This window comes from Pseudorca crassidens, chromosome 15, assembly GCF_039906515.1.
Source record: "Pseudorca crassidens isolate mPseCra1 chromosome 15, mPseCra1.hap1, whole genome shotgun sequence".
Taxonomy (NCBI): Eukaryota; Metazoa; Chordata; class Mammalia; order Artiodactyla; family Delphinidae; genus Pseudorca; species Pseudorca crassidens.
In genome coordinates, this window is record NC_090310.1 from 67195848 (window position 1) to 67478973 (window position 283126).

A 283126-nucleotide genomic window follows, 5' to 3' on the forward strand; every position below is an offset into this window, starting at 1 on the left:
AGCCTACTGTTACCACTTACACGCTGAAGGACTTTGGGCAAGTGGCTTAATGTCTCTAAGCCTCCTTTTTTTTCTTCCGTAGAAGATAATACTGTGCCTCCTCATATGGCTGAAAGAGTTTCATGAATCTGAAGTGCTTGGCTCAGTGCTTGGCATCTGTCCTAATTGGCCCATAGTTATGTACTTTGGCTCATTGCCTCTACTTCTATTAATTGAAACATAATAGTAGATAACTTTTGAAATGCAGGTAATCCTAGGAGTATTTATTGAGTTTGGGGGGTAGAAATTATTTTAATCAGATTGCTTTCCAGCGTAGCTGGACTTGCCCCTTCAAAATGGGCATTTTAACTGGGGAAAGAGGAAAGGAGATTCTGGAACTTTGGCTGGTTCTGAATGGGACTCCGCAGGGGAGCGGTTGATACGGGCAATAACAGGGGTGCCTCTAAGATAGGAAGGAGACCTCACCTTTCCCAGAGGTTGCAAACCGGTGGCCCATGTTTTATTTGATCCATAGTGTTCTTTGGTTTTTTTTAATTGAGTTAGTTGCTAACATTTACAAATTGAGAAAATTCATATAAAAATCCAATTTGGGGACTTCCCTGGTGGCACAGTGGTTAAGAATCCGCCTGCCAGTGCAGGGGACACGGGTTTGAGCCCTGGTCCGGGAGGATCCCACATGCCACGGAGCAGCTAAGCCCGCGAGCCACAACTACTGAGCCCGCAGGCCACAACCACTGAAGCCCGCACACCTAGAGCCCATGCTCCTCAACAAGAGAAGCCACCGCAATGAGTAGCCCACGCACTGCAGCAAAGATTAGCCCCCGCTCGTCGCAATTAGAGAAAGCCTGTGTGCAGCCACGAAGACCCAGTGCAGCCAAAGATAAATAAATTTATAAAAATAAGTAAAATAAATAAATTTATTTAAAAAAAATCCAATTGGGGGTTTGGGATTCTCTGGAAAAAGAAAATCAGAGCCGGCAACATTGGGCCTGATTCCTGTATGACAACAATCAGCTGAAGCTGAATAGCATCTGCTGCCTTTGGGTTGGGCCTGCACTCTCCAGTCTGCCACAGTCCTGCCCCCACGGGTTCTGCCTACTCTGGCATCGGTCCTCCCACCAACTTCTCGCGATTGGTACCTGCCTGGCTCCTGTAGACGTATGACTGAAAGCCTTGCTTTTAAATTTTAGCTTCTTATCCCGCCCTGATGGGAAAAGGTGATGTTGGTCTCCAACTGCTGTTGGGTGGCTCCTAGTGTCCCTGCTTATGGGTGCTGGGACCTCAGCAGCTCAGAGTAGTGGGGAACGGAGGAGAACAGGAGACCCACCCACCTGGTACTGTCGCACCTGTAACCAGACCTGTATAGTTCTGGAAAACAGACTGGTTGAGGCCTGCTGGACAGAGGTGTAGAGAAGGGACAGTAGGGCCTGAGCATAGAAGTGCAGTGGCTGGAGGGCAGGAGATCAGGAAACAGCTTCCTAGAGAAGGGGCTGGCAGGGCTCGGGGCGCCATGGCCGGTTCAGGGCTGGCCTGCAGACCTAGAGGAGCTGGAGAATAAAGCACAGCAGACGTTTGCTACATGCCAGGCTCTGTGCTTGGTCCAGCTGTGGCAGTGAGCAAGACAGATTGTTCCCTGCCCTTGGTTCACTTATATCCCAGAGGGGACAAGGGAAAGGGAGCAGAGTAATCACAAATCTGAAAAGGAATATTTATCCAGAGGGGTTGGGAAGGCTAAGCTGACAATCGAAAGGAAAGAGGCAGTCTTTGCAGAGCTGGGAAGGAACATTCTAGGCAGAGCAGCAACATACGCAAAGGTTCTTGAGGCAAGAGCTTGGCGTATCTGAACTGAAAGCAGGCCAGAGTAACTAGGGCGGAGCTAGCAAGGAAGAGAGTATCCTTGGAAGCCATAACAAATACGGATTTTAAGGGCCATGGTAAAGGGGATAGATTTTATTATCAGACTGACAGCAAATTAAGGGAACTTGAATTTTATGCTGAGATACAGCAGAGGCAGAAACAGCTCGTATGCTGTCTTTCTGGCCCTTCGCACTGGGAGAAGCCTCTTGAAGGCTGCAGGAGAGAGTCCGCCTGCTTGTAGCCTCGTGGTAGGTCTGGGGAGGCTGCAGTTGAGAACAGGCCTAATGAAATCCACTGGATTTGTTGCTCAAATTATTTGCTACTAGCAAAGATGCTTTGCTTGACCAAACTTTAGTCAGGATCCTGAAATTTCTCCTACGCCCATCTGTACTCTTTCTTTTAAAATCTAGTTTTAGCAAGAACCCTGCTAAGCAGTTTAACCAGACCCTCCCACCTCCATGTCTGATCACCCTGATATGTGGTCAGATTCCTCACCCTCCACCATCTCCCAGGTGATGTCTGATCTTCCTGGCCTGTCTTCAGCCAGAATCCTGTTAGGTCAGCTTAACTAGAATCCCCTTACCCCTGATGTATCTTCTTGGTAAGTTTCCATCCACTGTTCCCCACCCTGCTCCTTGGCTGTCAGTTCCCACTAGACCATGCTGTATTCAGAATTGAGCCCACTTCTATATGAGGTCTCTTTCCCCCTGTTGCAGAAGTCCTGAATAAAATCTGTTTTTACCTCTTTAACTGCTGTGCAGCTCTGGTTTTCATTTGACACCACAGTAGTGCCTGGGCCTTGCTTTCTCTATAAAGAGTACTTAGCACAGCAGGTCAGAGTCCAACTGACCTTTCTTCAACCCCCTGAGCCTTAGTTTCTTATCGGTAAAAATGGGATAATACCTCTGAGGGCTTTATAAGGATTAAATGAGGTCACATCCAAAACACAGACTACAGTGCCTGGCACTGACATTGACTCAGAGTTTTCTTGGATTAGTATAGATATTACCATTGTTATTTCCTGTGTGTCGTTGGCAGGAGCCCAGTAAGCAGTTTGTACCAGGTCCACGTTTCTTTGTTGGTCGAATTCACTTGCTTCCCCAGCTGTCATTTCCTGGAGGGCCTGGAGGCTTGAAACAATACAGGAGCACTGTCCTGGAATCAGGAGTCTGTTAGGAGCTTTGCCCCCTCCGGGCTGTAGGACCTCTTACCTCTGCTCTGCCCTCCCCCAAGGGCTGTGGTAGGGAGCACATGAAGCAATGGATGGGAAACCCCTTTGTGAATTTTAATATAAACATAAGGGATTATCATAAGCAACAAGTTCCCCATTGATTAGAGCATTTCTTTAGGGGAAAAAAAATAATAGCACTCCATCTTAAGTGGGACCCCCCAAAGGAATGGGAAGCTCCCAGTCCCTCTGTGGGGAGGGTTTAAGTCCTGTAAACTGCCATTAGTGTCATACTTAATGGAGATAAAGCATCGGAATTGTTGCCATCACGGTCTTTTCCTTTATAACGGCATTCACCTCGAAAACCACAAGTAGCAGCGGGGCCCAGTGCTCGTTATTTCATTTGAAAAACTCATTGGAAGTTGAGAGAGCCCTCAGTCTTTGCTTTTGTTGGGACAGGCGGAGGAAAGAGATGAGCAGGTGGGTCTGGGGGAAGGAAGGGGGGGCTCAGGCTGGCCTGGCGAAACCACCATTCAGCAGCCTCCTCCTTTGTTCTCCTTCCTTGGCAGGTTCTCGGCCAGCCCGCTCAGCTTGGTTGAAGTGGACCGCGGCCCTCAAAGGCCAGCCTTCTCTTCTGAAGGGGGCTTTTGTTGCCCATTGTTGGTATTGTCTCCTCCACGGAGCCATGGTGGCCCCCCGCAGAGCGTTTCCCACGCTTCACATTCTTTCTTGGAGGGCAAACTGGGGGCTCCCAGAGAGAGCAGGTGGTCTGAACCGGGTGAAGCCCCGAGCTGGCTTTACAGCCCTGGTGTGGGAGACGGGCCCACGGGATGCGGGTCCAGCACTGTGTGTGCCAGGTCGGAAAAGGCCGGAGATGGGACTGCTCACCTCTGAGTCCCCATCAACTCTGAGATGCTACAGATCTTCTCGTACTTTTAATCCAAACACACATCCCATCATCCAGACGTTTCACTTTTTTTTCTTTTTTTAGATTTAATCTACTTATAGTAAGATGCACAAATCTTAAGTGTATAGCTCAATGAAATTTTACATCTAACTACGCTAGTGTAACCATTACCCAAGTCAAAATATGGAATGTTTTGATCCCCTCTCGGAAAGTTCAGAGTCTAAGAAGAGGCTATGTGTGGGGTGCTGTGTGGTGGTGTAGGTGATGTGTGTGGGTATCTGGCCCAGGTAAAACTGTTCATGAATAGAAAAAGTTGGGTAATCACTGACATAGGTACATCTGGTCAGTGGCTTCAGCTCTCTGCTTCCCTTTATAGCAAAGTTTTAGAATTTAGAATTTTCTAGTAACCATAACAAATAAGTAAGAAACAGGTGAAATTCAATTTTAATATATTTTATTTAACCCAATCTATTCAAAATATTATTTTAACATGTAATCAATACAAAAAACATTGCTGAGATATTTTGTATTCTTTTTTCATACTGTCTTTGAAATCCACTTAAAGCACATCTCAGTTGATATTAGCCACCTTTCAAGTGTTCAGCAGCCATATGTGTTCAGTGGCCACCATATTGGGCAGCCAGGTCTATACTCACCAGCTCTGACTCCTCTCCCGCCATTTTCTCTCTTTTTTTTTTTTTTAAGATTTTTTGGATGTGAACCATTTTTTCAAAGTCTTTATTGAATTTGTTACAATATTGCTTCTGTTTTATGTTTTGGCTTTTTGGCCATGAGGCACATGTGGGATCTTAGCTCTCCGACCAGGGATCAAACCTGCACCCCCTGCATTGGAAGGCGAAGTCTTAACCACTGGACCGCCAGGGAATTCCCCTACCATTTGCTCTTGAACCCACTCGAGTCAGACTTTTGCCTCCACCATCGACCCAATTTGTTCTTGCCAAGGTCATCAGTGGTTTCCATGGTCACTTTCATGTTCAGTTCTCAACTGACTTGACCCATCAGCGGCATTTGGTACCGTAGATCATTCCCTTCTCAAAACGCTTTCTCCGGTTGGCTTCCGGAATTTCTCTCTTGTAGTTTTCCTGTCATCTCACTGCCTGTTCCTTCTCAGTCTCCTTTGCTGGTTCCTCATCTTTCCTCCAAGCTTTCAATGTGGGGTGCCCCTGGGTAGTCCTTGGACATCTGCTCTTTCTGTTCCTCTTCCTTAGTGATCTAACCCACTCTCCTCACTTTAATGACCATCTAAAGGGTGACAGCTACCAAACCAAACCGGCTGACCAGACCTCTCTCCTGGCTCCAGACTTGTACACCCACGTGCCTACTCAACATCCTCACTGGAGCCTTTAAGGGGCGTCTCAGACTCAGTATGTCTAAACCCAAACTCCTAATACCCGCGCCCCCCACCGCCAAAGCTCGTAAATGGCAACTCCATCCTTCCAGTTGCTCAGGCCAAAAACTTTGGAGTCATTCTTGACTCCTCTCCAATCCCCACACCGTATCCATCAGCAAATGAGTTCTACCCTAAGAATGTATCCAGAATCTGACCCTTTCTCAGAGTGACATTAAATACAAGTCAGGGGCTTCCCTGGTGGCGCAGTGGTTGAGAGTCCGCCTGCCGATGCAGGGGACGCGGGTTCGTGCCCCGGTCCGGGAAGATCCCACATGCCGCGGAACGGCTGGGCGCGTGAGCCATGGCCGCTGAGCCTGTGCGTCCGGAGCCTGTGCTCCGCAACGGGAGAGGCCACAACAGTGAGGGGCCAGTGTACCGCAAAAAAAAAAAAAGAGTTACCATTAAATACAAGTCAGATCACGTCGTTCTGCTTAAACTCTGCGATGGCTCCCATCTCACCAAGGGTGAGATTTTTAAGTCCTTACCATGGCCTCCAAGGGTCAGATGAGCTGGCTTCCCGCTCCCTCTTGGCCTCCTTTCCTTCACCCACAGCCTCGCTGTGCTCTAGCCGCACTGACCTTCTGCTCCTCCTCCCTTCACACTCTTGCCTCAGGGGCTTTGTGTTGGGTTTTCGCTCTGCTTGGAATGTTCTTCACCCACATATTGTCAAGGCCAGCTCTTGAGGGACTTTACTCAAATGTCCCTCATCAGAGAGGCCTTCCCTAACCACCACACCGCATATTCACTAGAGAGAAAATAATCCCCTCCCACACTCCCATCCCATTAATTTTTTCCCTTTGCAATCGCCACCATCTTACATATTCTATACATACGAACCTTCAAGTCGTGAGCTTTCAAATATGTGAACATGCGTTTGTATGTCCAGTCACGTAAGCTAGTTCAAGTGTCTGGCGTACATTGTCACGTGTGTGCATCCTCTATAAGTGGTTGCTTTTTTTTTTTTTTTTGCGGTACACGGGCCTCTCATTGTTGTGGCCTCTCCTGTTGCGGAGCACAGGCTCCGGACGCGCAGGCTCAGCGGCCATGGCTCACGGGCCCAGCCGCTCCGCGGCATGTGGGATTTTCCCGGACCGGGGCACGAACCCGTGTCCCCTGCATCGGCAGGCGGACTCTCAACCACTGCGCCACCAGGGAAGTCCGGTTGTGCTTTTGTGTACTTTGCTGTGCAGTACTGTATAGCGTACAGTAGTTCAGTATCTTTATTTCAAACGCAGGATGTCCGGAAGCAAGCATAAAAGCAGCGGTGATGTAGCGGGTACGGCTAAGAAGCACCAGCTGTGGTACTGTACTACTGTATGTTTCAAGGTATTGTAGTGTAAAATTTTAAATGTTTTCTTTATTTTTTTGTGTTTGTTTGTTCTTTACGTATTATTTGTGTGAAAAGTATTATAAACCTATTACAGTACAGTACTCTATAGCTCTATAGGCTAACTTTGTTGGACATGAACAAATGGGGCTTACAAATGCGCTCTCAGAACGGAACTCTTTCGTATGCAGGGAACTTACTGTATTTACTTGTTTTTATTATACTTTCCCTTTTTTTTTTAACATCTTTATTGGAGTATAATTGCTTTACAATATTGTGTTAGTTTCTGCTTTATAACAGAGTGAATCAGCTATACATATACATATATTCCCCCTATCCCCTCCCTCTTGCATCTCTTTCCCACCCTCCCTATCCTAACGCTCTAGGTGGTCACAAAACACCAAGCTGATCTCCCTGTGCTATGCGGCTGCTTCCCACTAGCTGTCTATTTTACGTTTGGTAGTGTATATATGTCAGTGCTACTCTCTCACTTCGTCCCAGCTTACCCTTCCCCCTCCCTGTGTTCTACAATATAAGCTCTATGAGGTCAGGGACTTTGTTTGCTCACAACTGTATTCCCAGTGCCTAGAACAGCACTTGGCACATAGTGGGAGCTCTAGAAATATTTGTTGAATGAATCAATGGTATTGCTCATAGGTGAACAAAGTCACCAGTGGATGAAGGATGACTTTCGCCCAGAGTAGACAAATATGGCTAAGAGCCCGGTTCTGGGCTGGACCCCCTGGGTTTGAATCCCAGCTCTCTCCTTGCCAGCGGTGACCATGGCAATTCAGTTCACCCTTCTGTGCCTCAGTTCCTCGTCTGTGAGATGCAAAGGACGCCAATACCTCCCATTAGGCTGTGTGAGGAGCGCATGGGATTCTACACGTGAAGCTGCCCGGCTGACACTGAGTGTCTGGTAAGTGTTAGCTTTTTTTTTTTTAATATCTTGTAATACCACTTTGGGAAATGTAACTGTGTAAAACATGAAAAATTAGGTTGAAGATAAAAGAAAAATGGAAATGCAGACCAGTATGGGGGAATTTTATTGTATTTATAAAGGAAAAGGTAGGTCAGAAATGAAATAGGATTAATCGGATGCCGTTGTGTCTCAGCTGCAGGGAGCAGGAAACATATGCAGAACCTTCATCCTTGGGAATTCCTGTTGCAGAAAGGAAGATAAATCTCAGTCTGGGGGCACTGGAGTAAAGGCAAGACGGGACAGGACAGCCGGAATAAGGGTGATGGAGACTCCGGTGTTAAGACTGACCATCTGGGTCCCAAAAGGACCTCAGTCTTAGCCCCAGTTCTCCCAACCTACTCCCAGTGAGATCCTGGGCAGTCACTTGCCTGTGTAGAAGCTGCTTCTAATCCCCAGACAGGGTTAGATTAGGTTCTTCTTTCCAGCATACACATTCACCACACCCTTTACATCTCTTACCATTTATCACACATTAAATAATCCACCGTACAAGTAATTAATTTCTGTCTGCCTCAGTGTGTTATAAATTCCATGTGAGCAGAGACCATGGCTGTCTCATCCACTGCTGTCCCCCCAGCCCAGAGCCTGGCCATCTTTGGATGATTTTTAAGGGATGGGAAGGTGGATAAATCTGAACTTGTTTCCTTATAGGACTGTTACGTGGACACAAAGTGTGGTTAGTGCAAAAGGATGCCATCTGCCAAATCATTCTACTCTGCACTCTTAGGGTGTAAGAACTCATTCTGCTGTTATGTTTTCTCAGGCCCACTGTGATGTCCTGGTATTTGCAGCAGTTGAGCTGGAGGGGGAACAATGGCTGGAGCAGCCCCCAGGCCCCTTCCTGCTGCTCTATGACTTCGAGCTCTGTGAAGCCTCTGGCTTTTAACCTGCAGGAACAAAGCCTGCATTCTTAGGACTCGGCCCTCCTTAGGGCCATTCTGCCCCACTGGGGCCTGGTGGGAGTCATAAAGCAGGTGAATGATGACCTAATCCCAGCGTGAGAGGCACAGGGGAGGCATTATTCTTAGGGGCATTTTTTAAAAGAATTCTAGCCTTCGGGACCTTGGCGGTGATTGGAGCGAACCCACTCCCTTCACAGAGGAGGGAACTGGGAAGCTGACTTGCTCTGTGCGGAGAGTTGGCAGCAGAACCAGACCTGGGCCTCAGGTGTCCATTCTGCCTCCCAGGCTGGTTCCTGCCCCTCCTGCACTCTTCCTGTCACCCTGCTGCTGCTTGCATCTCCCCAGGACTGTACTTGGTGAGATCTCTGAGCTCTTGGTGTTTAATTAGGCTGGGAAGAAGGTGAGGGGGCGCACGGAGAGCTCTGCTGGGAACTGAATTTGCTTAATAGTTTGGTCCAGAAGTGCCTGGCAGAGTCGTGCTGGGACACGTTTGTGCTCACAGTTCAAAGTCAGGCTCTAAAATATAGCAGTTTCCCCAAACTGTCATTTGGGGAAACTGTCTGCGAAGTGGAGTTCATGTGAAGCGCTCCAGGGAAGAAAGGCAGGTCTTGGGCCTGCCTGGTCCCTGACTTGGGGCCAGATGCTGCCCCTTCTTTGCCTCAGTTTTCCTCCTCTGTAAAATGGGAAAACTCATTCCTGATCTCCCCTGACTCCTACTGGGATTGTGGGGGTCAGGGAGAGGGGAACTGACTGTCACTCCCGTCTCTCCCTCTCACGAGCGCTGCTCACACTTGTCCACCCGAGGGTGTTGGGAGGGGCTGGTCTTCCTTTGGCTTTACAGTTTTATGAACTTGGTAAGGGATCCAGGGCACGCCTCCTACTACATCAGCATCAGAGTCCCCTGGGACCCTTGTTAAGATGATTTAGATTCCTGGATCCTATCCCAGAACTGTTGAGTAACGTTTCTGGACACAGACACCGAGCCTGGCCTCTGACTACACACTGGAGATGCAGCAATGGACAAGACCAGTCTCTGTCGCACATTTTCTCCCCTTCTTCCGGTTCTTGATGTGTGGAAGGAGGGACCCCATTCCCAGTTTGCTTGGTAGAGCCCCACACCTTTGGAGATGAGGAGTTTCTTTCCTTTTCCAGCCCACGCTCTGGGAAAGAAACCTCTGAGGTCCCTAAACACACACACACACACATGCACACATGCACATGCACGCACACACACACACATACACATGTATTCCCACCTGTGCTCCTGCAGCAGGGTCACCAGGATGTTCTCCAATGCCATCTGCTTTTGGTCTGCCCACATGCTGTCCACCTGACGGCCAAGCCGTACCTTTGCTCCTTGCTCCTGGTTTCTCTCTCTATTCGATTAGAAAAAGAGAAAAAACTGAGGTTGCTACTTGAATAGGACGCAGAGAGGCCTGCGAAAGGCCAGGGCAAAGTTAACAGAGCAGGGTGCGTCCCTCTGCCTATTCCAATATCTGGCATAGACTCTTGCACCCAACTGAATTAGACTCAGTGACATTTAAGAAGACAGTATCTATAGGAGTGAAGACAATAGACTATGAAACACATATCTTCCTACAGACGACTTATTAATTACAAAGGAGAAAATGTTAACTTTACAGAGGAGAAACCTGGCAAACATCATGCTAACCAAGTGATCAAAGTTACCATCACCAATGGGACAAATTGACATCACGTGCCTCCTGATAGGATGCACTGAGAAGGACGTAACATCACTTCTTTTGCATAACATGAATGTAATCATGAGAAAGCACCAGGCAAGTCCAATATGAGGGACATTCTATAAAGAACTGGCCTTTACTAATCAAAAATGGCAATGTCACAAAAGACTGAAGAACTGGTCCAGATTGAAAGAAACTAAAGAGACATGACAACTATGATGCCACCTGTGATGCTGGATTGGGTCCTGGATGAGGAACATCTAGTTGGGGACAACTGGTGAAATTTGAATATGGACTCTAAGTGATAATTATACTGTGATTATGTAAGAGAGTGTCCTTTAATTAGATACTAGGAGACACACAGAAGTAGTTAAGGATAAAGGGTCATGATGACTGCAATCCACTCTCAAATGGCTCAGCAAAATAATAATAATATGTATTATTATTTGGGTTTGTGTGTGTATGTCTAGATACAAAGTAAGCAAATATAATAAAAATATTAGGAACTGTTAACTACAGGGAAGGGAATGTGAAAGCCCTTTGTACTATTGCTGCAACTTCTCTGTAAGTTTGGAATTTTTTCAAAATAAAAACTAAAAAGTGGGGCTTCCCAGGTGGCACAGTGGTTAAGAATCCACCTGCCAATGCAGGGAACATGGGTTTGAGTCCTGGTCCGAGAAGATCCCACATGCCGCGGAGCAACTAAGCTCATGCGCCACAGCTACTGAGCCTGCGCTACAGAGCCCGCGAGCCACAACTACTGAAGCCCGCGCACCTAGAGCCCATGCTCTGCAACAAGAGAAGCCACCGCAATGAGAAGCCCATGCACCGCAACGAAGAGTAGCCCCCACTCGTCACAACTAGAGGAAGCCCATGCGCAGCAATGAAGACCCAACACAGCCAAAAATAAATAAATTAATAAAATTTTAAAAAACAAACAAAAAACTAAAAAGTGTTCAGGCTGTAGAGTCAGGCTGTTTGAATGCTAACTCTGCCACTCTTTGGTGTGTGTCCTTTAGAAGCTATTAATGTAGCTTCTGTACGATGGGGGTAAGAGAACCTGCTTTGTAGAGTTGTTGGAAAGAGCACATAAGAAGCTAAGAATAGGGACTTCCCTGGTGGTCCAGTGGTTAAGACTTCACGCTCCTAATGCAGGGGGCCCTGAGTTCGATCCCTGGTCAGGGAACTAGATCCCGCATGCTGCAACTATAAGATCCCACATGCTGCAACTAAAAGATTCCCACATACCGCAACTACGGGTTTTCTTGCCACAGCTAAAGATCTCGTGTGCTGCAACTGAGACCCGGCACAGCCAAATAAATAAATAAATACTAAAAGAAAAATCAAAAGAAACTAAGAATAATGGCTAACACTACCAAGGGCTTACTCTGTGCCCAGCACTGTGCTGGGTGTGTGCAAATGTCCCAGGGTAAAGTCTTTGTTTCTGGCAGAGCCACAGTCAAGTGGTGACTACCACTGGTGTTGTCACTGTTGGAGCCCATCACAGGGACAAGCACATAGTGGGTGCTCAGTGATCATTTATTAGTTAAGCGTAAGCTGAGGTTTGACATTGGAGCCCTTCTGCTATGGCGAGTCCAGAAATGACAGATGCTGTGCAAGGGGAGAGACCAAACTTGGTCCCTCCAAACCGCGATGCACTTGGGGTATGGGAAGAAGTCACGAGAACGTCAGCTCACCCCTGCTGCCTGCTCATGATGTCCTGGAGAAGCTTGCGGGCAGACAGCTGGGCCAGCACCTTCCGGTAGCTGTTGGTGAAGATGGCGTCTGCGTACCTCGGCATCCTAGTGGAAGGAGTCAGAGGTCAAAAGGCAGGGTGGGAGGCCCAGGAGGGCTGTGCTCACGGGGTCTCTATAAGGTCCTTCTGTGGCCTGTCCCCAGAGAGAGCTGGAACCTGGGCTGAGTGACCTCTCTGGGGCTCAGAGTCTGCCTCCCTCCCAGAGATGAGTAGTGGAGGCTGCCCGAGGAGATAGCTGGGGACCAGCTGGTGGCTTGATTCTGCACCCCCTAAGTAGCAACCCTGGCAGGGCTGGCTTTGGGGTGGCAGGAATACAGCAGGCCCTGTTGTCAGGACTGCTTACCTGAGGGGCTGGGAGGGTGGGGAGCCGTGGGAGCCGCTGCTGAGGGTGAGGGTCACGAGGAAGAACACCCAGAGCAGCATCCTTCACCCCTGTGCTGGCACCTGGGGAGTGACAGGAAGAAAAGGTCAGGTGAAGCCATAGCCACTGGGATGTCTTTTGCTGGGTGGACCCAGCCCTGGGCTTGGCTCCATGCAAGTTTGGCCCTTGTCTTTTGGAAGCTGTTGGGTAGGAAAAGGAACCCAGACACACCCGGGTTCAAGTTCTGCCTCTGATAGTCACAAGCTCTGACCTCATTTTTTCCATCTGTAAAATGGGCATGATAAGGCTACTCTGCTGACCTCACAGGGTTGAACATAAAATGAATGATAATGGTGAAACTGCCCCTCCTTGTAAGGCCTTATACATGGGATTCAGGCCTCAGCAAGGAACAGGGGAGGAGCAAGCACCTTCCCCTAGTCACCTAAGTCACCCACCAGCCCAGTGTGGCACTGATGGTATTGAACAGGGCTAACAGCTCAGGCTCTGAGTCAGACAAATCTGAGTTCACATCTGGGCTCTGCCATCAGTAGCTGTGCATCCAGGACTAGTGGCTTCTCCTTTCTGGACCTCAGTTTCTCTATCCATAAAATGGAGTCAATAACTACACCTACTGCATAGGGTCCTTGTGAGTATGAGGTGAGATGAGGCACCTGAAGTGAGCGCTTGGCACGTGGGCAATTCTCCACACACCTCTGCTCCGACGACCTAATGCTCAGGGAGCAGGCTGTCCTGATTTTGTGAGGAGTCGGAGGAAAGGGAGGAAGGCTATACATCTTGCTCCAGATGCTTAGATTTTGCCCTGGAAGAGGCCAGGGAGCTTGGGGAGCCCGTGAGGCAGAATCATCTCATAGATCACGTAATTGTTCTTCATTGGGGCCTGCTGACACCGTGCTCGGCAATTAGGGGAAGAACAGTCTACAGGGAGAGAGCTGCCTCGGCTGGGGCAGTGCCCCTACTGTCAGACCACGGTGTGGAAATGGCTGGCCTCGGAGTGACTCAGCCATCTCAGATTTGGGTCTTCTCATCTCCCAGGGGCACCCTCTCTCAGCAGGATGTGCACTCCATGGGGATACAGACCCCTCCGGAGGCTCAGCCAGCCCCTGGGAGGGCAGGACCCCTCATGTTCCACCATCTCCCCGCATCACTCCATGTCCAGCTGGTCCTGCTGAGGAGGGGTTTCCGGCAGGCAGGGCCAGCCCTGAGGGAATCCACTTCCTTTCCCGGGCTCACTTGCCCTCTCAGGGCATCACCCCTCTTCTCCCAGACACTGGGGTCTTGACTAACCCAGGGATGCCCTGAGACTCCAGGAAGCACCCTGGGGACTGCTCAATGCTGCCCGAGACCCCTGCACCTCCAGGGCTGGAGGGAGCAGCCAGCCAGGCCTCAATCATCAGCCCCTCTTTGACGTGCACCCCTTCATCCTCCCCGTCCAAAGACAATGCTCCAGTTTCAGCGCAAACACTTGCTGCTGGTGAGTGACAGGGAGCTCACTAGCTCTAAGCCAGTCTGTCTTATTTCCAGGCAGCTCTTCCTTTTAGGAAGTTTTTCTCGTTGCACCAAGTCCAAGTCCCCTTATCCTGCAAATACTTGTTAAGCGTTTACTATTCTGCTAAGGATTGGGGCTAGAGAAAAGATGAGACCGCGGTGTCGGCCCCACGGGCTGCCCCTTTGACATCCACCTGCCGTGCCTCCCAGACCTTCTGCGCCTTCATCAACACGACAAGCCCTTTAGGTGCGTTTTGCATCTGACTTAGAACTTGACCCCCCAGACCAAGGATCTTCAGTCTTCTGTCCTCATCACACACTATCACACCTGGCCCCCCTTTCCCGACCTGGTCCACTGCTGGAGTTTCCTAAGTAAGGGGATCTTTGGAGGCAAAGGGGTCTCCTTGACATGACCACTGTTCTTCTGTCTCCCAGCTGCATCCTGGGATTTCTCACGTTCTTTCCTGCTGATCTTGTAATGACCTGAGCACATCCAGGCCCCCAGTCACCTCACTCACCCCTCCGAAGCCCGTGACACCTCACCCCCTCCAGAGCGAAGCCCTAACCCCTGTTTTTGGCCTAAGCTCCACGTCAGCCTCCCCACCCGCTGCCCCTTCTCCCAGGGCTGGCACAAGTGATTCCCAGCCCCTGTGCCCAGCCGGCCCGCACAGCCCACCCTCACACTCGCCCTCGGGAGCAGGTATCACGACCTCCAATTTTACAGCCAAGGAAATGAGCCCAGAGAGGAGAAGGGCCTTTCTCCATGGTCCTCCATCAAATTAGTTTCGGACTGGGCACTTCAGAACGGGCCTCCTGATCCGCACGGCGGCCTCTCAGAAACAAGCCCTTATTCACAAGACTCCCTATTCATGGGGTGCTTCAGAATTCATCACCTGCACATGGGAAACGGTTCTGAGAAGACTGAAAGCTTTTGCTCTTTGTTACTGGGTCTCTGGGGAAGAAACAAGGGGGACAAACAGGAACACCTGCTTGGTTGGCGCGTCCCTGTGCACATCCGATGGTTTTAGGGAGTTGAAAATAACCCGATAGTGGCAGACTTTGGGGGGCAAGTCATAGTAATCCAGTAACCCGTGGTCATGCAGAAGGAGACTGGGCAACCGCATAATCTGGTCAACCAAGAGGCACAAGATTTGCCATAAACCGCTTGCCCCAGGGATGGGTCAAGCCACCACTGTAAACTCTGGGGTATGAGAACCTAATCCATGGAGTGGCAAAATCCCATTAGACAAAGAGGGAAAGCAACAAGAATTATCCAGTTTCTGGTATGATGAGAATAGAGGTTGTGTCACTAGGACCGAAATAGCTGTTGGCAGGCATCTTCCACCTGGCCAGCCTAAGGAGCTAGAATTCACTGAATTAAATCGAGCATGAGTCCGAGAGCACCACTGACACCCCCTTGATGGCTCCGAAGGCATTTTAGGGTTTATCATCTATCATGATGAGTATCAGTTAGCTCTGCGCAGTGCTTACAAACTAATTCTGTGATGAGATATATTTGAGGTCGTCTGGACTCAGGATAAATGGGCATTTGATTTACATCAGTTGACACTTCTTGCCAGACTTCATGCCAGGATTGCTAAAGGAATTCTGCAGATGAACCTTCAGCTAACAGCAGAGGTCAGGTCTCAAGTGCCAAACTAGCAAGGCCATGTTTGAGCTCCTGGAAAAAAATCTTTTACCTTTCTTAAATATTCTGCTGTGTAATTTAAGAACCCCAAAGCATTGGCATCCTGATTCAGTTTATAAACTGTTGCACCGATAGGGTTCCGAGTCGAAGGAGATCTAAGTTTTTCATGAGGAAGCATCTTGAACGGTCATTCAAAAGAGTGACACCCCATCTCCTTCCAGAAAGGGTTTGAGATGGTTTATGGTAAAAGATACAAATACTTCAGGACAATTAAAGCCCGGGTCGAGAGACGAGCGTGGGGGTAATGGAGTGCTCCAAGGGTAGATAATTGTGTCTAAAACCTAGAGTAAGGAGCGCGGCTGCAATTGAGCAAGAAAGCAAAACGTTATCAATTTCCAGGCAATTATGCTGAATCGGTTCTGAGCGATCGGTGCGCGGTATTGATTTGCACAGCCACTTGGTTCCTTTCTGGTCCATGGCAGAATCCCGTGCTTGACAGGAGAATCTAGCCAGGTGATGTCTTGCCCCAGTAGCCCACCTGCACACCCTCGAAGGAGCACTGCACTGAGACCTCATCTGCCCCAGACAGACACCTGGCACGTGTCTGCTGCCACCTCTCCAGGGACTGAGGTCCACGCATTCGAGATAACCTCAAAATGACACCCACCGTCAAAAGCATATTCCAGAGCCCCTAGCGAGGGGCCTAAAATGTACTCACCAGTCCACGGGCAAAGAGGATGGCAGTGGCCTCTTGGATGTGGTGTCTCTGAGTTGCTCTCAACTTTCGCACCCCCATCCAGCCCAGCCCCCGGGGCCGCCCCCCTCTCACCTCCGAGGTGGTGGGTCTCCCTCTGCTCTGAGACGTTGCTCCAGCTCCACGGGCCCCCGCGCTCGGCGTTTGCTCCAGCGGCTGCGTGGCGCTCCCATCATTTATACCTTCATTTTCCCCAGCGTTGTCAGCGTCAGAGAATCAATTACTCACAAGTCCACCAAAGGATCATTTTTAGCATCACACTGACGAACCCTAATAGGGGAAAGAGGTTTTGCCCCTTGCAAATTAAGGCTTGTAATGAACTTTCCCTTTATCTTTGATAGAACAGACAGAGCGGAAAGTTATATTATTCCAAGAGGAACAGAGAGTCTAATACTGCTCCTCTAATAATTGGAGTACTCCTCACAGTGAAACACCAAGGGTTCATTTACTCTCTGAGATAAATGAGCCTTTTTAAAAGTTCATATAACCTTGTTTTGTCCGTGTGCAACTTTATTTCACTTCAGGGCAGTCAACTTTACAGACTAAGTGTTTTGTGTTTTTCTCCCCTTAGTGAGGAGAGTTGTTTGCGATTTCCCTTATCCAATTATCAGGATTTTCCTCTATTTGACTTAACCCACTGTGGTCACAGACTGGTGTAGACAGCTAGCCCGGGGGGCATGCATAGTCGCGTGTCGGAGCAGCCAGACGTAGATAGTTGCCTCAGAGGTGTGTGAAGTGAGAGGGAAGAGATGGAAATCTTGGGACAACGGTGTTTCCAGATTTCTCTAGCCTATAGCTAAAGACTCTTCAAGAACGGCATGAAAGTGCGCGAGGCAGAAGCTCTGGTTTCCCATACGGCTGTTGTCGAGGAGTGGAAATAGCCCTAAGGTAAGAGTCCAGACACCTGCTGTCCCTCCTATGCCTGTCCATCACGACCTCGGTGACCCTCAGCAAGCTACTTCTACCCTCCTTCTACCCTCCCTTCTACCCTTCTAGCCTCAGCTTCTATACCGTCAATTCCCACTTGCACCCCCAGCAAAACAGCAGAGGGCAGTAGCTTTCAAACTTTTAAAAGAGTTTGAAACATGGATTTTCTTCGGAAATCTTCTATGAAAGTGCAGTATATAAAAGAGATTTTTTTTAAACGGGGCTGCTCTGGTCGAAGAATGGAGACTGGAGACTGTCTTTGCCTGCCCCTGGACAACTCTACGGTTCACATTTAGATCCAGTAATGTCTGAAGGAACCTCCTAGCAGTGACATTTGTGATCCAGTTTCTTAGCTTGCACTGAGCCATGTTCTTGACAAACATGGGTTGTTCCCCAGAGAAGCAGGGACTGAGTGTCATGTCGCCCTGAAGGCCTGGACACAAAGTGGTCAGGTCAGGCCAGATCCCCAGGGACTAAGAATAGGCTGACAGGTCACAGCAGCAGGTGGTAGATGGAGGAGTTGGGAGCCCCCAGGGCAATGGGCTCTCATACAGTCAGAAGGTGTGGGGTGATCTCAGCCAGCACAAAGTGGGGACCACAGAGAGCTGGGTGCCCAGAATGGACACAAGGCCAGGGGACAGATATAGGACACACAGAATTGGCTGAAGAAACCATGGGACTCAGAATTCAACCCCAGCTGAAGCTCTGCGCCAGAGATTGAGCTAAAGACTTCATGCTTGATCTCAGTTTCCTAATCTGTAAAGTGGGAGTGAAGCTCATGAGGCTGTTGGGTGAGGATTAAATGTGACAGTGGATAAGGTACAGGCCTGGAATAGAGTAAGTCTCATAAATTAGCTCTTACCACTGCTGTCGTTGTTGTTGTTATAAATGAGGAAACAGGCACAAAGAAGCTGCCCACTTTCCCACAGTCACACAGCTGGGCAGTGGTAGAGCCAGGACTCAAAGATTTCTGACTTGCAAATTCAGTGCTCTACAACAAGGTAATGTTTCATGGTCCACCAATTCTTATTTTCCTACTTTTTTGTTTTTTTAAAGAACTTTAATGGTTTTATTGAAGTACAATTCACACATCATAAAAGTCATCTGTTTGAAGTCTACGGTTCAATGAGTTTTCATAAGTTTATCCAGTTGTGCCACCATCTCCTCAGGCAGGTAGACCTAGAGAGGGACACACTAAGTGTTTAATTGCTCTGAGCCTCAGTTACCACATCTGTACAATGGGCACCATAATACCTGCCTCCCCAGCTTGTTGTGAGGATCGGAAATATGCTTGTAAAGTGTCTGGTACACTTGGCCAGTGTCAGCTGTTACTGTAGTTCTTATGATCAGAGCTGAGCTCTGAAAGCCGGGCAGGGAGAGCTGGGAGCCATCCTGGGTGATGAGCTTAACTTGCTGTAAATTCTTAAACCCATCAAGGAAGAGGCTGAAGGGAGGAAGCCAGGACGAGCCTTGAGACTGAGAGCCCAGCTCCCTCCACCAGTTCCATCCTCATCCTCCGAGAGGGGTGGGAACAGCTCGCTCACCACCCGGCTCTCTTCCCAGGATGGGTTTTCATCCAGCGTTAATTAGCGAGATCGGGCCTGTGTGTAAGGGTTGGGGGCTTGAGCTGTGGAAAGAAAGCGCCCCAGAGAAAGGCTGGCTTTAAAAGGCTCCAAAAGGCTGGGGCAGTGAGGCTCCACTGAGAGACAAGCCGTGCATTTGTGTTGCAAATTTGCAGTGTGCTGGAGCCAGCCATTCAAAGAGGGTGATGCTGAAGGCGAGGGGCTTGGGGGTGGGGAGGACAGAGGAAGTCGACAAAGGGGGCCTGTCCGAGGGCCTCAGACCCTGCTTTGTAAAAGCTGCTTTCACTGCCCTCCCTGGATGATGGCAGCGTTCCCAGCCCGAGGCCACCGTGCAGGGACGGAAGGCCTGGACCCCAGACTCCCAGATTCCCTTGACGCCCCCTGCCCCCCACTCCGCGCCTTCTGGGACTGTTTTTATGGAGTCAGCGGCAGCAGATGGCACAGGAGTGCTCATGAATGCTGTGTCAGAGTGAGGGGCTAGTGGTTGGCCTTGCTGGGTGGCCTCAGGCAACGTGACGCAACTTCCCTGAGCCTCAGTTTCCCCTTCTGTGAAACAGGGCCAGTGGGGTCCTTTCTCCTACTTCACGTCCTACCCAAGCAGAAGGGCCTGTGATTGGAGGGTGATCCAATCACCGTTAGAAGGTCACCTCTTTCTGGAAAAGTCTGCATTTGGGAAGGTCATTAGAAGAGTGCTTTTTAAGAGGTAAAGTCGATTATACTTAGCAAATCAGTTAAGTGACTCTGGGTTGCTCAGAAATGTTACTCGCATGAGTATTTTAAACAGTCACCTTGCTTGGAATCTTGGGGCCTGCCCCAAGTCAGTTATTATGGCTGTTAGTCAGGTTGGTTTTCTGGGTTGGTAGACACAGTGCAGGTGCCAGGCATGAGGCACAGGAAGGCTGTTCCCAGCTGATCCTTCAGGCAAACTCTCCTTGGTGAAGATCTATGTGACCACCCTTCAAAGCACCCTTTGGATCCCGCCTCTGCAAGAAACATTCCCTACTGGTCTTGCCTTGTGATTCATAGATTTTTTATGTGGTAAAGCAACTCCTTCTCTGAGACCCTTGGGATGTCTGGGACCAGATCTGATTCGTATCTGAACCCCCCAAAGCTTTTAATTTCTTCCAGCTTTATTGAGATATAGTTGACATATATAAAACTTTCTAATCAAAGTGCCGTCCCTAGACCAGGGGTATCAGCAGCTTGTTAGAAATGCAGAATCTTAGGCTCCACCCTAGACGACTGAATCAGAGGCCAAATTCCCTTTTGTTCCAGGATTCTAAAGGCATCGGGCACCTAAGATGGTCTCGGAACGCCCTGGGGTTCTCCAACCAGGGAGGAGGGCCATGGCCGCAGGCAACCAGGAGATGTCGCTCTTCCCTAGTCATTGGCCGTGTCGGGCTTTGCGAAGAAAGCCAGAGGCCCCAAAGCCAGGGCTTTGTCCGTTTTGAAAGCCTAGGAGCACCGAGGGGTCCAGGTCAATTACATCCACCAGGCCATCCTCTCCTCAGCCACCCAGGCTCCCCATCTTTCTCTGCCCAGTTCCTGCCCTGGGTTCTCACCTGTGTTTCCAGTTAGGAGAGGCTGTGTGATCCCCAAGCCCAGCCCCTGCCCCAGGATCCCCAGGAGGAAGCCCAAAGGAGAAAACGCAGCCCTTGGAGCCTCCCTAGGGCCTGGCTCATCAGGCAAGAACGTGGCCGGGTGAGGACGAAGACATCTTTTGGGAGGCCCCTTCTCACTTGGAGTCTGAGTTGTTGCATCTCAGTGACAACAGGACTTGCAGACACAGAGAGAGAAAGTCGAGTGTCTATAGGAAAAACCCAAGGCCCGCCTGGCACTCTAGTTTCCAGTTTCCCATCTGAAATCGGTGCCCAGTGCCAGGGGCGGGGTTATGGCTTCACTTCCTCTCTGTGGTTACAGTGCAGTTAAGGGAGCTCCATTAGCCGTGGATGCAGCAAACCTGGCCAAAGAGCCCTTACTCCAGACTGGAAGCAGAATTGCTGGGGTTTCCCTCTGGGGCCATATCCTCCTGGCCTTCCCTCATCCTGCATCATTTTTTCTCTGAACATCCAGGCTACAGAGCAGAAGGAAGATCTGTATCCACACTCAGCATCACCCTTGGAGCTGGAATTCTCCTCTAACCTGGGAATCCATCCCTAACGGATGGCGGAGACTTGGCTTCCTAAGTCCTGTCATTCCAGCCTCTGGGTCAGCCCCACTCAGCGCCACCCAATCGTTTACAGGAATCTAGTTGTCCTGGGTCACAGCAGCATAGGAGTATCATCTCTTGATGCTTACCATGTGCTAGTCATGTAACATACATGATCTTCAATAACCTTAAGGGTTAGGAGCATAAAGTGATCTCATTTTATGGTGGAAGAAGCCATTGGGCTTGGAGCCATTGGGTAAATTGTCCAACCTCACACAGACAGTAAATGGGGAAGCCAGGGCTAGAAGCGGCACCCGTCTCCCTCCAGACAAGCCTTACCGCCCTCGCTCCAGCAGTGCTACCGGCTACCCCAGCCTCAGCATTTTTTTGGGACCATGCTGTGTGGCTTGTGGGAATCTTAGTTCCCCGACCAGGGATCGAACCCGGGTCCTCGGCAGTGAAAGTGCAGAGTCCTAACCACTGGACCTCCAGGGAATTTTCCAGACTCAGCATCTGAAGGCTGATTTCTGCCAGCTCCTCGTGACAGATATCAGATTTCCTTTGAGCAGTATCAGTAGGCTCTCTGTGGACCCTGTGAGGTGGAATGATAAGTGTGATAAGTGAGGATTTCCTATGGCTGATGCCAGGGAAGTTGTGACGGGAGATGGCCCTGTACTTTTCACATGGCACTCATCATGCTGACAGTGACATTTCTGATTAATATCAGAACTTTGGTGATTTCAGCAGTGAACCTGGAACCAAAAGTCCTGGGCTCACATCGGACCCGATTCACACGTCCTTTAGGTTAGAGATGGTCTCAGGCACACACAGGCTTTCCAGAATACTAATCAATGATGAAAATTCATCATTAGTTTATTTACATATTTCATCATTCATTTCAGGCTCTCATTCTTGCCTTTGATAATTCATCCATCAGACATCATTGTAGTAAAACCTTGCCGGGAGCTAAGCATTATGTTTGAGATCCAGGAGCCAAGAAATAGTAAGATACAATTTAAATTAATTAATATTTATCAAGTGCCTGCTGGGTGCCATTCACTGTGTCGGGGGCTCCAGGCATTCTGGGGACTTGCTTTGGTGGAGATTTCATTCTAGCTGGGAAGGCAGGCAGGCAGCAAACACATAATTACATACAGTGTGATACACACGGTCTACAACAGAGGTGTGTGCCTGGTGCTATAGGAGCAGAGTGGGTGGGGAATTCACTCTGCTGGGGAGGAGGAGAGGCTTTGCAGAGGAGATGACATTTAGGCTAGGCCTTGGAGAGACGGGAAGCATCGATACAGCATGAACAGAGGCCTGGAGGCACGATCCAGGCAAGCAGATTGCTGTGGCTAGAGTGGGGATGCTCAGCTTTTGTGTGCTTTGGGCCTAGACCCCCCGATGCAGTCATCTGGGGTAGGGCCCAGGGTTCTGCATTTTCCACCAAGGCCCCAGATGATTATGGTGTAGAGGTGAGAGATGGCAGTCTGAGAAACCCAGGCCTAGTGCTTCCTCTGCAGGGAATGCAGAGGACGATTCTGGAACCATAAGTGGAGGCCAAGCTGTGCAGGGTGTCAAATACCTTGCTAAGGAATTTGGGCCTTTTCTCTTCTCAGCGGAGAGAGCCCATGGGAGGCCTTCAAGCCCAAGAGTGGTGGTTTTGGAAGGAGCATCTTGCCAGCAGCCTGGATGGGGGACTGAAAGCAGAGAGGCCCCGGGGAAGGAGCCCGGGTAGGAAGCTTTTAGAGCTGGCCAGGTCTGCGGGCCTGAGGGCCTGAGCCAAGGCCCACCGAGGAGGTGGGTGGGGCACCTGAGGTAGATTTGAGAGGGCTCTCTGGAAGATGGGACCACGGGCCTGAGGTAGACGGGATGAGGGAGGGGGAGGAGGGGGAGGGGCTGGGGGCCTTGAGGGCTGATCGGATGCTTTGGGGGGCAGATTGGGAGGAAGAGCAATGAGTTCCAATTTACAAATGTTGAGTTTTTCCGGACGCAAGGCGCCTCCAGGAGGAAGTGGGTAACAGGCTCTTGGATCCAGTCTGGAGCTCCATCTGGGCTGGGGGTGCGGGGAGCCAGCACAGAGGAGGCAGTGGGGGTGGTGGGAGGAACCGCTAAGCACCAAGGGGGGGTCCTGGAGAGAAGACACATTTTCAGGGCAGGTGGAGGCAGAATTGGAAAAAGTGGAGGAAAAGAACAAATTAGAAAAGTAGGCTCTTTGTTGTCAATGTATTATCTCCACTTTGCAGATGGAAAAACTAGAACTAAGACAGACACTTAAATGCCTTGTCCTTGGTCCCTGTGCTCATCAGGGTGGGGCTGGGATTTGAATCTAAGCCTCTTTGGCTCCAGCACCTATATATTCTCTTCTCCGCTGCGACCCCAGGAGGCAAATCCCATCCCCAGATATGAGATAAACAGATTCATAGATTGGGGGAGGGGCAGATGCAGCAAAAAACCAACTTGCGAGAGAAAGGCAGTGGAGAACAGTGTATTAAGGGAGCGTGTTTTTCTTGACCTCTCCCCACAAGAGTATTTTGAAGCAAATCCCAGACTTCATATCACGTAATCCATAAATATTTCAGTCTGTATCTCAACAAGATAAGGGCTCTTTCTTTAACAGCGTCACAATACCATTATCACACTTAAAGAAAAATCTAACGGTAATTCCTATTAAGTGAACCTACTGAGGGCAATTTGACAAGACCTCAGAATGTGCTTATCCTGAGCCAGTATTGTCACAAAGCCACGATAAGGAATTTAAATTTTCCCAAGATAATTACAGTGAGGGCTGAACAGGGGATTGGATATGCAGGAGATCTGAGAAGCTTTGGGGGCCCTGGAAAGGAAATGTTATAAAGGAAAAAAAAAAAAAAAGTCTGGAAAGGTTTGCAGAATACAAACGAAAAGAATCTTCTTCCTGACTTCCTTTTCCTCACCCAAGGGCCTGTAGTCTTAAATGTGAAATAGGAACCGGGTCTAAAGTTAAACCAAATGGATAAAAATAACACAACAAGTAGCTGTTAAACGTAAGAAGACAGATTCATTGGGCCGGTTTCCCACCTAGCCTCTCCAGACCGCTCACTTCTTAGATAAGGACTGTCTTGCTGCTGCTGTAAGAACGTTAGCTTCCTGGGAGGTCATGTATATTGTTTATTACCTGGTGCATTAACTGGACTCTGCCTTTCCACTGAGCTTCAGGAAACCTGGTTTATAGGCCCAGCTCCTCTACAAACTTGCTCTGTAACCTTGGCCAAGTTACTTCACCTCTCTGAGCTGATGTGCATCATGAGAGCGTTAGACCCCAGGATCTCAAAATTGCCTTTTAAGTTCTTAATTCTGTGATTCAATGAACAACTAATAAATGGCGCTCATCCCCTGGAGTTTAGAAAGTGTTACCAGGGTTTGGTTCCATGTTACCTCACGTCTGCAAAATGCTTGGCTAACCTAGATGAAGGATGCCATGGAGACACCACGCTTTTATCATACAGGTTCGTGCTCCAGAATCACCTGGGGCTGCACTTGGCTGCAAGGAGGAAATCCAAAAGGCAGCTCCATATGAGCTCTCAGGAAACCAGCGGTGGATGGAGACCAGACAGAAACTGCACAGAGCCATCCACAGATGGAGCTGGTTGCCTGAGACCCAGGAAGCAAATTGTAGAAATAAGTTTAAATGACAGCCCAGTGGGTTTTTTTATGGCAGGTAAAGGGGTTGATGGATGGCAACCAGGGATTTGGGGCTGAGATGGAGCTAAAGGGAAGGGGCCAGTGAGAAGCTGTCAGCTCACATTGCCATATGTTGCTGGGATTCTGGACCTTGGCCTGGGGAGCTGCATTCAAGCAGAATCTTAAGACCTGGGGTCAGAGGGGAGCCAAAGGAAGATACATGAGAACGTGAGCCGGAAAGGGTAGGGGAGAAACAAAACAGACCTCATCCTGGGCCCGAATAGCAGCCCTTTCCAGAAACCCTGCCCCCGACCCAGCTCCTTGCCATTCTGCTGGGAAGGAGAGGATGTGTAGCGCTCAGCTCCAGCTGCCCTGATTTCTTTCCTTTGGTTCCTCCAGTGTGCTCTGCTCTTTCCCACGAAGACCTTCTGCCGGAGCTGTGTCCTCTGCCTGGAAGGCAACTCTCCTCCTCTGGTCAACTTTCACTTAGACCTCAGTTCAAACCTGCCGCCTCCAGGAAGCCCTCCTTGACCTCCCTATCTAAGACAAACCACTCTGTCTTTAGGTCCTTACACTACTACATACTTAAAAAAAAAAAAGCACTCTTCACTGTTTATAATTTGTCATGTATTTATGTGAGCCTTTAAAAATTTTTTTGTTTATTCACTTATTTATAATGAAATTATGGTCTAAATATTTACAACATATAGGAAAACAGAGGATACGTTTATACAAAGCCAGCCTGCAAAGTATTCAAAGGTGCAAAAATGACAGTTCAGTAACTCAAACTACTCCTGGTTCAGCAGACCAGCTCCTTCACTTCCACACATCAATATTCCACACAAAAAAGTTCTTTTGGAAAAATCTGTAATGCTAAGAGAAAGGACAAGTTGCAATTTCAGAATGTGATCCTTTTTTAAATTTCTAATTTTGAAATAATTTCAAGCTTTCAGAAAAATAAGAATGATACAAAGAACTCCCTCCCATATACTTTTTGGCCCAGATTCAACAATTAACATTTTGTCACATTTGCTGTATCATTTTCTGTGTGTGTGTGTGTGTGTGTGTGTGTTAAATATAATCATACATGTATAGATAATATATTGATTATTTTTTTCTGAGCTTCTTGAGAATAAGTTGCAGACATCTTGCCCCTTTACCCTTATATACTTAAGCATTATTTCCTAAGTACAAAATCATTCACTTATGTAACCGCAGCACAATTAAACCATCTGATTCTCTGAACCGTCTGTTTCCTTTTACTTAAATGTAGGCTCCATGAGGGCAGGGGCCACTCTTGCCCACCGCCCATGTGTGCAGCGCCCAGCAGAGTGTCTGGCACAACACTGGTGCTCTAAAAATATTTGTTGAATGTACAAGAAATCCTGAATTTGAAGGGACTTGTCACAAGTATTGCATCCTGCCCCAGCCGTGAACTTTCTCACTTGGGATGCTGTGTGCGTTGGATGGGGTTGGGTGTTTGGATTTGTCTATTTGTCTCCATTTCTGTGGGGAATCAGAATCCCACTGCGGTAAATTATAGTGCCCGAAGATTTGGCTTCTGTCATTTTCAAATCCTCTCCCACCAGCTCTGGCCCTTGCTCAGCCACAGTCTTGACTGACAGACGCCTTTCCTCTGGCTCAGTGGCACCTGTTGGCCGTCACACCCAGTTAACTGGCCCCATGAGAGAGTTCTGGCAAAGACAGCTGGAGTGCTGGCCCATCTTCCCAAGCAATTGCTCGTATGAGGTGCTGGCTTCGGCTTTGGAAACTGCCCTCTAAGCCCTTGGCCCACCAGGTGCTTTGGGCTACCTTACAACCCACGTGGGTCCTCCGTCAGGATGTTGTAACTACTTAGTTAACAGAGGAGCTGATAGAGGGGCTGGATGTGCTTTACCCCTAAATACTTAAGCAGTATCCATTTCAGGGCGAGCGGGAGCTGGAGCCCACAGCTCATGGAATCTTGAGTTGGAGAGGCCTTTAGAGATCATTAGGGTGGTGGTCCCCAAACGTCGGTTTCCATACCTCCTGGGAACTTGTTCGAAATGCCCCAGTCCAGACCTATTGAATCTGAATCTCCGGGGATGGGTGGAGCATTTTAACCGGCCTTCCAGATGATTTGGCTACACGCTCAGGTTTGCAACCCACTGCTCTAGGCTGACCCCACCAGTTTTCAAGGGGGGACCTCAAGCTCCAGGAAGGTCACCTTGACGCCTCCTCTCGTGCAGGTACCTTCTCTGCTCACTGCTGCATATCTGCAGCTTGCTGGTGTTTTTTTTTTTTTTTAATGTTTTCAGAATCATAAATAAGCTTACCACTGGCTATTACATTACCATGGCAACCTGGCAGCTGGCTAGAAAGAAGCAGGTAGCACAGCTGCCTTGGGGTCTCGGCGGCACTAAAGTAATTGTGGATTTTTTTCTCTGTTGGCCTCTGCCTGGCCTCTTCGTTTTTCTCCTCATTTCCTCCTCCTTTCTTCTCCGTTTGGCCCTTATTCCTCCCTCATCTCATTAGGAGCAACATGTGCTCTAATTGTTTTAGATTTTCCAAGGGCTGCCAAATCTAACCTCTCCTTTGAAACTAACAATAATACCACCAATGGGCCCACGTGAGCCTGGCTATTTGACTGCTTTTTTATCCCCATCAAAATGTTGTATTAAAATGTCCTTGAATTTGTTTTGATAAGGTACATGCACAGAGTGCAAAATTCTAAAGGTACAAAATGGCACACATTAAGAGTAAGTTGGACTTCCCTGGTGGTCCAGTGGTTAAGACTCCATGCTTCCAATGCAGGGGCCACGGGTTCGATCCCTGGTCAGGGAACTAAGAACCCACATGTGGTGCGACCAAAAAAAACAAGACAAAAAAAAGTAAGTCACCCGACTCCCTGGGGTCTAGGTCTTAGCGATCCTTGTCCAGCATTTAGAGTTGCCTCATGCTTTTTAATAGCTGCATATTCCAGGGTGTAGATGTACCACCACTTCTTTAAGTGGCCCCCTGTTGATGGATATTTGGCTTACTTCCAGTCTTTTGCTATTTTCATCCCCATTTTACAGCTGGGAAAGCTGTGATTCAGAGAGGGAAGTGGTTTCTGGAAACTCCCAATGCAATTGTGGGCCTCTGTAGGCATTGCTTAGCTACAGAATCTAAGAAAAAAGGAAGAGTTGACTGACTCCTGAATTGCAGACAAGAAAGAGCCATCCAGAGACCTGATTTCTTTTCTTGCCCTGCTGATGTCTTAGCTAGTTCAGTTAAATTCTGCTAACATTGACTGATGCCTGGTGTGTAATTAAATGATTGTGGAAGTGTTTCACATCTGTCTTCCCTGCTAGACGATAATCTTTGTTAGGGCAAAGATCATGTTTCCTTCCCTACTGCATCCCTAGCAAGTACTATACTCCTGGCAAGCACGGGGTGTACCATAGGTGCTCAATTAATACTTGTTGAATGAATGTGCCAGGATTGTGTGTGGTTAAGACAATGGGCTTAGAGGCCTGGGTTTGAATCCTGACTAATTAGTTGTGTAATCCAAGACCCATTACTCAGCTTCTCTGTGCCTGAGTCTCCTCAGCTGTGAAATGGGAACACACCCTCAGTGTTGTTAGATCAAGTGAGTGAATGCTGTCAACTCCCCGTCACAGAGCTCTGTACACAGTGAGCGCTCAGCCGTTTCTCTCAGCTTCTTCCAGGGTCATGTATGGCAGGGAAATTCTGATGGGGGAACCAAAAGATCTTTTAAGATGAGGTAATTTGAGCTGGGCTCCGAGGGAGGAGTAAGATTGCAGTTTATGCGGCTGGGGCCAGATCTCTTTACTGAGTCCATGCAACTATAAAATGGAGATGACGACACCCAGTTTCTGGCTCCCTCTGGGAAGATGGTCCCACCTAAAGTCCCCCAGGAGGAAGACAGCACGCAATTAAAAGGCAGCATCATTATTCAGCTGGAAAACCACCTTCACAGGACAAGTGAACTGAACCCCACCAAATATGATTCGCTTGTGCTGTGTGTAACTGAATATTTAGCGTGGATTTAACCCAGGGAGCCAACTATGCTGTTGGTTTGAGTCAAGTTTAATGAGGCACTTCATAAACGTGGAGGTAATTAGTACCATCCAGATGCTGGTTGCATGTGAAGCTTTTGCTGCTTCCATGGCTGAAGCAGGGAGATGAAGTTCTGGACTGTGGACTCCTCAGGGGGATTTGGAAGTATGAGCTCCGGCCTGGACCTTTGCTTCAGCTGTAATCTCCTCCTATAGATTGAATGTCACCTACTCTGGGAAGCCTTCCTTGATTGCCAAAGGCAGAGTCTGATGCTTCTCCCGGGTTCTTATGTCATTCTGCACACACTTCCTTTGTAGAACTCAAAATATCCTACTGTGTTAGTGTCTATGTCTGTCTCTCCCACCAGAGCCCAAGATCTGTCTCCAGTGTTTCCCTGACATACAGTTGGCACTTAATGGATGTCTGCTGGATAAAGCTTTTCAGATTTCAAAACTGTGGGAAACCTTGGGTCTCAAGAACAAGTTATAGCATTTGGATTTTCCTGGGAAGGGCAAACCCTCTGTGGTGTTGACGTGTAATCTACCTTCTGATGGAAATTCTGTTTGATGACCTCTTTAATGAGCCCAGCATTGAAATGTGAACCGCACCTCCTTTGTAGCAGACCTGCTCCTGGAAGATCCTACAGCACAGGAATAGGACCTGGGTACCATGGGTTTATAGACACCCAAGTGTGGAATCCAGCCCTTAGTTCACACCTTGTAGAAAGCAAGAGGACAGGCCTTGAACTATCAAAGTCGGTTATCTGCTGGAAGGCTCCTGGAGGCCCAGAAAAAGAGTCCAGAATGCGGTGAGCCTCCACTGTTGTTTGGGCTCTGCTGGTTCTGAAATGAATGTATTGCTGGCCTTTCTGGCATGTAGAAGATGTCCTCACCATTTGGAGGAAAGCGGCCCCTCGTTTTGGTCCTGCATTCTGGATTCATCAGGATGTACCATGCTCAGCATTCCTGGTTTCTCCCTGGAGCTGAACCTAAGGGCAGAGAAGGAGTTGATGGAACACTGCAGAACTGGGCTCAGGCAAGAACCCCACCCAAGGCCAGGTGTGGCCAAGATCCCTGCTCTGAACAAGGTCCTGGACTCGGAACTCACCACAGTCTCTGGCTGACCCTTGCAGCTGGCATTGCTGCCTGGGGTGGGGGCTTCTGATGGGTCGTGGTTAAGTTCAGCATCTTTGCTCCAGCAGGGACTGAGGAGAGGGTGTGTGCATCCCATCCATCTGCCTCTTCCTACCTCTTGGGATTCCCACAAATGGGGGTTCAGATTTCGGGCAGCCGAAGTGACAAATACCAGCTTTTCCCCTATTCTGTGAATTCCATGTTGTCTTCTAGTACTCTTCAGAAAGGCTCCATCTCCTGGTCCCAGTTAGTCACTCAACAAACATTCATTTGAGCCTACATGTACCAGGCAGTGTGCTAGGTGCTGAGAGGCAGGAGTGAACAAAGGAAATAGAGTTTACATTCTAGAGGGGGAGAAACTGATGATAAATAGGCAAATAAGACAATTACAGATTGTGATAATGTTATAAAAGAAACAGGCAGGAAGCTGTGATAAAAAGTAAGGAAGGTCTACTTAGAAAGAGAATTTCTGTAATCTATACCCCAAAACTTAGTGGCTTAAAATACCCATTTATTTAGATCATGATTTTGTGGGTCAGGTATTTGGGAAAGACTGGGCTGGGAGGTTCATCTCTGTTCCATGTGGTATCAGCTGAGGCGTCTGGGGCTGCGGAGTCCACTTCCAAGATGGTTTCTTTTTTGCCCACAACTTTGTAGTGAAAAATTTCAAACATACAAAAAAAGTTGAAAGAATTATACAGCACATGCTATACCTACCACCTGGATTCTACACTTAACATTCTACCACCTTTGCTTTATCACACACCTGTCCATCTTTCCACCTCTCCAAGATGGCTTCTTCACTCCCGGGTCTGGTATCTGATGCTCCTCTGATTCCCTTCCTCCCCACGTGGCTTGGGCTCCTCCCAGCTCAGTGGTCTCAGGCTGGTCGCACTTCTTACATGGTAACTGACTTCCAGGCCAGTTAAGTGCCATGCCTGAAACGGACACAACATCTCTTCCACTGTACGCTATGGGTCCAAGCAGTCATGGGGCAGAAGAGCCCCTGTGGGATGGGCAATACTGCTGGAGCCATTTCTAGAAAAAACAATTAGCTAGAAAGGACGATCACAGAAGCCCTTTCTGAAAAGTAGTATTTGGGCAGAGCCCTGAGGTATGAGAATGAGCCTGTCTTGTAAAGAGCTGGGAGAAGACAGCATTCCAGACAAAGACACCAACAAAGGCAAAGGCTAGGAGGTGAAAAAGCAAGTCTTGTGCCTCTACTTTCCTTTGCCCATATCCAAATCCAGCCCATCATCCGGGACCCACATCGAGCCACCTCCCTCATGAAGCCTTCCCAGATACCTCATTCTCTGCTAACGCTTCCCTTCATCCTAGAGCACTCATGCCTGGAGTGCTCATCTGGCTTGAACAGCTTAGCTGGGTAGTACAGTGGTTATGCATGCAGTCTCTGTGGGGACTTGGGGAAGTTGCTTAACTTCTCCGGCCCTAGGTTTCTTCATCTGTAGATGGGAATAATACCGGCCTTACAGGTTTGCTGGGGGGAGGATATTGATATATGTAAAGTGCTGCGTACCTGATGAATACTCAATAGATGGCAGCTAAAATTAATCATTTCAAACTGGTTCACCCTGTCGTGTTAATCTAGTTTAGAAAATTTTCTCAGAGAGACACCATGCCTTTTTCAACGTTTTCTCTTTCATCGTGCAAGCAGTGTGCCTCGCACAGATATTATGGATAGGAACAAGCACGCCACAGAGCGCTCCACCATGCTGTGGTGCTAATGAAGCCATGCAGGGCACAGAGATGAGTAAGACTCAGCTGGATCCCTCCAGAAGCTTCCAGAGAGTAAGAAAGTAGCTGTGCTTGCAGCAGCCATGCTGGGGATTTTTCACATTTGGATACAGATAGTAACAGGTTTCAAAGCACCTGCACATCTGTATTAGTTTGCTATGGCTGCCATAACGCAGTACCACAAACTGGGTGGCTTAAATAACAGATAATTATTTTCCCACAGTTCTGGAGGCTAGGAATCAGAAATCAAGGCTGAGGACTGTGGGGAGGAATCTGTTCCATGTCTCTCCCGTAGCTTCCAGCGGTTTGCTGCAATTTTTGGCTTCCCTGGCTTGTAAAAGCCTCACCCTGAGCTCTGCTTTCATTTTTACACGGCATTCTCCCTTACGTGTGCATCGTGTCCAAATTTCCCTGTTTAATGAAGACACCAGTCATATTGGATTAGGGCCCATCCTAATAACCTCATTTTAATTTGACTACCTCTGCAAAGACCCTGTCTCCATACATGATCGCATTCTGAGGTACTGGGGTTAGTTCTCCAACAAATCTTTTTGGGGGGACACAATTCAACATATAAGACATCTCTGTCTCCTATGATCCTCCTCATTCACACCCCACAGTGAGCCCCTCCAGGACAAGTACCAAGTCTTGTCCTAAATATCTGTATCTTTCCTTCCTTCTTTCTTTCTCTCTCTCTCCCTCCCACCCTTTCTCCCTTCCTTGCTTCCTTTTTTCTTTCTCTCTCTCTTCCTTTCTTTTTTTCTTTCTTTCCTTTTCTTTCTTCCTTTCTTTCGTTCTTCCTTTCTTTCTTTCTCTCTCCCTGCCTCCCTTCTTTCCTTGCTTCCTTTCTTTCTTTCTCTGTCTCTATTTTTCTTCCTTCCCTTCCTTCCTTCCTCCCTCCCTCCCTCCCTTGCTTCCTTCCTCTCTCTCTCTCTTTCCTCCCTCCTTCCTTTCTTTTTTTTGACTGTGGCGAGCGCAGCTTGTGGGATCTCAGTTCCCCAACCAGGGATGGAACCTGGGCCCGGGCCTACAGCAGTGAAAGCGCCGAGTCCTAACCACTGGACTGACAGGGAAGTTGCCTAAATATCTGTACCTCTCAGGCCTCAGCTTCTCCCCACTGTCTTACGTGCCAAGCCTTTCCAACAGCCTTTCCACCTCCCACCGTGCTTATTCCTTTTGTGCCTGGCAAATTCCTCTTCATTCTTTGTTTCTAAGTTTAAATGTTACCTCCACAGAGAGGCCTTCCCCGATCACCTTTTCTTGATTGTATCTCCCATGCTATTTATTCTCTCATGGTTTCCTCTTATTTCCTCCCTACACACCTCATGGTTCATAAATATACATTTCTTTGTGATTGATTAATGAGGGTGTCAGATAACCCCTGGTCTGTAAACACAGTGAGGGTAGGGACCCAATTACTCACTATTGCCTTCCTGACTCCATAGTGTATGATCCAGAACAGAAACTCCATAAATATTCGTTGAATGAATGAATAAATAATACATCTTTGGATCCTCCATATCATCTCACATAGTATGGGATTAGTGGATGTTGAGTGAATTATAATTATTTCTGTCTGTGTCCTCCAGGAGAGAGTGAGCTCCTTGAGGATAAGATTAGGTCTCATTCTTTTTTTTTTTGTTTTTTTTTTGCGGTACGCGGGCCTCTCACTGTTGTGGCCTCTCCCGTTGCGGAGCACAGGCTCTGGACGCGCAGGCTCAGTGGCCATGGCTCACGGGCCCAGCCGCTCCGCGGCATGTGGGATCTTCGCGGACCGGGGCACGAACCCATGTCCCCTGCATCAGCAGGCAGTCTCTCAACCACTGCGCCACCAGGGAAGCCCTAGGTCTCATTCTTTTTTGAATCTTTAGCATCCAACCCCTCCTCCTTGATCTTCTCTGTACTAGTTATCTATGCTGAAAAAAAATTACCTTGAAACTTAGGAGCTTAAAATAGTAATATTTGTTATTTCACAACTTCTATGGGTCAGGAATTCAAGAGTGATTTTGTTGACTGTTTCTGGCTCAAGGTCTCTCATGAGATTATATTCAAGATTTTGGCCAGGGCTGCAGTTACCTGAAGGTTTGACTGAGGCTGGAGGATCCACTCCCAAGATGGCTCACACACATGGCTGGCAAGTTGGAGGTGGTTGTTGGCAAGAGGCTTGGTTATTATTCATGCAAGCCTCTCCCCAGGGCTGCCTGAGTGTCCTCACAACATGGATCCCTGATGAATGATCAAGAGAGAGCAATGAGGAAGAACAATGTTTTTTATGTCTTCATCTTGGAACTCATACTCCATGATTTCCACAATATCCTATTGACTATATCTGTCAGCCCTATTCAATGTGGGAAGGGGCTATACAAAGGCATGGATACCAGGAGTCAAGAATCACTCAGGTTCATAGTGAAGGCTGATTACCAAGTCCTATTAGATCTCCTTTCTCCCCATTACTTGCCCCACCAATACCCAGTCAGGAACTCTGTACTGCCATCCAAACACTTATCACATTATATGATAATATGTTCAAACTTAAGCTCCACAAAGGCAGAGACTCCATCTGTCTGGTTCAACAACCAGCACAAGCCATAGAGTAGGTACTCGGTGAATGTTTTGAATGAATTTTAATAATTTGCTTCTGTCTGAATTACAAAACTGTGCTTGTTTGTCTCCTCTCTGCATTTCATTGTAGGCTCTTAGCTCAGGGCCTGGCATAGAATTAAGTCTTCTATACAACGTAAATCAAAACTACAATGAGGCATCACCTCACACTGGCCAGAATGGCTATCATCAAAAAGTGTACAAATAATAAATGCTGGAGAGGGTGTGGAGAAAAGGGAACCCTCCTGCGCTGTTGGTGGGAATGTAAATTGATACAGCCACTATGGAGAACAGTATGGAGGTTCCTTAAAAAACCACAGTTACCATATGATCCAACAATCTCACTCCTGGGCATATGTCCAGAAAAGATGAAAACTCTAATTCAAAAAGACACATGCACTCCAATGTTCACAACAGCACTGTTTACAATACCAAGACATGAAAGCAGCCTAAATGTCCACTGACAGATGAATGGATAAAGAAGATGTGGTACATATATACCATCTACTCTGCCATAAAAAAGAACAAAATAATGCCATTTGCAGCAACATGGATGGACCTACAGATTATACTAAGTGAAGTAAGTCAGAGAAAGACAAATATCATATGATATCACCTCTTTGTTGAATTTAAAAAAGTGATACAAATGAACTTACTTACAAAACAGAAATAGACTCACAGATATAGAAAACAAATTTATGGTTACCAAAGGGGAAGAGGGGAAGGGATAAGTTAGGAATTGGGGATTAACTGATACACACTACTATATATAAAATAAATAAACAACAGGACCTACTGTATAGCATAGGAAACTATATTCAATATCTTATAACAACCTATAATGGAAAAGAATCTGAAAAAGAATATATATATATACATATATATGTATATATGTATATGTATATAACAGAATCTCTGCCGTACACCTGAAACTTACACAACATTGTAGATCTACTTCAAAAAAAAAAAAAGGCTTCTATAAATGTGTATAAACATTTGCTGAAATGGACTGTGATAAAGGGGCTTGAAGAATCGACGGTGTCTGGATCTCACTTCCGTAGTCCTCTCCGTCCAGCTCAAACCCACTGGGTTGGGACAAAGGTCTGACAAAACCCAGCGGCCCGGATCCACCAACCGTAGCAACGAGGGCGGTCGGAGCTGAGCCCGCTGGTTGCTCAGGAGCGTCACTTCCGGGACCGAGGTTGCAAGGAACCACTTCCGGGGGCGCGGTGCGGCGGCGCTGGAGGTGAGTACGGTGACGCCGTGGCCGGTCCCGGGCTTCAGGGCGGGGTAGAGTCGCAGATGCTGAGGTACGGAGAGGGGCTTAAGCTCGGGCGCCGCGGGCGGCGCTGTTCTGCCGGCCCGGGGGCCACTCCGTGCGCGGCGAAAATAACTTCCTGGGTCGCTCTTTCGGAAGTTACTTGGAAGGGGAGTTTTGAGTCCCAGTGGGGCGGAGAGCCTGTCTTGCTGTCCCTCAGTGCTTTAGTTCTGAGCAGGGCCAGAACCCGGTGCTCCTCACAGTTGTGACTTGGCCTTTCTTCCCACTGACGGAGCTTTAGGAGGAGCCAGAGTCTTGGAGTCAGTCTGGCTGGGGCTTGACCCCTGAGTGTACCCCTATTTAACCCTATGTAACCGTGGACGAGCTCTGGTTGCCTCTCTGGTTCTCAGTTTCCTCCTCTGTAAAATGGGCGCATGTTCGCTGATTTATTTCTTTTTAAGGGAAGTGGGAAATGAGTATGTGAAACCTCACCTTTTAAGTGGTGGCAACAAATTCGGATTTAATAATTACATTTTGTAGGACATCTGCCCACCAGCTTCAGCCTACTGGCTGCCAGTTTTGACTGCTCTAGGAGATGGCTTATCTTTTCATAGGACAAAATTCTAACCCAGTTTTGAGCAGTTTTGGGGAATTTGTTGTAATGGGGCGGGTCTGGGTATACAGCCCATGGCTGTAAGGCAGTAATTCCTGACACTGATTTTCTGTACCCCAGTCTGTTTCCTTTGAATTCTCAGGACAGATTTTTTTTTTTTTTTTGTGGTACGCGGGCCTCTTACTATTGTGGCCTCTCCTGTTGCGGAGCACAGGCTCCGGACGCACAGGCTCAGCGGCCATGGCTCACGGGCCCAGCCGCTCCACGGCATGTGGGATCTTCCTGGACCGGGGCACGAACCCGTGTCCCCTGCATCGGCAGGCGGACTCTCAACCACTGCGCCACCAGGGAAGCCCCAGGACAGAATTTTCGAATCACTTCATTAGAAGCCAGTGATCCCCTACCAACATCCTTGGAATCTGTTTCTTTAAATCTAAGAGAAGACTTAGTTTCTATTTGCTAAGTCTGGACAGCTATACATGTCTCAGGGGTTATTTATTTATTTTGAAATAGTGACTGTTTTTTCTAATAAACTTTTTATTTGAGAACTATTTTATTTATTATTTATTTATTTTTATTTTTGGGGGGGGCTGTGTTGAGGGTACGTGTGGGCTTTCTCTAGTTGCGGCGAGTGGGGGCTACTCTTCTTTGTGGTGCGCGGGCATCTCATTGCGGTGGCTTCTCTTGTTGTGGAGCACGGGCTCTAGGCCCGCGGGCTTAGTTGCTCCGCGGCATGTGGGATCTTCCTGGACCAGGGCTCGAACCTATGTTCCCTGCGTTGGCAGGCGGATTCTTAACCTCTGTGCCACCAGGGAAGTCCCGAGAACAATTTTAGATTTACAAAATTATTGTGAAGATGCTGCAGTGAGTTCCCATATATCTCCCACACAGTTTTCCCTATTATTAACATTTTACATTAGTATAATACTTTTGTCACAATTAATGAACTGATATCAGTAAATTATTATTAACTAAAGTCAATGGGCTCTTCAGATTTGCTCAGTTTTCTCCTAATGTCCTTTGTCTGTTCCAGGATCCCACATTACATTTAGTCGTGTCTCCTTGGGCTTCTAGGACTGTGATAGTTCCTCAGACTTATCTCGTTTAGATAAACTTGACAGTTTTGAGTATTACTGGTCAGATACCTTGTAAAATGACCCTCAGCTGGGATTTGTTTGGTGTTTTTCTTATGATGAGATTGGAGTTATAGGTTTGGGGGAGGAAGACCACAGAGGTAAAGTGCCATTCTCATCATATCACATCAAGGGTATATACTTTCAATATAAGTTACCACAGTTGATGTTAACCCAGATCACTAGCTTGAGGTAGTCAAGTTCTTCCACTGTAAAGTTACTCCCCTTCCCCCACTTTTCCATATTGTACTCTTGGAAGGAAGTCATTATGCACAGCCCATGCTTAAGGAGTGTGGAATTATACGTCATACTTTAAGACAGATTATCTACATAAATTGTTTGAAATTCTCCGTGGGAAATTTGTGTATTTATTAAATCATTTATATCAGTATAGTCTTGGATATTTCTTTTCATACTTTGGGTTATAATCCAGCACTACTTAATTTATTTTGTTGTCCAAATTGTTCTGGCTTTGGCGATTGGGAGCTCTTTGAAGTGGCTTCTATATCCCTTTGACATACCCCGATCAATGTGTTTTGGGTTTTTTTGAACACTTTCTTACTTTCTGTTACAGGTTTATCTTGTGTATTTCCTGCTTCAGTCCTAGAGTTAACCATTTCTCCCAGGAGCCCTGGTTCCTTTTATTGGAGAATGGTATCAGACACCAAGATCTGGGTGCTAGGTGTGCTCATTGCTACTGGTATGCCCTGTTTCTGGGCTCTCTCAGCAAAAGAGCAAGAGATGTATGTGTGTAGACTAATCTCCCTCTTCTTCTCCTCTCCCTCTCTACATATATATATATATATACACACACACACACACATTTATATATATAAATATGTAGCCTTCTGTATCTATATTAATCTAAATATGAGTTTATACTGATGTCTGCAACACTCTTCCATTTCACATGGATCATTCTAGCCTCCTCTGTCTTAACTGTAACCTTCTACTCCAACTGTAACAAACCTAGCTCCCACCATCTACCATCCATTTACTTAATTGTTCAATTCCAGTGTACATGTATAGTTGTTTTAGAATTGGTAACCTATATCCCATGTGGGAAACAACTTTATTAACTAGAGTGCAGTGACATATACAGTTCCTTTTGCCTTTAGTCTTACAAACTCCATCCATTTCCAAAGTTACTGAGGTCAGCACCTGATTCCCCCTACCCCTTCAGTGAAATCGCTTCATCCATTTCTAATACATTTAGATTCAGAATGTCACATTCTGCATTCCATCCTGGATACCTAAATGATTTTTTTTTTAATTCATGTACATTAAAGTTTACCCTTTGTGCTGTAAAGTTTGCTGGGTCTTAGTTGCAGCACACAGGCTGTTCGTTGTGGTGTACAGGCTTCTCTAGTTGCAGGGCGCAGGCTTCTCTAGTTGTGGCGCGCAGGCTTAGTTGCCCTGCGACATGTGGGATCTTAGTTCCCCGACCAGGGATCGAACCCGCGTCCCCTGCATTGGAAGGCAGATTCTTAACCACTGGACCCCAGGGAAGTCCAGTTCTATGGGTTTTGACAAATGCTTAATGTCTTGTATTCACCATTACAGTATCATACAGAATAGTTTCACCTTCAGGTCTTATTTTTAATTTCTCTCTTTCAGATTTCATCTCAGAAATCTTGTTGGCCCTCTCTTCAAAATATATCTACAACCTGAGAATTTACCGCTTCTACTGCTACCTGGTGCAAGTGTGTCTTTTTGACTATTATATAGTAGCCTCTTAACTGGTTTCCCTATTTCCACTCTTGCCCCTCTACATTCTGTTCTCAACACAGCAGCCACAGGGACCATTTAAAAATGAGTCAGATCGTGTCATTTCTTTGCTAAGAACCTTCCAGTGGCTCCCCTTTGACCCAGCGTTCTACTGATCCTACACAGCTGCTCACTCTACTCTCTTCTCCTTGGTCATAAAGTTCATTCCTGCCTCAGGACCTTATCCTTTGCTGTTTCTTCACCTTGGGGTACCTAACAGGAATTGAATTGACTTGTTCTTTCACTTTTTTCTTGCCTCTGCTGAAATGACACCTTCTCAGAGAGGCCTTTCCCTGACTGCCTCATATAAAATAGCACCCCTTATCTCCCTATTTATATTTCTGATAATACTGCTGCCATTACATATCTATATGTGTGTGTTTGAGTGCCTCCGATTGGATGAAAACTCCATGGCAGGACCTAGAATGATGCTCAGTAAATATGTGTCCAGTGAATGAATGCTTCAGACCACTGGTATCTGGCATTCACAGATGAGCCTCAAGGGGTCTGATAACCTTATGAAATTATTTGCCATGTTTGAGAATAAATGGCTCTGTACTTTTTATGAAATTCTGGTGAGGGTATGAGTTTCCCCCCATGTGTAAAAACCTTTGCTCTTAAGCAAGTCTGGAGCATCACAGGGTTAGAGACCTAGCGGGATGTTCAGCGTTGCCCTGACTCACTGGTAGAGCCTAAGCAAGCAGCGTGCCTCTCTGCTCCCCCTCCTCCTTGTTAAATGAGGCTGTTGGTTGGGGCATCTGCTCTTACTTTAAAGGTGGGAAACAACCATAGGTTTCATCAGTTACCAAATATCTGAGTCAGGCCCTGGAAGAAACTCAAGATGGACCCTGGGTCCCTGCTGTCCAGGAGCTTATAGTGGAGCAAGTAAAAACATTAGACTGTGTAGTATTTCTCAAACAATAAGAAATACATTTTGAATTTTGACCCAGAACATCCTTGCTTGGATGTAGATGGATATAACTAGTTAAAAAAAAAAAAAGCTTCAGGACACAATACTCACCCTTACTGATATGATATTTTCTATTGTCATTTACTTAATTAATTAAAGTACTGGTTAATAAAATTAAAGAGGAAAAAATGTCAGCTGCAGCCCCCTTAATGGTTTCCATGGCTCACAAATTGGCCACAGCCTGCAGTTTGAAAACCATTGACCACCAGCTAAGTTTCAGTCGTACCCACCAGCCAGTTTGAATCCTAACTTTGCCACTTCTCAGCCAAGTAATCCCAGGGTAGGCCATGTAACCTCTCCCAAGCCTTGGTTTCCTCATCCTCATTAGTAATACCCACCTCCCAGAGTGGTTGTGAAATGAATGAGATGCTGACTGTAAAGTGCCGTGCACATCTGGCAAATGATTTGCTTACCGCTACTGCTGTGACAGTGTCGGGGGTGGGGTGGGAGGAGCAAAGCCTGTCAAGGAGTCTGAGGGATAAGAGCCTCCTTGTTGGGAGCTGAAGGATGAGTAGGACTCTTGTGACTTCAGTATTCAGGAAAGGAAAACCCAGAAATCCTGGCAGGCAGACTGGGAAGTAAAGCATAGGGGTACAGAGAAAATTAGACAGGAGTTCTAAAGCAGACACAAGATGTATAGAGCATTTTATGTTTTCCAGAACTTTATTACAACCACCCTCTGGTTGTACCTGTGCTGTCCAATGTGGGAGTCTTCTAGCCACATGCAACTATTTATAAATAAAGTAAAATGAAAATGAAAAATTCAGTTCCTTAAGCCTCATTTAAGTGCTTAATAGCCACATGGGGCTGGTGGCTACCATATTGGAGAACATTTCCATCATTGCAGAAAGTTCTCTTGGGCAGCATTTCATTAGACCCTATAAAAGCCTTGTGACAGGAGTAGATAGGCATGGATTTTTCTTTTAGATTGTATTCAGTTTTTTCAATGATATTCCCCCCACAATTAAAACTTATGAGCCCTTCACTTTAACAGCAGCTATTTACATTTTCTTATGGCCTCTTCTGATCTTTAGCCAGTGAGATCATAGTTTATACATGGCTGCAAGTCAGTGTTTATGTAATTATTTTCTTTTTTCATTTAATATAATTTTGCAAAGATTTTTCTGCTGACCTGATACACCACATATGTACTTGCCATTTTAGCCAACAGGGAATATCCCGTGATGTATCATAATTGGGTTAACTGCTTCTTTATTGTTGGACACTTTAGTTCCTTCCTGCTTTTCAGTATTATGAATAGCACTGCCATGAACTTTTTTTGTACCTGAAGCCTTTTTCTTCTTTTGAATTGTTTCCTTACTGTAGATTCTAGGAAGTGAGTTATTCAGTCAAAGGATATAATCACTTTTATGGCTCTTGTTATATTGCCTAATTGCCATTAAAAAAAAAAAGCCTAAATGCATTATAGCTTTGAATAGATATTATTGTTGTTGTTTGGCTCCTGAGAACATCAAGTCTGTAGGAGGTCAAGAGATTGGCCCAAAGTGTAGCTAATTTCTGATAGAAGCAGGGTTTGTGCCCCCCCCCCACTGTTGGCCCCATGTTTTTATTGTACTACAAATATTCTTAACAATGTTGCTGTGAGTAACACTAATAAATCTAAGTATTGATAAGCCCACTCGGCTTGTTACAGCCTTAAATGTAAAGTTTAGGGCCAAGGGCATTTTAAAAAAGTATGTATTTATGAGGTGCAACTGTGAAGAAATGAGAGAACTCTTTTATACCTTGCTATTCACATGGTGTAAGGATATAGTGTCCTGTCTGGGCTGTACGTTTCCTCCAGTAAAGCTGTTCTTGCAACAGCCTTGGAATTCACTTCAGGGCCAGTTTCTGAGCCACCGCAAACAATCTGCCTAGGGTCTGAGCGTCATAACCTTGTATTTGACCAAAAATGGTATTCCTGGGCTTGAGGCTCCACCTGATTCACCACACTTGGATCCAGATGCTGTTGGGTTCCTTCCAGAAATCACATCCTTCCTGGGAGGATGAAGATCTGCCAGCTTTGAGGATTTTGGGGGGGGAAAAAAAGTGAGCCTCAGGCTTTGAAAGCCATTCACAAAGGAGACAGAAGTGGTGGGAAACAGTGGCCACCTTGTCAGCTCGGGCACATCACCTTCCTAAGTGACTAGGTTGAAAGGTAGACAAATGCGCATTTGCACAAACCCCAGTCTGTTCACTTGGAAGGTTGTTTCTGTCATCCTTTAGTCACTCCTCTGTCATGTTGGGAAAATGTTGCAAAGCAGTGAAGCCGCAGAGCCAAAGTGAAGGAAGGTTTTAGGATAGTCTCTTAACCCAGAGCCATCCATAGGAATATAACGCAGGCCGTGTGTGTAATTTAAAACTTTCTAGTAGCCACATTTAGAAAGTAAAAAGAAACAGGTACAATTTGTGTGTGTGCGTGGTAAAATATCCATAACATAAAATTTACCATTTTAACCATTTTTAAGTGTACAGTGTGTGTAACCATCACCACTGTTTCCAGAACTTTTTCATTATTCCAGACTGAAACTCTGTACTCATTAAACAATGACTCCCTATTGCCCCTCCTCCATCCCCTGTAACCTATATTCTAGTTTCTGTCTCTACGAATTTACCAATTCTAGGTACCTAATGAGTGGGATCATACAACACTTGTCCTTTTCTGTCAGGCTTATTTCATTTAGCATGTTTTCAAGGTTCATCCATATAGCATGTATCAGAATTTCATTCATTTTAGTAGCTGAATGTCCTTTGTCCTTTGTCTATACCACATTTTGTTTATCCATTCATCTGTTGATAGACTCTTGGTTGTTTCCATCTTCTGGCTGTTGTGAATAGTGTAGCTGTGAACATTGGTGTACAAGTATATGAGTCCATGCTTTCAGTTCTGTTGGGTATATACCTAGGGGTGGAATTGCTGGATCATATGGTAATTCTACGTTTAACTTTTTTAGAAATTGCCAAACTGTTTTCCAGTATGTCTTTTCACTCTCTTGATAGTGCCCTTTGATGCACAAAAGTTTTTAATTCTGACGAAGTCCAATTTATTTTTTCTTTTGTTGCCTGTGGTTTGGTGTCACATCTAAGAAGTCATTGCCAAATTCAATGTCGTGAAGACTTCTCCTATATTTTCTTCTATAAGTTTAATAGTTTTAGCTCTTTAGTTCTTTGATCCATTTTGAGTTAATTTTTGTATACGGTGTAAGATAAGGGTTCAGTTCATTCTTTTGCATGTGGATATCCAATTTTCCCAGCACTATTTATTGACAAGACTATCCTTCCCCATTGGATGGTCTTGGCACCCTTGTTCAGAAATCAGTTGACTATATATGTGGGGATTTACTTCTGGGCTCTTCATTCCGTTCCATTGGCCTAGATCCTTATGCCAGTATCACACTGTTTTGATTATTGTAGCTTTATACTAAGTTTTGAAATCAGAAAATGAATCCTCCAGCTTAGTTCTTTTTCAGCATCAGATGAAATTAATAATTTATTTAACCCAGTATATTATTTCAACATGCAGTTAGTATAAAACACTGTTAATGAGATATTTTATTGATATGTTCTTTTTTAAAAAATTAATTTATTTTTATTTTTATTTATTTTTGGCTGCATTGGGTCTTTGTTGCCATGCACGGGCTTTCTGTATTTGCGGCGAGCAGGGGCTACTCTTCATTGCACTGCACAGGCTTCTCATTGCGGTGGCTTCTCTTTTTGCAGAGCATGGGCTCTAGGCGTGTGGGCTTCAGTAGTTGTGGCATGCGGCTCTAGAGTGCAGGCTCAGTAGTTGTGGCACACGGGCTTAGTTGTTCCATGGCATGTGGGATCTTCCCGGTCCAGGGCTCGAATCCGTTCCCTTGCATTGTCAGGCGGCTTCTTAACCACTGTGCCACCAGGGAAGCCCTATTGATACATTCTTATGTTTATACTACCTTCTAAATTGAGTGTGGACCTAACTGAGCAGCCATCTCAGTTTGGACTAGCTGTGTTTCAACTCTCCATAGCCACATGGGGCTCAGGGCCACCATACTGGACAGCTCAGATTTAGTGGAAAGTTGCCTTGTGGCACAGATCTCTGAAAACACAAAGGGCTTTGGAGTCAGGTGGGCCTGGTTCCCAAGTAAGTTTTCCCCTTTCTCATTGGGCTGGGCCAAAGGAAGCCACTCGTGGGTGCTGTGGTAGAGGGGGAGCAGTTCAGTCCTACCAGGGTAGGAGGAGGGCAGTAAGAAAGACATGCTGGGGAGCGGGGGCACGAGCTCAGCCTTGGAGGTAGAGTAGGGGCTTCGCCAAGCAGTCGTAATGGGAAAGGGCATTCTTGGCAGAGTGTGCCACTTGGGTAGAGGCCCAGGATTTGAAAGAGCTCAGTGCTCTTGGAGAATTACAGGCAGGTCTTTCAGCTCGACCAGGGTATTAGGAGTGGGAGACTCTGGTGAAGTGAGAGACTAGACAGGTGGGTTGAGACCGGACCTGCTACCACTGCCCCTGTCGTCCGTGTCCCGAGCATCTCTTATTTGGGTTACTGGTAGTAGCTCCCTCACTGGTCTCCCTATGTCCACTCTGTACCCCCCCACCCCGTTTAAAATGTAAATCAGGGAATTCCCTGGTGGTCCAGTGGTTAGGACTCTGCTTCCACTGCCAGGGGCCCGGGTTCAGTCCCTGGTCGGGGAACTAAGATCCCACAAGCCATGTGGTGTGGCCAAAAAAAAAAGTGTAAATCAGATTATGTCACTTTTTTGCCCAAAACCCTTCTGTGGCTTTACATTTTGCTCAATCAAATCAGGAGTGTTAGGGTCCTACAAGGTCAGTCGCCACTTCTTCTGATTTCACCTTCTACTCTCCCTCCTGTACGCCCCTCTGACCATTTTGGACTCATATCCCTGCCCTGAGGCCTCTACACTTGCTTTTCTCTCTGCCTGGAATATGCTTCCCTGAGATTCTCCACTGGCTCAGTCTCATACTTCCTATCTCTGTCACTTCATTCCTGTCTCTTCTTCAGAGAGGCCCTTCCTGTCACCCTATACAAAGTAAAATGATGCCCTTCTGAAGCTTTTTTCAAAACAGTTATCACTAGATGGCATGTCCTATCTGGATGTGTTCTTTGTCCGCCTCTGCCCCAAGAGAGCAGGGATTTGTCTGTTTTACTCTTCAGTGCTTGGTGTTCAATAAGTATTTGTTGAATGAATGACTGGATGTATAAATGAACAAATAAATAAAACTTGAAACAGAGCAGGCCTTCAGCAAATGTATGTTGATTTGAGATTTTTGTTGAAATGTTTGCATTTATTTATTTATCTCCTGTAACTTCATTTTTGGAAAAATTTCAAACATACAAAAAAGTTGAAAGAATGGTCCAATGACTCTCCATGTTAACATTTCATCGCAGTTGCTTTATATATTCTTGCATGTATGTGGGTGTGTTGGTGGAAGTGAAACCATTTAAACGTCAGTTGTAGAAACATGACATTAACTCTTTGCATTTAGAAGTTGGCTCTGGAGAGCGGTGAATCGGAGGGGACCTCAGGCAGCAGGCAGCTGGGGCCATGGCCTCCGACCTGGACTTCTCCCCTCCCGAGGTGCCTGAACCCACATTCCTGGAGAACCTGCTGCGATATGGACTCTTCCTGGGGGCCATCTTCCAGCTCATCTGTGTACTGGCCATCATTGTACCCATTCCCAAGTCCCACGAGGCGGTGAGTCCTTCCCTGTGAGCCTCCGCTCCTCAGACTGGGTTCTAGGTACTGAAAATAGATATCACAGCAATGAAGGCTAGCAGGGATTACGCGGGGCTTTATTGATTTAGAGTGTCCCTAAATTCCCACCTGGTAGCATTGGGCCATATGGTTCATACCTTATTTGTTCACATGTGCGTTAAGCAGATTTTTATTTAGCACATACTTACTGTGTGTCAGACTCTGCTGAAAGATGTGGTGTGTGCCCTCAAGGAACTTCTAGTCTTTGGGAGAAGGGCAGATATGAAACAAATACACATGTTTCCCTGAGAAGTACAGAGTACTGTGAGGGTGTATAACAAGGGGGGAGGACCTAATCTTACACTGGGGCAGGGGCTGGGTTGTCCGCCCTCCCCCAAGGAGAGGGAACTGCATGTGTAAGGACCCGAGGAATGAAGGAATGGTCTAGGAACTGAATGCAGGTGACTGTGGCCAGAGCACAGAAAGGACACGATGAGAACAGCCAGAGGAGTGGCGGGTCCCCAGGGGTTTTAAGGAAGAGAGTGACACGATCAGATTGGCTTTCTTCTTGTTTTGGCTCCTGTTCTATAGGTCTCTGTATTCTGTAGCTCTGGACCCTCCTTCCACCACCCCACTCCCAATTTTCTCACGACCTTGGTTTGCTGGAGAAAGCAGGTCATTGTCGTGTGCCACATCCACATCCAGGATTTGGCTGATTGCTTCTCTGTGGTGTCATTTGACATGTTCCCTTGTTCCGCATATCTCCTGTCAACAAGAAATTCAGTTGAGAGGCTTGATTCGATTCAGATCAAGTTATTTAGTGAGAGCACCTCATAGCTAGTGCTGTGTACTTCTTATTCCATGTCATCAATCAGCACTTGGTGTCTGGTTGTCACACAGAGATTCTAAGATATCTGGGTTCAGGTGATAATAGCTGATCCCTCTGTTATAAAATCTTCATTTTATAACTCTTTCACCTAAATGGTTTTAGCATCCACTGATCGTTGCTTAGATCCATTATTTCCTTTGGCCTTTATTAGCTGGAATTCTTCAATGAAGAAGACCTTTTCCTCATCCCTATATGGTTTCTCTGAAATGCTGTTCGTAGTAAAAGGCAGGATAAATGCTTGGTTCTTTCCCTTTATTAGTGTTCAGAATAGTGAGTTTGGGCTCTAGCAACCTCCAATCTTGACCAATAAAGCTTTGATTTTCAGTGGGAACCCCATCAAGTTGTATGAAATATTGTCTACCAAGGAAACCCATTAGAGACTCATTGCCTAGGGTTTTATTGGGGACAGGTCACATAAGCACCCTCTGCCTAGCACAAACCAAAACTCAAGACTTCCAGCAAGAAAGCAGGATTTAGCATAAACCATATTGTTTCCACAAACAGGTTAGGCATAGTGAGCCATTCTTTTTTTTTAGATTTTTTTTTTTTGATGTGGACCATTTTTAAAGTCTTTATTGAATTTGTTACAGTTTTGCTTCTGTTTTATGTTTTGGTTTTTTGGCCACAAGGCATGTGGGATCTTAGCTCCCTGACCAGGGATCGAACCCACACCCCCTGCATTGGAAGGGGAAGTCTTAACCACTGGACTGCCGGGGAAGTCCCATAGTGAACCATTCTTATCAGTTCTGGGAATTGTGGGAACCACCCAAAATCCAGTTTCCCAGATGCCAGCCAAAGACCACCCTTGCAAGCTGGCTTTTCTACGGATAGCCGTTTTCTTTTCTTTCTTTCTTTTTTTTTTTTTTAATGTAATCTCTATTCTGCACATCTACAGCATACTTATTATAGTTTTCAAATAATTATGTGTTTTTTTCTCTACTAACAATAAGACTCAGAGTGAAATTTATGATTTCTTTGTGGTTCTTTTTGGGCCCCAAAATATGTCCCATAATTCAGGGTACTATGTTTAGTAAAGTCTTTTCTTCACATAAGTATACTCCCACCATCACATACATTAATTTGCCTCAATTTGTTTTTAATTTTTAGAGGTTTTTCTTTTTGATTTAATTTAAAAATTATATAAAACTTTTATATACAACATTTCCCAAAGTTAAAACTACATAACAGGATAGAGTCACAGAGGTTTCCTTTAATCTCATATCTTCCACCCTTTTCCCTTTCTCCCTTGATAGGCAACCATTTTTATTTTGATTTATCCCTCCTTTGTTTCTTTTTTATTTATTTATTTATTTATTTATTTATTTATTTATGGCTGTGTTGGGTCTTCGTTTCTGTGTGAGGGCTTTCTCTAGTTGAGGCAAGTGGGGGCCACTCCTTATAATGGTGGGCGGGCCTCTCACTATTGCGGCCTCTCTTGTTGAGGAGCACAGGCTCCAGACGCACAGGCTCAGTAATTGTGGCTCATGGGGCCAGTTGCTCCGCGGCATGTGGGATCCTCCCAGACCAGGGCTCGAACCCGTGTCCCCTGCATTGGCAGGCAGGCTCCCAACCACTGCGCCACCAGGGAAGCCCCCTCCTTTGTTTCTTTTTGAAGAAGTATGCAAATGGATATGTGTGCCTGATATTTATTTATTCATTTATTTTCTCCCTTTGATGCACAAAAGATAGCATCCTACTAAACACAGTTTTACATGTTTCTTTTTTTACTTAACGATATACAGTATATTCTAAAGATACCTATCTTGGAGATGACTATGGCCCAGAGATCCTGCTGGTGTAACTGGGAGGAACCCTGGCAAAGGGGCAAGCTTGGGGTGGGGATGGGGAAGGAGCATGCTGGGTTCAGTTTTAAACAGGTGCCTTTAAGATGTCCAGGTGATTCTGTCAAGTAGGTAGTTGCATCTGCCGGTCTGTATCAGGAGGAGGCTCTGTGCTGAGTGTTGATCAACATTTGAGAGTCAATAAGCTGTAATTAAAGCCATGAGAGAGGATGAGGTCTCTTAAAAGGGAATGCGGAATAAGATGGGGAGAGCCTTGAGGAGCTCCAGCATTCAGGGAACCAGCAGGGAGGAACAGCCAGCAAAGGTGGGGAAAACCTTGGTGAACATAGATAGGCACGTGGGCTCTGGATTGTTCTGTTCATCTGCATTTCTTATTTTGGGGTTTTGAGAAGGAGGTCATGATTGGAGTTTTTCTGCCCACAATTGTATCACACTCTAAAGACGTAATCCTTGTGCCCTGTGGCTCTGTCCTCACAGATGCAGCGTGCTGCTGGGCATTATAAATAACAAACATTTTTATCGTCATTGGCCACTGATGAAGCCTGCCAAGAGTCCCGAGGGAGGGAGGTGGTGAATGTTCTTGTTTTACAGGCAGAGGTGTGTGGCCTTACGGAGAGCCACAGCTCACCTCCTGTTGTATTCTTAACCCTTTGAGGCTAGCCATAGAGGCCCAGGTCCATTTATCAAACTTTCAGAAAAAGAGGTGCCCTTTACTGATCTCTGAGGATTTTAGTGACATCTTAGGTCAAGGTCTTTCAAGGCAGGGGGTTGACAAAGGGCTCCACAGTATGCTTCCCCCCCTCCCCCCCCAGCCAACCCTGCCGTTTAGACATTTAGAGGTTAATTTTGGACAACAACCTCATCTTTTATAATTTTTTTATTATTACTTTTTTATTGAAATATAGTTGATGTACAATATTATATAAGTTACAAGGGTACAACATAGTGATTCACAGTGTTTAGAGGTTATACTCCATTTATAGTTATTATAAAATATTGGCTATATTCCCTGTGTTGTACAATATATCCTTGTAGCTTATTTATTTTATACATAATAGTTTGTACTTCTTAATCCGCTACCCCTAACTTGCCCCTCCCTTCTTCCCTCTTCCTACTGGTAACTGCTAGTTTGTTCTCCATATCTGTGGGTCTGCTTCTTTTCTGTTATATTCACTAGTTTGTTTTATTTTTTAGATTCCATATATAAGTGATATCATATAGTATTTGTCTTTCTCTGTCTGACGTATTTCATTTAGCGAAATACCCTCCAGGTCTGTGCATGTTGTTGTGAATGGCAAAATTTCATTCTTTCTCATGGCTGAGTAGTATTCCATCATATATATTTTATATACCACATCGTTATCCATTCATCTATTGATGGACAGTTAGGTTGCTTCCATATGTTGGCAATTGTAAATAATATTACTTTGAATACTGGGGTGCATGTATCTTTTCAAATTAATGTTTTTTTGGTTGGTTTTTTTTTGGATGTATACCCAGGAGTGGCATTGCTGGGTTGTATGGTAGTTCTGTTTTCATTTTCTTGAGAAAACCTCCATACTGTTTTCCACAGTGGCCAATTTACATTTCCATAAAGAGTGTACAAGTGTTCCCATTTGTCCATATCCTTGCCAACATTTGTCATTTGTGTCCTTTTTTTTTTCTTCTTTGTGTGTGTGTTCTTTTTGATGATAGCCATTCTGACAGGTGTGAGGTGATATCTCATTGCAGTTTTTTTTTTTTTTTGCGGTACGCGGGCCTCTCACTGTTTTTGGCCTCTCCCGTTGCGGAGCACAGGCTCTGGACACGCAGGCTCAGCGGCCATGGCTCACGGGCCCAGCCGCTCTGCGGCATGTGTGATCTTCCCGGACCAGGGCACAAACCCGTATCCCCTGCATCGGCAGGCGGACTCTCAACCACTGCGCCACCAGGGAAGCCCTTCATTGCGGTTTTGATTTACATTTCTGTGATTAGTGATGTTGAACATCTTTTAATGTGTCTGTTAGCCATCTGCATGTCCTCTTTGGAAAAACGTGCCCATTTTTTAATCGGGTTCTTTATTTTGTTGATGTTGAGTTGTATGAGCTGTTTATATATTTTGGATATTAACCCCTTATTGGTTATATCATTTGCAAATATTTTCTCCCATTCAGTAGGTTGTCTTTTCATTTTGTTGATGGTTTCCTTTGCTGTGCAAAAGCTTTTAAGTTTAATTAGGTCTCATTTGTTTATTTTTGCTTTTATTTCCTTTGCTTTAGGAGACAGATGTAAAAAAATATTGCTATAATTTATGTCAAAGAATGTTCTGTCTGCGTTTTCCTCTAGAAGTTTTACGGTTTCCAATGTTACGTTTAGGTCTTTCAGCCATTTTTAGTTTATTTTTGTATATGGAGTTAGAGAATGCTCTAATTTCATTCTTTTACATGTAGCTGCCCAGTTTTCCCAGCAGCATTTATTGAAGAAATTGTCTTGTCTCCTGTATATATTCTTGCCTCTTTTGTCGTAAATTAATTGACCGTAAGAGTGTGGGTATATTTCTAGGCTGTCTGTTCTGTTCCATTGATCTGTGTGGCTCTTTTTGTGCCATTACCATACTGTGTTTTGTTGGGGTTTTTTTTGCGGTATGTGGGCCTCTCACTGTTGTGGCCTCTCCCATTGTGGAGCACAGGCTCCAGACGTGCAGGCTCAGCGGCCATGGCTCACGGGCCTAGCCGCTCCGCGGCATGTGGGATCTTCCCAGACCGGGGCATGAACCCGTGTCCCCTGCATTGGCAGGCAGACTCTCAACCACTGGGCCACCAGGGAAGCCCCCATACTGTTTTGATTACTGCAATTTTGTAGTATAGTCTGAAGTCAGGGAGTGTGATTCCTCCAGCTCTGTTCTTTTTTCTCAAGATTATTTTGGCTATTTGGGGTCTTTTGTGTTGCCATGCAAGTTTTAAAATTATTTGTTCTAGTTCTGTGAAAAATGCCCTTGGTAGTTTGATTTCATTGATTCTGTAGATTGCCTTGGGTAATATGATCATTTTAACAATATTAATTCTTCCAATCCAAGAGCATGGGATATCTTTCCATCAGTTTCAGTCATCTTCCATCTCTTTTATCAGTGTCTTATAGTTTTCCAAGTACAGGTCTTTTACCTCCTTAGGTAGGTTTATTCTTAGATACTTTATTCTTTTCGATGTGATGGGAAATGGGATAACAATCCTTAATTTCTCTTTCTGATAGTTCATTGTTAGTGTATAGAAATACAACAGATTTCTGTGTATTAATTTTGTATCTGCAACTTTATCAGATTCATTGATGAGCTGTAGCAGTTTTCTGGTGGTGTCTTTAGGATTTTTCTATCTATAGTATCATGTCATCTGCAAACAGTGACAGTTTTACTTCTTTTCCAATGTGGATTCCTTTGATTTCTTTTTCTAGTCTGATTGCTGTGGCTAGGACTTCCAATACTGTTGGAATACTGTTGTACAAAAGTGGCGAGAGTGGGCATCCTTGTCTTGTTCCTGATCTTAGAGGAAATGCTTTCAGCTTTTCACCATTGAGTATGACATTAGCTGTGGGTTTGTCATATATGGCCTTTATGAGGTTGAGTTATGTTCCCTCTGTGCCCACTTTCTGGAGAGTTTTTTGTCATATATGGATGTTGAATTTTGTCAAAAGCTTTCTCTGCATCTATTGAGATGATCATATGGTTTTTCTCCTTCAATTTGTTAATATGGGTTATCACATTGATTGATTTACAGATATTGAAAAATCCTTGCATCCCTGGGATAAATCCCACTTGATCGTGGTGTATGATGCTTTTAATGTATTGTTGGATTCGGTTTGCTAATATTTTGTTGAGGATTTTTGCATCTATATTCATCAGTGATATAGGCCTGTAATTTTCTTTATTTGTGATATCTTTGTCTGGTTTTGGTATCAACAACCTCATCTTTTAAAATATAAGTGTGGTACAGACTATCTCATTTTCATTTATCTTGAAGTTTAGAGGAGTAAGGCTCACACAAGTGAATTGTCTTTGTAACTGAAGGTTACTGTATTACATTTTTTTGTTTTTGTTTCTGTTTTTGTTTGCTAGTTTTTCAATGGATCAGTAACAAAAAATATAGTACCATTAATTTAACTTTTTATTGATGCACCATGCCAGCAAATGGTCCTCAATTATTCAGGGATTCTACTGCCAGCTTTCCTCTGCATGCCCCCTTTTCTTACTCCCCGAACTATTAAATAAATGGAAAGGAAAAACAGTATTCTGTGTGTATAAACAATCTTACAAAGAGAGGGTGAGTGCTAAGACTGTGCTTAGAGGTTGTGCTTAGTAGCAAGCTGGGATTTGGAATTTGGATGGGGAGGGAAAAAGAAAGGGATTTTAACTTGGGGCTGGGGAGCTCTTCTGGCAGAGGGGGACAGCTGTGGGGACTCTAGGCAGCCTTAGGGCAGGAGGGAGGTCCCTGAAAGTGGAAGGTGGCAAGGAGGTGGGAGGAGGTGGACCCAGAGAACAATCTTGCTCTCTGTCACTTCACTTAGGGCAAAATCACCCCTCTTGCTTAGCCTATAGAAGCAAGGTTTATTAGTGGCTTTTTGGGTCAGAAGATAATATTTTTGGCTCCAGATGATGGGAAAGGCTTTGAAAAGCAAAAGAATGTCTTTCCTGTTGTTCTAGTGAGCTGATTTTTTGCAACTAGTTTATGACTTCAGTATTTCAATACTTAGCAGATTATTTGAAAGCTCTTTTGGGGGTAATCAGGGAGGAAAAAAAGGAACACATAGAAATGCTTCCCACCCCACCCCCTTTCTTTTCCATAGTAGGAGCAAGAACTAATTCATAAAATTAAAACCAAAGTCCCTAGAATCCTAAGCCAAATGAGAACGTTTTCTCATTGACGCCTCATTAAACTAAAACCCGAGAAAAACATTTGTTTGGGCCTGATTGAGGCCTGGGTCACACTTAATCCAAGCATTTTCCTGTAGGCTGGGTTCTAAAATATAAGAAGGTAGATCCTTGTACTGTTTCTGTCTATTCCAGGATGCAGCTGTGTTTCATCTCTCATGCCCAGTCTGATTGTTTGTATGGTGGCCATGGTGGAAAGGATTCTGGGGCTGCTTCTAGGCTCCAGAGTAAACAAATTATTCATTGATGTCTGCCTTGAGCAAGGGACTGGGGAGTGGTAGCGTGAATTGCCTGTCCTTGGGCTGGTGCATGTTTCTCTATCTGGCTGCACCCACCTGGGGAATTTTCAAAGGCCTGGGCTGTACCTATAGAGATTCTGATTCAGTTGTTCTCTGAAGCCTTGGATCAGTGTTTTCTTAAAGTGCCCAGGTGATTCTGTTATGTAGCCACTGTTCTGGTCCTTAGACCGTTTCCCTGAAGCACAAACCAATTTGGGGAGGACAGGAGGTGTTCAGTTCTACGTGTGTTAAGTTTGTAATAATAGCATGACATCCAAATGGGAAAGAAAGAGCCAGTGAGAATTTGGGGAGGGAGACCTGGGAATTATTTTAACCAACATAGTATTATTTCTTGAAACCCTAAGAATGAGTTGCTAAGCTTTTCAAGGGAAATGAAGATACAGGGAAGGCCTGAACTTGGGGCATGGCCAACCTTGAGGTAGTTTCTGTGCAGTGTAGAGGTACTGAAAAGATGCGGGTGCTCTCCCAGAGCAGGGATGCAACTGGGCCTCTGGAAGGAGTGGGCACCAGGGGCCCCATCACTCACTGTCTGCATCCCCTCTGCCTCCCCTTCTGTTCATCTCCTGTCTCTCACTTCTCTTGCCCTGCTTCCTCTGCTCACTGTCCCTGGGGTAAGATGAAACATGGCCACTAACAGCTCCCAAAGTTTACATCTTTCAGCTGCAGCATCTGGAGGCTGCCTTTCTGCTTGGTCCCCGTTCCAAATTCCCTAGAGAAGGAACTGTAGCTGACCCAGCTTGGGACTGCTCTGGCCAGTGTGAGGGAGGGGAGCATCCTGTGGTGTGACCTCTAGGGGTGGAGGGGAAGGTCATTTCCCAAAGGAACAGGAGTGCTGTGCAGACAAAGCTGGGGGTCTCCATTCCTTTAGCTCTCTTGGAGGTGGGCAGACTAGTGGGCAGAGGGCTAGGAGACTGTGGTCTCCCTGAAAACCCCCAAGTGGTTCAAGGAGGGCACAGAGATTGGGCAACAACGGCTGAGTGATGGAGGAAAGGCTGCTCAATGTGACAATGATGCTGTATTCAGGCTGCTCTTCTTCAAAGTTTGGTTTCAGGAGAACTAAATTCTTACTAGGGAGTTCCCAGATCCCTAGGGCATCCCTAGGGCATCCCTAGATAAAGACTGCAGAAGTCTGTGAGCTCCCTGCAGTTGTGTGCAAAAATGTGATGTTTTCATGATTAGGCATATTTTCTGGGAGGATAGTCTATTGCTTTTCTCAAAGTGGAAAGCAGCAATTTTAATGAGGTGGGAGCCAAATTCCAGGAGTGAAAGAGTAGGTAGTGAGGAAGTAAAGGTCGGGAGCCCTTCTACCCCATCCCCACAGCCTGCCTGAGCTTCCTCCCAAGCCTCTTTTGTATCTTTTTCTGCCCAGAATGTTGATCCAGTCAACGCTAAGCAAGCGGGTGTTGACTTTTAGTGCAGTGACTCACGTAGCAGGTAGTATTAGTTCATCGGGCAATTAGTCGTTCCTAGTAGTTTAAATGCTGACTATTCTCATGTCTTCATATGTTTATGTCACATCTGCCCAGCCAGATGCCAGCCCCTGGGCAGGAACCTTCACTTCCACCCTGCCGTCTTTGCGTGATTGCCTCAGTCTCTTCTGTTGAAAGCTCAGAAACTGGGTTCCATCAGTTTCCTTAGAAAGAGACTGTTTTGGCTCTTAGAACTGGGAATTTCAAGGCACACCTGGGTTCAGAAGGTCGCAAGGTCTTCAGGGCTCGGTCTCTCCATCTCCTGGCTCTCCAGGAGTGTTGGGTTCATTCTGAGGCCCTTGCCACGTGTCAGGAGGATACAGCAGCCCCAGTCTGTGTCCTTATCGCTCATGATTTACAAGCAAGAGAAGCCATTTCTCTGCCTATGCTCACTTTCCAGATCTCATGGAAAGCCTCTGCTTGGCTCTGGCTTGGCCACATGTCTGTACTTTGCCCCATAGGTGGGAAGGGGCATTGGGTCCATTTCTGGCCAGACCACATTAAACTGGCCACTCCTGTGGTCACAGTGACTCAGAGTCCCCCAGAACCACATGGGACAGGGCATGGCCCCGATGGAGAGTGGGTGCTGGGCAGACAAAGACAGCTGATGCCCAGCACTGTGATCCGGCAGAGGAGAGCTCACCAGAATTGATGACAGGAGTGGTGGCTTTCTATGTGATGCCCACATAGACTTCACTGTCAACCAGAAAGCCCTGCAGTGTTTGGAGCCCTGAAAGGGATGGAGCCTTCCCGGGGGCAGCGGGGCAGTGACCTAGATGTTCAGGGGGTCTTGATTTTAAACTAGATCCCCGATTGCCAGCGAAGGCTGCCGTAGTAAATAATTAACTTGGGCAGGTGTACACCCATTCTCAACACCTCAGGAGACAGTCTCGCAGAACCAACTTTTCAGTTCTGCCCTGTTTTTTTTTTTTAAGCTTGGGAGGCGCTTGCAGTTGCATTGGGCGGCAGGGTGTTTTTTGCTTAACAAGCAGTTCTTGAGAGACTGCTGTGCGGTGGGCAGGGCAAAGGTCTAAACATGGTCTCGAGATGTGTACCGGCTCATGGGAGAGACTGAGGAATACACATGGAGCCGCAGACCAGCCGGTGGGCAGGGCCTGCGGTAGTGCTGAATCGTGTCTGGAATGAGCTCCCCGGGCTGTTCTCTCTAATCACAGTTCTCCTCGCCTGCCAAGCGCATCCTGGACTCTGTCTCCGTTCGCCTTGTGGAACCCACATGGACGGCCTCCCCCGCTTGGTTTCAGCTAGTCCTGTCCTCCTCTCAAGGCCAGTGCTAGTCCCAGCCCCGCAAGGTCCCCCAGCCCCCACCCTGCCCAGGGCCTTGGGCAAGAGCGTGCAGCAGGACGAGCCAGAGCTTCAGCACTGGGCGCCTTCCCCTCCCTGAGCCCGTGTCCCAAGCTGGAATAGGAGGGCATTCATGCCCAGCCCACGCCATTCTTGAGGATCAAGTGAGGCAAGGTGCGTGAGGCTACCTGAGCATAGCACAGTGGTCTTCTTTCCCTGGACCATTTTAGAGGAAAGAAGAGTTTCAGTCTGTGTAGAATGACATTTTGTCCTGATTTATTGGACTAAATACACTCTGAGCTGTATAGTGGAAATCATAAAATTCTGTGTGCTTTCCCTGCTGGAGGAGATTTGGTGCATTGTGGCACATATTCGATTCTTTGAATCTGATGAATAGCAGCAATTTTCTGGCCTTGTAAGTGGCTGTGGAGCTGCTTCATTATTGATGAGGCCTGTGTCACAGAGAGCACCTCCGCAGACCCAGGAACCACCTGGTGGCTGGGGAGTGGGGGGTGGTTTCTTTTACTCCCCAAAGTGAGATTGCTGAGGGAACTGAAAATTTGCTTCAGAGGAAGCGCGACTGAAAGGTGGGGCCGTAGTGTTCAGGGTCTGCCGTCTGCCTGGCTTGTACCAGCAGCGTGCATTTGAAGAGAAATTAAGTCAGCCATTTATTGAGTCATTCTTACCAGCTAAGAATTAGGAGCTACACCTCTGTGTGGCTAGGACCTCAGCATCCGAATCACGTGTGTAACCGCTGCCTTTGCTTCCCTGTCCCTTGGGGGGAAGGCGGATGTGCCCCACTGGGTTAGTTGGGATGTCTTGGTGAGCCTCAGTTTCCTTCCCTGTAAAATGGGGCTCACGGAGATGGGCTTATCAGGGTGATGGGAGGCTGAGCAGCTGATGTTTGTGAAGCACCCACGTGGTGCAGATCATGTAGTGTGCATCCTTTTCTTCATCACCCTGCACTGCCCGGCACAGAGGCTGCATGCACTGGGCACAGATAGATTGGTGACAGGTGCTGAGCACCTGTGCAGAGCATGAAAGAGAACAGAGCATCTGGGAGATACTGGCTGGCCAGTAGCCCAGAAGTGACAGGGTGGGCTGCATGAGAGGGCATGCCCGGGGACAAGGCCAAGGCTGCAGTGGAATGGCTCTCGAGGCCACTCGGGGGTTCTTGGAATCTGATTTATACAAATAGGGACACCTGGAGGCTCTTGGAATCTGTCTTATACCAAGAGGGAACCAGCAACATGTTTAAAGGAGAAAACAGACTGGTCAGGACGGTCGTCTTAGAAGAATAGGCTCTGAAAGCAGTGTGGTGGGTGGTGAGGAAAACCTTGGGAGGGGGAGGCAGGAGACTGGGGGCTCTGAACCGGCTCAGTAGTGTGTGTCCAGAGGGGGACCGGGCAGAGTTGAGAGCCGCATGGAAAGCAGAGTGGACCGGCCACGGGGACAGATCGGATGTGGAGGCACACAGGGAATGGCGAGAACTCAGAGATGGCTCGGCGGTGTCTAGCTTGGGTAACTGGGTGGGTGACGATGCCAGAAACTGAGCTGGGGGAGAGAGGAGGAGGTCTGGGTTGAGGAGGAGACAGATAATGTGCTCAGATGACTCAGTGACTGGACTCTGTCCACGCGCCCACAGAGAGCTGCTCTCAACTGTAGGAGCAAAGCCTGACTCGAGGAGTGCTAACCCACTTCCCTGACTCCTGCCACAAGCAAGGGGGTTCTGAATGACCCATCGGCAGGATCCGGAACAAACTGTTATTGTCATTCCACAGTCACCTGTGCTTCTAGGCGCTGCTAACTAGGGAGAAAGTAGATGTCACAGTTAACTCTAATTCTTGGTTGCCATCAGCGCCGAGGTCCCTAGGAAACCCGGGAGAGGCTATACCATACAGCCACTGAGAGTTTAGGTTCATCCTGGCCCTGCCGCTCGCCAGCTGAGACCTTAGGCAGGTCACATAACCTCTCTGAGTGTCTCTTCTTTCATCTATCAAATGGGGCTCGTTATGGCCCTTTGTGAGGCAAAAATAAGATATATCCAGGCCTCAGAACACAGGGCCTGGCATGTTGTAAATAATACTAGCAGCTGTTGTGGCTGTTATTATTAGTATTCTTATTGGTGGCTATATCTAGCCATGCTTTAGGATATGAATATTGGGTTCGAAATCTGCTTGTGTCCTCTCTACTTACGGGAAAAGTGAGGCTTAGTCTAAAGTGCTACATCTTCATGATGATGAACAGCAGTGACGTTCCCATGCTTATGGGAGATCTTGTGTTTTCTTTCATTTCATTCATTCATTCAGGAACAATTGAAGCTGTCCAAGGACTAGTAGGGGAGACCATCATGAGCACATGTAGCTTAGTGCTAAATGAGTGGCATTGTAAGGTTCCTGGGTGCCTGGGGCGTAGGGGTGGAGGAGGGGATGCACCTGCTGGAGGAAGAGGAGCAGAGGAGGAAGGCTAGACAGTGAGTAGCAGCCCTTGGGCTGGGCCAAACCATGGGGAAAGGTTTACTGGGTGGCCAAGGAAAGGAGGGTGCTCCTCTTGTTTAGGGGTGAGCAGCAGAAGTCCTGGGGCCTGGCCCAGTGTGAGGGGTGGAGGAGAGCTCAGGGGAGGCTGGAGAGGTGGTCTCCTTAAGCTGCCATCCCAGAAGCAGGACATGAGACTGTGGGTGATGGAAGCCACTGGAAGGTGTAAGGTGGGGGGATCTGCATTTTAGAAAAATTCTTTTGGCAGGTGCACAAGGCATGGCATAGAGAGAGCAGGGAGGCTGGTTGGCAGTGGGGGAACTGAAGTAGGGCCTTTGATGCTCAAGAGAGTGGCCAGGTCAAGGTGGAGGAGGTCTAATCAGCAGGACTTGGTGACTGATTGGACGGAGGGGAGGAGGGGGAGGGTGGGGTTGCCAGGACCCTGGTTGCTATGACCATGGGTGGGGAGGAGGGCCAGGCCAGATGGAGATGGGGCCATGCTCTGTCTGGGACAGTTGAGTTGTAGGTGCCTGGGAGGTGCCACTTCCAGTCATCTAACAGACAGCTGGGTCAGGAGAGAGGTCTGGGAGGTGACAGAAAGGATGAGGTGAATGAGAGAAGGTCTGTGGCGTAAGGGAAGTAAGGGAAGCACTGGGGACACAGCTGCGCGTCCTCATCTCTGGATTCTGAACTGGCCCCACTGAAACCAGAGGAGGCGCCCAGCTTGAGCTCAGAGGGGTGCTCCATCCCTGGAGATCCTGGTGGGCCTCGGCAAGTTCCCTGTGCATAAACGCTTTGTCTAATCAGGCGCTGTTTGCCCAGGGCATGCAGGGACTGACTGGTTTCCACTGGCCGCACAGGTACTGCTCTGGGGATGGTTTCCAGCTCCCAAAGTCTGCAAAGGCATTGTGCCCTGTGGGGTTTGCCTTAAACAGTAGCCTTCCTGCTGGGCTCTGCAGCCATCAGCCTGTGCATTTGACACACTGGCTCCTCTGAGGTTTTGTTTTGTCTGTTTGTTTTTCTAATGGGCTAACTTTTTACTTTTCTTTCTTTTTTTTTTTTGCCAAGTTACAAAAACAGTATCAGCACAAGGGGACAGGCTGGGGAAGTCCAGAGCGCAATCAGAGACCTGGCCAGGGGAGGGGCCGGTCCCCTGGTTATCTTGGGAAGATCCCCCATGGGTGCCTGGGACTGGGCTGGGCCTTTACACCTGGTGTCTCAGCTGGTAGGCAGGCAAGGTGGAGAGCAGACAATGATGGCCGATAAGAGGGAGCTGACAGACCTTTGGACTGGGCCTTAGGTAGGGACCGCCCCGCCACAGCCATGGTCCTGCCTCTTCTGTCTGACGGAGACTCGAGGCTGGGGCCAGGGGCTGACGGTGAGCAGGGAAGGACAGAGAGTAAGGCAAGCTGGCAGCTCGGAGCTGGCCAATTAAACACGAAGAAATACTTTTCTGGAAACAGCGTGCTCCCTCCTCGTATTCTTAGTGTGCTATTTGTTTTCCCATTTTTAATAAAAGAACACAAGTACCGAAAACATTTCCTTACTATTAGTGCTGGGGACAGCGGGGGTGGGGGCCAGGGCACCTGAATAAAGGGGCAGCCACTGCTCAGCCCGTTTCTTCCATGAGGGGGTTCAGGGCCAGTGTCACTGGATGTTTAAAGTTTTCAAGGAAAGCAAGGACTCCAGATCGAATGGGAAATCTCCCGGTTGGCTCAAATTCTTAAAAATAAACACTGCAGGCCAAGTGAAGTCTGCCTGTGGGCCGGACGAGGCCTGTGGACTGTGGTTCGTGCTCTCTGGGCTCGATGGGACTCTGTTAACATCCTGCCTGGCCGTGGCACAGTGTGATTTATCACCCAGGGAGGAGGGGACACCCGACGGGACTGAGGCCACTCCAGAGTCTCCTGTGACATGAGCCTGTGAGGCTGTGACAGGCCGAGTCCCTTCCCCAGAGTCCACTTTCTTTATCAGCTCAGTGAAGGCCAGGGCTGGCTCTGTGGTTTTGAACCTTTTTTCAGCAGCAGAACCTTTGTTTAAACCAAATCTTACAGGGAACAAATCACAATGTACATGACAGATAAAAACCAGGGCTGTCCCAGATGTAGGGAGGGTCTGGAGTTCTGCCCTGAGGCTGCCCTCTCCCCTTTCCCACAGGGCACCTCTGCCAGGCGCCGCAGAACTCTGTGTGGTGGCCGCCCGGCCGCGCTTTCCACCCTTCCCTGCCCCAGCATCTGTGCTTGAATGGGCGGAGGAGAGTAGCAGGGCCAGCAGGAGAGCAAGCCACAGTAGGTCTGCCCAGAGCCGGCTCCCCGCCCGCATTCTGCTCAGTCCCTGCCCACCATGGCCCGCCGGCCGCAGGGTGCATTTGCACTTACTGGGGGCTTTCCATGCATTTTTGCCTCCTCACATCAGCCCTCCAAGTTGTGCACCACTGTTTCCATATCACAGGTGGGTAAGCCAAGACTTAGAAAGGGGAAGGGCGTTGCCCACGAGGTCACTTGACTGGAACTGGGGGAGCCTCGATTCCCCCAGGACTGTGAGACTCCAAAGGCTGCCTCCTCCCCTCGGGCCTCCTCCCTTATCCTTCACCTGCTCCCCGGGGACAGTCCCAAAACATGTGGATCCTGGGGCCTGGCAGTGACGGTTTCCATCCCTTGTGTCTCTGCGGCACGCTTCCGTTTGCAAAGTCCCCTCAGACATGATCTCATTTTGCTGGTGTCAGGCTTGATTTGTCTAAGCAGGACTCTCCTTTCTGTCACCACACAGGAGGCAGAACCATCTGAGCCCCGAAGTGCGGAGGTGACGAGGAAGCCCAAGGCCACTGCTCCTTCTGCAAACAAGAGACCCAAGAAGGAGGCCAAGAAGAAGCGGTAGAAGAGGCGGCCTGTGGAGCCCGGTGGGCGGGCAAGGGCCTTGGGGGCAGCCCTCCCGGGGCTCAACGTTCTGTTCCCTCACTTTATCCCGGGCTCAGGGTCTGAGGTGGCTGGGACGCCCTCTGACCACAGAGATCTGGACAGTCACGATAGTTCCCAGGGCCCGGTGGGCAGACCACCACTTCCTCTTTCTTCTGCTTCCATGATGGTTTAGGGCCAAGGGGACTAAAACACTCTGTGAGCAGAGACTGTCTTGGAAGTCTCTTCAGAAATTGGGTCAGCTCACAGAGTTGCATTTTCCTACTGAATCCTCGTGTCCTGCCTTTAGTCACCCACGTTGTAGATTTACACTGCATTTTCGAGTCATTATCTGATGCTGACAAGCCCCGCCCATCTCCCATTATCTGTGCCCCGCAGATCAGATCTGCTAATCAGTCACCTTTGTCTCTGCTTGTGCAGATGGAGCTGGGCCAGGCCTCCCCTGTTTGTTTAGGTCAAGGCGCCAAAGCCACTGCAGTGCTAGGGGTCCCACTAGTACAACAGCCAGGGCTGAAAGATGCCTGGAGTGAGAGCCAGTGGAAGACCCAGCCAGGGTGATGCCCCATCCTCCTCCAGCGCATTGAAGGGATTTGGCTGAATGAGCGTGTTTTCTTGGGCCCAGACTTCCTGAGCATCTGAAATGGGGGAGGGCTTGTCAATCTCAGACCCCCCTCTTTTCAGCCCATCATAGCACATTCAACGTGCACCTTTTGGCTTCTGTCTGTGCCCCCTCCCACACCCCCAGTTCTTTCAGGCCCTGACCGGTGAGGAAAAGTCATTTGGGGAAGTAAACGTTAATAAACGGCCCCACACGCTGAGCTGCCTGTGTGTCGCCTGTACTGATGGGGAGTGCTGGTCCCTCCCCTGCGGGGTGCGGGAAGGGCGCACCCCCAGAGAAGCGGGACAGTGGGGCCGGGGATGGCCGGAGCGGGGTCCGTCTGGTCAGAGCAGCTCCGGGACGAATTTTAGGAAGGGTCCAGCCAACTGCTTCGTGTGGCCCTTAGTCACTGGAAATGCGGTGAACGTCCGTGCGTGTGTCAGAGTTTCCACCGGGGCCGGGCCCCTCTCAGTCCCTGGTTCCCGCTGCCTGAGGAAGACGCTGCTTGTCTTCAAAGCAGCTTGAGGAAAACTGAGTTGGAGGCCTTACGTGGCATGGGGTGGGTCACACAGGTCCTGTCACGTGCCCTGAATCAGCCACCAAGGAGAAGCCTCGATCTGTGGTCCCTCTGAACGCCTGGCTGGTTTACAGTTTGCCGAACACTTTCCCAAATGTTGTCACAACTGATGAGGTGGAACTTAAGGGATGAGCATGTGTCATCTCCCTTTTAGAGACGGGAGACTGAAGTCCTGATGACTTGAGAATGCCAGAACTCGGACTTGGGCCCAGTCCTTGGCCCTTTTTTCAACATTTAACAAATACTCAGTGAGTGTCAGCAGGCTGGTGCTGTGATGGGCCAGCCTGCCATGGAGGGCCTGGCAGGATCCCAGCACCCCAGGTTTTAGGAGGAGCCTGGGGACTGGAGTGCCTGCACAACAAAGGGCCAGGCACAGCCAGATCCTAGCGGAAGGGGCTTCTGCTGAGTGTTTCTGTTCACAGACGTTTACTCAGTCTCTTAGATGTCTTATGCCATGCTAGGGCAGGGGATGCAGAAATAAGGAGGCCTCCCAGAAGCCCAGAGTGAGCCTGGACCAGTGGGAGACTGAGACGTGTACACAGCCTGGGTGTGGAGAGCTGTCCAGCGAGGGAGCAGTGGGTGCTGTGGGATCTGGGTGGGGGCCCCCAGCTTGGCCTTGAGGCAGGCAGCACAGCTGCCTGGCAGAGTAGAGTAACTGAGCTGAGTCTTAAGGGCCCAGCTGGAGTTGAGACCGGAGGGGAATTATGCTGGGAGAGTAGGGCCAGACCTCTAGAGCAGACCTGTCCAGCTAACGGGAGGGGAGACAGCTCTGGAATCACAGGAGCAGGGCCGCCTTGGTAGGTCTGACTCCCTTAAATTGTCTCCTGTAGAGGCTGTTTGCCAGAGAACAGCCCTAGGAAAGTAAAGGTGGTCACCCTCTGCTCCACCAACCCCTTACTCCACACTTGCTTTGGACAGAGCTTGCAGCATTTGGCGCTCCTGGCTTCCAGGACCCCACCCTCACCTGGTTTTCCTTCTACATCACTGGTTCCTCCTCATCAAAGGGGGCCCAGGTCTCAGTCCTTGATCTCTGCCCGCACTCCCTGGGAGATCTCATCCAGGCTCATGGCTTTAAATACCACCAACATGCCTATGTCTCCCAAAGAAATCCCACCAGACCCCTCTCCTAAACTCCAGACTCATATATATCTGACCTCCTACTCGGTATCTCCATTTGGATACCCAACAGGCATCTCAAAGTAAAGTCCTGACACCAGCAGCCCCAAGTCTGATTTTTGTGGTCTTCCCCTTCTTTTTAAAAAAATTTATTTTATTTATTTATTTTTGGCTGCATTAGGTCTTCGTGGCTGCACGTGAGCTTTTCTCTTAGTTGCAGCGAGTGGAGGCTACTCTTCGTTGTGGTGCGCAGGCTTCTCATTACGGTGGCTTCTCTTGTTGCGGAGCATGGGCTCTAGGCATGCTAGCTTCAGTGGTTGTGGCACGTGGGCTCTAGAGTGCAGGCTCAGTAGTTGTGGTGCATGGGCTTAGTTGCTCCGCGGCATGTGAGATCTTCCCAGACCAGGGATTGAACTCATGTCCTCTTCACTGGTAGGCGGATTCTTAACCACTGTGCCACCAGGGACGTCCCAGTTCTTCCCCTTCTTAAAGGGCATCTTAATCCTTTCAGTTGTTCAGGCCAAAAGCCTTGGAGCCATCCTTGACTCCCCTCTTTCTGTGACACTCCACTTTTGATCCTTAAGTGGTTCCTTGCAACTTGACCTTCAAAATCCAGAATGAGACCCATCTTACCACTTCTCTCTACTACCATGGTCCAGCCACCATCGTCTCAGGGATATTGCAGCAGCCTGCTCATGGTTAGTCTGTTCTAGACACAGCAGCCAGGGGCATCCTTAAAACCCATAAGCTCACATCCCTCACCTGATCCCATCTCACTCAGGTAAAGGTCAGCCTTCACTGGGACCCATAAGGACCTGTAAGAGCCATTTTACCTTCTTTACCTGTCTGATTTCGTGAGAGACCACTTCCCCCCTTGCCCACTCTGTTGCATCCTCATTGATCTCCATCTTCCTCAAGCAAGTCTGGCAAGCCCTGCCTTAGGGCCTTTGAGCTTGCTGCCCTTTAGATACTGTGCCTTATGTGGTGGACAGAACAATGGCTTCCTCAAAGATGTCCGCATCCTAATCCGCAGGACCTGTGACTGTGTCACCTTACATGGCAAAAGGGACTTTGCAGGTGTGATTATGGATTTTGAGATGGGGAGAGTATTTTGGATTATCCAGGTGGGCCCAGCATAATCTCAAGGGTCTTTATAAGGAAAAGAGAGAGGGAGGAAAGTCAAAGAGAAGGAGATGTGATAAGGGAGGCAGAGGTTGGAATGATGTGGGTCCATGAGCCGAGGAATGTGGGCAGCGTCTAGAAGCGGCAAAGGCAAGGCATGAGCTCTCCCCTGGAGCCTCCAGAAGGACGCGGCTCCGCCAACACCTTGATTTCAGCCCAGTGAGACCCATTTTGGACTCCTGACCTCAAGAAACGTGAAATACTACATTTGTGTTGTTTTAAGCCTCCAAGTTTGCGGTAATTCGCTACAGCAGCAAGAGGAAATGAAAACATCACTCAGGGAAACCTTCTCTGGCCACCTAATTTGACATTCTAACCTTTCGGGACTTCCCTGGTGGTCTGGTGGTCCGCTCCCAGTGCAGGGGGCCCGGGTTCGATCCCTGGTCAGGCGACTAGATCCCACACGCGGCAACTAAGAGTTCGCATGCGACAACTAAAAAAATCCCGCATGCCGCAACTAAGACCCGGCACGGCCAAATAAATAAATCTTTAAAAAAATAACTAAATAAAATTCTAAACTTTCCCCCAAACTTCTCATCCCTCACCCTTTATTTTTTCTCCTTAGTATTTACCACCATTTAACACATGTATTTTACTTACTTTATTTATTGTCTTCTACCCCAATTGGAATGTTAGCTCCAAGAAGAAAGGAATTTTATTGCTGTTCTTGCTTATAGATGAATCCCCGAGGCTAGAAAATTGCCTGGCACATAGCAGTGCTCAGTAACTATTTGCAGCACAGGTGATAGTAGGAGAAGCCGGCCTGCCCTGACAATACAGCTTAGAGAATAAACATTACGTGTGCCCAGACACTTTACACGTCTGATATCGGTACATCCTCACAACTCCACGAGGTTGTAGCATTAGCACCCACATTTGAGGATGAGGACATGGGGTGCCTGGAATTGAACTCAGGCAGGCTGACTCCAGGGCCCACTCTAGCTCATGCTGCTCTTTCCTCCCTGGAATTCTCAAGCGGGGAGGGAGTTCTCTGGGAAAGAAGAAATTGGGCCCCCATGCTGGGGGCTTTACTAACCAGAGGACTAAATCATTCATGGTAAAATTATGCTCATTAATGAGGAAGAGACTGCAGGGTGAAGTGTTTGCTTTCTAATCTTATTGAGGTGAAATTCACATAAATAAAATTAACCATGTTAAAGTATACAATTCAGTGGCATTTAAAACATTTATTAGTGTTGTGCAACCACCATCTCCATCTAGTTCCAAACCATTTTTGTCACCCCAAGATAAAACCCCATGCCCGTTAAGCAGTTTCTCCTCGTTCCCCTCTCCCCACAGCCCCAGGCAACCACCAATTCGCTACCTGTCTCTAGGGAGGTTTACCTGCTCCGGATATTTGGTATAACGCATCACACAGTACATGACCCTTTACGTCTGACTTCTTTCACTTAGCATGATGCTTCTGAGGTGCCTCCATGTTGTAGCGTGTATCAGCACTTCGTTCCTTTTCATAGCTGAATCAAAGGCAACTTGAAGGAAATTTTGGATCCAGACAGTCTCATTTTGAATCTGGATCTCAAGGAGATGTAGCTGTGTGGTGTTAGGCAAAAGAATTCACATCTTTGATGTTCAGAGTCCACCAAATAGAGATCATACAACAACCTTGCAGGGCTATTGTAAAAATATATATACTGTGTGTATATAAGGTACCTGGAGCATAGCAGGCAGTTTATGTAAATGGCAGCAGTGAAAATGATTATTCAATCAGGGTCAAGTTTATCATTAAAACATTCTGACCTCAAGTCAGCCATGATCTGGCCCCTCAACTCGTTCGTTGGAAGACAAAACGAGTCCTTAGCTCCCCAGTCCTGGGAAACCCAAGTCAACGGGAGGGTTCCAGGGCTGAGCTCACGTTTGGTTTTGTATTTGTAGAGCTCTTTACATTTCTAGTAGATTTTGTCATCAGTTTTTCCCTTCCTTATATGTTCAACAGTCCTTCAAATCATGGAGGTTGAAAGCTCCATGGCAACGAAGGGGAGAGGACCTTTAAAAACTTCTAAGTAAGCACATGACAGGAGTTCATTAGTCATGGGCAATGCAAATTAATACCACAGTGTGATACTAGAATGACTAAAATTGAAAAGACTGACCACACCAAATGTTGCGCAGGGTATGGAGTGACTGGAATGCTCATACATTGCTGGTGGAAGTGTAAAATGGTACCACCACTTTAGAAGACCATTTGGGAGTTTCTTTAAAAAGTACAATATGTATCTACCCTATGACCCAGCATTCCACTCCTAGGTATTTACCCAAGAGAAAAGAAAGTATTTGTCCTTGAAAGTCTTGACTAAATTCTAGCTAGAAGGTTCATAGCAGCTTTCCTCACAATAGGCAAAAACTGGACATAGCCCAGATGCTCATCAACAGTAGAGTGGATAAGCTGTAGTGCGTTTATACGATGAAATACCGCACACCATAAAGGCCGCATCCTACTCATACACACGATAATATGAATGAATCTCAAAACTGTTGTGTTGAGGGAAAGAAGCCAGACCTACCCACAAACACACAAATACAATATCTACTGTCTGGTTCTATTCATATGGAATTCTAAAACAGACAAAACTAACCTGTGGTGATAGAGATCAGATCAGTGGATGTTTCTGGGAGAGGGATTGCCTAGGAAGGGGCATGAGAAAACTTTCTGGGGTGATTGAAGTGTCCTGTATCTTGATATGCAATCATCAAAATTGAATGCTTAAGATCTGAGCATTTCACTATGTGTAAATCACACCTTAATAAAAAATTTTCCTGTGGGCCTAGCACTAAGCTATGTGCTTTGTACACATGTTATTTAACGTGTCAGCAATTCCCATAGGTAGATGTTATTGTCTCTGCTTTACAGATGAGAAAATTGAGGCTCAGGAAGTTTAAGTAACTGCCTCAGAACACACAGCTAGAAAAATGAGATTAGAACCCAGGTAGTATGACCCCAAAGCCCATGCCTCTGGGGTCTCCTCTTCTCCCTCTACCCATTCTCTGCCCCATGATTTTACAGATGGGGAAACTGAGTCCCAGAGAGGAGACTTAGCTCTTTGGCATCAGAATCAAATGAGAACCCAAATTTCTGGAACTTTCTTAGTGCGTCACGCATCCTCACTTGGGCAAAGTGGTCAAGTTCATTCCCACTTCTGCCCAGCGAGGGCTTGGGAGCGAAAAGTACAATTTTTAAAGAGTTGAGTATAACATTCATACTGTGAGAGACCCACACTCAGGGCATAGAGATCCTGTGACTTCAAAGTGAGAGATTGAGTTCTCCATCTGTCTTTGCACTGCTGGAGTAGTTCCCGTGGTTTTCTGTGAGTGGTGGAAGCTCACTATTCACTCTCCCTGCAGTTAAACCCTGCTCCCCCCTAGGTCCCCTTACCAGACTCACCTGTTACCTCCCTCCATGTCTTCTTGGGTTGCACGATGTCCAACCTCTCCAACACATGCAGCATCCTCTGCTTAATTTAAGAGGAGCAAGCATGAGTTTCTCATCTTCCCCTTGACAGTCAGAGTTCTGGAAAGGATTAGCACCAAGAACAACAAAAACAGCCAATCGGCTGTTGTCAGGTTCAGTCCATCGCGCTGTTTATGAAGCAATGTTGTCCCTGGTGTTCGTTAAGGATACCACCTTGCATTTTGGGAGAATTTGGCTCAAACCATGATAGTTTGCTCCCCCCAAAACTTGAATCTCTGGGAGGAAAAATATATATGTCCCAGCTTGTTTTCTGTCCACTAAAGAGAAACTTCATCTTGAAATTTCTTTGTCTCCTCTTTAAAAGTTGCAGAATGTATTTCATGGTCTGCCTTTTCTCTGGACCTGGCAAATGGTGCCGTGAATGAATCACCCTGCTTCTTGGGAATGTTTTGCTCCAAGAGCTCAAGGGGGTACAACAAGACGATAAACAGCCTCTTAAGTGATCCCTCCTCCCCCCACTGTGGCGCCTGGGGCCTGTGAGTTCATAGAACTGGACCGTGGCTGAACTTTCAGAGACTGCTGTGTCCAGCCTGGTTTTGCAGACGAGGAAACCTAAGCTTTAACATTTCCGGGAGGGGAGCCGTGGAACAGGGCCAAGGCCATCTGAGTGTGATTCATCTGCTCTGATCACCAGCCCGTGGTCTGTGCCTCCATTGCTCTGAGCTTCAGCTTCCTCCTCTGGAAAATGAGGATGGGAAGCCTGATGTCCCTTTTGGTTTCCTATCATTCAGGGGCACCGTGCATCTACACAGCCGCTTGGTAGAGATGCTTAACCTGAAATGTAGTTCTCTACCCGGGAGCCAGAGAAGGATCAAGGCCTGTCCAACAGTCAGTTCAGTTCAGTTCAGATGAGATCCATTCAACAAACACACCCACACCTTCGCTCTGTCCAGACCCTGAGCTGGGCACTGGGGACACCAAGATGGATCAGATGTGGCCTCTGTCTTCAATCTGTGGGGCCAGATGACACACAGACAATCCGATAGACTGTGGCAAACCTGGTGATGTTATGCCTGAGGGGCTTTGGGGATGGAGGAGAGTCAAGGAAGGCTTCCAGGGGGAGGTGACAATGCCAGAGGATTAACATCTGGTGGCACTGATGAAGGAGGAGATGACGAACGGAATGAGGCATTAGGCAAGCCCCTTCCCCACTGTGGGCCTAAGTCTCCCCAGAGCACACTCGCGGGGGATGGCTAACTCAGCTGAGGGTCGTGGTCACCCCACTCTGGACTTCTGAGGTGGGGAAAGTGTTGATGTTAGTTTCTGAGCATGGAGGGCACCTGGTCCAGCAGCCAGGAGAGACTTCTTGTTCTGGCATTTGGGGCCTTGGCCCTCCTGGTCTCCTACAGGCCCACAGCCCCCAGGGAGCATCAGGGCGCCACGCCCTACAGACCTCTCGGCTCCGACCAAGTCCCGGTTTGTGTGAGAACGGCCGGGGTTGAGAGAGGTGAAAGTGAGTCACTCTTGCCTCTCCTGACCCCATGCCCTGTCCTCAGTCCACTGGAGAATTGCTGCAGGCGGGAGAGAGCTCTCCGTGCTAACACAGGACTGAGGCACACTGCTGGCCGGACGATATCAAAAAGGAAGGTATTCTGAGGTCTCCATCTCTCTGGCAAATGGCTGGAGTCCCTGAACCCAGATGACCAGGGCAGCATCCCAGGACCCTCAGATCCCTGTTAGCTGCTCCCGTCTCTCTCTGCCCTTCCCAGCCAGGCTTAGGTGCTGGAAAGTGTGGGGACACTTGCTCTGTCCACCTCCTCCCCTCCCATTCCTTCCTGACCTCGTGATCCCACCATCCCCCACCCGACTCCTCGGCCACCGTGCTGCCCAGGGGCAGCTCTAGCCGCTCTGTGGCTCAATACCCTGGAGACTCTGTTGTCCCTGCCTTCTCTTATGTGACCCCTGGTGACATCAGGCTGATCCAGGAGAACCCCCTTCCAGGAAGCCCAGAACTCCTTTTCTGGGCCTCCTCCTGCAGTCTTTTAGATGTGAGCACTGCTTGGGGCTCTCCCTGGCTTTCTTCTCATCCTATATACAACATCCTACTCCAAGCCTCAGTTTCCTCATCAGTGAAATGGGCATAATAATGGCACCTATTCTGAGGGGTTGATGGAGGGATTAAATGTGTCTGATGCAGACTGTGTTAAATAAGTATTGGCTGAAGTATTAATTTTTTCAACATTACCATGGATACCTAAAAGGTTTCTCCAATATAATTCAGCCAAAACTGAACTCATGACTTTTTGCCCTCAGCGGGCTCCTACCCATCTCAGCAAATGGCAACTCCCTCCACTCAAACCAAAAGCCTGGGAATTAATCTCGATTCCGCCCTCTGTGTGCTCCCACGCTCCCGATCCAAGCAAGGACGGTGGGTGCTTCCTTCAAATGCACTTGAATCATGCTGTCTCCGCCACCTTCCCTGCCGGGGCTAAGCCTCCTTCACCCCCTCCTGGAGGTGTCCTAGCCTCCTTGCTGACCTCCCTGCTTCCACCTGCCCCCCTTTAATCCCCCTCCAGGCAGCTGCCAGAGGGATATTTCAAAAACATACATCAAATCTTGTCACCCCTCTTGCTTAACATCTACAGGCTTCCCAGTGCGTTTAAGTAAAGTTCAAGGCTCTCACAACAGCCCAGGAGGCTCCAGGCCCTGCTCCAGGCTCCAGCTCCACCTCCCACTATTCTCTCCCGCCACTGCCCCCACTGTACCACGGTTCCACCTAGACAAGCCCGTTCTCACCACAGGGCTTTTGCCTGAAAGCTCTTCCCCCCAGATCCTTGTATGGCCTCTCTTTTTATCCTTCAAACTTCAGCTAAAATTCATCTCCTCCGAGAAGCCCTCCCTGACCTCCTGTCCTCAGTGGTCCCCACTCTTCCCCATCACATCCCGGGCTTCCTCCCATCCTAGCAGGTAGCACAGTCTGCCTTTCTGAATCAACAGGTTTGTTCTCTGGTTTATCCACCACCCCTCACACCAACCTGTGAACTTCACGAAGGTGGGAGCTGTGTGTATTTTATCAGCCAGTGTGTACCCACAAGATGGTAAATATTTCATCAACTCCCAAGACCTTAACCAGGTCTCCACCCCTGGGCTCTGTGACCTTGGGGAAGTTTCTCACCCTCCCTGGGTCTTGAGTTTCCTGTGCCTGGCAGGTAGAGGGGCCTGGCTGGTGATGGACTCCTCCCCCTCACCCTGGCCCAAGGTGCAGGTGGGAGGGAGGCTGGCCCTATCACCTGCTGCAGACAGTGCTCCACAGTGTTTGCTGAGTTGAACTGAGTCAAATGGCCCTGCACCAAGGTCCTGGAAACACAGATGCCGGAACCTCCAGGAATGGGAAGATGGCAGGGGAGCTAGCTCAAGGGCCAGGGAGCTCGTTTACCTATTGGATGATTAAATATGTTTAATTATTAGGAGGTAGCTGTGGTGGAAGTCGAGGATAGACCACAAATCGCAAGAGGCCTGGTTCAAATTGGGGTTGGGGGGAGGTGACTTCCCCAGATCCAACCATCTGGATGAGAGAGGTCTCAGCCAGGGACCATGGTCCCAGGGGGCGCTGAGGCCTGGGCCAGCACAGGGGCTGGCTTCCTTCCTGGCTCCTGCTAGGATCTCAAACCCCCTGAGTCCCTCCCTGAGCCGGCAGGGGTGTGGGGAGATGGTGAGGCCAGACGCAGACTGTGTCCTGGGGCAGGGTGGCTGGCTCAGTTCTTGTTCTGGAAGACTGATTGAATGTGCTCGCCTCAGGCAGGGGCTGGGACTGGCCTTGCACTGTTCCAGTGGACCTGTGGAATCCAGGCCTGAGATTCCTGTCCCAACAAGCATGGAGCTTATTCAGCGTCAAGCCCTGGTGGGGGCAGTGCTGTGGCACAAGGATGACCCAGGTCCAAACTACACCCCCTTGGAGTTCTTGGCCTGCAGTGGGGGAAATAGATGGGTAAAATCGACGTTCCTTGTGAGAAGTGCAGAGGGCGTCCATGAAGCTTTGACCCAGACTGAGGGGTGGGGGGGTCAGGGGAGGGGCCAAAGAATGTACAGGATTAACCAGGGAGGAGAGGTGGGGAGAGGTACATCCCAGGTGGAGCAAAGAGCAAAGGTGAGACAGTGCTGCTGGTGGGCAGTGACCAGGAATTCAGCCCTGGGGGAAGATGCAGACAGCAGTGGAGAGGCTGTCCCGCCCTCTGTGGCCTTCTTTATGGGCTTTGGCCTGAGGCCACAGGGGAGCCCCTGAAGGACCAGAGCTGTGTCCTGGAAAGAGGAACATGAAGGCTGTTAGCGGATGAGTCAGGGGTGGGGAGACCAGACGCCGGGAGATCAGGAGGAGGCCAGGCTGGTGTCTGGATGCACCAGGCCCCACCTGAGCATGGCGGAGGGGCCCACGGAGGGGGCGGTTAAGGAGGGCGTGGTAGAGGCCATCGGTCTTGGGTGTGTGGGTGTCTGGGGAGGCTGAGGGTGCTGCGTTTCTGAGAAGGTGGAAGAGCTATTCCTAAGCTGGGGACCCAGGATGGGGGCCGGCCTCAGGGAACAGAGGGCGTGCTCTGCTTAGGGTAAGTAGAGTACCCAGGATGTCAGAATGGGGGTTGGGAGAGTGTCCTGGGGAAAGGTCTGGAGGATGACAGACAGATGGACCCCGAGCTCTAGAGAGAGGCCGGGCCCTGGGAGGGGGACTGGGGTGAGGCTGGGTGGGTGGTCCCTTCTCAGATCATCTCCCTCTGGCTCTGTGGGGGCAGGGAGCAGGCTTGGTTATGGAATGTGAGGGAGTCAACAGCCCTGCGGGCATCCCGAAGCCAAAGAGGGTCAGGAGTTGGGGACAAAGGCCCCATAGGATGGGCACCTGTGGGAAGCATGTTGAAACTCATTTGAGGTTCCGGAGGAATGGAGCTCCCGTTGCCTCTGGCAGTGACCTGGATAAGCCTCCTTTATTGGCCTCTCTCCTTCCCTGTCTCTTCCTGTCCCCTCACTGCAGCTTCTGGGCTCACTTCCCTAATGAGTACTGGTTTCAGGTCTCAGGTCTGTCTTTGGGAGAACCCAACTAAGATAAAGTCGAGCGGGAGCCACCAGACTGTGGGCTCCTCCTGGGCTACTACTGGCTGTGTCTTCGGCCCCAAAGCCAGGCCCTGGGCAGAGGAGCCCCCCTCCTCATTACCTGCCTCTGCCCCATCCTGGAAGGGTGTGCGGATGTAAACAGGGTGAGCCAAGGTTGAGGGAAAGGGGAAGAGCAGAGCCCCAGGATGTCATGGAAGAGAAGTGGGCACTTGCCCTGGGAGTCTCTCTCTTTCTCATCAGGCAGGGCCAGGATCCCAGGCAGAGGCACCTGGGGCAGGGGGTGGGGTGACGGTTGGCGGCCAAGTGCATGGCCAGCTCACCCTCGTGGACTTTGGCTCCCCGGGAGCCCTGAGCTGTGGAGTCTATGACCAGGCCTTGCATTGGGCCTCCAGAGCAGTTAGGGAGCAGATCAGAGTCACAAATAATCTCTATCCCTTTCTATTGCTCCTGTATCATGACCTCATTTTCAAAAACTTAAAAAATAAAGACAAGCACAAAAGAAAAAACTATTAAGCTCATCTGTGAGTCTCCCCCTCCCCCCATCCCCGGGGGATGCTAGAAACTGCTAGAAACATGGTAGTGTTTATTCCTTTTGTTTTTCCTACTCCCACATTTTTTTAAAAACAGAAATGGGATTACACTGTTAATACTATAACATTTAAATTTACTAGTATAGCATGAACTCTTTCCAGGGCAAAACATATAGATGTACATTGTTAATTTTAAGACTGTCACAGTTTTCCGCTTTTCTAATGGAACCTTAGGTTGGCTACACCAGAAATAATAATAATAATAATAACAACAACAATATCCATTTACTGAGTGTCTAGCATGTGTGTGTCACGCTGATCACTGAGCAACCAAAGGAGATGTGTACAGTTATCCCCAGTTTACAGATAGACCAGTGAGGGTAAGAGGGGTCAAGTGCCTTGCCAAAGGCCACAGAGCTATCCAGGCAGGATTCAAAGCCCTGTCTCCATTGTTGCTCTTAACCATGATGTTTGGCCACCTGGTAAGCCCCCTTTCCTGGGCCCCCATGTTCGTTTCCACCCAGATATTCTGATGAATTGAAGTCCTGTGTATGCTTTCGCCTGTTCCACTTAGAGGGAAGCTTTGTATTGGAGTCGGCAGGGTGGGTGGGGGCGATCCTTTCCATCCCTCCTGCCTGTCCCTTAAGGCTCCCTGGACATGACATTGAACCTCTTCCCTCAGCAGCTATGGAAACAACGCTGGCCAGGGAGGGGAAGGGACTTGCCCAAGACCACACCGTGTAGAGGCTGCACCAGACTTCCGATTCCCCACCCAGGGGGCGGACAAAGCAGGCAGGATGCACAGGACATAGAGGGTAGAGGCCCCAGCTCCAAAGGACAGGGTCCGTTTCGGTCTTGCTCGCTGCTACATCCGTCCCCGACCCTGGCACAGGGCCTGTCATGCAGGAGGCATGAATGAGTAGAGAGGATACAAGGACCAAGAGGGGTCTCTGCGGAAGGCTTCCGGGAGGAGTGGCGGATGGGCCGAGGAGGGCAAGCGGGGTTTGCACAAGCTGAGGGGAGATGGTGGGCGATACTGCAAGGGCAGATGTACGGAGCGGGGAAGGAGAAAGTGTACGTTGGAGGGCAGGAATGGGACACGAGACCAAGTGTCTATGAGTCTTTGAGAGACCAGAGCAGACCCCAGGAGGCTCCAGGCCCAGCATCTGGGGCAGTCCCCCAACCAGCACGGAGCCCTGCCCGGGTAATTCCTGAACAGGAACAGAAGGAGGAAGTTGTATAAGCGACACTCAGCTGGTGAGTGGGAGGCAGGGCTGGGTTTCATTTCCAGACAGTCCTGGAGTTGTTCGGCTCCGGTGCCCACCCCCGCCCTTGCCCATCCCCTGCTGCCTCTGTCCTTGACTCAGGCAATGGTGAACCCCAAAGCCCAGGGAGGCTGGGAAGGAGGCATCAAGGCTAAGAAAATGGGGATGTCCCCTGGCGTGGGAATGCCCAGGGAGAGCGACCCGATGCATCTCCTTCTCTGCCAGACCAGCTGGTGAACTCTGGAGGCCGAGGCTGCAGCTTCCACATCCTCTCAGCCTGGCAAACAAACGCCTTTCCATCCTTCAAGACCCAACCCAAATGTCCTTCATCTAGGAAGCCCCCCAAGAAATCCCCACCAAAGCGGATTGACAAATTGCTCCCTCTCTGAGCTCTCCAGCACTCAGACTGCCCTTAAAACTAAAAAAAAGAATCATTGTTTATTGAGTGCTTACAGTGACCAAGGCACTGTGCTGGATGCCTCACAGCCCTGACGCCTTATTGGATTCTCTCAGCATCGCCGAGAGAAGGTTCCGTCACCAGCTCCTTTTCATCCAGCAGCAGAGTGAGGCTTAGCGAGATCACATGGGTTGCAGATGGTGGGGCTGCATCTTCTGGACATGGAAGCTCATAGCTCTCTGGCTCTCCTGCTCAGGGTGTTTCAGCACCTGTTTCCCCTTCTGGTTTGAGAGCCCCCAGTGGGCAGGGTCTGTGTCCCTGGACACTGGGCTCAGGGGGAGGTACTGACCCAGGGACAAATCTTTGAACCTCTCAACCTGCCTTCACCATGATGAGGACCTAGACTGGTGTCTTGTATACAGCAGGCATTTGACAAATACTTGTGACATTGAGAACCCTTGATCCTAGTTGAGGCTGTCATAAACTTGCATATGACCTTAGGCGAATCTCTTCATTCCCCAGTCCTCAGTTTCCCAAGCTTTAAAAAGAAATGTTTAGGGACTTTCCTGGTGGGCCAGTGGTTAAGAATCAGCTTTCCAATGCAGGGGACGCGGGTTCAATCCCTGGCCGGGGAACTAAGATCCCACATGCCGTGGGGCAACTAAGCCCACGCACCACAACTACTGAGCCCTCGCACCTCAAATAGAGAGCCCGTGTGCTGCAAACTATACAGCCCATGCGCTCTGGAGAGCTCGTGTCACAACTGGAGAAGAAAATACTCACATGCCACAAGTAGAGAGAATCCTGAACATCACAACTAGACAGAAGCCCGCACACCACAACGAAAGATCCCGCGTGCTGCAACTAAGACCCGACGCAGCCAAAAAAAAAAAAAAAAAAATTAATTAATTGAAAAAAAAGGAAATGTTTAGCAACAGCTCTCTTGGCTTCCTGTCTGTCTTAAAATTCTGTCCTTTGCTCTAGAACATGATACGGCCTATACCCCCCAACCAATTTCCCCTATAACTAACTTCTTACATCAATATGGTTCATTTGTTACAACTAATGAACCAATATCGATGTATTATTATTAACTAATGTCCATACTTTATTCAGAGTTCCTTAGTTTTCCCCTAATGTCCTTCTTGTGTTCCAGGATCCCACCCAGGATGCCACGTTACATTTAACCATCGTGTATCCTTAGGCTCCTCTTGGTTATGATAATTTCTCAGACTTTCCTTGTTTTCGATGACCTTGACAGTTTTAGGAGAACTGTTCAGCTATTCTGTAGAGTATCTTTCTCCTGGAATGTGTCTGATGTTTTTCTCGTGATTACACTGTGATTATGGGTTCTGGGGAGGAAGACAACAGAGGTGAAGTGCTACGCTCACCACATCATATCAAGGGTACATATTATCACAGTGACTTATCCCTGTTGATGTCGACCTTGACCACCTGGTGGAGGCAGTGTTTGTCAGGTCTCTCCAAGGTAAAGTTACCCCTCCACCCACCCATGCTGTCCTCTTGGGAAGGAAGAAAGTCGCTGTGAGCAGCCCACACCTAAGGAGCCGGGAGTTATGCACCCCTCCGTGACAGCGAGTATAGTATGAGCATTTTTTTCTTCTTTAGTATCTACTTTTCAAGTACTCCCACAAAACATTGCTACATTCCATCTCCCCAACAGGCCTGGGAAATGTGGGAGATGGAGACATTCCATGAGGTGGAAGCAGAGGCTCAGGGTGGGAGGGATCAGAGGTTGGGTCAGGCTCTGTGGGTCTTGCCTCTCCCTGTTGAATGTGAAAGACATCCAAGGTCTGGGCAGGACAGGACCGCAGAGCCTGAGCTCCAGACTCAGGAAGGCTTGAAACTGAGGTCCTGCCCTCCCTTGCCGTGGCACATAGTCTTGCTGAGCCTCGGTTTTCTCCATCTGTACAATGGGGATAGCAATAGCTCCTACATTGTAGTGCTGTGAAGAACAAACACCTTGCTGCACATGGACCCCAGAACGGGGCCCTGCCCAGGAAGCTCTGCACACGGTGACTGTGGGCTGTTGTGACGATGATTATTTTTACAAGCATTCTTCGAAGACCTCCTGTTGCAGACTTGTCTCCTCTCTGCTCAGCAGGTTTCTAACCCCCTCTGATCTGTAGGGTCACAGCTCTGGCTGCAGATTTCCGCCCTGCCCTCTGCCCTCCTGCCAGGCCTGGCAGATCAAGGGCCCTGGCTCCTTTTATCCTTTCTCACAAACATTCTGAGATACGGCGGAAGGAGGCCTGGGCTGGAGGGGGGCTGGCTCTGCTTGCCGGTGACTCTCTGTGTGACCTTGGGAGAGTGTCTGTCCCTCTCTGGGCCTCTACTGTGGCCTGAGGGGAGTGATGTGATGAAGGGCTGAGTTTCTTGGGGGGGTAGCCAGGTGTCTTCCCCATTTTCACGTGGACAGGGCTTTTCCTCCTGTGACACCCCCCTGTTTTGTCTCCAGACTCCAAGCTGAGAAATATGTTTGAACAGCACATTTCCCGTCTGTGAATTGGCCGTACAGCCCCAGAAGGTGAGTGTGTGTGGCGGCACTCAGAGGTCAACACCGTCATTTGTTTGTCATCACTTGGGTTCCACCTGCTTAGGTGCCCACTGTCTCCATCCTTTCCCTGGAGGTGGAAGGATGCTGGAGGAACCTGCTGGTGGCTGACCACCCCTGCCGGAGGCCGGCCTCTGAGGAAGCACATGCTCATTTGCTCCCAGCTCCTTTCGACTCTCGTGGGGCTGGGGACGCTTCCCTAGCGTCCTGTGTCTTAGGCCTTTGGGCCAGTTTGGCCTCGCTCCTTGGGTCGCAGGTAGGTGCTCATGCACACACACCGATGTAAGCCGGGGGCTCGACCTCTGCTGGTCCTCAGCTGTGGTTGCCATCAGCCCAGAGGCTTCCAGACTGCTCCTCACTGCCCCTCAATCTGCCCCCCACTCAGTGACAGCACCTCTCCCCAGGCCCTTCTCTGTTTACAACCCTCCATGGCTCCCCACTGCCTCCAGGACAGAAGCCAAGCCTGGCATTCAAGGATCTTCAGAGCTCCCCCCAGCCTCCCTTCCCTCACCCCAGCCCGCCCATCACGTGGTTCCAAACACAGCGTGTTTTTGGCCTCTGTGTCTTTGCTTATGCTGTCCCCCCGCCCAGAACACCTTCTCTTTTGTTCCATTTTCACCTGCAATTGCTTCCTCCGGCTTCTATACTCGCCATAGATGACTCCTTCTTTCAGCAGCCCCCCTTCGCCAACACACGTGCTGAGTTAGAACCCCTTCCTCCGGGCCCCACCAGCCCCCGATGCCTGTGCCTAGCACACTGTCACTCTTCCCTGCCCCTCCAGGCTGTGAGCAACTCCAAGGCAGACACCAGATCTGGTTTGTTCACTGCTGTATCCCTAGCATATAGCACAGACCCTAGCACGTGGTAGATGCTCAGTAAATATTGACTGACCAGAGGAAGGAAGAGTAAGGCTTAGCCAGGGGCTGGTGGGTGGAGAGCATTCCAGACAGGGGGACCAGTGCAGAGGGCCTCAGGGCGGAATAAGCTTCTGTGATGGAGTGACAGCAGGGAAGCAGGCTTGACTAGGAGGGAAGGGGACCAGGGCTCGCAAGCGAAGCCTGAGCGGTTGGCAAGGGCCAGATCAGGCTGAGGCACTGGGCATCTCTGTGTAAACTGTAAAGTGCGGTGCCATGAGAGGTGCCAAGCCCACTCCACAGCCTCAAGCCAGAGCCTGCCCACTTTTTCACCTTATCCTGTAACCCTGAGCCCAGTTCTTCGAATAGACAACTCACAGCAAACCATCTGGGGAATGACAGGGCTGGTCTGGAATTTCCCACTGAGTGCCTGTGAAGGGTCAGCTTTCCAGCTGCTTTCCAAGGATGAGCTGGGCTCAGGGTGGGTGGGAGCCAGAGCCACCAGGGCCCTGGGTGAGGCGCAGGCGGTGCCCCTGATCCCGTGGCACGAGAAAGCTCTCGCCACAGGTTTGCTGCCAGTTGTGGCGGGCCAGGCCTCACCTCCCATGCTCCATCCTGCCCTCAGTTGTGGCTTTGACCCAGGTCGGGGGAAGGAGGGGAGAGGAGGTTTCCAGAGATACAGAACTGTATACAGCTGGTGTTCGCCATCTCTACCATGTTGACATCAATCACATCTGTCATCTGCTGGGTGTTTTGGGTTGGGAAATTATCCCTCTTGGCTTTCCAGGCCCAGCTCAAACTGTGTATACCATCGGTGGTCAATAAGTGTTTGCTGTCCATTAATGATGATGAATGATTTACAGGTATTAAGCAATGAGTTTCTGTTTTACTAACTATCTTTTAAGCAAAATAATGCACCGAGTCACTCACTGATCCACCAGGCCAGACTGTCAGCTCTTGCATCTACATAATCCTGGAAGGTGGTAGGATCGTTGCTCCCACTTTACTGATGAGTAAATTGAGGCTCAGAGAGGGTGGGGTCACAGAGTCGATGAATGGAAGAGTTGGAACTCTTGTATGTGGATCCCTAGGCCGAGTACTCTCTCTGGCCAACCAGGCAGTGCCCACCCTGTGCCAGGCATGGGCCAGGCCATAGTCCCTGCCCTCTGGGTGGGGACAGATGCACCCTGAATGGCTTGGGGTGTGTCTCCATCAGAGGTTTGTCAGGAAGCATGTCCTGGAGGAAGTGGCACTTACTTAGGACCCTGATGGACAGGGAGGGCTGGGCAGCTAGAGATGTGGGGTAAGCATTCCTGGTAGGGGTTTACAGCCTGAGTGAAGGCCCAGAGGGGTGGTTGAAAGTAACGAACTCTTCCAACACTCAATCATGAAACCACTGTGCCGGTCACATCCTCCTGAACGACCTCCTGAGACCCTCAGCCGCTGAGCCGAGCCAGTGGTGGCTCCAGGTGGAAGGCTGCATCTGTGCTCATAGAGCCGAGATGTGTCCCAGCTGCCCCCACTCCTCGAAGAGAGAGGGCAGGGTATGAAAAAGGCTCAGACATACTGGGTGTACATTACTTCATTCCATCCTCACGTGAGCCTTCTGAGAGGATCACTGTCTTTAGCCCATTTTGCAGGTTGGCACAGTGAGGCTCAGAGAAATGGCCTGCTCAAGGTCACATATCCACAAAGGGGCAGAGATGGGACTTGAACCCAGGTCTATGGGTCCCAAGTCTGTGCTTCTAAGCCCTCTGTCATCCCAGCTCTAGAAGAAGCTCAGAACTTTCAGTTGAACTCCTGGGGATGAATCTAGTGATATGCCAGGAAATATTTAACAACTAGCTTTCTGGAAGGGAAAAAGCCTTGATTTGTAGTGTTTGCTGATTTCCTAGGTGTTAGTACTTCCACCATGGCTATGTCAAGGTACCAACATGACATCGTTGAACGTGGAGTTGGGAAGAGACGAACACGGTCTGTCGGAAGAGCCAGCTCCAGCACACCACTGGGTGAACAGCCCACCCCTAGCCCAGGCCTCCAGTAAAGGCCTCCAGGCCTGTCTGAGGAGTGAATGAAGGCTGAGAAACCTGCTCCTCCAGCTAGGGGCCCGCCCAGTATCCTGGGAAGCTGCGGTTAATCTTTAAGCCAGCCCTGCAAATATGTGTAGCCATTTCACCGGCCCAGGCTGGCTTACTGGTGCTGGCTCTGCTGCTGACCTGCTGTGGGGCTTCAAGCAGCCCTCTCCCCCTCTGGCCTCAGTTTACCAACCATAAGAGCTACGCTTCATTGAGCACAACCTCAGTCACCCTCACCTTTGTCAGTTTTAACTTTCCCAGGAGTCCTCTGTGGCCATGTTCACTCCTGTATCATAGTTGAGGGGACCTGGGCTGGGGAAGTTGATGGACTTGTACAAGGTACGGTGGGTGGGCAACTAGTCTAGATTTGAACTCAGATCAGTCTGGCTTAAGGCCTTGCTCATTCCTGGTCTCCTGGATACTATATTGTACCCTGAGGTCTTTGCCTCCCATATTCTAGGGTTCCCCTTCCAGCTCCTTTCAGGAGAAGCCCAGGCTGGTACCATTTGGCCCGGCTGGGCCTTACTTTCCCACCTGTGATATGAGAGAACTTTCAGAGAAGGCAAGTAGAGGCAGATGGTGGCATTTAACGCTGGATTCAGGCTCATCATTCCAGGAAGACATGTGAAGAGCCAAGGGTGGGGCACCCAGCCCCAAAAGGGCAGCCCTGAAGCCTGGGTCGGGAGATGGTGGGAGTGGGGGGAGGGGTCAGAGAGCGGTGCTGGGAGGTTTTGTGGCTAAACCAGCATTTCCTCAATGTCCCCTCCTTTCTCTGCTGCACTCCCTGCCCCCTGTGTCCAGATGTACTCAGTCTCTTTATCTACTTGGAAGTGTGATTGCCACTAAACACCTGCTTCAGCCCCCTCCTAAGCAGGAGTATCTGGAACTTGCTGACTTCGGATGGGCTGCCTTAGTTACTTTTCTTCTTTCTGATGCACATTAAAATGAATGTATATCTATTTAGACAAATGTTGCTCTTTTCCACACCGTCCTTCCTGCTTCAGTCCCCACTTTGGGAAACTCAGGTCAAGGTCAGGGTCTAAGGTCCGGTTCTTGTCAGGTGACTCCCTTCTCTGTGCCTCAGTTTCTTCATCTGTAAAATGGGGATAATCGTTGGCCCACCCAGCCCAGTTGGTTGGTAGGAATAGATCCTAAAATTGACCTGAACCGCTTAGCCTGGCACCTGGCAAGAAGTGAGCGCTCCGTCAGTGCTGCTGTTGATTATTACTAATAATTTCGGGAGAGGTAGATTTGGGGTAAATGGGGTGGGTGGGCTGGGGGGGAGTTAGGGAGGGCATTTTGGCTTGAGGGCTGATGGGTGCCCCCAAGGGTAGGGAGCGCTCTCAGGGCGGGGTGGGGGCGGGGCTTCTGTGCCCGGTGCCTCCGCCCCCCATTCCCCGGCCCGCCGGGACCCTTGGCGTGGGGAGGTCGCGCACGAGTCTCTCCCAGGTCACTGGCGGGGAACTGTCCCGGCGCGCTTCCTCCTTCCTCCTCCTCCCGGCGGCTTGCCGGGCCCCTCCTCCCTGCTCGCGCGCTCCCTCCCTCCTCTTCCCCTCCCCAGGCCGCCGCCGCCTCCTCCTCCTCCTCCCTTTCTCTCTCGATCTGTCTCTCCCGGCCCGGAATCCATTCCGGCCTGGGAGCCGGAGCGGCCAGGCCGCCGTGTGCCCGAACCCCTGGCCGTCCGGCGGTCGGTCCTCCGGTGCGTCTGTCTGACGGTGCGTGCGCCTGCCCGCCGGCCCAGGTGAGCGCCCCCCGGCCCTCCGCCGGCCCCCAGTCCCGGCCCGCGTGAGGGAGCCCCCGCCCGGGGACCACCCTGGCGTCGGATCGCCGGGCCGCGGGGGCTCCTGGCCCCCCCTCCAACCCCCACCCCCCCGGGCTGAGCAGCGATCCGGGAGCGCAGGGCGGGCGCACCGGGACTTGTCTGGCGCGGCCTTTTGTTGTGATGCCGCCGGGGGAGGGGGCTGGGTGGTGGGGGCGTAGAGGTCCGGTCCGCGCGGGGACCCCGTCCGGCTCACCGTCCCTCTACGGGCCCCCTGAGAGCAAGCAGCGAGCCGGGCCTGAGCCCCCGGGCCAGGTCTAGGCCAAATCTGAAATCTGAGCCAGTCGGCGCCGCCTCTGGCCGCGGCTGCCCGGCCTGGCGCCCCCAGCCCTGGATGGGGGGGTGGAGAGGGGGCGGACAGGGTGGGCCTGGGGGCGCCGGGTTGGGGGTGCCGGGCCGGGGCACCAGGATCTCCCTGTCCTCGTGGGGCCTCGGGTAGGGCCTGGTGCTGCCGGCCCGGAAGGGACTGGCTAAACTGCTTGGTCCCTGCTGCCCACAGCCCCCAGCCTCGCCTCTCGACAGGCCCAGCCGCCTGTCTGCTCAGAAGTTGGCAAAAGTTTGGGGATTTCGCCACCAGGCTGGGTCCATTTGTCCGCCTGGGCTGGGCTTGGTGGTGGGTTTGAGTCCCGACAGGGACCACCACTTACTGGCCCTCCTGTGTGTCCTCAAACAGCTGCCTGCCCTCTCTGAGCTAGGGGTCCTCATCAGGCCCCGCTGCGGGCCTGGCTGGGCTTACTGGGCTGGTGGAAGCTTGGGGTGAACAGAAGGGGGTCACCTGTGGGGTAGCAGTTCGGCCTCTGGGGCCTTCAGGCAGACTTGAGAGTGGACGGAGCTCGTGCGTGGCCCTGGGTAAAGATTCCCGGGCTTCAGGGACTCTGTCCAATTGGGACAGTGCTCTCTGGATCACCTGGGGTGAGTCCAGGCCCAGCCATAGTGCAGCTGAGACCAGACGATTTCAAGAATGGACCAGGCTGGTTCTGTTGCTGACCCTCATCTTGGCCTCCTGGCTGGGGAGACAAGACCTAGGCTTCTCGTCTCACTGGGTGACCTGGGCCAAGGGACTACCCCTCTGAGTCCACATGTGTGCAGTGGGGATCCTCAGGGGAAGACTGTAGGCACTTCTGCGGGGAGGGGCTTAGCATGTGGTAGGTGTTCAATAAATGAGCACTTCACTGGATGAATTGCCTAAAAAAGATGGGTGGGAGGTGAGATGGCTGGTCCTAGGGGGGTGGATTGGTGCCCCCAAAGCCACCTCCTAACCCTTGAGAAAGAAACAGCCCCGGCACAGTCTTGCCACCCAGCAGCTGTGTGACCTGAGACAACTCACTACTCCCTCTGGCCTCAGTTTTGTTAAGTATAAAATGGGCCCATGATAATGATAGCTGCTAACATCTACTGAGCACCTCCTATGAGGTAGGGACTCTTGTGTATCTCCATTTTGCTGGTGAAGAAACTGAGGCTCAGAGAGGGGAAGTGACTTGACCAAGCCACACAGTTTGAAGCTGCAATGAGAGCCTAGACCTCAGAGTCCCTGGTCTGGCTGCCCTTGCACCCTTCCAGTGGTGGGGGAACTGGGGTTTCCCATTATGGGACCAGGCACGAGACAGTGTTGGAAAAGACTCTACTGATGAGTGAGTGATTGGGTGGAAGCCACGAGGCCCTTTTGGTGGTGTGGTGATGTGGTCTTTCCACCCAGGGGAATGATTTACAGTGTGTCACCTCTTTCAGCTGACTGCCTGCCTAGGCCCTCCTGTGCGGCTCCTGGGCCTTTGCTGGTGTCCCTGCTGGGAGTGCCCTTTCCTCTAAGAGCTGCTTGTCTACTCTTGCTCTTTAAGGCTTAGCTTAAGGCTCACCTCTCCCAGGAAGGCCCCCCAGCTCTCTCCTCTCCTCCCCTCGCTTCTTCCCAGAGCATGGAGTATCCCCAGCTCATAGCTAGTTCCTGCTTTGGCTTCTTCCCTGATTGTGACCTGGGGTTGGCGGGGTGGGGAGGGGGGCTTGTCTAGCTCCCCCAAAGCCCCAGGAGCCAGGGAGGAGATGGCTCAGTGGCCTGTTGACAGACCGCCCATCCCTGGTCCTCAGCTGACCCCGTTTCCCCAAACCTGCCGAGATACAAGCATCCATGGCCCTGTATTGAGCGCCTACAATGTTCTAGGAGCTTTGAACTTGGGCTGAGCAGTGTGGCGATGGGTTAGCAGTGGGAGCTGTAGGAGGCCTCAGGAGGCTTCCAGGAGGTGGTGACAGGAGGGGGCAGCAGTTCCCTCAACAAAGAAGGGGCAGAGCGCTATTTCTTCCCTTCAGCTCAGACGCGCCCCAGGGCCCCTGGAGTTGTGAGGAGTGGTCAGCCTGGGTGGGTCCTTGCTGGGGAATTGTGAACAGGTCCCTGGCTGCCCAGAAATTTAAGTCTAGAGGGTGAGCCAAGTAGCAAACAGGTTGCCAAATAAATTAATATATAATCACAGATGTGATAAGGGCTCAGAGGGAGAGGCGTGGGGTGCAGAGGAATCTCGAAGGAAGCGTGGAGGAGTTGGCCAGGCGTGGAGCTAGGGGTAGGGCTTACCAGGCAGAGGGAACTCCAAATGTCCTGAGGTGGGGAAGCGTGTGCTGTTATGGAGAAACAATGAGAAAGCCTGTGAGTCTGGAGCATAGAAAATTAAGGGGAGTGGGTGAGAGGTGAGTGAGGGGGTGTTGTCAGCAGGACTGGGCCATGTGGGGCCATGTAGGCCTTGAGGAGGAGCTTGGCCTTCATCTTCCCACAGGGGGCTGATTGGTGTCCCCGGGGTTAACAGCCCCATGTTGGAGACCAGGGGTGCAGAGGTGACCAAGGCACCTGGTGGAAAATGATCTGTGGGCTGGACTCCAGGTATTCTGTGAGGGCCTAGATCAGATATCAAGAGGAGGAGGCATTTGAGGCTGGGCTTTGAAAGTAGCGTAGGAGTTCGGTAGCAGGAAGGCAGGAGAGGGTGAGAGCCAGGGGTTGGGGCAGTGCCATGCAGGGTGGCTGGAGGCTGGGAGTGAGGTGGGGAGCAGGGAGGGGTCGGCTGGGGAGATGGAGACAAAGGTAGGGTAAGGGCTCAGGACTCAGACAGGCTTGCGTTCAAGTTCTGACCGTGCCCGCCCGCTGTGTGTCTTTGGGTCATTCATTCTATCTTTCTGAGACTTAGCTTCTTTGTATTGAAAATGGGAACAGTAAATATCTTCCTATCAGGTGAGGGTTAAAGGAGGGCCGTATGCCCAGTGCCTGGAGCCAGCAGGTGCTCAGGAAATGGGACCTGCCTTGTATGGTGTGACACTGGGCGGGTCAGTTCATCCAATAGGTCTGGCCTCCCCAGCTGTCCGGTGAAGGCTTTGAGTGGATGATTCCCACTGATTCTGAAGGTGCTGGTCTAGGAAAGGATGCGGGCGGCCAAGGCCACCCGTATACTGGGTGACTTGAGTCCTGCTTTGCCCTCTGTGTGTGAGGAGGCTGAGCTGGGAGAGGTCTGCTGGTGTAGCCCATCCCAACTTCTTGAAAGCTTGCCTTTGGTGAGATTAGCCCCATTTTCCACATGTAAATTCTAAGACCCAGAGGGGAAGACACTTGTTAGGGTCTCCCAGTTGCCAAGTGACAGGGCCGCACCTAGGCTGTGGGGCTCTGGGCTCCTATTCCAGGGCTGGGCCTCCCGTGTCTCTGCAGGGCTTACAGCCCCTTCAAAGGCCTCCACCCCACTGCCCTGGGCTTTTTGACCGGAGCCTCATTTCCTGCCTGAGCTGTGTGGCCCCCGAGCCTCTATCTCCCTTTGGGTTCCCCCAGCCCTTTACTTTCCCTCCATTGCTCCTACCACCTTATCTCCATGGTAAACCACTCTGGTTTCCACTCGAGCCCCTAGAGGGGTGGGGGCCCCTTCCTTTGGGGGCATCTCAGTTTCCTCATCTATGAAGTGGGGTAGTATGAGTCATGGCTCCCAGGATGTCCCAAGGGGACTGAAGTAAAGCGTTTAGCACACATTAGCTCGATAGATAGGGGTGGGGAACAGCCAGACACCTGCTCGAGGCCATTGTTTTCTGGCAGCTGACACCCCCTTCCTGTGACTCAGTTTGTGAAGCTGTAAAATGGGCATGGAGGTTGCACTTAGTACGGCCAAAAGGAGGATGGCGTGAAGCTGTACCTTAGGCTCTCACCTGGTAGCTGGCTCTGCATCACTGTTCCTGGGGTGGATGACCCAGTAGGTACCTCCGCTGTGTTCAAGGCCCTGTTCCCAGCTGTCTGTCCAAAGGCAAATCACTCAGCCTCCCTGAACCTCAGCTTCTGCACACCTCCCTTGTGAGGATTAAATCAGAGAATGTCTCCCAGCAGCTTGAAACTATTGGATGCCCAGTAAATGTTGCGTCTTTCTTTCCCCCTTCGCGTCCCTTGCGGGGACTCAGACATTACCCAGTCTAGGGATGACCCAGGGTTAGGGTTAGGGTTAGGGTTAAGGTTAGGGCTCGGGTTAGGGTTAAGCCTAACCCAGACCAAGATTGCTGTGTTGAAAAACCTTCTGAGGTCCATTCTTGGCTTCATGGGAAAGAGTGCTGTGATAGATTAGTAATGTCTGCCCCAGACAGAGGATTAGACATCACTGTATGTGTGCCATGAGTTTGTCATTCCTGATCTATTCTGACCTTCTCTTTTCACAGATGGGGGAACTGAGGCCAGAAAGACCCAGGACATATTGTCCAAGCAGGGAGAAAAATGCAGATCTCCTATCTTTTTTTTGTGTGTGTGTGTTATGCGGACCTCTCACTGTTGTGGCCTCTCCCGTTGCGGAGCACAGGCTCCGGACGCGCAGGCTCAGCGGCCATGGCTCACGGGCCTAGTCACTCCGCGGCATGTGGGATCTTCCCGGACCGGGGCACGAACCCGTGTCCCCTGCATCGGCAGGCGGACTCTCAACCACTGCGCCACCAGGGAAGCCCCATCTCCTATCTTTTCATCCAGGGCTCGCCCCACCCAGCCAGCCTGTTCCTTCCCACAATACAATGCAGGGGATGGGGGGCTGAGTCAAGGAGTAGATGATTGGGGAAGATCCCAGAGGTGGAAGCCAGAATCCTGATTTCCCCACCCCTTTCTGTGGGACCTTGAGCAAGTGACTTGCGCTCCAACCTGAACCCCAGTACCTCCCTTCCTCTTGAAACTACCCAGAGAAGTTCCAGTATAAAATGAGAAGCAAGAGAGGAGAAGAAGCTAGGTGATCTTGTCCGGGTCCTTTTCTCCTCTGATCCTCAGTTTCTTCATCTGTCCGGCATGGGATCTTCCCTCCTGAGGCTCTGCGACAGGGATCTTAGCTGGGGTTCTCCAGGGGCTGGCCTGGCTGAGTCCTCTTTGATGCCGTGTGAGCCTGGCGATGTCAGCGGGGCTGTGGGGGGCTGTTGAGAGACTGTGGGGATGGGTCCTTGGAGTCCTCAGACCTGCTGGGCTGTGAGGCCGGCACAGGTGGTCTCCTGGCGGGGGGATGGAAGTTGGGGTTAGTGTGGCGTCGGGAAGCTCAGCCTCCCTGTCAAGGTCTGATTATCTTTTCTCCCGCTGCTTTATGCAAATTTGTGGCCTTGACTTTTACTCTGTCTGATGTCGATGTCCTCACTTGTGCCCTCTCCGGCCAGGTCATAGCAAGGTGACTTATTCCATTCTTTGTCCCATCCCTGGGGTGGATGAAATGTTTGTTTCTATTACATAGAAGAGGGAAATGAGGCTCAGAGAGGCCAAGGGCTGGGGCCACAATCACCCAGCGGAGTGAGATGTGAGCCCAGACTTCTGGCTTCTGGTTGATGTGAGGCATCCGAGTCCCCCTGGGTGTGCGCTCAGCTTGGCTGGGCTCTTTCCCTGGGTGGAGGGTGGATGTGCTGCTGGGCGGGCAGGTGATCCTGCCTTTCTGGGCTTCCAGCTCTGGCTGGTGGACCTACAATCTGGAGGACTGGGATCTTGCTGGGACCCCCAGCTTCCAGGATTGGCACATAATGGGCGCTCCATGGTTGCTCATGGACTAAAGGGAGTGGAAGTAGCCAGACCTTTGGAGCGAATTGGTTCTGGTTCGAGTCCTGGCTCTGCCACTTGTTTGCTATGTGTGATTGTGGGAAAATGGTTGCTCTGAGCCTGAGTCTCCCCATCTCTGATGTGGGGACAACAAGGTGGCGTGAGGGTCAGGTGAGCGAATTTGTGTCTGCTCCGACGCAGGGCCCCCGCACAGTAAGTGTTTACGATTTCTGAGTGTCTGTGATTATGAAGGTAGTTCCCTGACGAGGCGGGAATTCTGGGTCTCTGCAGGTCAATTGATCCAGGAACGCTAGGGCTGAGACTGGACGCCTGTGTTCAGGCTAGTCCTATGGGGTGGGGCTGGTGGGGAGGTTAACTAGAGACAGACAAGTTTGGTGGCTGGACCTACTGGAAGCCCCCATCTCCAGCCAGCCTCCCTGAGCCCACCTCCCGCCTCAGCCCTTGCCCTCCTGTGGCTAGTCAAGGCCTCCCAGTGCCCTGAGCCCTGGCATCAAGGCCCCCTCACTGAATGGGTCCACCTCTCTGAAGGTGGCTGCCGTTTGAGCACTGGGTGCTTTGCGCCTTTGCCCACGTGGCCTGGAGGCAGGGGCTGTTACTGCTCTTGTGGTTTGGGGAAGGTCCCCAGCAAGGGCCCCTGGGGGTGCTGGTGGTCTGGGCTGAGCTCTTTCCTCTGCTTCACCCTGTCACCTCCCACACTTCCCTTTCACTCAGGTGACCCTTTAGCCTTTCTGAACCATCAGCTGCCTTCCTGCTGGCCCCGGGTTTTCCAGCATCCATGCTTTACCCTGTGGGTCCTGCTGCCTGGTGTGCCCTCCCTCTCCACACCCATCATGGCTAAGATGCCTCTGCCTCCGGAAAGCTTTTGTTGACCATCCTCTCTGCCCCAGCCCAGTCCATACTTTCCACGCTCCCCTCTTCTGCACCTGCCTTGCCCATTCTCTGCCCTCCCTCATGGCTCTAGCACATTCTGCCTTAGATGGCAAGTCATAGGATTCTTTTTGCCTCTAAGGGAGTACGGTGATAGTGATCAATCCCAAGGGTGCCACACTTTACAGTTTACAAAGCACTTTCCTCAATCACCTCGGGCCATCCCCAGCAGGGCTGGGAGGGAGACAGACCATCATAAAAATCTTCATTTGGGGAATTCCCTGGCGGTCCAGTGGTTAGGACTCTGTGCCTCCATTGTAGGGGGTGCGGGTTCGATCCCTGGTCGGGGAACTAAGATCCCGTAAGCCACGCAGCATGGCAAAAAAACCCACTTCATTCGGCAGATGAAGAAACTGAGGCCTCAAGGCAGGGTCATGCCAGACACTACTCTCTCCGCTTGGGCAGGTGGAACTGAACCACCCTCCCCGCATAAGCCCTTAGTCCTTCCAGTGAGGAACTCCTCTTTCAGAGCCCTGTGGAAGCCTCAACTTATTATCAAAAGGAAGATCCGGAAGTTCAGAGAGGTGAAGTGATTTGTCTGAGGTCACACAGCGTGGAAAGCTGGCGGAGCTGGGAGGGTTCTGTCTAGGAATTAGAGAAGAGGCAGGTTGGGCCCCCCTTCCCACCCCTTCGGAGTGGAGAGTCAGATACCACCCGGATCCTAAAGGAACAGTGAGCCCAGTGGCCCAGCCCTGAGGATTCCTTCCATTGTCATCTGTTCCTTGAGCACATAGTCGAGCCCTTGCCCAGTGCCAGGCGAATGGCTGTGTCTGGTCCCCACAGCATCCCTGCGAGGCAGCAGTTCTGGCCCCATTTTACCAAAGAGGAAACTGAGGCTCAGAGGAGCAAAAAGGCTTGCCGAAGCCACCCGGTGCATGGATTTGGACCCAGGGCCTCCTCAGCACCGCAGGCCTGCCCTGCCTCCTCTGGGCTGATCCCCACTCTACCTCCTGCCTGACCCCTGACCCCTCCTCCAGCCCCTCCCTGCCGCTCCTCTCTGGGCAGTGTGAAGGCCAGGAGCCTCCTCTGGGAAGCCACCCCGCCCCTAGCCCCACGGGTTTCTCCTCTACCTCCATATTAGCTGTGTGACTTTGGTGAGTCAGCTCACCTCTCTCTGCCTCAGTTTCCCCATTTGAAAAACAGGCCCGATGGCAGTATCCACATCACAGACTTGTTCTAAGGATCGAGTGTGGCACTATGCGTGATGCTCTGAGCAATGCCAGCACGTAGTAAACGCTCAATAAATGTTAGCTGTTTTATAATTTGTTTCAACCTGGGGAGGAAGGGAATCACAGCCCCATTCTCCAGATAGGAAAACTGAGACCCAGAGAAAGGAAATAGCATCCACCAGACCACAGGGGGATGTCACAGCCAGAAGGTTCCTGTGGCACATCTCACTTTCCAGATGGGGAAACTGTCCCCTTCCAGGACTCAGTTTTCTCATCTGTGCAGTGGGTTTGTGCATATCTGAGGGGAGATAGTTCCATCACTTTGTACCAATGTGGCTCCTCAGTCCTCAGCCACCCTAGGGTGGGGGGTCAGAGGGATGCAGGGGCTCTTGTTCTGTCCCCTGTGCCCTGTGGGGCTGTGCCCTGTGTTCTCTGGCCCTGAGTTATGCCAAGTCCCCAAGGCTGGGCCTGCCTAGGAAGCTGAACCAGGCCCTGCCAGGCCTTCTGGGTGCCCTCTGGCTGCCGCCACCCAGGTCCCACCACATCACCTGGTCCACCTGCCTCCTCTGCTCTGTGTCCTGGGCAAATGGCTTCTCTTTTTGAGCCTCAGTTTCCTTATCTGTGAGATGGGGTCAGGAGTCTTTTCCTCACAGGACTGTTGGGAAGATGTGATAAGCTCATTCTCCCCAGATGCCTGCCCATGGCGGGCTTATAGAAAGTGCCCAGTCCGTGGCTACGGTTACAAGGATTGGCAGGATTCTGACTAGCAGCAAGGGGAGCAGCATTCCAGGCAGAGGACCCGGCTGAGCAAAGGCTGGGAGGTGGGATGGTTTAGGGAGCACCCCATGGGTGGGTGGGGGAAAGTGGGAGAGGACCCGCCACCTTCCAGGATTGGGACCAGCCCTGAGGGAGGTGGGCAGGGTGTCAGTGCCGACTGCGGTGGTGTCGACCTCCCCACCCTCCAAGCTTCAGATCTCCTTTCACAGCTTCGGGAGCAGCCACCTGCCCTCCCCACCCCCACCCCTGCCAGGTGTTCCCGGAGGCCCTGGAACCAGATGAGCCACAGTTCTATTTGGGGACAATTCTGCTGTTCCCGTTTCTCTCCTGTGCCCTAGTTTCAGAAACGACGTGGGTTTGGTTACCAGTTGGCCGTTGGTGGAAAGCCCTCTCCCCCACTCCGCCCCTACCTTAGATCTGTGGTCAGTGTGGGCAAGATCGGACTCAGTACTGCCTCTGGGAGCTGCTCCTGGCTTCTGCCCCTGGGGTCTCCAGGCAGGGAGTCGGCAGCTGGACTTCTGATTACCTGCTGGTGAGGTCTGGGCCTTGTGCTGGGTGCTGGGGACCCCAAAGATTCACTCTGGGAGCAGCCTACAACCTGGGGGAGCCAGACACAGACCCTGATCATTGCCCTACCATGAGGTAGGCACCATATGAACTGGGGCAGCTATTATGATAACAGAAGGGCTTTGCAGAGGAGGCGATAACCTGGCCTGAAGCTTAAAGGGTGAGCAGGAGCTCATGAGGGGAAAAGAAGGGTGAGGGCCTACCAGGAAGAAGAGAAATCATGAGCGAAGATCTGGAGGTGGGAAAGAGCCTGATGTGTGTCCACGTAGCCTGGGGAGGTGGGGAGTGGTAGGTCAAGTACAAGGTATTTAGACGATGTCTCAGTTGATCAGGCAAGGCTTTGGCCTGGGGCTGCTGGGAGCAGGGCAGGCCTCCTGCTGAAGGTGTAAAGGGAGGACAGAGAGAAGGATCAGGCCGGGCTCAAGTGCTCAGTTACTGTTGCCAAGTGAAGGTAGCCCACAGAGGCTGGGGTTTAAGATAAGGATCAAGAACCCCTGCCTGGGACAGAAGGTAGGGGCTGGTCTGGGGTCTTGGAGGGAGTGGGTCAGGGAAGACTTCTGGAGGAAGCGGTACATATGACATACCTGGAAGAATGGAATGGTTCTCTGGGAGCAGGTGGAGCTTGAGAAAGGCCTGAAGATGCAGTGTGAATAGTTGCTCTTGTTGGAGCTCAGAGGAGTGGTAGAGTTTGGCCCTGAGAGGTGGCTGATGCCAGTCCATGGAGGGCTGGGAGTACCTGCCTGGAGAGACTACACACTGCCCTTGGGCAGCGAGGAGAGGCGCGGAGGAGGCGGGACAGAACTGATTTGTCTGGTGCTGTGGGTAGTGCCCAGCTGAGGGTAGGTGTCCCGTCAGCAGTGTGGCTTTGGTGAAGTGGCTCTGGTGACTGCCCTGAGAGCAGATGGGCCTGGAGAGAAGGTGGGTGGCAGCCAGGTAGGTGGCAGGTCTGGGAGCGACAGGGGAGCGGCGGGTGAGGGGTGGGGGGTGTCTGCCCCCTGGTTTGCCTGCCCGCACAGCCGTTCCCTGTGCACGCCTGCCTGGCAGGAAGCGGTGGAGACGTGTTGGGGCCGGCAGACTCCAGAGGCACCTGGGGCACGGGCTGGGCGTGGGGCGAGGGCTCCGGGGTTCAGGGCCCGACCTCCCTCCCTTGTGGGGTAAACCTCGCCAGGGTGGTAGTCTCCTGGTAGCGTGAAGGGTCAGGCATGGTTGCCCACTTGTACCTCCAAAAGGCCCCTCCACCCTGCTGAACCCAGAGGGTCTATACTCCAGACATGGTGAGTTGAGAGCTGTGGCTGAAGACTCTGGTGCCAGGTGGGCCTGGGTTTGAATCCCAGCTTTGCTCTTTACTGGCTGGGAGACCTTGGCCAGATAACTTTGCCTCAGTTTCTATATCTGTAAAAATTCGGGTCGTCCTAGAACCTCCCTCCTAGGGCTCCCAGGGAGGATTAATGAGATTTTAGAAGGCTGTGCCCAATACTGTGTCAGTCCCTGGGATCTGGCTTTGGAGCTGTTGGCCCAGCTGACCGGGGGTGCCGGGACCTGTTGGGAGGCTGAGGGGCAGCTTCCGGTCTGCCCCGGGCTCTCAGCACCGAGGACAAAGCTCCTTTGTGGTGGGACAGATGGAGTCTGGGAGCTCCCCCTCTTTGGGACCAGGGGGCCATCTGCCCCGCCTTCTCACCCAGTTCCCCTGGGGGAAGGAGCTTCCTCAGACCGAAAGGATGGGAAATGAAAGTCGGGCTGTGCGGGAGGAGAGGCTGCAGTTGCAGAGCCTGGCTGGTGAGCTTGCATGCACGCTTCCCTTCTCCGGGCCACCTTTTCAGAGCCCCGGGCATCCCTGGTAAGTCCCAGGCCCACTGTGTGTGCCCTGTTCACTTATCCATCCATCCATCTATCCATCCATCTTATCCATCTATCATCCATCCATCCGTCCCTCCATTCATCCTTTTGTTCATTCATTCAGTAATTACCAAGTACCCACTCCATGCTATAGGCCCTGTACTTTGGGCCAGTGTCTGTTCTGACCAGATGGCGCCGCAGCATCCCAGCTGTTAACTATTTTGAATATTACGCCCACTGCAGAGTATTCAGCTGTGAGTGAGACAGAAGTGGCCCCTGTCCTCATCAGACATGTAGTCATATGGTATGTTATGTCATCAGACCCATGGTCCATGCCTGGAAGAAGTTGAAGGTTCTCACTTGGGCTGGGGGAGGTCAGAGAAGCCTCCCGTGAGGAAGTAGCTTTTGAAATGAGGCTCAAAGAGAGAGTGGAATTGGCTGGGCGTGTTGCTATTTAAAACGGTGGTCAGGAAAGCCCTCTCTGAGCAGGAGACGTTTGAGTAAAGCACCTGAAGGAAGTGAGGGAGTCAGGCATTTGTCTGGAGGAAGTATGCGCTGGGTGGAGGGAACAGCAAGTGCAAAGGCTCCGAGGCAGAAGTGTATTGGGTTCTTAGGGAAAGGGGAAGTGGCCAGTGTGGGTGGAGCAGGAGTGAAGGGGGTGGGGCTGGGAGTGTCCACTGCAGGACCTCGGAGGCCCCCCACGAGGACTTTGTCTTTTGTCTTGGAGTGTGGGCTGTGAGGGGTGTAAGCAGGAGTGATGGGTTCAGACGGACATTTCAGAAAGGCTCTCTGCCTACAATTGGCCAGCCTGGAGGGCTGGACGAGGGGGTGACCGTGTGGGAGGGAAGGAGGTGGATTCAGGATGTGTTTGGAGGTGAGACTGACAGGGCTTGGAACTGGATTACATGGGGCACAGGAAGAATCATCCTTCCTCTCTTGGGCTGCTGGTAATGAGGGGCTGAGTCTCCGCCACAGACCACTGGGCTTCTGGTTCATGTTCACTCTCCCTCCCCCTAATCCATCTCGAGGCACGTAGGCCCAGCAGCTTCTCCACCTTGTCCTGAGGGTTGGACTGAGTCTTCCAGTTCCCGTGGCTTTAAACAGCGGTATCCCTTAGGCAAAGCTGGCAGGATCCTACCCATTTTACAGATGAGAGAACTGAGGCTCTGAGTGGTACACCCATGGCCTGGGTTACACAGTGGGGGCAGGGTTGGGGCTTGGCCTCTAAGGGCTCAGGAGGATCAATGGATTTGGGGAATATGGGCCCTGCCATTTCAGGGGGTGCCTGAGATTTCTTTCCTACCCTGAACTGTCTTGGGGAGATAGAGGCTGCCCAGGGGTGGGGTGGGGGGCCTGAACTACAACTTGCCTCAACTAGGCCTCAGTTTCCTCTGCTGGGAAATGGGCACAGTAACAGTCCCTACCTCACAGTGTTGTTGGGAGGACCAGGTGAAACAGTGCATGTAAAGCTGGATGCCAGGCATAGAGTTAAGTGTTCAGTGATCAGCACGTATTTTTTTAAATTTATTTTTAAAATTTATTTTATTTTTGGCTGTGTTGGGTCTTCATTGCTGCGCGTGGGCTTTCTCTAGTTGTGGAGAGTGGGGGCTACTCTTCGTTGCAGTGTGTGGGCTTCTCATTGCGGTGGCTTCTCTTGCTGCGGAGCATGGGCTCTAGGTGCTTGGGCTTCAGTAGTTGCAGCACGCAGGCTCAGTAGTTGTGGCTCGCGGGCTCTAGAGCACAGGCTCAGAAGTTGTGGTGCACGGGCTTAGTTGCTCCGCGGCATGTGGGATCTTCCCGGACCAGGGCTTGAACCCGTGTCCCCTGCACTGGCAGGCGGATTCTCAACCACTGCACCACCAGGGAAGCCCTCAGCAGGTATTTTTATCATTGTTGTTTCTGTGGGGAGTAAGGACGTGTGTGAGTCCGGGCTCTGCCCATGTCTATCCTCAGAGGTGGGCTTTGGGGGCAGGGCTGGAGTCACCGAGGTGGCCTCTTCTAGATAAATCGGCACCGTGGGATGGAGGGTCCCTGGAATCCATGCCCAGCACTGCTTTCCACCTGGGGAAACGGTCCTGAAAGGGCCACGATTGGCTCAGGGCCGTGCAGCACCGTGGGGCAGAGCCAGGCTTTACACCAGGTTCCCTGCTGCCTTGTCCTGCTCCGGCGCCGGCCACTTCCCGGCCTTGCCCTCCTGTCTCGGGCTTCTAGGCTGTGGACGGATCCTAGCGGGAAGGGATCCTGCCCTTTACAGAGCAGGGCAGGGCCTGGGGTCTGGAAAGGGATCCCCTTACTGCCCAGGAAGAAACCCAAGAGCCGCTCGGGCCAGAACAGTTCTGTCTGCACGGGGTCGGGATTAGTGGGAGTGGCGCCGTCCGCTCGCTTAGCTTCTCCCTCCCCGAGCGGCGGGTCCCGGCTCGGGCAGCACCCCTTCATCTGCCCGCCATGCCAGCCTGAGCCTGCAGCGCCCGCCCCGCCCTGGCCGCACTGGCAGAGCCGGTTTGAGGCCTGCCAGCCCTGAGTGTGTTCGCACCGGGAACACGGGACCAGACACGTTCTGGTTGCCCTGGAACACGGACAGCCCCTGGCTCATGCTTCACTCACTCCTGGCTCATGCAGCAGGCAACCCCGGTGCCCGTGCCATGCCTGCGGCCGTGCCGGGTGAGGCTCGGGGTCTACAGCTGTCTCAGACTTGCACACTGTCCCATGTAACCAGGGTGGTCAGAGGCTCTGCCACGGGGACATGCCAGGCAGTGGCAGGAGAGTGCAGTGGTCGGAGCATAGGCTGTGGGGCTGGGCAGACCTGGGGCTGAGGCCTGTATCTCTTTATCTCCTGGGGCCCTGGGTAGGACCCATTCATCCCTCCCTCCCTCCTTTCCCCCCTCCCTCTACTCCTCCCTCCCTCCCTCTATCCATCCCACCATCCTTTTCTCCCTCCCTCTCTCCTTCCATCCCTCTATCCCTCCTTCCATCCCTCCCTCCACCTACCCCTCCCTCCCACAAATATTTACTGAGCGCCACTATGTGGCAGACAATGTTCTAGAGGCTGGAGATAGAGCAAAGAACCAACCAGACAAAAATCTGTGCTCTCACAGAGCTGACATCCTGGTGGGGGAGACGAAAACACAGCAAATAAGGAAGATCTGCACGTGGTCTGTTACAACGTGATAGGTGTCACGGGTCAAACGTAAAGCTGGGAAGACTGGCTGGGTTGTACGGAATGTGTTGTAATTAGATAGGATGGCGGGCCTGGGGGTGGGGGGCGGGAGGGGAGACCTCTCCCAGAAGCTCACCTCCCAGGAGGGGAGGGAGGAGCCATGTAGCTCCCTGGGGCAAGAGAACCCAGGTAGAGGGAACAGCCAGTGCAAAGATCGGAAGCTAGTGGTAGGCTGGAGTGTTGGAGGAACAGCGAGGAGGCTAGGGGAACAGAGCAAGAGCAGGGAGGATGACAGGAGGAAGGGCCATAAGATGCGGGGGTGTCCAGCGCAGGGAGGATGACAGGAGGAAGGGCCGTAAGATGCGGGGGTGTCCAGCGCAGGGAGGATGACAGGAGGAAGGGCCGTAAGATGCGGGGGTGTCCAGCGCAGGGAGGATGACAGGAGGAAGGGCCGTAAGATGCGGGGGTGTCCAGCGCAGGGAGGATGACAGGAGGAAGGGCCGTAAGATGTGGGGGTGTCCAGTGCAGGGAGGAGGACAGGAGGAAGGGCCGTAAGATGCGGGGGTGTCCAGCTCAGGGAGGATGACAGGAGGAAGGGGCCATAAGATGCGGGGGTGTCCAGCTCAGGGAGGATGACAGGAGGAAGGGCCGTAAGATGCGGGGGTGTCCAGGGAGGGCCTCTGGACCCTTCTGATGTTGGCTCTTTCCTCCCAGTGAGGCGGGGGCCGCAGGAGGCCTTCTGAGAGCACCTGGCTGCTGTGTGGCGAGCAGACTGGGGGCTGAGGGTGGAGACAGGCGGACCAGAGGGACGACTGCATTGGTCCAGCGAGGGGAAGGGGTGACAATGGTTGGCCCAGGCTAAGGCAGTTGATGGGGCTGTGGGGGGTCCAACATTGTTTTGCATTATTTTATTTCATCTTCCTTTTTAAACTCTTTATTATGGAAGCATATTAGTATAACAAACCCCATGAACCTGTCACTGAGCCCCAAGTACCGCCCATGGCCAGGCCTGGCCCCTCCAAACCTGTTCTGTGCCACTCCCTTCCTGTGTCATTTTATTTATTTATTTTTTGCAGTACGCGGGCCTCTCACTGTTGTGGCCTCTCCCGTTGCGGAGCACAGGCTCCGGACGCGCAGGCTCAGCGGCCATGGCTCATGGGCCCAGCCGCTCGCGGCATGTGGGATCTTCCCGGACTGGGGCACGAACCCGTGTGCCCTGCATCGGCAGGTGGACTCTCACCCGCTGCGCCACCAGGGAAGCCCCCTTCCTGTGTCATTTTAAAGCAAATCCCGCACGCATGTCTTCCTTCACGTGCAAATCTTTCAGTATGTATCTCTAAAAGATAAGACTCATGTTGAGAAAGTAGCCACAAAAACCATAATCTACCTGAAAGAAATACACAGTAGTTCCTTAATATCAGCAAAATCCCCTTCGTCCCCAGATATATTTTGAGGTGAAGCTGATGCCTCCGGGCCTCCCTGTCTTTGCCGTTTTAAAGCGAGATTCATAACGGCCCCTCCTCCCAGGCTGTTGTGAGATAATCCAGGTAAAATACTGAGCACCGGGCCTGGCATACAGTAGGTGCTCAACAGGTGCCAGCTGCTACTCTTATTGGTTAATGGCAAATACTTACGGCACATTTGCTAAGGTCTGGGCTCTGTTCTAAGCCCTTTACAAATATGACTTCATTTAATCCTCACAACAATCCTTGGAGGTAATTATTATTTTTGTCCCTATTTTATAAGTGAGGAAATGTAGGCACAGAGAGGTAGAATAACTTTTCCAAGGTCACACAGCTAGGAAGGGTCAGAGCTAGGTTTTGAACCCAGACAGTACAACTTTTTTTTTTTTTGGCTGCACCGCACAGCTTTCGGGTCACAGTTCCCCGACCAGGGATTGAACCCAGGCTATCACAGTGAAAGCGCTGAGTCCTAACCACTGGACCGCCAGGGAAGTCCCCAAGCAGTACAACTCTTAGTCCCCATGTGATGGAGGCTATGTGAGCCCAGAAAAAGAGAAGTATCTCTCTCAGTTGGAGGGTAGGCAAGGTCAAGTATGACCTGTGGTCAGGCCCGTAGGGTGCCCTGGAGTTCATGGGGGGCAGGGGGAGGTGGGTGGTGAAGCCTCAGGAGAGGAAACAGCGCGTGCAAAGGGCTGGAGGCTGGAGGGTAATTACGAGTCCAGGGAGGGTTAAGTGGTGGGGAGGAGGGAGCGTACAGCAGACGCCCCTCCACCCTTGGCCTTGATCCCGTGAACAGCCCGTAGGAGCATTAAGGGTTTTGGCTCTCTTGCTGACCACTGTGCTCAACTCAGGCTTGGATGCCTTCTCCCCCAGAGACCTGCCAGAGCCCCCATTTCATGGATGAATAAAGGAAGGCCTGGACCTTCCTGAGGTCACATGTCCAGGGTGGCACCTGTGAGCTTTGAGTGTGTGGGGTTGAGCACAGGGCCGACAGTGTCGAGGGGCCTGGCCGCCAGGTGCTTCTGCCCACCTGTGTCCCTGGACGGAGCTCCTGCGTGGGTGTGGGCGGGGGCGGGGACGAGGGGGCACTATGTGTTCCCAGAGCAGGGAAGCAGCCAGAGCTGCTGGCAGGAATAGCGGGCACCGTGGGCAGGGGCCGGCTGGCATCTGTCCCCCCAAGGCCTGTCGGCCATCAGCCAGCGGGGGTGGAACCACGGGGGCGAGGCCTGGGAGACATGACCTTGGAGAGGCTGGGAGAGAGCAAGACGTGTCACCTCAGTGTTCCCTGTGGTCACCACTGATGCTGGGGGTCTGTTAAGGAATCCTTGGCATGCCAGGGCCTTTGTCCAGGTGCAGATGCTGAGGCCCAAGAGGGGGTGTGACTTGCCGAGGTCACATGGAGATTCTGATGGAGGCCTTCCACTTAGCCACATGGTGGCCAGCCCTCATCTGGCCGGGCCAGGTGGTGTCTGGTTGGGTCCCTGGGACTTGCCTAGCCTGTGGTCCTTTGGGGCTAGCATCTCCTCTTCTAGCTCCTCCTCAGCCCAGCGCTCCTGGGCCTGGTGCCCCAAGAATCTTATCTTCAGTCCGGGTCCCAGTCCCACACCCTCATTCAAGAGCTGGCCCCCGCCTTGCTGTGTGACCTGAGGCTGACTGCTCTCCTCTCTGAGCCTCCACTTCCACATCTGTGAAGGGGGAGATCTCCCAAAGCTCTCTGAGATCAGGGCTGTGGCCTCCTGGCCTGTGAGCTGCCCTCCCCATCCACCTGCCAGGCTGCCTGGCCTGGATTCTGGGGTAGAGGGTGTCAGGGGGGTGGGGTGTCAGTGAAACCTCCCAACCCTGCCAACCTCACCAGCCCCAAAGATGCTCCATGGCAGGAGGAAGTGCCCTTCCTCTTGGGTGGGGGCCTTGGAGAAGGAAGACAGTGGGTGTGGGGGAGATGGAGGTACCCACTGTGTGCCTGTCTTTCCCCCCATTTCGCTGCTGGAGAAACTGAGACTACATGACTTAAACTGACATGGCTCTTTGCCTTTCTTTAAATGGTCCCACCTCTGGGCCTTTGGCCAAGTAATCCCTTCTGCCTGGATCATGCTTCCCCTTCCTCTTTTCACAAACTGCTCACCCTTTGGACCTTAGCTGAGATGTCCCCTCCTCTGGGAAGTCCACCATGGTTTAGGTGTCTCCTCTGAAGCTGATCACTGCGCTCTGATAGGATCACTGTGGGATGAAGCCTCAGTAACCTCCCCCCCCCGCCCCCATCCCTCCCAGCACACTCAGGGGCCTGAGAAAATCTTCATGGGCTTCTCTCTCAAATTTTCAGGTCTTTCTGACCTAAATTGCTGGACGGGTCCCTCTCGGGGCCTCCCTCCGACCTCCTCGTGCCTGGACCAAAAGCCCGCAGCGACCCAGTTAAGCTGGAACCCACTCAGTCCAGACCTGCACAGCTGACCTTCCTGCCTCAGGGCCTTTGCACTCCACTTCCTGGCTGGGGCAGTTTCCTGGAGCCCTGTGTGCTCATGTGTAAAATGACTGTGGCCATAGCTTGTTCCAAGGCTGTTGGGAGCATGGAACGGGTGGTGTGAACCCCAGGTGGGAGGGCGTGAGGGGGAAAGGTGTGGTCTCCACACCGCCATCAGCATGCCCCATTCCACCCCACCAGCCTGCACTGGAGCAGCCAATGGTGTTGAGTTCTGGGGAGGGGGCTGAGCTGGCCGTGGCCCTGGCTTCTTCCTTGGGTCCTTCCCAAGTGACCCAAGGGGTGGCAGCCCCCCTTCAGGGAGAAGCTCAGAGAGGGAGGAACTTGTCACTTAGCTGCTAAGAGGCGGGATTTTAATCACATCATTTAACCTGTCTGTGTTTCCGTTTCCTCTTCTGTAAAATGGGGTGATAAGAATGGCACATAGGAAAAAAAAAAAGAATGGCACATAGGGACTTCCCTGGTGGTCCAGTGGTTAAGACTCTGCGCTTCCCTTGCAGGGGGTGCGGGTTTGATCCTTGGTCGGGGAACTAAGATCCTGCATGCCACACGGTGCGGCCAAAAAAAAAAAAAAAAAAGCGCTAAACGAATATTAGCTGTTGCTACTGCCCTTATTCTTATTACTGTCATTATTGATGTTCCCCTGCTCTGAAGCAGGACTCCCTTCTATATTCCGAAACCACTTGTAGAAAAACACGTCAGTTGAGCACGTCATTCTTTTGAGAGTCTGAAGGAAGAAAGGGAATCAGAAGATTCCTGCCTACGTGTGGGAGGCTCCAGGGGAGGCAGGAAAGGGTCACAGCCCCCACTTTTGGGATGGGCATGATGGGCCGGCACCCTCTCCCACGCTCCTCCAGCCTCAACTTCCTCCCCTGTGGACACAGGCCAGTGCTGGTGGTACCTGCCCCCTAGGGCTGTTGTGAGGAGGGTGGGGCATCAGCTGGGGACCTAGCTTTGGAGGTTCAGAAGGGTGACAGGTTCATTCCGTAAGTGGTCCTTCTTGGGCTGTGTGGCCTTGGGCCAGCCACTCCCCCTATCTTGGCCTCCATTACCCTAGTAGAAAAAGGACTGACTGAGGGCCCTGCTTAGTCCCTGGTGTAATAACTCCCTTCGAGAGCCCAGCTGGGACTGGTGCCCTTGGGGAGAGGGGCCAAAGTGGCCTGGGGCCAGGAGAGCCAGGATCCCCGGCTGGTCCTCTGCTGTCTTGGATGGTGGCCTGGGCAGCTGACTTGGCTTTTCTGAGCCTCTCTCTGTTGCCTTCTCTGGGAGATGGGGGCTGATCGTCCCTATGAAGCAGGGTCCTGGTGGGAACTGGAGAGCTAAACAATAACAATGGAAATAATAAGGTAGCAGTGGTGGTCGCGCCCCCCCCCCCCCCCCCCCACCTTTATCCAGCATGGCCTGCGTGCCCAGGGCACACGTGGTTAGCTCATTTGCTCTTGCAACTGTCTGGGGTGATTATGGATGTCTCCATGGTACTGAAGGAGGCTTTGGTTGACTTGCCCAGAGTTCTCCCAGGGCCACAGCAGGAGCCCCCTTAACCAGGATGCTGCAACCCGCCTGACTCTGATGGGTGCCTGATGGGACCTTTTTGCTTCCTCCTCTCCAGAGGCAGGACAGATGGACTCAAATGGGCTGTGTCCCTCCTGCCGCCCCTCCCCCCCATTCCCCACACAACCACCACCACCCACTCCTCCCACCCCCGGTTGGGCCACTGTTATCAGGAGACATTCCTGGACTGGCTGAGAACAGCTTCCACCTTGGGTGCTTTTGAGAAGGGATGTGACTGCTGATACAGGCCCTGGCAGTGGCTCCCTTGGGCGATGGGCCCTGGGACCTGAGGCTACGGAGCCCAGACAATCCGAGTCTGCCTGCCGATGCTGTCTCTTATGAGCCGTGTGACCTTAGGCAAGTAACTTGACCTCTCTGGACCTCAGTTCCCTCATCTGCAAAATGGGGCTGACCACATAGGACTGCAGAGGGTTCACCTGGGCTCGTAGATGTAGTGCACTTCTCAGCATGGTGCCTGGCACACAGGAGTCTCTCTACCCATCAGCCAGGTGCTGTTATCATCTGAGAACCAGTTGTCCCTCCTCTTTGTTGGGGACCCCAGTTTAGATGGCATCTTTATGCACCTTCTGATGAGTGCACATTGGGATGGCCCTTGTGGGCTTTCTCTTCTCCAGGCTCGTGGGACATGGGAAGGGTGGAGCTGGGAGAGGACCTTTCCAGAAGTTGAGAAGGTGCTGTGTGACCTTAGGTAGCCTCTCTCCCTCTCTGAGCCTCCTTTTCCTGGTCTGCTCTATGAACACTTGGACCTGGGTGAGGCTCTGCCCCAGCCCCTTGTTGTCTTCACACTCTCTGTAATTCCTCCCTTCGATGGTCCAGCTACTTGGCTTTGTCTGTCTTTCCTATGAGAGTGTCTGGCACATAGTCGGTGCTCAGTTGAGCTCTGTTGAAGGAGCCAGTGAATGAACGACTGAGCGAATACCCAGGGCTTTCCTACCTCCAGGCCTTTGCCTGCACAGCTCCCTCTGCCAGAGGCACAGCCCCCAGTTATCTCTATTTGTGGACCTCCTTCTCGACCTTGAAGCCCTTCTCAAATGCTGCCTCCCCCAGGAATCCTTTCCCAGTTCCTCCCAGTTGGAGGGGATTGCTGATGCTCTGAACACTTGGTCCCAAGTCTCCCTGGTGGCACTTGTTAACAATCCACCCTGGTGTACGTAGTAACGTATTAATAACCAGCAGGAACCATGCACCTACTGCTAGGAGCCAGACACAGACACGGTGGGGAGCCCTGTGCGTGTGTGCGTGCCGGGCCTTGTCTTATTTAATCCTTCACAACAACTTTGCAAGGCAGATACTATTATTATCCCTCTCTTTGCAGAGCACAGAGGCTCAGAGAAGTGAAGTGACTTCCCAGCTATGAGAGAGAGCACCAGGATCTGATACCAGGTAAACCTGTCTTTTTTCTTTCTTTCTTTCTTTTTAAATTAGTTTTTATTGGAGTATAGTTGATTTACAATGTTGTTTTAGTTTCTGCTGTACAGCAAAGTGAATCAGTTATACATATATATATATATATATATATATATATATATATATATATGCACTCTTTTTTAGATTCTTTTCCCATACAGGTCATTACGGAGTATTGAGTAGAGGTCCCTGTGCTATACAGTAGATTCTTATTAGTTATCTATTTTATATATAGTAGTGTGTATATGTCAACTTTTGTCTTAAAAAGGAAAGAAAAAGCATTAACACACACAGTAAACAATAACTCAAACAGTACAGAAGAAGGCAGGGAAAAGTAAACCTCTCTGGCACCCAGGTCTCCTTGCTGGAGGCAGCCATGGGAGGAGTTTCTGGTGTGTTCTTGCAGGGAGTCCAGGCATATGTAAGCGTGGATATTAGAAAAAATAGTTTAAAAACCTCAAGTGATCGTGCATGGTATCCTCAGCTCTACATGTGACTGTTTGCTCTTGACAGTGTGCCTTGGAGGTCATTTAGTGCCGCTTCTTTCTTTTTCCTGATTGCATAGTATTCATTGTGTGGATGGAGACCATGCTTTATTTAATTAGAGAAGACTACTTTTGGTTGTTTCCAGCCTTTTGCTTATTGCAGACCGTTCTGCAATGCATATCTTCCATCGTGTGCTTAGTGTTCACGTGTGGAGATACCTCTAGGATTAATCCCAAATTGCAGTGTCCGAGAATGTGTGCAGTTGTAATTTTGTTAGATATGTCCAGAGGGTCCTTCACGGAGGTGGCACTGATGTACCTTCACACCACATCCTCTTCTTCCCCTCGCTCTCACCAACACAGATTGATCTAGAATTTGGGGATCTGCCAATCTAATAGATGAACAGTGGCCTCTGGTGTAGTGTTGTTATGTTTTTTTTTAAACATGGCTTTATTGAGATAGAATTCACATACCAGACAATTCACCCATTTAAAGTGTACAGTTTATTTATTTTGTATGTATCTATGTATGTATGTATTTATTTATTTGAATTTTTGTTGGAGTACAGTTGATTAACAATGTGTTAGTTTCTGCTGTACAGCAAAATGAATCAGTTATACGTATGTAAATTTTTTTTTTAGCTTCTCTTCCCATATAGCTCATTACAGAGTATTGAATAGAGTTCCCTGTGCTATACAGTAGGTCCTTATTAGTTATCTCTTTTATATATAGTAGTGTGTATATGTCAGTCCCAACCTCCCAATTTATCCCTCCCCCAAAGGGTACAATTTAATGGTTTTTAGTGTAGTCACAGAGTTGTACAATCATCACCACAATTTTAGAACAATTTCATCACTCCCCAAAAGAAATTGCGTAACCCATTTAGTCAGTCTCCACTGCCCCTCAAACCTTCCTCCCCCCAGCCCCAGGTGACAACTAGTTTACTTTATGTTTCTATAGATTTGCTTATTCTGGAACTTTCATGTAAATGGAATCATACAATACCTAGTCTTTTGTGTCTGGCTTCTTTCACTTAGCATGTTTTCGAGGTTCACCCATGTTGTAGCATGTATCAGTACTCCATTCCTTTTTCTTGCCAAATAATATTCTGTTATATGGATATACCACATTTATTTACCCATTCATCCATTGATGGACATATGGTTGTTTCCACTTTTTGGCTATTATGAATAATGCTTCTATGGACACTCATGTTCAAGTTTTTATGTGGATATGTTTGCTTTTCTCTTGGGTCTATAACTAGGAGTGGGACTTCTGGGTCATATGGTAACTCTATATTTAACCTTTTGAGGGACTGCCAGACTGTTTTTTCAAAACAGCTATACCATTTCACATTCCCACCAGTAATGTATGAAGTTTCCAATTTCTCTACATCCTTGCCAACAACTTGTTGTTTTCTATCTTTTTAATTACAGCCATCCTAGTGGGTGTGAAGTGGTATCACATTGCGGTTTTGATTTGCATTTTCCTGATGACTAATAATGTTGAGCATCTTTTCATGCAGTTACTAGCCATATATTTTCTTTGGAGAAATGTCTATTCAGATCTTCTGTCCATTTTTAAGTTGGGTCATTTCTCTTTTTGTTTGTTGAGTTGTAAAAGATCTTTATATATTCTAGATACAAGTCCCTTATCAGATATATGGTTTGCAAATATTTTCTCCCATTTGGTGGATTCTTTTTACCTTCTTGATGGTGTCCTTTGACACACAAACGTTTTTAATTTTTTTTTGTAAATTTATTTATTTTATTGATTTATTTTTGGCTGCATTGAGTCTTCGTTGTTGTGCATGGGCTTTTTCTAGTTGTGGCAAGCGGGGGCTACTCTTTGTTGCAGTGTGCGGGCTTCTCATTGCGGTGGCTTCTCTTGTTGCAGAGCACGGGCTCTAGGTGTGTGGGATTCAGTAGTTGTGGCACACGGGCTCAGTAGTTGTGGTGTACGGGCTTAGTTGCTCCGTGCCATGTGGGATCTTCCCGGACCAGGGCTCAAACTCGTGCCCTCTGCATTGGCAGGTGGATTCTTAACCACTGTGCCACCAGGCAAGTCCAAACGTTTTTAATTTTCGTGAAGTTCAGTTTATCTATTTTTTCTTTTGCTGCTTGTGTCATGACTAAGAAACTATTTTGATCCAAAGTGGGGAAATTTATGCCTGTATTTTCTTATAAGATTTTTAAAGTTTTATCTTGTACATTTAGATTTGTGATCCACTGTGAGTTAATTTTTGTGTAGGGTTTGAGGAAGGTGCCCAACTTCCTTCTTCTGCCTGAGTGTATCCAGTTGTTCCTGCAGCATTCATTGAAAAGATTCTTCTTTCTCCATTTAATTATATTGGCACCCTTGTCAAAAGTCAATTGACCATAAATGTGAGTGTTTATTGCTGGATTGATTTATAAGTCTATCCTCATACCAGTACCACACTGTCTTGATTTCCAGAGCTTTGCAGCAAGTTTTGAAATTGAGAAGTGTGAGCCCTCAGGCTTTGTTTCTGTTTTTCAAGATTGTTTTTTCTATTCTGGGTCCCTTGACTGTCCATATGAATTTTAGGGTCAGTTTGTCAATTTTTGCAAAGAAGCTAGCTGGGATTTTGTTTGAGATTGTGTTGACTCTAGATTAGTTTGGGGACTATTGCCATCTTAATAATGCATAGTCTTCCAATCCATGAACATGGGATGTCTTTCCATTTATTTAGTTCTTTAATTTCTTTCAACAATTTTTGTTGTTTTCAGAGTATATGTTTTGCACTTCTTTTGTTAATCTTATTCCTAAGTCTTCTTTTGATATTGTAATTTATTTTCTTAATTTTATTTTTGGATTGTTTATTGCTAGTGTATAGAAATACAATTTATTTTTATATACTAATCTTGTACCTTGCAAGTTGCTGAACTTGTTTATTCTCATAATTTTTTTAGTGGAATCCTTAGGAATTTTTATATACAAGGTTATGTCATCTACAAATAAAGAAAATTTTACTTCTTCCTTTCCAATCTGGATGTCTTTTATTTCATCTTCTTCCTTTATTGCCCTGGTTGGAACCTCCGGTACAATGTTGAATAGAACTGGTGAGAGCAGACATCCTTGTCTTGTTTCTGAGGGGGAAAGCATTCAGTCTTTCCCCATTAAGTATGTTGTTAGATATGGCTTTTTCATAGATGCCCTTTGTCAGGTTGAAGAAATTCCCTTCTATTCCTAGTTTGGTGAGTGTTTTTATCATGAAAGGGTGTTGGATTTTGCCAAACACTTTTTCTTTATCTACTGTGATTATTGTATAGTTTTTGTCCTTTATTTTATTGGTATGGTATATTACATTGATTGATTTTCAGAAGTTAAACCAACCTTGTATGCTTGGGGAAAATCTCACTTGGTCATGATGTATAATTCTTTTTATATGTTGCTGGATCCAGTTTGCTAGTATTTTGTTGAAGATTTTCACATCTTATAGTCATAAGAGATAATGGTCTGTAGTTTTCTTTTCTTATGATGTCTTTGTTTGGCTTTGGTGTTAGGGTAATACTGGCTTCATAGAATGAGTTGAGAAGTGTTCCCAAGAGAAGAATTGGTATTAATTCTTATTTATCTGTTTGGTAGAATTCACCAGTGAAGCCACCTGGGCTTGAGTTTTTCTTTGTGACATGTTTTAAAATTACTAATTCAATCTCTTTACTTGTTTTAGCTTTATTTAAAATTTCTATTTCTTCTTAGTTTCAGTAGTTTGTGTTTTCTTAGGTATTTGTCCATTTTATCCAAGATATCTAATTTGTTGGCATGGCATGGCATTGTTCATAGCATTTCCTTAAAATCTTCTTTATTTCTGTAAGATTTGTAGTTGTCCTCTCTTTCATTCCTGGGCTTAGTAATTTGAGTCTTCTCCCTTTTTTTCTTGCTCAGAACAATTTTCTTGTTTGTCAATTTTGTTAAGCTTTTCAAAGAACAAACTTTTGGTTTTGTTGATTTTTCTCTATAGTTTTTTATTTTCTATTTCACTAATTTCTGCTATAATCTTTATTTCCTTCCTTTCACTTGCCTTAGGATTAGTTTGCTCTTCTTTTTTTTTTTTGTTTTTTTGCTAGTGTCTTAAGGTGGAAGTTTAGGTTACTGATTCAAGATCTTTCTTCTTTTTTAATATAGGCATTTACAGCTGTACATTTCCCTTTAAGTTCTACTTTACTGCATCCCATACATTTTGATAAGTTGTGTCTTCATTTTCATTAATCTCAAAGTATTTTCTACTTTTTTGGGTGGTTTCTTCTTTGACTCATTGGTTATTAGGTGTATTAATTTTCACATATTTGTAATTTCCCAAATTTATTTCTGTTACTGATTTCTTTCTTTTTTTTTTTTGCGGTATGCGGGCCTCTCACTGTTGTGGCCTCTCCCATTGTGGAGCACAGGCTCCGGACGCGCAGGCTCAGCGGCCATGGCTCACGGGCCCAGCCGCTCCACGGCATGTGGGATCTTCCCGGACTGGGGCACGAACCCGTGTCCCCTGCATCGGCAGGCAGACTCTCAACCATTGCGCCACCAGGGAAGCCCTGTTACTGATTTCTTAATTCATTTCATTGTGATCAGAAACATACTTTGTATGATTTCACTCCTTTTAAATTTATTGAGGCTTGTTTTATGGCTTAGCATATGGTCTATCCTGGAGAATATTCCATGTGCACTTGAGAAGAATGTGTATTCTGCTGTTGCTGGGTGGCTTGTGTAGTTTTAATGTGATTTATTTTCTAAGTGAGATTGCGCATCTTCTCACATGTTTAAGTACCATTTCATTTGCTGTAAACTATCTGTGGTTATATTTCTTATTTTATGGGGGCTCATTATATATTAAGGGAAAAAAAACTTTGCCTATCTATGAGTTACAAATGTTTTCCTAGTTTTTGGTTTGTCTTGTGAACTTATGATGTTTATCAAGCCGTGCAGACGTTTTGGATTTTTATGTAGATTGATGTATTATTTCAAAAATGATTTTTAGGTTTTTTGGTCATGTTTAGAAATGCTTTTCCCATTCTGGGATTGGAAAACTTATTCTCCCACCTTATTTTAGAGCTTTATGGTTTTATTTTTGTGTGGTTTAAATATGGTTGGTCTGGAATTTATAGGCATGTGGAGTGAGATTGAGATACAGCTTTGTTTCCTGGTGGCAGATCATTGGTCCCAACTCTGTCTTAAAAATAGTCTACCTTTTTCTCACTGTTATGAAATGCTACTTTCATAATATATTAAATTTCCGTATGTTTGGGGACAATTTTTGGACCCTCTTTTCTGCTCCATTAATTTATATATTTTTGTAGTGATATCACACAGTTTTAATTATTGTGACTTTACAGTAAGTTTTACTACCTGATTGGACTATTTTCTCTTTGTTACTCTTCTTTTTAAGGTTTTTCTGGCTATTCTTTCTTTTTTTAAAAAAAAATAATTATTTTTTTTGCTGCGTTGGGTCTTCATTGCTGTGCACGGGCTTTTTCTAGTTGCGGTGAGTGGGGGCTACTCTTTGTTGCAGTGCACCAGCTTCTCATTGCGGTGGCTTCTCTTGTTGCGGAGCACAGGCTCTAGGCATGTGGGCTTCAGTAGTTGTGGCACACGGACTCAGTAGTTGTGGCTTGCGGGCTCTATCTAGAGCACAGGCTCAGCAGTTGTGACGCGTGGGCTTAGTTGCTCCGCGGCATGTGGGATCTTCCCGGGCCAGGGCTTGAACCCGTGTCCCCTGCATTGGCAGGCGGATTCAACCACTGTGCCACCAGGGAAGTCCCATTCCTGGCTATTCTTATACATTTACTCATAAACTTTAAAATTGACCTGCTTAGTTAGAAAAAAATCCTGTTGGGGTTTTATTGGGATCACATTCAATTTGTAGATTTACTTAGGAAGAATCGATATTTTTGCAATGCTTAGCTTTCTTTTTTTTTTTTTTTTTTTCTGCCCACGCCGCACAGCTTGCAGGACCCCAGTTCCCCGACCAGCGATCAAACCCGGGCCCTTGGCAGTGAGAGCTCAGAGTCTCAACCACTAGAATGCCAGGGAATTCCCATGCTAAGCTTTCTTTCATTTTATTTCCTGATTGCTGTTGGTACATAGCTACATTATTGATTTTTGGATATTACATTTAATTTCCTTCTGCTTTACTTAATTCACTTTTTGTTCAATAGTTTTATAGAAGATTCTTTTGGATTTCTCAGATCTATATTGATAACAGCTGCAACTGATGATACTCATCTTCTGTTTTCCAATTCCATCCATTTCTTTTTCTTAGCTCATTGCACTGGCAAGCATCTTAGAGCAAGGTTAACTAGTGGACATGCTTGTCTTTTCTGGACTCTTTCCCTGTGAAGTGGCTTTTGTAGGCCTTGGTTCCAATCAACTCTACCAGACAATCTCTCCAGGGCCATGCACAGGGCTTTACACACAGTTGGAATTTTGGAAGCCTTTGCCTACTTGTAAGAGTGGTTAGAAAAGAGAGCAAGGATCTGAAGAGAGGTCTTCCACAGTGGTGATAATAATAGCTAGTATTTATTGAGCACTTCCTATGTTCCAGGCACTTTATCAGTATTACCTCATGTTTTCCCCTCAAGCCCAATCATATAGGAGCAATTACACAGATTCCCATTTTTGATAAGGGGTAAACTGAGGCCCCTTGGAGGCTGCATGACCAGGAAATGGCAAGTTGGCATCTGAACCTGGCATTCTGGCTCCAGGCTTTCCATGATGCTTCTTCTTCCTTGGAGGGTCCAGAGATATGGATGGTGATGTCGGAGGTTGACCTCTGACCTGTGTTGCCTCTGTGTTAGGGAGGTGGAGATGGTGGAATGGTGGGGGTACCTAGGGCAGGGAGGGTATCAGCACAGTGGGTGGGGCACCAGAGGTGCCTTCTGACTGTACTCTCCTGACCCTCGAGCATCCCAACTCTGCTGCACTTGCTTGCTGTATGGCCTTAGGCAAGGCTTTGGCTTCCATGAACTTTGGTCCCATCTGTAAAGTGGATGTAGTTATAGTCCCTACTTCACTGTGCTGTGGGGACAATTGAGTATCAACTGCATGCAACGTGCTCAGTTCTGTGCTTGGCATTCAAGGCCCTGCCACTAACTCTTGCTTCCTCTTGCGTTGCTCCTCTTGTCACCTGTAACGGTAATAACAGCAAACAACAGTGAGCGCTGTTTATCAAGCACTTATTCTCTGCCTGGCACATGGACTCTCACTTAATTCTCAGATGTTAAGTTTATTATTACCCCCATTTTATTTTTTTATCTGTTTATTATCTGTCATTTTTTATACATCTTTATTGGAGTATAATTGCTTTAGAATGTTGTGTTAGTTTCTGCTGTATAACAAAGTGAATCAGCTATACATATACATATATCCCCATATCCCCTCCCTCTTGAGCCTCCCTCCCACCCACCCTATCCCACCCCTCTAGGTGGTCACAAAGCACCGAGCTGATCTCCCTGTGCTATGCAGCAGCTTCCCACTAGCTACCTATTTCACACTCGGTAGTGTATATACGTCAATGCTTCTCTCTCACTACGTCCCAGCCTCCCCTTCCCCCACCCTGTGTCCTCAAGTCCATTCTCTATGTCTGCATCTTTATTCCTGTCCTGCCCCTAGGTTCTTCAGAACCTTTTTTTTTTTTTTTTAGATTCCATATATATGCGTTAGCATATGGTATTTGTTTTTCTCTTAGTGACTTACTTCACTCTGTATGACAGACTCTAGGTCCATCCACCTCACTACAAATAACTCAATTTCATTCCTTTTTATTACGCCCATTTTAAAGATAAGGAAACTGAGAGGTGAAGTGACTTGCCCAAGAAGATTTAGCTAGTAAGTAGTGGAGCCAGGATTTGAACCCAGGTCTGACTGGAGTCCTCACTCTCAACTCCTAAGCTCCTGGCCTCCCCTCCACTCTTAGAAGAGGTGGAGGTGACCTTCTTCAGAGTCAGGAAGGAAGGAGCGGGTATGACCTGACTGAACTACAGTTTTTTCTGGACTCTTCTGGATGTTGTAAGTAGCTGTGCCTAGGGGCATAGCCTAGGCAAAGGCCAGGAGGTGAGAGGGTAGGGGGCCCACGGGAGGAGGCCACAGCCCCAGCTCCACAGGGCCGCGTGGACCCAGCTGAAGGGTTTAGGCCTCATCCAGAGGGGAATGATGGGGAGCTTTTGGATTAAATATTGTGAAGAATTTGGACTCCTTCCAGAACGTTCTCTAAACCTTACGGCACATGTGTGTGCACGTCTGCACATACACACACATACACATTCACATGCTAATTTTCTTTACAGAAATAATTGTAGTTCATGTGTACTACGTTCCAGGCACCCCACTCAGGCCTTGTCTGCATTCTCTTTAATCCTCTCACCAACCCTTTGACATAGGTAGCACTATTGCCCCCATTTTCTAGATGAGGAAACTGTGGCCCCGAGTGGCCCAGAGGACGTTCTACACTGCCATCTTCCTCTTCCCAGGCCACACCGAGCTCTCATTCTGTTTGTTTATCTGCACAGCTGTCCACTTGATGAACAGACCAGCATTTATTTGTCCAGTCCCCCTCTGCTAAACACTTAGGTCTTTTCCAGTTTTCCGTGAACAGTGTTGAGCAGGGGCCCTATTTGTTTGTGCGCGTTACAGAGATGCCTCTGGTTGCTGGACGAGGGCGCCCTGGAGGGGCCCCCACTGCTGTCCCAGGTCAGGACGACAGGGGCCTGGCCTGAGGGAGTGGAGATGGGGTGTGGGGAGGGATGCATTTGAGGAAGATTGGCGGGGAGGACGGGCGAACCAGCCCTGAGATGGAGACATGGGGTGAGGGGAAGTCATAGAGGGAGATGCCAAGTTAGTTTGGGACCCGCTGAGCACGAAGCGCTGGGGACACTGATGGGGAGGTGCTATAGAGCATCCCAGTACCTCTCACGGTAGCGATAGCTCAGGCCTTCTGTCCGGAGCCTGTGGTCAGCAGCAGCTCCCCAGAGGAAAGGGGCTACCTTCCTCTGGGAGCCTCAGACACCCCGAGTATGGAGCCCCCCCACTTCCTCTTGGACCCCAAGGATATATCTCTGCCTTGGAGTGAGCAAGTGGCGGAAAAGATGTGGGGAGTTGTCCCTTCTCAAATGGGCAGCTCATGGTGACTTAGCGTTTGGGCTCTGAGACAGGGTCCTGCCTCAAGAAAGGAGACCACGGTCTGGAAGGGCGGTCTCTCTCAAGGTCACACAGCACAGCGGGCAGCCCTGCAGGGACTAGATCCCACCCTAAATGTGCTGTCCCTCCTCTAGCACACTCTGCTATGTCAAAGCTTGAAGTCTTGGGCTTTCTATAGGAATGGGGCTAGGCTGCCTTATCCACTCACACCCCATCTTACTGTTCATGTGAAAGAGAGGTCCGGAGGGCAGGAGGTGGGCCCTGTGAGCAGCTCCTGATTCCTGCCGCCCAGTGTGGTTTCATGTCCCCACTTTTTTTCGTTCTCACCCTCACTGTGTTATCTCAGGCAGGTGCCTCAACCTTTCTGTGCTTCTGCTTCCTCATCAGTAAAATAGGGACACTATTAGTATCTACTTCCTAGATTATCATGGGGATTTGATGAGTCAATATTTGCAAAGTGCTCAGAGCAGGGCCCAGTACAAGGTCCAGGCTCTGGGAGTGTTTGAATATTGCAGAATGATACTTGGTCTCTACAACATGGCATTGCAGGAACAAAGCAGGATGCAAATCATGTCTGTGCTCATTTAGTCTTTTGTCTATTCTGCAAATATTTCAGAGCACCTAGTAGGGATATGGAGATGGGTCCGACCCGGTCCTTCCCGCAGGGAGCTTAGAGTCAAGGGCACTAGATGGATCCCAATATACAGTCCTATGTTCATATGATGCCGGAAGGAAATGCACCGCCATGCCCAGGGGCTTGTCCACTGGAGGCAGGTTGCCAGCGTGCCACAGCATCTCAAGCATGTTCCGTGTACTTCCTCATGGATTCTCCCAGCAGCCCTATGACATGGGTACTGTTGTTATCCTCAGTTGACAGAGAAGGAAACTGAGGCACAGGGTCCCACACTGGGCTTGTAGGGCTGGGATTCACACACAGGTAGTCTGCTCCAGTACTCTGGCCCTTAACCTCGACCTGCCCACCTCTCCACAAACAGGTGGTACTTATATAATCAGGATCAACCACAAGGACAAAAACCACCCCAAAAACCCAAAACAAAAACCCAAACCCCACAAACCAACAAACATTGCAAGCAGAGGCCCTGGGCCACCTTAGTCTGGTCTTGAAGGACGTCTTATGTTTTTCTGAGTGTCTCAGTGGGGAGTGGTCTTCTGGGTTAGTGTAAGAGCTTAGGGGTCAAGAGCTTTTTTCTTTGCCCCCTCCCAAGTGGGCAAATGCATCCTCTTTGTGCTGGAAGGGCCTTCAATTTCCAGCCCTGGCTTTCCTTCCCCCTCCACGGCACATTAGCCAAGTATACTTTCTCCTGTCCTTGATCACCTCCAGTGACAGGGGGCTCACTCTTCATCATTTAGTTCATTCTAAAGAAAGTTTGGGCTCTTAGAAAGTTCTTCATTAAAATTTAAAAAATATTTTTAATGTGTTTTTATAACTATTATTTCCTCTCAAAGTCCCACAAACAAGTCCCCTGTTAGAGCATGCACCGTCTGAGGCAGGACCTGGCCAGTTCATCTCTGTGTCTCCCTGTGGTGACTGGCAGAGGGCTTGCTGTACAGCTGGTGCTGTGAATACTATACCAGGGAGCAGGTGGGTGGGGATGTGGTGGTTGGGGCTCAGCCTCCATCGAGCCTGGGGCTGTGGGTAACCGGGTTAGTAGATCCCACAGGACACCAACTGTATGAGCGCTGATGGGCATCGTGACCTCAACGGATTGGGTTACTGTAGAAATTGGCCTTCCTAGGCTTGTTGGCATATCCCTTGAGCAGGTCTCCCCAGGGCCTCCCCAGCCCCACATTCTCTGAGCTGGATGGCCCCCAGGGAGCATGCAGGCCACGCCCCCATTGTGCAGGCGGGCAGCCTGAGGCCCAGAGGGTTACAGGGACTGGCTAATGTTCACATAGGGAGGGGTGTCACAGAGCTGGGCTTGGCGCTCAGGGCAAACAGTCTTGCCTGAGGCCCCAGCCAGTCAAGGGGACTTTTGCCCATTCACGGGTTCCCAGAGGAAGTTCTGGACTGATTTCAGGGCCTGCAGCATCCCCTGGAGAGTAATCGGAGCTCATATCGCCAGTGTGTCCAGAATCACAGTATCGGTACTAGCTGATGTGGCCGGGTGACCTACTGTGTTCCCAGCACTCTGCCTTGCCTCCTTCAGTTGTCACAGGCATTTCCAGCTGAAGAAGTGGGGCAGAGGGAAGTTAAGTCACTTGCCTGAGGTCACACAGCCGATTAGGAGCAAAGCCAAGATCTGAGTCTGGGGAGTCTGGCTTCAGACTATGCCATGCCATACACGGCCTCACTCTCACTCTTGCTTTTGGGGGAGTGAAGGATATTTCAGGGCTGGGAAGCTCTTAGTATCGGGCCTGCCAGAGTCAGAGCCTGATAAATCATGACCCAAGAGACAGAACCTTGATGATTTCTCTTTCTAGTCATATCCTCCCAACAGTTCTGAGAAATCTGTTTTATCCCTACTTTGCAGATGAGGACGCTGAGGCCCAGAGAGGGGAAGTGACTTGCCTAGGGTCACACAGCGGGGAGAGGTAGAGCAGGGCCTCTAGTCCGAGACCGCCGACTCTACACCTGGTGTTCGTGCTGAGACCTCAGGCTGCTTCCCAGGTCCTCTGGGATAGCCCCTGCCTTGCACCAGGTGAGGTGATGACCCATCAGGGCTGCCAAGATGAGGGAGCTGGGAGGGGCGGCCATGGTGTGTGGGGAGACCCTGGCTAGGCTCCATGAGGACCTGCAGATGGCAACATGGGGAGCAAAGGGGGGGTGGCAGGGCTATGGGCGTCACTGGGGAGTTTGCAACTTGGGTTTCTCTGTGTTTCCCGATCTCTAGCCCTCCCAGGTTTCTGGCTCAGAACTCTCTTAACTATTGAATAGTCACACATTCACACTCATTCATTCAGCTGTTTATTGAGCACCTACTGTGTGCCATACCCTGTGCTGGGTACTGGGAGCACAGCAGTGAACTAGACAGACAAAAGCCCATGACGATAATCATGTAATCACACACACACACACACACACACACACACACACACACACACACAAAACTGGGCCACATATTATCAAGGAGAGGCACAAAAGGCAAGGGGACTTAAACCAATGAAAGAAGTTGGGAAACACTTTCCAGGGAAGTGACTTTTTTTTCCTTAAGAGCTTTATTGAGGTATAATTGACATACCATAAACTGCACATGTTTAAGGTGTGCAGTTTGATAAGTTTTGACACGTGGATGCACTCATGAAACCATCAGCACAGTCAAGATAATCCATCACCCCTAAACATCTCCCTCCCACCTGCCACATGCTGCCTCCAAGGAGGCAACGTTTGGGCTGAGAACTGAAGGAGGCATGAGTTACTCTGCTCAAGTGGTCAGGGAAAAGCATTCAGGCAGAGGGAACAGCATGTGCAAAGGCCCTGGGCCTGGAGTGAGCTCCCAGCCATCTCTCCTTAGTTGCCCTAGTTGCAACTTTTAGCACCTTTCCCCCTGGTGTTAGACAATTTCAGTCAGTCATGTATTCACTCAACAAACCCTCAGCGTTCTCCTATATGCCTGGGACATAAACATGACTCAAGATACTATCCCTACCCATGAGAGACAGAAACAGTGACTCAGAGGAAGGTGGGGAAGGTTAGGGCTTCTGATTATGATGTGTTTCTTCTGTGCTTGGCCCTGTACCCAGGAAGCCCTTTATGGTTGCCATCACTATTCCCATTTTACAGATGGAGAAACTGAGGTTCTGAAAGGTAGCTTACCCAAAGAGGCCTCTTTGGGCCTCAGTTTCCCCATCTGTAGAATGGATGGGAGTGCAGGCTAAGGGGCCTAGGCAACCCTGCCGGCTCCCAGAGCCCTTCACCCAGGGTCCTCTCTCGTCTCCAGCAGGACCATGGGCAGCAACAAGAGCAAGCCCAAGGATGCCAGCCAGCGGCGCCGCAGCCTGGAACCTGCTGATAACACCCATGGCGGCTGTGGCGGCGGCGGCGGCGGTGGCGGCGGCGGCGGCGGCGGCGGCGGGGGTGCCTTCCCCACCTCACAGACCCCCAGCAAGCCGGCCTCCGCTGATGGCCACCGGGGCCCCAGCACGGCCTTCGCCCCTGCAGCCGCCGAGCCCAAGCTGTTCGGAGGTTTCAATTCCTCCGACACAGTCACCTCCCCGCAGAGGGCGGGGCCCCTGGCTGGTCAGTGCGCCTGGGAGTGTGGGAGCCGGGTGGCCCTGGCGCCTCCCCCAGGAGGGCTGTGTGCCCTGGGGGAGCAACGCCCCCTCTCTGGGCTGCTGTTTCTTTCGCTCAGTGACGGGGAGGAGTCTGGGGGTTACTTGGCTTTAGGGACCATTGGGAGTTTCCTGGAGGCTTTATAAACTGGAAAGTGTGGTGCACACTCCATTGCCTTTAGGGGTGAATCCGATGTGGCGTATAAAGGGCCCTAGAGATATAGGACTATAGGCGGAAACAGGCCAGAGAGCCGGGGAGTTTCTCGGAAGCACGGGGACGGGTCTGAGGCATTGCTTTTTGCTCTGGTCAGCCCAGAGATGGATCAGGACAGGAGGCGGTGAGTGGCCAAGGGGGCGGGGCGGGTTAGAACGGAGAAAGAGAACTGGGGTCTTCAGAGGCCAGGCCCAATGCCGAGATGCGCCCCTGCACCCTCTGCTGGCGCTTTGTGGGTATAGCAGCGCCAGGCAAAGGATGCTTACAGATGCAGATGTGGTCCTGGAGACACACAGACATAAGACCCTCACACAAACATGTGCATTCTTACCCGGACACCCTCACACAGAGCCCCCCCCCCCCACATACACACACTCACACACAGTCAGCAACTCATTCAGGACACCCATACAGGACATTTACACGTGCTGAGCTAGAGACGCTTTCGTAAACAGACACACCATGCACATAGAGACACACTCAGGGACACATGGATGTGCACCCTCCAGGCACAGACACACACCCAAGGCAAATGTACACAGATACAAACACACATATGCAAAAAACCTCATACTCCCAGATGGAGACAGACACATGTGGTCAGAAGCCCTTCAAAAGCACACACGTGCCCAGCTAGAAATGCCATCCCAGAGACCCACAGACTCACACATGCACAGATGCACGTATGTGCAGTGAGAACACACAGGCACAGACACACACCCAAGTGAGACAGACCCACAAACATACCCATTCGTTTGTTCAAGAGACAGTTGTGGCGCCCCTTCTGTGCGCCAGGTCTCTTCTGGTGCTGGGGTCACAGCAACGTGTAAAACAGACAAAACCCCTGTGGGGGAGAGAAGCAAAGGGCAAGGTGTGTAAACCATGCAGGGTGTTAGTGGATGGTAACTGCTGTGAAAGAGCAAATCGGGCAGGGAGTAGTGTTGGTGGATGTATGGCTGGAGGTTGTAACTTCACACGGGGGGACAGAGAAGGCTTCGGAGGGGACAGTTACCTGCAGCCAAGATCTTCCCTGACACGCAGAAGCATCCAGAGTCATACCTCCCCAGAACAGAGCCACGTCCCCAGGCACAGTTTCCTTCATTCACTGCTTCATTCATCTAATGGTTGTTTCTTGAGCACGTACTATACACCAGGCTCGAGGAACAAAACAAAGATGTCTGTTATTGGGGACTTCTGGGGCTGTGGGGAAGACAGATAGCAAACAGAGAAGCCAACACCCAGCATCCCCTCAAGCCCAGTGGGCGCACTCAGAGGTGGAGAGACGCACGTGCTTCCTACACGCCCTCACAAGCGTGCGGGACACACAGGCACAGGGGGACATGCGTAGAGGCCCACCCCCAGTGAATGGGACCAGGCCTCTGGGCTGGCGGTGGGAGACCAACCCCATCCCCGCCCAGGGTGCAGGGCTCTCTTGTCCACCTCTCCCCCCAGCCATGGCTCTGGCCGTTCTGACATGCCCCACCTTCTGTGCAGGCGGAGTGACCACCTTTGTGGCCCTCTATGACTATGAGTCGCGGACAGAGACTGACCTGTCTTTCAAGAAAGGGGAGCGGCTCCAAATTGTCAACAACACGTGAGTGCCTCCCTACCCCACTGCCCCTCAGGACCCCAACCCTGGGCCTGGTCTTGGGATAGAGCCACTTCTGAGCGTCCAGGGCCAGCTTCATGGGCAGCAGGCAGAGCTGGGTGTCCAGGCAGCTGAGGTGCAGGGAACTGTCCTGGGGCCTCTGGGGGTGATGAGGCAGGCGCCGGTGGTCGGGGGTCTGGGACGGCTCCAGGGACAGCGATCTGGGTCCGTAACTGGACAGCACTCCAGATCCCAGAACCCGCACAGGGGCATGTGATCAGCGCAGGACTGGGCCGGGGACCCATGACTACAAAAAGCAGGGCCTGTGGAGCTGGAGGCTGTGCCCACAGAGAGGCTGGAGAGCCTGGGCAACCAGTAAAGCCAGAGTCTGCAGCTGTAGAGGGAGGGCCCTCATTGGGAGGGTTGGGGGACCCATCCTGGGGACCCAGTGTGAGAGGAGTCAGGATAGGGCAAGGGGGTGAGATGGTGCGATAGGGTGTGGAGGGCGGGGCACCCTGGTGGGCATCTCTGCTTCACCTCCAGGGACTCCAGCCTTGGGATGGGGCATCCTAGGGCCAAGTTGGCGTATGGGGGGGATGGGGGCCCCTGCCAGGCTTGGGGGCCCCTGTGAGCAGGGATAGTGAACTGGCGAGGGGTGGGTGAGGCTCTGGCCATGGGGTGGCGTCCTTCCCCTCCTCCCCACTCCCCTCCTTTCCTTGCCTAGAGTGCAGTGAGGTGGGGTGCAACGCCTGTCATGGCGGGTGGGGGGGTGCAGGCTTTGGGTCATGTGCCCTGGGGTGGTCACAGCTGGGGTGATCACACTGGGGGCGGAGCTGCCGACAGAGGGCGGAGCTGCCGACAGAGGGTGGGCTACAGCTCCACGCCTGCTGCATTCCTGCCTTCGGAGGGCCTGCGTCCCCTCTCCGCCACCTCCCATCCCCCCAACAGCCTCGGGGAACCCCCTCCCCATTCCTGGCCCGTGCTTCCTCCCTCCAGCTCTCTCTCAGCTTCTCCCTCTCTGCTTCTCTCTCGCTGGCCCTAGGAGGAAGGTGGATGTCAGGTGTGTACACACTCCGTGGGCGGCGGGCTGGGTAGGGGCGCTTCACTGGTGGGGGTGGGCTGCCGCCGGCATGTGCTTCACATGGTCTCTGGCTCCCTTGGTTGCGCTTCCCCAGCTTCTGTCCTCACCCCCAATAGTTTGACCAGATCCCTACCTTAATCCCAGGCTGCGAATGGGGAGGGTCCTCCCATCACCCCTGTCACTCCCCATCCACCTCATGCTAACCCATCCCCTCCCTGTTCAGCCCACACTGAGTGCCAGCTGCATGCAGGGTCCAGTGCTGGGCCCAGTGAGGTCTGGGTGGAGAAGGCCATGCCCTCCTGGAGCCAGAGTGTGGCCGGGATGCAGCCCCAGTCCAGGCCAAGTGGCAGGCAGAGGGCGGGGCCGGGGTCAGCTCAGGCCTTAGGGCCCCTGCTGTGTGCCCCCCCTCTGATGGCGACCACAGGGCCTGGGAGTTTCAAGCAGGACCCTGCAGGAAGCACAGTGAAGTCGAGGGGATGGAGGGAGCGGAAGAAGGCGGTTCCCCTCGCAGAAAGGCAGCTTGTGGGAGGGTGCAGCGCTGGAGGGGGCTGGTGGCCTTCAGGGCTGCAGAAGGGCGAGAAGGTTCTAGAGGGTAGAGTAGAATCGATCCATGAGCATCCTCGAAGGCCTGGCTAAGGGGGTTGGACGTCTCCACCGTCTCCAAGCATTTCTTGCTTCTTCATGCCTCCCTGCCCTTTGTGCATGTCGTTCTCGCTGCCTAAAGCACCCTTTCTCCCATCTCTGTCTGGCAAACTCCTATTCATCCCTCAAGATCCAGTTCAGAACTGCCCCCTTTGTGAGGCAAAGGGGAAAAGACGTAGCAGGCATTTTTACCCATGTCCTTGTATTTGCTCTGCTGCCCTCCCACCAGGGCTGTAGTGATGGGGGAGGGGCCATCTCCATTTTGCAAATGAGGAAACTGAGGCTCAGAGATGTGAAGGCCTTTGTCCAAGGTCACACAGCTACCAAGTAGCAAAGCCAGGATTGGAACTTGGGCAGCAGCTCTCTCCCTTCCTTAAGCTGCTGTCCCGGAGGGAGGGGGCTTTCCCAGCTCCCCCCACCCGCTTCTGTCTGAGTTCCAATGCCGCTCTAGTTCTCTTATGGTTCCGGCTGTTTGTATCTCCCTCTCCTTAAACTGGGAACTCCTTGAGGGCTGCTCTTGGGCCTGCCACATTTCTGGGTCCCCCATCACCTGTTGCTCAGCACACTGTGGGTGCCCGGGTGGTGATTTTGCACGAGATGAGTGAACAGTCATAAAATAGCCACCGTCTCTCGTGCCTCGAGCGTGGGCCTGTTCTCGTGCGGAGCAGTTGCGTTGTTTTATTTATACAGCGCCACAGCCCTGGAAAGTGGAAATGCTTACTTGCTCCATTTTACAGATGAGGAAACTGAGGCCCAGAGAGGTGAAGTGACTTGCTCAAGGTCACACAGCTAGTAGTGGCAGAGCTGGGAGGGGTAGGCATGACCCCGAGCCCTTGGAAGAGGAGCTCTGTGGAGGTGCCGAGGAGCTGGGAGGAGGGAAGGGCCCGAGCTGGGGAGGATGCCTCAGGTTAGAGGCTTTGAAGTACTGGAGGATCTCAACCAGCAACAATGGGAAGAGTGTCTCAGGGGGTCACAGCTTGAGCAAAGCTCTCAAAACTTTGATTCTGCCTCTTTCACTCAGAGTCAGAGGGCAGCCCTCACGTCTTGCTTTGTCCAGCCCCTTGCCTTCCGTCTTCCTGCCTTCCATGATGGGCTGGGGGCTGCCAGGAAGTGATGGAGTCCCATCCGTGGGAAGCCCTTGGGTGGCAGTGAGGCACCCCGATTGGAGGGTGAGGGAGGGTGGGAGTGGATGGGGAGCCCTTCCTCACATCACAAAGCTCAGCTGCTCCTCTGAGAGAGTTGGGGGGCTGGCATTAGAGGAAGAAGAGGGATGATGGGATGGTGGGGAGAGGCTTAGTGGAAGACGGGCCACCCACATTTGAGGTGCTCATGTCTCATACCTCACCCAGGGACCACCCTGCATGTCCTTCCACTGTTGTTGCTTAAGGTCTATTATTGTGAACCCCCTGCTCCAACCCCTCTCCCTGCAGGAATGAGGGACTTTCTGAGTCTAACCTGTGACTGGGCTGGGAGTCGGGGAGGGAGAGCTTAAGGCTGAGCCTGTCTGTTGGGGTTTGGCCAGGGCTGGCTGGGTTGGGGTCCTCACAGTAGCAGCCTGGAGCCCGCACGCCCTGGATCTCCATGCCAAACGGTTCTGCTCCTAGAATCCTGGGTACTGTGTGGTCTTGGGTCCGAGGAAGCCACTGGGGTCTGAGGTGTGACTGGCCTGAGCCCCTGCCCCGGTGTCTTAAGTCTTCAGGAGTCAGAGCCCCTCTGGGTCTGACTCTGGGATGCTTCCTAAATTGCCCTTTCCTCCCACCCAGATGATTCCAGCAGCTTCTCTGGGGCAGTGCTCCAGCAGGCACTGGCTTCTGTCCCCTTGCCCTGGGCACTCCAGTTCTACTTCCCACCATGGGGTGAGGGACCCCTTCTGGCCCTCCTCACACGACTTGCCTTGGCCTCACCCTGCTCTCTCCCCACAACCATGGGTCCAGGCCTCAGGGCTCGGAAACTTGACTGCCTGGGCCGTACCCAGCTGCCCTGGCTTGCCTGTAATCCCCAAACGGCTCCTCTGGCCAGTCCCAACAGCCCAAATGAGTTAAACAGAAGGACCCACCTGGCATAACGTCCCAGGTTCCAAAGCTGCCACACTCCCAATGCACACGCCAGCCTGAGTTACCCACAAGGTTTAGGCTCCAAAAAGAAGATCCTGAGGCTCAGAGAGGTGAGGTCAGTAGCGTGAAGTCACACAGCTAGTGACAGCAGTTGGGATGTAAAATTGTTGCTTGGGGACTCCTGGTCCAGTGCTTTCTCCTCTTGCCATATGTGGGAGGGTGAGGAGTCAGGCAGGGAATGTGTGATTCCCTTCCTTCCCTCTTCCTGCCTATCTGATAGGAACCAGGCCCTAGGGAAGGCGCCAGATGCAGTACATCTGCTCAACCTGTTAGGTTTACACCGCTGTTACTTCTGAGCCGGGCGCAGATCGGTATCCCCACCAGACTGGACTGATCTGGGAAGCTATGGGGCCCCTCATCGTGAGGGCAGTCCCTGGTCCTTGGCTGAGACAGCTCACAGCCACCTGAGGCAGGTTTGAGCCTCCCAGACTGTTGGCATGGGAAGATGGGGCTTGATATCTCCATTTCACAGGTGGGCAAACTGAGGCTCAGATGATAATCACAGTAATCAGCTTACCCAAAGCCTGGCTTGAAGCTGACTGATTTACACACTTTGCCTGCACGGGAGATTTTGTGAATATTATCTCCTTTTTACAGATGAGGAAACTAAGACCCAGAGAGGATAGGGTACTTGCCCAAGGTCACACAGCAAATCCTTATCGGAGGCTGGGCCTGAGCTGCTTTGGTTTTTAAAAACATTTTGGAGAGTGGGGAGGAGTACCACAGAGTTGCAGAGTTAATTGCTTTTCTTTTTTTAGCCAAATCGAGATACTGACAGCTCATGCATGCTGAGCACCTACTACGCGCCAGGCCCTGTGCCAGCATTTTACATCCTCAGAGGGAGGCATGAGCATCCCCTTCCTGCAGATGAGGACCAAGGTCCTGCAGGGCCAAGGTAACGCAGCCTGCAAGTGGTGAGCTGGGCTGGCGCCAGGACGCCCTGATTCTGGCGCTCAGGCTCTGAGGCACCTCTCAAGCTGGGGCCAGGCTGAAGGTGGACCTTGGATCCGGTGAGATTGCAGCGCACCTCCATCCCTGCCCTTGTGAAATAAAACCCCCAACCTGGACTGTGAGCCCAAACTCACACATGGGCTGATGTTAGGCGGTGGAGGCTCTGCTGGCAGAAGGCCGGGTAGTGTCAGCAGAGCTGAACCCTCACCCTTGCTTCTGGGGCCCTGCTTGGTTGGCCCCTGGGCACAAGCTCCTGCCGGCCTTCCCCTGTGAGTGGGTGGCTGGGGGCTTCCCAGAGGCCAGCCAGCTTGCACACTCTGGCTTTGTCAATCTGCCTCATTTTGTAGTCTCTGACCTAGACCTCGGCCCAGTCCTGCTGCCTCCTCCTCCATCTTCCCCTGGTTTCTCTGAGGGTCTCTGAGCCTCTGAGAGGCCTGGGGAGGGTGCAGGGGTCCAGGAGGCCTGCTGTGTCTGGCTGTGGGCACACAGGGGCCCTGGTTCTCACCCTTGCTCTGCTGTTGATTCGCTGTGTGGCTTTGGGCAAATCGCCCTTCTCTATGCCTTATTTTCCCCCTTGGTGACATGAAGACTTGGGACTGGAAGATCTCAGCTCTTCCCTGTGATTTGAGTCCTTGCTGTGTAGCCTTGGGAAGTCTCTGCCCCACTCTGTGCCTCAGTTTCCCCAACTCTACAAAGAAAGTGCTGGGTTACTCCAGCCTGGGTGCTGTGTGTCCTTGGGCTGGTCCCTAGACATCTCTGAGCCATAGGTTCAGCATCTGGGGGGCTGAGGCCTGCCTTCCTTCTTAGCAGGTTGGCCTTGAGGGTCAAATGGGACAGACAAGTGTGGATCCCCCACCCTATGTGGGGGCACACAGAGAGGTAGATGGAGGGCCTGGGCATCTTTAGGCTCTTTCCTTGAGGCGGGCCTCGCCCTCTTACTCCAGGGCCCTCCCTCTCCCACAGAGACCCCCATGGGAGCTTGTGCCCCCGCCTGAGCATGCGTGCGGTGATCTCCCAGCCAAGTCAGACCGCACAGCCCCAATCTCTCTCTCTTCACCTCACTCCATCCAGAAGGGACCCACACTCTCTGGTTGAGCCTCGGCCCACCTGGCTGGGCCCCTGGCTCTGGGATGCTCACCTGTACTCACCTGTTCTCAGAGAGCTCCCCCAGCCCCACTCTCTCCCGGCCTCAACTTCTCCATCTTCAAAATGGGCTGAAGAATATGGGTCAGAGGCAGCTCAGAAAAACCGGGAGCCAGGGATCCAGGTTCAAGTCCAGACTGTGGCTGTGGGCAAGGGCCTTTCTCTCTTTGTGTCCCGGTGATAGGGAGTGGGGGAGCACATCCTGCTTGCTGTGTGTCTTCTCAGGGTTGTGATGAGGTCAAAGGCAGCCTTGGATTGAGAAGCTCAGCAAGGTATCAAGCCCTGCTGCACCCTGTAGGGAAGGCTTCCTTCTCATCTGGGAGTTAGGAACCTGGGCCTGGCTGCGTGACGTGACCTTGAGCAGAGGCCTTTGCTTCTCTAGCCTCAGTCTTCCCATCTGCACAGTGGGAATGGGAGGGGGCTGGACCCTATTTCCCAGGCAGCCCTTCCCATTGGCCTCTCCTCCCTCCCCATAGACCCTCTCCCTGTCCCCTTGGATTGCTTTGGATGCGAGGCCCTAGTGGCTGCCCCGCCTTGTCCCCCCTCCCCCGTCCCCAGCACCGCCTGGCGCTCAGCTCTCTCCCTCGCTCTTTCTGCCTCTCTCTCTCTCACCACCCCCATTTCTGCCTCTTCTTTCCTGTTGGGCTCTCGCTTTCTCCTCCCTCCTCTGTGTCTCTGGACCCCCGCTCCAGCCAGACCTGGTTCACATTCAGATGGCTGCAAAGGTACTTCTGCCCCCTCCCCACTCCCACCCAGACCCAGGGGACCCGCCCTGCCGGGGGCTCTTCCCGCCCATCACCCTGTCCCCATCACCTCCTCCTCATGGGGCAATTAGTGTAGAGGGCCCTGGGTACTGGGGCTCTGCCACCTCAGCTCCCTCTGACACGACTCGCTGTGTGACTTTGGGCAAGTCCCAGCCCCCTCTGGCCTCAGTTTCCCCCATAGATGGGTAGGCTGCAGGAGGAGGCCTGTAGTTTTCAGTCAAGGAGCCCTGTGGGTGTGACCCATGATCTGTGACAAAGGCAAGCATTGCTCCAGTTTGCAGGGTTGGCGCCTGGATTGTCACCAAGCCCCCAAAGAGCCACCCCTCGCCTCCACTCAGGTCTTACCAGCTCCCAGGCTTGGGCTTCCAAATCTCAGGACTTGGGGAGGCTTTGAAGGTCTGATTTGACATCCATCTCAGGAGGAATCTTCTCCTGTTACAACTTGCTTGCTCCCCAAAGACAGGGAACTCCCTCCCTCAATCCCAAGGCGGCTCTTGGCATCTTGAGACTGCTTGTTCTATCTGAAGGAAAGCAGATCACTTCCTGTCTCAGGACTCTGCCCCGTGAATTCGGGCCTTGTCATCTGAGTCAGCTTTGGCCAAGAGGCATCTGGGGTAGGGAGGGGAAGAGTCCCAGGCCGCCTCGGCCTGGCAGCTGTGAGAGGCCTGATCTCACTGTTCCCTGCACCTCACTCAGCCTCAAGAGCCCCCAGCACAGCACCTATAAAGACTGCAGGCATCGGGCTCCATTGCTGATGGTTCCCTTCTCCTTTGCTCCCTCCCTCTCCCCCTGCTCAGAGAGGGAGACTGGTGGCTGGCCCACTCACTCAGCACAGGACAGACGGGCTATATCCCCAGCAACTACGTCGCGCCCTCCGACTCCATCCAGGCCGAGGAGTGAGTATCGACTCTGGCCTCCTGCTTGCTTACCATCGCTGCCAGTTCAGAGCTTCTCTCCTGGGCTAGAGTGGGAGGTCTGGCTGCCCAGGGCCCCAGCCACATCCCAGGAAGAGGCACTGTGGGTGGGCGGAAGCCTGGACCACCAGCACCATCCTTCCACCTCCCTCCCCAGGTGGTACTTTGGCAAGATCACCAGACGGGAGTCAGAGCGGTTACTGCTCAATGCGGAGAACCCAAGAGGGACCTTCCTAGTGCGAGAAAGTGAGACCACGAAAGGTATGAGTGCTTCTGCTGACCAGTGGGAACTGAGCCTTTTGTGGGTTATTTGAGCCGGGTATTGTGGAATGAATAGGAGTTTGGTATATGGAGTGGGGTGGGAAGAGCCCTCTAGCTAGAGAAAAAGACAGGATCAAAGGCAGGGAGGTCCATTTGAGGAACACTGAGTCACTCTGGGTTGACCAGAGATGCAGCAAAAGATGATGCAACAGGTGCAGCAAAAGAGGCCAGCCTCTCTGGCCTCAGGTTCCTCAGGTGAGGAATGGGCACAGGTTGTCAGGGAGTCTGAGGGTCACAGAGCAAAAGGCTATTCCCAGGGAGGGTGTTGATGCAATGGGCCCCTCTCCTTCCCCTTCTCTAGGGGCCTCAGGGGCTGGACTGGGTGCTGGGACCTGGCTTTGCCCTTCCCCCAACAGTCCTGGCCTCTTTTCCTCTCCTGTTCTTCCTCCCCACCAGAGAATGATCACCCCTTTCTCTCCAGCCCCTCCGCACGTGGGTTGCAGACTCCATCACCATAGCTACGGAGCTCCCGCTTCCTGTGGGCCTGGGGCTCGGTGGGAGATGGGAAGGCAGAGCATCTGTGTCATGTGTGTGCATTTCTGAGAGGTCATGTGGCTGTGCATGCCGTGTGTGGGTCCAGGCATGTGTGTGCACACGTGGGGGTGGAGTTGTCTGTGGGTTGCTGTGTGGGAGTGAATTGTTACGGGTTTGTCCTTGTGCCCAAGGGCCTAGGGAGTGTGGACCTGTGTGATCATACAGCCACTGGACACAGGCATGCCTGTGTGTGTGCACATGTGGTCAGGGCTTGGCCTTAGACTCAGGCCTGTGGCTTCTCTACGCACACGGCCTGGCCATCTGTGGAAAGTCATGGCTGTCCAATGCAGGCTTTAGAGACCCAGGTATGGGTTCAAGTCCCAGCTCTGTGCCTGACTTGCTGGGTGACCTGAGGCTCGCTGCTTTCCCTCTCTGGGCCTCATTTTCCCTTCTTTACACTGGAGATTGTAACCCCCACCTGAGGATTGTCCAGAGGTTTTGTGGGCTGTGCGGACTGGGCTTCTAGCATGAGGCCTGTGTGCTGCTTCCCGAGAAAGGCTTTCTCTGGCCCCTGGAGCCTCCTCCCCTACCCCTGGGGCTCAGCCTTGTTCCCTGATGCCACCCCAGGCATCTCTTAGGCTCAGGCTTAGCCAGGCCTGTTGGGCAGAAGGAAACTTTTCCAGCCCAGAGCTCTTCCAGGCTCAAGGGAAACAGGGAGGGGCCATCGGGATTGGCCCAGCTTAGCTCTGGCAGCCTTCAGGCCACACCCAGTACGTGGTCTTCTGCCCAGGATCGCTCCTGCCTGAGCCTGGAGTCTTCAGGGAGGGGCAGGGCCCGGCCGGACAGTGTGCCCGTGGGCAGACCCACAGAGGGAAGGCAGTTAGGCCAGGGACACACAGCCACTCGGGACCATTCCTGTTAGGCTCCCTGCCAGCATTTATCGAGCACCTACTGTGTGTCAGGCCTTCTTATATGTAGGCTCATTGAGTCTCCCCAGCAGCCCGGGAAGTAGCCCCATTGTGCAGCGGAGGAAACCGAGGCCCAGAGAGGGCTAGCCACTCGCTCAGGTCACACAGTTGGGATGCACACCTGGGCTTCAGAGGTCTTGCTAGGGCCAAGCGTTCATGGAAAGCCTCTCCGGTCAGGTGCCCCTTTGTCCTTTAGCTCTGCCCCAGTGGCCGCCCCAGAACTGGGTGCTCAGAGACAGGCTGGACCAGACCTGGCTCTGCCTGTGCCTCCCTTCCGTCCCGTGCTGGGTCGGTGTGCTCGGTGCCGTGGCCCATCGGTGGGCTGGCATGGTGGTCACGGCTCCTCTTTGGCCTGCCCTGCAGGCGCCTACTGCCTCTCAGTGTCTGACTTCGACAACGCCAAGGGCCTCAACGTGAAGCACTACAAGATCCGCAAGCTGGACAGCGGCGGCTTCTACATCACCTCCCGCACCCAGTTCAACAGCCTGCAGCAGCTGGTCGCCTACTACTCCAGTGAGTGCCGGCCAGGCCTCCCGGGCGGCCAGCTGGGCGCAGGGGAGTGTAGGCCCTCGGAGAGCATGCGGGGGTCTCCGCCTATCCTATGAGCTGCAGACCCTGAGGAGGGGGGCTTTGGGGCCAAGAAGGGCCAGGACTTCTGTCACCCTGGGGGTGTGCGCTCCCGTTCCCCTCCCCCCATCTTCCTCTCCCCTTTCTCCCTCCTCCCACCCCCTCTTTTTTCCTTCTCTCCTCCCTGTGCCCTCTCTTCCCTGTTTCCCCTCTTCCCTCCCCCCACCCCAACCTGCCCCTCTATCCTCTCTCCTCCTCCGCAGCTGCCTGGTGAGGAGGGGGCTGCCTGGAGGAGTGAGCTGGGAAGGAGGGGGCATAGGCCGGTGTCATTTGCCCCTGCAGCCTTAGGACCAGTTAGAACTGGTTACCGGGAGACAAGGAGGGGGCGGCTCTATTGATTGGATTGTAGCAGAGAGCGGGAGAGAGAGCGCGCAGGCGGGGAGCTCACGTGCGCAGGTCGTGAGCGTGATACGCGGGCCAGGCCGAGTGTGCGGGAGTGTGGCCGATCCGTCTGGATGTTCAGGGCTGCCCGGCTGGACTGAGGCGTCATGGCCTGGGTGCTCCCACGTGGACAGCTCTCTGTGGGTGTCTGTGGGCCTGTGGCACGTGGCCGTGGCCTGCGCGTGCAGGCGTGGCCTTTCCTGAGAGCGCACGCTACTCCTCCTCTGTTGGCTAGGCCTCCCGAATCCCTCTAGGATCTGCCATCCCGCTCTGTCCCCTTGGCCACCACTGTAGGTTTCATTCTGAACCCCGTTCCCCCAGATCAAAACCCTCCAGGGATTACCTTGGAATTTTAGGATAAAGACGCCCATGTGGCCTCTGAGGCCTTGGGTAGTCTAAACCTGGCTGGCCTCCCTGCCTTACCTGGTGCTCTCCTTCCCCCAGTCACTCTCCAGCAGCCCCCTGGCCTCCTTTCAGTTCCTCCAACCCAGGGGCTTACTTCTCCCTCAGGGCCTTTGCACATGCATGAGGCAGCGTGCCCTCTGCCTGGAGGGCTATTTTTCTGAGTCAACCACTCACTCTCCTGTGGATCCAAGCTCAGGTGCCGCTTCCTCTGGGAAGCCTTCCAGGATGCCACCCAGCCCACCTGCTATTGCATGCACAGCTCTCCTCTGTCACACTCGTGGTCCTCGGAGGTGATTAAGGGAAGTTGGGTGTCGTCCTGGACTATGCACTTCCTGAGGGCAGGTTTCCACTGGGTCCCTGGCACCTGCCTAGGTAGCCCCCGCTTAAAGTCTGATGAATGAATGAATGAATGACTCAGGGAGCAGATGCACGAGGTGGTGTGGGCCTGTGTTGGGGACGGTTGTGTACACATAGGGTATGGATGCCTGGCCTTGGGGGTGTCCTGTGCCTCCCCGAAGCCTGTGTGTATACAATGTGTAAGTCTGCGGGACACGGAGACCCCAGCATGGACGCCGGGCCTGAACTCCACCTCCCTGCCTCTGTCTTCAGAACACGCTGACGGCCTGTGCCACCGCCTCACCACTGTGTGCCCCATGTCCAAGCCACAGACTCAGGGCCTGGCCAAGGACGCCTGGGAGATCCCCCGGGAGTCGCTGCGGCTGGAGGTCAAGCTGGGCCAGGGCTGCTTCGGAGAGGTGTGGATGGGTAAGGCCTTGCCCCGGCCCCACACACCCCGCCATGTGCCCACCTGCGAACCAGGCAGATGTCTGTCCAAAGTGGCAGCTCAAGGCCCCATGGGTCCCCCAGCCTTCGCCTCCACGAGCCCCATCACCTCTGCTGAACAGTGGGCCCTACTTTCAACATGGAGCTCCCCCAGTGGTGGCTGACAGCAAGTTGAGGTGTAGACCGCCACACCTCCGCACACCGTGGTACCTGTTTACCCAGAACTGCTCAGGGCTGGGCATCATGACGCCCCAGTGACGTGCCGTGTGGCCTAGGCTGGGTGGCTTCACTCTGGAGGGCTATTTTTCCGAGTCAACCACTCACCCTCCTGCGGATCCAAGCTCAGGTGCCACTTCCTCTGGGAAGCCTTCCAGGATGCCACCCAGCCCACCTGCTATTGCATGCACAGCTCTCCTTTGTCACACTCATGGACAGAGCCTCGATCTTCCCAACTGTAAAATGGGACTGGTGATAATAGGACACCCTGGTGGGGTTGAGAGAACGCTGGCCCCGTGTGGGTCCACACGTTAGCTTCAGCTGTGGGAAGAGAAGCCCCCGCTCACAGAAGGAGTACAGGGTCTGGCGTGTTCCAGGCCTGTTAATGATCTCCTGTCTAACTCTGGAGAGATGGCCAAACCGTCCTTGAAAACAAATGCCACGCAGCCCTGACAAAACCCAGGCCCCCTTCTGCTTTGGTTTCTGCTGACACAGGAGTTGCAGAGGCAGCGGTGAGGCAGGCCTGGCTGTTGTGAGCCTGCGCGTCCAGCGAGGGGGTGTGTATGTTGTTGGGGGGGGGCGTGGATGGCCGTGTGCTGTTTTCAAGGTTGTTTCATCTGAGCCGCAGTATTCACTTGGCGTCACCACCACCACTTCCCTCCCTTCAGAGGAAGAGATGATGGAGGAGAGCAGAGGGGGTTCCTGGGTGGCAGCACTGCAGGGACAGAGGCCTGCAGGCTGGAGGTCAGGCCAAGTCAGGGAAGGGGAGGCTTTGAGCTGGGGAGAGGGGAGGGGGATGAGAAGCCAGCTCCCAGGCACAGGCACAAAAAGAGGACATGAGCAAAACCTGAAAAATCCATGGCGTCAGCCATTCCTGTGGCTGCAAAACTCATTCCTGGCTTGGGCGTGCGGTGAACAGTCAGTGGGGGAGGCTCCCGTTCCTCCCTGGATAATCCAGGTAGTCTCGCGAAGCGCCTGGTACGCGTGCCCAGAGGGCCTGTGCCGGGAAGGCCACAGACAGGGGCCCGAGCCCTAGCTCGCACCTGGAGGCCCAGAGACGGGCAGGAATGGGCCCAAGGCGCCTCAGGCCCGGCTGGGACAAAACTCAGATTAAACACACTGGTTTAGAGCACAGCTTCCCCTAAGGCCTCACAATGTAAAAACCAGATAATAATAAAATGACAGCTGCAGCTATTATTAACTGTGTCCTTACAGTGGGCTTGGCCCAGTGGCTAAAATCTCATTTAATCCTCAAACAGCCCACAGGTGGATACTATAGCATCCCCATTTTCCGGATGAGAAAATCGAGGCTCAGAGAGGGGAACTGGCTCACCTATGGTCTCACTGCTGGGAGGAGGCAGAGGTGGGAGCCAAACTCCTGCCAGACTGACGTCCGAGCCCTTCTACTTAGTGTGCTGCCTTACTGTTCGGGGAGTGTGGCTTGAGACGAGCTCTTGTTCTGGTGGCCTTGTTCTGAGGCCGGCTCTGCCTCACCCCCCGCCCCCACGAGTACATGCTCCATCTGCTAACACCTGGGCCACCCGAAGGAACACGCCTTCCCAGGAGAGGGCGGTTGAGTTGGAACCACGGTCCCCCAACTCTCAGATGAGTGTGCTGCTTTGGGGGACGTCTCTGATAATCAGCATCCGAACAACAGCTCCTGTTTCTTGAGCGTGCCCTGTGTGCAGATGGGACACTGAGGTCCAGAAAGGGGCTGGGCCTTGGCCGGGCTTGTCACGTGGCCTGGGAGGCCAGAGCTGAAGTTGGTACCCAGGCCGGCGGATCCTGGTCTTTGTGGGGTGGGAATGGGGGTCCTCCCCTGAGGCTGCTGCACCCCTTTCCATGCAGGGACCTGGAATGGCGCCACCAGGGTGGCCATCAAAACTCTGAAGCCCGGCACGATGTCTCCGGAGGCCTTCCTTCAGGAGGCCCAGGTCATGAAGAAACTGAGGCATGAGAAGCTGGTGCAGCTGTACGCGGTGGTGTCTGAGGAGCCCATCTACATCGTCACGGAGTACATGAGCAAGGGTGAGGCCTGCGTGATGGCGCGGACACGTGGGTGAGCCCTGGCTGGGGTCCTCACAAAAGGGCAGGTGGGACGTGCTTCACCTCCCACCACATCTAGAGCATACGCCTTTAAAGGCGGAATGAATGGAAAGAACCAACTTCCCAGGTCAATGGAAAGTTAAACCAAAGGTTGCCTTTCTCCGTTCATTTCGTTTTTAATGATTTCCCACGATGCATCTATGTCCCCCCATTTGCTGGTTTTGGAAAGCCATTTGCCATTCTGGGGCTGGAAGGAGAGCTCCCTGAATCCTCCAAGCTGAGCCACAGCACATCTGGGTCAAGTTCCTGGCTTGACTTTTACTTGGTTTTGAAATTAATTATTTTTCAAAATTCCACTTTTTGGAGGTATAATTTACATGGGATAAAATACACCCATTTTAAGCGTCCAGTTCGGTGAGGTTTAACAAATGGCTATGCTGTGTATCTCCTACCACAACCGAGATATAGATGGCCGTCACCCCAGGAAGCACCCTTGTACCCCTTTGCAGATAGTGCTCTCCAGCCCCAAACCCACAGAGCCGCTGATGGGCTTAATGTCTTCGCAGAGTTGTTTCTTCTAGAATTTCGTATAGCTAAATCTTTTACATCCGAGGGTTTTCCTTCTTGTCGTGTGTATCAGTAGTTTGTTCCTTTTTGTTGCTGAGTAGTATTCCGTAGTATAGCTGTACCACAGTTCTGTTTGCCTAGAGGCGGACATTTGGTTGTTTCCCATCCTGCTTGCCTTTTAAGTGACAAACACAGACTTCATTCAGAGATGGGTTTGCACAAAATCTGCTGTGTGCTTAAAGTGAGGCCGGCCTGCCCCGGTGGACGAGATCTGGGAGTCACTGCTTCCTGGCTCAGGGAGGACAGGGCGGGGGCTAGAGCTGCTTTCTCTCTCTCCAGGGAGTTTGCTGGACTTTCTCAAGGGGGAGACGGGCAAGTACCTGCGGCTGCCTCAGCTGGTGGACATGGCTGCTCAGGTGAGCCAGCCCCTCCCCGCTCCCACGCCTGGCCTTGAGCTCTCTGACCCCCCTGGTTCAGCCATGTCTGGCCTCTTGAGCGCCCCCTCCAAGGACCTTGTCTTGGTTGCCCCACACTCACTGATCTCATCCCATGTATTACTGGGACCACTTACAGGTGCTGTGAGTGGTGGTTCGGGCAGAAGAAAGAGCCCTTACCTGGGCATCAGGAGTCACTGACTTGCTATGGGACCTCAGACCTCAGTTTTCTTCTCTGTCAATGTCAGTCACTCATCAAACATGTATTAGTACTTGCTTGCTGTAGGCAGTGCTCAACAACTACTTTTTTTTTTTTTTTTGGTGGGGGGTACGTGGGCCTCTCACTGTTGTGGCCTCTCCCGTTGCGGAGCACAGACTCCAGACGCGCAGGCTCAGCGGCCATGGCACGGGCCTAGCCGCTCTGCGGCATGTGGGATCTTCCCGGACCGGGGCATGAACCCGTGTCCTCTGCATCGGCAGGCAGACTCTCAACCACTGCGCCACCAGGGAAGCCCCAACAACTACTTTTTAATTTAATCCTTAATACAATCAGGTGGTAGAGATGGCTATTATTCCATTTGACAGGTGAGAAAACTGAGGTTCAGGGAGGGGACTTGGGACAACAGGCAGGACCTGACGCTCCTCTGTGTCTCTGGGAGCATCTGGGCCTCTTTTGCACGGTCGCCCCACTTCCCTGGCTGCATCTTGTCTTGTGCCTCCCCTTTGTCCTTTGCCCTATGCAACCTCCTCCTGCTGGGCACTGGTCCTGCTTTTTGTGCCAACAGTATTTATTGTAAATTGACGTCATTGCCTGAAGAACTGGGAAGGGTGGGGCATTTGGTTGGCTATCCACTCCTGGGAATAACACCACCCCTGGGCATGTGCCATGTGATCTGGGAAGGGCAAGGGGTGGCCCCTGATCCAGGCTCCTGGGTTCTGCCTACAGATCGCTTCAGGCATGGCGTACGTGGAGCGGATGAACTATGTCCACCGAGACCTCCGTGCTGCCAACATCCTGGTTGGAGAAAGCCTCGTGTGCAAAGTGGCTGACTTTGGGCTGGCTCGGCTCATCGAAGACAATGAGTACACAGCCCGGCAAGGTGGGCAGAGGCTCCCGGCAGATGCCGTGTGGCCGTGGGCAGTCACACCCCTTCTCTGAGCCTCAGTTTCCTCCTCTGTCAAGTGGGGATAAGAATGGGGCCTATCTGGCAGAGCGGTCATGATGTTCTCCTGAGCTCCCCCGACCCTTCTTGGTCCTGCAGGTGCCAAGTTCCCCATCAAGTGGACGGCTCCAGAAGCTGCCCTCTATGGCCGGTTCACCATCAAGTCAGACGTGTGGTCCTTCGGGATCCTGCTGACAGAGCTCACGACAAAGGGACGGGTGCCCTACCCCGGTAAGAGGGCTCCCCACAGCCCATCTCTGGTCCTTCTGCCCCTGCCCTGGTGACCCCTCTGCTCAGGTGACCTTGGGCAAGTCAAACCCCGTCCAGGGCCTCCGTTTCCCCATCTGTATAACAAAGAGGTTGACCATCTGATCTTAGGCTCTGTCTTTGGTGAGGGCTCCCAGCCTTGGGGGGGGCCTTACCCACGGTCACAGCCACCCTCTCCTAGGCAGGAAGCCCTCTCCGTTGTTCCCATCAACTTCCCTCTGCCCCAATTTCCTCAGTGGGGCCAGCCTACTCATGCTTCCCTCTGCCCACAGGGATGGTGAACCGCGAGGTGCTGGACCAGGTGGAGAGGGGCTACCGGATGCCCTGCCCGCCCGAGTGTCCCGAGTCTCTGCATGACCTCATGTGCCAGTGCTGGCGGAAGGACCCAGAGGAGCGGCCCACCTTCGAGTACCTGCAGGCCTTCCTGGAGGACTACTTCACGTCCACCGAGCCCCAGTACCAGCCCGGAGAGAACCTATAGGGCGTGGGCTGCAGGGCCAGACTGCCTTCTTGGCTTGATCCTGAGCTGGGTGGCCCCTGACGTGGGGTCTTGCCTGCCTCTGCCTGTCCGCCCCCCGTTGATCCTCTCTGTGGGGCTGAATTGCCAGTGACGAGGCCCCTCCCTCTTTTGTGGCATGGAAGGGCTTGGGGCCTGGGGCCGCCCTGGGGGCGGGGTCCAAGGCTGGCGCAGTGACTGTGCCCCGGCCCCTGGCCAGCCGCACACCTCCTCCCTGCGTTCCCTCCTGGAGCTCTGTGCGTCTCAGCAGGAGGAACTGGGAAGAAGGGCCGGGCTGAGGGCACCCTTTTCTTAGCCTCAACCTACTGCACGCACTGGCCCTTTCCCACTTCCACGCCACCCCAGGTCTGTCTGCAGAGATAGCCAAAGAGCCTTTCCAAAGAGGAGTGATGGGCCACTGGCCCTCGGCCTGCCTGCCACCCTGCTCCTTGCCACCCATTTCTGAAACGCCTGTTGGTGGAGGCTGCTCGGTCCAGCCCCCTCTGCTGTGGCTCCCAGGCTGGTGAGGCCTAGCTTGACTTGTTGCTGGTGGGTAGGGTGGACACCTCCCTCAAACCCTGCCCTTCTTAGACCTGAGGGATCCTTAGAGATCTTCAATTCCTTGTCCCCATACTACCCATGGGGAAACTGAGTCCAGAGAGGGGATGTGACTTGCCCAAGGCCACAGAGCAGTTCAGGGTTGAGGTGGGATTGGAACCTGGTGCTCCCTCTGTCTTCCTCAGGAACCAACAGGATTGTCCTTGGAGGCACTGTGGACAGACTGGGGCAGCCCAGGGGACAAGGGGCCTGAGGACGGGTTAGAGATAGCAGAGAGAGTCCTGCTGCCTCTGTTTGCTCAGTGGGCTATTGTGGGGGGAGAGAGTGGAGGTAGATGTGGGGCTGAGCTAGAAATGAAAGGTACAAGGGTAGGGAGGCAGGTTTCAATCAGAAGGTGGGAGGTATTTGACCTTTGGAGCTAGCCAATCATGAAAGAGAGTGAGCTCACCGGCTCTGGAGGCAATCAAGCAGAAATAGAAGATCCAAATGATTGGGAGGCCCTGGCCTCAGGAAGGAACCCCAGGTCCTCCTTCACCCAGTTTGTCCTGTGTCATTTCAACGCCTGGCCCCTGCTCTTCTCCCCAAGTTGGCACCTTTAACTCACGAGTACGGAAAGGAGTGCCTAGACTGGGGTGAGGAGGGAGGACTGGGGTGTCTATTGCCACACACCAGGACTGGCTGTGTGCTCTCGGGCAGCCCCTGCTTCCTTCTCTGGGCTGCAGTGTCTGCCTCCATTTGTGGCCATGGCCTCTGCAACTGCTCCACTCCTGTCCAGACCCTGTGGCCTGGCATCACGTGGTGAGCTCAGCCCATGGCATCAGGAGACCGTGTTTTGGCCCTTGGGCTATGTGGTGGCTTCTCCCTGGACCTCAGTGTGTCCTTCTTAAATGGGGCAGCCAACAGTTTGTAGGCATCTTGCCAAGGGCCCCTGTGTGCGTGTGTGTGTGTGTGCACGTGTATGTTCCTCCATGTGTGTTCATATTTAACATGTAAAAACGCCCTCTGCTCTGTCCCCCAGACCTGTTGTACATTTCACCCACAGCCCCCCATCACAGCAATAACGTTCCTGCTGCCAGGGGTTCTCGAGCCAGCCAGGCCCTGCCAGTGGGGAGGGAGGCCAAGTGGTACCTGCCTGTGAAATTTCAACTCTTCCTTTCATACATGTTTATTACCCAAGTCTTCTCCTGTCCCGTCTCCGTCCCAGTCGAATCTGGACTCACTTACCCCAGCGCGCTCCCAAATCCCCTTCTGACTGCCCAGTGTCCTTTGTATAAGGTGTCCTAATACTGTCTTTTTTTTTTTTTTTTAAACAAACAGTGTTTTGTAGATTTCAGATGACTATGCAGAGGCCTAGGGGACCCCCGGCTCTGGGCAGGGCCTGGGGTTCCTGCGTTCCACGGCCGAGGCCTGTGGGGGGAGGGGGGATTTGGAATTGGTTGTAAATACTTTGCATATTGTCTGATTAAACACAAACAGACCTCAGAGTTTGGTCAGCGGTTTCTTGAGTATCTATTGTGTGCTGGAGAGTGAGAGGGGGTGGGATGTGAGGACAGACTGTGTCAGAGGGGCCTCTGTGCAGGCAGCATTGGTGGCTGGAGGGCTTGAGGCCAGAGCGGGACATGATCAGATTGGAGATCTCTGGAATGTGGCTGTGTGCACATCCATCCCTGAGTTTGGGGAGTGACTGTGCCGGGCAGAAAACTTGCTTATGTCTGAGATGCACCAGGCGAAGCCCAGGGCTCGTGAGCAGGAAGTGTGAGCAGTTGAAGACTCTTTGCCCTGGGTGGGTGGTGGCAGTTGACACTCTGGGGGCCCCGCAGGGCTGTCAGGCCCTTGTGGAGTTGTGGATGTCCTCACAGGGAGATGTGGCTGTGTGCGTGCTGTGTGTTTCCCAGGAGTGCTGGGCTGGGTGGGGGTGGGGGGGGGTTGGTGAGACTGGGTTAGCAAAAGCCCTGGGCACCCTGGAGAAAAATCCAAAGACCCTTCCTCTCCTCCCTTCTCCCCTCCACCAAGGCACACAATCTGGGAAGTTCATTTGCAACAGTCTATAGGAAGAAATGTCTTTTATATCAGATCACACACCGATCCATGTAAGTTACCTCTGGTCGTAGTAACACTGTTTAATCTGTATAATTAAAAACGGATTTCAAAATCAGGATGTTTCTCTGTTCACTGTCATTTTCACAAGCCAAATACCACAATGTCCGGTCAGAATGGACACCTGGAGACCCCATGGGTGTACATGTGTCTTGGGAGCAGAGGTAGGAGCATGGGTGTGAGTGTGCGCTTGTGGGTGTGTGCCTTTGTGTTCACTGGGGTATGCGTGTGGCCCTGTTTGCTCATGGGTGTCTGTGTTGGTGTGTGGACACGTGTCCAGGTGGCCTGGGAGTCTGGATGTCCAGATGTGTGAACCTGTTTTTCCTGGCCCTGTGTGCAGAGATTTGTGTGTACTGCGGGGACACCACTCTAGGTGGTTCTGCCTGAATCTGTTGGCTCCCCCGGGGGCGCGGGCCCCGATGTGTGTGGCTGGGCTCTGCTTGTCTGCGCGGGGCAGTGTGTGTGTCCGCGTGGATGTTTGTGGGCTCAGGGCGTGCACGGGGCGCCGGCCGCTCCGCCAGGGCCCCCATGCACCGGGGGGCGCAAGGACACCTGCGAGCAGCCCAGCCCGGCGACGCGCCCCAGCCCCGGCGGGGACAAAGCGCTCGTCCGCGCTACGCGGCGGGTCGGGAGTGCGCCTGCGCGGTGGTGAGCCGCGGGTCGAGCCGGGGAAGAAGCCCCGAGACCCCTTTATCTCCGTCTCTCGCCGGGCTCACCAAGTGATTGAATGCGTGTGTCTCTCTCTCTGCCACCTCCGTCTTTGTCTCTCTTTGTCTGTCTGTGCCTCTTCAGCTCTCTCTCAGGCTCTCTGGCCCTGGCTCTCTTGTCTTCACAATTTTTTGTGTTTCTTTCCTCTTCCCTAAACCCCCTCCCCCCGCACTAATTGGTCTTTCTCTGTGTGCTTCTGATTTTCTGTCTCCGTTTCTGTATGTGTCTGTTTCTCACTGTTGCTAGTTTCTCTTTTTCTCTGTGCCTCGTGGCCGTCTCTATTTCTCTAGTCTCTCTCTCTCTGTGTCTCCGTCTCAGATTTTATTTCCTTAACAATCTCTGTACGGCTCTGGTTCTCCTCCAGACCCTCTCACACCTCTGTGCCTTTGCCCAGGCTGTTTCCACGACTTAGAGTGCCCTTTCTTTCCTCTCTGCAACCTGGCAAACTCCTCTTCATCCTTCAAAACATCTCAAAGGCCACAGACCACCTCTGGGCGCTTTCCCTGACCCCCTGGAACTTGCAAGGGTGGTCACGGCCATTCACACAGCTCCCCCCCTAGGATGAGAGCTTGAGGGGCTGGGGAAATTCTGGCTGAAGCACCCAGATCTAGCGCACCGGGGTGCTGTCTGATCAGAGAAGGGAGGCAGGAGTTTGCTCTGTCTCTCCCACCTATTGTCTCTGGCTCCACTGGTTTTGACTTCCCCACTCTGGGCCTCTGCTTTTTTTTTTTTAATTTAGATGTTGGGGGTAGGAGTTTATTAATTTATTTATTCTTGACTGTGTTGGGTCTTCGTTTCTGTGCGAGGACTTTCTCTAGTTGCGGCGAGCGGGGGACCACTCTTCATCGTAGTGCGTGGGCCTCTCACTATCGCGGCCTCTCTTATTGCAGAGCCCAGGCTCCAGACGCGCAGGCTCAGGATTGTGGCTCACGGGCTTAGTTGCTCTGCGGCATGTGGGATCCTCCCAGACCGGGGCTTGAACCCATGTGCCCTGCATTGGCAGGCAGAGTCTCAACCACTGCGCCACCAGGGAAGCCCTGTTCAGTGTGCTTTTGCTCGACTCTTCAAGAGAAAGAGCGAAAAGGCGAGTGACGTCTACTCTGCTGGGACCATCATCTCACTGCCCCCTCTGCCTGCTCCTGCTTCTGCTGCCCTGTTCAGTTTCCAGCCCACTTCAGGCGATTGGAGACCCTGGGACCCCCTCGTCCCCTCCGCCTTCCCTTCCTGGTTTCAGTGGTTTTTCTCATTCTACATGCATTTTTTTTTTCTTTTTGAGAAAAGTAAGATGATGTTTGCCCCCATGGGAAAAAAAATTCCTTATAGTAGGGTAGGAAAGATACAGAAAAGCACATACAAGAACACGGTAATTTGTGCTCTCTACCCCCTCCCTCCCACCTAGAAAGGATGGGGCATGTTTCTGGGTGTGTGTCCATCTGGGCCTGTCGCCTGTGCTCTGCACAGTGGCTTCGGTGTCTCCTTGTCTCTCTCTCTGTCTCTCCATCCTCTGGCCCATAGTTACTGGCTGCCACTCTGGGCTGCTGGCCTATCGATTCTTTCAGATATTCATATGTAAAACTTCTATTAAAGGTGAACCTTGGGCCCCATCCTGCTGCAGCCCTGCTCGCCCGTGTGGGTGCACGTGCTCGCCTGTGGATCTGTGTCAGGCCCCCTGTGCCAGCTCTTTCTCAGCCCCAACTCCCTGTCTTCCTTTCTCCATACTTTCATTGACCTCCCTTCCACCAGTTGCACTTCTAGTGTGTGCAATGGGTGTGTGATGTGTGCAGTGTTCGGGGCACGTGCGTGTTACTGGTCCTTCCAGGCTGCGGCTCCGTGCTGCTCTTGGTCTCTTTGCTCATCCTCTGCTCCTTTCATCTCCTCCCTCCCTCCTAAAATTCCAACTAGACCTTGTGCTGGACACACACACACACGCACACACATGGTCCCTCGTCTTTTTCTCTCATCTCTGTCTTCTTTTCCCATTTTTCTCTTGGGGGCTCCAAAAAGCTGTGGTTTGCAGAGAGAAAAAGAGAGACTGACAGAGACAGAAACACGGAGATGGAGATGGGGGGTGGCATGGGGGTGGGGGAATCAGGCTGGGAGATGGAGCTCTGTCCGTCTGTCTGTCCATCCCAGTCTCCCCAGCCCTCCCTCCCTGGGGCTTTTCCCACCCAGTGCTGGGCTGTGCTTCCCTCAGAGTATGTCCCGTGGGATCCAGGGCTCTGCCTTCTGTCCATCTGTCCAAATATCTGTGTGTCTGCCTCTGCCACCACGCCTCCCCCTTGCTGTGGTCTCATTAAATGCCCTTCTCTTTCTCTGATTGTCCTGCGTGTGTGTGTGTGTGTGTGTGTGTGTGTGCGTGTGTCTGCGGCTGGATCTCTGTGCCAGTGGGTCTGTCTCTACCTCCCACCTCCAACTTCCTGCAATTTTATTAAATATCCTTCTCTTCTTCCGTTTCTTGCCGCCCTCTCGGTGTGTGTGCATCTGTGTACATGCATGTCTGCGAAAGAACCTCTCGGCCACCCCTTTCCCCTTCCCCGGGATTCCTGGGACTTGGCTTCTGGGGTCACTTTCTACTCACCCCCATCCTGGCCCCAGACTCAGCCCCATGCTCCCTCCAGCCTCTGCCTCAAGGCCTCCCTCCTGGACAGTCTCCCTGGCGACTATCCCCTGGACACCTCCCCTTTGACCCTCAACTCAACTCCTGTCCGCTCCTGCCCACTCTGGGGAGGGCTCCACCATTCAGCCTCCAGCCCTGGGCCGCACTCACCATCACTCACCCTCACTCTGCCGTGGCCTTCCTTTTTTTCTTCCCACCTCTGGCCCTGCTCAGAATCCTTTGTCTCCGGTGGAGGAAGCCCCATCTCCCTCACCTGCCATTCCAGGCCTTGCCAGGCTGGCTCCAGTTGCCAGTGGCACGCTGACTGCCTGACACGTCTTTCCTTCCTTCAGCCTGGACATCCACCTCCTCCGGGAAGGCCTCCTGATTGCCCCTTCCCTGGCTTCCCTTGGCTCCAGCACTCCCTGCAGTAGCGTCCTTCCTAACCTTGGCCTCGTGTTATGCAGTCCCAGGCTGGGCACCCAACCAGGGCCCCGTTATGACTTTCATGGGCCCTAGTCAGCTTTGCCTTCATGGACCCCTTTCTCCATAAAAAATATTTTTTAAAATTCTATTTTATGATAACATTGATATAAAGTTGAATATATTAACATTATATATGAAAACATTTTCTTTGAGTTAAAGTTCATTTTTCTTCCGATTTTAAAAGAAATTAAAACATTTTTCATGGGCACCTAAAGGTATGGTGGGCTGTAGGTTTACTGAGTGCCTTCTCTGTGCTGACCATGGGCAATGGCTGTTGGGGGCAGGCTGTGTGTCCTTTGCACATTCCACCCTCTCTGAATCTCTCTTCATCTCGACTCTGCCCCCTGCGGACTGCCCTTGACTTCCGTTTGAGTGCATCAAAGCCACCTGATGTGTGTATCACCGGGCCTCCTGAGCCTCTCTCCTCTCTGTCCATTTCTCTCACCCCAGCAGGTTTGTCCCTTGCTCTGGGGTCCCCTGTTCATTCATTCATTCCCCCAACAAACACGCGTGGCCCTGGTGTCTACATGTCTGCCGGGGAGCAGGGGTCTGGCTCCCTGTGTCTCTCTCAGGCCTTCTGCCCTCCCAGATCTTCGGGCTTGTTGAATTTCCAATGTGGGCTCTCTCCCTGTAGCCCCCTCTCCTTGCCATGAGCTGGGGGCAGGTGTTTCTTTTCATTCCCTAGGCTCTTCATAAAGCACTCATCATGGAGCAGCTGCCCCTGCCTGGCCATGTGCGCGTGTACGTGTGTGTTTGCCTGTATCCGTGAAGTGCATCACCGCCCCCCCTGCGCCCCGACTACCCACCAGCTCCCAGGAATCTGCCCCACCCCCATACCTCCATCTAGATTATTCCAGCTGTGCCTGCCCCATCTTGCCGTTGCCCTCCAGGGCTCTCCCCCCCTCCGCCCTCCTCAGCCTTTTCCTTCCACATTCATCCTAAATGCCTTCCAGCTTTGCTCTCACTCAGGTGTGTAAGCATTCATTGAACACGTTTCCGGTGGGCACCTACTGTATGCCTGACCCCGGTTGGGGTTTAGGGGGTCGGGGGGAGAAAAATCTGCTGGGGAGCAGCCGTGGACAAGGCACTTAGTGTCCAGAAGGACAGATGAGCAGAACAGATGCAGAAAGGCCCATGGTCCCAGTAGAGTAGAGACGGGGTCCTGAGCTTGAACAGAGCGTCCGGGCTGGCTCCCCTGAGGAGTGGGCTGAGTGAGGCCCGAGGGCAACAGGTGGAGAAGCGGGGCGGGGAGCGGGGGTTGTGGCCGGGCGGGAAGCACTCCAGGCAGCAGGACAGCCATGCGAAGGCCAGGAGGTGGGAGCCAGCGGGCTGGGGTGGGACAGCCACCGAGTCATCACATCCCCTCGTTTCTCTGCCCACCCCCCATTCTCCCCTTTTCTAGGGGGTGTGATTGTGTGCGGGGGAGTGAGCGAGAGGGAGACAGACAGACTTACAGACCAGCACCGGGAGAGGGCGAGAGAGGTGCGCGTAACTCCACTCTCCCTGCTCTCCAGCTTCCTCCTTCCCCCTTCTCTCGGGGGCTCCTGAAACCTTGTCTTTTCTCTGGGCTTCCTGCAACTGTTTATGTATGCACACACCTGTGTGGTGTATACATGGCGTCCATGGTCCATGTGTATGTTGTTCATGTAGTATAGTGTGTGTGGTGTGTGTATGTGTGGTGTGTGGTGTGTGTGTTGTGCGTGTTGTGTGTGGTGTGTGTGTGTCGTGTTTTGTGCGTGGTGTGTGTGTGTTGTGCGTGCTGTGTGTGTTGTGTGTGTGGTGTGCGGTGTGCGTGGTATGTGTGTGTGGTGTGTGTGTAGTGTGGGGTGTGGTGTGATGTGTGTGTAGCGTGTGTGGTGTCTGTAGTGTGTATGCGTGGTGTGTGCGTGGTGTGTGTGGCGTGTGTGGTTTGGTGTGTGTGGTGTGCATGGTGTGTGTGTGGTGTGTGTATAGTGTGTGTAGTGTGCGTGTGTGGCGTCTGTGGTGTGAGTGTGGTGTGTGTGGTGTGCGTGGTGTGCGTGGTGTGTGTGTGGTGTGTGTGGCGTGTGTGGTGTGAGTGTGGTGTGTGTGGTGTGTGTGGTGTGCATGGTGTGTGTGTGTAGTGTGCGTGCGTGGTGTGTGTAGTGTGTGCTGTGTGGTGTGGTGTGCGTGGTGTGTGTGTGTTGTGTTGTGTGTGGTATGCGTGGCGTGTGTGTGGTGTGTGTGCAGTGTGTGTGGTGTGCGTGGTGTGTGTGGTGTGTGCGTGGTGTGTGTGGTATGTGTGGTGTGCATGGTGTGTGTGTAGTGTGTGTGGTGTGTGTGTGGTGTGTGTGCGTGTGGTGTGTGTGTGGTGTGGTGTATGTGTGTAGTGTGTGTGTAATGTGTGTGGTGTGGTGTGTGCGGTGTGTGCGGTGTGTGCGTGTGGTGTGCATGTGATGTATGTGTGCGGTGTGTGTGGTGTGTGGTGTGGTGTGTGTGGTGTGCGTGGTGTGTGTGTGGTATGTGGTGTGGTGTGTGTGTGGTGTGTGTGTGGTGTGGTGTGTGCGTGGTGTGCGTGGTGTGCATGGTGTGCGTGGTGTGTGTGTGTGGTGTGTGCGTGCATGGTGTGTGTGTGCCTGGTCTGCGTGGTGTGTGTGTGTTGTGTGTGTGTTGTGTGTGTAGTGTGTGTGGGGTGTGTGTGCGGTGTGCGTGGTGTGTGTGTGTTGTGCGTGTAGTGTGTGTGTGGTGTGCGTGGTGTGTGTGGGGTGTGTGGTGGGTGTGTAGTGTGTGTGGGGTGTGTGTGCGGTGTGCATGGTGTGTGTGTGTTGTGCGTGTAGTGTGTGTGTGGTGTGCGTGGTGTGTGTGGGGTGTGTGGTGGGTGTGTAGTGTGTGTGGGGTGTGTGTGCGGTGTGCATGGTGTGTGTGTGTTGTGCGTGTAGTGTGTGTGGGGTGTGCGTGGTGTGTGTGGGGTGTGTGGTGGGTGTGTGGTGTGCATGGTATGTGTGTTAGTGTGTGTGGTGGGTGGGTGTGGTGTGGGGTGCGGGGTGTGTGTGGGGTGTGGGTGTGCGTGGTGTGTGTGTGTGCGTGGTGTGTGTGTGGTGTGCTTGTGGTGTGTGTGTGTAATGTGTGTGGTGTGTGTGTGGTATGGTGTGTGGTGTGGTGTGTTTGTGTGGTGTGGTGTGTGTGTGTGTGGTGTGTGTGGTGTGCATGTGGTGTGTGTGTGGTGTGTGTGGTGTGCATGGTGTGTGTGGTGTGTGTGGTGTGAGTGGTGTGCATGGTGTGTGTGGTGTGCATGGTGTGTGTGTGTGGTGTGTGCGTGGTGTGTGTGGTGTGTGTGTGTAGTGTGGTGTGTGGTGGGGTGTGTGGGGTGTGTGTGTGTGCGTGGTGTGAGTGGTGTGTGTGGTGTGCGTGTGGTGTGTGTGGTGTGTGCGTGGTGTGTGTGGTGTGTGTGTGTAGTGTGGTGTGTGGTGGGGTGTGTGGGGTGTGTGTGTGTGCATGGTGTGTGTGTGTGGTGTGGTGTGCATGGTGTGCATGGTGTGTGTTTGGTGTGTGCATACATGGTGTGTGTGTTGTGGGTGTGCATGGTGTGCGTGTGTAGTGTGTATAGTGTGTGTGGTGTGCGTGGTGTGTGTGTGTTGTGTGTGTTGTGTGTGTGGTGTGGTGTGTGCGTGTGGTGTGTGTGTGGTGCATGTGGTGTGGGGTGTATGGCATGTGGTCCCTTGCTGACCCCCTGGCTGCTCCCTGAATCCAGCACGGGCTGTGCTGAGGGTCCCTCCCATCCATTCAGGCATCTTTCTTTCTTTCATTCATTCCTTTGCTTGCTGTGTCTTAAAACCCCAATCTAGCCGGTCCTCAGAGGCAGCCCTGGGTGGCCTGGGTGCCTCTCTCTCTTCCTCTGCTGATCTTTCTCTCCCTCTGTCATTTGGCCTCCATTTCTGTTTTCTCCTTCCAAACTCCCTTCTCAGGGTCGCTCCTTTGGTTGTAGACGTCTGTGTCCTTCTTGCATTCGTGTCTGTTGGTCATCTCTCCATCCCCGCTGCCTTTCTCCTATTCTCTCTCTTTGTTTTCCTGTCTTTCTTTGTCTCTGTGTCTGTGTCTCTGGCTTTCTTTTTGTTCTGTTGTCTCTTTCCGTCTCTGCCTCTCAATTTTAGCTTGACTCTACGTGTTACCTGCATTAATTCGTTTTTTCTGCCAAGATGTGACTGCACAGTCGTCTGTATGCGTGTGTGTCTGTGTCCCACAACATGTCCCCCCATTCGCTTACCCACCTCCCCAACACTTGTGCAGTGTCCTCAGGCTTGTGCGTGTGTCCGTGTGGCCAAGCCGGGGTCTGGCTCATCTGACCCCTGAGGCTCCGGCTCTCCTGTCGCTGTGGTTTGTCGAATTCCCAGTGTGGGCAGCCACCGCCACCCTCGCTCCAGTCTGGGGGGTGCCTGCCATTGGCTGGGGGCTTTGTTTCCTTTCACGCCCCCGGCTCTTCCTAGATCACTCATCATGAAGCAGCTGCTCCTTCCCCGGCTGGTGTGTGTGTGTGTGTGTGTGTGTGTGTGTGTGTGACACAGAGTGACTAACAGGGACACAGTTGCCCCCTGCCCGGACCCCCTCTCTTTGGGGTCCTCGGCTGTTGTGCTCATTCTCTGAGTCGTTTGCATTTGTCCCTATGTTCAGTCAACTCCCTGAGCCTCTCCTGTGCTGGGGGTGATTGTGTGTGGCCACCCTGTCTCCAAGGCAGTTCTGAAAGCTGCCTTGGCCCTGTGCGCCTGGATTCACAGAGAAAGGTTGTGTGTGCATGTGTGTGTGTATCTGTGTGTGACAAGCTGTCTGTCACTGTGTCAACTCGACTACTCTACCTAAATCCTCTGCTCGAACTCTGGCAGGCAGTTCCTTTGTATTTTCTTTCGGTCAGCACACATTGAACACCCCCTGTGAGTGTGTCCGTGTGTGAGTGTGTGTGTGTGACAAATCTTCTCTCACCCCTTGCTCTCTGCTCGCCCTCCTTTTCTCCGGCTCCATTTTGATTTTTCCACACACAGTGGAATCTGTCTCTCTCCCCACCTCCCCTTAAGGCTCTCTTTCTACTTCCACATCCATCTCCAAGGCTCTGTCCAGCGTTTGCTTTCGCTCTGCAGATGAGCATCCTTCCATCCATCTAGCCATCCGCTTGTCTGTCCGAGGGTTGTTTCTGGGCCCTTTTCCTACCGCCTTTCCTGGGTCCACTGTCATCCTTGCCCTCTGGGCCGTCTCGGCGCCCACGCCCGCCTCTCTCGCCCCCTGCCCCTGGGTTATGAGCTCCTGACCAGCGCACGCGGCTGCTCCCGGGCCCCTCACCAAGCCCGGCCCCTGCACCTCTGAAGTCCACCCCAGCCTCAGCTCCTTCCCAGCTCCCTTCTCCCCTTCTGCTTCATGCCCATCTCCAACGGGTCAGCCTGGCCAGGCCGTTCCACGACTGGTGGTGGACGTCTTCTCCAGGAGCCCCCATCCTCGGTGCCTCCGGCTCACGGGGCCAACGTTGGCGACGTCCTTCCTGCCCTGTGGAACCCCTTCCAATTCAGGTCTCTCTGGGGTCGCTCTCTCTTTCTATGTGAGGGTCTAGGCATCAGGCTTTCTCTCTTGGTCGCATTAGCTTTTGACTTCCTTTCTTGTCAGACTTTCTCGGGGTTTGTTCTGACCTGGACACTGTTACATCATTTGTGTGTGTGTGTGTGCATGTGTATGTGTGTGTGTGCATCTGTTCTTCTCTCGCCACCTGACATTCATCTTTCCTTCCCTTTCTTATCCTCTTTCTCTCATTAAAAAAAATTGAGGTATAACTTACATACCATAACATGCACACATCTTCAGGGAAAAACCTCGATGAATTTTACCCGTGTCTACACCTGTGGAACCACATCCCGGAGCAAGAAACAGACCCCTCAGCAGCCTCCTTCTCGCTCAGGACCACCCCCACCCCTCAAGGGAACAGTTATTCTGACTCTAGTACTGTTTATTATCATTGTTTTAAATCCAAAAGTTGATGGGGATTTTTTTTTTTTTCTCACTGTATATATGCGTGACATTCTGTCTATTCGTCTTGGAACTTTCTTAGGCGTGGCTTCCCTTCTGAGAGTCCCTCGTGTTTGTTCCTCCATTCGATCAACAATTACTGAATACCTCCTGAGACGGGGCTGTGTGTGTCTGGCTCGCTCCCTCCGCCCCCTCCTGCCCCCCGCTGCTCCACTCTGCTCTCTCCGCTCTGCGCCCCGTCTCCCAGTCATTATTGAATTCTGCTTCCATTCTGTGCGTCACTGCAGGGGTGTATGTGTGCGTGAGAGTGTGTTTGTGTGTGTCCTGCTCGCCCACTACCTCCCCCTCGCTCCTGCTTCCCCCACCTCTGCCTCTCTCTCCTCCTCTCCCACTCCTGGGGGCTCTATCTAGAATTTTCCAGGTGAGCCTGGCTCGCTCTCTCTCTCTCTCTCTCTCTCTCTCTCTCTCCTCCTTTCTTCCCTCGCTGTCTCTGAGGGTGGGTGGGTGCTGGCTGGCAGTGTGTGTGTGTGTGTGTGTGTGTGTGTTTGTGTGTGTGTGTGTGTGCTGGCCTGGCCCTCCCCTTCTTGTCCCTCGCAGCTCCCCAGCCCCCTTTGCAAACTCTATGTGGTCCACAGGCACCCCGCTGCCATCGGGGTCTCTAGCCAAGCTGAGCCCCAGACCCGTGCACCCACCGCAGTCTGTCTCCCCATCTGTCTTCCCATCCCATCCTAGGGCTGTCTTCATGTCGGCCCCTCCCTCTCCCTACCTGTCTGGTGGCGTTTTGTTCCTGACTCCCTGAAATGGCTCTCACCGTGGCCTCTCCCACCTTCCAGCAAACCGGGGTCTGACGCTGCACCTCGGGGACACGGTCCCCTTGACACTCCCCCTACTTCCCTGCCGGCTCCTTTTCCATGTCGTGCCCCGCACCAGCTTCCCTGTCATCTGTCACCTGTTGCGGTGCTCCGGCCTGCACTTGGCCCCCCAGAGTGACCCTATGACATCAGGCAAATTTGGTCGTGCCTTCAGTCAACAAACATAGTTGCTGCCCCGTAGCAGGGTGGGAGGCCATGATGGGGACAAACAGCCCCTGCTGTGCGGCAGGCCTGAGTCAAAAGCATATCCGTGACTGGGCACCCTGGTGTGGAGGGGAGACCCCGAGCCTGGTGGGCGGCGGGTGGGGGGGCAGGCACCTTCATCTACTCACTTCTATCAACTTCCCTGTCCTTCCGTCTTGCCCTTGTGGGTGTCCTGCCCGTCTCTCCCCCAACATCAGTGTGTGTGTTTCTGTCTTACTCAGGGTGAGGGGCTGTGTGTCTCTGTCCATGTGAGGTCTGTCTGTTTGTCCCTGTGCACCAGTGCGTGTGAGTATCTGGTCCTAGTCTGTGTGTGTTCGTGGATGCGTTTGTGTGTGTGTTTGACTGTCTGTATTTGTGTGTATGTATCTGTTTCTCTGTGTTGATATGTTTGTGTGTTTATCCGACGGTCTGTGTGTCCTGACCTGGGTTTCTGATTGTTTCTGCCTGTGTGAATGGGAGTGTCTGCTGGTCTCTGTGTGTGTTCTGCTGTGAGGCAGCTGTCTGTCTATGTGTCTGTGTGTGCGTGTGTCTGTCTCCTGTCTGTGTGCAGTGTTGAGTGTATGCGGGATGTCTGTCTGTCTATCTCAGGGAAGGGCCCTCCTGGCTGTGTCCCCACGTGTTGTGAGGGTCACTGTGTCTCTGGCTGTGTCTCTCTGAGTGGAGGGATCTGTCTGGGTGATTTTGTCTGTGTGTCCTTCCCTCTCTCTCTGGGGGCTCGTTGTCTGTCTGTCTGGCCACAGATTCCCCCACCGCCCGCCCATCTGGCTCACGTGTCTCCCTCCCCATCCTCTTCCTTCTCTGCATCCCCCTCCTGGGGGCTTTGTCGGGGTTGCACGTCACCATCTGCCCCTGGCAGCCTCGCCAGCCTGAGAGCCGGCGGTGTGTCACACCCCGCGAGCCCTGCGTGGGTCGGGTGTGTGCGTCATCCCTGGCGCCTGGCAGCATGGGGGCCTCGCCTCGCCGCTCCCGCTCTCCCTTGGAGGCTCTCTCAAGCTTTCTTCTCCTTTCTTCAGGGGTCAGGCCTGCCTCTGTGTAAGTCTGTCCAAAGCTCCTCACTCTTTTGCCCCTCCTGTTGCTTTTCGGTTGCTGAGTGAGTTTGTTGGGGAAACTTTCAGGGTTTAATCAAATCTCCATCAACCACCCCTGCGGGGGGCAGAGCGGGCAGCGCTTGGGCCTGACAGGTCCTCCTTGTCCTTCTGTTAGTCCCACTGTCCTTATTAGGGTCCATCTCCCTGAGGGGCGCCCCCTGCAGAACCCAGGCACTCACCATCACCCACACGGAAGGCCCTTGGCTCCAGGCAGGGCTCTGCTGCTCCCTCCTCACCACCAGCCCCCACCTGCCACCCCTTCTGCTCCAGCCACCCCGCCCTTGCCTCTCCTTGAATGAGAGGTGCTGCTCCCACCCCAGGGCCTTTGCACGTGCAGTCCCCTCTGCCTGGAGCTCTCTCCTGAGATCTGTGTGCCCGCCCACCTCCTCAGGTCTCCACTCCACAGTCCCCTCTTCAGAGAGGCCTCTCTGGTGACTTAGTCTAACACAGCATCCTCCGTTTTAGCTCTCCTTACCCCTATCCTGCTCCTGCTGTCTTTGTCTTCAAAGCACTTTTCCTGCCAGCTGTCATCTTATTTTTTTTAATAAATTTATTATTTATTTTATTTATGGCTGCATTGGGTCTTCGTTGCTGTGCATGGGCTTTCCCTAGTTGCGGCGAGCAGGGGCTACTCTTCATTGAAGTGTGCAGGCTTCTTATTGCGGTGGCTTCTCTTGTTGCGGAGCACGGGCTCTAGGCACATGGGCTTCAGTAGTTGCGGCTCGCGGGCTCTAGAGCACAGACTCAGTAGTTGTGGCGCACGGGCCCAGGTGCCCCGCGGCATGTGGGATCTCCCCGGACCAGGGCTCGAACCCATGTCCCCTGCATTGGCAGGCGGATTCTTAACCACTGCGCCACCAGGGAAGTCCCCCAGCTATCATCTTATGTGTGGATTTCTTGGTTTATTTTCCATCTCTCACACTATCCTCTCTGCCACTGTGCTGTAGGCCCCAGGAGGGCATGGAGTGTCTGTTCAGTGCTGTGTCTCCTGCTCCAAGAACACTGCCCGGCCCGTGGAAGTCACTCAGTACATGTTCTCTGACTGACTGAACAACGTAATTTCTAAACCCTGCCTGGCCAGGATGCAGGGCCGTGCCTCTTCTTGCCCACCCAGTCCCCAGGGAGGCAATCCCTAGCTCCCACCTCGCTACCCAATCTGCTCTCACCTGTGCCTAACTGGTTCCGAAGTCCCTTGGCTGAATCACCCCTCAACCCCAGCGCCCGCTGCTCACACCTCACCAGCCCCCACTTAAGTGGCTGATACCTGCTTCCTCTGTGGTCTCCGGTCTCTGATCTCACCCTAGGGGGGACCAGTCACAGCTCTCCCACCTCATAGGTCGCTGAGGCTCCCACCTCCAAGAAGTATTCAAGCACCCCCCCATCTCCTCTCCTCATGCTTCCAAGCCCCTCCCCCTGCCACACCCCCCCCACCCGCCCACGTGCCTGCGCTCCGCTACCCCTCTGCAGGCGCTGGTCCCTCCACCTGGAAATCCCTTTCCTCACGTGCCTGCTTGGTGAACTAGTTTTTATTTTTTAATAACACAAAAATTTTTTATTGAGGTGAAATTTATATAAAATTAACCGTTTCAAAGTGAACAATTTAGTGGCATTTAGTTGCATTTCCCCATTTCCCCTCCCCACTTCCTGTCCCCGGCAACCACCAATCTGCTTTCTGTCTCCGTGGATTTGTCTATTCCAGACATTTCAGAGAAACAGAGTCCTACCATATGTGACCTTTTGAGTCTGATTTCTTGCACTTAGTGTCATGTTTTTGAGGTTTATCCACGTAGTCGCGTGTGTCAGGACTTTGTTCCTTTTTATGGCTGAATAATATTTAATTGTAAGGAGAGACCACACTTTGTCCACTTTGCCTCTTTTTGAGTCTCAAAAGCCCTCCTGTCTTGGGACACTGGGCCCTCCCCTTCCTGGCCCTCCCGTTCCTGGGATGATCTGGGCCACCCCTGGCTGACTGCACACCCTGGACTCCCAAGGCTGCATCTCCCTCCTTCCTGAGCCACCTACCATGACCACCTCTTCAATCTCACTGCCATTCCCCTTTGCCAGTCTGCTTCCTGCTGCCCCTTGGCTGGCCGGCCATCCCTGCTTCCCCCAGATCAAACTCCCCAGACACCAGCACCTTCTCAAACATGCCTCTGACCACGTCTGTCTACCCACTGCACACTCCCTGGCTCCCCACCCCTACCCCAAACGAAGCCCAGGCCTCAGCCGCCACTGCCTGCCTCTCAGCCTCCTCCCTCCTCCATCACCCCCAAGCCCGCCGCCCAGACCCATCCCCTGGCATTCTCACCAGGTGGCTTTGTGCTCCCTTTAAGCATCAAATGCTTTGTCGTGTGTGTGTGTGTGTGTGTGTGTGTGAGTGTGTGTGTACTGTTCTGTCTGTCCACCACACTGGACTCCTCGCTTTCTCTCTGCTCCAGCCTTGGGGGTCATTGTCATTCTTTGAACGTGTTCTACACACACACACACACGCACACACATACACACAATGAAACAGGGAGAGGGAGACAGAGACAGAGGAGCCCCCTCCTTGGCCCCGTCTCTGCGGGATTCTTGCTTTTGTGCTCACTCTGTGAGCCTCCTATGCGCTGGGCTGTGTGTGAGTGTGTGTGTGTGTGACTCTCTTCTCTTCCCCTCCCTCCAGCCCGTTCCCTCTCTGTCTCTAAGGCTTTACAGAAGCCTGCCCTTGCTCTGGGAGAGGGAGGAGGAAGAAGGGAGAGGGGCGCCCCCTCCCCACTTCCCTTCCCTCTCTGGGCTTTCTGTCAGACTCTCCGCCTCTCAGCCTCTGTGTGTGTGTGTGTGTGTGTGTGTGTGTGTGTGTGTGTGTGTGTCCAGCTCTGTCTCTGCCTCTGGGTCTCTCCTTCTCTCTCCCCATCACGGCTCTTTATCCCTCTCTCCCTCTCTGCCCCGCACTGTCTCCATCTCTGTCTCTCCACTCCCGCCACGCTCGCCCTTTTTCTTTGTCTCTTGGCCTCCCTATCCTTCCTCCTCGATTTTTCCAGATGTGTCCATTTCTGACTGTTTCATGCCACGTATTTCCCTCAGTCCCTCCTCCTCTCTCGGGCTCCCCTTCCTCCTGACCTCTGTGTCTCTGTGTGTGTCTCTGTGTGTGTCTGTGAGTGTGTCTGTGTGTGTCTGTGAGTGTATCTTCACATCCGGGTCTCCTTCCACTCCCTTCACCTGCCCCTAACCTGCTGGAACTCCCAGAGGCACCCTGCCTGGGGAGGCTTGTCTTCCCAATGGCACCCCCAGCTCTGACTCCATCCCCTTTTGGGGCATCATGCTTGAGGGGTCCTCACACCCCTGCCACACATCTGGCAGGAGCCGCAAATCTAACCTCACCCTCTCTTCCTGAGACTCCGTTGAGTTGGGGATCCCTGTCATTCCTCTAGTTGCTCAGGTCAGCCTGACCCTCCCCCCACCCCCATGGTAACCTGTCCTGCAGATGCTGTTCCCTACGCATCCACCCACCTCTCCCCCAACCCTGGTCAGGGCACCCCATCTCTCCCTGGAAGGCTCCACTGGTTTCCTCTCTGGCCTTCCTGCTTCTCCCTCCTCCCAGGGATCACAAACAACACCAAACCCCCAGGCCCTAAATCCCTTAACTCTCTTTGTACAGCGAACAAAGCCAACTTCTGAGATCTTCCAGGCCCTCAGCCTCCTTCGCTTGTCTCTGCCTCTGTGCCTCTGTCTCTCTGCTCCTCTCTCTCTCTCACGCCCTCTGCTCCTCCAAGCCTTTGTCCTTGTGCTCAAGCTTCCCCCTTTGCCCCATACCTTCTTCCCCATCTCCCCCACCCCGGGCCCTGCTTTGAGGTTTTGGGCTCTGGGACCCTCCTCTGGGAGACCGTCCCCTGCCCGGGCCTCTGGGTCAGCCCAGACTTGCCACCCAAGATTGCAGTAGGCAACCTAACCCTAGGCTCCCGTGCACACTAGGTGATCCACAAATGTGCCCGCAGTCTCCTCCAGGAGCTCGTCCTCTCTGTGTGAGTGCGGGTATGTTTGGAAGTCTGGGGCTCAGAGCCTCAGTTTGCCTACTTCCTCTGCCCCCCACTGCTCCCTGCTCCCCCTCCTCGGGTCTGCCCTCAGTTCCGGAGGGTGGCGCACGTGGGCGTGTCTGATCGCTCCCCTGCTTGTTCTCTGTAGCTTCATCTCCATTCAGTCTCTGTACCAGTTTTCTTTCTCTTTCAAGGCACATGTTTTCTCCTGATCCGAAAAGTAATGCATCCATCTTCATTAATAATCTTTTAGAAAATACAGAAAAGCACAGAGAAAACAATAGAAGTGCCCTATTGATCCCATTTCCTGGAGGAGGGGCCCCTGGAAGCGTGCTGGGGAGCGGACCCTGGGCTGGACTATGACCAGGGCCCCACCTCGCAGTGCCCCTCATGCCCCCTCCACCGCCCTTCCTCCTGTCTCGCACTCTCTGCCTCTCTCAGTCTCTGTCACTGTCTCCGGTCTGACTCGGAGCCCCGCTCTGCGTCTCTCTCAGCCTGTGCCTCTGTCTCTGGGTGCCTGTCTCTGTCTGCATGGGCTCTCTCTCCCCCTGGGGGCTCTCACGGATATCCACATTCATTCATTCATAAAGCCCGTCCTGAGGATGCCCAGACCAGGAGTGTGTGTCTGTGGGATGGCGGGTCTCCCTCCCGCCACTCAGGCCTCCCTGAAATTTGCCCCCCACTCTGTGTGAGCTTCGAGGGGTGCATGTTGGGCTTGTGTCCATGTGTCTGGCTCCCTGGACACCCATCTGCTTGACTGTCTGCTGGCCACCTCCCTCTCTCTGCAGCCTTTCAAAATCGCCATCTTGCTCTTGTCCCATTGTGTGCGCCTGTGTGCATGTGTATGTGCATGTGTGCGTGTGTGCATGTGTGTGTGTGTGTGTGTGTGTGTGTCCCTCCACAGGCCTTTGCCTCTCTCAGCCTCTCTCACTTCCTCTCTGTGGTTTCCTCACAGTTTGCTCTCCCTCTGTCTCCGTCGGTCACTCCCATTCATAAGTTCTTTTGCTCATTCAAAAAACAGAGCATCATTTTTTCTAAATTGTCTGCCAGGGACACAAGTTGCATTATTACCTTTGTAATAAGAAAAACCCAAGAACCACAACCACCATCAGAAAAACGAGGGCATTAGGGGGCCGTTGTCAGCCGCTGTGCTGAGTCATGCCCTGGGCTAGAGGGTCGTGCGTGTGTCTGTCCATCCTTCTCCAGGCTTCCCTGTCTGCCTCTCCTTCCTCCTCCTCTCCATCCTTTTCCTTCCTTGGAGATTTCTGGAATTTCACTCTAGCTGTTCATGCTGTGCGCCTAAAGAATGGGCCTGTGTGTGTGCGGGAGTACTGCGATCGTGGAGGAGTGTGTGAACGTGTGAGCCCGTGAGTGTGCAAGCGTCTGTGGAGGAGTGTGTGTGTGTGTGTGTGTGCGCGTGTGGTCTACGCTCTCGCTGCTTCTTTGGCAGGCTGTATCCGCCACCCTGCCTCGGATGTTTTCTTTCTCTCAGAAATGACATTTATTGTTTTCCTTTGGTTTCAGGAGTAATATGTGTTCACCACAAAGAAGGTGGAAAATACCAGAAAGAACGTGCAGAAGAATATGAAATAAAAATCCCCTGTAATCCCACCTCCCAGAGAGAAAGGAACCACTATTAATATTTGGAGATCTTTTTGCAATGTTCTTTGTATCTGTGAACCTTTTCTCTCGGCGTGAGTTTTTCTCTGCACATTTGATTTCACTGTTTTTACTTCTCTGTTCCTTCAGGAGCATTTGGGCATCTCCACTCGGGACACCCCTGTGTGTCTGTCTTTGTCAGCCTGTCTGAATGGTCTGAATGTCTTTGTCTGGGAAGTTCTGTCTGTCTGACAGTCTCCTCCATCCCTCCCTTCCTCCTTCTGGGGCTTTATCTGATGTGTGTGTGTGTGTGTGTGTGTGTGTGTGTGTGTGTGTGTGTGTGTGTGTGTTGAGAGAGAGAGAGAGAGAGAGAGAGAGGAGAGGAAGCTAGACAGAGAAATCCAGAGAAAAAAATAGCGGAGGGGTGTTGGTTAGAGATAGAGAGACAGAGAGCCCATCCTCCCTCCCCTCCCTTCCCTCTCTCTCTTCTGCTGCTTCCCTCAGGTTGCTGGGTGCCTTCCATGTCCCACCATCCCTTTTTCTGCCCTTGTCACTTTGTTCTTGGGTTGCTTAAGAATGAAGAAGAGCTGGTGGCTGCGGGTGGGGCTTTCGTGGGTAACGCAGTGGAGCCAGGACATGGGACAGAGGTTCTGGGAGCTTTTCCTCGTGCAGCCCGGGAGACGAGGGCGGCAGAGGACCAGGTGCCGGGGCAGGGAGGGGCTTCACTCTTGTTTCAGTCTCGTGAGGGCTGGGGGCCGGGAAGTGGGACGTGGTTCACGGGCAGCAGGAGTGGGGTGGTCTGAGCCCTCCCAGCCTCTACCCATGGCCCAGGTCGCCTCCTGCTGAGAACTCAGCCGTCTCCTCTCCATTTGGTTCTTCCTGTGCCTCCTGCCTCTCACCGAGACACAGTAGATAAACAAGCCTCTGGACTTTGGTGCCCAGCACCTGTTCGCATCTGATGCTGGTCCTCAGAGCAACGTGAGGACAACAAGAGTTCTGAGGCTCCGTGGGACGGCTCACGTCAAGGATGCTCAGTGCAGTGCGGTCCTGCAGCAGCGCCCAGTGCATGCTGGTTAGTGCCGCTGCCTCTGTGTTGGCATCCTCTCTCCTCTCCGGCTGAATCACAGCTCACCCTACCCCACAGGTCCCTTCCTTCCTTCCTCCCTCCCACCCAGGTGTGGCTCCTCTGAGGTGTCCGATAGATACTCAAGGAATTAGGGAGCGAGGGAAATCAGGGAGGCCTGCGGGCAGTGGGGATGGGGGAGGGAAGGCTGGTTGGGAAGCCTGGGGACACGAGTGACCTTCACAACACGGAGTGCCCACCCTGAAGGCTTTGGCTATGGCCGTGCCTGGCCTGGGATGCAGTTCTCCTTCCTTTGTCATTCTCCCTCCTCTGCTTCTTTACGGTGCCCCTCCTGTCACCCCCAAGGGGGCATCCTTCCTTGAAGCTCCCATAACTTCCTGGGCATATCCCTGTTGCTGCTGTTACCATGTTCTCCTATAACAATCTATTTCTCCCATGTCTGTCTCCCCCACGAGACTGGGAGTGACACAAGGAGGAGCCAGTCTGGTGCTCAGTTCCTCTCTGGAGCTCTGGCCTCCCCCACCCAGCACAGGGCCAGGCATGAGCGAGGCACTCGGGGGATGCTGGAGAGAGGCTGGAAGAATGAATAAACCTTTCTCCTCCACCTGCTAACTCGTATGCATCCTTCAAGGCCCAGCTCAAATGACCCTTCCTCACTAACGTCTTTCCTGACCCCGTATTAGTAAATGGCTTCCTCCTGGGCTCTCTCATAAATGTGGCTGTTAAAACAAATCTCAGGTCACATCACTGTTCCCTTTTTGTATATCTGCCTTCCTAAAGGCTGTGGGTATTCAGGGGCAGAGTGAGACAGAATATAACCACAGCAGCAAGAACAACAGCTAATCTCACATAGGCTTACTACACGTCTGAAACTGTCCTAAGTGCCTTGCCTGTATGTTTCATTTAACCCTTACAATATGATTCTTGATACTATTATTATCCCCATTTTACAGATGGGGAAACCAAGGCTCAGAGAGGTTAAGTGACTTGTCCCAGCTCACACAACAAGTAAGTAGTGGAGGTGGGTTTTGGACAAAGATGTCTGTCTCTAGAGTCACCCTCTAAATGATATGAGGTGATATTAAGCATTTTTCTCTCAAAGTGTCAAGGGCCCTGAAGTCTTTCTGTTTTCGGCATCTCCTGTCCTACCCTGAGCCTGCTGTCTCCTCACTCTGCCCCTTCTCCCTGGGCAGTGCATCCCCTGCTCCTGCAGTCCACAAGGATAAAGACATGATGCCAGCCTGTGTCTCCATCTGGGCCTCTCCACGGATGCCTGAAACCCACCATCTTGTCTCTGTAGCCCCCAAACATGTGTTTCTCCTGTTCTCATTAGCGCCTACTGGGGGCAGCAGCCAGGAGCCCAGAGTCATCTCTGATTCCTCAGCTCCCGCAGCCCACAGCCATCTGTCTGGCTTCCTGCTGACGCTCCCTCCGGGAGCCCCTCAGCAGCCCCTGCGCAGCCCCTCCTGCAGCGTAGCCCCCTCCCGGCCCCCCACCTCTGCACTCATCCCTCCACTTCTTACTCCAACACCTGTCACCTTCCCAAGTCCCCTCGTCTGTAAATGAAGCCACAGACAGCACGTTCCTCATGGGGTATCACAAGGATTAGATGAATTTTGAAAAGCTGTTATGGAAGGGCCAGCCTCATCATCCGCAGTTGTTATTAAGGATTACATGGATAGCTGTTATTAGAGATTTTCTGAGTGAATGAATGAATGACCCAGTGGGTGCGCCTTTCTTCTCTTCCTCGTCCTCCTCTCAGTACCCGCTTCCATCTCCTTGTCTTACATGCTGTACTTTTGGAAGGATGGCTACCCTCTGAAAAAAAATTTGCATCCCTCCAGCCAGCGTGCAAATCTCTCCCATCCTAGAAAAAAGATCCTCCCCGTGACCCCACCTCTTCCCTAACTACAGCTCCTTCTCTCTCCTCCCTTCTCAGAAAAGCTTGCGGGAAGAGTTGCCCTCCACCCCAAATAGCCCTACCTCCCCACACTGTGTTCAGCGGCCCCCCATCAAGGTCATTGGTGTGGCCTCCATGCTGCCAGATTTAATGGACATTTTAATTTTAGTCTTTGCAGCATTTCAGCGCTGTTCTCAGTTTCCAGGACATTCATCCCCATCTCTCTCCTGTCTTTCATGACTGGCCACTGAAGAAAAGCTGGGGAACCCCTTGTAAGTGCTGATGAAATATTGGTGAGCCAATGGCCCAGTCTTTGGATATCCTCTCTCTGTGTCCCTCTGGTCTCTGTCTCCTTACTTCCTTGGGAATCTTGATTCATCCAGTCCTATGACTTGAAAACCCAGCAAGCCTCATGCGGTTGACTCCCAGCCTGAACCCTAGACTCTTACACCCACATCTCCACGTGGGAGTCTACAGGCAACTCAACTCTAACATGCTCCAAATGAGCCCTTGACGTCCACTCCCCAAGCCTGACCCCCCACCTCGCCTCCCTCACTTCAGTACCTGGTACAACCACCATCGGAACCTAAAACAATGTATCGTTGCCCTCCCTCATCCCTAGACTGTGTCCCCAGCCCTTCTCATTTCTCTTCCCACCTGTTTCCCTGCCCCCTGTCTCAATAACCACTCAAATACCATGACTCCTGAGGTTTCATTTCCTGCCTGATCATCATTTTGAGCCTCAGATCTGTACGATCAGTCATTTCCTAGATGCTTCCACCTGGCTATCCCTCCAGGCACCTGCCACTCCATGTGTCCCAAAGTGGACTCAGCATCTTCCCTACAGGCGCTCCTCCTGCTGGGCTCCCTGGGTCGGTAAACAAGACCACGCTGTGCCCTATCGTGAGGGTGGTACCTCCGCATCCCTCGTGACTCTGCATTCTTCACTCCACCTGCTTGTTGGGATGGTCATTTTCCGGTCTCCCATTGTGTCCCCTCAGTCACCGAGGATGGTATTTCCTGGTTCTTCTCTCTGTTCCTAGTCCTGTGGCCTTCCTTAATGACTTCACCACCCACATGGATGGTGTAGCCAACACCCTGCTCTTGACCTCCCAAGTGCTAACAACCTTGTTCTCTACTCGAGCTCAACCATGATCGTATCTTTGACCTTGCAACAGCAGCTCCAATTCCAAAGTCCCAGCTTCCAGCTATCCTACTCGCAAGCCATCGCTTGTCGTCATTCCACCTCATTTACTAGAGCATGTCTTGGATCTCAGCAAGACCTTGGAAGTCAGCCCCCACCATTCTTTCCCTAACCCCTCTATTAGCCTTTCACCCTGACCTCACTACTGACACTACTCTTGGCAAGGTCACCAGTGACCTCCATCTCGTCAGATCCAATGCTCAGCGCTCAGTCCTCATCTTCCTGTCCCATCAGTAATGTTGGATGTGGTTGAACACTCCCTCAGTCTTGAAACATTCACTTTTCTTGGCTCTCAGACATTTCTCTGATTTTACCTCTTGGTCTCTCTATTTCTTTTGCTGGATCCTCCCACTTCCCCCAATCTCTAAATGGCCCCCTTCTCTTCTTCAGTTACACAACCCCTCCAATTCAACAGTTTGGCGTACTCTCTGTTTTCTGACCACTCCCAAACTCTACCTTTCCCTGAACTCCAGACTCTACTGCTCATTCACTTCTCTGCAGGGATACCCAACACACATTTCAAACTCACTACACCGAAAGCTGAAATCATCCCATCTTCCTTGAAAACCTGTTCCTTCCTCATTCTTCCCCAGATCAATAAATTACACCACCCTGAAACCCTGGAAGTTATCCAGGAGTCCCTTTTTACCCTCATCATTTCATACATACTCGTGGTCAGTTCATTGACTGAACTTCCAAATCATTCTGTTTTCTTCACGCCACCTGTTCCATCCTAACTCAAGCCCCCATCATTTCTCTGGGACAATAACCCAGCCTCCTCCCTGGGCTCCCTGCTTCTATTCCTGTGTTCAGAACCAGAGGGATCCTATAAATCAGATCGGGCCACTGCCTGCTTAAACCCCTCCAATGGTTTCCCACTGCACTGACTGTAAAACCCAAGCTTTGTGCCAAAGTCTAACAGGATCTGGCCCTGACCATGTTGCCAGCTTCATCTCTTGCATTCTTCTCTCACTCACTCAGTCTGGCTCCGCCCACCTCCTTGCTACTCTTCAAACATGGCAAGCTCATTCTTGTCTTAGGGCTCTAGCCGTTTTCATTCTTTCAGCCTGAGAAGACTCTTCTCCCAGAAATTCACAAGGCTGCCACCTCCACCCTTTCTGTCATTCAGTTCTCAGCTCAGATGCCACCTCCTCAGGGAAGCCTTCCTTGATCATGCCTCCCCTCCCCCTGGGCTCTGTCTCACCACCCTGCACTAACCTCCTTTTCATTCTTATCAGTATCAGAAATTATCTTTCTAACTTACGTGGCCTTTTTCTGTCTCCTGTACTAGAAGATCAGTCCTGGGAGAGGAGGAGCTGAATCTCCTACAACAGAAGCTCCCTGTCGTAATCTGCTCATTACAGTGTCTGGCACATAGTAGGTGCTCTATAAATGCTCATGAATTACGTGCACGTATCTGAACGGTGACCACATCCTATCAAGTCTGTTCCTTCATAGCTCTCCTCCTGTACCCTCCACTCCAGCTCCCCCCTCTGCCTCCCTACCTTGCTCTGCTGTGCTCGTCATTCTCTCCTAGCTTCCGAGTTCTCTCTCTGAGCCCTCACAGATTTGGCCCTCCCTTTGTGAGTGGATCATCCTGTGTGTGAGTGTGAACTCACACCCCTGCTTGGGTGTGTGCATCTGTGTCTGTCTCACTGTGGGTTATACTTCTGTCTCTCTCATTTGTTGGGTTTTGACCTAATTTCTAGTTTGCTTCCTTCCTTCCTTCCTCTGTTAATTTATTAGTTTATTCAGTTATTCCATTTTTAAGTACCTTGTGGTGGATGCTATGCTAGGCAGTGTATGTGAGTGATGTGTGTGCGTGGACATATGTGAATCACTCCTATTCTGGGCCTTTTATCAAATTTTATTCTCATCTCTGGATTACCCTTCCAACCATCCATCTGTCCATCCATCCATCCATCCATCCATTTACCTATCCATCCACCTATTGATCCCATCCATCCAACCATCCATCCAGCCAGCCAGCCAGCCATCATCTAACGAGTGCCAGATTCTGTGCCAGTCAGTGAGACTGAGTGTGTGTGCGTGTACAGTGTGCCTATATCTGTGTCCTGCTGTCTGAGGGCCTCTTCCCCCTCCCTCACTGCCTCTCTTTTTATTTCACTCCAAAGCCACATTCCATTTCTCTCTACAGAAGAGCTTTGTTGAATTTTTGCTCTGAGTCTGTGAGCCATTCGTGGTGTGTGTGTGTGTGTGTGTGTGTTTGTGTGTGTGTGTGTGTGTGTGTGAACATCTGTCAGTCTCTCACGTCATTCCCTCTAGGGCTTGGGCTGAGGTAGTTCCCAGTCTCTGGGTCACTGTCATTCACGCTTTGTCCAACTATTTGTTAATTCATCCACAAGAAGTTTATTAAACACCTGCTTCCTGCCAGGACTTGGGTTGGTCCGGGCTGTGAGGGTGTGTGGTGTGAGCTCACGGCTGTCTGCTGTCCACCACCCTGCCTCCCCCTCTCCTGTCCCTCCACTTGCCTTCACAGCCCGGGCCCCCAGTGTGTGTACTGGACGCTACCCCTCCTCTGTGCGTGTTCCTCCTGCAGCCTGCAGGCCAGACTCCCATTTCGCTCACGAGCTGAAAACTCAAAGCCAATTCGCAGCTGACTCTGGTACCTCAAACCCAGCATATCACAAGCTCACAGCATCATTTCCGCACCTCTGATGGGTTTCTCTCCCTGTTCTCATTAGCGCAGAGTGTCATTGCCTGCCTGGGTCCGCAGCCAGGAGCCCCGAGTCATCTCTGAGTCCTCACTCTCCTGCCACCCACAGCCCATCTGTTCTCTTTCCTGTAGAATCTTCCTCCAAAAGCTGCTCAGCACCCAGCCCCCACTGTCTTATCAGCCCCTCCCTCAGCTGGCCCAGAAAACTGAAGCCTGGACCACTGCATCCATCCATTCATCCATCCAAAGCACCCACTGGATCTCTGCTGAGGACACAGGCCCCAAAGCTCTGGCCCACGTCGTGCAGGACCTCATCAGAGTCCAGGGGAAGGACAGACCAGTCATCACTGCTCTACAAGACGTGTGATGGAGCTTCCCAAGATCTTCTGTCACTTTGGTCACTACATTGTGCGTGTTTTGGGGGGCGAAATCTGTCTTATTTGCCTTGGCCACTTTTTCAGACCTTCTATTTCCTTCCAATCCTCCAGAATCGGTGTTTCCCAAGGCTGCGTCCTCCTGCTTCTCTCCTGTCCTTCCACGAGCTGTCTATGCCCAGGGTTTCAAAGATCCTTCTCTGTGCAGAAACTCCCTCGTGCACATCCCCTGTCCCTTCCTCAGCACCATTTGGATGCCCCAGCAACATCACAGACTTACCAAGATAGGATCAAACTCCCCATCATCCCCACCCTCCTCCCAGATGGGAGGTTCCTACCTCCCATCTCCAAGACCAGAAACCCAGACATCACCTTCTCTTCTCCTTTGCCCTCCATTTCCAATTCAGTTCCAATTTTTTGCCGATTCTTCCTCCAACATCTCTCTCGAGTCTTCCCCCTTGTTCCTGCCCATCCTCATGGCCAGTATGGTTGCCCTGGCAACGGCCATGCTCTCCCTTCTCTCCAGGCTCCTCTCAGCAGGGGAACGTGCTCACTTTCCTCTAACTTGGAAAGAAGCACTCCATCTTGCCCTATCTCACTCCTGTCCACTCTCTCCATCCATCTGCAGAAGCCTTGGCTTTAGCAGAGCCGCCTCCATTTCCTCTGGGCCCGCCATGATGCTCGGCAAATCCCCCTACCGACTTCCTGTTCGCCAGATCAGCGGTCTCTATCCCATTGTGAAAAGAAAATCCATCTGCCCAATGGAGAGGTCCCTGTGGATGTCCCCTCCTCTCTGTCAGCAAGGCTGCAATGGCCTCTTTCCCTTCCCCTTCCAAACCCACCTTTCAAGAATAAGGCACCATATCCTCTTTGATGAAGCCCCTGACAGCCTCTATATCCCCATCATATCCCAGGAACAACCAGGCATGCCTTTGTTTTGGTGCCTTTCTGCCCACCAGACTGAACCTTGTGTCTGATTTCTTCTCCAATGTCAGCACAGAGGAGGGGCTAGGGGATATTTGGGTCTGGGGCAGGAGGAAGGAAGGACAGACAGATGGAATTTGTACCTGTGGGTTTCCTCTTTCTCCTTGTTCTTTGTCAGTTTCCTTCTCCCCTCTCTGCCACCCTAAACTCTTTTTTTTTTTTTTTTTTTTTTGCGGTACGCTGGCCTCTCACCGCTGCGGCCCCTCCCGCCGCGGAGCCCAGGCTCCGGACGCGCAGGCTCAGCGGCCATGGCTCACAGGCCCAGCCGCTCCGCGGCATGTGGGATCCTCCCGGACCAGGGCACGAACCCATGTCCCCCGCATCGGCAGGCGGACTCTCAACCACTGCGCCACCAGGGAAGCCCCTAAACTCTTTTTTAATAAAGATTACTTTTTGGTCTCACCTGTGATATACAAATATATTATCTTAAAATATTAAATCATTACATATGAGACTAAAGTCCCTCCCCCTGTCCCCCTCAGCCTACATCCTGTTCCTCAATTCCTTTCCCAAGAAGAAACTAGCATTATTAAATTAGTGCAAAAAAATTCATCTCTCTCTCTCTCTCACACACACACACACACCTAAATAACACCCAGTGGTGAAAGACTGCTTTCCCCCTAAGATCAAAACAAGGCAAGGGTATCCACTTCCATCACTCTTATTCAACGTCACATTGGAGGTCCTAGCCAGTGCAATACAGCAAGAAAAAGAAGCAAAAGAACATACAGATGGGAAAGGAAGAAACAAAACCTTCTCTCTTAGCAGATGACGCTATTGTCTACATAGGAACTTCTAAAGAATCTACAAAAAAGACTAGAACTATTAAGTGAGTTTAGCAAGGCCACAAGATACAAAGTCAATCTACAAAAATCAATGAGCAATTGGAAATGGAAGCGTATATATTCCCCTGGAAAATGCAGAATGTGGTTTGGTAAACAGTATTCAAAATACTGTTGTTGTTCTTGTTTTTAAAAGAAATCCCCTCATACCATGTATATTATTCTCGCGTGAGCTTTTGCACTCAACAGTTCTCTGAGGGCTCCTTTTCCTTATTGGAACATATATTGCAGTCAATTCTTTTCCTCTGCTCACGGGATTCCAGAGAAGGGCTGAACTGGAGTTTATTTAGCTCTTCCCTGCCAAGGATGGACATTTTGGTTGTTTTCACTTTCTCTTCGTTACAGATAAGGCTGTACCAAACACATGCTGTCTCCTTCTGGCTCCCTTTTCTTCGGGTCCTGGGGGTACTCCAAACCTTGTCTGTGCTTTCATCCGTCTCCTGGCTCCCTGAGAGCTCTGTGTATCTCCTTCCCTGCCTCATTCTCTCTTAGTTTGTCCCTCATCTTTCCCAGTTCTTTTTGGACTTGGCCCTAGTCATCGAGTGTGTGTGTGTGTGTGTGTTTCTGTGTTGCCTGTTCCCCACCCTGTATGTGGATCAGTAAAGGTCCCATCAGGAAATCGATGTCACAATCAAATTCGGGGAATCTGAGGAGCTTTCCTCTCTCTGGGGACTTTCTCAGGTTTTATTCTCACTCCCGGGCTACTCCATCCTCTCACCTACCAACAAAGACATATGGAGCCTGTTCCAGGAGAAGAGCTTACAGTGTGTGTGTGTGTGTGTGTGTGTGTGTGTGTGTGTGTGTGTTAGGGGGTGTGTGCCTGTGCATGTGCCTATGTCTCTACCTGCCTGCCTGTGGGTCCCCTGAAGGCCCCACCTCCCTTCCTGTTTTTCTTTTCTAGCTTTTTAATCTACACCTCGTCTTGCTCCTCTTGCCTCTGTCTTGATCTCTCTGGCTCAGCCGTGTTCTCTCCTACTTTCCTGAGAAAGTGTTATTCATTTTGCTCTGTGTTTGTGCGTCATTCCGGCTGCGAGTGTGTGTGTGTTCATGCGTGCGTGTGTGCGCACAGCTCGCCCCCTCAGCTCTGTCTCTGTTTTTCTCAAGCTTGTAGCTTTTTACTTTCTCCGTGTCTTACTGTGGGTGTGCAACATGCACAAGTGTACACGTGTTTAGATAATGCTTCTCTCTGTGAGGCAGGGTCGCGATCGGGTCCCACCCTCTCTGTCATCCTTCATGACTCTATGTCCCTATGCCTTTCTGTCTATCCACAACACTGTTGCTGATCCCCTTACTAGGGTCTGTCTGTCTGTCCTGACCATCATTCCTCCCCGAGTCCTCCTGCTTCATACATCCTCACATCACGGGGCCCCTAGTTCTTTGTCCTGGATCTTTCCCTCTCCTACTTTTTTTTTCTGCGGTACGCGGGCCTCTCACTGTTGTGGCCTCTCCCGTTGCGGAGCACAGGCTCCGGACGCGCAGGCTCAGCGGCCATGGCTCACGGGCCCAGCCACTCCACGGCATGTGGGATCTTCCCGGACCGGGGCACGAACCCGCGTCCCCTGCATCGGCAGGCGGACTCTCAACCACTGCGCCACCAGGGAAGCCCCCCTCTCCTACTTTTCACCTACTTCCTGGATGAGTTCACAGAGTACTTCTTGGCACTGACCCCCCAGCATCCTCCTTCAGCCCCGACCCTACTCATTCTCTCCCACTCCTGCCACAGACTCTGGGCTCGCACGCAAACCCAGTGCATCATCTCTCAGGTCTCCAACGCAAACCCAGGGCATCATCTCTCAGGTCTCCAAATGTGTTTCTCTCCCAGCTCTCATTAGTGCTGAGCATCACCGCCACCTGGGGCTTCGCAGCCGGGAGGCAGTCATCTCTGACTCCTCTCACTCCTGCCGTCCGCCCCCAGCTCTCCCCTCTTCCTGTCAAGACTCCCTCTGAGGGGCTGCTTGGCACTTCCTTCCCCACCCCAATCCCTTCAGCCTCTCAGAGCTCGGTCATCAGCTCTTTGATGCCTGGACCATCCGTCCATCCATCCATCCAATAAACTTGCCCCAAGCACCCACTGGGTCTCTGCTGAGGACCCAGGCCCACATCCTGCAGGAGCTCAGAGACCAGTTATCACTGCACTACAGGATGGATGACGGGGGCTTCTCACAGCTCTATGTCACTCTGAACGTCAGTATGTGTGTCTGTCCGTCTGTCTTGGTCACTTTTCCAGACGCTTCTCCCTCTTCCTGGTGTTGGCCCAGCAATGATGCTCCGCGAAGCTGCACCTTCCTCCTTCTCTCCCTCCTAGACTTCCTTGTGGTTCACTCCTGGGGTTTCAAGGGCCCACTCCACAAGATGCTGCCCCACCTCATGTCCCCCCCTTACCCCCAACCCAGGCCCTCTGTTCGGCGTAAGCTCCAGAGCCCTCCTTGGCTGCACTTGATGGTCCCACCAGCATCACAGACTCCCCAAACCAGGACCAAATTCTTCATCCCCCGACCAGGGCCATCCCCCATTTCCAGAGCCAGAAATCTGACCACGCTTCCCCTCTTCCTGCCCCCAGCATTAATCAGCCCCCAGTTCTTCACGATTCTTTCCCCCAAAGGCTTTCTCCCACCTCCTCCTTGCTTTTCCCCATCCTCACGGCCAGTGTCGTCGCCCTGGCAACAGCTGTCCTCTCTCCCTCCTCCCGGGTCCTCTCGGTTGGTGGGTTTGCTCGCCTCCCTTGCACCTGAGGAGAGATGTTCCCGTCTCCCTCCTGTCTTCCCTCACCTTCCGTCCACAGATGAGCTGGGGTGGGGGAACATTAGGCACTTTTCATTTCTCTCCCATCCTCTGCAGTGAGGCCCCCTGCCTCGGCCCCCATAGCTCTCCAGCAAGGCCTCCTCCACCTGCTCAGTGATGACCAGCCGGCCCATTTCTCTCCTCACTCCCTCTGCCCCCCAGGGGCCCCTGATGCTGGGGGCCAGCACTGCGCACACGGAGGATGTCTGGTTTCCCCCCAGCTCTCAGGCCGTGCCTCCTCTGTTTCCTTTGGAGGGTTCTCCCCCGACCCTGCCAGTCTCCGTGGGGTCTCAGGGCTCCCCAGAGCTCTGTCCTGGCTCCCACCTCTCCCCAGCCATGCTGAGCCCCACCTGGCTCAGGCTTAGGCTCTGCCCAGCCTGCACCCCAAGTGTTGGCATGAGGGAGGCTCCCTTTGGGCTGGGTGCCACTGGCCCCTCTCCTTCTCCAGACCCACACCTCGGGCAGAGAAAAAGGCCTTGGGTCCAGGGTCGCTGACCCCTCCCTTGGGGCCCTGTGGGACCCAGCAAGCGCTCCCCGGGCAGCACGAAGCAGCACGCGGGTGGTCATCTTTCTCCCTCTGGGCGGGCCTTCTCTTGGGGTCTGCCCTGGAGGGAGGCTGGACAAGTGTCTGTGAGTCTCTTCTCTTGCACTCTTGTTCTTTCTCCCCTCTGGCTTCATCTCTCCTTTTGCAAAATAATTTTTAAATTCCACAGGAGATATAAGAACCGATTATATTTGTTAAAAAAAATATTAAGGCTTTCTATATAAGACTGAGGTCTCCGTTGACCCCTGTTCCCATCCTAGCCTCAGTCAGGCCCCAGCAGGACTCTCCACAATGCAGGGACTTTGAGGAGGGTCTGTGGACGTAGGTACCGAGGTGGGGGTTAGGGGCCACCGGAAGCCATGGATGGTGGCCGTGAATTGTTACCACCACTGGGAGAAGTTTCCAGAATCGTGTAGAGGGGGTCGCCTCGAGAGGAGGAGGACACAGCAGCCTGAGGTCCAGGGGACCGAACATACTGACCTTCCCCATCCCTCCCTCCCTCTCACCATCCCACTGGCCAAGCTCGGCGGGAACATGGGGGGCTCGGGCTGGGGGTCTGCACAGCCCAACCTCTTGAGGGTTGAGAGCTGGGAGGCGGCAGAGGGTGGAGCGTGGAGCTGCGGGGAGTTGTCTGGGGCGCCCCAGGGTCTATCTGTCTCTGGGGCACTCCTCGGGCTTAGTTCTTGGCCCTTTGGTTACATCTATCCCCTTGCAAACGCACGTGAGCGTCTCCTCGGAGCCCGGGCCCGGGCCGGGTGGCGTCTATGCTGAACTGTGGACGCTCCACATCTCCACCCCGTGGCCTCCCTTGGGGTCCTGCTCCCCTTCTTCGAATTTTGAAACTTTGACGTCCTGCTCCCTCGCTTGCTGCCTCTAACTTCATCTCCTTCAGCTCTCCAGGGGAGCCTGATTGAATTTTGCTCTGTTTGTGCGTCATTTCTGCTCTGTGTGTTTGTGTGTGTGTAGCTGCTGCTTCCCCCACAGCTTTCCCTCTCTTGTTTCTGAGGCTTGTGGAGTTTTTCTTTCTCTGTATCTCACTCTGTGTGTGTGTGTGTGTGTGTGTGTGTGTACGTACAGGTGTGTTCATGGTCAAAGTTGATTCCCACCTTTTCTATCCTGCTTCATCTGTCTCCCTGTCTGTCCATCGTCCTTCCATCCATCCAACCATCCATTCACCCACCCCCTCATTTATGGGGTCCTTGGAGAGCTCTGGGCCAGGATCTATGTGTCTGTCCTGCGTCTCTGCATGTTCTTCCCTAACTACTGCCCCTCGTCCACTCTCACACCTGGGGACGCCTTGGGTCCCCTCCCGTGCCCACTCTCTCTACTCCGTACATATTCCATGGACCCTCTTGCCCATGCCCTCCATGTGTGTGTCCCCCACCGTGCTCCTGGAGATGTGACTCTCTCTGCGCCAACACTGGCTGGGACCCCCCTCAGGTGTTTAAATCCAGAGCATCACGTCACCCACCCCCCCTCCGCCTCTCCACACCGCTGGTGGGCACCGTCTTATGTTCTTAACAGCCTGAATAGCATTCTGCTGCTTGCAGCCCTGAGTCACTTCTGTCTCTCTCCCCTACCACTCACGGCCCACACGGCCCTGCTTCCTGTCAAGTGACCCTCGAAGAGACTGCTCAAGACCTCTGCCTGAGTTTTCAGCCCTGCCTCAGCAAGGACACAGAAACTTGTACCTGGACGACATTCATCCACCCACTTACCCATCCACTCACCCATCTGTCCACTTGCCCACCCATCCACCTATACACCCACCTGTCCACCCATCCACCTGTCCACCCACCCGTCCACCCACCCACCCACCCACCCACCCATCCAGGAGACATTCAACAAATGCCGTGGAACACCTACCACGTGCTCTGCTGAGGTCAAGAGCCCAAAGTCCCAAGCTGTGTCCTGAGGAAACTCAGAGTCCAGGGGAAGACAGACGACTCATTACGTCATGAGAAGACGAGGAGAGGCATAAAGGCTCCCTAGGTTGTGGTCTCTGAGCCTCACACTCATGCTGTGCGTGGGGTCTTCCTGTATGTCCACTTCTCCGGACGGTCTCCCTCCTCACCCTTCCAGCATCAGTGTCTGTCAGGCTGTGTTTTCCTTTCTGCTCATCTCCACTCACCAATGCTCCCTGGGCCATGCCATCCACACTGCGGGTTACTGACACCCCCCTCATTCTTGCCTGTGTTTACCCAGGCCCATGTATCTAAACATCTTTCCATCCCCACTTAGGTGTCCCTAGCATTGCAAACTCACCAAGTCTGGGAGGAAATCCTTGACTTTCCTCGTCCCTGTTTCCCCATCTCCGGGAACAGAAATCGAGGCCCCCTGCTCCTATCCTGCCTTTCGCCTTTGAGTCTGGCTGATTCTTCCTCTGAACCCCCATCCCCATCTTCCCCTTCACTCTTCTCCATCACCCTTGGTCAGTGTGGTTGCCTTGGCAACGCCATGTTTCCCCTCTCCTGGGTTTTTCCGAGACAAAAGCGCTCACCTCCCTCCATGACCTTTTGTTCCCAGTACCTCCTGTCTGCTCTCTCCTTCAGTCCACAGAAGAGCTTGGGAGAAAACATTAGGCTCAGACTTTCTCCCCCTCCTCCCCAACCCCCCTGCAACCACCTGCAGCTGAACTGAGCCCATCGTGGTGCTCGACTGAGGTCTCCACTGACTTTCAAACAGAATCAGGTCTCTAGTCTCCCCCTCCCCCCTGGTCCATAGGGACCCTGCCTCTGGAGACAGGTTCTGCCGTTTGGAGCCCTGCTCCTCCCTTAGCTCCGGGGACGCTGAGGGTCCTGGCTTTCCTCCCACCTCTTGAACTGTCTCTCCTCTGTTTCCTTTGGAGGCTTCTCTTCCTCCCGGGGCTGCGGCATCTCTGCTCTCCACAACCTTTCCCTACCTCCCTCACCTGCCCTGCCTGCTTCCTCCAGGTCAGTTCCATCCCTCCCAGGGCCTGGGGACTATTCGCACTTTGGCCACGTCTGACTGTGTCTGTGGTCCAGCCTCTTCCTGCGGAGCCGGGACCTCCACATCCATTGGCCGGAGGGGATGCCTCTCCTTGGCATGGCCATCATGGGCCTCTCCCTCCCCCTCCCACTGTCTATCCAGAAGAAGGCCCGCGTCCTCCCAAGAAATGCTGATTGACCCTTCCCGGAGGGAAGCACCCCCAGGGGTGTCCGGAGCGCCCAGACACGTGTGGGTTTGTATGTCTTGGGACAGGGTCTTCGTGTCTCAGCACAGAGGAGGCGCTGACCAATAGCCGTGGCTGGAGGGGAGGATGGGTGGATAAATGGATGGAAGCTGTGTCTGTCTAGAGTCTCTTATTTCAACTTTCTTGTTCTCTTTCTCCCCTATTGCCTCCTCTCCTGTTAAAATCAGTATTTAATTACCTAAGTGACACACGAACACATCATCTTTGTATGAAAAAGAAAGTATCACAGATAAGACTAAGGGGTCCCTCACCAAGCGGGGAAAGTGGCGGGTGGTGGTGGTGGTGGGATGAATTGGGAGATTGGGATTGACATATACACACTAATATGTATAAAACAGATAACTAATAAGAACCTGCTGTATAAAAAAATAAGTAAAATAAAATTCCAAAAAAAAAAAAAAAAGGCTAAGGGGTCCCTTTGACCTTCCTCCCATCCTGTTTTCCATCCACTTCCTCTGGGGAAACCACAGTCATTACTTTAGCAGGAATCATTCCATACTAGATACCTATATACACACACATTCATAAACCCTTACACATACATATATACACACATACGTACATGTACGCTTTATTCCTATGGAAATAGAAAATGTTTTTGGTAGGTTTTGGTTTAGGGTGTTTTTCTCCATAAAAATTCTATTGACCTGTGACTATTGCTCAGCAAGATTTTTTTTTTTTGGCTGCACCGTGTGGCTTGTGGGACCTTAGTTCCCCAACCAGGGATCCAACCCGGGCCCACAGCAGTAGAAGCGCTGAGTCCTGACCACTGGACCGCCAGGGAATTCCCAGTGAGATTTTTTTTTTTTTTTTCAGTACCAGGCCTCTCACTGTTGTTGCCTCTCCCGTTGCGGAGCACAGTCTCCGGACGCGCAGGCTCAGCGGCCATGGCTCATGGCCATGCGGCATGTGGGATCTTCCCGGACTGGGGCGCGAACCCGTGTCCCCTGCATCGGCAGGCGGATTCTCAACCACTGAGCCACCAGGGAAGCCCCCCAGAGAGATTTTTGACTGAACAATTTTTGGGGATCTCTTTTCCTCTCAATACGTAAGGGTGTACACCAGCCTTTTTATCAGCTGAATGGTATTCCAGAGAGCAGACACATCATGATTTATTTAGCCTTTCTTCTGGTAATGGACATTTAGATGATTTCTACTTCTTTGCCGTTAAAACAATATTGCCATTGACATTTGTGTCCCCACTTCCCTACTCTGCCTGTGCATTCTCGTGCTGCCTTCCGGGTCTCTGAGTCACTCTGTCTCTCCTTGCTTTCCTCACTCGCTCAGCTTCTCCAATGTCCCTGTTCTTTCTGGATGTGGTCGTTACTGTGTCCCCGTGTGTGTGTGTGTGTGCTCATGTAGGCACAAGTATGTGTTGTCTGTTCTTCTCACGGTGGGTTTGTGTCAGTCAGGATCCCAACAGGAAAGAGATGGAACATTCGAATTTAGGAACATTTGAGGAGTTTATTTACAAAGGCACTGTGCTGTCAAGTGCGGTAATAGAACCCTGAGGGATTTTGCAGAAACCTGGGGATGATAGCAGTAAGGCTGTGACCACCTCTGCTACGTAGGGGATGAGGGGTGGGTGTAATGACCAGAATTTGGAGGCAATAGTTGTGGCGGAGGGCTGCCCCGAGAGGAGCAGTGACCTTCAGTCAAGGGACCAGCCAGCCGGAGGTGACCCACGGAATCTCTCTCCTCCCCCACCCGTCTCCTGCTAGGGCATCCCACGGGCCAAATCCAACTGGAAGCCAGAGGGCAGGGAGCCCACTGATGGTAGTCAGTGCAGTCAGCCTCCTGGAGCCGAGGAGAAACGTGGAGGTGGGAACTGGAGGAGCCAGTAATAGACATCTAGAACTTTCTCTGTCTGGGCCCTTTGTCAGGTTTTGTTTCCAGTCTCTGGGTTGCTTCAGTCATCGAGCCATCCATCCATCGATCCATCCATCCCCTCCATTCATCTGCCCATCCCTCTCCGCTCATCCATCCAGCCCCCTCCAGACATCCATCCGTCCATTCATCCATCCAGCATTTCACCCGGAGCCTCTCCCTGTGCCCCGAGCAGGGTGGGGTGTCTCGTGAGGTGCGTGTGGGCACACATGAGCCTGTGCCTCAGTGTCTGCCTGCCCCCCATCTATCTGCCTGCGTGGCTTGCCGCCCCCGCTTCTTTTCAACTCTCTTATTGACGTCTAATCCCCCTTCTCTTCCTGTATCTCACTGTGTCTTGCTCATCTCTGTTCTTTCCCTCTCAGAGGAGAATTATTGAATTTTGCTCTGAGGCTGTGCGTCACTCCTGCTGCGTATATGTGTGTGCGTGTTGGGCTGGCTGCCCTTCCCCCGCAGCTCTCTTTCTTTTCTGGGGGCTTGTGGAGTTTTGTTCTAAAGCCTTGAAATTCTCTTTGATTCCCTTGATCCTGGTTACCATCCCCTTTCCTCACAGGAAATCTGTTATCAGGAAGGTGACCAGCAGAGTGGTCACACATGAACCTTTCTCTTTCGGGTCCCATTATCTGATTTTATTCTTACTCCCTGAATTTCTCCATCCATCCATCCACCCATCATCCACAAACACACAGCAGCAGGTGCCAGGACCCACGTCCTTTCTTTGCTCTGTCTCTCCATGTGTGAGCACGTGTGTGTCTCATCTTTTCGGCTGAGACGTGATTAGAGCTGGCTCCTACCCTCTCTCTTGCTCTCCCTGCCTGTTTATCTGCCGGCTCCCCTACATACTCGTAAACAGCTTAATTAATTCAGTGTCTGTCTGTCCTGTCTGTCCTGTCCTTCCCCAACTCCTCCTCCTCCTGCTCTCACACCTCCCAGGTCTTCTGCTCACTACACATGCATTCCTGGACATCCTTGTCCCCTGTCCTCTGTGCTGATGTCCCCACTGTGCCTCCGCAGCTCAGACCTCTTTCTCTTTCCCTCCAGCCACAGACTTGAACTTGAGGAAGCCCTTACCCAGCTCCTCAACCCCACTGCTCTGTTTCTACACCCACTCGATGTCTTTCTGTCTCCATTCTCATTAACACTGGGCATCACCACCACCTAGGGCTCCACAACCAGGTGCCCCAAGTCATCTCTGACTGTTCCTATTCTGATCTCCATGGCCCACCTGTTCCTCCCTTCCTGCTTCTCCCTCCAAATCACAGGTTAAGACTCCCTCTCTATCCCTTGAGCCCCTGCCTCAGCTCAGATATAAGAATTTTATGCTTGGACCATATCCATCCATCCGTCCATCCATCCACCATTCCATCCTTCTAACCTAATGGAGCATCCACTGGGCTCTTTGCTGAGGACTTCAGAGCCCCAGGGGAGACAGGTAAGCTAACATGCCATGAGAAGACAGCAATAGAGCAGTCCCAAATCTTTCTGTCACTCTGAGCTGCATGCTGTGTGTGTGTGTGTGTGCGTGCCCGTGCCTACACGTGCACATGGGGAGAGAGAAAAGGAGAGAAAATGGGGAATCTGCCTAGCTCTTTCCTCTCTTGGTCCCTTCTTCGCTGGATCCTTCCCCATCTTCCCATTACACTGGCATCAGTCCTCCCCAGGGTTGTGCCCTCTTCCCTCCTCTCTCTCCGGGGCCATGTCATCCATCCCCAGGGCTTCCCTCCTGTAGACGGCTGTCTCATTTCTGCATCTACTCCAGCCCCTGCTGAGGAAGCACTAGACCCACACGTCCACGGCACCTTCCTCAGTCCCAGCAGCGCAAACCAGTGCAGGGTCAGGCTCCTCACCTTCCCATCCCTCATTGAGGTTCCCCGTGGCCCCATCTCTGGGGTAAGAACTCCAGAGACCTCCCCCTCCCTACACCTTGACCTCCCACCTCCAATCTTCCTACCAGTTCCTCCTGATTCCTCCCTCAGCTGTCTCTCCCAGAGTCCTTCTTCTTCTCTCCTTCCTCAAGGCAACATCCAGCATACAGATGGACAGTCACCTCTCTCCCAGAGAAACAGAATTTTCTCCCCGGACCCTTTGCTCCCAGCCAGCACCTGTCCTCCTCTTCCCCTAGTCCCAGAAGAGCTGGGGAGGAATGGGATATCGCATGCATCCACCCCTCAGCCTTCCCACTGCGCCCGGCGCACCCAGTCAGTCCTGAGCCCACCCCAGTGAGGGAGGAGGGCCCCACTGGCCTCTTGTTTCCCAGATCCCACAGCCTTGCTTCCCTATTCATCTCCCAGCCCACTGGGGGCCCCTCACCTCACTTCAAGATGCCCCCTCCTTTCTTGCCTCCTACTCTCCTCATGGGCCACCCTCTACTCATGATTTTCCTCCCACCTTTCAAGCACCCCGTCTTTTTGTTTTTTAAACAATTTTATTGAGATATAATTCACATACCCATTGCAGGTCTACAGTTCAATGGCTTTTTGTACGTTCACAGAATTGTGTATCCATTACCATGATCAAATTTAGGACATTTTCATTACCCCAAAAAAGACACCCCCCCCCCACCCCCGCTCAGCCATCACCTCCCTTCCTTCCCCATCCCCTCCGGCCCTAGGCAACCATTACTCTGCTTTCTGTCTATGAATCTGCCTATTCTGAACATTTCATAGAAATGGAATCATACAATATGTGATACTTTGTGACCGGCTTCTTTCACTCCACTTAGTGTTTTCAAAGTTCATCCGTGTTGTAGCATGTACCAGTATTCCATTCCTTTTCTTGCCAAATGCTATTCCATTGCATGGACAGACCACATTTTATTTATCCATCATCAGTTGAAAGACATTTCAGTTGCTTCCACTTCTTGGCGATGATGCGTAATGCTGCTATGAACATCCATGTACACGTTTTTGTGTAGGCATGTACTTCATTTCTCCTGGGTATAGACCAGGAATTGAACTGCTGGGCCAGATGATAACTGTATGTTTGATCTTTTGAGAAACGACCAGATTGTTTTCCAAAGCAACACTCCTTCTAGTGCTGAGGGTTCCAACACCCTCACTGATACCTGTCTTTTCTCCTCAGCCTCACCAACACTTGCTTATTATATATCCTTCTGATTATAGCTCTTCTAGCAGGTGTGAAGCGATATCTCATTGTGGTTTTGATTTGCATTTTCCTGATGACTAATGATGTTGAGCATCTTTTCATGTCCTTATTGGCCATTTGTATACCTTCTCTGGAGAAATGTCTATTCAAACCCTCTGCTCATTTCTTAAATTGGGCAATTTGTCTTTTTATTATTGAGTTGTAATAGTTTTTTATATATTCTAGATGCAAGGCCTTTATGAGATATATAATTTGCAAAAATATTATTCCATTCTGTTGGTTGTTTTTTCACTTTTTGGTGGTGTCTTTTAAAGCACAAAAGTTTTTAATTTTGATGACGTCCAGTTTATCTATGTTTTCTTTCATTGCTTGTGCTTTTGGTGTCTAAGAAATCATTGTGGTCCAAGGTCACGAAGATTTATGCCTATGTTTCCTTCTGAAAGTTTTGTAGTTTTAGCTCTCTCATGACCTCTGGTCTATGATCCATTTTGAGTGAATTTTTGTATACGGTATGAGATAGGGGTCCAAGTTCCTTCTATTGCCCGTGGATGTCAAGTTGTTCCAGCACCATTTGTTGAAGAGCCTCTTCTTTCCCCGATTAATTGTCTTGGCACCCGTACTGACAACGTGTTGACCATATTTGGGCAGTCCCTCCTAAGTTTCCTTTGCTTCCGCTTCTGCCTCCATCCACCCCTCATAGGTGTTGCTCTCCAGGGCTTGGTCCTTTCTTTCTCAGATTCCTGAGTTGCCTGATCCCCTGGAGGAGATTCCCGCCCCCTAGGTGGCACTACCTGTCCACACGCTGACCTCCCAGCGCTCCTTCTTTCTTGGACCCAGATGCTCTGCTGAGCCCCAATGGCACATTGAAGGATGCCATGGACATCCACGGGCACCTTCTCACACTTGGTGTGATCACCACAGGCCTCATCCTTTCTTCTTCCCCAATCCGCGCCCTCCTGCTCCCTCCCCACTGCCCACCTGCCCAGGTCAGAACCTATGTTAGTCTCCTAGGGCTGCTATAACAGAGTACCACAAACTGGGTGACTTCAAACAATAAAGATTTATCCTCTTCCCGTTCTGGAGATTAGAAGTCCAAGATCAAGGTGTGGGCACGGTTGGTTTTTTTCCTGGGGGCTCAGAGGGAGAATCTGTTCCATGTCTCTCTCCTAGTTTCTGGTGGTTGCAGCTACCAAACTCCAATCTCTGCCTCTGTCTTCACATGGCCACCTGCCCTCTGGGTGATAAGGTCATATTCTGAGGTTCTGGGAAGGATGTGGATTTGGGGGAACACTCTCCAGCTCAGTACGGAACCCCAGGCTACCCCTCCTCTCACACCGTCCATCCCACTGCAGCTCAGCCCCTCTGCCTCCTTAGTGACTAACTCTGAGCTCTCCCACTTTGCCCAGCCTCTGCCCCCAGTCAGGCCACCAGGCTGATCCCTGAGCACAAGCTCTGGCTTCCTCCTGCCATGCCCACATAGCTGCCTGAGCACCCTTCCTAGAAAACTTTTTTATTATTGAAGTATAGTTGATTTACAATGTTGTGTTAGTTTCTGGTGTACAGTTTAGTGATTCAGTTATATATATATATTCTTTTCCATTATGGTTTATCATAGGATAATGAATATAATTCCCTGTGCTATACAGTAGGACCTTGTTGTTTATCCATCCTATATATAATAGTTTGCATCTGCTAATACCCAACTCCAATTCCATCCCTCCCTCAACTCCCTCCCCCTTGGCAACCACGAGTCTGTTCTCTATGTCCATGAGGCTGTTTCTGTTTCGTAGATAGGTTCATTTGTGTCATATTTTAGATTCCACGTACAAGTGATATCATATGGTATTTGTCTGATTTACTTCACTTAGTATTATAATCTCTAGTTGCAGCCATGAAGCTGCAAGTGGCATTGTTTCGTTCTTTCTTACGGCTGAGTAGTATTCCATTGTATACATGTACCACATCTTCTTTATCCATTCATCTGTTGATGGACATTTAGGTTGTTTCCATGTCTTGGCTGTTGTGAATACTGAGAACCATGCCTGGCCAGCTTGCTTCTCCCCAGCATGGCTGTTACCTGGTGGCCTTCTACTGCACCCAGGCCCTTGGTCCAACTTCAAGGTCTTTCTGCAGCGGCTGCCACCTACTCCCCCAGCCGTCTGTCTCTTGGTGGCGCTCCTCCCGTAGCCCAGCCCCCCGAACCACCTGAGGTTCTTAGAAAGTCTGTTTCCCACCTCCAGGCCTTTCCTTGTGTTGGATCTTGGCCAGGAATGCCTTTCCCTCTGGTCTGACACACAGCTGGGCTTCTCTTGGGACCCAGCACTCTGTCCTCCCTGAAGGAGCCTTGCTGACCTTTTTCCTCTGGGGACACCCACCAGCCCATATGATCACCCCCTAGGGGAGGCCAGACACCAGTGTGGGGAGGTCTTTTCCCCACTGGATTGTAAGCTTTTGAGAGCAGGGTGCGTGATTCTTTCAACAGGCTGTGGGATGTTTGGGCAGAAGGATAAACGGATGGACACACAGATGTTGCTCTCCATCTTTCTATGTTAGTTTCTCCCTCCTTCTTCTGCCTTCTCTCTCTTTTTCTAAAAAAAAATAACTTCATTACAGAAATAGCACAGGAACAGTTTTTGTTTACATACTAACATTTTACAGACAAGACTAAGTTTTCTTTGGACAACCCCCGATTCCTTCCGGGAGGGAACTGAGGGGATCAGCGTGGGGGGATGAGTCCTCTGCACCCCCTTTCCTAGGTACTCATAGAAATGCAGTGTTTTTAGTTCTTTTTATCCTCCTAAATCTAAATGCTACTGTAGGGACTTCCCTGGCGGTCCAATGGTTATGACTCCGTGCTTCCACGGCAGGGGGCCCGGGTTCTATCCCTGGTCGGGAACTGAGATCCCACATGCTGCACGGTACTACTGTAAGTGTGTGTTGTTCTGTAATGGGTTTTCACTTGATGACCCAGCTTGGATTACTTTCCCTGGCAGCTCACGGGGAAGGTCTGCCATTCTTTGAGCCGAGGCGTAGTGGCCAGAGGACTCTGACATGAGTGTTTACTTAGTTGATCCCTCGTTTGATGAGTAGTTAGCTTGTTTTCACTTTTTTCACTTTATCACCGTTCCATACACCGTTCCAAACAAGGGTGATAATGTGAAAAGAGTGAAAACAAGCTAACTACTCATCATCGCGTAGTTGATGGAAATTCCATACGAACCTCCGGGGCCCCTGCCTCCTCTTCTGTCCCCCTCTTCTAGGTTCCAGCCCCGTCCTGTCCAATGCAGTGGGAGCTGCGTGTATAATTCTACATTTTGTAATAGCCACACTAAAAAAGTGGAAAGAACACGTAAAAAGAAATAGGTGAAATTACCTTTAATAATCTATTTTATTTAATCCAAAGTAGACGAAGCATCAGTGTTGCAACATGTAATCAATATAAATATTCAGGAAGGAGTTGCTTCACTTCTCAGGTACGAAGCCTTTGGAATCTTGCGTGCATCTTACACTTGCATCAGACCTCGATTTGGACGAGTCAAGTGCTCAAGAACCACCTGTGGCTCCTGGCTCCCCTGTTGGACAGCGTAGCTCTAGAGGGTTCTCAGCATTTGTCCTTAGCCTGTCCTTTTTGTCTGTCTGTCTGAGCATTCACATGTCAGCCGCCTGTGTCTCTAAGTCACTCTGTCTCCCCTGTCGTCCCAGCTGTTCAGCCACCGTGCGCTCCTCTGTCTATGCCTCCCTGAGGATTCTGCAACCAATCCTTTCTCTGCCCCGTCTTCATCTCTATCAGACGGGCTCCCTCCTTCTCTCCAGAGGGACCTCTGTGAATTTTTCTCTGAGTCTGTATGGCGTCCCTGCTGTGTGAGTGTCCGTATGTGCCACCCATCCCCTCAGCCCTCTCTTTCCGGATCTGTGGCATTTTCTCTAACTGTACGTCAGCCTCACTGTGTGTACGTGGTATGCGTATGTGTCCATACATGTCTGAAACGTGTTTCTCTCTCCGGGGCGTGGTCAAGGTCCCTGGTGTAAACTCCATCTGTCCACCCATCTTCCCCGTCCGCCCACACAGTGCTCACTGAGCTCCAGGCACGGTCAGGCCTTGTCCTTCCCTCTCCTTCTTGGCCACCTCCTCCCTCTGCCTTCGTGTGAGGCCCTGCTCCCTGCCCTGGCCCTGCTCCTCTGGTTGACACCCCTGTTTCTCCCCCTCAGCCTGGACTCTGCCCCAAACGCAGCCTCATATTTGAAGCCAATGCAGACCTAGAGCTTCTCAAGGCATCTTCACACCCCACGTGATCACCTCCCAGGGTCAACCAAACACCTCGTGGCCTCACTAGCACTGAATCGCCACCCTCCTCAGGCTCAGAGGCCAGGAGTCTTCTCTGATTCCTTCCTCTCCTGCCACCCATGCCCAGATGTGTCCCCCTCCTGCTGAATCTCCCTCCAAGTGGCTGTTCAAGACCCCAGCCCAACTCCTTAGCCCCTGTCATGGCTCAGGCATGGACCAACCACCCCATTCATTCTTCTACCCATCAACCCATCTGTTTGCCTCCCTTCCTGCCTCCCTCCCTCCCTCCTTCCCTCCTTTCCCTCCTCCCTCCCTCCCTCCCTCCCTCTTTTCCTCCCACCCATCCATCATCCATCCATCGTCCATCCATCCAACAAAGCATGCACTGAACACCTACTGGTTGCTCTGCTGAGGACACAGACCCCACAGCCCAGGCTGCATCCCGGTGGAGCTGAGTCCACAGGGAAGCAGTTATCTGTAATAAGAATGTAGGGGTAAGTTCATCTCATGTTTTTATGTCACTCTGAGCATCGGTGTATGTGGTTTTGTATGTGAAAGAGAGAGATATCCCCACGTCTCTGAGTCCACTCCAGGCCCCTCTTCTGAAGCACCGTGCACCCCACTGAGGACCCCACCAGCCTCATAGACTCACCAAGTCTGCTATCAGCTCTGTGTTCCCTCTATGTCCCAAATCCGGGACTGAAAACATAGATTAGCCCCTTCCCCTCTACCTGCCTCCCACATCCAACCCATGGCTGATTCTACCCCCGAAGTCCCATCTTCTCCATCCTCCCAGTAATGTGGTTGCCCTGGCAACAGCTGTCCCCTTCTCTCTCCCTCCCCTGGGCTCTCTCAGCAGGTAGACATGCTCACATCCCTCCCACGTGAAGAGTCATGCTCTCCCTTGACATTTTGCTCCTGATTCTCTCTTGTCCTTTCTCTTTTCGTCCACAGAACAGTTGAGGAGGGGCTCTCAGCTCTGGCCATGTCTACCCACTCCTTCCCCAATCCTTGGTCCTCTGTAACCTCCCATGGCAGCCATTCTGTGCTCACTAGGGTGGCTGGATGAGGCTTCCAGACCCCATGGACCATTTCCCCTCACCTCCCTCATCCATCCAAGGACTCTGACGATGGGGGTCTATCTTGGTGTCTGGACCTCCTTTACTTCCCTGACCCCCACTTCTGAGGTCATCCCTCTTCTCTTTCCTTTGCAGCCTCCTCTGCTTCATCCACCCCTCTGTGTCCATTCTCCTAGGGCCCCATCCTCCCACTTGCCTCTCTGTCTGCTGCCCTGGGTAAGCGGCCTCATGCTGACCATGCCCGGCACCCTTCTCTCTCCCTGATAGAGCTCTGCTGAGTGGGGTCTCGGGTGCTCTCCAGGAAGCCCATGCCCTCCTCAGAGAAGTATTTGCCCACCTCTCCCTGGGGCCCCCACCTTATCGGGTGAGGATTCCACACATCCGCGGCACCCAGGTGTACGTGTGTCTGGGCATCTCCCCCAATCTACTTCCCACACCACTCCCCCTGCCTCCAGGGGCTGGGAGCTCCGTGAGGGCAGGGTCTGCATCTGATTTCTTTCTCTGTCTCAGCACACAGGAGGGGGTTGAGGGACAGACAGACCAAAGATCTGGAGGCCTCTTCCTTCTCCTCAGTCTCATTCATCCCTTTTCCATCTCCAATTTTCTTCCTTTTCTAATTTAAAAAAAAAAATAGTTTTTAATTATACATGGGATATGTGAAGGCATCTTCTATGCAAAAACTTAAAGCATGATGGGAAAGACTGAGAGCCCTTTGCCTCTCCTCACCCCCAACCCTGCTCCAGGGGAACCACAGGGACCCAGTCTGTGTGAGTCTGTCTGTCTCCTTATTTAGATAAAATGGAGTTGCTTTGGTGGGGGGGACCCAGTCTGTGTAAGCCTGTCCATCTTATTTAGATAAAATGGAGTTGCTTTGAAGGGGGGTGTTTCAAATATACGTGCTATTTACTGTGCGCAGATTTTGCCAACAAGCTTTCTTCCCAGTGGCAAGTCTTCGAGCTCTTTGGTGAACACGCCGACCCACCATCACTGTGCTGAAGCCGGCTTGTTCCAGCTGCAGGAGCCAACGGCAGCCACCTCTTCCCAACTCTGTCCGGCGATGGCGCGTTGAGAGCTTGAAATGGACCTTGGTGGTTGTATTTACACCACAGAAATCAACAAAAGCTACAAATTGGGAATATCCGCCCCAAAGAGCCAGCCTGCCAGCCAGGCCCAGGACGCGCCCTGTTTTAGAAATCTGCTCCGGAGCGCATTCCAGAATACATGTGGTCGATTAGCGCTCCTTCTGTGGATGTACACGGAGGCTGTTTTCTCTTTTTCACTATGACAGATAGAATTGCCCCAAACGTCCGTGCTCAGACGTCCCTTCCTGCCTTTTTCTCTTCTTCTGGGTTCGGGGTTGGCCTCCAGAATGTGTCCCTGTAACCCAAGTATGTGTTTCTTTTCTGTCTGTCTGTCTTGAGTGTTCACATGGCTGCCTGTGCAGAGGTCTGTGGGGCTGCCTCTCTCCTTCCCTCCTTCTTTCTGCCTCATGTTTTTTCCCTCCAGATTTGGCCCTTGCCCTGAGGGTCACAAGCGGTGTCTGCTTCAGTGTGGACCGTGGGTCACAGGGGGACCCCTCTCTCGGAGGCTCCACAGCAGGCTTTCCTTCCCACTCCACCCCCCACCCCCGCCCACTCTTCTGTGTGTGTGTGTGCGCGCGTGTGCACGAGACGTGTACCTGCGTCTGCCTGCCTGTGTCTCCCTGAGGCTCCTACCTCGTCCTCTTCATTTTATTTTTTGACTTTATTATTGATGTGCCCACCACCCCCGCCTCTGTCTTCATCTCGCTCCGCTCTCCCGAGGAGCCTTATTGAGTTTCGCTTCGAGTGTGCGCGTCATTCCTGCTCTGTGTGTATGTGTGCCTGTGTGTGCGCGTGTGTGTCTGCTCCTTCTGTCTCTTTCTGGAAAATTGTGGAGTTTTGCTCTTTCTCTGTGTTTCTCTGAGTGTGTGTGTACCTGTGTGTACACATATGTGACCACGTCTCTCCGGGGCATGGTCAGGGCTGGTTCCCACCCTCTCCATCACTCTCATGGACTCTTCGTCTGATGGCTCATCCATCCATCTGTCCACAGAATGTCTGGTGAGCTCTGGACCAGGGTCTTTCTGTCTGTCCTGTCTCTCTTCTCTTTCCGTGATGCCTCTCCTCTCACACCACCTGCTCTGTGCACAAACTTACCCACTGCCCTCTGTGAGGACACTTCAGTCTCCTCCTGCACTTCAGAACTGGCCCACCCCCATTCTCTCTTGAGTCACAGACTGGAGCCAGTGTGGACTGGTCCCCTCCACAGATGCCTCAAACTCATCCCATCGTCGCCACGCCCCCACCCAGCCCCTTTCCTGTTCTCATCAACGTAGAATGCCACTGCTTCTCCGGTGTCATCCTGCAGCCAGGAGCCCTGAGTTGTCTCTGAATACTGCTGTTTAGCCACCCATGGCCCGTTTAGTTCCCCCTCCCTGCCGACTCTCCCTCTAAGGACCTGCTTGAGACCCCCATCCTCTCAGCCACTGCTGAGGCGTCATGTGGATGGATGAGTGGATGACTGTACCACCCACCCACCCATCCATCCATCCATCCATCCATCCATCCATCCATCCACCAGCAGACATCCATCAGGCACCTGGGCACTCTGAGGATGGGAGTTCTGAAGCCCCGGGCTGAGTTCTAAGGAGTCCAGGGGGAAGAAAAACCAGTTATCACCCACTAGAAGACGGAGCGATGGGGACTTCTAAAGTCTCCAAGTCACTCTCAGCATCGCTGTATGTGTGTGTGTGTGTGTGTGTGCATGCGAGTGTGTGGTCTGCCTTGGCCACCTCTTCAGACTCATCTCTCTCCTCCCGGTCTTCCCTGTCAGTGCTCCCCAGGGCTGTGCCTTCTCCTCCACACTGTCCACACCAGGACTCCAGAGGCTCCTTCCACACCGATGCCCTTGTTTCTGTGCCGGCCTCCCCCTCTCCCAGATCCTTCAGCTCCAGCCCTGTGCGTCTGCTGTTCCCTGCTCAGCCCCACTTCGTCGTACCACCAGCATCACAGACTCACCAAGCTAGACCAAACTTTATGCTGTCCACCCCTCATCTACACTCCCCCCCTCCACCTCCAGGAACAAGAATCCAAGCATCACTCTCTCCCTGACTCCATCCTTCAAGTTTGTGCTGCTTCTTCCTCCAAAATTTCTCATCTTTCCTTGGCTCCGTTTCCTTCCCATGGCCAGTACGTTTGCCCTGGCAGCAGCCATCCTTTCTCCTCTTTTGGGGTCCACTTTTCTCCAACACTAGGAGAGACGTTCTCCAGTGATCTATTGTTTCTCCCTCTTACTCCATCCTCTGTCTCCATCCACACAAGGGCTGGGAAAGGAACCCTCAGATCTGATTGCCTCCATTCCAGCCCCACCCCACCTGAGCCTTTGCACATGACCACAGCTGCCTCTAGTCCATCGTGATTCTCAAGTGAGCCCTCCATAGACCTCCTGCTTGACAAATCCTGTGGGCCCTTTTGTCTGCTCACCTCCAGTGGCCCATCAGGGGCCCTGACTGCAATGCCCATCTTTGCTTCCAGACCCTCTCTCCTCCCTCAGGACACTGGATGCTCCTGGCTTTCCTCCCATCCCTTGGGCCACTTCTCCTCCATCTACCCCCATCCTCCCACCCCCGCCGGTACTGATGTTCTCCAGAACTCAGTTCTCCCGAGCTGGGACCTGCTCATCCATGTACCCGAGCAGGGAAGTAGGAGACAGGGGCTTCCTATGGACATCCGAAGACTCTACCCCGCCATTCCCACACTGGTTTTCTCTACCAACTTCCTCACCCCTGTGTAAGTCACAGCCATCTTCTTGAGTCCTTCTGGCCACACCCAGTACTGCCATAGGGCTGTCGGATCCCCTCCATAACAACTAGGGACCCTCCTCTGGCAGACCACCACTGTCTTATCTGGCGGCCAGCCTCCAGTCTTGCCCCTCCCATTCACACTTGGTTCGGCTGCCCAAGCCACCTTTCTACTAAATCTCCCATTCGGCAACTCACCCTTTACTGGCCTGACCCCTGCTCGGCTGGTACCCCACCGCCCTCCCGGTCAGGTTCAAGTTGATTGGTCGTGCTTCAAGGCTTTTCTGGATCAGACTCAACCCTCTCATTCTTGGTGACTTCTCCTTCTGCCCCATCTGCAGCCACACTGAAACTCTTGCAGTGGCAGGAAAGCACGGGTTGTCCCCATCTTTGCTCAAGCTGGCCCTCTGCACAAACGACCTTTCTCCTGGTCTGTCAGACACCCAGCAAAGCTGGCTCTGGCATCTAATCCTTCTTGAGGAAGCCCAGTGGCCCCTCTCCCCTGAGAGCCTCCATGGTAACGTAGGAGCCTCTGGGAACAAGGTACATGGGTGCGGTGGTGATGGGGTTCTTTTCCACCAGACCACGAGCACCTTGAGTGCAGGGACTGAATCCGAGTTCTCTCTGGCTCTTGGTGCAGAGAAGGGGCTGAGGAATGTTTGTAGCTGGAGGGGAGGATGGATGGACAAACAGAAGACATGTCTGTCTGTGGGTATCTTCTCTTTCTCCTACTTTCTGTCTCTTATCCCCTTTTCTGTTGCTTCTTTCGTTCTCTTCCTTTGGAAAATTAACTTTTAATTATCCAAATGATAGTATAAATACATTCAACTTGGAAAAAGTAAAACATTACAGGAAGGACTAAAGTTACCCTAAATCCTGGTTTCTAACTTATTCTCCCACATTGTTAGATTGGTGTGCATTATTCAGGTAGATGGATGGAGGGAAGGGAGGGAGGAAAGCAGGAAAGCTTCCATGCACAGCGTCTGTCTGCATCTCGCTTGTCTAGGGTCCTGCGTCAGGCTGTGGAGCGCCTGTTCTATCCGTCTCTGTGTGCACACCTCTTCCTCTCTGGATCTCTGACTCTGAGTTTCCTTTTCCCATTGTCTCTCTTATTGTTGCATTGTCCTTCTAGATTTGGTCCTCACACTGTGTCACAATTGTGTCCATGTCTCTCACCACAGGGCACGCTTGTGGGTTCCTCTTTACCATTTTTCTCATTCTAATTCTAATTTGCTGAGTGACTTCAAACTCACTCACCCTCCCATCAAATCATCCACCAGCTTGGACACCGAGCGTCTTCCAGGTGTTGGAGCCTGGGAGGGCTTGCATATGTGGGTCTGTGTGTGTGCCCTCCCCCTGGGCTGTGTCAGTGTCTTGCCTGTCCATGTGTCTGTCTCTCTGAGCCCCTTTCCCTCTGCCCCTTCCTTTCACTGCCTTTGGCTTCACCTCACTCAGCCACACTCTCTCCTTCCTGCTCTCCAGAGGAGGCTTATTGAATTTTGCTGTTTGTAAGTCATTCCTGCTGTGCGTGTGTGTGCGCGTGTGCGCGTGTGCGTGTATGCGCGCTCGCGTCTGCGGCCCTTCCTTCACTCCTTCTCTCTTTCTGGAGTTTGTAGAGTTTTGCTGTGTGTGTGTGTTTCACTGTGCGTGTGTCTCTGTGTGTTTACATGTGTGCACCTGCCAGTGGGTCACGTCTCTCCAAGGCCTGGTTGGGATTGGCTCCCACCCTCGCTGTCGCTGTCGCGGTCATTTCACCTGTCTGCCCATCCATCCATCCATCCATCTGCCAACAGCACGCGTGTTAGCTCTGGGTAGGGTCTGTCTGTCTCTCTGTCCTGTCTCTTCCTTCCCTCCCCCTCCTCTCACCCCTGCACACTCCCCGGGGGAGCTGACCCCCTGCCCTCTGTGCTGACATCTCCCACCTGCTCCTGCAGCCAAGACCCTCATCCTTTGTTCCCTATCTCTCAAGCCATAGACTTGGAGCCAGCATTGGCTGGACCTGCCCCAGGTGCTGCAAACCCACTGCATCAGCTTCACCCCTGGGAGGTACTTCTCTTCGTCTCTGCGCCAGCAACCAGGAGCCCAAGTCGTCTCTGGCTCCTCCCCCTTTGGTTGCCCAGAGCTGTCCGTCCCCTCTTCCCGTGGAGTCTCCTTCCTCGGGGCTGCTCCAAGACCCCTTGAATCCCAACCCCTTTAGCCCCCAGCTCTGGCCAGGCTCCAGCAACTTGTGTCGGGTTCACTGAAGAGGCCTCCTCCGTGGTCCTCCAGCCCCCACTGTCACCCCCTCCTCTTCATCCCCCATTAACTTCCAGAGAGATCGCGAGTCTTCTTTGCTCAAGTCCTCGCATAGCTCCCGTGTCACTTGAGTAAAAGCCGATATCCTCGCGGTGGCCCACAGGCCTTCCCTAGTCTATCTGCCCTTTACCTCTGCCCTCCTCCCCTCCTCCCCTCCCCCTCGCTCATGTTGCTGCAGCCACGCCAGCCTCCTTGGTGTCCCCTGAACAGAGAGACGCCAGGGCTGTCACCTGAGGTTAAGACGCACCCTTCATGAGGGCACCTGGCTGAGGGTGTCCATGCCTTGTTCTGTTCTCCAAGCCATGAGCTCTGCTTTGGGGTTCCCTTTGCCTAGAAGGAAGGTTGCCTTTTTCTTTTAAAGACATAGATACAAAAGCCCCTTTAACATTCTTGCCTGCTCTTCCACCATCTGTGTTATTTTTGGATCTATTTCTATTTACCGATTTTACTCCTAGTTACGGGTCACATGTTCAGTTTCTTGGCCCGTCTGAGAATTTTTGATTGGATGCCGAACACTGAATGTTGCACTGTTGATGGTCTGGGTTTTTGTTGTCTTCCTTTAAGACGTGCCCTGTGATTACATTACCTGTTAATTACTTTGATCATCTTGAGGTTCATTGTTAAGCTCTTTCAGGGCGGGTAGCCTTCACTCATGGGATAGTTTATCCCTTCTACTAAGGCACGATCGAATGCTTCATCAGCTCATTGAGGACTCAATCCCTGGCTGGTCTACACATGAAGGTCCCCCCACCCTGTATGAGATCTGGGCCTTGTTCAGCTTAAAATTCCCCTGTCTTTCTTTGCCTGGCCTCATGGAGTTTCACTCTACATATGCAAACCTCGCACTTAGTAATGATTCAAGGGGACCCCTAGGTAGATTGCTGGAGCTATTTTTCTGCATAGCTTCCTTCCGTCAGGTACCCTGAGCTTCAATTTACAAATTAACTCAGGCTACCTGAACTTTGATCTCTGTCTCAAAGACCAGCTCAGCAGTACCCCGGGCTCTATTTGGGTTTCCCTCCTCTACACTCAAGATGTGTCCAGGTAGAAAGCTGGGTCAGTTGTAGGGCTCACCTTATTTGCTTAACTTTTTCTCAGGGATCACTGTCTTATGTTGCTTTTTGTCCAATATCTGAAAATCATTTTTTTCTAAAATTTTGTCTAGATCCTGGCAGAAGGGTGAATCAAGTCCTTGTTCCTCATCCAGGATGCCTTTTTCTAATTTGCATGAAGGCTCTTTATTGGTTAGTGAGGTGCTGATAGTCATGATCTGTCCACAGGGCCTTTGCACTGGCCGTTCACTTTGCCTGGAAGACTGTTTTCAGTCTTCGACTGGAAGACTGATATCAATGTGGCTAACTCGCTCACTTCACAGGTGTTTGTTCAAATTTTATCTTCTCAGTGAATTCTAAGTGGATGGCGCCTACTTAGAGTCACAACTTGTAATCCTCATTACCGTGTACATTTCTCTCTATGATATATTTACTTTTTTTTTTTTTTGCTGTACGCAGGCCTCTCACTGTTGTGGCCCCTCCCGTTGCGGAGCACAGGCTCCAGACGCACAGGCTCAGCGGCCATGGCTCACGGGCCCAGCCGCTCCACGGCACGTGGGATCCTCCCGGACCGGGGCACGAACCCATGTCCCCTTCATCGGCTGGCGGACCCCCAACCACTGCGCCACCATGGAAGCCCCTATATTTACTTTTTTGTTTTGCTTGTCGCCTGTCTCCTTCCACCAACATAAAAACTTGATGAGGGCAGAGAATTTTGCCTGCTTGTTCACTTCTGCACCCCCAGTGGGGATGGGCCAGCACAACTATGGGGTTCATGGTGGATTTAAGTTGAGGTGGTATTCTGTAGATGTCCAATACATCTTGGACCAACTGCTGGGGTTGTTCTAGGCTAGGGTGGGGAAGAGGTGGGAATGCTGGCCAAGGTCCAGGTATCTGGTCCTCACAAGCCTTCCAGGGCTGGATTAAGGCCTTCAGAGGCTTCAAGATGATGGCTCCTCTACCCCAACAATAAATAAAACCAATTGGTAAATCATAAAGTAAGTATAAGGGAGGCCCACAGAGTTCTAATTTTTCTCATGTTGACAATTTAAATAATATTTCTGAGGTATAATAAAATTACTGAGGTATAATTTACATGCAATGAAATGTATCCATTTTAAGTGTACATTTTGATGACTTTTGAAACTATTACAGCAATGTAACCACCACTACAATCAAGATATAGAATTTTCCATCCCCCCAGAGATTCCTCTCAATGCCCCTTGACAGTCAGTCTCCTACCATTCCCCACCCCAAGCAACCAATCATCTCTTTTCCATCATTATAGATTAGATTCGCAGTTTCCTGAGTTTCATGTAAATAGAATCATGCAGTGTGTACTATTTTGCATCTGACTTTGCTCAGCATAATGTTTTTGAGATTTTATCCATGTTGTTGGATGTATCAATAATTTTTTTTTATTGCTGAGTAGTAGTCCTTTGCATAAATATATAGAAATTTACTTAACCTTTTGCATGTTGATGAACATTTGTTTTTTCCCCCCTACTTTTAGGCCATTACAAATAAATCTACTATTATGTTTGAGAGCTGGTCTTTGTATGTTTCATTTTATTCACATGTTTTTCATTTCTCTTGGGTGAACATATAGGAGTGGAATTGCTGGATTGAATGGTTAGTGCATGTTTAACTTTATGAGAAACTGCCAAAATGCTTTCCAAGGTGGTTGTACTCCCACTAGCTGTGTATGAGAGTTCCAGTTGCTCCACATTCTTGCCAACATTTGATATTGTCAGTCTTTTTCATTTTAGCCATTCTAGTGGCTGTGTAGTGGTATCTCACTGTGGTTTTAATTTGCATCTTTGGAATAACTAATGATGTTGAGCATTTTTCTCGTGCTTATCTGCCACTCATATATCTTCTTTGGTGAAATATCTGTCCAAATCTTTGCCAATTAAAAACAAAAACAGCTTGACTATCTTATTATTGAATTGTAGAAGTTCTTTATGTGTTTGGGCTATGGTGTGAGGTAAGAGTTGAAGTCAATTTTTTTTCATATGGGTTTCCGATTGTTCCCGTACCATTTGAGAAAAATCATCCTTTCCCCATTGATTGCCTCAGCGCTCTTGTCCAAACACCAATAGACTATATATATGTGGTTCTATGCCATTTATCCATAGGCCAATACCACATTGTCTTGATTACTATAGGTTCATAGTAAGTCTGGAAACTAAGTAGTGCAAGTCCTCCTACTTCGTTCTTTTTTTCTCAAAATTGTTTAGACTATTCTAGGTCCTTTGCATTTCTATATTTGTTTTAGAATTAGTTTGTCAATGTCTACAAAAAGCCTACTAGTATTTTGACTGCAATTGTGTTGAATCTATACACCAATTTGGAGAGAACTGACATCTTAACAATGTTGATTCATATGTTGTGTGACCCTGGACCAATCACGTGTCATCTCTGAGCCTCTGTTTCCTCCTGGTCCCTCGGGGAGAGGTTTTAGTGAGCAGGCAAAGCTGAGCTGAGCAGTTCTGGGCACACAATGGAGTGGGTTCTGTGAGTATTTGGGTTGGGAGGCAGGGAGCTGCAAGCCAGCAGAAGGTAGTAGGGCCATGGGGGCTGCCCCAAGCAGGGTTCAGGTCCCTGGACTCGGCCCCACCTTACTTCCATGTTGCAACACTCCGGGCACGTGGTCTCCTCTCCCTGGGCCTTAGTTTCCCCATCTGTAAATCAGAGGTGGCCAGGGTTGCCGGCAGATTAAACTAGAAGGTGGATGAGCAGAAGCTAAGAAAACCATCTGTTTTCTCCATTCCACCTCTGGGCTGCCAAGTTCAGCAGGCAAAAATCACATCACCATGCTGATTGGCGCCAACAGAGATTAATTTTCTCCAACCTCAGCTGGGTCTTAAATGCAGCTCAGCAACCCCTCAAGTGGTCCCCAAACTCTTTCCCTTACCAACCTTGCAACAGCTGTTCTGCCTGAGCCCCCCCAGCCCCATGCCCCATATTCCCCCAGACTCAACAGTCAACCTGGGTTCCTGCTCCATGGAGGAAACAGAGGCCTTTGCGGGGGCACCGGCTCCCCCTACTCCCATCCCAAACGTCTCTGGAGCCATCTGCCAGCACTTTCGTATGTCTAAGGCCAGCTGTCCCTTGCCCATCTCCTCTTGGGCCTCACACTCCCTTTCTTCTTCTTCCTCCGATTTCTCCCACTCTACCGGCTTTTTTCTCTCTGCCCATAAAAATCTCAGCAGCTCCCATCCCACCGCCTCTGCCTTCAGTAGATCCCTCTCCTCACCTTCCTGGACAAGCATCTCCACCAAGTTGCCTCCATCCCTGCCTGCTATCCTCACCTTCTACCCCCAAGTTGGTGCTCCCAAGGGCTCCCAGGGGCTTGCTTGCCCACTCGCCCTCTTGGGGGCTTTCGATGCGGGCCACAGTTACGCGGGACAGCTAGCGGGGGCCCCAGGCAGGATGCAACCTGCCCTTCCCGGGGAGCATTCGGGACCCCAGGAGGTTCACCCAGGACAGAGGGATAAAGTTTCCCGCTGAGAACTTAATTAATTCACCTCAGGCAGCTCAGCCCAACACTGAGGTATTGTTTAAAACTAATCCTGCCACCTGGCCTGGATCCCGTCAACATGCCCCTCCCCACGCCCTCACTGCTCCCGGCCTGTTTCTTCCCTCTGACAACAGCCTCCCTCTCTCCTCCCGCCCCGTCTGCCCCCAGTCCGCCTCCTCGGGCTGCCCCTTCCGGTCTTGCTCCAGGTCCTCCAGCAATTGAAACCTTCCTGGCCAATTTCATCAGCCTGTTCGGCGAGGTCACAGTCAGCAGCTTAACTCGGCAACATCGGAGATCGCCAACCACCTTTTCTTCCTCAAATATGTTGTCCCTGGGTCTCCTCAGCGCCTACCTGTCTCCTGGTTTCCCTCCCCATCTCTGGCCACCTTCTCTCCACCCTCTGTGGCTCCCCTTCCCTGCGCTCCAAGCCTCTAAGTCTTCTTCCTTCCACCTCCTCTCTCCGCGCCCAGTTTCTGTGCCCAGCTCTGAGCACCAGATCCTTAATTAAAACTGCCCAGGGACTTCCCTGATGGTGCAGTGGTTAAGAATCCGCCTGCCAATGCAGGGGACAATGGTTCGATCCCTGATTCGGGAAGATCCCACATGCCGCGGAGCAACTAAGCCCGTGAACCACAACTACTGAGCCTGCACTCTAGAGCCCGCAAGCCACAACTACCGACGTTCACACGCCTAGAGCCCGTGTTCTGCAACAAGAGAAGCCACCGCAGTGAGAAGCCCATGCACCGCAACGAAGAGTAGCCCCCGCTCGCTGCAACTAGAGAAAAGCGTGTGCAACAACGAAGACTCACCGCAGCCAAAAATAAATAAATAAATAAATTTATTAAAAAAAAAAAAACCAACAGCCAAGGCTTACCAGCTCCTCCTGAACACGTTTGCAGCCCCTTTCAGATTCTTTCACTCTCTGCATCCTCAGGGTCACCCCCGGTGTGGCCAGACAATGCACCCACTCCTCCCATATCCCAGGATACAGGCTCATCCATCCTGGTCCCCTCCAGCCAGCCCTCGAACACACATCTGACATCTGATCATACCCTTCCTCCACTCAAAACCCTCCCAGTCAACCCAGTAAGGACATGGACAAAAGACATGAACCACTACATACCCACAGGGATGGCTAAAATGAAAACAAAACAAAAGAAAACAAAACTTAATGATATGAAGTGCTGTCAGGGATGAGGAGCAACTGGAACTCTCATACATTCCTGGGGTCAATGCAAAATGGCACAGTCTTTGAAAACTGTTTACAGTTTCTTGTAAGTTACACATGTACTTTACCATATAACACAGCAATCCCCTCCTGGGCGTCTGCCCTAGAGAAATGAAAACTTTTTTCTACATAAACACCTCTACATAGATGTTTATAGCAATTTTGTCCACAATTGTCCCAAACTAGAAACAACCCAAATATCCTTCAACTGGTAAAGAGGTTAAAAAGATAACAACAAAAACTATGATACATCCATCCAATGGAACAGTTCTCAGCAATAAAAGAGAACACATACGGAAACACACAACAACATGGATGAATCTCCAATGCATTATGATAAGCAAAAGAGCCAGACCCAGAAAAGCTACACGCTCTGTGATTCCATTTATAGGATATTCCAGAAAAGGCAGGAAGAGAATAGATCAGGGGTGGCTAGGGGCTGGTGGTGCTTGAGGGAATTTGAGGGGTGGGGGATGAAATGGTGGCAGTTATGCAACTATATGCATTTGTCAAAACTGTATACACCGGTTCCATTCATGTGAAGTTCAAGAATGAGCAAAACCACTGTTGGGTGATAGAAGTCAGGATAATAATTACTTCTGGATGGTGGGTGCTAACTGGGAGACTTCTAGGAGGATGAAATTGTTTTTGTCTTGATCTGAGTGGTGGTTTCATGGATGTGTTCATAATTTAAAAATCACTGAGCTGCACACTTCAGATTTGCCCACTGTACTACTTGTGTACTAAGCTTTAATACAAAACTAAATATATTCAGCACTCATCAGTTTTACTGACTGTTGCAAGTGGGCAAGGGTGACAGAAGGTAGGAACACATGACCCCAGCCATGATGCTAGACGGAACTGGTACCTACGTGGGGCCCTATCACCATGGAGAGGAACACAGAAGAGATCAAGCTTTCCAGGAAGAGAGGAGGTTTAATTAGGTGTTGGACTTAACACGTGTCCAGTGATAATCCCCCTACCTACACCCTTGGCCCCATCTGGTCCCTAGTTGTCACATCCCTACTTGCTCAACGTCCCTGACATGTCTTCTCGGAAAACTAGCATATCAAATTTCCCTTTCCAGAGATCAGGTTCCCACTGGCCCCTACCTCCCCACCTCTCCCTTTCCTGCCTTTCCCTTCTTGGGGTGGCAGGGGGATTCCCAACCAGTTGTCCCCCCGACTCCCTCTCCTGACCAGCTTCTCTCACAGTGGTTCCCCAAAGCGTCCCAGCTGCCAAGCCCAAGGGTCACCATTCTTTCCTCATCTCCTCCATTTCAACCTTTCTGCTCACAGCCCACGGGTGCCAGCCCACTTTCCTGAAACGCCCTCCTCCTTCCCTTGGCACATCATCCTCTCCTGTCTCCCTGACCCCATCTAGACCTTCCCCAGTCCCCTTGCTGGGCTTCTCTCCCTGCATCCAGCACCCTGTTCTAGCGAGGCCCAGGGAAAGGCCCCTGGATTCCTCTCCACAGTGTGTCCTCAGCTTCGTGGACTGTGTCCTCACCTTCATGGACTGTCTCCTCCTTCCCCGCCTGAGCTCTGGGTTAGATTTGGTCTCTGAGCTGTAGACCCGGACACCTAAAGCTCCCTGGATGCCAACCGTGCCGGACACCTCTCGGTCTCCTCCCTGCTTGGGTGTACACAGATGGCTCAGGCCTTCCTGTTCATCTCTTCCTTGGTCCCCAGAGCCACTGACTCCAGAAATCCTGCTGGCCTTCTGGCTCCTCCAGCTCACCTTTGGAGCCTGTCCTTTCTGTAACATTGTCTTGTCTCCCATTGCACTCTTGTTGGGCCTTCTCACCCCCTCTCTTGCTGCAAGGGCTCCCACAAACAGATTCAACTCTGTGCCAGTCATTCTCTAAAAGGCAGCCAGAAGGATCTTTACAAATGGAAGTCATATCTCAGACCCACGATGCTCCCCACTGCACTTAGAATAAATAAGAAGCTCAACAAGATTGAGGTACTTGCCTGTCCCTGCATCATCCTTGCTCTCTGTTGCAGCCACCCTGGCCTCTTTGCTGTGTGTTCTGGGAACACACCAAGCTTGTCCTACTGCAGGGCCCTTGCTCTAGAGGCCCTCTCTTATGGGTTGAACTGTGTCCCCACAAATTCATATATTGAAGTCATAAGCACCATTATCTCTGAATGTGGCCTTATTTGGAAATAAGGTCACTGCAGATGTAATTAATTACGATGAGGTCACACTGGACTAGGGTGGGCCCCTAACACAATGTAACTGATGTCCTTATAAGAAATTTGGACACAGATATGCAGACAGGAAAAAAACCATGTGAAGATGAAAGTGGAGATTGGGGGGATATGTCTGTCTACAAGCCAAGGAACACCAAAGATTGCCAGCAAACCTCCAGAAGCTAGGAGGAAAGCGTGGGATAGATTCTCCCTCAGAGCCCTTGGATGGAACCAAGCCTGCCAACACCCTGGTCTTGGACCTCTAGCCCCAGAACTGTGAGCCAATGAATTCCTTTTGTTTAAATTTGTTCTGCTTGTTACAGCAGCCCTAGCAAACTAATACACTCCCTCTTTCTGGCATGCCTCCTTCCCCCGGTCCTCACATGACTCACTCCCTTGTGTCATTTAGATCTCTGACCGAATGCCACCTCCTCAGAGAGGCCTTCCCTGCTTATTCCATCTAGATAGCCTGACCCTTCCCCCACCTCACCAGCAAGGAAGATCTCTGGCCACTTTCAGCATTTTGCCCTCGTCCTGCATTTCATCATCACACCTATGATCACTGAAGAACAAGGATGTAGTTATTTGTGCACCTGTCTGTTGCCTGTCTCCTCTACTTGCTTATGAGCTCTATGCGGTCAAGGGCTTTTGGCATCTTCACGTGTACCTCTTGCATCCTTGCCTGGCATGTGGGTGCTGCCGGTTAATATCTCCACTTGGATACATTTAGCCAATCAGAAAATACTTAGTGAGAGGGACTTCCCTGGTGGTCCAATGGTTAAGACTCCGAGCTTCCACTGCAGGAGGCATGGGTTCAATTCCTGGTTGGGGAACTAAGATACCACATGCCACAAGGCATGGCCAAAAGAAAAAAAAAAAAAAAAGAAAAGAAAATACTTAATGAAAATCTATGCTGGGGAACAGGACAGCCCCAGTCCCAGTCCTCATGGAGCACCCCATGTGCAGGTGAAAAGATCCATATTAACAAGAAATCTTACAAAAACTAAGATATGAAGGAGACAGACGAGGTGCTTGCTGTGGCCTTCAAGGAAGGCTCCCCATGAGAAGTGATGTTTGGGCTGAGGCAGAACCATCATGGGTGTTAGCTGGCTGAAGCAGAGGGAGACATGTACAAAGGGAGGTTTGTTCAAACAGTAGAAAGAGCATGTGGAGCCCAGCGCCTGGCTGGGTGGGCTGGATATTTGGGAATCAGCAGCAGTGTGTAGATGGTCTTTACAGTGATGTGTGGAGGGGGTGCGAGTGAGCAAAGGGCTCTGGGTCACCGTGAAGGACTTCAACACTGCGGGGCTGAGGGGAGAAGAAGTCTTGGCAAGCGACGTGGAGAGTGAGGGGAGAGCCAGGAGAAGGTGGCACCAGGGACCCCAGACAAGGCTGTAGAAGGGACAACGGTTGATGGTACCAAAGGCATTGAGAAGCCAAGTAAGGTGAAGGCTGAGAGGCGGCTGTGGATTTGCCGGGACCTGGATGGGAAGGGTTTCAGGGTCTTAGTGGGAGTAGACCCGGCTTGCAGGGTGGAAGAAAATGGGAGATTTGCCACGATGTTGAGAGAGGCAGGAGCTGGAGGGGCGTGGGGTCCAGGGAGCAGCTACACAAGCATGTTTGGATGGGGTTGGGGGTCCTTTGCCCAGGGAGTGACGGCTTGGAGATCCAGGAAGGAGGGGTGAGCCTGGGGAAGACCTGCTGACATCGGGTGGAAAAGGGTTCAGAGGCAAGGTGGTGCCCACCCTGGAGCAGGGGCAGGACCACCCGGTGGGAAGGGAGCAGGGTGGGGAGGAAGGTCAGTGTTTTGTGGAAAGTGGAGAGTGTATGAAATAGTGGCTGGGAACACGGAGGGGAAGCTTCTAGAGGGACAGGGAAGGGTGAAAGGCCATTTGCTCCTGGTGAGATGGGGCCAGTCTGCTGGGTCAGGCAATGGCCCCCACCTGACGCTCCTGTCCCTCGGGCCTCCTGAAGCCCAAGATGTCCTACATCGAATCCATTGTCTTCCAGTGAGAACCGCTCTTTATAAATGGTCCTTGCAGGGAACACTGAAGACACCCACCAGATCTCCCAGGTGGGAGCACCCCAATGCTCTCCCTCCTGTACCCCTACCTCCGATGGGCCAACTCGTCCAGTACACCTCCAGTCCCTCCCCTTCAACCTGACATCAGCCCCATGAGGGCCTCAAAGATTCATAAGAGCCAGGTGACGGGGTGGCCTCTGGGGAAGGAGCCTGGCGCTCTCACCCCGTAGATGTATTCATTTTCAGCTACAAATACTAAAATGTACGTAAGCAGTGTTAGTGTCTTAGAGCATTTTCCCAGGTTCCTCCTTTTCAGGGGCCATGGCACTTAATGAGGCCCTCGAAAGCCACTTTCCGAGGCAGCAGGAAAGGGGGACCGGCATCATGAGGGCGGCAGGGCTCCCATCATACCGTGAGGTGGTGTAAGGCCCCGCCCGTGAACCCCTGAACCCATGGACTCTACCTGGCTCCCCAAGGATGCACCACCCCCGGTTCAGGAGGAACCCTGGGCTCAGTCCTCAGCCCTCCAACCTACCAGAAGCTTGTCTTTGGGGATGCCCACTGACCCCAAAAGCCCCCTTGCTCTGGTCCCATAATGCTGGTGTGTATTGGACGATGGGGTCCTATGGACAGCGACCTGGGTCCTGGTGGCCTCCCGGGCAACACTATAGATAGAGAAGGTGGCCCACGGATCCTGACAGTCCAACGTGGTCAGGGCCAAAAATGGTGGAAACAAGGAAAGGTCAACCAGTGCAAGCTCTCCTCAAAACCCTGCCCGCTGTTTCTACAACCAGAGGGACTGAGGCCCAGCGAGAGGGGCCACCTGCCTGGAGTCACAGAATGAGGCTGGGGGAAGGCACTGGGGGACACAGTGACCCCTGACCCTGAGCCCATCTCATAACCCCTTGGGCCTCCTCTCAGTGCAGCCCCTGCCTCTGCTGAATGGGGAAGGGGCGCTGCTAAGGTGAGGGGAGAAAACGCCCCCCACCAACTGTGAGAGAGGTCCGGCGGCCTTGGGAATGATGGCCCTGCTGCTGCAGCCTCACTTTCTGAGGCCACAGGCAGCCAGAGATTCAGGAACTTTCTGGTAGGCAGCCTGGTCTCTGCCCTGCCTCCCCCTCCCCCTCCCCCTCTGCCTCCCCTCCCCCTCCCCCTCTGCCTCCCCTCCCCCTCCCCCTCTGCCTCCCCTCCCCCCTCCCCCTCTGCCTCCCCCTTCCCTCTCTGCCTCCCCTCCCCCCTCCCCCTCTGCCTCCCCTCCCCCCTCCCCCTCTGCCTCCCCCTTCCCTCTCTGCCTCCCCTCCCCCCTCCCCCTCTGCCTCCCCCTCTGCCTCCTGTCCCTCAGCCCTAGAGGTTCCCTTCACGTCCCCTTGACACTCCAATTGGTTTCAGTAATTAAAAAAAGATTGAGCTGCATTTCAGACATTTCATTTCATGTCAGAAAACGTTTCTCGAGCAGCTGGCGGGATTAATTCAGCAGCCAGGTGTGGAGTGTTTCAAAGGCAGGGCCGGGGATCCAGCTGTGGGGCTGGATAGACTCCGGAGAGCGGGAGCTGCCACCCGGCCCGGGCGCCCAGAGGGCCCAGGAGAAGGCCGAGCTCACGGTACTTGGCAGCAGGAGGACGATTTAATTTTGTTCCATTCAATGAAACACACATTCTCATCCAAAACTAATTTCCCTACACCCCACGAGCCCCCAGCTCCTGTGTCCCTCTGTTCCATCATTCACTCTGCAAGGCATCCTTCCCCTAAGAGCTTCAATACTCTGAAATTTCTTTTTTCTGTGTATCTACAGCATTCCAGAATTCCACATAGTGACTTTTTCTCTTCTATCTCTGGAAGGATATGCTGGTTACCTTTACGGAGGTGACCTGGGGGGACAGGGGGAGAGGGACCCAAGGGAGACTTTTCACCTGGCATCCTTTTGTAGGTTTTGAATTTTGAACCATGTGAATTCATTTTCTAATTTAAAAAAAACCAATTTGGGGACTTCCTTTATGGTGCAGTGGTTAAGAATCCGCCTGCCAATTGCAGGGGACGCGGGTTCGATCCCTGGTCCGGGGAGATCCCACATGCCTCGGAGCACTAAGCCTGTGCACCACAACTATTGAGCCTGTGCTCTAGAGCCCACGAGCCACAACTGCTGAGCCCGCAAGCCACAGCTACTGAAGCCCGCGCACCTAGAGCCCATGCTCCGCAACAAGAGAAGCCACTGCAATGAGAAGCCCACGCCCATGAACCGCAGTGAAGAGTAGCCCCCGCTCACCGCAACTAGAGAAAGTCCGCATGCAGCAATGAAGACCCAACACAGCCAAAAATAAAAATAAATTTATTTAAAAAAAAACCCAATTTCCATTAAAAAATAATACTTTTCTGGACTCTGCATGTCTTCCTAGCTCCCCTCGTCCCTCCTTCCTTCACGGGGAGACCCTTGCTTGATTGCCTCCTTTTTTGGGGTTCCCATGCCTTCCCCTGAGGCTGCTTGGCAAAGATCCCCACGGTGAAGTCACCTTCCCTCACCCCTGGGGACAGGGCCCACTGTCGGCCACTCCACCTTTGGGAGTGACACTCCTCTCCTCACCTGCCTTCTGGCCCTCTTGGCTTTGCCTCGTGGCTTGCAGGATCTTAGTTCCCCGACCAGGAATGCAACCCGGGCACCCCCCCCCCCGCAAGTGGAAACATGGAGTCCTAACCACTGGACCACCAGGGAAGTCCCCGGCCCTGCCTTTTCAATCTCCCTGGTGGACCCCTCTTAATGCTGGCGTGGTCTGGGCCACAGTATCGCCCATCCCTAAAGCTCCAACCCCCTTCTGGACCCGGTGATCCCCAGGGTGCACCCTCCACTGGCACCGGGTTGAGGCAAGTCAGGGCACTTCCCTGCCTGCGGCTGCTTCTACACCTCCCCACCCAGACCCCCACCCTACCCCCAGCCTAGATCCACTGGCCTCTTGATCCCCATTTGTTTATCTTGGGGAAGGGGCAGGGTGCTCACACCAACTTGTCCAGTTTGCCTGGCTTCAAATCCATACTCTGCCTTTTCTTGCCATGGGCAACTTTCTCATCCTCTTGTGTCTGATTCTTCATGTGTAAATGGCGATATAAATGAGTTAGTAGCTACCTTATAGGATAGTTATAAGGATAAATGAATTAATATAAGTAAAACTCTTAGAAAAGTGTCCAGCACGTTGTCAAAGCCAAAATGTGTTTGTTAGAGAAAAATGTCCCAGCCAGAATGCCTGATCTTCCTCTTTCAGTGTTCTCCACGGCTGTCCAGTCCCTTCGGAAAGCCAGAATCCTGGGGCGGTCTTGCCTGACACTGCCCCCTGCTCCTCCAGTGTGCACCGCGTCACCAACTCTGGTCCATTTTACCTCCTAAATCTCTTACCATCTCCACCCCTTCACTGGCCCACGATCCCCTGAAGTTGTTCTTTTTAAGCTCATCAATGTCCTACTAATTGCCAAATCAAAAGAAAATTTTAAGCCTTCATTGGTTTGGAATTTTCTGCTACATTTGGTCCTGCTGATCCCTCTTTCCTAGAAATGCTTCACTGGCTCAGTTTCCATGACAACCTGCTCTTGGCTCTGCTCATGTGGCCACGTGGCTCTGACATTTCCTTCCCTCCACTGCTTTTGTAGGCGCCCCGGGTTCTGTCAGCCCCTGAAATGGCGGGTTGGGGGTCCTCAGACTCTGGTGGGCTCTCTTTACCTCTCAGTCTTCCCAAGCCACAGCCATTGACATGGTGACCGCCTTTGCTCTGCGCCTCCAGGTGAGATGTCCACCTGAGAACCAGACTTCTAGCCCTGACTCCCTGCTGGTCATCTCCCCTAGGTGTCCACAGGTTCCTCAAGGTCAACTCTGAACTATGGCAATGACCCCTCCCTAGTCCACCTGCTTCTCCAAGTCCCAGCAAGATCTCTGCAAAACAAAAACCCGGCACAAGCTATTCCCTGTTGAATTTTCCAGTCTCGTTTTCCAGCAGTGCTTCTATCATCCCCAACTCCTGGGACACCCAACTTCCCCCAAGCACACACCTCACAGTTTCTGTCCTCCATGGAGTTTTTAGGCAGAGCTTCTCCCTCTGCCTAAAAACTTTTGCAGTCTCTTTTACCCTGGTCCCGAATCCTTGAGAAATCAACTGAAGTGTCACCTTCTTTAGGCATCTTTTTCGTGACCACCTCCCAATTCTGGGTCCCCAAATGAGGGTTACAGTCCCCTTCATCTGTTCTTATAACATTCCAGGCTTATCTCCATGCTATTCAGAACACTTTGGTTGTAAGCAACAGAAACCAAGCTTGAAACAACTCAGGCAAAAAGGGAATTTGTTAGCTCAGGAAGGGCAAAGGTTCATCTGGGTTCCAGGGAAATTGAACGCAGAGGTGAGAGACTGGGGAAAAGTCCCTGATACCAAGTTGCATTCAATACAAGTCCTATTTTCTTATTTATTTATTTAATAGCTTTATTGAAGTATAATTGACATACAAATACTACACCTACTTAACGTGTACAGTTTGAAAGTTTTACCTATGTATATACCCATGAAACCATCACCACTCAAGATAATGAACATAACCATCACCACAAAAGATTTCTTGTGTTCTTTTTTTTTTTTCTTTTGCTGTACTTAGGCCTCTCACTGTTGTGGCCTCTCCCGTTGCGGAGCACAGGCTCCGGACGCGCAGGCTCAGCGGCCATGGCTCACGGGCCCAGCCACTCCGCGGCACGTGGGATCTTCCCGGACCGGGGCACGAACCCGTGTCCCCTGCATCGGCAGGCGGACTCTCAACCACTGCGCCACCAGGGAAGCCCTCTTGTGTTCTTTTGTCATCTCTTCTTCCCTTCCAACCTAATCCTCTCCCTTTATTCTCCAGGTAACCACTGATCTGCTTCCTGTCACTATGTATTAATTTGCAATTCCCAGAATTTTATATAAATGGAGACGAATATACTCTTGCTTTGTCTGGCTCATTTCACTCAGCATAATTATTTTAGATTCATCCAATTTGTTGTGTATGATAGTTTATTCCGTTTTAATGCTGAGTAGTGTTCCATCGTATGGGTGGACCACAGACTGTTTATCCATTCGTCTATTGATGGATATTCAGACTCTTTCCAGTTTGTGGCTTTACAAATAAAACTGCCATGAACATTCATGTACCGTGCTTTGTATAGATACACGCTTTCATTACTTTGGGGTAAATATCAAGGAGAAGAATGGCTGGATCATACGATAGGTGTGTGTTTACCTTTTTTTTTTTTTTTTTTTTTGCGGTACGCGGCCTCTCACTGTTGTGGCCTCTCCCGTTGCGGAGCACAGGCTCCGGACGCGCAGGCTCAGCGGCCATGGCTCACGGGCCCAGTCGCTCCGTGGCACGTGGGATCTTCCCGGACCGGGGCACGAACCCGTGTCCCCTGCATCGGCAGGCAGACTCTCAACCACTGCGCCACCAGGGAAGCCCTGTGTTTAACTTTTTAAGAAAGTGCCGACTTATTTTCCGAAGTGTTTGTACCATTTAGCATTCCCACCCACGATGTATGAGAGTTCCAGTTGCTCTGCATCCTCACCAACACTTGGTACGATCAGTCTTTTTCATTTTAGATATTCTAATAGGCATGCAGTGGCATCCCATTGTGGTTTTAATTTGCATTTCCCTAATGACTAATAATGTTGAGCATCTTTTCCTGTGTTTATTTGTCATCTGTAAATTTTCTTCGGTGAAGTGTCTGTTCAAATCTTTTGCTTATTTTTAATTGGGTTTCGAAAATTGATTTTGAGACTTCTTTATATAGTCTAGATACAAGTCCTTTGTCGGATATATGACTTGCAAATATTTTCTCCCAGTCTGAGGTTGGTTATTTCATTCTCTCATCGGTGTCTTTCAAAGAGCATAAGTTTTTAATTTTGATGAAGTCCAACTTATCAGTTTATTCTTTTATGATCATGCTTTTGGCATCATATCTAAGAAATCTTGCCTAACCCAAGGTCACAAAGGTTTTCTCAGATGTTTTATTCTAGAAGTTTTATAGTTTTAGATTTTACTCTTTTAATTTTTACTTTTATGCCTGAGTTAGTTTATGTTGGGTGTTTGATATTGCAAAGAACAGAATCCCTGCTAATGTAATCTGTCTAGAAGGAAAAGCTTAAAAATCTTCAAAGGGTCCTCATTGTTTTTAGGATAATATCCTAACCCCTCTGGTATGGCTCAGTGGTGATTTCCTACCACTGAACTTGATCCTTTGCTCTAGATGTACTGAACAAATTGTGATTTATTTTTTTATTAAAATTTTTTTATTGAAGTACAGTTGATTTACAATGGTGTGTTAATTTCTGCTGTACAGCAAAGTGATTCAGATATATATATATATATATATGCATTTAAAAATATTCTTTTCCATTATGGCTTATCTCAGGATATCAAATATAGTTCCTCGTGCTATACAGTAGGACCTTGTTGTTTATCCATTCTATATTTAATAGTTTGCTTCTGCTAACCCCAAACTCCCAGTCCATCTCTCCCCCACCCCAGCCCCAAATGGCAATATCTTGAGCTCAGTGGCCAGTGCAACCCTTTCTTTGAGCTTTAGGGCAGGCTGAACCAGATAACCAGGCTGAAGCAAGACTCCACTTTCCTGCTTCTCCAGATACAAAGTTCTTTGAATATGAGAAGACAACCAGGACCCCACTCTGCCATGTTCTATGGCTCAACTATTTATTTCCCTGTCCTCCATCAAAATTGTCCTGAGTCCCATGCCTTTGTGTTCAGGGTCCCAGCACGTTTCCTTTTAGTCTTTTAAAAATGTTTTTCTGTTATTCGTTTGTTTCCATAGCTGAGGTCATATCTGGCATACATTTTGCACTCTGGTTTCTCACTTGCTGCTCCACTTTCATATCATAAGAATTTTCCAGATCTTTTGGTAAAAATCATGATTAATTGAATAATAGTCCATTGAGTGAATATAAAATAATTTGCTTAACATTTCCCCAAGTTGATTATTTTTGTTGTTTCAATTTTTTTTTTTTTTTGTCATGAACAAGGGCATACTACATCTCTTTGTACATAAATCTTTGTCAGTTTGAGATTATTTTCTTCTGATGGAGTGCTGTAAGTGTAATTACTGGGTCAAAGGCTGTAGTAATTTACATTCCCAAGAGCAGTATTGTTGGTTTCATCACACCCTTGCCAGCATGGGGTATTCTCATTAAAATTTTTTTCTTTACTCTGTGATGGGCAAAAAGTGTTATTTCACTGTTGTTTCAATTTACTTTTTAAAAAATAATTAGATATTGGAAAATAGGTTCAACCTATGAGCCATAAAAAATTAATCTTCTGTTAATTGAGTGTCCCTCTCCCTTCACATTTATCCAGCAGTGATGTGAATTTTTAAAACTCAGTTTGTATGGATCCTTAAACACCAAGGATATTAACCCTCAACGTGACATCTTTAAAAGTTGCTTTCAGTGTTCCTATACTTGTCTAAAATTTCAAACCTGTTTTCTCTTTCTTTTCTTTGTGAATGCTTCTCTTGCTTTTAAACCTAGCACTTATCCAGAGTTTTGGATGAATATTCACTTCTACTTTATTCCAGTGTGATTTTTAATTTAAATCTTTAATCCATCTGAACTTGATATTGATGTATGACATGAAGTGGAGAATAAGGTGGATTTGCTTTTCCAAAGAGCTTAGCAATCGTTCCAGCACCTTTTATTGACTAAGCCCTTCTTTGTTCACTGTTTCGGGGTGCCCGCTTTTACCTGCGTGGTGTATGGTAATACTTCTCTCTTGTACTGTGTGTGTGTAGAAGTCCCTCTACCTCACCACCCACCCCGCTGTCCAAGCTTCCTGGGTGCACTGCTTGTGGGGGTCCTGGGTGACATTATATAGAGTCTCCGACATGGCTTTTAGCTTCTGTGCTGTGGGTTTTTGTAAGCCCATAGCACAGAAAATGGTTGTGCAGACTTTTGTCTACAAGGGAGCCTGCAGAACCAGAGGTGAGGTGAGAGCTTTGCAGGGTGAGAGCTGAGGCTTGAGAAAGGAAAGACTCTGGATTCCACACAGCTTAGAAGATTTGGAGTCAAAGCTAATGCAAGAGGCATCCTGGGATAAATCATAATGGAAAAGAATATAAAAAAGAATGTATATATAGGTATAACTGAGTCACTTTGCTGTACAGCAGAAATTAACACAACATTGTAAATCAACTATACTTCAATTAAAAAAAAAAAACGGCTAACGGAAGAGGCAAAAGTTTATGCATAGATGGTAGATTGAAAAGACAATTCACAAGGTTGTGCTTGGGCCCCACGAGGGGGACGAAGGGTTGAACCTGTGGGCAGGAGAGAAATCCAAGGGGATTGACCAGAACTTTGGCCCCAGGAGAGGCTCAGCCCCTAAGCTGAGTCCCAAGGAGGAATAAGATGGGGTCCCAGACAAGTCTGGGGATCCCAGAGCAGAAGTCTTAAGTCCAACATGGTGCTTACATCACAGAGAACACTGGCAGAGCGCCTGGTGCAGCCTCGTGGGGGCATCTGAGAGTGTCTGGGGTGCCCACAAAGGGACTAGAGGGGCCGAGTGAGCTGGTGGGCCTGGGGGAGTTGGGGAGAGCTGGGGAAGATGCAGAACTCGTGGAGACAATGGCCTGTGGCTGCCAGCATGTGAGGACGGGCCCAGGAGAGGTGAGGTCCTGCCGGGTAAAGCTGCACTGCCTATTTGGCCGGCCTGCGATCACGTGACATTCCCTGAGACTAGGGCCTGGACCCGCACTTGGCCACCGCAGTCTCACTGATGTGGTTTTGAGTTATGTTTTGATGTCCAAGAGGGCTGGTCAAATCTCGAGCTTCAGGAAGCCTTCTGTTGAATGTCTTCTCTTGATGATCCACAAACTCTCTGTTCATCTTCCGTAACTTTTCCTTCTGATTCTGGACTTGATTTCTGCTAGCAGTCAGCTTTGGAACAGCAGCTCCTATCGGAGCTCATCCTGGGACAGAGAGAGGCTGGGATGCTGGAATCAGAGGCAGGGACAGCCGGCCACCAACACTTTCTGAGGTTTTCCACAGCAAATGTCCCATGCTGGTCTCAGCTTCCTTCTCTATCTGCCTCACAGCGTCTGTAGCAACCACATGATGGCTACGACCCTGCTGTGTAAACTGTAAAGACCTGTGCCAGCCATCTCTTCCCCCGTCCCCCGCCCCCTGCCAAAAACCCTCTCCTAACCTCTCATTCACTCTCCCATGCAGAACTCAGCACACACACAATGTTTTTCTGATTGTTCCATTGATCACCAACTCTTTTTGGCTAAAAGGTTTGGATCCTCCATTTTAGACATTTTATTTCAAGTCAGAAAATAATGTATTCAGCAGCCCCCAGCCCCCGGGCTGTGGGTGATTCCAAAATGGATGAGACAGAGACCCAGCCACGGGCAGGATGAAAAATTCCTGCTAATGTGAGACACTATGAAGTCACAAAGGTCACATACAAATTCCCTGAAAGAAAGCGGGATGCAGGTAAAAGGCTGAGTATTGAATTCTCTCCCAGGGGTTGGAGGCACATTATTGCTCAGGATGGGTCCCTCTTGTCCACGTGGCCTCATGTAGCTAACTGCCCTGTTCTGCAATGGCTCACATCCCACAGGTGCCTTCCTCTGGGAAAATTAATAGGTGCATATGGCTCTTCTATTAAAACCAAAGCCAGATGAAAAATCCTGCACACCTTATCTACCCTTCCTCCCTCACAGGTAGACCCTGGATCACCCTCACCCCTGACCCCCCCAAAGAAAACTGGCAAAGGGCCCCAAAGGCCAAGTCCAGAGTAGCCAATCAGCCTTTACCTCCCCTGACCCTCTGTCCGTGGCCTGTGAGCAGCCACTCTGTCCTTCCGGAAACTCTTCTCCCTGGGCTTCTGGGGACTCTCCCCATCGTGCTTCTCCCCCTCCGTCCCTCCTTCTCAGCCTCTTTTATCTATATCCAGCCCCCTAGATGCTGATGCTCGCTTGGGCTCAGCTTCTGTCCTCTGCTCATTCCCTCCATACTCTAGTCTTTAATTTCACCCATTGCCCGAGCTGCTGCAGTACCCCTGCAACCCCCCATGCCGGAAGCCCCCTTCCAGTCCTCTTCTCCAGCCCAATCTCCAGAATCCAGCAGTCCAAAGGCACCTCACACTCCACACACTCGACAGACAACTCTGTTTGTCCAAAATCTGATCCTTCACTAGAGTCCCGCGTCTCATGGAAAGACACCACCAAACAGACACCTGGGCTCTTCCTCCCCCGCGTACTTGCACTTGTCCCCCATCTACAGGCTGCCTCGTGCCTTGGAGACTTGACCTCCCAATGGCTCCTGAATCCTTCCAGCTCTCTTCAAGTCTACTGCCAACGTGTTAGTCCAAGCCACAGCCCTGGTCTGGATCATGGACGGGAAGCTGCCCTCTATCAGGTTTCCCTGCACCCCTGCAATCCTTTCCTCACTAGAAGCCAGAGTGATATCTTCAACATGCAAGTGGGAACATGTCACCACTATTTTAAAACTCCTCCATCCAGTGGTTAGGACACCGCGCTCTCACTGCTAAGGGCCGAGCTCTATCCCTGGTCGGGGAACTAAAATCCCACAAGCCGCGTGGCGTTACCAAAAAAAAAAAAAAAAAAAGAATTCCTCCAAAACCCCCTCCATCACTCTTGGGATCAAACCTCCAACCTTCCCAGCCTGCTGAATTCTCCAGCTGATTTCTCACCCTCTTCACCGTCACTCACCCGCCTTCTTTTCCTTCCCTTTCCACGAGTCTTGCCCCTCCCACTGCAGGGCCTTTACCTGGAACACTCATTCTGATTCCCCTTAGTGGTGATACCTGTTCATCTTTCAGATGTCTCTAGGAAACATTAGCTGACCCTCCCATCCCTGATTTCGGGCCCCCGGGCTGCTCTCGGCACCAGGCACCTCCTCTTTGTGATGATCATTTTTGTTATTATCCACTCACTCCTATGACTGCTTGATTCATGTCTGTTTCCCCGTTCAGACCATCAGCTCCACGTGGGCAGGCATGTGTCTGCCCTGTTCACACCGTCTCCCCAACAGCCAGCCAGCACATAGGAAGGAGACACTCAGAAAATATTTGTTGACCTGAGTCGAAAACTTTCCCCTGAGTCCACACTTCACTTTCTAGCTCCCAAATAATCCTTGAGACTTTTCTAATTATCTAAACTTAATTATCTAAACTTTGGCAAAAGGGGCGTCTTGGCCAACTATCTATTATCCTCAGACGCTGCAGTCAGGGTTCTGCTCCATCTCACCCCTGAAACCACTCTCGCTGAAGGCTCCGATAACCTCCTAATTACCAACTTCAGTGGGTGTTTTTCCAGCCCCGTCTTATTGGAATTCTCTGCAGGGTCTAATATTGTTGATCACCCTCGCCTTCTTGAAACGCTCGGCTCTCTTGGTTTCCATGACAACACCCTCTCCTTGTTTTTAACCCGTCTCTATGACGCCTTTTCCTTCCCAGTCTCATTAATCAGAGCCTCTGACTCAACCACCCTTGAAATGTTAGGGTCTTGAAGACTCGATATTGTGAAGATGTCAATTTTCTCCAAATTAAGGTACAAATTCAATGCCTTCCTAATCAAAATCCCACCAGGGTTTTCTAATGGGAACTTAATAAGCTGATTCTAAAGGTCATAAGGGAGAGGAGATGGGCAAGAATAGCCCAGATAATTTTGAGAAAGAAAAACAAGTGGTGGGGACACAGTAGGAGGAAAAGGATTGAGTTTGCCCTACTAGGAAGCATAGGATAAAGCAGCAGTGATTAAACAGTGTGGCCGGGAACAGACACATTGATCTATAGAACTGAAGAATTCTTACCATATTCTAGGATGGGCATTTCAAATGATGGGCATTGGTTTCCAGGAGCACGAAGCCCCCATTCCTCAACTCTTTGAAAGGGGCCCTCCCAAGCAGTCTCCCTCAAGCTGGACCATTTTCTTTCCTTTTCTGATCATCCCTTCTCCCTACCTTCAAAACTTGTCTGGTGCAGGTATCATTCCCTTAAGACTTGTTTTCTTTTTCTTGGTTTTCCTATTATAAAAGTAATATATGATCTTGGAGGGTGAGTATATTGTATACTGTGTTCGTTAGCTACTCTTATTCTCGCCTGTATTTTTGAAATCTATTATCATAAGAACAGTGATACCTGATCATTGCAGAAAATGTGTACAGTGGCTAAAGCACGAAGAACAGAAACATCTCGAGTCCCAGCACCCACAGTCATGTTCTGTGAAAATGCATCTGAAAAACACATCTTTTCTTAGCCTTTTTACGCGTTCGTTTACAATAAATACTTTTATTATATATATAATTTTGCACCATCCTCTTACACCGATTATATGCTAAGCACTTCTCTGTGTTAGTCAACATTCTTTGTAATTATTATGTTTAATGGCTGCCTAATAATCTATTCAATGAATGAAACATAATTTGGTTAACCATTCCCCTGGGGTTGGAGATTTTGATAGCTTCTTTTTTTTTTCCTTTGTATTTTCCCTCTCATAAATAAAGCCACAGTGTGAATCTTTCTGCACTAATCTTTCTTTCCTTTAGATCATTTTCTTGGGATGAGCTTCCTGTAAGTGGAATTCCTGAGCCAAACAGTATGAACCTTTTTGAGGCTCTTCACACGTCTTAAGCAAATTGCCTTCTAGAATGGTTTTGCCACTTCACAGTCCTGCCAGCTGTGCAGAAGAGGTCCCATGCCACTAGGACCGAGCCAGCACTGACAGCCTCTCGTTCTGTAGTGCTCCTTCAATGGGCCCAAAGTGGTATCTCTCCATCCTAATTTACATTTATTTTAGTATGACTAAGTTCAACATTTTCAACTGAATTTGCCTTTTGAACTTCATCTTTCATAAATGGACTCTTGCTGCCTTTCATTGCCCCAACATTTCATTCTGAAAATTCTTACTGCTCTGTGAATGTTTTATTAATGAGAATTTTCAACACGCAGAACCTAACATTTCCTATAGTCAATTATATTTGTATTTTCCTTTATAATTCTCTCTATGGCTGTGAAGGCTACAATGGCCTCTCTCAATCACAGTTTAGATAATGAATCATTTCTACTTTTTTTTCGTTAGTAGTATAATTTTTCCTTTTTTTTTTTTTTTTTTGCATTGAACCCTTTAAATCACCTGACGTTGATTTTGATCGTTAGGACAGAGGGAGGTAAAAATTGCTTTGGGTTTCCTAAATAGAATACAGATCATTTTGCTGCCCCACTTAGTGACAAATCCTCCCATTCTCCATTAATTTGTGATGCCTCTGCTCTTCTCAGAAGGCACAGTGATATTCTAGGGAGCGCCATCTGGGTTTTCTATTCTATTCCATTGAGATGTTTTTCTATTTTTGAAACAAATATTATTTTGTTTTATACTGCAGCATCTGTTCGGGTTAGAAGCCTTGAAATCTCTATTTATTATCAGATCAGTTCCAAGCATCCAACCCCCACGTCCAACTTCCTTCTGGGTGTCTCATCTTGGGTTTCCCACAACACCACTTGTCCACACATATACATGTTTTTCTAGCTATTTCTTCTCCCTGGAAGTCAAATCGTATCCTTGTGCTCCATAGAGGTAGGCCAGTGGCGGGTACGGTCCTGAAATCTGGAGGTGGGGCCAGGAGAGCTGGATTTAGCACTGCCCCTGCCAGTCAGGCACTGTGACTCTGGATGCCTCAGTTTCCTTGTCTGTAAAATGGGCTTGCCATAACCAAATGAGGTGGAGAACATCAACATAGCTTCATTCTCCACTCAACAATTGTGTTTGAGGAGCAGGAATACCAGAATGGGAAGAAATGGCCTTCAGGGAGCTTTCAGGAGAATAAGGAAGAGTAAGGACTCTTTCAGCGGAGAGCCTTTCAAAACAGAGGAAAAAGGCAACTACTGAAGAAATGGTTACCAGGGCCATGAGGGAAATGAATGGAACGTAGAGGAAGGAAGTGGGGCAGGGATCCTGCCTGGACAGGTGGCCAGAGAGGGCTTCCTCCGAGGGGACATTTAAGCCCAAAAGGCTGAGAGGAGGTAGGGGAGAGCTTTCCTGGGACCAGGGACAAAGGGAGCAAAGCCTCCAAGAGAGGAACTGGAGGAATTCGCTGTAGCCTGAGGACAGTGAGTTGGAGCAGCCACGGGGATTGAGGAGACGGGTGGGCAGATCGGGCCTTGCTGGCCTCGAGAAAGGGCGCGGGCACGTCACTGCGGGCTGCTGATGGGGAGGAAGATGACGTGGTCTCTTTTACTTTTTAAGCGTCTGCTTTTACTGCTGTGTGGATAAGTGGATAGGTGAGGGGCAAGAAAGAAGCCGCGAGGCCCTTGCAGCCAAGGAGATGGGAGGCGGGAGGTGGCGGGAAGCAGGTGGAGGGGGCGGGCGGAGGTAAGGGTCAGACTGGGGATGATTCTGGAGACGGAACGGCCAGGATTTCCTGGGACTCCATGGGAGGGGTGAGGGCAGGGGAGACTCGAGGCTGACTCGAAGGGCCGGGTTTGGGGAACTGGGTTGAAGCCCGGGTCTTTGGCAGAGAAGGGGAAGGCAAGCGGGGAGAGAAAGTTTTGGGGAGAAGAAGTTAGCATCCTGATTGGCTGTGGCAAGTTTGGGGTGTTGGTGAAGGACATCCGAGTAGAGATGTCAGCCAGGTAGTTGGGCAGGCCAGTCTTAAAAGGGCAGGGCTGGGGTCATTAGTGCCCACCCAGGGTGAGAAGATAGAGAAAGATGGAGAGGGCCCAGATGTGAGTCTTGAGGGAACCCAACACTTAGGTGGTGTGTGGACGAAGCCAAAGAATAGACAGTGAGGGGGTAAGTTAACTGGGGGGTCTTGGTGTCATGAAGGCCAGGGAAAGGTGTTTTCAGGAGGGGGTATCAGCTGGGTCAGTTGCTGCCCCGAGGCCGAGTGATGTAAGGAGAGAAAAGCTGGATCGGGCAACGGGAGTTGTTGAAAAGAACAGGTGGGGATGACACCTGGCCAGTGGGCAATGCCATCACCTGTGAAGAGCTGGGTCCATGTTGGGAGGAGAAGTCCCAGCCCTTCCTCCTGTGCACATCCTCTGAGAGCCTCTCCCAGCGTCCAGCCATGGAACTAACCTGGTAACATTTCCAACCCCCAACCCTTCCACCCCCACCTACACTAACAGCTTCTTTTGCCTTTAATCTCACTCCCTCAGAAGTTCTCCCAATGTCTTTTTGGTAAAAAGAAAAAAATCTGAACCTCCATTTCAGACTTTTGATTTCAAGCAGAAAATAATTATCCTGCCTCTACCTAGCTCGCTGCCTGTTGCTAAGTACCAAAAGGCACAAAAAAAACGAATAAAGACATGGCCCCAGACATGAGGTAGGATGAAAGCACTGCTAATTAGAGCTGTAGTGCTACTCGGAGGGCAGAGGCAAAGCCTCCAGAAAAACACGGAGATCAGGTTACTTGGTAAAATGTACATGATTTAATTTGCCCCTTTCCACAAACACAACTAATCCCTTCACCTATACACTTAATCCCACTGTTCTGGGACCCCTTTTACCTGTCCCTGCTTTTCAAACTCAGGCTCATACAGCCCTCCTCTCTCCAAATGTCAACTTGAAAGAAACAGCACCTTCTAGAACCTTCTCCCCCCACCCCCCGCAAGGTTCCTCTTTTCCCTCCTGCTTTCTCAGCCAGTCTCCAGATCATCTTCCACCCAGCTGGGCTTTGCCTCCTCCCCCAAAGTTGCGGTGGCAGAGGTCTCCAATGTCCAGGTCCAGGGCGTGCCCTCACCTCCACCGATGTCTGTGCACCTGGCCCCAGTGGCTACTCTGTCCTGGAAACTCTTCTTCATTGGCTTCTGAAGCCCATCTTTCCTTATCTTCTCTTTCTTACACTCCACTTCCATGTCCAGACCAGCCCCGTCCAATGTCAGTGTTGTCCAGGGCTTGGTCTTCTCTTTCACTAAGCACCTTTCCCCTCAATCTCATGCATCCCTAATGCTTTGGAGACCTCCTGGGAGCTGATTCTCCAAACTGACTGTCCAGTCCAAGCCTCCTTTGAGCTCTAGACCAACACATCCATCCTTCTCTTTAATGACCACCCTCCCATGTGCAGTGCAGAGCTCTACCCTGAGCTCCAGAACCCGAAAGCCAAACATCTACCAACATCTCAGACATCTCAACCCTGTGACCGAAACGAAACTCCTGGTCTGTTTTGAATCACTTGATTACCCTTTTTTAGTTCAAATTCCTAATCCTTCTTCCCCCCAGTTAACCTCATTTGCTGTTTCCTACTTTTTAAAGAATTAATTAATTAATTTTTAATTTAAAAAAGATTTTTTTGGGTGGCATTGGGTCTTTGTTGCTGCGTGTGGGCTTTCTCTAGTTGCGGTGAGCGGGGGTCACTCTGTTGTGGCACAGGGGCTTCTCATTGCGGCGGCCTCTCTTGTTGTGGAGCATAGGCTCCAGGCGTGCAGGCTTCAGTAGTTGCGGCTCACGGGCTTAGTTGCTCCGCGGCATGTGGGATCTTCCCAGAGCAGGGATCGAACCGGTGTGCCCTGCATTGGCAGGCGGATTCCCAACCACTGCGCCACCAGGGAAGTCCACCTATTTTGGAGAATGACAATGCCGCTGTGGTAGGAGACACTTGGCAGTCACCTAGAATCTCCTCCTACTTCACCTGAGACATCCCATCGTGAGGCCGGTGGATCTTACCTCCTAACTGTTTCCATCGTCATCACCAGTAGCTTAGTCCAAGCCGTCATCTCTCATTTGGTCCACTGCAGTTGCCTGCTAATCGGTCTCCTCAAATCCACCCTTCCTTCCAATGATCCAATCTTCACAGAGCAGCCAGAGGGGTCCTTTAAGAATACACACCTTTTTCATGCCCACCTCCTACTTGAAATCATTCAATGGCTCTTCGAGAAAGATCGACTTTGATTTCTCCAGCTTCACCATACACCACGGTCCCTCGCTCTCTGACACTGTTCCTACCCGACAGTCATTTCTCTTTGGTTCTTGCTAACAGAAACCACTCCAGGTGACATAGACTGATCTATGAGAGTCACGAAGGGCAGGTCTATTCCTCTCATCAGTGACTGGCTTCTGAGTGGACATGTGGCGCAAATCTAATCAATAAGAGTTGTTGGTGGTAGAGTCTTCTGGGAAGGGTTTCTTAGTCCTCAAAAATAAGTATCAATTTAAGGAAGAACCACTTTCTTTCATCCATCTCTGGATGTTGGTATGGTGGATACAATGCCTGGAGTGGCTGCCGCCATCTTGTGACCATGGGGACAGGAGCCCATAAGCAGAGGATGGGAGAACTGAAAGATGGACAGAAACTGGGTCCTTGATGACATTAGAGCTGCCTCCCTTGGGATTCCTCATTATGTGTGATAATAAATCTTTTATAGTTTAACCATTTTTGAGTTGGCTTTTCTGTCACTTGTGTCAAAATCGTTCTTCCCGATAAGTGCTGCAGCCATGATGGCCTCCGGTTTCTGGAATGTACCACCCTCCTAGCACAGGGCTTCACACATGCTGTATCCTTATATGCAAAGCTCTTCTCATTTCTAGTTAACGTCCACTCCTCTGATCAAATGTTACTTCTCTGATCTAGGACGATTTCTCCATGGCACCTATCAGAGTTTAAAATTAGGGATTTCTTTATTGTCTTGATTAATACCTGGCTTCCTCGCTGGACTGGCAGTTCTACGTGGGGAGAGACAAGGTCTGTCTTTGCTCAGCATCGTGTACCTTCCCACGCATCTGTCCCAGTGCTTAGATGAACCACTGATTCAGTCAAGATTCTGGTAGGGTGGTGCACCCAAAGGACTTAACTGAAATCATTTTAATGAAAGGACTATTCACAAAGTGTGGCAGGATTAAGGGTTCCAAGAGATGACAAAGGACCCAGAGATGAGCAGCAGTTAGAAGCCTTCAGTACCTCTAGGCCTAAAGAGATGAGAGAAGGGTGTGGGATTTCAGAACCTGGAGAGAAAGCTGTGGCTTTAAGAAAGGGACCCCACCTGTGGCCATGAGTAAAGGATGGTAGTCACTGCCAACCCACAGCCCATAGGAAGGCAGCCAGGAGAACCTCACTCTCCTTCCCCCTCGACTCTCCCACTGGTTCCTCCATTGGTCAAACTCAACTAGAAACCAGAGGGCAGAAAGCATGGGTGGTATAAAGGTTGGTCATCCAGGGCACAGAACAGGATGCAAAAAGAGAATGGCTCTGGAGGGGTCAGTGTAGAGTATCGAGAACAGTCACCAAATGACCCTCGAGCTACTCAGTTCAATGCACCTTTTCCCTTTGTTATCAGTCTTAACGACCCTGCAGAAGTTGACAGTGTAGACAACCTTGCCATCAAGTTTTTCAGGATCAGAAAGGGCATCACCGGGAGTCTTCTCCATGGCTTCCTCTCCTCCTCCCTGAGGCATCTCCAATCATACCCACTTGTTTCCTTTCAGCTGGGTTCAGAAGATGGATCCCGGCTCACAAATCATTCCTCTTTTCATCCTCTCCCTCTCTGCTGATGCCCTTTTTCAAGAAGAGAAAATTCTAGGGTCTCTCATTTTCAAAACTCCTCCATTGATCACTCGCATTTTTCTTGCTGCCACCCAACTCCTCCCCTAGTCATCCAGCCTCAGGAGAGGTCTGCGTCTCCTCCACCCATTCACTCCATTGCCCCTGTAAACTAGCTTTTACCCCTTCACCCCCCAAAACAGTACTTGCTGACGTTCATAATAGCCCCCTGATTGCTAAATTCAAAGGGCTTTGCTTCTTATTTTTCTGAGATTTGGGCCATATCAGAGTGTTGATTACTTTCTCCTTGAAACTCTTCACTACCTTGGTTGCCTTGGCAACCCCTCTCCTAGTTGTTTCTCTCATCCCTCAGGTCCTTCCTTCTCTCTCTCCTTTGTCGACCGCCCACGCCTCAGTCAGCCCCTCAAATGTCACCATAATTCACAGTTGTGCCCTGGGTCCTCTCCCATTCTCTCCATGACGATATTACTCACTCCTAGAGGTCCTGTTATCCTCTGTCCCTGGGTCAGCCCCTCCAGTCAAATCTCTTCCTGGACTGGGATCCAGCTGCCTGCTGGGGCCCACCTGGCTGTACCCCCAGCCCAGCTCTACCTGAGACTGAGCCCATTGTTGCCCCCCTCAAACTGCCCCCCATGCTGTGCTTCCCCTCCCAAGCACCTCCCCGCCATCCACTGAGGGCCCCACCCAAGACACATGGGAATCACCGTTGGTTCTTTCATCCCAACAGCCAAAAATCACCATGCATTTCTGACTTTATTTTCTAAAGGTTTTTGGGTTCCGTCCATCCCTCTTGCCGTTGCTCCAGGTCAGGTCTCATCCTATCTTACCTGGACCATAACCAGAGTCTCTTAATTGATCTCCCTACCCAGAGACCGTCACTTGCCAAATCTAGCCTTCACACTGGCTCCCACAGTGATTTTCCCACACCACAAATCCGAACACATCGCTCGTGTAAAAATAGCACCCACTGACTGCAGGATGGTGTCCAAACCCCAGGGCATCCAGGGCCCTGAAGGGTCTGACCTCTGTCCGTTCTGCAATCCACTCTTCTCATTCCATCTTTCTTCTCTAGTTTTCCAGGAACCCCAAATGCCCTGAAGCTCACTCTTGCTACTCCTCACTTCTGGGGCTTAGCTTGTGCTGCTTCCTTTGCTTGGAATGTCCTTCCAGTGCCTTCTACCTTGCTTATTCCTACTCATCTTTAAGAAATCAGACCAGTGGTCGCCTGCTCTGGAAAGTTCTGTACATATCTATGTTTCATGATCGCACTTACCATACTGTATTATAATGGTCCACTTACAGGCTGTGTAGTAGGACACTATTCTGTATGTGTCTCCACGTGTTTCCCACCACCACCATCCCCACTTCCTTACCTGTCACTGTTTTAATGCGTAACAAACAGGTCCAAACTTTAGTGACCTGAAAACACAAGTTATTATTTCTCATGGTTCTGGGTGTTGACAGGGCTCAGCTGGGTAGCTCTTGCTTAAAGTTACTCATGGACTTACGGTCAGAAGGCAGCTGGGGCTTGAGTCATCGAAGGCTCAACTGGGCTTACTGTGCAAGATGGCTCATTCACACAGCTGGCAGCCGGGGCTGTTGATCGGAGCACTCACATGTGGATTCACCATAGGGGTTGGACTTCCCACAACCTGGCAGCTGGGTTGCAAGAGGGAATGTCCCAAGACCAAGTGTTTCAAGAGGCCTGTGCGGAAGCTACAAGGCTCCCAATGACCTAGTTTCCCAAGTCCCAGAACATCTTTTCTGTTATTGGCCCTATGTTCTATTGGCCAAGTAAACACTAAGGGCAGCCCAGATTCACAGGGAGGGAAAGGATAAGAGACTCTACCTCTTGATGTGAGGAGTAGTATGTGCATACAGGGAGGGCAAGAATTGATGGTGGCCATCTTTGGAGACTAGCTACCATGGTCACTCTCTCCCCATTCAGTCAGAGCTTTGGGGGAGGATTTGGGTTGTTACAGCATGAAGGCAATGAGAAAGACAGTCAGTGATTTCAAATAGTCTCTTGAAACCTACAACAGAGACACAGTGTTTGGTTGTGGTCACTGATTTTTTGTAAAGACAAAAGAACCCAAGAGACTCAGAACTTGAAATTGATGCCATGAACAGTAAATAGGGAAGAATGCAGAAGCTGTCTTTCTGTCTGTAAGGGATAAAATTTGACCAGCTAGAGGGAGGAGGGGAATCACATGGAGATAGAACTAACAGTAGATGCTAGATCTCCAAAAAGAAATTTGGGGCTATCCCAGAGTAGAAGGGGATATTGCCTGGTTCCTCATGGTGTTTGCCAGGAGACCAACACCTCCTAGCAAGGGCTGGAGAGGCTGACAGTCCTCATGGGAGCAGGTGTTTGACAGATGGGCCTGGGGGTGTCCTCCACAGTCCTCTGTGTCCCTGTAGCAAGGTGATCACGATGAGGGTATAGGGTAGAGCGTGAGTGTAGCTGGTGGACTTGGAAATGCTTTGTGGTCAGGACAAGTGTTCGGTGGGGACGTCTTGGTTCAGTGGATGGCAGTAGATAGAGCCTGGGATCCAGAATCAGATGTACACCCTGGGGCCAGGGCAAATTAGGAGAGCCCAGAACATGGACCACCCGCAAGGAGAAGGGAAGCAGCAGTGGAAAGTGGAGAAGCTGGAAGTGGACCAAGAATCTACTTAAGAGAGACTCAGGGAACGTCCAGATGTGACTGCATTTACCTCAAACCGACTAAGTTTGTGCTACTGAACAGAAAAGGAGCGGGGGTAAGAGTGACCTTGAGTCACGGAGAAATAAAGAAACTGTATTTTGGCAATACAGTTGTATCTGTTTGGGGCTGTTTCTGGGCCAGCAAACTGGGGCCATCTTCAACTTTCCATCTTCTCTCATCTCTCGTGCTTGGTTGGCCCCGGGGCTCCTATTTCTACTTCTAATCGTCTCTTCAATCCACCTCCTCGCCACCGGCCGCGTTGTTTAGCTCAGCACTGCATCCCTTCTCACCTGGACAGCTGTGGCGGCCTCTTAGATATTCTCCCTGCCTCCAGGCTTGTGGGGGGCCCCTTCAAACCCTTTTCTGCAGGCAGCCAGAGGGGTGACAGGACTTATTGTTTTCTTTACCTAAACCAATGCAAACTCTCCTGGAAAATCATTTTGCTGTCCCGTTTTGAACAAAGTTCACCTTCTTATTACACTACCCACCTTATTGGCCATCGCTGATTGCCTTTTAACCAAATTCCTGCATTCTCACCTCGGGCTATTTTGGTCACGAACCTGAGGGATGGAAAACAGCGGTAGCCATGAATGCCAGCATGTGGAGAGGCAGGTCTGGGAGGGTGGGGCTGGCATGCGGCGAGACATGGAGACATGGAGATGGGAGAGGAAGGGTCTGACAGTCAAGTCTCTGGCTTCAGGGGACCTGGACGCCCAACTAGCCTGCCTATGGTTTGGCTACAGAAGCCAATCAAGTTCTGTTTCTGTCTGAGCTGGTGTGAGTTTTTTTTCACTGGCAAAGAAACATGACTAAATGAAAACGTGATCACATTGGTCTCTCTGCTTAAGCACGTTCACTGGTTCCTCACTACCCTTGGGATAAAAGCCCAAATTCCTCGGCATGACACACAGGTCACTGCTCTCCCTCGTGTTGCATCCAGGCCCCAAACCTGTGTGCCCCACACATGCTGGACTCATTTCTATCCTTAGTGTATCCCATGGAGGTTGCTGGCCTCATGGGGACCAGGTAAGAGATGAGATCCACGCCTACTCTGCCTGCTCCCCTCACCTCCCCCCAATCTCGCAGCTCTCAAGTCTTTTGAATCCAAGTCTTTATCTAGGATTTCACCTGGGCAGTCTCTTCTAAACTCTGGGCCCTTCCTTTTCCTATATCAAAACTTACCTCTCTCGGGCTTCCCTGGTGGCGCAGTGGTTGACAGCCCGCCTGCCAATGCAGGGGATGTGGGATGAAGCCCTGGTCCGGGAAGACCCCACATGCTGCGGAGCAGCTGGGCCCGTGCGCCACAGCTGCTGAGCCTGTGCTCTGGAGCCCCTGAGCTGCAACTACTGAGCCCATGCACCACAACTACTGAAACCCGCGCGCCTAGAGCCCGTGCTCCGCAACAAGAGAAGCCACCGCAACGAGAGGCCCGCCCACTGCAACAAAAAGTAGCCCACGCTCGCTGCAACTAGAGAAAGCCTGTGAGTAGCAACGAAGACCCAATGCAGCCAAAAATAAATTTATTAATAAAAAAACAAAAAAACCCCCAAAAACTTACCTCTCTCATGTTTTATCTCCTAAGAACTTGGGTCTTTGCATTTTTTTAATTGCAAAAATAATTTGTGGACATCTTAGAAAATTGCTAAGTACCCAAAGCACCCAGAGGCAACCACTGTTCACATCTTGAAACACTTCTTATCATAACTGTTTTAAAACAAGTCTTCTGTTTCTTTCCATGTAATACATACACATTGTTAAAAAAAAAAAAATCCAAGAGGATAGAAGAGCAGCCTTCTCTGCCTTCTCCCCATCCCCAAACTCTCACCCCAGAGTATGTGATCTGTTCCTTGAGGTCATCTCTCAGCTCTAAGAAACAATTAGATCCCTTGCATTAGGAAGGATGCTTTCACCAGCATCTAACAAAACACCCGAGCGTGGCTCAAACAGTAAGACCATTTTATTTATTTCAAAGAAAGTCCAGAAGTCAGTGGTGCCAGGTGTCCGAATTGAGTCAGCACAGAGTTGCATCTCCTGGCCTTCCCCTCGTGGTCACAAGATGGCTGTCAGAGCTCCAAGTATCACGTTTTTACCCAACAGCACCTAGGCAGAAAGGAAGGGGCAGGACCAATAAAGCTCTCCAGATGCATCCCTTTAACCAGGGAGGAAAGTGCTTCCTTGAAGCTGCCTGACAATATTCACAAGATCCTAGTCAAAATCGGGTCATGAGAGTTTTCTGACCAGCATCTATGATACCCTATTTCTAAATAGTTCATAAGACCCACTGATGTCCCATGTGGCAGATTAGGCTTTGGGTCACTTGGAAACTACTCCCCACCATCCCTGCTTCTCCCATCACAGTTGTCAAGTACCTCTGTTGGTTTTTAAGAAACCTACTTGCCCCTTCACTCCTGACTCCACTGTGTGTCCACAGACGCTCCTGTGCCTCCCATTACCGTCCCTGTCAGTCCTCTGACCCCTTCCCTCCACTGCTATCTCCCAGCTTCTACATCTGTACTTTCACATCTGCCTATGGTTTGGCTACAGAAGGTCACTGGTCATCACATCGTGATGGGTGATAATACTGACATTCTGTTCTGTAACCATAATAAAATCCAGGTCAATACAAAAATTGAGTATCAATGAAAAGTGAAAAGGAAAAGATAAAATTCTCATTACTTGAGACAACTATACCATGTAACTTCCTGTGGGTACCTACCTACGTATTTACAAATTTTTAGAAAGTCTAGAAAAGTGTACATTGGGCCCATTACAGTAGCAACCTCTGGGTGAGAAGGAAATGGGATGGCAGTGGTGCCCAAAAGGGACTTTAGGTTCATCGGCAATGTTCTATTTCTCAAAAAGGAGAATATATTCATGTTGCGCTTATGTCATTGAACTTTCATTTGAAAAGTTCCCTTTCATTTTCAGCCAATTATGGCAGCTCTGTGTTTGGCAGTGCTTGCACGTCTGTGTCCAGGAAGGAAGAACGTTTACTTTGTGTGTGTCTATGAATGAAGTACAGTGATTAGTGGATTAAAAAAAAAATGTAGCAAGCAAAAGAAAAACAAAACAGGGGGTGCAGAGAGAACTCATTCACAACAACAATAAAAACTATAGGAATAAACCCATCGGGAAATTGGTAGGTTCGTTATGGAGAAAACCATAAAATAGGACTAAAGGCTGCCCTTTAGATGATCAGAATGAGTGCAGGGCTATACTGTGTTCATGGACTGAAAGACTCAGGATTGTACTGATGTTGATTTTCCCCAAATTAATCTTTAAATTCACAGAACCTGACAAGCAGGTTTTAAAATTCATGTGGAGGAGTTAACGTGCAGTAATAGTTAGCTGAGTTAATTGAACAGGAAGCACAATGAAATGGAACATTTTACTTAACAGATATCAAAAGGTGGTCTCAAGCTAGAGTGGATAAAACAGTCTGATGCAGACAGAAATATATAGACTGGTGAAAAAGAACCAGCGCCTCAGACCTACCTAGACATGGCAATTCAGTATATGAGGGAGTTTCACTTCAGATCAGTGGAGAGAGAAGGAACTAGACAGTCCGTCATGTTGCAATAATCAGCTGTATGTTTGCAGAAAGATTAGATCATATCTCATTTCAATCATAAACATACATTCCAGCTGCATTAAAGACCCAAATAGGGCTTCCCTGGTGGCGCAGTGGTTGAGAGTCCGCCTGCCGATGCAGGGGACACGGGTTCATGCCCTGGCCCAGGAAGATCCCACATGCCACGGAGCGCCTGGGCCCGTGAGCCATGGCCGCTGAGCCTGCGTGTCCGGAGCCTGTGCTCCGCAACGGGAGAGGCCACAACAGTGAGGGGCCCGCATACCCCCCGACAAAAAAAAAGACCCAAATAAAAACAAAATTACTAGAAAGGAATACAGAGTATACTTAAACCTTAGGAGTAAGAAAGGCCTAAACATGATATATAAATACAAGGAATAAAGGAAAAGATGGATAAATTTGATTATGTCAAAATTGATAACTTCTGTCTAACAAAAGCCCCTACAAAATTTGAAGGCAACAGACAAGCTGGAAGAAAACATGTGCCATATATATATATACATATACACACACACACACACAAAAGATTAATTTCCAGATTACACTAGGAAACTCAAAAATCAATAAGATAAAGACAAACAACCTAATTTTTTAAATGAGCAAAAATAAACAGATCATTCAGAAAAGAGAAAATACAAATGCCTAAAACACATATGAAAATCTCACTAGCAAACAGGTATGTATAAACTTTAAAAAATTATTCAATTTTTCACCCAGCAAATTGGCAAACATTTAAAACAATCACTTATGGTGTGAGGAGTCCTCCCATATCCTCTGGCTAGAAGTTTAAATGTTACAGAAATTATGGAGGACACTTTGGTAACATCTAAAACTAAAACTGTGGAAACCCTGAGAACACAAATTCCACTTCTCAATCACCATCCTAGAGAAACATTACAGAAGAGGCACGTGTAAGGCTATTTTCTGTGGCGCTGCTTATGATGGAGGAAAGAAAAGGATGCAACTAAATGTCCATGGATCTTAGGAAGGAAAAATGTAGCACATTCATGGGAATGAATATAACACAGCTACTAAAAGGAACTGGCAAGAGCTATTTGTATCAATATATCTTAGAAATATAAGATGGAGTGAAAAAACACAGCTTACAGTAAAATCTCTATAGAGTGGGATGATTCATTCAAAATACCTCCATTGATACTTACATTTCTATGGAAGGAGACACATAAAACTGCGGGTGAGGGAGGGAAACTAGGATTTCAGAGGGTGGCCAAAGGAAACTTTAGTTACATTCATATTGTCCGACTTTCAAAAGGAAAATGTATTCATGCTTTACTGCGTTAATTGAAGTATAATCTGAAAATACTCTAATTTGTTTCCAGCCAATTACGCCGGCTCTCTGTGTTTGGTGGTGCTTGCATATTTGTCCCCCGGAGGAAGAATGTTCACTTTGCGTGTGTGTCTGCAAGTCAAGCCCACTGATCGGTAAACAGGTTGAAATGAAATATGGAAAAACAAGGGCCAAACAAATAAAGGGAGAGGAGACCCTATTCACAGTTGACAACAAAACCTGTAATAAACCTAGGAATAAATTTATCAAGAAATATGCAAGACTTTAGAGAAAACCATAAAACTTCCCTGAAAGACATGAGAGTGACCGGAACTGAGAGATAATAGCAACGAGCACTGGCAGAAGACTCAAATACGATAAAGGTGCCAATTTTCTTCAAACTTACCTAAAACTCAATGTGATCCCAATTAAAATCCCAGCAGAATTTTTCCTGAGACTCGACAGGCTATTTTAAAATTCATGTGGTGGGACAAATATGCAAGGATGATCAAGGCAATTTTACAAAAACAACAGAGAGGGTGGGATTTGTCCTGCCAGTTAGCAAAGCATATTAGCAAGCTCAGGAGTAGACAAATAGATCAGTGGACCAGAAAGAGCTCTGACACAGACCCGCATTGGAATTCAGTGTCAGGCAGAGGAGGCAGTTCTAAATCAGCGGAGAAATGATATATTATTCCATAAATGGTGTTGGGACAATTACCTATCCATTTGGGGGGAATGGGGAGGAATTAAAGTTAGATCCTAAGATTTGTACATATGGAATTTATTTTTTGTATATAGTATAAAGGCTTAAATATGTATGTATACAGAAACTATAAATTTTAGAGAAGGAAATACAGTAAATACTTATGACCTTGATACAGGGAATACTTTCTTAAATAAGACTGTAAAAATGGCCTAAAAGTAAGATTGACAAATTTGATCGTATCAAAGTTAAAATTTCTCTAAGACAAAAAGATACTACACAATTAAATGACACAAATCACAATGTAGAAAACATCTGCAATATACATGACAAAGTATTAATATTCAAATAAAAAACTCTTAAAAATCAATAGCAAAAAGACAAAAAAAACCTTAAAAAAAAAAAAGAAACAGGCAAAGGATATGCACAAGCAATCCAGAGGAGGAAATGAAAATGGACAGTAAACACATGAAGACTTCAGTCTTGCAGGTAATTCAGAAAAATGCCAACTAAAGCAAGATACTATTTCTCACTCATCAGACTGGTTAAAAATGGAAAACTTGGACGTGGTCTGGGGAAATGGACACACACACGCTGCTAGCAGGAGATTACATTAGAAGGCAATTTGGAGAACACTTCAGAAATTTCTATTAGAATTTAAGATATGAATACCTTATGACCCATCAGTTCCATTTCTAAGTATCTATCCCAGAGAAATACTTGTACATGTGCAAAATGAACAATTATAAGATGCTCTTACAGGTTTGTCTTAATGGAACGACACTGGAAACATTTTAATAGTCAATCAATAGGAAACAAGAAAATCAAACATGGTGTAATCCTAAGGCCGCCAGTCGCCAGCTGCAAGGAACACTGCGGCAGAGCACGTCGGCTACACCAGGAGTCCCACAGGGCGCACTAAGCTGAGAGCAACACCTCCAGCTTGTACACATCATGTCTGTGCAAACACACGAAAAGAGAACAGAAGATGTGTTTCAATGGGCATCGGAAAACATTTTGGATGAACAGCAAAAGCCTAAGAGAGCTACCTCGGGAGGGGGAGAGGGATCTAGGGGCGGGGGGCTGTTCAGTAGAGACTTCTTTATCTGTAATACTATAATTTTATTTAAAGGAAAATGTATTCATGTATTACTTATATAATTAAATTTTAATTCAAAAATTCTAATTCATTTCCAGCCAATTAGTTCTACTTTATATGTGTGCTGTGCTCTCATTTGTGTGCCCAGGGACAAAGCACATTTACTCCGAGTGTGTGTCTGCGAATGAAACATCGTGATTAGCAAATTGATTAAAATTTGGAAAGCAAAAAGCAAAACCTTTTACACTCACAAAAGGAGCAACACTGATAAGGTACTCAGGAATAAACCTAATAAGAAATGTGAAAAACCTTTATGACAAAAGCAACCAACCTTTATTAAAAGACATTAAAAATCAAACCAAACAAATAAGACTTTGATTAAATGGAGACAGATACCATGTTCACGGATGGAAGAACTGATATCCTAAAGATGTTATTTCTCCCTTCAATGAAATCCCACACAAAATTCCCACAGGATTTTTTTCATGGAACTTTGACAAGCTGATTCGAAAGTGTATATGAAAAAGTAAATGTGCAATACGACCAAGATAATTTTAAAAAAGAATAAAGGGCAAGGAAGGGAGGGGTGCTCAACTTACTGGGTAGTAAGATAAAGCTTTTGCTCATTAAAATCTGGTATTGGCCCAGAAGTAGACAAACAGCTCAACACACCTGAACAGAGTGTAGACGTAGGGAACTGCGAGAAAAGATACTGTTGGGAAAATAAATGGTGCTTAGCCAACTGGTTATCCATTTGCAAAAAGATCAAATTAGATCTCTGTGTCACACCATACACGGAAATCCGTTTCAGATGGGTTAAAGAAAAACATTAAAAAAAAAATACAGAGGGCTTCAATGTAAATATCATTCATGTGGGGGGGAGGTTTCTTAGACAAGAGTGCTACCTGCCCTAGTGCTAGCGCTGCAGATGTTATCACCGCAGTTTGATACGATGCTTTAATATCCTGTTTCCAGTCGGACCGTACCTCCAACCTTCCGCACATGCCTGCGGAGCGTCTCCACCTGGACCTCACAGACCCCTCTTCTTCTTCCTCTCAGCTCAACCTGGTCCTGGGAAGAAGGACTGTGATCCTGGATGGACTGAGGTTGAATCCAGCTCCTGCTACTTGTGCTCTATGTCAGAAAGGCACTTGCTTCTCCAGTTTCTGTTCCCTCCTCTGTGATGTAGGGTGATGCTCTGTTGCTTGTGGGGGAAGGTGAAGTTCACATGAGATGATGAATGTGAACATGCATAAATGGCACAGAGCTTATAAGGACGAGGAGAGCCGACTTCTTTACTTTTTCTCCACCTACCCACCCATGCAAACCCCTGCCACCATGACTTAATACCCCAGTTCTCTCCTGCATCATAATTCCGGAGAATCGTCACAGATTCTTTCTGGTCAAAAAGTGTGAATGTTGACTTCAGATTTTTCATTCCAAGGCAGATAATATTGATTCAGCACCCAAAGAGCTTACTGCCTGTTGCTAGGTGCTGAGAAACACAAAAAATAAGAAGACAGGATCCCAGCCATGAGACAGGATAAAAATGGTGCTAATTAGAGCTGTAGTTGGTACACAGGTCAGATAAAAGCTCCCAAAAGAACATGGAGATCAAGTTACCCTCTAAAAGGTAAATAATTAAATTTTGCCCCATTCAGTCAAATACACATTATTGCCCCAAACTAATTTATCCATCACCACACTTGAACCCAACCCCCGTGGGAACTCATTTCACTAATTGTCTCCATCCTTAATCACTCCATTACTCAGGCTCCCTTCCCTCAGAATATTCATATGCCAGCACTGCTCTTTCCTTGAAGACTAAAATTTAATTTAAAGGGCCTAGACTTTGCTGCCTCTCTCCTTCCTCTCCTTAATCATCCCCCCCCCCCGCCCCGGCAAAAGCTGCCTCCGTTAAGGTCCCCAGAGGTCTCCCATGGGCCCTGGGGGTGGCAATCAGCAGGGACCCCAGGCTGCCCAATTCCAGGGGCACTATGGTGATTGTGCAGTTGCACATCGGAGGGGCTTGTGGATGTGCCCTTGACCCCTGACCTTTCTGCACATACCCACTGATGACCACTCCATCTTTCTGGGGAAAGACCTCTCTGGCCCTTTCTTTTCTGTACCTTAGGAGGGTCGTTCTTTCCTTTTACAGGCCCCAGTCGTTGGTGCCTGGCCTCTTCTTCCTCAGCCTCCCTCATCCCCTCAGAATGCTCCAGAAACCAGATACCACTTCAATTTACATTTCCGCTCAGGACCCCTCAGGAGTTCTGAACCGGTCTCACTCTGTGTTCCAGGTCCATGCATTCAGCCACCTCCTCCCCATGTCCCAGCTTGGGTGCCTCAGCTGTCTACCACCAGACTTGGGGTCTGCCTCACAGGCCTAGTTTCTTTGTAGAAAAGCACTGCCACACACCAGTAAGGCAAGCCAGAAACTCAGGGGACTTCTGGAATACCTCCCCCTCTCCCTCCCCCTCTTCAATCCATCCAGCACCAAGACTGACCAGAATGTGTTGTGTCCAGACAGAAGCTTCCTACCTGGTCTCCCTAAGTGATTCCTCTAATGACTTCTCCATGGACCAGCCAGAGTCTCAGATCACAGGAGATACTAGGGCAGGCCTCAGGCACGTGTCCCTCACTCTCATGATGGACACAGGAGCTCAGCCCCGGCCTCTAAAGCTCTGCCCAGCCAGCACTGCCTGCCTCTCTGGCCTCACAGCACCTTGCTTTGCACACACTGTTCCCTCTGCCCCGAATGCTCTTCTCCAATTTGTTCTGTCCAGTTAACTCTGTCTCCTTAACTTGGTTCAAGTGTCACCTCCTCAGGGAAGCCTCCTGGAGTTGGCCTAGGGCAGGTCCCCTTGTTGTGCACCCTCCAGCACTTGGCACCTTTCTTTTGGAGTGCCTGTCAAAAGTTATACATTTATGTGTGTGATTATCTGATTCACGTCTTTCTCCCCTACTACCATACAAGCTCCATGAGAACAGGAAATCTGCCTATTTTAACTCATTCACCACAGAATCCACAGTGCTAGGCACAATGCCAGGCACAAAATAGGTGATAAACTAGAATATGTAGAATGAATAAACTTTTGTCGTCACTAAACAACACGTCACATTTGAGCGTTGACATCTGCCTATGAACTTGCTCCTGCCTTTCCTACGCTCAACTTTCCCACCCCTGTCCTTCACATCTCCAAGTCTTCTTTCCAGATTCCTCAAAGGACTCTTGGCGACAGATTCACCTCTCCCTCACATCTCAACATTATTTAAGCTTATGCCCCATCACTCTTCCAAAATGCTCTTATTAAGGTCATCAAAAGCTTACTCATCATCAAATCTAAAGAAAAAAAATCCTGTCTTTATCTTACTGGAATTCTCTGCTGCATTTGACAGTGTTGATTACTTTCTCCTTGAAACTCTTCACTACCTTGGTTTCCATGGCAACCCACTCTTCTGGTTGGTTGCCGCGCGTCTCAGGCCTTTCCTTTTCTTTCTCCTTTGTCGCCTACCCACACCTTGATTGGTTCTTCAAATGTCACTGTAACTCATGATTCTGCCCTGGGCCCTGCCCCATTCTCTGGTGATCTCACTCATTCTCCGGGTTCCCATTACTCGAGCGGTCATGGCCCTGGGCCAGTACTTCCAGTAGAATCTCTTCCTGAGCCCCAGACCCTTGATCCAAGTGCCTGCTGGGCTCCACTTGGCTATGACCCTGACCCCTTGGCTGTATCTGAGACCACTGTCTTGCCCCTCACATTGGCTCCCCATGCTGTGGTCCCCTTCCCAGAGGTCTCTCCACCGTCAAGACCCCAGAGACACATGGGAGTCTTTGTCTTCACCCTCTCTCTCCCCCTAATAGCTAATGATCCATCATTTCTGGTTCTTATCTCCAAGTTTTGGATCTATTTCCGTATCCACTGGTCTAGTTCAGGCCTCTCCCTCTCTTATCTGGACCCTGGCCTCCTAACAGGTCTCCCTGCCTCTGCCTGGTTACTTCCTATAATGGATGTCTGGGGGGGGCGGTGGCGTTGGGCTTTCTAGCATCCCTTATTCCACCCTAACAACGCTTGTTTAGGGAGATTTCCTGTTCCCTATTTTACGTGGCTGTGGTGGGACATGGGATGCTCTCTCACACAGAAGCCACAGAGGCCTCTCCTTCAGGTCTTGCCTCTCACCACCCGAGTCCTGTCAGAGGATGGAATGAGGCCCGAGCTCCGCCAGTTAGACCAAGGCTTCCTCTTGACTTTGGAAGAAATAGAATTCCTCAATGTCTAGGAGATACCACCAGGTAGTGGTGGTGAAGACCCTGAATGAAGCATTCAAGATTGTGCCCTATCCCCACCGACTTCAATGCCCATCATTCCTTCCCTCTATCCTGCCTCTCTGGGCCTCAGCTTCCTAACCTGTGAAATGGGACTAACGGTAGCTGTCTGCCTCACTAGGGGAAGGAAAGTGGGTTTGCCATGACCAGATGAGACAATGGTCACAACCTCACCATAAAAACTATAAAGAGCTGTGCCCGCACCAGAGCGCAGAGTGCATTTCCTGAGACCCAGACAGCCTCACATACAGACAGCTTGACTCTTATTTCCCTGTCTGTTAATTCCTTGGTATTTGTCACAAAATCTTTGTGGTTAAAAAATTCTGAACCTCCATTTCAGACATTTGATTTCAAGCAGAAAACAATTATTCTGTCTCTACCTAGCTCGCTGCCTGTTGCTAGGTACCGAAAGGTACAAAAATGAATAAGACACAGCCCCAGACATCAGGCAGGATGAAACTACTGCTAATTAGAGCTGTAGTCAGTACTGGGAGGGCATAAAAACCACCTCCAGAAAAACACAGAGATCAGGTTACTTGGTAAAATGTACATGATTTAATTTTTCCCCTTTCCACGAACACAACTAATCCCTTCACCTATACACTTAATCCCACTGCTCCCGGGGCCCCGTTCATTACCTGTCCCTGCTCTTCTGTCCTCGCATAGCCCTCCTCCCTCCAAATGTCAGTGTGTAAGAAACAGCACCTTCTAGAAACTTCTGTCCTCTCAGGTCTCCCTTTTCCCTCCTGCTTTCTCAGCCAGTCTCCAGATCACCCCCACCCAGTTGGGCTTCTCCCCCTCCCCCAGAGTTGCTATGGCAGGGGTCCCCAAAGACCAGGTCCACGGGATGCTCTCACCTCCCCTGACTTCTGTGCATCTGGCACATAAATGGCCACCCTGACCCCTGGAAACGCTCTCCTCCCTGGGCTTCTAGGGCCCCCACTTTTTCGGTCCTCTCCTCCGGCCACTGCTTCTCAGTCTCCGCAGCAGCATCCTCTTCCTGCATCCATCCCTGAAGTGTCAGTCACAGCTGAGTCTGGCCCTGCTCCATGAACTCTGCACCTTCTCCTAGTTCTCCATCTACCCCCTAGGGAGATGTCCACACTTCCTCTGTGAGCTCCAAACTGGCATGTAGACTTTCTTACTTGACAACAGCTCTAGTCAAGGTCACCAATAGCCATTATTCCTCCTTACCACCCATGCCCTTTGATCTTGCCTCTGATTTATACAGACAAGAGGACTTTAGGTGACAGCCCTTTCAACCTCTTTTCCATCATGTCTATCCTTGTTTCCTCTCAGCCCAGCCCAGAATTTCGTCCTGACTCAAATCATAGCCCTAGCAGCTTCTCCCCCATATTCCGAACTCCCCAGGACAGGTGCCATGCTGCCTGCTTTGCCTCCCCCTTTCACTTTCCTCTGCCCACCTTGTGGGGGCTTCTGACCCACCTCTCACAGGAACTGCCCCTGTGAGGATCTAGGGGCCCCTAATTGCTCCAGCCAGGCCCTCAGTCCTTACTTAACTGGCTTTTCTCTTTTGTCGGCTGATTATTCTCTCTTGGAAACGCTCCACATCCCTGTGTTTCCATGCCAACACAGGCTCCAGGTGCTTTTTCCATATCTTTCTGCTTTCTCTTTTGCCTTTGTGAGCTTTTCTTTCTCTCTGCCCACCCTTAAATGGGGGAGAGGTTCTCTGTCTTAGACCCCCTTTCTCTTCTCAGCTGCCATTCTCCTAGGGCAGCTCACAAAAGTCCATGGCTACAACTGCCATCAGTCACAACCCAAATCTTTCATTCAAATCTCTGCTGGGATCCAAGCTCTCTCCTAGCTCCTCACAGGCCGTCTCCACCTGGATGCCCACCTTTCATTCAACTTGTCCAAAATGGAGCTCAACGATCCTCTTCTAGCCCCCCCAAGCCTGCTCTTTCTCCTGGGTATTCTCCTATCCGCCCAAGACACAAACAGGAGAGGCATCCTTGACTCTCTTTCTTTGACCCCAGCAACAGTCAGTCAGCAGCTTCTCCTAACTTTACCTTCTCTTCATCCTCTTGGCCCCCACCCTAATTCAGGCCTTGCCCTCTCTACCTGGACCAAAGCAATCATCTCCTCACTGGTTCTCACACCTCCAAATGTCTCCAAGTAACCAGAGTCATCATCTTAAAACAGAAATCTTACCATGGCACGTGCCCACTCAAAATGCTTCAGTGACTCCCTGTTGTCAAGAGGAAAAAGACCAAACTCTTCAATTAGACAGTCATGGCACTAGGTGATCCGGTCCCGCCTTCTCCATCCCCTGCCTCTTATTTCACACTTTGGCAACCCTGTCTATGAGTTCATCCATGATGCCTCTCACTTCTGTCTCTGTCCTCTACCTGAATAACTCCTACTCATCCAAGCACCTCTTCTAGGAACCTCCCTGGATACTCCCATAAAGCTTCACACTTGTACCACCCACCCCAGCTGCTCCATGCTTTGCATGTGTCCCAAGCATAGCTCTGGCCTTCTTACTACATATCATTTTAGAATCTGTGTTTTTCTACCTCTTTGACTGTGTGCCCAAGAGCAGACAATATATCTTATCTTCACATTTTAACACCCAGCACCATGCCTGACACAAAGTAGACACTCAATAAATGTATAAATATATAGGCCATTTGCCCTTTCTTGAAACTTTCATCTCTCTCCTCTCTTTGACTATCATATTACTTTCCAAAAACTTACACCAATTCACACTCCCCTTCACACTTAGTGCCTCTTCCACTGTATCCTCATCAGCATTGAGTATTCTTTTTTTTTTTTTTGCGGTACGCGGGCCTCTCACTGTTGTGGCCTCTCCCGTTGCGGAGCACAGGCTCCGGAAGCGCAGGCTCAGCGGCCATGGCTCACGGGCCCAGCCGCTCCGCGGCATGTGGGATCTTCCCAGACCGGGGCACGAACCCGTGTCCCCTGCATCGGCAGGCAGACTCTCAACCACTGCGCCACTAGGGAAGCCCAGCATTGAGTATTCTTAAACATTTTTCCCCTAATTTGTTGGTGAAAACTAGTGCTTCTTTTTTGTTTTTTATCTTTGATCTTCTGTTATTAGTGAAATTGAGTATTTTTTCAAAAAATTTTGTCAGTTCTATTTCCTCTTCTGTGAGCTGTTTACATGAATTACATACCTATCTGTTGCATTTTCACTGTTAAGCTTTTGCGTGTGATCTTTTACACAGTATGGATCTGCAAACAGTTTACCCACTCTGCCTTTTGGTTCTGCTTGTGATATTGTTTGACTTTGGAAATACTTAGTTTTGATGTATTCAAATTGGTCGGTCTTTGCCTTCTTGCATTTTGTTGCTTTTTAGCTTAGAGGGGCTCCCCCTTTCAGACACTTTAAATATCCAATTCCTTTTCTCTCTTTTTTTTTTTTCTCTCTGGTTTTTAATGGGTTTATGTCTCCTTTCTGATCAAAAGTTTTTGAATTTGGGGGTGTGCTCTGAGGTGAGGTTGAAAATGGATTATTATTTTTCTTTCAATAGTCAGAGTTCCAACTTTGGACAAGTCTTCCCCTTGTGGCTCTGACACTGAGCTAAGTTATTCCTGGCTGATTATGGCATCAGGACCACAACATCCTCAGAGAATATGCCACCTGGACAGGGAACCAAAAGGCTATAGGAAGGTATGATTCTAGACACAATAACGATGAATTGCAGGGAAGCATTTAAGGGTGGCAGCAGAAAGTCTTTCTGCAAGCCCTGCCAGGACAGTGTGCGGAAAGACGGTTCACCCACTTTGCCAATATGAGTGGCTGAATCTAGCTGGCACCCAGCAAACAGTCCTGGAAGCTTCTGACTCTGCAAGGATATGTTACTTGGGGACCACAAGGGAGGGACAGCCCAACCCCTCCCCTCACCTGTATCAACCTACCTGCATAGACTCTGCCAGGACATTTCACCATCAGCAAAAAAATCTCTCAGCCAGTTCCTGCCACGTTCAGCTTCCAGGGGGCTGCAGCCATCGGTTCCGCCATGCTCCAAGATGTGGACTGACCCAGATCCTGGGGTCACCATGCCCCTTGTCCAATTACTGTTCTGGGTACCAGGGCATCTGAGGGTGATGCTAGAGCTAGAAAGGAACTCAAGGATTATCTAGTCTAACTGCTTCATTTTACACATGGGGAAACTGAGGCCCAGGGAGGGGAGGTGATTCACAGCCACCTGTTGCCACAGGAAGGATACCAGGCTATAGAGCCTTTTACAAGGTTCTTCTCACGTATCTTTTGTGACATATTAGTGTCTGTGATATCTGTGTGTAAAATATGACCCTAGAGGCTGGAAAATACTGCCACTTCAGAGTTGCCAAGAGGAGCCTTGGGAGGCACATTGAATTCCCGCACTTCTAGGAGAGTGAGGGCCACTCAGCTCCTTAGGGGGTCTGGAGATTGACTGAGCCTTCCAGCCATCCACGGCCCTGGCCAGCCAACCAGCAGGTTCTATCCAGGCCTGGTCAGACAGGTGCTGTGCCTGGTCAAGGGACAAAGATCAAGCCCCCACCCTCAAGGGTGGTTCAGGGCTTTGACAGCCAAGCTGAGTCAGGACCACAAGCAACAGGGAACCAAGGAAGGGTTATGTTTGTCTTCCTCCCTCAGAGACCCTCCCAAGTCTGCTTTGACTCTAAGATTCTTGACACTTCTGCACCCCAGAGATGTAAAGTTTATTCTTTAATGCAAAAAACCCTTTGATTAAATGCTTGCTTGTCTTAACGTACTTTCTTTCAACCAATACCTTTAAGACTGAAGTAACAAGGATAAAGTTCACTGATATTTCACAGAAGATGGCTTTCGAAAGGTGAAAGACTTCCTGGGCCAACCCCTCCTAGGTGAACAGATGGGCGTTGGGGTGCGGTGCCTGGAGAAGAATGAGCAGAGGAGAGCAAGGTCACGTGGCAAGGGGGTGGGGATCAGGCCCGGGGCTCAGCTCCCCGCCCAGCCCTAGAGGGCGGCCACTAGCAGTGTGGGGCGGGGATCGGCAGAGTTTAGCTTCGGAAGAAGCAGTGAAGCGTCCCCCTGTAGACTCTCCACAGGTTGTCCAGGAAAAGAGGTGAGAGGCCAGAACCGCTCAAAGGGTTAGTCTGTGGAGAAGGTTCGTGCTTACCCCGTATCTGACAGGGCACTCTCAAACATCCCCGCACCAGTTCCTCATGAGGAGGAGGCCGAATGGGCAGTGATTTCTTTCCAAGAGGGAAAAATCCATGGACGGTCCTAGGCGAGCTGGTGGCCAAGCAGGGATGCAAAGCCAGGGTTCTGGCCTCTCAGGAAAGAGCACCGTCTAGGTGTTCCTCTCCCTTTTAGGATCTTGTCATTTCGGGGCTTGTAAAAAATAATTAAGGGAATTCATGTTGAGGTGCTGACATCCGGCCTCGCAAATGAGGTCTCTCCCTAACTCCACACAGCCCCAATGACACAGCACAGTGATCATGCGCCTGCAGGACTGCCTCGATGCCCTCCCCGCTGCTGCCGCAGGAGCTCCTCACGGAGGGCGTGGTCTTATCAGGTTCTGGGCTGGGCGCAGGGCCTGGCAATGCTCCCTGCAGGAATGAATGAGCGGGAGAGCTGGACGATCATACCACATCCCTATGAAGCCTGAGCCCAGTAAGGGTCGGTGGAGGGTGGTAGGGCACAGAAGAAAGGCAGTAACATTTGTGAAGACTTGGCCTTGAGCCAGGCTACAGGGGGTGTTACCATCTCTATTTTGCCAGTGAGGAAACTGAGGCTCAGGGACGTGTGGTCAAAGAGGTGGGGGCATAGGGCCCGGGCTCCCTGAAACCTTGTCGCTCAAGGTTTGTCGGTCCTAAAGTGTTCCCCAAGTCCCGGCCCACTGAGCCGGAGAAGGAGACCCAGGGCTTCTGTCTGAAGCCTCCAGCTGCTGCTCGGCCAGCTCCTCCCCTTCATCTTGAGCCCGCTCTAATCAAAGTTTTTCTCGCGATATGGAATTCTCTCCCTGAAGCCTGGCAGACCAAACTCTGCCCCTCTTCTGGCTTTTAGTCAGGATCACCTTCCCTGGCTTGCTGAGGACAGCACTGCTTAGTTCCTCCCTCTTTTCAGAGCAGTGACCCTTTCTCCCTTTAGGGGGCTGGGGGATGAGGGGTGAGCTTTGCAATAGATGCCAGGAGACTGGGTTCTGGCTCCCGCAGCCAACTGAACACAAGGGATGCCCCCTCCCTGACCTCACTTCCTGCAGCTATTCAATGGGAGTCTCTCATCTTTCTCTGTCCTCCCTCCCCAGCCTGCTCTTTCTCCTGCCTTCCCCTCCTCACCCACCATGGCTCCTTGGATCTACTCCTCCCCATTCCCAATGATCTAGACAGGGCAGTGACCTTCTTGACAGTCCTGCTGCTGTTACTGCTCAAATGCTATCCTGTTCCCTACTGAAAAAAATCCCACCTTAAATTAAATGCTGTTCTGATTGGGTCACCCCCTACTCCCATCAGATCCTTGTCTGTGATGGTTCCAGTCAGTTGGAAACTGAAGACTTCTCACTCAGGACTGGGTTTGGGGGACCGCCAACCAACACGTGAACCTTCAACCCCCCTTACTATCTCCCAATACAGCCCTCCAGGGCAGCCAGATACTGGTGGTCCTTCATTTTGCTTTCAGTCCAGTCTCTTCAGCTGTAAGCAGAGATGCTTGATTAGATGGTGAGAAATAACATCTCATTTGTTATTTCACTGCTCCAACATTTATACTTGTCCTCAGGTCTCAGCCTGAACATCAATCCTCCCCAGCCCACACCAGGTGCCCCCTAGACTGCTCTTAGGGCACCTGCCACAGTCCATATTATATCTATCTGTGGGATTTTCTGCCCAAGGTCATCCCCTTTCCCATTAGCTTGGATGACTCCCTGATGGCAGAGATGGTCCACCCTGTCCACTGTGTGACCCCAAGGCCTGGTCCTGTACAGGATTCTGACAAGTACCTCAGATTAAATAACAATGCAAGCCCCCTAGGGAGGTCAGGGGAGCCCAATCACTGCGAAAGAGAAAGTCTGCATGACCACTAGCACTCAACAGAGGGCTGGGTGAAGTCATCTAGGCAACTGGATCTCTAGGGAGAGGGAAGAGTCCAGGAAGGCTTCCTGACAGAGGCATATCTAGGCGCATGTGGTACAATCATTAAAGCATAAGGCATATGCAGGCTGCCCTGCAAGGGCAGTGCCACCTTCCCAGAGCTCAATCACCTTCCCTCAAATGCATCCAGGAGGACCCGAAGATCCTCGGAGAAAGGATTCCCAGTATATTAGGGGTAGGAAGACTGTGTTTGCTCCAAAGCCCACATCTTACCTACAAGGAAACTGAGGCACAGAGCAGGGCACAGACCAGTTCCTAAAGAAGCCCAGACCTAGGCCTCATGGGATCTTGTGGTTACCAGGTACCACACGAGCAACACTAGGAGCCGCGGCGACTGGCAGAATTGCAGGGTGTGGTTTTCTAAGACCTGGTACCCTGCTCTTTTCCAGAAGAGGTATCCACTTCTCATTTTCCTGAAAGGCATTTCAGGCAGAGGGGGCAGGGTGCTGCTGGTGCTGCCTTGGCAGGTGGAGAGCAGTGCTGGGCAGACAGAACGCTGATGTGGCATCACCTTGGAAAGGGTGGGCTGCAGGCTCCCTGCTGCAAAGGGCCACAAATCTTTCAGAGGGAGGCCTGTTTGTGACTCTTTAGTGAGCTTGACCTATGACAGAAAGCTGCTTTCTGAGGGAGAGCAAAGTAAGCAATAATCTTGGCTTCATTTATCATCCAGGTGCCTCCACAGGAGAGCGTGGCCACAAAAGCCTTGTTTGTTTGTTTTGTTTTTGGAATTTGCAGTTGTCTATTTTCTTAAGTCTTCCCACTAGGCTAGAGTCATGCGCTCCTGGAGAGTCAGGCCTGGGTCTTGCCCCTGAAATCCCCAGCAAGCCCAGTACAGGGGCTCAATGTTTGCTGAACAAACCATCCTTTCCACGTGTAACACTCCTCAACTTGTCAAGACTTTGCTGAACCACAAAATACATCCAGAAACGCAGGAAACAAAAGAATGCAGAGGTAAAAACACAAAAGCATCAGATAGGGAAAATACCCAGCAGACATAATCAGTAAGCTTGGTTCTCTGAAAACACCTTCAAAATGAACAAACCTTTGGCAAGTTTTGACGAAGAAAAGGAAAAGCACTGATAGGCGATGGTGGGAATGAAAAAAGGGATACACTGACGATGCGGAGATTGCAAAGGGCAGGAGAAAACTACACAAAACTTCATAGCAATAAATTACCAATCTAGGTATAACAGATGACCTTTTATGAAACAACCCAAGCCCTTTTACAACAATAAACTCTGACAACAGCCCTGTGCCTTGGACAGGCAGTGTTCCTGTTATGTTTTCTAGAAGAAGAGATGGAGAGGTGGACACCCAGCACAGGGCCCTGGCAAGCCACCCAGCTTTGTCTCAAAGGTCACGGCCATGGGAGCACGTGCACATTGACGGCACAGAACCACGCCACTCCCGCACTTCCAGCCATCGCCCGGAGCCCCCTACGTGGACGGCCAACCTTATTTATTTTTCCACTTGAAATGCCATAAGGGGTTTCACTTTATTTTTACTTCAAAAGCAGCACCATAAAAATTCTTGATGATTAGAGCTCCAGCTGTCTTAAGTTGTTTGTCAAGGGATCGGTTACTCAAATCTCCTACGGAGGGAAACAGTTTCAGGCGAGAAGCCATGGGAGCTGAGAAACGCAAATGTCTCATCTCTGAAAACTTTCAGACTCCCTCCTGTTCACCGCCTGGCCTGCCCCCTGCTCCCCCGCCCCCAATCCCACCATCTGCTCTCCAGAGAGCAGATCAAATTTTCAGCCTAAGGTACTGTGGCGCCAAGGCCTCAGCCCCTCCATGCTACCCGCTGCCCCCCACCAACTCAGAAATCCAACACCACGACCCAAAGGGACTGCAGCCACATAAAACCACAGAGGAAAGTTTATAAAGCTTTATTAAACATTTCAAACAGCTGTGCAACGAACACACCAGAAATAAAAGCTCCAGAATAGCAGTCCAAATGTTCCACAAGTGTGGCCCCGCAGTCCCGTCCCCTAGATGGACTGCCTCCAGTTCTGTCCTCTGCCTGGCCCACCTCCCTCCCCCTTCAGGCAAGAGAAAGATGGATGGTTTAGACTGGAAGGACAACCATGCTGATCCCCAGCGGGCAGGGGCCAGGAGACAGTCTCATGTGCCAACACTTTTACTGAAGCGCAGAAAAAGAAAAAAGCAAGTGACAGTCACAAAGTCTTCCCGTGTATTCTTCGTAACGTATACAGTCTATACGCGCAGGACCGGAGAAGCTCCTGGCATGAGGACGATGGCCACCGCTCCCCTCTGTCTCGTCTGAACCACCTCGGAGTCCAGTGTGCTGGTCACTCTGCAATCCCCATACTAAATACCAACTGTAGCAGCCCCTACAAGCTAGCTATTGCTACACCTCAAAATCACAACACGTTCGATAAAGCTTCTTTAAAAAGGATTTACACATGTACTTGTACACGTACGTATACACACACGCGCACGCACGGCACACCACACCAAAAAATATCCAAACACCTATCAGGGGATCGTGGCTGTTATGCAACACACAAGTACTCTCCCATTCACTCGGCTGGGGACTGCTAGATCTACGTAAACACACCACACATCAATCCTGCAGAGCATGCATGGGAGACAAAATGAGGCCCCCTCCTTGCGACAGTTGAGACAGGCAGGAGGAAGGGCAGAGGAAGCGAAGCTGGGCTGCTGAGCAGGAGCCCAGACCCCCAGGTGAAAGAGCAACATGTATCTGTTACTTCTTCCTTCAAAATGACGTGGGGAAAATACTGAAGATTTGTGGACAGCAGTCAAGACACAATTCTGTCTAGCCTGCTGGCCAGGGAAGAAGAATGAAAAAGCGAGGCTCTCGGGCATCAGCAATCTCTTTGTATTCGAGATAAGTGCAAAACTGAGCCCTGTCTTGGACAGGTGCTCCCCAAAAAAGGAAAGGGCTAAAGAGAACTAACAGGAAGCCAAGAGAGGGACGGAGGAGTCAGTAACACTCTGACAAGGAAGGGTCACAGAGGTGACAATGAGACTGGCATTTTATCTGCCCGGATCATGCTGGGGCAGTTGACCAGGATGGGTGCAGGCTCCTCGTGGGAATGAGGCGAGGGGGGTGGCCATCCTGCCAGTCAGGGGCCAAGATGGGGACAGAACACACACAACCACGAGACCACCCACGACTACAGGACTCTACGATAAAAGCACCGGTCAGTGCTATTATTCACATTATAAGGATAAAACGTCACAGGCCAGAAAGGCGCCATCAGGAATGTGGCCCCCGCAGGGCCGCGGGATTTGAAACTCCAATGCTTTATGACCTATGTCAATGCCTCCCCTCCCGTCTTCTGCTTCCTTGGAAAGCTAACTGGGCTGGCTGTTAGGTGCCCACAACGCCGGGGTCGTGTGCCGATTCCGGAAGCGGGGAATCGGAGCAGTGGTACAGGAAACAGTTTCCCCAGCAGCTATAGCAGATGAGGAACAGGGCTGCCAGGAAAACCAAGGCACAAATTGTGCAAGGCTTCCGTTCCAGGAGGAAGCTGAGCAGGTAGAAGCCCATGAACATGGAGTGGCTGAACCACAGGGCGGGGTTGAGGGGCTTGGGGATGAGGAGGACGGGCAGCAGCCACTGGAGGCAATACATGATCTCTGCTGGACAGGGCCTTCGCCAAGGCCACCGGGCACCGCTGCAGGAACCGACCTAATGGGAGCCAGCGGGCGCGGGCGGCTGCCCTCTGCTTTCTTCAACCCTCGCTCTCCAGGAGCTGAGCCGCTGTGGTCTCTGGCTGTCAGCCCGGGATCACCAAGGCAGCAGGGATCCTGAAGAGAAAAGTCAACACAACAGACAAACAGACACGAAACAGACAGACAGACAAAAAAAAAAAAAAAAAACAGGAACAGAATGTATACTTATTTGGAAAAATGGATCATGGTTAACAACAGCAAATGTGAATGCCCTTTCCTCCCTGCCCACCCATGGAAGTCTACTCCTCTCCAAGTCACCCTTTCCAGAAGCATCCTGGGTGTCTCCCCTTCTTGGGGCTAGGCCAGAGGGCTCTAGGCAGGTCCGGCACAGTGGCCTGGCTTTGCCTGGGCCCTGCCCAGCAGAGATCATGTATCGCCTCCTGGGGCTGCGGCCCGTCCTCAAGGGACCCAGACCTCACAATACCGCCCTGTGGTTGCCACCGGACGGCCATGGGCTCCATGCTGTGACCCCTGAGGAATAAGAAAAGGATTCTGTATCTAGTATCTCTCACAGCAGGTGCTCAGTGGAGAGTTAAAGTAGTTAGTGGCGCACTGCCGGCGGGAGATTGCCGGCAATGGATCCTTGCAAGCTCTGGGAAGGTGCCGCGGCAGCATCACCGAGTATTTTGTTTTAAGATGGCAGCCTAGAATGAGCTTGCCTTTTTCAAATAATCCGGCGTCATTTTATTAAAATCGGCCAACTTCTTCGAAAGTCAATGTAGGGGGAAAAAAATCACCATGCTACTTAGTCCAAACTGACCTCTCTGGGTTGCCTTGTGCTCTCCATCTGCTGCCGGCACTGTATAGAACTTGACTTCTATGAGCTTTTAATCAAAATTAATTTTCTATTCACATAGGGGCAAATGCCATTTGGCCCCTGTGCCAGGCAGTTTGCTGGAGAGAAGTGGTGCTCTCGAGCAGCGGGCCACCGGTGCGCCAGGGCCGCGCTCGCAGACCGCATTCCGGTCTTCGTGCCGCGCCAAGAATCGGAGCGGCAGCAGCCACGACCCTCTGGCGGCGGTAGCAAAACCCTCCTCCAAGCTCCAGACGCCCAGCGCAACGGGTACAAAGAACCTCGCTGGCTGAGGAAGACCTACCAGCGCCTGGGGGGTAGGGGAGCAGAGGTTGAATTACCCGCCTAGCAGAAAACTATCCCAGAGCGCATTCAGACCACTTCTTTGGAGAGCTCATCCCATCCCTTCCGTGCATACAAAGGCGCCATCCCTCCTACAGGGTAGACACCCGATGACTATCGCTTTTGCACCTAGGGCTCAGTGCCCTGGCTCGGCTCCCTACAGCTGCCACCGCTGTAGATCTAGCAACCGTAAGAAGCGGGATGCGGGCATCAGGGAAAGGTTCCGCGCTCAGAGGCTCTCGCAAAGCAGAGGACGTGGTCTTCTAATACATCGAATGTTAGAAAAAGAGTGCTGAGCGGGGGGGCCTGTGAAGCCAAGGCTTCTGGAAGGGGCACCTGTTTTTGCTCCGCGGGGCAGATGATCCCTCTCTAAATTAGGTCCCTCTGCTTTTCGATCCTTGCCCAGGTGTGATCTGGCGTGGCACCGGACACTGGGCTCGAATTTGCAGGCCCGGGCTTGGAGAGATGGGCTCCGCTACTAAGGGGTGCGCACCCGTACTCTTACCCTATGCGCTAACTCAGAGTTGCATTTCCCCTCCATTTTACATTATAATTCAAACGCGGGCACAGCGGAATCTTCTGGAAAGGGGCTAAGATGAACTCAGGAGGCGGGGGTCGGTGTGGAAAGAACAGATGGATTATTTTTTTCCCTCTCCTGACGAATGAGGAGCGCCCCCGGCCACCCCTCCTCACGGACCCCCCCCCCCAAGCGCGCATGCGCACTTGGGCGGTGGGCGGATACTTAAGGCGCGGCCACCGCGGCTGCGGCAGTGCGCCCAACAGCGGACTCCGAGAGGCGAACGGACCTCGGAACCGGCAGCACTCGCTCTCAACCACCCACCCACCACTCTCGGAACCATGGCAGCAGTGGCAGCAGCCTCGGCTGAACTGCTCATCATCGGCTGGTACATTTTCCGCGTGCTGCTGCAGGTAAGTGTGCCTGGGTGCTGGGTGGGAGAGGGTCGCGATGTGCGCCCCCTGAACCGGCAAGCCCGCGTCACAATTGCCGCATCCCGACCCGTCCTGTCCTGATTGCCGCGATCCCTGCCCACCCAAGTGCCGCGGCCGGCACCGCACGCCCCCGCCCGTCCCCTGCGCCCTCCTCCTCGCGTAGACCCTTCCCAATGCGCCCGCCCGGGAACAAAGAGTTGGGGCGCGGCGGGCGCCAGCCGCGGACGATCGCCGAGGCTCTTAGCGACCAACGTGGTAAGAAAATACCGCTACGTGAGACTCGACCCCAGGAGGGAGGCGGGGCACTTCTGTTTTGCGAAAAGAGACTTTACCGCTCACACAGCGGAATTTTTCCGCCTTAAAAAAATTGCGCATTGCGGGGAAATTTTCCTTTAGAAAATATAGTACTTGCGGGGGTGGGACAAAAAATAAGTTAGAAAAAGGCACTTCTCAGGGGAAAAACAAAAACAGCACTCCGCAAACAAGATTATAACAAATCAGAAAAATTCGCGGGAAAAAATGAATTAGAGAAAATGCGCATTGCAGGAAGAATAAATCAGACAAAAGCACTTGGCAGAAAAAAATGCATTAGATAAAAAGCGCCTTGCAGAAAAAATATTAGACAAAGGAGCTGACAAACTATGAATCGATAAGAGCGCTTTGAAGAAAACAATTAGAGGAAAAGGTTCTTTGCAGGAAAAATAGAACAGAAAAAAAGCGCTTCCGAAAAAGGACAGTTCGCTTTATTAAAAAAAAAAAATCAAATAGAGGCAAAGCGCTTTGTGTAAAAAGAAATAAATCAGAAGAAATTGCTTTGCCCATAAAATCATCTACCCTAAAAGCACCCCTTGCAGGAAGAATTCCCTGCTAAAGGAATCCTTTGCCAAAGGAATCGCATATTTCCTTCAAGGTGTTCCTGGAATGCTGCATTTACTGGGTAGGATTCGCTTTTCGAAATCCTCCAGGGACACAGCCCATTGCGAGAAGTGAGGTATACCTAAGTTGTGGGTCCAATCAGCTTGTGGCCATGCAGCCTTCAGCACAGTTGGAAAAGCTCCAGCTGCCCTGACTCGTGGACAAGCTGCGCCCGCACCCGCCTCTCCTCATTGGACAGGCGGGCGGGGCAGGGGGCGGGGCGGGGGCGGGCACGGCAGCACTACAGACACGCTGCGGGTGCTCGCCTCTAAGGGCAGGTCCTGGGTCTCTCTCTCTCTCCACAGGTGTTCAGGTACTCCCTGCAGAAGCTGGCGTACACCGTGTCGAGAACCGGACGGCACGTGCTGGGAGAGCGCCGCCAGCGGGCCCCCAACTGAGGCTCCAGCCCCCTCCCCTGGGCGGCCCTGTCACCAGATGCTCCTGTGCAGTTCCACCAGCATGGGAGCCAGTGCCGCGCAGGAATGGGGCGTCCCCTGTGCCCTCTCGCCAGAGGAGCACTTGCCAAGGTCAGTGAGGGGCCGGTAGGCTCCCGGAGAAGCAGCACCGACAATGACGACAACACCAGATCCCTTCCCCACCCCTTTGCACCCATCCTACTGCGGGTGGCGGTAGAGGGAGGAGGGGGGAATGGGGGGAGCAGACCCCTGAGATCTGGGCACAGGCAACGCATTCAGATCTGGACCAAATCGGGACAGCGCCATCCCAGCCCCACAGCCACGGCCATGCCAGCAGGCCGCACCACAGAGATCCAGACAACCACACCAGCCAGCAGAATGGACATTCCAACTTCACCAGCCGAAGCCCTGAATCTCCGTGCAGCAGACAAGTGACAACTGCGTGCCTGTGTGGCGGGGCTGGAGGGCAGAGGGTGAGGGAGGAGGGTTAAGAAACAGAGCGGGGCCCTCTCACTGTCCCTTGCCTACGGCATGTGCATTCCAGCCTTGCTGCCTTTGCTCCCTCAGTTCCTCTTTCGCCCCACTCCCACCCAAAAGAAATGTGTCACTCAATTTGGACCTACTGAACAAGAAAACGAATCCCATCTTTACCAAAACACCTTCTCCAAGCCCCCAACCCCTCACTGATCTTGCATCCCCCAGGTCTCACGCAATTGTGGTCAATATTGTGGTAATTGCTAATTGTAATGATTGTATAAGTGTGCATTAGTTGTGTCTCCCCGGCTAGATTGTAAGCTCCTGGAGGACAGGGACCGCCTCTACAAAAAAATTAAAAAAAGTACCTCCCCTGTCTCGCACAGTGTCCCAGGACCCTGCGGGGCGGTGGAGGCGCACCAAAAAGTTTTGTCTCCTGTGACTTCTTTTCCGGCTTCAACACATACTTCTAAGACTGGGCTGATGTGCACTGTACTTGGGAGAGGGACGGAGGGGAAGCAACAAAATGGGAATAAACCTTCACACACCCAGTTCCATCTCAACACTGTCCTGAGATAAAGGACCGCATGCCCGCACCACCACCCAAAGAAAAAGGTGGACATCTTCACTTGTGGTCTCGGAATAAGGGACCACTTATACCTGCCCAAAGGTGTGGGTGCCTTCAGTTTTCCTGGAATAAGGGGCTCTGGCAAGTAATCAGTGGGAAAGATGGAAGGAGGGAAAAGATAGGAGGGGGGAAAGTGGGACGAGCCCTCAAAACGGAGGTACTAGGGACCAAGAGGGTGATCAGGAATTCAGAACACAGTCTTATCTCCATCCAAGATCCCCAAGGAAATGAGCAGGGCGGGTGGGGGAGGGTGGGGGGGCACTGGTTTGGACAATGACTATGGGGTAAAAGGTGTGGTGTGGCACCTCCCCCACCCAGCTCATCCCTCCCAGCCCTATCACCTCTACCAGAACCACTACAAGGGCATCCTGCCAGGCCCGCCTACTTTCCCAGGGTCTCCTCCCCCACCCTCAGGAACCTCTCTCCAGCTCACTCTCCCCACTACTGGGTCCTCTGCTTCTCCCAGCACGAGTCTCCATATCCTTAAGCGTGCTTACCAGGTCCCGGGCCCTGGGCTCTCCCCTGCCATCATGCCACGGTGGTAGGGTGGGCTGCCTGCTCGGCTCCCAAGTTCTCTCTCCCACTCCTCAGTGAGTCAGGGCTTCTTTTACGTGGGGTCAGCTGACTGCTTCACCAAATGGCCCTGCCGCCTGTTCAGCCTTGTCTCTGGCTTTGTGTGCCCCTGTCACCACACACCTGTTCCTGGGTCAACATCCAGGGCGTGAGTTGGAGGGCTATAAATCTTTCTGCCACTTCCTCAAACCCCTTAGTCACAGTTGTCACAAACAATTCTGGAGCACAAAGGACCTCAATCCGTTGAGCCTGATGTTACCCGCCCCTGCGCTAGGGTCCTAGCGTTTCTCAGCCCAACCACTAGCACCTTTAGAGGCACCTATAACTTCAGTTCAAGATAAGAGAATTATGGAGGTGGAGGGTGTAGACCTCAATTCCAGTATTGGCTTTGCTATCAGTCAGCCCAGGGAACCTGGTCAGGTCACTCCTAGCCACCTTCGGTTCTCCTCTGTAAAAGGACTGCTAAGATCCAGTGAACCCCAACATACTAGAAACATTCTGCCATCAAAGTGGCAATCAGGACTCAATGGGACTAGGGTGCGGATGGGCGATCGGAGCCTCATCTTCCTCAGGCTGGGTGGTTCCAGCCCCTACTGTAGCCTATTGGTGGGGTAGGTCTCCTCTTGCCCCAGGGTGACTCAGCAGCAGGCAATGCCCACACCTCCCTTCTGAAGCCTGTATCTTGGCAAGCCTCAAGACTGGGAGTTTCTGTGGTTTTCCACACTAAATGCAGAGAACCATGAACATATTTCAACATGTGTTCTCAATAAAGGGTGCCCCTCCCCTCAGAGCCCTCAAGGGGTGTACCCACAGCCCCAATGCCCCAGATGCTCTAATCTCAGCCCAGTTATAAGGTAGCTGGGTTCAGGGGGACAGGCTGCAGCAGCATTGAAGTGTCTGGCTGCTCTCGACACTGTAGGTCCCCTTTTAAAAGGCAGGAGGCTGCTGGCAGCCCCAGGGCTTTCCAGATGATCTTGGCAAAGCCCAACTGCAGGGCTTTCTCCATCCATCCATCAGCAGGGCTCTGAGTGTGGCATGATGAAATGACAGACTTCCAGGCAAGGGCTGCCCTGATGGGCTGCACCCGCATGGGTGGCTTGAATGTGCAATGTCCACTCCCCCCTTTCATGCCCCATCCAAACCCTCATGTTATGGCAGGAAACACAGTCCACCAGAGAAGATGGAAGGAATGTGTTCACTTTCTATTCCTGTGCAATGCTTAGAAATCTAGTCCAAACACATCTTGTTTATAACATTTTTTCCAGAAGCAATACCATTAAAACATTTTATTCTGATAGAGAGCAACAAAAAGAGTTGAAAATGACTACAGTTTTGTTGCAAAGCCCTTAGTCCACAGGCCCCCCCTTTGCTTAAATTTTCTCTACCACATCCTCAAGACTTTGCCCCCACGAGGCCAAGGATCGAGCAGTTGAGTTATGAGGGAACTGGAATGGCTTTGTGAGACTCCAGCAACAGGCAAGACTCTTGGGACTAATGCCCCCAAAGGATGTTAGTTTCTTAGCCTAACCAGTTGAGGTTAAACCGCAGAGGGGTCTAGGTACCATGACTGTCGGAAGTGTGTGGTGCTATGTGACACTGTTACCTCTACCTGTGGAATATCTGGATTGCGAATGAAGGACAAGTTTCTTGAGCTTCCGCTGCAGGACAGCAACAGCTTATTGCATGTGGGTTGGGTAGGATTGGATGAGGGAGCAGGTGTGCTGTGAGTCATTTGCCAGACATTTATTTTCAAACTTCTATCTACTCAGAAGCCAGTACCCTACAGTGAGATTCTGAATTTGCAGTGAGTTTTCCCCCAGAGATTTAAACGTGCACATATATACAAAACATTAGTCTAACAACAGCCTCTTTTTCCCTGGAGACATCTGATTTCCTCTATATGCCCCAGAGACATGTCACCATCTTCTCTGGTTATGATCCTGCTTCCCCTCCACCTCCTTTTCTCCCTCCCACGGGGCCCATTCCCCAGCAGGATCCAGATTCCAGAGCATTCCCAGAACAGGAAGTCAGAGAGGCAGGCAACACATGGTCCTTGGTATATCATACAGCAACAGGCTTGAAATGGAATGCATATGTTTCAAAGATAAGAGAACAACAACAGAAAAAGACAGCCAAACCCAGCCTTCCAGATTCCTCTTTGAAACAACATGTTACAGATAAAAGGTTAAACTGTTTTTGGCAGCAATTCTAACAAGACCAATTTCAGATACGGAAGTGATCTGGTCACTGGAAACCGACCAGGGCTCGGCAATCTTTCAACAGATTCGCTGACATTAATTAGTCTCTGATTTAAAACAAACAAACAAACAAACAAGATCTAACACTTGGCATTAGCACTTAAGCTAGAACGTGTGTGTGTGTGTGTGTGTGTGTGTGTGTGTCTCTCCTGGCTTTAGTGTTGCTGTCCAGAAGGCTGAGGGGATGGCTGTACCATGTCAAGCAGGGCAAACAGAAGCTGTCCCCAAAACACCAGTTCCCTGAAAGGGATAAAACATGATCCGAACCTATAAACAGAAAGGCCGTTTCTTTCCCAGGACAGACCCCAGTCTGCCCCAACATTTAGCGTTGAAAAGGGACACGGAGGCCTGGAAGGAAATTAAATAAGGTGTGGAAGAGGGAAGGAAAAAGCAACTGTCCCCCATCCCTCATTCTTCTCTCCAGGCCATTAGTGTGCCAGGCAACCCATTCCTTCAGCTGCCCTTGAGGGCCACTCCCCACATATACTGTAGGAAAGGGAATGGGTGTCCGGACTTGGTGTAAAATTAGAGAGAGTAAGAAGCACCCGCGACCCAAAGCAGAGCGTCAACCTATCACCCCAGACACCAAGGCGGGGACCCGGGGAGGGAGACCCTTTTCTCTCCTCTCCCCCACGCCCCTTCTGGTTTAAAAAAAAAAAAAAGGTAACTTAAGTGGCGGGGACAGAGTGACAGGCATCTCAGAAGCTGGGCCCCCTGCCACGTGCACCGGGGCCGGAGAGAAGGTTGTCGCACCCCCAGCCCCGAGCTCCCCAGCTCTGCCTGCCCCATCCCACATGCAGACAGGCGAGTGATGACCTTGGAGGCCTGAACGAGAACCCAGGAGTCCAGTGCCCTGCCCTCGGGCCACGAAGAGACCCCCAAGGCCCAGGCTGGGGGGCCAAACAGGGCAATCACGTGACACCGGACAGGGGCGGCCCTCAGGGTGCGCGGAAGGAAAACCCCAGAGAGGGACCGGACGACGCCTAAGGTGACCCCGAAGGGACAACATGGCGGCGCGGCCGCATTAAGGGCCTCTCATCCCGCCCCCAAGAGGCCGACGCCACGGTACCTGCGAGCCCTGCCATGGCGCCGCCGCCACCGCTGACGCCTTCGTAGCCGCAGCCTGCCACCACCTCAACTCGCCTCCGACGCCGCAGGAAGCAGGGGAGACGCCCCCTTCGTCTTCTAGTCGAGCCGACCGAGGACCCCTTCTGGGGTCGGGCTGCCTACGGCAGATGCCTGATAATACGACCTAAATTGGGGGGGTCTTCTATGCCCGATATCCTCCTAACGTGTGCCACAGATGACCATTTTAAGACTTTTTGCTAATGTGTTCAGAAATCTGGGGGTTCTGAAGTCTTCAAATCCGAAGAATTTTTGATCAGGCGCATCCAGGACAGCTCCGAATCACGCCCCCCCGCCTTGGTCCCCTCATACATATGCAGTGGATTGTGATCTTTACACATTTAGAGCAGAGGGGGCGTATCCTAGTCTCTGTAGGTGAACGATTGTTCGCTTTGGTCCTCGTGGATGATCCGTGTAATCTGTGAAAACGTTCCCGTGGCTCAAAGTCCGCCTCCTCCCTGGCCCCTTTACCAAGGCCAAAGATCAGGAGCGGAAATATTCCGGCTCAGAATTTAGGATTTGACTTGGGTCAGGACCTGACTCTTCTTCTTGCCCTGTACTTTAGGCGAGCCACTTGCCCACCCCGACTATTAGCTTCCCCGAATCTGATGAAATGCCTACTTCACAGGGTTGTTATAGGGATTAAATGAGTCAATGTATCGATTTATTAGCTAAATAAGCACATTCCTTGAGCGCTTACTGTGTGTAAATGCAGTGCTAAAGGCAAGAGGATAGAATGGAGCGTGAAATAGGCGCTGTTCTAATTCAAGGAGATGCCCGGCTACTGGGGGAGAGTGGGGGAGGGGTGGAAAAGCAATCATCAGATTACTTATATGTGCAATCTAAAATATGACACAAATGAACGTATGTACGAAACAGACTCATAGAGAACAGACTTGTGGTTGCCAAGGCGGAGGGGGTGGGGGAGGGATGGATTGGGAGCTGGGGATTAGCAGATGCAAACTATTATACTGTATATAGAATGGATAAACAAGGTCCCACTGTATAGCACAGGGAACTGTGTTCAATATCCTGTGATAAACCGTAATGGAAGAGAATATGAAAAAGAAATGTATATATAGGTATAACTGAATCACTTTGCTGTACAGCAGAAATTAACACAACATTGTAAAGCAACTATACGTCAATAAAATAAATTTTTTAATCATCAAATGATCACTATCTGTTAATAATTTAAATCAAATCAATATATAATTATGCATGATGGGAAATGCTGTGGGGGAATATGAAGAGTGCTATGAAAAATTAATGGAGGGGAATTCCCTGGCAGTTTGGTGGTTAGGACTCCATGTTCTCACTGCCGAACGCGCGGGTTCGATCCCTGGTTGGGAAATTAAGATCTTGAAGGCTGCGCAGTCTGGCCAAAAAAAAAAATTAATGGAACCCTCATGTAGTTTTTAAAGGTAAGGGTGGAAACTCCTTGGGAAGCTGGCATTTAGGCTTAAAAACCAAAGATAGTTTTGTAGGGCAAGAGTGAGAGGGGAAATGTTGTAGGCAGAAAGAACCACTTGTCCCAGATGTGGAGGTGGGAAGCAGCAGCTGAGGGTGAGGAAGGAGCAAGTAGGGCAGGTAGTGCTACCTAATGAATTTGGATTTTATCTTTATCTTTTTATCATTTTCATCAGGGGAATGATACCAGGTTTGGGTCTCTGAAAGTCCACCCTACATGGCTTGGAAAGCACTTTCGAGCGGGTGTGGGGAGACCAGCCAGAAGGCTGTTGTAGGTTTCCAAGTGCAAAGGAATGGTGACCCTGGAAGGTGGAGAAGTAGAGAATGTAAGATGGAATGTGGGTGGGTGTTGAGGCATTGGCAAAGACACCTAGATCTTTGCCTTGAGTATGAAAGAATGAAAGAGCCCTTGACTAAGGTGGTAAAGCCTGCAGCAGGCTCAAATTGAGGGGGAAGATCAAGAGTTTGGCTAAGAAGGTAAGTTTGAAAAGCCTGGGCAATGGTTGGGTGGAGAGGGTCAATAGGCCGCTTTATATGAGACTGGTGCTCAGAAGAGAGATCTGGGCTGGAGATACATATTTCAGTAACATCAGCACACAGTACACACATCATGGTGCTGGATGAGGTCCTAAGAAAGTGAAGGTAGATTAATAAGTAGGCAGAGGAAGAGCCAGGAAAGGAGGCTGAGAAGCAGTGACCCGTGGGGTAGGAGGAGGACCAGGTGAGCATGGGATCCCAGAGAGGAGGTTTCAGGAAGGAAAGAATGCTCAGTGGAGATGACTGCTATGGAGGACAGAAATGGCACCATTCGGTCTGGTTACAAGGGGGGGCTTAGGGACTGTATCCTTTATGATTCAAGTTCCAAAAACAAGACCCTAAATCACTTGGCTTAAAAAAATAAATATACCCTGCCACTCAGTGGCAGGTTAGTTGAGTGGCTTGACCATGTCATCACAAACATTCCATCTCTTAGGTTCATTCCATCTCTGCTGTGCTGTCCTCATGTTGGTTTCATGCTCGTGGTCATAAGATTGCCACCCCAGTTCCTGGGGTCTCATCCACATCAAGGAGATGACAATTCCTCCTGTAGCTGAGACTCAGACAAACTAGATGTGACCTCTGTCTTGCTGCTTCTGGGCTGAGGGATCTATGCACTCATGCCAGGCACACCCAATATCCAACACTGGAGGAAAAGAGGAGTCTCACAGTGGAAACTCTTGTTTAGAAAAGAGAAAGGCTGGGCGTTGGCAAGGATGTGGAAATTCTTGTACACTGCCCGTGAGAGGAAACTGGTACAACCACTTCAGAAAACTGGCAGTTTCCACTAAATGTAAACAGACACTTACGCTGTGACTAGAATTTCCACTCTTAGCTTTTCATTCCAGGAGAAATAAGTGGCTATTACAAGCAGACTTGGACAAGGATTTTCATAGCAGATTTACTCAGAGCTCAACGTGGATATAGCCCAATGTTCACGAACAGGAGAATGGATAAACAAAATACGGCATGTCCATCCAATGGACTACTATGTTTTACATATAAAAGTACAAATTGCTGGGAGTTCCCTGGTGGACTAGTGTTTCGGATTCCGGGCTTTCACTGCTGTGGTCCGGGTTCAATCCCTGGTCAGGGAAATGAGAACCCGCAAGCCATCCGGCATGGCATAAGAAAAAAAAGTACAAATTGCTGACACGTGACACTATAGATTATACTCACATATGGTATGTGGACTAAAAGAGTCCAGACACAGAAACAGTACATATTGTATGATTCCATTCACAGAAGGTTCAAGGGCAGGCAAAACTAATCTATGGTTCTAGAAATCAGAAGCCACCTGGGTCGGAGGGGGCTGGGGGAGGGGGAGATAGAGATGGGGGAAGAGCAATAGGGACTTTTCTGGGGTGCTGGAAAAGGTCCATATCTTAGTCTGGTTGGTAATTACATGGGCAAAAATTCAAGTTGTACCTTAAGATTAGAGGACTTTACGTACTTTATGTATGTTATACCCCGAGAAAAATAAAATATGATAAGAAAGGAGGAGGTCCTGCCATCCATGGCGTGTGATGTGTGCTGCTGAGGAAGAATCAGAAGGTCTGTTTTTGGAGGGACTTCACCCTCCAGTAAACTTCATGCCAGGTCTGAGCATTGACAAAGTCGTGGTAGCCAACCCTCTCCCCCTCAGGGCCCCAGAAAACAGGAGAAGGTGAGGCAGGGCCTTATTCACATGGAGCTGAGTTCTCTTCCCTTCCCCTGGACCCACAGGACTGCTCCACCACCGCCCCCAGCTCCGGTCCAGGTGGGAGAAATGACACCAGAGCTGAGCTCTGACTTGAGGGATCTGGAAGTTCCTTCTGCCCTACAGTTTTGTTCAACAGACCTTAACTTCCTGTCAAGGCCTCTCCAGCCTGCCCCCTCCCCCAGACAGCTGGATGCACCTGTGACTCCTGCCCTCTCGTGCTCTGTGCTCCCCATGTCTTGTCCCTCCCTTCAGAATCCCCCTTTGGGACTTTTGTGTCCCCATTCCAGGCCACAACCCTCTCTCTCCTCGGCCCTGTACCAGTCTCCTTGCTGGTCTTCCTGTCCCCCGCATCTCCCCCAGAACCATTGTCCTCCACACAGCAGCCAGAATGATCTTCCTAAAATGATCCTTCCTCTTGAGGGAGTGTCCCCTCTCCCCGTCTTCCCCTGTCAATAGCCTCTCCAGTGTCCAAGCCCCAGGTCAGTGCCACCTCCTCCATGAAGCCTTTGCATTCATTCAGCAAACATTGAGCACCTAAAATGTGGCCAGGCACTGTGCTAGGCATGGAGGATAGAGAAGTGAGTAAGACAAACGCGGTCTGCAGACAGTCTGGGGAGACGGGCAATCAAGCAACGCCTCTGTGTGTGCACCCCCTCTGTCTGTTAACTCTGACTTGGCTATGAGCTCCTTGAGGGCAGGGCTTATTCTGAGGTCACTGCTTGGCCTCAGAGCCCAGTAGAGGGCCTGGCAGGGAGGAGGGGGCAGTAACTGTTGAATGAATGAATGAATGAAAAGCTAGGCCAACCTCCTCCCTGTTTCACTTTCCTCCAAGCCTTTGATTTAGCTGGTAACCAGGTTCATGGAATTCAGTTGGAACTGGATGGCAAATTTGGAGCTAAATGATAAAGAATCAGCAAAAGGTTGGTATTTATAGAACAAGGTTTTGTGAAGGCATAATACCTACTTTCCTACATCATCACTCCATTTGACAATTTTTTTTTTTTTGACCGCACTGCACGGCATGTGGGATTTCAGTTCCCCGACCAGGGATCGAACTCACGCCCCTTGCATTGGAAGTGTGGAGTCTTAACCACTGGACCTCCAGGGAAGTCCCCAACAATGATGTTTTTTGAAGATCAACATTATTTCCTTACCAAGACTTAGGTTCAGGAAATTTAACTGTAATAGAGCAATAGTTATTTGTTAAATCAGCAAAGAAGCTACGTGATATCAAAAGATTTAAAATGTAATAAGAAACAAATGAACAAATATAACAAAACAGAAACAGGCCGACAGATATTGAGAACAAGCTAGTGGTTATCAGTAGGGAGACGGAAGAGGGGAGGGACAAGATAAGGATAAGGGATTATGAGATACAAACTACTGTGTATAAAATAAGTAAGCAACAAGCCTGCACGAAGCCATGAAGACCCAATGCAGACAAAAATAAATAAATAAATACATTTTAAAAAAGTGTATATTGTACCACACAGAGAAATATAGCCATTATTTTGTACTAACTTTAAATGGAATATAATCTATAAAAATGTTGACTCATTATGTTGCACACCTGAAACTAATACTGTAACTCAACTATACTCTAATTAAAAATATGTAATAAGAAACATTGTTACCAAGGTGACCAAAGAAGTGAGCTCTAGGGTAGTACATACTGCAGCCAGAATGACTTTTTTTTTTTTTTTTTTTGGTTTAATAGTTAGCCATTCCTTTTTAAAAAATAGTTATTGGGCTTCCCTGGTGGCACAGTTGTTGAGGGTCCGCCTGCCGATGCAGGGGACACGGGTTCCTGCCCTGGTCCAGGAAGATCCCACATGCTGCGGAGCGGCTGGGCCCGTGAGCCATGGCCACTGAGCCTGCGCGTCCAGAGCCTGTGCTCCGCAATGGGAGAGGCCACAACAGTGAGAGGCCCGTGTACTGCAAAAAAAAAAAAAAAAAAAAAAATTATTTATTTGGTTGTGTGGGGTCTTAGTTGTGGCAGGCAGGCTCCTTAGTTTCGGCATGCAAACTCTTTGTTGAGGCATGCATGTAGCATCTAGTTCCCTGACCAGGGATCAAACCCGGGGCCCTCTTCATTGGGAGCACGGAGTCTTACCCACTGTGCCACCAGGGAAATCCCCAGAATGCCAGGGTTTTAATCCCACTCAGCGTTTACTAACTGTGTGTCCTCAAGCAAGTTACTTAACCTCTCTGTGCCTCACTTTTCCCATGTGTATAATGAGGAAAACTTGAGACTCTACCCCAAATGTTTATTTCTGGGAATTCAGTAAGTTCATGTTTTAAAGAGCTTAGAATAGCACCTGTCACAAAGTTAGCACTCAGAGGGCTACCTATTAGTACAAATGGGTAAAACAGCCTATCCCAAGGGCTGGATGAGCTGTGGGAACCCAGATGGGGAGGGCCCCTCCTAACCATGGCCCTTAAGTTTGCCATCCTTAAGGAGGCAGGACAACTGGGTTCAAATCCCGGCCCTGCTTTCAGGACCTCGAGAGGTCCCTGTGTCGCTGTCTTCAGTTTCTCCAAGGTCCTTTTGTTCCAGACTGAGGGCTTTTACATTTGGGAAGTTAGTGCTGCTGTTTTAGCCTAGTCCGTGGCGACATCTAGTGGTAATATGGGGAAATGCCTAACATTCTTATTAAAGTGTCTTCAACCTATTAATGATGTGAACAATAATGGTACAGTATACTAAGTTCTTCCTATGCTAGACACTGAGTGTTAAGTGAGCTGTATTAGTTAATTTTAAATGTAGTTCTATAAAGGATAGACTGTTATTAACCTTAATTTACAGAAGTCAGTTGCCTAAGGCTACGCAGCTATAGGTGACAGAACTGGATTTGAATTCAGGCCACGTAGACCTGAAGTTTGTATTATTAATCCCTCTACGTCAGGTCCCTGCATGAGTACTGGGAAAACACAAAAAGTTATATTCCTGCCTCATGCAGAACATAACTATAATCTATAGTTATTTTAGGGAGAAGAAATGAAACTTAGACTTCCATGTTTGAATAAGTTGTAAAATATCTCCCTAATATTCCTTGGAGAATTTAGGACCTAGGGAGCTCTTCCTTCCCAATTGGCCAAGTCAATCCCAGAAGATTATGGGATCCTGGCAAGGACTATCTATGAAGCTTAGATTCCTGAGTCCCAGTTGTCATTCATTCATTCAAGCCTACAACAAACACTTATCGAGTACCTATTGTAAGCCAGGCATTGTTCTAAGCTCTAGGGATACAGGGGTGAACAAGAAAGAGAGAGAGCCCCTGACTTCACTGAGCTCACAGTCTGACGGCAGAGGAGCCAGACACGGTACATGAGATTATAAACATGTCACTGTATCACGGCGAAAACTCGTAAACAGGGGAAACTAAGTTAGTGTGGGGATGGCCAAGGAAGACTTCCTGAAGGTGATAACATCTAACCTGAACACTGAGGATGAGTAGGGAGTTTTCTGGATCATGAATGTGGATGACAGCATTATAGGGAAAGAGAATAGAATTTGAGACAGCCTAGAAGTGAGAGATTAGGGCTGGTCCAAGAGAACACAAGCAGGTCAGTGTGGCTGGATCTCTGAGGGTGAGAGGGGATTGACCTGGTCATGGTCATATCACACAGGGTCTTACAGGCCAAGGAGAGGGTTTGGATTTGATCCTGAGACAATGGAGAGCCAATGGAGGGCTTTAAGCAGAATATTTGTATTTTTAAAAGATCACTCTAGGTGAAGTAAATGGATTGAGAGCCAGAGAGGTTGTGGGGAGATGGAGGGGAGGCTGAGGCAGATGTCTGGGGGGTGGTGGTGGCTTCGTGGAGGGTAGAGGAAATGGTGATACAGGGAGGTGGACTAGTTTGTTTCTTTGGAGGCAGGGCTGTCAGAATTGACTGACTGCTTAAATATGAGGGGGTAAGGGAAGGAATTGAGGATGATTCTTGGGATTTGGGCTTGAAAAATGGATAGATTTACTGAAATGGGTAAGACTGAGGGAATAGCAGACTTGAGGAGACTATCTTGAGTTCAGATCTACCCAAGCAGGTAGAGACTCCTTTTGTCGTTGTTGTTTTGACTCAGGTTATGCTGTGACATTGCCCCAGCCTCAGGGATGGGAGGAGGTAATGGGTGCCAGAAGTGTTGCTGAGAGAGACCGCTGGGCTCTGATGCCCTGATGTGTATAGGATCGTGCCAATGACTTCTGAAGAATCAACTCAAGGAGAAAAGGAAATCAGAATGCTTTCCATACTTAGTTGCACAAAAGAATACTTTTTTGACTTTTCCTTGGAGAAGGCAGATGGGCCCACATGTTCATTAGCACAGGAAATTCTTTCTGACCAATGAGTCCATTGAGGTGAGGATTTATTTGAAACTCAAGTTGATGTGACTCTGAGGAAAGGGTGCAGACTGTGGCCAAAAATTCCCACCGACAATTTGAAGTTTTTACGCCTTTGGTGGAAAGCAGTGCAATTTCAGCTACTTTAAGTAAAAAAGGAAATGTATCAGCAGAATCTTGGGGCTCATGGAATGGAGAGGCAATTAAAGAAGCAAGCGTCAAAACCTCCCTTACTGCCTCAGGGCCTTTGCACATGCCATGCCCTCTACCATTCTACTGGAATACCTCCCCTCCCCTTCTTCATCTGGCTGACTCAAACTCATTCTTTTTTTTTTTAATTAAAAAGAAATTTATTTATTTATTTTAATTTTTTTGGCTGCCTTGGGTCTTCGTTGCTGTGAGCGGGCTTTCTCTAGTAGGGGTGAATGGGGCTACTCTTCGTTTCAGTGCACAGCTTCTCATTGTGGTGGCTTCTCTTGTTGCACAGCACAGGCTCTAGGCACGCGGGCTTCAGTAGTTGTGGTGCATGGGCTCAGTAGTTGTGGCTCACGGGCTCTAGAGTACAGGCTCAATAGTTGTGGCACATGGGCTTACTTGCTCCACAGCATGTGGGATCTTCCCAGACCAGCACTTGAACCCGTGTCCCCTGCATTGGCAGGCGTTCTTAACCACTGTGCCACCAGGGAAGGCCTCAAACTCATTCTTAAGGTCTTGGTTTTACTGTTGCTTCGTCAGCTGTCTCCCTGGTTTTCCAGATGAATTCAGGTTCCCTTATACATGCTGTTCCCAGTAGCAAGTACTTTTCCATTGTAGCCCTTAACATAATAGTGACTAAATAATTATTCATTTGGTTAGCGTCTGCTTTCCCCAGTAGAGTGTGAGCTCCGTGAGGGAAGAGACTAAGTCTGTCTTGGTCCCTGTTGTACTTCCAGAACCTAAGACAGGGAGTGATATATGAGGTTATGCTGCAAGGACAAACCAACCCAAGACCTCGGTAGCTGATGGCTGCAAAAGTTTATTTCTCATTCATGCTTCATGTCCATTGTGGCTCAGCTGTGGCTCTGCTCTAGATTGTTTCACTCTGGGACCCAGTCGGATGTAGCACCCTCATACTGGCAGGGACTAGATCTGACTCATCTGTGCGTGCTAAGACCCTAGCCCAGGACCAGGCAAAAGGGCGGTACCACCTGAAGTTGGTTGAGTGGAATTGTGCTGAGGTCCTGGCAGGGAATGGGGGTTAGTCCTAGGAGTCAGCTGAGTGGGAACACCACAGACTCTCCCTTTGGGATCTTTGTCAGTCATCACACATGCCTCGTATATCCTTCCAATAGTAAATCTGAGTCTTAGGTTAAGCAATTTGCTCAAGGTGAAGCTAAGGAGCAGCCTGGAGTAGAGAAGAGTGGTTAAGACATAGGCTTTGGAATCAGAAAGATCTGGGTTCAAATTCTGCCTCTTGTGACAGTAGAACACCAGCTTAAATAATGACAGTAATACATTCTTTCCCATGGGATAAAATAGGAATCCATGAGTCCAAACGGTTAATAAAGAAATAAACGGGAGAGCTCTTTCTTACAGCAGAATGCCAACTAATACATATAGAAGGGATGACGGGGTTAGAAAAATCACTATTTTGCAACCATAATAGCAAGATACAAATAATCTATGAATAAGAATAAGAATCATCAACGAATGCTAGAAACTCTGGGTGGAAGTTTGATGAGGAATAATATATTCACAGTCTCGAAGTGTCTCCTTCCAAATGGCTTATTAGTTACAAAGGAAAAAATGATGATAGTGGAGAAATCTGGCAGACCCCCACCTTAGCCCAGGGATCAAGGTTAACATCACAGTGACAGGACAAACCAACATGTGTACCCCTCAGTGAGGTGCACCAAGAAGGGTACCACTTATGTGGTCTTCCTGCCAAAAGGGCAGAACCTGAATCTGATCATGAGAAAACAATGAGACAAACTGAAATTTGGGACGGCCGACAATGTAACTGACTCTCCAAAAATGTCAATGTCAAGAAAGAAAAAGAAAAGAACTTAAAGGAGGATACGGAGATGTAACAACTAAATGCAACATGAAATTCTGTATTGAATTCTGCCCTGGAAAAAAATGGCTATAAGGGACACTATTGGGGAAGTTGGCAAAATTTGAATGTGGACTATGAATTAGATAATGGTCTATTTTTCCATGTTAAATTTTCTGATTTTCATAGTTATACTATGATTATGTAAGAAAATATCTTGTTCTTGGGAAATTTAGGGGGAAAAAGGCATGATGTCTGTAATTTACTTTCAAATGATTCAAGTATACATGTATATATAGAGAGAAACAGCAAGAGAGAGCGACAGAGACAGAGACATAGAGAGAGAGACAGAGAGGGAGACAGAGAGAGAGAACGGGAAAGAGAGAGAATTTTAAAGTAAATGTGGCAAAATGTTAATAATATGGGATTCTGGGTCAAGGGCCTATGGTAGTTCATTCCACTATTCTTGTGACTTTTTTTAAAAATAAATTTATTTTGGTGCATTGGGTCTTCTTTGCTGTGCACGGGCTTCCTCTAGTTGCAGTGAGGGGAGACTACTCTTCGTTGCGGTGCGGGGGCTTCTCATTGCGGTGGCTTCTCTTTTTGTGGAGCACAGGCGCATGGGCTTCAGTAATTGTGGCACACGGGCTCAGTAGTTGTGGCTCGTGGGCTCTAGAGCGCAGGCTCAGTAGTTGTGGAGCACGGGCTCAGTTGCTCCGTGGCGTTTGGGCTCTTTCCAGACCAGGGCTCAAACCCGTATCACCTGCCTTGGCAGGCGGGTTCTTAACCACTGCGCCACCAGGGAAGCCCTTGTGACTTTTTCTTTAAGTTTGAAGTTATTTCAGAAAAAAAGTTAAAAATAAAAAAAATCCTTTAAAAATCATGGTTTCCTCATTTTTTTCTATATTTCATTAAAATCCTAATCTTAGCAATGTGAAAAAACCCTGCATATTAGAACTGAATAAACATAGAAGTTGTGTGATCAGAAAGCAAGGCGCACAGCAAACACTCAGGAAGCAGTCGCTGTCCTGATGATCTCTGGGACCCCACACAACCCCCTGTGCCATAGGAGGGAGATCGCCAATCCCACACAGTCTGTCAGCCATAAGACAAATGCCGAAAAACTTTTTGTGGCCTCAGTGATCTGGTTATAAACTCAGCTCAAGGACTCGCTGAAAGTATTTTGCACAAGATAAAGAGACACTTAAAAATTGAATTAAAAGATCGTGAGTGAGCTTTCCTGGTGGCGCAGTGGTCGAGCATCCGCCTGCCAATGCAGGGGACACGGGTTCGAGCCCCGGTCCGGGAAGATCCCACATGCAACGGAGCAACTAAGCCCGTGTGCCACAACTACTGAGCCTGCACTCTAGAGCCCGCGAGCCACAACTACTGATGCCCGCACGCCTAGAGCCTGTGCTCTGCAACAAGAGAAGCCACCGCAATGAGAAGCCCGCGCACCGCAATGAAGAGTAGCCCCCACTCGCCGCAACTAGAGAAAGCCCACGCGCAGCAACGAAGAACCAACGCAGCCAAAAATAAATAAACAAATAACTACATTAAAACAAAAACAAAAACAAAAGATTGTATTTTTCCAAGCTGGAAAGCAGCCCTGAGAGGCTAAGAACACTTCTCCCATCACTTTGCGGACATTGGTAAATAACTTGACACACTCCATGAAAGACTGATCCTGGAGATTGCCTCAGATGGTTTCCAGAAACAAAAGTTTGTTGTGCAAAAGTCATGACATCATGTTGATAAGGAATTATTTCTCAGTGTCTAACCTTGCCAGAGAAGGAGGTTAATATCACTCTTTTGAACTGTCGACTGGGTACCATCACTTGGGTATCTGGCAGGCATCTCAAACTCAGTGTCCAGAACAGGAATCTTGACCCTTCCCCTACCCCAGATCTGCTCTACCTGCCGTCTTTTCCATCTTAGCTGATGGCAAGGCCCTCCTTCCCTTTTCTCCATTTTCTCCTTGGAGTCATCAGTGACACTTTCCTTACCTCTGGTCAATCTCTGTGACTCCTGCTTTGAAAGAGCTCCAGAATCCAACCATTTCTCACTATTTCTGCCACTAACATCCTGATCCAAGGTACCATCATCTCTTACCTGGATTATTGCAAATGCCTTCTTACTGGCCTCCTCGTTCCAGCCTAGCTCTGCTGTGGTCAAGACCCAGCAGCCATGGTGATTTTGTTAAAAATAAATCAGATTGGACTGCCCTGGTGGCGCAGTGGTTAAGAATCCACCTGCCAATGCAGGGGACACGGGTTCGAGCCCTGGTCCGGGAAGATCCCACATGCCTCGGAGCAATGGGATCGGAGCAATGTGCCACAACTACTGAGCCTGCGCTCCACAGCCCGCGAGTCACAACTACTGAAGCCCGCGTGCCTAGAGCCTGTGCTCCACAACAAGAGAAGCCACCGCAATGAGAAGCCCGTGCACTGCAACGAAGAGTGGCCCCTGCTAGCTGCAACTAGAGAAAGCTGTGCACAATAACAAAGACCCAGCGCAGCCAAAAATAAATTACTTAATTAATTAAAAATAAAATAAATCAGATCATGTCAAGACTCAAAATCCTCAATGCCCCTTTATTTCTCCCAGAGTTAAATCCTAAATCCTATAAGACTCTCGCTGAGCTGCCTCCCTGCTACACCTTGGGCATCACCTCTGCAGCACTCCAGCCTCATGTTTGTTCTCTGCAGATTCCACACATCTTCCCCCCACCCCCCACTTATGAATTTGCATGGGCTGTTCCCTCTGCTGGAATGCCCTTCCTTCAGATATTTGCACGGCTTATTCCCTCACATCCTGTAAATCTATATTCAAGTATCATCTATGAAACAAGGCAGACCTCACCATCCTATCTGAAACTGCAGCCTACCCCACACTCAGATCCCTTTCACTCAGTTCTATTTTTTCCCATAGCACTTACCTTGTAACATGTTACCTTCAAACATGTTATGTAATTTATTCATTTAATATGCTTATTGTTTATTATCTGTCTCCTCCTCTTCCTGGGAGGCAGGGATGTTTGCCTGTTTAATTCACTGATGTAACCCTGTTTTCTAGCAGACTACCTGGTGAAATAGTCCGTATTTGTTGAATGAAAGAATCTGCATACTTTCTGAGGTGTGTATATATATATCTGAAGAGGGATTCTCACTGCTTGATTTTTAAAAACTCTGAAAATGAGAATCATATAATTGCCTTATTGTTTAGAACTTTATCTTCATCCCAAACTAAGTAGCATTGAAATGAAGGGCTTGTTCTGATTGATCATAAATATTTCTTTCTCTTTACTGAGGAGCATATATACTAACATGCTGTATTCTTAAATTTTAAAAAATAGCAGAAGGGGGCTTCCCTGGTGGTGCAGTGGCACCACAACTGAGAATCTGCCTGCCAATGAAGGGGACACGGGTTCGAGCTCCGGTCTGGGAAGATCCCACATGCCACGGAGCAACTAGGTCCATGAGCCACAACTACTGAGCCTGCGCGTCTGGAGCCTGTGCTCCGCAACAAGAAAGGCCGCGATAGTGAGAGGCCCGCGCACCATGATGAAGAGTGGCCCCCACTTGCCACAACTGGAGAAAGCCCTCACACAGAAACGAAGACCCAACACAGCCAGAAATTAATTAATTAATTTTTAAAAAATCCAAATTCCTTTAAAAAAAATAGCAGAAGTAAAACTGGAAAATTCACACACTTGTGGAAATTAAACAGTACATTTTAAAACAACAAATGATCAAAGAAGAAATCACAGAGGAAATTAGAAAAATCTTACAGATGAATGAAAATGAAAACATAACATACCAAAACTTATGAGACATAGCAAAAGCAATGTTAAGGGGTGATTTATAGCTATAAATGCTTATATTAAAAAAAAAAAAAACAAGCAAGATCTCAAATCCATAACCTAGCTTTACAACTGAAGGAACTAGAAAAGGAAGAACAAATTAAACCCAAAGCCAGCAGAGGGAAGGAAATAATAAAGATCAGATCAGAGATAAATGAAATAGAGAATAGAAAACAAGAGAGAAAGTCAATAAAACCAAAAGTTGGTTCTTTGAAAACTTTAACAAAATTGACAAACCTTTAACTATAAAGACTAAGAGAGAAAGAGAAGACTCAGATACTAACATCAGAAATGAAAGTGTGGGCATTATTACCAACTCTAGAGAAAAAAAAGAATTATAAGATCATACTAAAATAATCCTATACCAACAAATTGGATAACCTAGAGGAAATGGGCAAGTCCCTAGAACACAAAGCCTTCCAAAACTAAATAACAAAGAAATAGAAAATCCGAATAGATCTATAACTGATAAGGAGATTGAATCAGTAATCAAAAATCTCCCAACAGGGCTTCCCTGGTGGCACAGTGGTTGAGAGTCCGCCTGCTGATGCAGGGGACGTGGGTTCGTGCCCTGGTCCGGGAGGATCCCGCATGCCGTGGAGCGGCTGGGCCCGTGAGCCATGGCCGCTGAGCCTGCGCATCCGGAGCCTGTGCTCCGCAACGGGAGAGGCCACAACGGTGAGAGGCCCACACACCGCAAAAAAAGGAAAAAAAAAAAAAATCTCCCAAGAAATAAAAGCCCAGAACCTGATGGCTGTACTGGTGAATTCTACCAAACATTTAAAGAACTAATACCACCCCTTCTCAAACTTTTCCAGAAAATTGAAGAGGAGGGAACATTTTCTAACTTATTTTATAAGGCCAGCATTATTGTCTTGATACCAAAGCCAGATGAAGATACTACAACAAAACAAATCTACAGACCAACCTCCTTATGAACTATGACACAAAAATCTCAACAAAATACTAGCAAACCAAATTCAGCACCATATTTTTTTTAATTTTTCTATAACTGCTTTTATTTATTTTTTAATTAATTTTTTATTTTATATTGGAGTATAGTTGATTTACAGTGTTGTGTTAGTTTCAAGTGCACAACAAAATGATACAGCCACACACATACATATATCCATTCTTTTTCAGATTCCTCTCTCATATAGACCATTACAGAATATTGAGTAGAGCTCCCTTCGCCACAGAGTAGGTCCCCACTGATCATCCATTCTACATACAGCAGTGTGCATATGTTAATCCCAATTTATCCCTCCTCCCCACCCCTCCCCTTTGGCAACCACAAGCCTGCCCCTGAAGTCTGTGAGTCTGTTTCTGTTTTGCAGATAAGCCCATCTGTATCATTTTTTTACATTCCACATATAAGTGATAATCATATGACATTTGTCTTTCTCTGTCTGACCTACTTCACTTAGTATGATAATCTCTGTGTCCATCCATGTTGCTGCAAATGGCATTATTTCATTCTTTTTAAATGGCTGGATAATATTCCATTGTATATACATACCACATCTTCTTTATCCATTCCTCTGTTGATGGACATTTAGGTTGCTTCCATGTCTTGGCTATTGTAAATAGTGCTGCAGTGAACACTGGGGTGCATGTATCTTTTTGAATTATGCTTTTCTCGGGATATACATCCAGGAGTGGGTTTGCTGAATCATATGGTAACTTTGTTTTTTTAAGAAACCTCCGTTCTGTTTTCCATAGTGGTTGTACCAATTTACATTCCCACCAACAGTGTAGGACAGTTCCCTTTTTTCCACACCCTCTCCAGCATTTATTATTCATACACCTTTTGATGATGGCCATCCTGACCATATGAGGTGTAAGGTGATACCTCACTGTAGTTTTGATTTGCATTTCTCATATAACTAGTGATGTTGAGCATCCTTTTGTGTGCTTTTTGCCCATCTGGATGTCTTCTTTGGAGAAATGTCTTTTTAGGTCTTCTGCCCATTTTTTAATTGGGTTGTTTGTTTTTTTGATATTGAGCTGCATGAGCTGTTTGTATATTTTGGAGATTAATCCCTTGTCAGTTGTTCGGTTTGCAAATATTTTCTTCCATTCTGTGGGTTGTCTTTTCATTTTGTTTATGGTTTCCTTTACTGTACAAAAGATTTTAAATTTCATTAGGTTCCATTTGTTTATTTTTGTTTTATTTTCATTACCCTAGGAGTTAGATCCATAAAGCTATTGCTTCAGTAGCATATTAAAAAGATTATACATCATCACCAAATGCAATTTATTCCTGCAATACAAGGATGGTTCAACATACAAAAATCGATCAGTGTAATGCACCACATTAACACAATGAAGGGGAAAAGAAACCCACATGATCATCTCAATTGATTCAGAAAAGCCCTTGACAAAATGCAACACCCTTTCATGAGAAGAACACTCAACAAAATAGGAATAAGGAAGATACTTCAACATAATAAAAGCCATACATGAAAATCCACACGCACATCATACTTTATGGTGAAAGACTGAAAGCTCTTCCTCTAATATCAGGAAAAAATGCAAGGATGTCTGCTTTCACCACTTCAACACAATACTGAAAGTTCTAGCCAGAGTAATTAGACAATAAAAAGAAATAAAAAGAATCCAAATTGAAAAGCAAAATGTAAAGTGATCTGTGTTCATAGATGATATGATCTTATATGTAAAACCCTAAAGATTCCACCAAAAGAACTGTTAGAACTAATAAATGAAGTCAGCTAATTAACAGGATACAAAGTCAACACACAAAAGTCAGTTGCATCTCTGTACACAAACGATGAACAATCCGAAAAGGAAACTAAGAAAACAATTTCCTTTACAGTAGCACCAAAAAGAATAAAATACTTATGTGTATTTTACCACAATAAAAAAATTTAAGTAAGTTGTATAATAACTAAAGTGAATAGGAAGATTGGCCAAGATGGTGTAGTAGAAAGACCCTGAACTCCACCGCCTCTCACAGGCACACCAAAATTATAGCTAGTTACACAACAGCATTGACCAAAATTACAACTAGTTATACAACAAGCATTGACCAAAAATCACAACTAGTTATACAACAGCATTGACCAAAATTACAACTAGTTATACAACAAGCATTGACCAAAAATCACAACTAGTTATACAACAGCATTGACCAAAATTACAACTAGTTATACAACAGCATTGACCAAAATCACGGCTAGTTATACAACAGCACTGACCAAAATCACAACTAGTTATACAACAGCACTGACCAAAATTACAACTAGTTATACAACAGCATTGACCAAAATCACGGCTAGTTATACAACAGCACTGACCAAAATTACAACTAGTTGTACAACAAGCACTGACGAAAAAGACTGGAACTTACCAGAAAAGATCTTCTATGACAGACGTTACAAAGAAGGAACCACAACAAGACAGGCAGATTCTTTCCAAGGAGCGACAGGCCTGAGCCCCACATTGGACTCCCCAGTCTGGGGGTCCTGCACCAAGAAGATGAGTCCCCAGAATGTTTGGCTTTGAAGGCCAGCAGGGCTGGCTTTCAAGAGTCTTAAACGGTGCACACAAAGTCGCACACACTCCAGGACCCAGGGCAGAAGCAGTAATTTGAAAGGAGCTTGGGTCAGACCTACCTGCTGATCTTGGAGAGTCTCCCAGAGAGGCAGGAGGCGACTGGAGCTCCCCCTGGGGACACAGACACTGCCTCCCGTTTGGGGGCTCCTTCTACCACGTAGACACTAGTGCTGGCGAGTGCCACTGTGGAATCCTCCCCAGAGCTCACCAGACTCAGGAGCCAGCCCAGCCCCTGCCCAGCAGCCCGTAGTCACCAGTACTGGGACACCTCAGGCCAAGCAACTAACTGGGTGAGGTCACAGTCCCACCCATCAGCACACAGGCTGCCTTAAGACCCTTGTAACCCACAGCTAGCCCTAGACTTGGCCTTGCCCACCAGAGAGCCCAGGACCTGGTTCCACATACCAGTACACAGGCATTAGACCCAGGACCCCCAGGGCCCTGCAGCCTTAGTCTCCGGGTCCCAGCTCTACCCACCAGTGACACCAGCCGCAGAACAATAACAGCCCCCCCCGGCCCACCCACGGCAAGCCAGCATCTGCCCTGGGACCAGCTGGGCACCGGCCCCACCCAGCAGCAGGCTAACACAAGCTTTGGGACGCTCGGGACCCCAAAGTTAGCTGTGTCAGGAACTGGCCCCGTCCACCAGCCACCTGACACCAGATCTGGGCCCACTGGGCCCTGCAGTCAGAACCTAGGACCCGGCTGTGCCCACCAGTGAGCTGGCACTAGCTCCAGGACCTGGCTTCACCCACCGGTGGGTGGGCACCACCCTGCGATCTCCTGGACCTTGACTCCACCCACCAGTGAGCCAGCACAAGCCTTGGGACCCCCTGGGGCTCTGCAGCCAGCCACCTTGTAACATGGCCCCACCAACCAGGGCCAGCCGCCTCTGCACAAGGCAGGGCCTGGCAACCAACCGGACTGGGGGCCAACCAAGCCTACCAGACCACCCTCAGTAGTCAGCCCACCACAACAGAAGGACCCATGCAACCCACATAGCGGACACCCCTAGAACATATAGGTCTGGTGACAAGAGGGGAGTGTGATGCTGGGATGCCCAGGACATTTCTAACAAAAGGCCACTTCTCTAAATTCTGGAAACATAACCAACCTATCAGATACATAGAAATAAAAACAGAAAGTTAGATGAAATGAGATGATAGAGGAACATGTTCCAAATGGAGGAACAAGATAAAACTCCAGAAAAAGAAGTAACTGAACTGGAGATAAGCCATCTACCTGAGAAAGAGCTCAAGGTAATGATTGTAAAGATGTTCAAAGAAATCGGGAGAAGAATGGATGCACAGAGTGAGATGTTAGCACTTTAAAAAAAAGAATTAGAAAATATAAAGAAGGGGCTTCCCTGGTGGCACAGTGGTTAAGAATCCACCTGCCAATGCAGGGGAAATGAGTTCGAGCCCTGGTCCGGGAAGATCCCACATGCCGCGGAGCAACGAAGCCCCTGTGCCACAACTACTGAGCTTGAGCTCTAGAGCCCGCGAGCCACAACTACTGAAGCCTGCGTACCTGGAGCCCGTGCTCTGCAACAAGAGAAGCTACAACAATGTACTGCAGAGAAGAGTAGCCCCTGCTCGCCGCAACTAGAGAAAGCCCATGCGCAGCAACGAAGACCTAACGCAGCCAAAAATAATAAATTAAATAAATAAATTTTAAAAATAAAAAACATTACAAAAAAGAAGATATAAAGAACAACTAAACAGAGATGAAGAATACAATAACTGAGGTGAAAAATGCACTGGAAGGAATCAACAGTAAACTAAATGAAACAGAGGAATGGATCAGCGAGCTGGAAGACAGAGTAGTGGATACGATGCTGAACAGAAACATTTTAGAAAAACACACAGGAGAACATCTTCAGGATCTAGAGCCAGGCAAAGAGCTGTTATATATGACAGCAAAAATAGGATCCATAAAAGGAAAAACTGACCTCATCAATTTTGACCTCGTTATGAATTTTGCTCCATGAAAGACCAGGTGAAAAGGATAAAAAGAAAAGCCCTTCCCACCTCCAACCCTACCCTGACCGTGACCCTCCCTTGCTCTGAGCTCTCAAATGCACACTCTTGCCACAGTCTCATTTTCCATTATTTAAGGTCTGTCTGACATTTTGCAGCTTCTAAGAAGCTTCCAGGAAGCAGGGACACCCTCTCACAGCCATTTCACGTAGTCGCTCCCTGCTCCTCCGAGGCACCCTGGGCTCTGGGCAAACCCACTTCCTTTCTGTTCTTTTAGAATCCTGTCTCTTGGCCTTTGTCCACACTGCCCTCCACCGGGATGCCACACACACAACCCCATCTCTCTCCTTTTTTTTTTTTTAACTAATTAATTTATGGCTGTGTTGGGTCTTCGTTTCTGTGCGAGGACTTTCTCTAGTTGTGGCAAGCGGGGGCCACTCTTCATCGCAGTGCGCGGGCCTCTCACTATCGCGGCCTCTCTTGTTGCGGAGCACAGGCTCCAGACGTGCAGGCTCAGTAGTTGTGGCTCACGGGCTTAGTTACTCTGTGGCATGTGGGATCTTCCCGGACCAGGGCTCGAACCCGTGTGCCCTGCATTGGCAGGCAGATTCTCAACCACTGCGCCACCAGGGAAGCCCCACAACCCCATCTCTTGAAATCTCACAATGCCCCCAAATCCCATCCCAGACACCACTGTGACCTAGAGGTTTTCTTGTCCCTTCCCACCCAGTTCCATTTAATTCCACAAGCAGCTACCGAGCACCAGGTTCTCGTCAGGCACTGTGCTGGTCCACTTGCTGCTCGTGGCCTTGTTAAGTCCATCTCGGATGACGGCAACTGGGCCTCCCTGGTCTTTCCCGCCCACTCGGGACGCCCCACACTCTGTTCCCCTCAGGGAAGTCTGTGTGATCTTTTAAAAGAGAGATCAGGATCCGTCACCCATCTGCTTAAAATTCTTCAGGCTCCGCCCATCGCTCTTGGAGAGTTTCAATTTTAATTCCTCACTGTGACCCTCCTGGCAATATGTCTTAGCCCAGGTTCCCCTCAAACAGACCTTGAGACAAGGATTTGGGTGCAAGAACTTTCTATGGGAGGTGATCACAGGAAGTACACGTGGGAGTTGGGAAGTGAGATGAGAGGGAGGGCCAACAGGGAGCGCTGGGATGGGTGTGTTCCTGCTGTAGGCCATGGGTTCAATCCGCAGGGGACCCTCAGAGGGACTGTGTGGAGTTAAAGGTACCTGAATCAGAAGGCCGAGGAATCAGGAGAGGGGACTAAGGTGAGGCGAGAAAGGTACCTAGGATGCCAGAGATGAAGAGAGACCACGAGGTACCACTTCACACCCCGTGGATGGCTCCAATCCAAAAGACGGACAAGAACAAGTGTTGGCAAGGATGTGGAGAAATTGGGGCCCTCATACGCTGCTGGTAGGCTTGTAAAATGGTACCGCTGCCATAGAAAACAACCTGGCAGTTCCTCACACAGTTAAACACAGAGTTACCGTATGATCCAGTAATTCACCCAAGAGAAATGAAAACGCACATCCTCACAACACTATACATGAATGTTCATAGCAACATTTGTCATAATAGCCAAAAAGTAGAAACAACCCAAACACCCATGAACTGAATAAACAAAATGTGATTTATCCAGACAATGGAATGTTATTCAGCCATAAAAAGGAATGAAGTACTGACACACACTACAGCGTGGATGAACCTTGAAAACATTATGCTAAGTGAGAGAAACCAGTCACAAAAGGTCACATACTGCATGATTCCATTTCTGTGAAATGTTCACCATAGGCAAATCCACAGAGACAGAAAGCAGATGAGCGGCAGCCTGGGGCTGGGGGGCGGGGTGGGATGGGAGGTGAGCTAGCAAGTGACTAACGGGTACGCGGTTCCTTTCAGGATCAGGAACATGTTCTGGAATTAGGGCATGGTGATGGTTGCCCAATTTTGTGAAAATACTAAAACCATTGAATTGTACACTTTAAGAGGGTGAACTTTATGGTAAGTGAATTACATCTCGATAAAGCTGTTATAAAACATTTAAGAAGGTGCTTGCTCTTGGGTGCTGACTCAACGGTTGCACAACCCCGAGAGTATCTCACATTTCGTGCCCCAGGTGTCTCCCTTCCTGGGGTACAAACTGGCCTCATCCTGGCCCCGAGGGAAGGTGGGGTATTTTATCTTCTAAACCCTGATCCTCATTGATCAAGGGTCACCCAGACCTTTGAAAGGTCTCCAGACCTTTCCTCTGCACCCAGCCAAGCTCAGGGCTGTGGGTAAGTGACTCCCTCAGGCAGAAAGACACTGGAAGCCACCAGGGTGTGAGGGTGCTGTTAGCTGTAGCACTGTCAATGTCTCCTACACCCTGTGTCATATAGCCGCCACCACCCTTGTAACCTCATCTTGCTCTCCTTCTTACCACACTGCTCCAGCCACCTTGGCCTCCATTCTCATCAGGGAACACATCACTTTCCCACCTCAGGGCCATTGCACGACTGTTTCCTTTGCTCGGAACACTGCCCTCAGCCTTTCTTCTTGCTGGCTCCTTTAGGATTCAGCTCAAATGTCATCTCACAGAGACCTTCTCTTCTTGCCCTATCCAAATGGGTTCCTCATTATTCTCTCTTCAAACACCCAGAGTGATTTCTTAATAGCACTTACCACAATTTGGAAATTATATACTCATTTGTTTGTCTGTGTATTTAATCCCCTAAGGCTGCAAGATTCAGGGGAGAGAGACTGAGTCTGTTTTGCTCATGGCTGTATCCACCATATCCTTCACTGTGCCTGGCATACAGAAGTTACTAAAGAAATACTTGTGAACATTATATGAATGAGACACACCCCAGACCCTTCTCCTCAAAACAAACACTCCCAGCCACGTAGGAAAGGAAGCATCTGGATGGCGTCCATGGCACCAGATGGTTCATACTATAACAGGTAGGTGAGCAGAGGGGTATGGGAAGCCAGCTGAGGGAGAAATTGATTATTCTGGGAACTCAGAGAGGGGAGAAAATGTAGAAAGCAAATATTATTTGAAATGGATTTTGAAGGATGAATAAGAGAGCGTCAGGTATATAAGGATGTGGGAAGAAAATGTCAGGCAGAAGGAACAGCGTAGCTAAAAGTCTGGAAGCAGTGCTGCTCTAGCTGTGTGTGTGTGTATGTGTGTGTGTGTGTGTGTGTGTGTGTGTGTGTGTAGGGTGGGAGATGAGGAGGGAGGGGAGGTGGAGGGGGTGAGATCAAGGGAATCCTCCAATGCTGAGGGGATGAGTTTGGACACTGTCCCAGGGGTATGGGAGCCACTGAAGGGGGCTGTGCAGGGGTGGAGTGTGGCCACTGGGATTTAAAACATCTGTCTGAAGTGGCCTGGATGGGGTTAGGGGGACAGGAGGCAGAGAGGGCTTCCACAAGAGGGCTGGTATTCCGGGTGGGAGATGCTAAAGCTTAAACAGAATGTCAGGGGAGCAGCCGGGGGCTGGCAGTGGTACCCAGACCCAGTTTCCCTGCTGATGGGCATTGGCCACCTCGGATGCCCACCCTGACACCCACTCTTGATCCTCAAGGGGATACCAGGGAAGGAAGAGGAAAGAGGCTGGATGATTTGAGATAGGACATCAAGTTCATGATTTCACAAGAATTTTTAAATTGTGTATGATTTTAATAGTTTCATTTTGAAGATAAATGTACATAAATCAAACAGGCAACTTATCTTGAAGAAAATATTAAGTAAGTAACAAATGCAGGTGGGTCAGGGATAGATGATTGATAAATGCTGCTGAGCCTGGTGGGAGCCACAGCAAGGACGGAGAGAGGGAGGAGCTTGGCAAGGCTGGAACCTTGAGGGTTACTCTGACACCTCGTTGGCCTGGATTGACTGGGGAGTGATAAGGAGGACGTGAGGCCAGGGCCTAGAGGACAGGGGGGAGGGCAGAATCCACAGGCCTCGGGGCCTGACTGGATATGGGAGTAAAGAAGGTGAGGAGCTGGGGGAAGCCCTGGTTTTTGGCTTGAAGGGACCAGGCTGCTTCTAACAGGAGGTGCTAGGGTCAGCCATGTTAGAACGGCTGTACCTTATAAGATTCAGATCCTTATAACCTGCAATGAAATAAAAATTGCAGAACGCTTTATACCTCCTGCCCCGTGTCTCCAGTCAGATGCTGTAGCAGATGTGGTTGGTGCCCTGCCCCTACCCCTCCCTCGCCCCATCCTGGAGGTGGCCCGCAGACAGTACTGCCCTCACTGACATCTTTCTGTGTCTCTCTGCCTGAGGGCATTCTCTGGCCAGAAGCAGGTCAGCCCACACACATCGGGCAGCGGGGCTCACCAAGGAGTTCATGCCCCAGGACTGGCCCTCGACCATGTGCTCCAGGCGGGGTCCCGGAGGCCTCCAGCCAGATCAGCCCCAGTTGCACACAGCAGGGACCTCCTCCTTAACAACCCTGCACTGGCTTTCTTCCCTTCCCAGGCTCGCTTTCTGCTCTCAAACTGTGCTTCCTGGGACCACCTCCCACAGAAATCACCTGCATCCTAACCTTTGTCTCAGAGTCTGCTTTCATGGGAACCCAAGAGACAGAGAGGCAAGAAATGCCAGGGACACCCCTACTTCTCCCTCCTGCCCTGGAGCTGCAGGTTTCATTCACCCAGATGAAACCCAGAGCTGGAGTGGGCCCTATTAGCACACCACTTACAGCAGTCTGTGGGCACAACCAGAAAACCAAGACCAGCATGAAGGGGGAGCAAGCCCCATTTTTATTGTTTTATTTAGGCCAGAAGTTGGCAGCCCTTGGGTATGTGATGGTATAAGCTTTGTTTCAGTTATTTGGGGCATGAAGGGAGGGTCTTTCCTGCCTCAGGACCTTTGCCCTTGCTGGTCTTGCTCCTGAGACGTTTCCCCTAAGATACAGCCAAGTCCAGCTTGCCTATTTCAATTCTCAGTTTGAATATCAGCTCCTCAGAGAGGCATCTCTGACCACATTATCCTAAATATATCCTTTCTCCATTCATCCTATTGTCTTTATAGCTGTTGGCATTGCATCTTTTAAAAAATCAACTTTATTGAGGTATAACTTACATACAAGACACTCATTTAAAGTGTGCAGTGTGATGAGTTTTGACAAATATGTATGTCCGTAACCAGCACGGGAATCAACGTTTCTATCACCCCCCCAAAGTTCAGTTAGATGGCTTTCTCCCTGCCCCAGGGACCCACTGGCCCACTCTCTGTCACCGTATCTCAGCTTCTCCTTTTCTAGAATTTCACGTGGAATAATTCGGCACGTGCTCTTTTGCTCAGTGTAATGCTTTTGAGATTCACGCACTCTGTTGTGCATATGGGTAGTTCATGCAGTTTTATGGCTGAGTTGTATTCCATCGTATGGTTGTACTTCAGGTGGTTTGTTCACTTTCTTGTGGAAGGACACCTGGGCTGTGTCCAGTTCTCAACGATCAGAATTAAAGCTACTATGAACATTCACATGCAAGTGTGTGTGTGGACATATGGACATATATTTTCACTTCTCTTGGGTATGCCGAGCAGTAGAACTGCTGGATAATCAACTGGGATTATGTTACCTATTTGCTTGCTTTTTGTATATGGTCCATCTTCCCCACTACGTGTCATCAGGGCAGGACTTTGCTCACCACCTGATGTGAATAGTGTCCAGCAAACACGTGGCATGCCCACAATGAATGAATAAGAAGCCGGCAGGGCTGATTTCCAAAGGTAAGGGCTCTGAGCCAGGGATCTGCTGGATTTTGGGGTCCTCCTCCCAAGTGGCAGGTTCCTGCTGTGGTTCCTGGGAGAGCCTGACACTTTCTGAACCCCGCAGGGGAACGGTGTACAGAGGAGAGGAGAAATCATGACATGGTGGCTCCAGGGGTCTCAAACCCCACACCCGGAATTTCCTGACGGTCTCCTGGTGCTTTTCTGGGCTCCTGGGACCACTGGAAGGGCCCGGGTGGTATTGGGCCCATCTTTTAGGGTGGGCCTAGAATGTATCTGTGTCTCCATGTGTCCGAATCTCTCGGCAGCCACCCGTGGTTCCAGGCCCCGGGGGCGCTGTCCACCCGGGAGGCCACGCGGCCCTCCGCCGGCAGACAGCACCCGCGGCAGCCAGGGCCAGGTCTGCCCTCCCGCCTCTTTCCAGCAGGGGGCGGCAGCGCTCCACGGAGAAGCGGCGCCCCATCCACGCTCGTCTGCCGCGGGCGGAGGGCGGACTGGGACCTCGAGAGATACCGCTCGGCCTCGTGTGAGACTCCCGCAACCTCACAATACCTCCCCTAGTCCAGAAAGGGAAACTGAGGCCCAGAAAAGGGGATGGAGGCTACTCAGATCTCCTAAATCCCAGTCCCAAATCTCCAGACGTAGTGTGGGAAAAGAGGGGGTCTCTCGGAGATAGGGTGGGAGTACTGCCGTCTAGCTGGGCCGCTCAGACTTGCTCTGAGGCAGAGGGATGGACTCGAACTCTCAATCCCCTCTAAGTCCTTCATTAGCTGCTGGGGAGTCTGTGAGCCCAGGGGTGAGGTCTGGAGGGCAAGGCTGGGGAGGCGCCCCTCTGGAGGTTGCCCAATATAAGGGAGGGGTTGAAGGGATTGAAGATGAGATGTTTACTCATCTGTAAAATGGGTATGTAGGGAACCAGCACCTCCAGTTCTCTCCTGTCCTTTATGCTTCACCCTTGCTCAGGCTAGAGGCTTAAGAGGTGGCTGGACCATGTCCTGGGGACTCCATCCTTGCCCTGTCCAGACAACCACTTCTAGACGAGACCACCCTGCTCCTTCCTGGACCCTGCTCACTTGGAAAATGGGATGGTGATATGACCCAAGAGTGTGTATTTTTATTACCTAAGCAGCCTGACTCAAAATGATGAATTGGGCCAATCAAGTATCTGCTCTTCCAGAAATGTATATGGGGCCCCCACAGGGCAGCAGGCTTTGTGCTGGGTCCAGGGGAGACAGCAGTAAACAGGAAAATGAGGCCCTGCCCTGGGGACCTCGCCATCCTGAGAGGGGAGACAGATTGTCCAACAAGTAAACAACAAACAAATAATTACAAATTGGGATCAGTGCTGTGAAGGAAACCAAAAAAGGGCAGAGATAAAGCATAACTGAGGGGCTTCCCTGGTGGCGCAGTGGTTAAGAATCCACCTGCCAATGCAGGGGACATGGGTTCGAGCCCTGGTCCGGGAAGATCCCATATGCCGTGGAGCAACGAAGTCCTTGAGCCACAACTACTGAAGCCCGCGTGCCACAACTACTGAAGTCCATGCACCTAGAGCCCGTGCTCCTCAACAAGAGAAGCCACTGCAATGAGAAGCCTGCACACCACAATGAAGAGTAGCCCTCGCTCGCCGCAACTAGAGAAAGCCCGTGTGCAGCAACAAAGACCCAACACAGCCAAAAATAAACAAATAAAATAAATAAATTTTAAAAAAGAAAAAAAAAAGGAATAACTGAGGAGAGGGAGGCTGCCCTTAGCTGGAACTGTCAGGGGAGGAACTCTACTGAGGCAGCATTTAAACCAGGAGCTGAAAGATGAGATGGAGCCCGTCATGCAAAGGTGAGGCAAGTGGAAAGGGTGGAATAGGGCAAGGAAAACGGTCAGATTCATATTTTTTAAAGATCCTTCTGGCTGCTGGATGGAGAATAGGCTGGGGCAGGGCATGAATGGAAGCTGGAAGACCAGAGAGGAAGCTGTTGCAATAATTCAGGGGAGAAATGCTGGTGCCTCAGGGTGGTAGCCAGGGAGGTTGTGGATCCTGGATATATTTTAAAGCAGGGGTGATGGTTCTTCTGTTAGATGAGAGGTAGGGGACAGGGAAGAATCCAAGATGATGCCTTAAAAAATTAGGTGGTTGGAAGTGCCCTTTGCTGAGATGGGGGAGGCTGTGAGGAAAGCTGGTGGCGAGAGTCACAGAAGTTAAGAACTGCTGGCAGAAACTTAGGGATCCCAGAGCGGAGTCCAGCCCTGCCTCTGCATTCCCCTGCCTTTGGGGGTGGGTTGTGGTTCTGAACTCAAGGATTAAGGCTCCTAAACTTGGTCTGGCCTTAGCATCACTCTGGAGTGTTGGGAAATATCCCTGGGCCCCAAATCTACTGACTCAGAAGCTTCCAGGTGGTGCTGATTCGGCTGGTCTGGGTCTACGTGGGGGAGGCCCTGCCCCAGAGCTCAGGGTTTCTGTTCCCACTGGGACCCTGGTGACCCCTGTCTTCCTCTGCCAGGTGACTCTACCCAGGTGAGGGAAGAGGCAGTGGCAAGAGGATGGGGAGGGAGCCCTGAGAGAGACAAAGGGGCAGAGGCTTCTGGAGATTCTGAGATGCTGAGAAATGCCAGGGAAAAAAAGCCACCTTTTAATTTTGACCTCGTTTCTAAATGATGCCAGCTACCAAGGAAGATATTACTCTGCTTCCTGGGAAGCGATTGGGGGAATCACCAAGAGGAACTGGCAAGCAAAACAGGATATGGAGGTTCAAGTCCTTGCACGATGTACTTGCAGAGGTTAAGGCGAGGGAGGCTGAGGCCCTGAGGGCCACTCAGGCCCCAGGCTCACTCCAAGCTAAGCCCGCCAGCTGAGGGCAGCCCAGTTCATTCTGTACTCATCCCGCTAGGGGGTCTCAAATGGTCTAAAGATCCCTTGCCTTGCTGGCCTGGGAGGTGTGGAATATTGGCTTGGGAGAGAATGGAATATTTTCTCTCCCCGACCCTCTTCATCTGGAGTCATCCCTTAGGTCTCTGGTACTTCTCCAGGGAAGCCCTTTCTCACCCCCTCCACCCCGCCCCATAACTGGGTCACATCCCCAGTTGTGAGCGCTCTCTTGGCAATCTCTTTCCACGTTCACATACACCATCTGATTTCACCCTGCAAGGCAGGCCTGCAATCTCCTTTTACGGACGAAGGCACTAAGGTTCAGAGAGTTTAAGCAGCTTGCCCAAGGTCACACAGCTAGCATATAGCCTTGAACATCTGCAGCTGCAGCAGATCTGGGAAATGTTGCCCCCCAATCCTTTGTTATCGCTGAATACTACTGAGCAGCGGAAAGCTATGGATACCCAAAAGGGTCAGATGAACCATCTCAAAGGACCAAATAAATAGCCACGCGGGGCTCAGACACAAGGTAGGGATCTGACTTTAGACTCCATTCCCTCCCCGCGACAGGACCCCAGAGGCCAACCTCAGCTGAGTGGAGCCCTCCCCTTTCCCAAAGTCAGCTGTTTCTCTCGCCTGGAAATGCCTCTAAAATGTCAGTTGTGGGCCAACCTCCCTCCCTCCCCTCTACGAGTCATGTAGCAGCTCAAATATATTACACATATTAAAAGAATATATTCTCCGGCAGACCCGAAGGGGATAATGAAATATATATATATATATTTATACACAATGGATTGGCTGAAAATGCTCTAAATATCCCTCCAGCTGTGGCAACCCTTTGAAATATGACACTCCAACAACACCTCCCCCACTGGTGGGCTGGCGGGAGACATTAAAGATTTAAAAGAAGGGAAGGAAGGAAGGAAGGAAGGAGAAGGAAAAGGAGGAAGCTGCTTTTGCCTTTGGCTGTGCAGCAGCAAACTGTGTTTAAATATTAAAACCACCCATCACCCGGCCCAGCTGTCTGCCCCTTCGGTGGCCTGGGTACACACCAAGGTCTCCCGTGGCTCCCGTATTTGAGGGCTGTCGTGCAGATCTAACTTGCCCCACCGCCACCAACCCCGGGGATGGGGGCGGTGCTGGGAGAGCAGTGGCGGGGAGGCTCTTTTTAGATCTCAGATTCTGGGCTTGTCTAGGCTGGGCTGGGAAAAGGGGCCTGATGCGCGAGTGGGGTGGGGGGAGTCGGCAGGATCTGAGGCAGAAGATGCAGGTTTGGATCCTGACTCTGCCCGTTAGGTGCTGTGTGACCTTGATCTTGAGCTGCAATTTTTTCATCTATATTATAAGAGATTTGGACTGGCTCATGGGACTTTAGGGGTCCATGAATATTCAGAAATTACATGCAAAACTGGGGGGAGTGGTTTCAAGGGGCTCATCAGGCTCATTAGAGTGACTGGTCCTTCTCCGAGTGCCCAGAGCATCATTTCTATCTCAACACTGGCACTTTAGGGCTCCCCATCCAGGCGGGGCTTAATTTTCTCCGTGTCCCAGCTGCTGCGGGGAGGAGCTTTGAGATGGTCAATAATGATCAGAGCTATAGGTACCTCTTGTTCCAACAATATAACTAAAGGTGAGCCAAAGTGCTAAGACCTACCTTGCAAGGTGGTGAACTCCCTACCACCGAAGGAATTCACACAGATGCCGAATGAACTCTTTGGGGGGATGCTGTACAGGAGACTTCAGCATTTGACAGGGCCTGGCTGTGAGGTCCCTTCCACCCCCAAATGTCTGTGATTTTAATTTTCTTTGATTGAAGACTATATAGAGCTTCAACTATGACTGCGGAGGGAGAGAGAGGGAGAGAGAGGGAGAGAGCTGTTTGGGGTTTCCGCATATGTCACGAGAATGTAAAATGGCAGGAATGTGTTTGCCTCCTAGGTACCTCTCATGGCGCTTGCGGCATCTTGCCACCTTGAGTGACATTCCAGGGTTTAAAGATATGTACTTTACTACACCATAGCCCCTAAACGCACACCAAATACTTGATCTTCAGCTCAACTGAAAACGCAGGGATTCGTTCCATCCCTGGACTCACTGAGCAGCGGATGGCTCCAGCATGGGGTCTCCTGAAGAATTTACAGGGGGAGGGGGTTAGTTTGACTGTCCTGGGTTGGAATATTTGCTCACCTGTTAACTCTGGAATCAAATTCTCAAATAAGATGTGACTCCCCTAAATGGGATACTCCAAGCCTAAGATCAGGAGTCAAAGATTTCAGGATTCCAGAATCTAAAGTTTCTATAACTTGGAGTTTCTGGGAGTCAACATTCTTAAGACCCTTTGAGTCAAGAAATCTTTAAAGAGATCAAGATGGGCTTTTTTTTTTATGAGGAACATATATGGAAAGGTGGAGGTGCCGAGAGGGAGAAATGAAATCTTTTTTTGGTTCCCAAGGTGAACCATCTACCCACAGAAAAGAAATCTGTGAAAAGACCACATACGTCCAGACAGCACTGGGGCTCAGGCGGGGGTCTGCTAAAGGTATAAAGCTCATTGTGTGCTGGTAAACCAGCTCTTCAAAAGAAGCCTGGTTTGGAGCATTTGCCAGTTTCCATGATGGAAATATTCCCACTGTGGCCAATTCAAGTTGCCAACAGTTTAACCACCAGTTCTCAAAATTCCCAACAATTTACCAGTTGTCTCTTATGACCTAGCAAAAGCTGGCTGTAGCACATCTTGGGATGGGGTGGCTGCCCAGGCCGCTGTAGTTGCATCTGGAAGGGCTGGGGGGAGGTTGTGGCTATGAAGGCAGTTGTTCAAATAGGATGAGGGCTGAGCTGATTTCAGCATATCTGGAGTCTGATGGGAAGCCTTCCTGCTTATAAGGGAGGGAATCAGAGGCTTCTTCCTCTGGGTCAGGGAAGCATGGCAGGGACAGAGGCAGGGATTCCTAGCTGCTGGGACTTAGGAGGGCAGCTGGGACAAAGAAGGGCAGAAACTGTGCTTTCACCCAGGGCTACCCCTCAGCTAAGGTGGGACTTGTGTTTATTTGTTCAGTCAGTTTTTCACTGCTGGTTTATGCAGAGCAGGTATCAATGTGCCCATTTTACAGATGAGGAAATTAAGACCTCGAGAGACAAAGGTATTTGTTTCCAGTTGCCAAAAATTAAAATGATAGTAGGTAAAATGGATTGAGCCTGTACTCTGAGCCAGGCCCAGGCTGAACAGCTTGACTTGTTGCTTAGGCCAGGGTCCCCAGAAGCAGACCTGGAGATCAAGATTTCTTTGCAAGAAATTTATTAAGAAATTGTTTCCAGATAAGGTGATGGGTAAGGGAGCAGCGTGATCCCATGGGGAGCTCTGCAGTGTGAGGAATGCCTCAGAGTTTGTCCTACCTGGAAGGAAATGAACTGGACTTTCATACTCCTGTACCTATCAGTCATTGGCTATGGGCCCCTCCAGGGGTACATAGACTCAGGCACTTCAGTGCAAGGTCAGGCCTCTGAATAAGGTTCGCAAACCCATAGGAGGTGAGGTATGGACACACAGAACAGGTTAAAGGGGTTTGGGGCATCCAGTGTCCATTCCACTTGTATCAGCTCATTTATTTCTTACAACAACCCTAGGTGGTATTATTATTCCCCCCACTTTGCAGATAGGGAAAATGAGGCACAACTTGGCCAGCATCACACTGCTAGGGAGTGGCAGAGCTGGGCAGAGCCCAGGCCAAGCCAAAGCCTGTCCCCAGCTCCCTTTATTCTCTTCTGCGAGGAGAGGAAGGTGGCGGCTGGTGAGGGATGAGAAGGGTGGCCAGAGGTGGGGAAAGATGCCAGCAGCAGGGGAGAGAGAGAGCAAGAGAGAGAGAGAGAGAGAGAGAGAGAGAGAGCTACAAAGGAAGTACAGAGGTGGGGTTGCAGAGATGGGGCTCACACAGGGCCTCCTTCTCCTTCCCACAAACATCCTAAACCAGTTCTCAGAGCCTCAGTCTTTTTCTCTGTAAAATGGGGTGGGTAGAGGTACCTGTTCTCTCATGGTGCTGTTGAGAGAGTTAAATAAGAAAGTGCCCATCAAGTGTTCGGTCAGGGTGGCCCACTGTGTGGACTGACAACCACAGCTGTGCTCTCTGCCTGGCTAAGAGGCACCAGCCAGGGCGCCAGATGAGAGCTCTGCCTCTGGCCTGGGGGGTGCCAGGGCTGAGTGTATGTGTGCGAGGACTGGGCAGCATCCCTGTGGTGGGACCAGCTTGGGGCACTTTCCACTCACCAGTGCATTTCATTACCCATTTCACTCCAGGGATTATTTAT

General features: G+C 50.5%; 5 protein-coding genes and 2 long non-coding RNA genes across 26 annotated transcripts; 3 read left to right on the forward strand and 4 right to left on the reverse strand.

Annotated features, from left to right (window-relative positions):
- Nucleotides 1-7700: 7700 nt before the first annotated feature.
- On the reverse strand, nt 7701-16720 carry GHRH (growth hormone releasing hormone). The gene is made up of 5 exons (XM_067705181.1): nt 16358-16720; nt 12357-12457; nt 11955-12059; nt 9811-9930; nt 7701-7832 (listed from the first exon to the last, which is right to left on the reverse strand). Exons 2-5 carry the CDS (start codon nt 12434-12436, stop codon nt 7817-7819), a joined length of 321 nt encoding a protein of 106 aa, XP_067561282.1. The 5' UTR covers nt 12437-12457; nt 16358-16720; the 3' UTR covers nt 7701-7816.
- Nucleotides 16721-25246: 8526 nt separating this feature from the next.
- Nucleotides 25247-35313, reverse strand: LOC137207802 (uncharacterized). 4 transcript variants are annotated; one of them, XR_010935258.1, is made up of 5 exons: nt 35072-35313; nt 33610-33759; nt 30545-30716; nt 29753-30082; nt 25247-29633 (listed from the first exon to the last, which is right to left on the reverse strand). It is a non-coding gene; the product is annotated as an uncharacterized lncRNA (long non-coding RNA). The 4 variants fall into 4 exon arrangements; XR_010935260.1 differs by lacking the exon at nt 29753-30082 and having other exon boundaries at nt 35072-35312; XR_010935259.1 differs by lacking the exons at nt 25247-29633; nt 29753-30082 and adding an exon at nt 30106-30427 and having other exon boundaries at nt 35072-35312.
- Nucleotides 35314-35315: 2 nt separating this feature from the next.
- Nucleotides 35316-62433, forward strand: MANBAL (mannosidase beta like). Of its 8 annotated transcripts, none has more exons than XM_067708077.1 (4): nt 35316-35380; nt 38756-38841; nt 45357-45565; nt 61470-62433. In XM_067708077.1, exons 3-4 carry the CDS (start codon nt 45416-45418, stop codon nt 61575-61577), a joined length of 258 nt encoding a protein of 85 aa, XP_067564178.1. In that variant the 5' UTR covers nt 35316-35380; nt 38756-38841; nt 45357-45415; the 3' UTR covers nt 61578-62433. The 8 variants fall into 8 exon arrangements, with proteins under 8 accessions (XP_067564178.1, XP_067564180.1, XP_067564184.1 ...); XM_067708078.1 differs by having other exon boundaries at nt 35362-35444; XM_067708080.1 differs by having other exon boundaries at nt 35362-35444; nt 45360-45565.
- Nucleotides 62434-82763: 20330 nt separating this feature from the next.
- Nucleotides 82764-139623, forward strand: SRC (SRC proto-oncogene, non-receptor tyrosine kinase). Of its 7 annotated transcripts, none has more exons than XM_067708084.1 (16): nt 82764-83049; nt 104397-104464; nt 116614-116781; nt 118021-118319; nt 120060-120159; nt 121196-121213; nt 126777-126809; nt 127646-127744; nt 127920-128023; nt 129889-130038; nt 131548-131703; nt 133786-133965; nt 134890-134966; nt 135931-136084; nt 136247-136378; nt 136687-139623. In XM_067708084.1, the coding sequence occupies exons 4-16, from the start codon at nt 118028-118030 to the stop codon at nt 136893-136895; spliced, it is 1704 nt and encodes a 567-aa protein (XP_067564185.1). In that variant the 5' UTR covers nt 82764-83049; nt 104397-104464; nt 116614-116781; nt 118021-118027; the 3' UTR covers nt 136896-139623. The 7 variants fall into 7 exon arrangements, with proteins under 7 accessions (XP_067564185.1, XP_067564189.1, XP_067564190.1 ...); XM_067708088.1 differs by having other exon boundaries at nt 118024-118319; XM_067708087.1 differs by lacking the exon at nt 82764-83049 and adding an exon at nt 92630-92652.
- Nucleotides 139624-222355: 82732 nt separating this feature from the next.
- On the reverse strand, nt 222356-235320 carry LOC137207809 (uncharacterized). The gene is made up of 2 exons (XR_010935263.1): nt 228083-235320; nt 222356-226955 (listed from the first exon to the last, which is right to left on the reverse strand). It is a non-coding gene; the product is annotated as an uncharacterized lncRNA (long non-coding RNA).
- A 5077-nt stretch (nt 235321-240397) lies between these two features.
- Nucleotides 240398-250827, reverse strand: BLCAP (BLCAP apoptosis inducing factor). 2 transcript variants are annotated; one of them, XM_067708091.1, is made up of 2 exons: nt 250669-250827; nt 240398-242324 (listed from the first exon to the last, which is right to left on the reverse strand). In XM_067708091.1, exon 2 carries the CDS (start codon nt 242146-242148, stop codon nt 241885-241887), a length of 264 nt encoding a protein of 87 aa, XP_067564192.1. In that variant the 5' UTR covers nt 242149-242324; nt 250669-250827; the 3' UTR covers nt 240398-241884. The 2 variants fall into 2 exon arrangements, with proteins under 2 accessions (XP_067564192.1, XP_067564193.1); XM_067708092.1 differs by lacking the exon at nt 250669-250827 and adding an exon at nt 250416-250557.
- NNAT (neuronatin) lies at nt 244125-246566 on the forward strand. 3 transcript variants are annotated; one of them, XM_067708093.1, is made up of 3 exons: nt 244125-244314; nt 245246-245326; nt 245556-246566. In XM_067708093.1, exons 1-3 carry the CDS (start codon nt 244243-244245, stop codon nt 245646-245648), a joined length of 246 nt encoding a protein of 81 aa, XP_067564194.1. In that variant the 5' UTR covers nt 244125-244242; the 3' UTR covers nt 245649-246566. The 3 variants fall into 3 exon arrangements, with proteins under 3 accessions (XP_067564194.1, XP_067564196.1, XP_067564195.1); XM_067708095.1 differs by having other exon boundaries at nt 244126-244314; nt 245246-245321; XM_067708094.1 differs by lacking the exon at nt 245246-245326 and having other exon boundaries at nt 244134-244314.
- Nucleotides 250828-283126: the final 32299 nt, after the last annotated feature.

Bases quoted from the DNA above. Each gene is read 5' to 3' on its own strand.
- SRC (XM_067708084.1), top strand. From the start codon at position 118,028: ATGGGCAGCAACAAGAGCAAGCCCAAGGATGCCAGCCAGCGGCGCCGC. The intron at 126,810-127,645 runs GTACTTCTGCCC...CCCCCTGCTCAG, and splicing joins ACATTCAGATGGCTGCAAAG to AGAGGGAGACTGGTGGCTGG. The intron at 136,085-136,246 runs GTGGGCAGAGGC...TTGGTCCTGCAG, and splicing joins TGAGTACACAGCCCGGCAAG to GTGCCAAGTTCCCCATCAAG.
- BLCAP (XM_067708091.1), bottom strand. From the start codon at position 242,148: ATGTATTGCCTCCAGTGGCTGCTGCCCGTCCTCCTCATCCCCAAGCCC.
- NNAT (XM_067708095.1), top strand. From the start codon at position 244,243: ATGGCAGCAGTGGCAGCAGCCTCGGCTGAACTGCTCATCATCGGCTGG. The intron at 244,315-245,245 runs GTAAGTGTGCCT...ATTTCCTTCAAG, and splicing joins TTTTCCGCGTGCTGCTGCAG to GTGTTCCTGGAATGCTGCAT. The intron at 245,322-245,555 runs GTGAGGTATACC...CTCTCTCCACAG, and splicing joins GACACAGCCCATTGCGAGAA to GTGTTCAGGTACTCCCTGCA.
- GHRH (XM_067705181.1), bottom strand. From the start codon at position 12,436: ATGCTGCTCTGGGTGTTCTTCCTCGTGACCCTCACCCTCAGCAGCGGC. The intron at 12,060-12,356 runs GTAAGCAGTCCT...TCCTTCCACTAG, and splicing joins CCACCCTCCCAGCCCCTCAG to GATGCCGAGGTACGCAGACG. The intron at 9,931-11,954 runs GTGAGCTGACGT...CTAATCGAATAG, and splicing joins ATCATGAGCAGGCAGCAGGG to AGAGAGAAACCAGGAGCAAG.
- MANBAL (XM_067708077.1), top strand. From the start codon at position 45,416: ATGGCCTCCGACCTGGACTTCTCCCCTCCCGAGGTGCCTGAACCCACA. The intron at 45,566-61,469 runs GTGAGTCCTTCC...GTCACCACACAG, and splicing joins TTCCCAAGTCCCACGAGGCG to GAGGCAGAACCATCTGAGCC.